Raw genomic sequence first — 255,333 nt, forward strand, 5'->3', positions numbered from 1 at the left:
GGTTTTAGCAATATTCCAGCAATATCATGGGCTTCACATATTGTACCCATTATGGGGAATTAAACCCACATCTTCGGTATGATGAGCAAACACTTTAACCACTTGACTAGCCACTACCTCTATGCTTCATGAGAGGTGACAACTTTATAAAATTGTACTTGAGGGAGGAAATTCTTAATGTGGTGTCTGTTTTAAGAAAATCTCTACAGCATCTTCCAAAATGTTATTGATTTATTTAGCAATGTTTTATTTCCTCATGATATAAGGATGAGGAACTACTGCTATCAAATGAAAGCTTCACCCAGTTTAAACTACCACCACTAATACTCAGTTTCCTGGGTGTTCTAGAACCATATAAAGAAGAAAAGAAATCATTGTGTTATTGCATCCATCAATAGGAGCTGTATTTGGAAAAGCTTTAATTGGAAATAATCCGGTATTAGTAAAATGATTACATGACAAACTGTTTGAGATTTTATTATTAACTGTTATAAACCATTATAATAACTATTAAAAGATGTTCATGAACAATAAGTTCATTCATGCTACAGTCCGTTTGATTCCATTTGAGACCGATGAATTGCTCACTAACACAAAATGTAATAATTGCAACAAAACCAAATTTTGCACAGCCACATGAAATCGACAGACAAACTCTGATGATGTGTCTCATAATTTGTGACATCCGAATAAAAAATTTGTTTAACAAACAAGGGGTGGGGGGCACTTGCTGGTAGAACAGCCAAGTAATCAACAAGCGTGCAAGTGTGAAACTGACACGTGATTTGCTCGGCAAACCAGATATTCATGATTGCAGTACCTGAAACAATGAGATTATCACACGACGCTAAGTCAATTATTTGCAAAGTATTTAACTTTTTTAAAAACGAAGATGAAAGGGGTAGGCCTCAATATGCTTTGGCTAAGTATTGTTTACGAACTGCACGTGCTGTTGGAATGATGGATGGGAAGTTAAAAATTTGAAAACCTGTACCGATTCAACCTGTACAGACACAACTGAGGGGACTGTCTCAAAACCTACACGATGTGAGAAAGTCAATTCATTTCAACAACAGCTGGTTAGAAACGCCATTAAGTCTCTATACTAACAAAATACCTGTGTCTCTCTGCATGTTCTGAAAAAGCATATGGAGACAAATCAGTCTTTGGCCATTTCAAAATATCAGTTATGGAAGTTGCTTCACAAATTTGGTTTCTGTTACAAAACAGTAGCCTCAGAAAATAGACGTGCACTGTGCAAGAGGTCTGATATTGTTTGACTAAGAAACCAGTACTTACGCACAATTCGAAAGAAACGTACAGGGGGTTACGAGCCTGTATATTTGGACGAAACATGGGTAAATGCTTCCCATACCACAGGGACACAATGGCTCACTAGCTCCTCTTCAGAGTCCTGTGCCAGAAAATTACCACTTGGCAAGGGAGAGCGACTGATTGTGCTATCATACCAAAATTAATAGGATGGTTTTCTGAGAATGGGTACAAAATCAATTGGTACCAGCACTGCGCTCCCTCAACCCCCCAAAAGTCTGATTGTCATGGATAACGCTCCATATCATGGCGTTCAAGTACCTAATACAAAGGCCCCATCATCTAACAGTAAGAAGGGGGGCATGATAGAATGGTTGCAAAACAAAGCAATATCGTATCCAGAAAAAGCAACCAAACATGTTCTGTAGGACATCATAAAGTCAAATAAAACCACTATTGTCTTTACGGTTGATGAGTACCTTACAGAACATGGTCATTCAGTTTTGCGATTGCCACCCTATCATTGCGATTTAAACCCAGTCGAACTCATTTGGGGTATCATGAAATCGGATGTTGGCAGGCAAAATGTAACATTCAAACTTTGGGATGTACAGACGATTGTTCAACAGTCAAGAGACACCATCACGCAGAGACATGGCAAAAATGCTTTGAGAAAGTTGAGAATGAAATAGAAAGACACTATTGGGAACAAAATGGACTGGACCATGCCACCATCAAGCCAGTCGTCATCAGGGTAGACTGACGACAGCGACACCCATTTTGGACAACAGCGTCTTCTGAAAGTGGCAACAGTGACTCCCATTGAATACCTCAAGTGGTAACATGATAACGGCTTTTGAGATGATCTTCACAACACACGTTTGTTATTAATTACCTGTTCTACCAGCAAGTGACTGAAACTTCTCATTTCTCAAATGTTACATATTTTCATGACATTCATAAAAGCAGCACAGCGTTGTGATCTTCCAGCTCTCCTGTTTGTGAATGAAATCACGCAACACTAGTTATCCAGTTACAGTTTATTATCAGAATATATTCAATTCTCTGTGAAACTGTTGAGAAACTGCTTCATTCTGAATATCATTTACACAAGTGTCCTGAGGCACTTCTGGATATTTCAGTCAGTCTCAATATTTCAAATTCAAATCAGAAAATCATATGACAATAAAGCAAGAATATCAACCTTAAACAAAATGTCACATGTGACCACTCATTTTTAGGATGTTTTCATCAGAATCTTATCTGAATGGAGGTAAACTGAACTCCACAACCTCATCGACTACCAGGGATGTTTACCATCTGACATGTTTACTGGCCTGAGCAGCTGAAGCTTAATGTCTATCGAGGCAGGGATCCAGACAGTGGAAACCAGTCCATTTGATAGACATTTCCTACTGTGACTGCAGTGTGAGGAAATATTTGCAGTCCTAAGTCAGACAATTCAGTGAATCCCATCATGATCACAAAACAATGCCATTACAATTCATCAACCTGTCAACATGTTGGACTACCTGAAACAGTCACTGGCCTCTTACAAGTGAGTTTGGTTTTACATCGCTTTTAGAAATGTTCCAGCCACATCAAGGCAGGGGACACCAGAAATGGACTAGTGGAGAATCGGATTCAGGTGGGAATCAAACCCAGGTCCTCTGCATGACAAGCAAATGTTTTAACCCATATGGCCCTGATCTCATATGAGTTGCTGGAAGTCTAAGGATTCTTCAAGGGAAATACAATTTTAAGTGTAATTGTACCTTATGTAAATGTATGGACAAAAAGAGATCTTTAATTCGATGAGTTCGAACATGGATTTCCACGGCCAGATTATCACGCACAACTCCTGAAGGTAATAACAGACACTATAAAATGATCACCTATCTGAAGGTGAAGATGCATAAACAAAGATTATACATGCATATAATGCATTGCTGTGGAGGAACATTCTCACATTCTCTACAAGAAAAATCGTACACCATGTACTGTAGCCATTCCCAAAACCAACAACTGAAGACACATAACATTTCTAAAATCATTTCTGACACACTAAAAACTCTATTCTTTCTCATCTGATAACTCAACAAGATAACAAATCATATTCCCATCTCACCTGAGAAACACTGTCATCCTAAGGACAACAAGCTACTATTGATTGTACAAATAAAATAACAAAAACATCACTGGATTGTGTAAGTCTTGGGTAAGATAAAAATGCTGCTGATTATTTTCTGAAACCAGTCTGAAACTAAGAGACCAACCACTGGGTGTTCGAGGAAATTTGAACTTCAATATTACATAGAATTTAATTGATAATGGTATCAATATTTAAACGGAAAGGTTGCATTCACTGCAATAAAGAAGTTGACCATACATTGATATTGGATTTTATCATCTTTACAACATCTGAAATGCTTCTCAAGGAAGTTGGAAAAAAATGTCATTACAATCATTAGATGACCTCAAGATCAAACTGTAAATCCCACAGTAGTATGAAATTGGTTTCGACAATGGATTTAAGCAGCTACATCAGGACAGTGGATGATGTAACACAGCTTCATATTTGCACATTCTCAGGTACTAAGGGACTGTTCATAATTTATCACTAGGGGAGGGGCGATGAGGATTTTTATAGTTTTTCTGTACAAATCTGGTAGCCCCCCTTTCAATTCTTTTGAAAAAACAAAGAGCCCCCCCACGCATTCTATGTACAATACACATGACACCCCCTTCCCCACTGCATATTTAAAATAATAATTTAAAAGCAAAATAGCTTATCCCCCTTAAAATATCTGGCAACCCACCCCACCCTCACCCCTATATTCTGTGGACAAAATGAATGACCAACCCTGAAAATCCTCATCGCCCCCCAGGTGATAAACTATGAACGGTCCCTAAATCAGGAACTGATTCATGATGAGGGAACGCTATACTCTCTTAGCTCACCAGGAACTGAGGCGTGATGAGGGAACGCTATATCTACTCAGCTACATGTACTGCATTGATGATAAAACTTTAAAGTATACAACAAAACAGTGATGTTCTAAGTGAAGGCCTTCCACACACCACACATACCAATAATTTAGATAATCATCCATATGCATTTACATGCTACAACACACATCGAGGAGACAATCAGCTTGTGGTTTCTTCTTATGCATGTCATAGCCACAGAAACCCAACAGGAATGTGTCCTTGGTGTTTGTCCATTATATCCTTTGCAAACCAACTCCACCTGATTGTTCGTATTTCTAGAGGCAATGTGTTATGCCAAGACAGATTTACTATAGTCACTGTCCAAACGTCTTGAGTAATATATATAGTCAAACACCATTGTCGATGTTGAAGGAACTTTCAAGAACAACTGCAAAAGACTTTTAACCTGGGGACAGTTCTTTGTTTGACACAATGGCATTTAATTAAACTACATATTTTAGCAATGAGTATTTTCTTAACAAGTACCAGTGTTAAGATCATCCTAAAATGCTGTATCTAGATGTGGAGCTAGTTGTAAGGAGTGTTCCAGCACATCAGATCAACCAGTATTTTGTCCATGCAGCACGTCCTTCATGTCCACCATTCATCCACGCTGTGGCTACAGTGCTGCAGCTGCTACGGCCTCTAGGACTGTCAAACCAACAGAGTGACCATGTTCTCATATACCACAAATGTGATGGCACATGCTGGTGTCACTCGTAACAGGTTTGGAGCAAGACCTTTGTAGAACCCGTACATGCCCTCGTATCTGGTGAAAGATGATAAAATCTGATGTTAAAACTTGACACAGACCAGGATGGCAGTAGGTGACTTGCTCATGAGAAGGATGGAACTCTCTGCATTTCTTTGAATTGGGGATTTTCTCCCTTTATTGACAACTACATTAAATAATATAAAACAACGGAAATGTTTTAAACTGATCTGCAAATGACATACTTTGATCAAGAAGAAAACTTCACACAAAAAGTTAAATCAAGCAATGGCCATGAGAAAACATCCATCATCTCTAAGCAAAGCGTCTGCTGCTGATCCTTCCGTATATCAAGGACACTATTAACATATCACTGTATCTCCTACAGCAGTAACGTGATCAGTATGATCACTGGACAGTCAGGATGTCAGCCTTCACATATGCTACTCCAGTAAGTAGTTGTGAGGGAAATATAATCCAGTAATTGCTGGACACATTGACTAGTATTTCTGAGCGAGTTCTCAATGTGTCATTGATAAAAATTGTTATTGCATAAAACAGATACAAACTGTAAACCTAAAACAGACAGAAAAGTAGTAAAAGTAAAAGTAGTTCAAAGAGTTGTCTCAATCAACCTCTGAGTCTAGCGAAGCATGTTTGCCTTGGTCATCTAGACATCTCTTCCCAAAAATGTCTTGGGTTGAGCAAGCTGCTTGTAATGTATGGATCCTTCTCTGTCAGGTGTATTAACAGATGTACATGTGTATCTGATACTGTGCCTGAACCTTGTTATCTTTAATCTGTGTGCTGTAATCACTGATGCAAGATACCACTGTAAGAGATGCACGATCTGATCTGTGATGCAACTTGTTATTTTCTTAGCATATGCTGATTGAAATGCTATCATCATGTAGTTATGCAAATATACTCTCCAAAAAGTTAAGAATCAAACTATCTTAACATAATTACAACTAATCTGTCATATGATGCCATATGAACTATAGATATGTAAATGAATCCGGTGATGTTTAACTTCTTTGGAGTAGTATGTATCTTGTAAGTAACTTGTGTTTGCTGTATGTAAGTTGAATCACTGTTTCCGGAATCATTCACATTTTGAGTTCCCCTTTGAGAGATGTTTGTATGTGACAGGGCAACATATGTTTGTACTCCCTACATCACTGGAGATCATCTGATCTCATTCATTGAAGTTGCTGGTGTTGTAATGTGAACTCAACAGATGTCTGTAAATGTTTCCAGCTGAAAGAAGACTATAAACCAAGCCACACAATAGATCATCGCCGCATGTAATTTAATACCATCCGCTCCTTAAGTACACCTGTACACATTTCAATCACATCACCAGAATATTACACATGGTAAATACACATTCTAAATGCAACTGAAAGACACAGAGCCTAAATCCTATGGGATAAACTATACATTTAACAACTGAAATAAGGCAATTTCCCAGGTTCTGAAGCTCTCCTTTCCTGGTCAGAAATATTGTTTAAAACTAAAGGACGTCCTGTTGCCCTTGATGTCTTGTGAACCTAGGGTCCCTTTAAGCTCTAACATTTAACATTAAGGTTGTAACAAAGACCCATGAGTGAGTGAGTGAGTGAGTTTAGTTTCACGCTGCACTCAGCAATATTCCAGCTATGTGATGGCAGTCTATAAATAATCGAGTCTGCACCAGACAATCCAGTGATCAACAACATGAGCATCAATCTGCGCATTTGGGAACTGGTGACATATGTCAACCAAGTCAGCGAGCCTGACCACCCGATCCTGTTAGTCGCCTCTTAAGACAAGAATAGTCGCCTTTTATGGAAAGCATGGGTTGCTGAAGACCTATTCTACACTGGGACCTTCACTGGTCAAAGACCCATGAACATGTACACTTGCTTCCAAACAATGAATGATTACAAAATTTCAAGAAAAAAAATTGATTGACTCCACCTGAGCACAATGAATTCAATGCACACTGGCATTGCTAAATAAGGACGTCATCACTTGATGTCTGATCAAGAGGAAGAATACAACTTGTCAATGTCCATTTCTGGAGTATCACAGCCATGTCATGGAAGGAAGACAAACGAATGTACTCATTTGTATGTTTCAGAAAACTATCATAGTGCTACGACTGTTGTAAGTATGTGTTACAGTATGGACCTAAGACAGTTGTGGCACTACGATTGCTCTGAGAAACTGGGCCCTGGATCCAGCCACCAACTCCATGATAATATATTGCTACTCAGCCGCTTTGTATCGTAGCAAGAAGAGTGAGTTAAGATGTAAAACCATATGGCCATATTTCGGCCATATTGTCACTATAACACCAGAGTCAATATTCTTCTTTTCACTATTACCTGTCCTAGAGAAAAAGTGTCTGCGTAACACAGTAAGAATGAGATTTTAAAATGTCATTTCAATAGTCTGAATTCTGATTGCTGTGCCCTCAACATGTATTCTGCAAGTTGATGGCAATGCATCAGCTATTCTGTTATCAATTCTTATATTTAACACATTCAGTTTCGGATAAAATGAAAAAGAACTCCAAAATCAAGATAACATTGAAAACATGTTTATGGTATATACACTACGTTTATCTTCAAAACAAAATTTCATGTGAAAGAACTGACAGGATTTGAGGATAGAAGCTGGCACTGGAATGTAATGAGATCAATAAGTACATCATGAAATGCTTTTTGGTATTCTGTGATCAATAATACTGTAAATGTGCAATAAACATAATATCAGCATGGTAACCATGGATACTCGCAGAATATTGACAATAATCTATATATATGTAAGTCAGATACAATATTGTCATTAAGCTATGTAACTTCACAAGATAGGTTTGCATGATAGACACAATACATACACACATGGTACTTGTTTTGAAGTTTCACCATGATTACAAATCCCCACATACTCAGACAGGCATCCATAATCTGCAATCCACGTAATTTGCCATAATGATCACATGAACAATGGACAATACAACTACACAATAATAACAGGTAACATGAAATTATGATTATGTGATGACATGTGTCTACATTACCTGTACTTTGCCCTATTATGTAGCTATATAGCAGACTAACATGTTACATGTCCATGCTGAGCTGTCACTGTACACAGTGATACACTATGAGCCTGATAACCACCTGTGATCACCTGAGATTAAAACTGCAGGTAGTTTCTGCAGATAAGTAGCTTGTAAATAGCTTCCATAGTTCCTGGTGTGACACCTCCCCAACAGCACAATGAACAACGCAATGTACTACTCAGAAGGTGATAAAGAACACCCAGTGTCAGGGCTGTTACAGCAACACACTATTCTGCAATCATGGGCCTTCTCTAACTTCCGTTGAGTAGGATACTATTTTTTTCTGAAAAGTCACAACTAATATTTTTGAAGAGATTCCACCCACATATGACACAATCAGAAAAGAAAGTAAAAATAGTGCTGGTTTGTTGTTTACCTGATTGCTTTGATGGGTTATAAAATTATATGATAATTGTTTACTCCTTCACAAGAAACTGATTAGGCAGATTCACTACCAGCTATTGCAAAGCCCTCATATTCAACAAGTAACTGTTTCAGTAAATGTCTATAATTCATGAACAATAACATATTTAAAAGTAAACTGACACACAAATCAACAGTGCTTGCTGTTTTACTATTCTCTGGCACTGACATGAATATTTTGAATTCTAGTTCTGTTGACTATAAACAACAGACAAGAGTCATCAGAAGATGACATATCCTCAATGCCCCCACATATTTTAAAGAACAAATTAAATGTTTTTTAAGACTAACACTGAATCATTTCCATGTAAATCATGAAAAATATAAATGCCATATATCTGTAAACAGCAAAAGGAACCACTTCAAGATCTGAAGAAATAACAAAAGGCACCACATTAGGTGCTGTTTGATATATGTGCCCATTTATGTTGCAAAACATTGAACGCTTTTGGAGTTATGTGCCAGAAACAAAAAGATTATGGACAGACGGACGGATGGACAGATGAGGCATTGACTGTATTTCTCCCCCCTCCACCCCCAATTACATGCCATGGGATAAAGAGATTTAATGATGAATATGTTCTGTTGATATGATTACGATCACATAATCACATGAGATTCTGTCATTTAACACTAAAGTTAAAAACGAGTCACAATTGCACATATAACAACACATGCTGCAAGTCACTTCCATACATGCATCTGAATATATTTTGTAACAATGTATGATGAAAATTAAATACCCTTAATCATAATGAATAATGATAAAACTTCAAGGGACAAACAACAAGTGCTGAACACAACCTCTTTGATAAATACTATTGTATATCAGGCACAATTCAGACTCAGAGTCATGATTGACTCACAACAACCACAAGTAAGAATAATTGACTGATTTCCCCCTTAAAAGTGATGTCATTATTCACGTGTATGTATGCATGTTCATGAGTAAGTTAAACTGAAAGCATGTTCCACCATGTACACAGAGGCGAAATGATAGCGTGTTGTTTGTGCAGTATATGTACATATGACGTAAGACACATCTGCTCTGTACTTACAGAACAGCAAAGTTGTGCACAGTCGCCAGAACATGCCAAACTTCATATATATAGTGGAGGTATATTGTTTCATTTTATATATGGATCTCTGATTAATTCTGTGAATCCCTGACACAATCAGTTTCTCAGGGCTCCAGGTTGTAACAGTCTTCTGTCACTTCTTCATCAAGTCCTGGTGAATGTTAACAAAGTTGCCCACCACAAACTCAACTGATATATTCCTGTAGCTGACACTGATGCAGAATATTCTTCCTGTAAGTGTCTTGGAAATAATAGAATGAAATCTCTATAACAATTCTGCAGGAATTATGTTGACGTTTCTTGTGCCCAAAGTAGAGTGAGAAGAGGTCTCTGTACATGGTTCCATCAGCTGTGGTTGTCAGGACGGTTGCTCTTCCAGTTTGTGATATACTCGTACAGCAGAAACACTATACATATGTTAGGGGTGACGTGCCACAGATAGATGCCTAGGCCTTTATACAGCCCTCGTATACCCTCGTACCTGGTGAGAATAAGCTACATGCAACCACACATCTGACTAGCAGAACATGACGTAAAGGCAATGCAAAAACAATCAGGAAATGTGGGACTATCAGGATATCAACATATCAGGATATCAACACATCTGTAACACTGTAATGGATAATAAGTGAAGGTGGTTTAATAGTCAGCAATATTTCAGCTACATTATCCAAAATGTAAGTCAGTCAAACCGATGGTTTATAGCAACAACACCACTTTTCAGGACAGGCCTGAATGGCATAGTCTTTCAGATAAGAAATATTAATTAAAGTTAACTCATAATGAGTCATGTATAACATAAATGATATCATATCTGATATTGACATACACTTATATTGCATTACATATAATGCCAATGTTAGTGTCCCCCAGACAGAAATACTTGGACAAACTGAATAGCACAAACACATCCAACCAATGGGCATCAGAGATTGTAGATGGTCTTGTTTGATCAACAAGAAGTACATGTGTAAGAATGGTAAAAGTATCAAACATATCTGATTTTAACATAATTATCCAAAGCAGCTTGAGCCACAGACTGCCCATTGGTTGGGCTTGGTTGGGCATGGTTGAGCTCTGAGTGTATTCATTTCTTAGTGAGAGATGTCCACTTGGGTCACATTTTTGGTACCACAGCAAGAGATTGCATTACATGTGATGCAGTAAGTTAGAAATAAGGTGTACTTGGACATTCCAGAATTACCACAGAAACAATCAATGGTTGTACCAGCCTTAAACATCACTGAATGCAAGCAAAGTAAGTACCAAAAAGTAAGAGACACACAGCTAACTCTGAAAGGAAAACACTGCACATCCAATAAAGCAGAAAACATTTACTTACTTGAATATCTGTCTGACTATATCTCGTATATTTCCATAGTCTCTATGTTGGTCCTGTATGCGAGACCGAAGGACTTGGTAGGGATATGTAGTTGTAGCAGCAAACATTTTGGACAAGGCCGCAAATACAACATACTCAGCAGACCCCTGGGGATCATGGAAAATACTCACATCATTCATCGTGTTTTCGTATATGGCTTAATTGCATTTTATTACTGCTGCAAAGATTATCCCTGTTGAAAAGGATCTACGATAAAAGTCCAATCCTGAAAATGCTTCAGTCATTAATGATAATAGCAATGATAACTTCTGTGTTCTGACAAGTGGGTAGAATTTTGTGCCACTTCTAGCAGTATTCCAGTCTTTCCAGGGAACACTAGACTGGCAAAGGTTTTAACTGTTTGACTCCACATACTGTTCCATAGGGTTCCAGGCTGATATCTTCTAATGTCTCCCAATTCTTCTTAAATATGCCATATATTCTCAATAGCATAAGTCTTAGCTGGATAGGAATTAATTGTCAGAATCCCATAGTTGTCACAAGACACGACTGAATGGATCAAAGACCAAGAAATATTCTCTTGTCTGACTGCTTAGTATTATTTGCTATACTCCTACAATGAGTGTAAAAAACCTAGTAGGAGGTCATGTCATGTAACCTTTGAGTGACCTATGAATGTCCAATCAAACATGAGATGGACAGATTTAAGCAATCAGAAAACTGCTGCTGTTTAGGGTTTGGCAGAACTTACAAAATTCCCCAGTCACTGACACCGATCACTCAATAAACGAAAATCTGCATAAACAAAGACATTTGAATGGCAGTATATATGCTTAGGGCTTTCTGGTAACATCATTACCATTAGCCAATATTTCCTCAAGCTGATATCATTGGATACTGACACACACACACAAAGAAACGCTACTTCCATTGACATTTTAGTCACTTTTGACAGTGATGCAGCATGCTCCACGTGAATCACCCACGCAAATCACTCAGCTTCGAACTTTACAACGTAAAAATTCAGAAATTATGTGAGAATGCCCACTTTACAATTTGGTAAGCAGTGTTCTGATTGGTCAATCTCAAAGGTTACCTGACAAAACCTACTACTAGGATTTGTTGGACTCTGTAGGGGAGTGTAAGGAATAATACTGAGACTAAGTTTACTTAGACAGTCACTGTACCTTGACAGGCAGCATGGGACAAAACGATATCAATCACTGGACTTGGTCCAGGCTTGATTATTTACAGGCTGCTGTGACATGGCTGGAATACTGTGGACTGACAAAGTACAATCAAAACTGGCTGAGAGTCAAATGCTTAGGCTTATCATGCAGTTCTCATATGAAGACGTACCAGACGTGTGTCAATAGGCTGATTCCTGTAAGTGTTGTAAAGTGTCTTCATTTCCTCGTACGCCATGAACTGTAGAGCACCATGGGAGATCCCAAACACACCAGGTACAAAACCCTGTAATGCAAACCAGGGAACATGAGTCAAACATAATCTGTATATGTACCTTTAAGAAATCACTACTAACATCATGAAGGAATCATAGTATAGTTTTTTATGGCATCACAATAGGTCAAAGTATTGTTGTCCTACTTTAGACAGAGTATCCAATAGCATGAATATAGTTTGATTTACTACAGTAAATGAACAATTCTTTGTATTGTTCAACATGTGTTGTGATGCAATAGGTCCAGCAGGTGCAAGGGAAGTTCCGTAATACTTTTCAATACGAATACATATACACATTGTAAATGACTACCCCACTATATTCCAACAATATGTAACTATTCACATCTTAATTCAACAACAGTCAATGTAATGACTGGAAATCCTGAATTTGAAGAGTGTTCAGCTCATTTCCTTACACAGGTGGCTACATATTCTGATAGATCCACTCTGTTGGTATACACCAGATCATTTGACATGAAAATGTTTCAAAATCAGCATTTGTTTGTTATGAGGAAGGATAACAGTGTTAAAACCTACATTGAAAAATCACTGTCACTGTAATAAACATGTTGTTCATCCATATACTGATATCCTTACTTATGCTCCAGCTTCTTACTGCCTCTGAAACATGTCATCTATTTATGATGTGGAGGCTTACCTTGTAAAGACCCCTTATGCCCTCAAACTTATAGATCTTGAAGAGGGCGTCCAGCATACCCTTGTAGTGGACACTGGATGTAGATACTGCTGGCTTGTCATACTGCAGACACAGGCGGGTTTTGGTCACCCAGATAGGGTTGGTCAACACTAACGTTGTAAATCCTAAAACAAACAACACTGCATCAGCTCACTACTGACGGCACTAAGACCCACCTGTACATACAGTCACAGACACATTAAAAGCTGGAATAAGCTATCCTACTTTCATGGATAAAAACATTCTTGCTTTGCTTGTTGCAATAGTAAACATAGTATAGAGATTAGGTGATTGCAAACATAGCACACATTCACCTGACTTCAAATTGAGTTTTATACAGCAATTAACAATATTATATTCAAAGAATATGTGTAATATTCCGATGTCTGGAAACACTGTTGACATACAAGCTCAGTCAAACCAGTGTTTATTACTACAGTGTCTGAATAGACATTTTATGAACGAACCCATGTGAACAGACTTCTCTTTCATTTTTACTCAAACACACCTTTCTCAGATCACAGTAGACAAGCCTAATGAAAAGGTTTTTGTGGTCTGCACGTGAAACCATATGACTATAATCAACAAACTTTGGAGAAATACATTTCCCATACAATATTCTCTCAAAAAGTTCAAACAGGTGAAAGAATTTTGTGCCTTGTCAGAGGGCTGTGTAGACAGGTACCTCTGCCACAAAGCCAGGAGTATTTCAGTAGGATTTTACACTATGTTTAGCAATATTAAAACAATATCGACATAGAGGACACCAGGAATGAGATTAAGATGTTGTAGCTGTGTGAGGATTTTAACATTGACTTTCACTGTATAAGCAAACACGTTTACCAGGCTTCCCAACTGCCCTGTCTGAACTTAGCAAGATATAACTATTCCTCACATCTCCCTCACATGCGGCAGAGGTCAAACCAAGAATATGGGAAGGGGTGTGTTGTTTGAGTTCAGACAGAATGTGTGTGTACCTGCGCCAGTGGCTGCCATAATGTGATAGCCGGGTCCAAGGTTGCGCTTGGAGTCTCCCTCATTCAACTTAGTCTTGATGGAGTTGTAACTGAAACAGTTATCACTCAAGGTGAATAATCTCATTATCAGACATACATGGCAACACAAACATATCGTGAATAACATATAGTAATATGTAATGTAAAACACCAAATGTGTTAGTGAGACTTACATAAACCACACTAGTACTGAAATTAACTACAAGTGAAAGAACATGTATAACCATGATATAACCACAGTAAGAAAGATTCCAGCCATATCATCATGGTGATCATTGGGATATTGAATCTGGATCAGACAAACACCTGACTGAAACCATGAGTAACTGTACTTGTGATCTTGACATCTGTTTATCACCACTATGCGAGAACTTTATTGTTGAGGATACTTACAAGAAGAAGTATAATCCCCAGGACATGCCAGCACCCCAGATGTTGGGCGTGACTCCCTGATAGAGGCCAACAAATCCATCACTTCTAGCTATACTGCGCAGTGCATGGACAATTCCATTGTACTTTGGTCGGTTAGTCACACCATAGCCTTCATTTACTGAAAAAAAAAGAAAAACGACCATAACAGAAAAATCAAAATTGGTACACCTACAGATTAATGGCTACCTGTTGGGCACATGGTTTAGTGTTGCATGCACTTCCTATTGAAGAGAAACACAAGCCAAGGTTTAAAATTCGAAAGCCCAACCGAACCTAACCCTCTTCCAAAGTAAATTTTTAAAAATGGCAGAAGGTATCCGGTACCCTGTAGTCTTGCCTCAAAACGACCATGATCCTGTTCCTATGACCATAACTCACCTGAATATCACCTGAAAGAAGACAGAAGAATGTCAAGCGAGAAAAATAGCTTCTTCACCATGTTCACCACTTACGGGGAGAGGTAATAATGGGTATAATACCAAACTCAAGACTATTACAAAGTACAATTTGAATCTGTCAAGTCCGGACTCTGTGTAATCTTTTTTTTTCTTCCACAATCTGGAGTGAGTGAGTGAGTTTAGTTTTACGCCGCACTCAGCAATATTCCAGCTATATGGCGGTGGTCTGTAAATAATCGAGTCTGGACCAGACAATCCAGTGATCAACAACATGAGCATCAATCTGTGGAATTGGGAACCGATGACACGTGTCAACCAAGTCAGCGATTCTGACCACCCGATCCCGTTAGTCGCCTCTTACGACAAGCACAGTCATCCACAACCTGGTCTACTCTCTAAGTCCCAGCACAATTGTTCTTATTTTACCAGTAAAGTATGCTTCATAATCCTGACTCTTTCAAAATTAATGATTACTTGATAAAATAAAAGTCCCAACAATCAACTTGCTATGAGAACAGTGCTTTGTATTGTACTTGGATGTTGCTGGCTAAAACAACAGTCCATCGAAAAAACATCTCTGTTAGTGTTACACTCGGATCATGTTATATCGCAGCATTCATGGTATCGTGGCAAACAGTTTTCCACACGAGATACACCTAGTGGTGATTTGCATGTGTAAATTGACAACCAGAGGTCAGTTGCTTTTTCATTTGTTAGAAACCATAAGGATGTATTGAATCATCCTAGGTATGATCCAGCAGAAATACCGACATTAAACTCTGGAATCTTTTGGAATCTGTCTGCCCCCACCAATCAAATACCTGCTATAATATTTATGTGTCCTATATGACGCTGTCATCTGCATTTCACTGTTGCTATATGAGGTAGTGGACTGGAGAGAGTGAGTGAGTGAGTGAGTTTAGTTTTACGCTGAACTCTGCAATATTCCAGCTATCTGGCGGCGGTCTGTAAATAATCAAGTCTGGACCAGACAATCCAGTGATCAACAACATGAGCATCGATCTGCGCATTTGGGAACCGATGACATGTGTCAACCAAGTCTGCGAGAATGACCACCCGATCCAGTTAGTCGCCTCTTACAACAAGCACAGTTGCCTTTTATGGCAAGCATGGGTTGCTGAAGGCTTATTCTACCCTGTGACCTTTAAGGGTCAAGTGGACTGGAAGTAACATCATGAGCTATAATTATCTCCTGAGGAAAACATTTTACTGTTTACCGCGATACAAACAAGTCTTATACTTTGGTAAATATTTACTGGCTTTGCTCATCTAATGGTTTTCACTGAGACACTATCAAAGGTAAAATAATAAGTTTTTCACAAAACTGCTGATTAAATGTCATGCTAATTGGATTTAATGATCAAATTCAAAGAGGCTTACATTGAGTTACAAGTTTACAATTTGATTTACGATTACAGATATGTCAACATGGTCAAGTATCGTGACAATGAGGTTACAGGCTACTTCTGTTCACAATGGCTAACTAATTCCATAAACGCATGATAATTAATATCCATAAACTCAGTGTCAGTTTGCAGTCAAACTTGCTGCTTTGATTACTTGCTTGGATTCACATTCACTTCATAGTATGAGCAGACTGACCAGCAAAATGTAGGGAGACTGATTTGTCACTTGGTGACAAACTGAGACTTACTGACAAATGAGAAATACAATATAAGCAAACAAGTGTATCAGATATTATGAATCAAAGTGAACATTTCTGTCAGCGATTTTAAGAGTGCATAAGTGAAAATAGCAATGGCAGATCAGCAGAAAGTTTGACAAGATCAACACCCTCATCTACAAAGTGTATACTGACTGACTCCCCCTCTAACATCTGCATCTATCAACTGTTTGATCCATCAGGCGTTTTACCACTCTTGAGCTTGATTAAAAACAAAGTCATCCACCACTGACGTACCGAGGAATCTCCCATTCTCGCGGCATAACAAGGAAGTAACATCATGAAGTGTAAGGAAGAGGAATCATGTTGTCAAGGGAGGGAAAAAGTTATGATTTGTCCAAGTTGGGGCCGCCAATCAAATTGCCCCAGCGACAAAAGGACTCAGCAAATTTGGTTTTAAGCTTATTGGTACAGGTAACATACAGAAAAACGAACCCAGTTTTTTTATTTGTTTGGAAACTGACAGAGTTACCTTCATCGATGCTTCAGAGATCCATCAAGACTTTGAAGAGGTGACGAAGGTCATCACCCCCAGCAACAAACTTCATCAGCTTGTGGGTTATATCAGAGATCATATCATAGATTGTATTGTAAATTATATGGTCTCTGGTTACACTAGGACCCAATGGGTCTACAAAAGAACTTGTCTCCCTTGAAGATTATTCTGCTTCTGACAGACAAGAACAATCAATCACATTGAAGGTAAATAGCTTTTAAACAGTATTTCTTTCACCCATTTAACCTAAGTTTAATTTACAGATATTTAATAAATAACAAATTTAATGTGAGTTAATCATGTTGAGCATAAGAACATTTCTTTTAAAATTTCCCATTTTGTTTTCAGGTTGGCACCAGCAACTAAATACAAAAGTCGGGGAGCAACAGCTGGGACTATACCAACTTATGCAAGCCCTGCATCAGTATCCCTGCTCCTAATCAAGATCCTCGTGCTGAAGGAGAGCAAAGTGAGAGCAAGAATCTGGGACCGATCAACCACAGCCAAGATGGAGACCTCTGCTCTGTGAACAGAGTTTAGGGAAGACCAAATTTCAGTTCAGCAGCTGCATTCATGGACCAGTCCGCCATGCAGATAAAAGTTAAAAAGTTAAAACTGAAAGAAAGACATGTGATTTCCTGTATGAGGAACTTCTGTATGAGGGTTATGATATCCCATTTGACAAAACTCTAGATAGTTTTTAAACATATTATACCATACTTGTAATGATACTCAATGCCATTTGTTGACAAAAAACTATTTAGTGCATTTACAATAAGCATACTATACAAACCTTTAATTTATTCTTGTAATTCTTTACCAAATATCTGGAATTGCAATGTTGTCTATACATGAATATTACTGTTACTCTTATCAGTTTAGGAAATGTATCAGAAACATTACTACATAATATCATATAAAGAATAGTAAAGAAGTTGACAAAAGCTACGCATTTATGGCTTATATTAAACCATATTAAGTAAATTGGGGCAGTTTGAGGCTAGCGTGCAGTTTACCGGGTGCGCTACACAGGGACTCCCGAGCGCGTGCTAATGAGCGCACTGCAGCATCCTCAGCCTGTGGGCACCCATCTTCTAGATCCTTACCCTTGGGCACCCCTTCCCCCCGTCCAACTCCCCTTCTAGAGCCTTAGCCCTTGGGCACCCCCTTCTAGATCCTTAGGGTTAGTGAGCAAAGGTGAGTGTTGGCTCACCCTTGGCTCGATTTGACCAAACCTAGGGCCATTTTACAAAACAATTTATTTTGACCAAATTTGCTCGGGCATTTTGTCGCTGGGGCAATCTGACTGGCATCCCAAGTTGGTAAAAACTCACAAGTATTCGGTTACATTGCAAAATTTTGATCAATCACAGACTTGGGCCACTTCCTAATTACCGGTCAGTGATGAAAACAACTGCTTAGTATCATGCATCAGCGATCTCAGCAGAAAACATGTTTACCACAAAAATAGAAGAAGCTCTATGCTCATTGTATCAGTGTCTATGATAATGGACAAAAGCTGTCAGTCAGTTTTTCAATTTGGACAAATGAATTGGTAACAACCAAGTAATTAATAGTCAGATTCCACTGTATGAAGCATGATACGACTTTGCTTATGGTCAATGAATTCCCTGTATCCTTTTAGGACGCTTAAGAACGTCCTGGTTTTCTCAAATATCGCATGAACAATTGAATAATGACCAAATTACTAAAGAGAAAGCACCCGAGTTTCAGAGTACACATTTGAACCTAAAGACGTATGACATCCAAAAACATATTCTCAGGTGTTACGAGTGTATATTAATGACGCGAGTCGGCGAGATGATGCAATCTTCCTCAAAATCTATGTATTCTGGTATAATACTAACAGTGTTACCTTACTCATGAACATTCACAATTCCGATTATTCCATGTTCAATGACTATAGACCATTGTACTTGCCTTGAAATCTGATTTTAACCAAGTCCAGAGGATGAAGTACTAGTGTGGAAACAACTCCGCCAGATATTCCAGCCACCAAATACTCCCATTTGATATTTCTCAACGCTGAGTAGAGGCGCGTGGGCCTAGTATCTGTATCCATCGACGGTCTAGCCATACTGTTTAGTGTCTTAAACAACAAAAAAGCCCCTACTTAAATACTGTTTTTCAGTCCTGTTAATCATCCTTGAAATCCAAGGATTTATAGTGTTCGTCAACTGCTAGCCTTGTTTGTGCCGTCGGCCATCTTTGCCAGGATCTACCAATGGATAAATAATAATTATATACAGAAGGCTATAAGGTAAATATCTGACATTCGTATAATATACACAGGCATCTGTGTTCAGTGTATTCAAGAATACAAAGCAAGCAAATCTTTTAAAATAAAAACAACTTTAAGGACCCAATGCACTTACTATACACTTTATCCCTTAGTATTCATTGAAACGATCTCGTTGAAACGTATAATCTCGTGAGAAATCGCGAAAATGCCTGATACATTTCCCTAAGAAATATTATTTATAAGTAGAATTGTTATTGCATGTTACTACTAAAAGCGTTGAATCAACGTCTTCTCTTATATGTTATTTTGTAGAACTGAACAATTTATAAAATTCATTTATTGTAGCTCAAGGTTGTTGTTGGAAAGATATTTTTCATTTGCCTGTAATCTACTTTATAATGCAAGCCATAAGGGTAGATGTTGCACTCGTTTCCCGTGTCACATGATCACATTAGCAGATGATAACCTTGATGTTTTCAAAGTGATCTTCATTTTAAGTACCAGATAATTTCCTATTTGCTGCGACGGGTGTTTTGTATAGCCACCCAAAATAATGGCTGGCATTGAGAACTTTGGCAATGTTATTTCAAATATAGAGGATCTGGAGAAAGGTAAATGAAAATGTCATCTTGTCAAAAATATGTAATGTTGAAGAAAATTAGAAACAGGTAACAGGATATCAGGAGCTCGTTATAAGCAACACGTAACGTGTTGATGTCATGCAGCTGTGCACTCTCATATTCACAATCATCGTGATTATAGGGTCTGTGGATGTGATGCCGTGATGCCATATGTGAAATCTGAAATAATCTCTCTCTCTCTCTCTCTCTCTCTCTCTCTCTCTCTCTCTCTCTCTCTCTCTCTCTCTCTCTCTCTCTCTCTCTCTCTCTCTCTCTCTCTCTCTCTCTCTCTCTCTCTCTCTCTCTCACACACACACACACACGTAGACTGTAAGCTATTTACATGGTTTTTCAGACACAAATGGAACATACATAGTTTTCTCACAAATGAACAACTAAAATATGTCATTCAGATATGAATCTTAAATAAGATATCATCATGAAATGAGTATTTATTATATCTATGTGATGTAACATTCCTCATTGATTTTGAAGGAAGTAGCTGAAGACTAGAACATCTGGCATGTAGTATGGGGGACAATATGATAGCTTCTTGTGACTTTGGACTGTTTGCTGAGCTTATTCCCAACAATGACCAGCTGTCCATTTAGAAGGTTTTTCACCTGAAATCTCACTGGTACCATACACAGGTACCATAATAAGAACAGCTTCATTAACCCAGTTCTGTTTGTTCAAGGGAAACTACCAACATCACCTAAGACTCTATGGTGTATACACATTGCCACCTCTAGTACACTGGTATGAAATAATAATTCATATGGAAATTCATTATTAATTGTAACTTATGGCATATTTGGGATTACACTTTCTTAGTAAAGTACTTTGTTTTCTAGCTTTGTTTGCTGGCAATTAGGTGCCTGACTCAGAGGATGTGGGTTTGAATCCCAGATGGGACTCAATGAAAAATGGCATTAGAGTAAATTGTGGCACATATAACAATTGAAACCTGTGGTAATTACAGCTAGTTATACATATTGTGTTTATTATGCTAATTCTAAACCTGCCCATGGTTAGGCAGGGTTAGGATAACTTCTGATTTCAGATTCGATTTGAAATTGTATTCTGTTTCATTTCTGTTACATTGATTAGTATTATTGTCAATCATCACACCTGGTTTACTTCTTCTATAACTTGCAAAGGCTAAATACTTGAATGATCCTGTTGCAATGATCTGGATTACAGTTGCGATACAGTCTTAGTGAAACTAACCCCCAAAGCATCCTTATTGCTCTCTAATGTTTGAAAGATATAGTGAGCTTTTGAAGTAGGTTTAAAATGAATATGAAATCATTATAATTGTCTAAAACTATAGCACTCTGTTATAGGCAGTTGTCTGAGGAAGGGTAAGTGGGGATAAACCAGAATAGTTAGGATGTTGTGTCTTTGTTGCACCAATATATTTTGTCTCATGGAAACCTTTATCATGGTTTTGACTAGAAAACCAAAAGACCAAAGCAAAGCACACATATCTTCTATGCTTTATATGAGAGACAGGCTGGTCCTGATATTAGCATGTTTGAGTCAAGTTGTTCAAACTCTACTTTGCATCAGTTTTGACATTTAACTATGTCCTTTGTTCAATTTTAAGAATTAGGCATGTGTTCCTGTTGATTGTACTTTTTTCTAGTATGAATAATGACAATGTAAATGTGGTTTGTCTTGATACAAACTAAATATTTTCTTCATGTGTGTCAGACCCATGAAGATCCGGGCTAGAAGATCCAACTAAAGTGATTGGATAGTCAAGTTCACTGACTTGGTTGACACATGCTATCGTATCCCAGTTGCTTAGGTGGATGCTTATGCTGTTGATTACTGGATTGTCTGGTCCAGACCCACTTATTAACAGATCACCACCATATAGTCTGAATATTGCTGAGGTGACCTAAAACTAAACACTCTCTATCAGTCATGTGTATCCTTAAGGAAGAAAGAATGTCAGTGGATCTTGATATTAAGTACTCGACATCAGTCTTGTTATGTGGCCCTTAAATTCATTAGCCCATGACCACTTTTTTCTTACATTGTCAAGGACTTGTTGAAATCACTTCACTCCACAACCAACTGATGTCAATCTTCATCTGATCATGTATAGTTGGTTGCACTAGTCATGGTAATTGGTAGATGTAGTTGAAAGCATGGTAACTATTTCATCATGTTTGCCTTGGCAGTCTTAGGATGTATAAGTAGGATGTTTTGAGTTATATTGCGTATGTAACTTACAGTCATTGGTATTACATTGATACATTCCCGCATCTTAATTTCCAGAATGATTGTTAGATATTTTTAAAGCTGTCAGAAGGAAACAACATATCATTGTGACCTTTTTTAAAACTGTTTCAGAAAACATTTTGATGATGTAAATTTCAATATAGCTTAATAGCTGATGTTAGTTAATTTTTGAATGTTCATACAAGATGGTGTCTTGCTTTGCTGTTGGTAGATAAAAGCTAAGGAAATAGTAAATATACTTTTTAATACATTGGGCACTATGAAAGTTATCTCACACTGTGTAGAGTACTATAATTTATGTCATGTTAATCTTAGCGTTTTAACTGAAATGCTAAGATTAATCTCAGCCAAGATCATTAAGAAAACCCAGACCTAGACCCTGTACCTGCATGCAGTTGCATCATTACCAGTAGCTTAGTAATTGTTTGATTTTCTCTTATCTAACTTCCAGGAGCGGGAAAAGGCTTTGGTGAGCATGGCTAAGTGATATGATCTGTTAGTTAATACGTAACATAATTATGTCATATGACAACAGCACTTCTGATCTACTCACCATCAGTCAGTGGTGTAGTATATGGTATCCTGTCTTTATCATGCTCATTGTTAGAGGTGTGGAGAACTGCAGAACAAGGATAAACTAAGTCTCTCTTGCACTTGTAGCTGCACCTTTGTATAAATTAATTATTTATTTATTTAATCAAAATATTCTGAGTTTGCAATCTCTTATCACCTTAATTTTGCATCTTCACTTTGTTTTGAAATGCCAGTACACTTAATTAGTAAATGAAAATGTTATCGGCTGTGGTGCATCAGTGTGTTAATTTTGCTTGTCAATCATTTTATTGACAGTAAGTTAATTGTTTTTCTAATTTCCAATGTCATATAACTGTGTTTATCATAGGCGACAACCGTTAATTGAATCATGTTTTATGGGTGCCCAGTTTGTGATATGCTTATGGGACAAAAAGGAAAGTATTCCTTCATCATCATGTTCATTTTCAATTCCAAAATAGAACAAGTCACAATTCCCTTCACACTTTGAGTGAGTGAGTTAATATTTAATGTCACATCGGCAATATCACACTTTGAGAAAATATGCCTGAGGAACATTTTAGGTGTAAGATGTGTTTGAATGAAGAAGTCTTTTGTAAGTGAAGTACAAATATGAATGACACAAATGCTTGTTTCTGTCTAGTTGTTTTAAATATCCCCATACACCAGTTAAGTGAAGTAAGTATTTTTTCCCTTATACCATATTCTGGATCACCCAGGTTGGCTGAAGTTATTAATGAGCAATTCCACTGAAAATATGTAAGTGTCACTTAACATGTGTGAACATGTATGTAAGTGAAATGTTCAATCTGTAGACTCCCTAACACTGATAAAACTGTATTTGTAAATACATATTTTTGTCCACATAGAACTGGGAGATATAGAATTCACTAGTAATATGCAGGATGTCAGACTTAGCTACTGGACACTTTTGACAGGCCAAAGGAAATAATCATATTCCAAGTGTTTAATCAAGTAGGTAGTAGGTCATATTGATAAATTGAGTTTTAACATGAGTGAAGATATAGCCTTGAAAGTATGTACATAGTGGAAATTTGCTGCAAAGAAAGGATATTTTCATCCAAATTCTACACTTAATCACATTATGGTGGTTACTCCATACCACAAGGGTATTTTGAGGAAGCTGCACTGTATTGTTCTTAGGTTTAGTTCAGTATTTTGTCATGTGTACATGTAGCATGTTTATGTTGTGACACACCTGACAATGCTTGACATATTGTTTGGAGTGGGTGCATAATGGGCTCTGATACATGCACATTGTACTTTTTTTTGAGTAAATGAGCTCTAAGGCATGCACTATGTATTGTGTAGCGAGTGATGCATGTGCAATGTATTGGTGAGTGTATTCTGATCCATGCCTTGTATGGTACTGAGGTCTTCTGCATGTACTATGTATACTGTACTGAGTTTTGATGCATGAACTTTGTATAGTGAAGAGAGCGCTGCATGAACTGTGTAGTACTGAGCATTGATGCATCAAGTATCAATACTGTACAAGCACCTGCTGTACATGCACACAAGCTGGAATCTTCCTATGTATAAATCTACACATTCTAACATTGTCACTTTGAGCTTCATGTTAACTCACACATAAAATATGCTTCCAATGCACAGAACACTGCCTTAACCAAGTCACACATAGCACTTTGAGATACATGCACAGATTTATCAAGTGATTGAGAATTGTATGTTTGTAGGCACCTCAAATGGGGACCTTTCGAAAGTTTTATGTTAACAATTTTTGTTCACCAGGTAAGACTGTGAAATTTCACAATGATGAATTTTATCACAATCCTACAAAAAGCCTTGATAAATCTGAGAATGTTGTTGGTATTTTGAGTTCACTTTAAAGAAAGGCCCCGACCACAGTTTCTCATAAAGCAAGTTTGAGGAACCAGCTGTTGTAGATGTTGTTTGTTTCTACACTGATGACCGTACAGCATTGTCCATGTTTGCCTGACAACGTAGCTGTGTGGCCTAGTGGCAGGCCAGCCTACCTGTCCCAGACTCACTGGTCGTACTTACAGCACACTAGGCTAGCAGTAGTTAGGTAGCAGGATACAATAACTGATTTCCTCCCTTATTCTAGGATTCAATTTTTTTTTTAGTACAAAGAGAAGAACATAGGCAATACTTTATTTTAGAAACTGTTTTCAACCAAAGTTAATCTTATGTTTAAAAATCAGTTGTGTTTTTATAATGTACTATTCCATTTTCGATATTTTTATCTCTCCACACACCAAACTAAATCTTATGGTAGTCAAGTATATATTTGACAACTGGAAAATTTGGAACATGTTTATTTTTCATGAATGCAAATGTGAACAAGTGTTCAGACATACACATGCTATATATATGGGGAAAGTCTCTATGTACATGTATGGTTATAGGAGGAATGGAATCCCCCATTCCCCCATGATCTGTCAGTGTTTTGTGCTTCCTCACAATGAACTGCATCTGTAGATGCTTTCCTTCCTCACTGATAAAGATTTATGCTGAAATGCAGAATCAAATAAAAAGAAATTAAGCTCTGCATACTGTTATTAAGGCATGAGTGTCGTGAACATAATATTATCTGGGCAGGAATATGATATTCTATTTATTACCAAAGTCGTCAAAATTGAGGAAAATATACCCAAATCTACTTGTTGCATGTAGAATACAACATCTCTGGATAAACATGGTGTCATAGCATTGTTCATGATGTCACGTCACCATGATTCCGTGACAGGCCATCATATGAAAAATATGAATCCCAATATTTTAGCCTTCATGGGAAATAAACAAGAGTATGTGCGTGGTTGACTTCTTGTTGCACTGTGGAGTGATGTTGACTGTGAAGCATTGTATGATTCAGGAGCACAAGTCGCAACCAGTCTCCTGCAGGAAAGAGCCAACGATGTGCGAGCCAACAGGGTCAACTGGCAGTCATATCTACAGTGAGTTGATTGTCAACAGACCAGGGTTTTACTAAAGACTTTGAACAACTTTTACCCTAGATTTCACTTGCATTTGGAAACTGGGAGTAGTGTGTGAATATATTGTTCAAAGTCATAAGTATCACTTAAAGAGTCTTGCATGAAACTTTTCATCGTCAACAAATTAGCCAACCATGTTCTTGTTTCATCCTTATGATCCTTGCCTTTGTACATTCAGTACAGTTCTCTTGGTACCATCTAAAACAGCTCCTTATTGTTTTCTTTGTGCCATGAAGAGGCCAGATGATCTCCCCAGAGGTGTATAACTTCATCTCTAAATTTGACATGGCCAACTCTGAGGTCAGAACAGCCATGCTGACGGAAAACCCACAACAGGTAGGTACATCTAGACACAGGCAAACCATCATGTGTCACCCCATTATATTCATTTATGTATCTATATAGGACACCCTGTTGGGTTTCTGCGCTAGCACCAAAGTGATATTTATTGACTATCAGTATGTTTACTCACTAGATGAGACAGTATTAGATCCCAATTTTGGAAAATTTGCTAAGTAACAGACTGTCTTTGGTGAAAATTGTGTATAGGATGTTGGTTACAAAGTCCTGTTATTATGATTCAATGTAAAGAATGTGAGAATTTTATGATGATTTTATCCTTATCATAAAACCCAAATGGATGCTTGATATATTTTGCCAGTTTGCGGTTACGTTCTACAGCCTGATCAACCAGATTGCCAAGGACCAAACACTGCAGTATATTCTCACCATGCTGGATGATGCCCTGCAGGTATAAAAATAGCTGCTGGTTTTACAAATTCTTTATTTGCTATTGAATGAATTTAATTCTCCTTAGGCTTTTGAGATCTTACATAGTATTTGAATCTACAGACTTCTAAATCTGTCTTGTTATATTTCCAACAAAGAGGGGCTGTACTTTTGATAGTGATGCATAAGGTATCTTGATACTGAGACCACAACCTTCAGTGGGACTCCAGAGAAAAGAGGCTCATGATATGCTGATAAAGAAGCATTAGGTTGTCAAGCTCAGTAATGAGTAATGCTGCTTGTACTTTTAGTCACTGGTTTGCCTGGTACAGGCTTTATTGCTTATGGGTCTTTGTCACGTACCTAGAAAATTGCTGCCTGAAGCACTTTATACCATTCATTCACTCACATACTTATTGTGATGTCAGGAGTTCATGAATGAGCTGGGGTTAACAATGGTTTGAGAAGCTTCTAGTTATGTTCTGCCTTGTCAGCGTCATGTGTGAGGGAGACCTAAAGTAATGATGTTTCATAAAAGATCGTGGTATGGATTTTGGCCTGCCAAAGGGAAGTAACTCAACATAGCAAAGCATCACTCTCTAGGTATCTGGGCCGTCTGTGCCTCCTGGTGGAGCGCTGCAGTTTTCATTTGGAAGAGTAGGATGACATCATGTTTCAGAATTACTAGATATTCCCACAAAGCATTTGAAATAAATCAGCTTCATTTATAGTATAAATTATACTAGGTCTTGAACTTTCAGAACAGTTGAGAGTTATATTTGTAGAATTCGCTATTGCCAGCCTTTCATATCAACATACTACCTCCAGGTGTTGTGGATGGTAACTTAAGCATGGACAATGTACTTCATTTTTTTAGCATGTTGTGTTTGTTTTTCAGGAGGAGAAGGCTCGGGTAGACATCTTCAAGGAGTACGCCAAGAAGAAGAAGGAGTCAGTGTGGAACCCCTTCTTCCATCTCCTCGACAGAGAGGACAAATTCATAGTCTACCAGGTACCAGCTCATCCAACTGCTCACAACACTCTCTATATGTCGCACAACATAGATTTACCAACTAAACCACCTTGTAAAATGGGACCCTTCCCACAAGTCCAGTCATAACAGTGTGATTGGTATAAGAACATATTAAAATGTGGAGATAGAGAGAATGCTGTGGAATCTGTAAGCGTTTGTCTTCTTCTGAATGTCAATTCAACAAAGGGGGGAGTTCAGTTCAAAATTCAGTACTTCACCTTCTGATTAGCTCATGATTATGTATCATGGGTGATTTTTTTACCAAGGGAGATAACACTGTAAGTATAACATGGATTATATTAAGGAACAAAGAAGGAAAGCAGTAGTCATCACTGATGATACAATGTTGCTCAGCATTCTGAGGAAATGTAGTGAGTGAATGTTGGATTCATGCTCCCGTTTCCTATTCCCAATCTTACAGCATGTTGCTGACTCAACATGTTTGCATGAAGAGTAAATTGATATCAATCAATGAATAGGTATACCGGACATGTGCATTTGGTTTTTACTCATATGATGTAAAATTCTTAAACTGGTGTTTTCTATGAAATGGAACATTAAGGCATGTTTAGTAAACTGTAATGAAAGCTCTAACCACTGTTAGGCTTATTCACTGAAAATGTCAGTAGGCAAATCCCTGGATGACCCCAGGAGCCATGTTGCTTGGCTGATGTCACAGGGTAAAGTGTCACTCGCTGAGACCTTGATGATTGTGTTGCCCTGCTCAAAACTGATGTTCAGTTTCTCCTTATTCCTGGTTTGTCTGGTCCAGTCTCCACTACTTTGCCAAACATTATGCTTACATGAAAAGTGTATGAGTCCTTCATATGTTCCTCATCGATTTTTCTGTTTGCTCGTCATGCCGAAGACCTGGGTATAATTCCCCACATACATATCTGATATTGCTAAAAGCAGTGGAAAACTATTCTCACTCACTCTTTCATCCATGTTTCTCCTCCTTTAGTCAAGTAGGATTATAGGCAAGATAGCCTGCTGGAGCAAGGAGCCCATGGACAAGAGGAATCTGCAGTTCTACCTCAACTGGATTAAAGATCAACTCAAGTCACCTGTAAGTTGATTGGAAGATACCTTTTTACTCACCATGTACGACAGTGGGATCCTTCCTTCATAATGGGATGAAGATGTAGCTAATTAGTTAAAACTTTCACTCATCACAGTGAAGACAGCAATGTTTTATATGAAAATATAGACCATTAGGACAGTGAAAACTGCAGATAGTGTTGGTGTTTACATGAGATATACTTCCAGAGCAATGAGTACCTCCAGACTGCTGCCAGATGTCTGCAGATGATGCTGAGGATTGACATGTACCGCTGGGCATTCGTGGATGTCGAGGGAATCTCTGCGTAAGTAGACACTAACAATTGTTGGATTTCTATAAGATACCTATTCTCTTCCCACAGTGGTTACTTGTCACATCTTCCTATGTAACCTCTGTTCTAATACGACCCTTTCGTGGTGTGAGTATTCAAGACTCGTGATTGGAGGCAATCAAATTTAGTAGTGCAGTCAGCGACCTTGTTTCAAAAGTGATGGTTCGAAAGATCTCGGTAATTTCTGGATGCATCTTGAAAACTAGAACCTCTTCCTGAGTGTGATACTCAAATGTTTCTTCTAGACAGAATTCAGTCATGTCAGTTTTGTTTCTCCACATTGCTTCCATTTGTCAAGTTGAGTCGATGTAACACGTGTTGTGATTGGACAGGAAAAAAAGAGATAAATCTGCGGCCATTTTTTGACGCTGGTGGATTTTATGAGAACCACGAAATATGGCTGTATTAGAACAGAGATTCGTAGGAAGATATGACAAGTAACCTCTGTGGGAAGAGAATGTAAGATACCTTGACAAACACAAATCAACAAATCTGAACATGGTATTGTGTTGTTTGGAAGAAATAGGATATTGTATTGAAATATATGTTTATGACCTTGACTCATGGATCTTCCATGACTGTTCCAGGATCGTGTCTGTGTTGGCTGGCAGCAAGGTCGGCTTCCAGATTCAGTACCAGCTGACCTTCTGTCTATGGTGCCTGACCTTCAACAGCACGCTAGCTGAACGCATGGCAAGGTACGTCATAGTAGGAATGTTTCAATCTTGAGATTCAGTTCCTCAGGTTTGGCCCAGTCCAGAGATGGGAAGAGAAATTCACTATTACTTTTTTCTGTCAGAGATGTCTGACATGGTGTTTTGTGATAGAATGTGTCATTCCGTGTAGAAAGATCTTTGTGATTGGTTTAGCAATATTAAAGGGTTAACATGGAGGTGAGGACCAGAAATAGGCATGTCACGTGCCACCAATGTTGGAAATGTAACTTTGGCCTGGAGTTGTGACCAGCTAACAATTACCCAACCACCTCTTACCCAACCACCACTTATATACAGTAAAGGATTCATTGCCTAGACTATGGAGTGAGAGACAAGAAAATGCATCCATCCCTTAGGTTTCTTTGAATCATGTTTGGGTGGACTTGTCAGCCTGTCTGAAATAGCTGGCAACTGCTAATTATATTGATTTTGTCTTAACAATTCACCATCCCTCTTTTTTTGAAACTCTATGTGAAAAGTGTTTTTACCATTTTCCTCTCATTTTGCTTTTGTGATGATACCTTGAAATACATTTAGCAGTGTTGTTGGTACTTTCATTTTGTGTGTTTCTTCTGTGATTCTTTAGATACAATATCATCCCAATCTTGGCCGACATCCTTAGTGAGTCTGTCAAGGAGAAAGTCACCAGGATCATCCTAGCCACATTCAGGGTAGGTACAGCTTCTTCTTAGTTGCACTCTAATACTCAAAAGAAGGTAAAGAACTCCCAATGCAATGTTTTCATGTAATCATAGTCACATCTTGTTTGTACTGCAACAAACACAATTGAAATTTGAGTGTTTTTAAACTTTGAGTAGATTACTAGAAAGTTGTTCAAAATGAAGTAAACTCTAACTGTCTCTACTGTGGCTATAGAATCTATTAGAGAAGCCAGAGGACCGTGATATTGTGCAGGACCATGCCCTGTCCATGGTGCAGTGTAAGGTACTGAAACAGCTGGAGCTTTTGGATGGGCGAAAGTTTGATGACCAGGACATTGTCGATGACCTCGCATACCTCAACGAGAAGCTACAGCGCTCAGTGGCTGACCTCAGGTGGGTAGCGTGATAATACTAGGTTAACCTCAATTTTTAGTTTTGTAGTGTGAGTAGAATCTTTAATAATTCATTTCAATAATGTCTGATATTATGTGTTTCCAGCTCATTTGATGAGTATTCTACTGAAGTAAAATCGGGACGCCTTGAGTGGAGCCCCGTCCACAAGTCAGACAGGTTCTGGCGGGAGAATGCCATCAGACTCAATGAGAAGAGTTATGAACTTCTCAAGTAAGTAAGGAAATAGTGTAGCATCCTTCTTTATGTGACATTTCTGTTGTGATAAGGCACAATCTGTGTTCAGGACTTTCAGTCACTACGTTTTTCCCTGTACATGGATGGATCCCTCAGGGTATTTCATTTTAGAACTCATCTAACTTCCAATAAATGACGTGTGATGTCCTGTGTTGACCAAGTCAATGACCTTGACCCCCTGATAAAGTTAGCTGGCTCTTACAACAAGCATAGGTTATTGAAGATCAATTCCAACCCGGATCTTCACAGGATTGTCATAAGAAGTGACTTGTAAGATTGATTTGTGAGGCTCGATGACATGATGGTTGGTGTGTCATCAATCTTTTTCAGTATACTCACAATAACTATCACTGGATACACATACACACATGTACAGAAGGAATTCCCCATCTAAATCAGATGGCAGCACTCATAATTTGTACTTTATTGGTTGTTAATACACAGGTATTTGTGGTGTTCACTTTAAAACCCATGAAGGTCCCAGAGTAGAATAGGCCTTCAGCAACCCATGCTTGCCATAAGAGGCGACTATGCTTGTCGTAAGAGGCGACTAATGGGATCGGGTGGTCAGGCTCACTGACTTGGTTGACACATGTCATCGGTTCCCAAATGCGCAGGTCGATGCTCATGTTGTTGATCACTGGATTGTCTGTGTTGATCACTGGATATGGCAGCGGTCTGTAAGTATTCCCTAAGTGTTATAGCTGAAATATTGCTGAGTGCGGCGTATGACTAAACTCTCTCACTCACTCATTCACTTTAAATGTCTAGGACTCCATATATTTAATACAGTGTCCCCTGGATTAGGAAATATATGAATTATTGTAAATCCATGCTTGACACTGACTCTTTTCAGGATACTTGTACGTCTGCTGGAGACAAGTAAGGACCCTTTAATTCTGTCAGTAGCAGCGCACGATGTCGGCGAGTACGTCCGATATTACCCAAGAGGCAAGAAGTAAGTGGAGAGCTATCAGGTCATGTAGTTACCATCCATTCAGGGATTTACCTTGAGTCCTGTATTTTAGGATCCATGGGACTCATCCTCTTGATTTTCAGGGGTCCTGGACTGCAAAATGGGGGCCCCAGATACTTAAATATTATTATTACGTGACAAAAATAATGTTAAGACGATTCATTTACTGTTATTGTTTTGTGTACCATGATCATCACAGTAATTAAACACATTGCACATCATAACCCATCTAGTAGCAGACTCAGTGATAACTAATTGTTACTTGATCAACTTATCATAAAAAGGTATTTGGGCTCTTTCTGCGTTTTTGTGCACAAATAGAAAGTAAATTAAACAGACAGAAAATGTAGCAGTACTTAACAATAAGGTCTTATTGAAGCATCATTAGCTACAGACACTTGGCATTATTGAATAATAGCTGTCACCAGTACTGTGGAGTTGTGTCAAAAAAGAATTTCTGCATTTCCCCTGCAGTGTGATAGAACAGTTAGGGGCCAAGCACATCGTCATGCAGTACCTCAGCCACGAGGACCCCAACGTCAGATATGAGGCACTCATTGCTGTACAGAAACTTATGGTTCACAACTGGTGAGTTGGAGGAATGTCTATGTCTAAGGCACTGTCCTACCACAGATGTCCTCTATCCTTTTATCAGAATATGGTGTTACAAGGTCTGCAGCAAGTATTCATAACAAGTTTGGTTGTTGACAAGATAATTATTTGAGCATAGTGATCATTGTTTGTGCTGAAAACATTAAGTTACGTTGTCATTCTGTTATTGTACTAGACTGAGTGCATGCAAATGATTTGATGCCATCATTGAATTCCAGCAATATCATGGCAGGGACATGCAAATGGGATTCATGCATGCACCCATATGGTGGATCAAATATGGGGAGTCCGAGTGAAAGAGCAATTACACTAGCCAGTAGGCTAACACACAATTTAGTAGAGTGTTGTCCTATGTTTATTCCTATAAGTTGTTTCTGATACGCTTTGCTGAAGGTAGAGTAACACAGGTCTAAAAGTGTGACTAAACATGCTGTTGTACTTTAGTCTGTGTGGTGATATGTTACTATACTATGATATGTTACTGTACTATAAAGATACTTCCTGTAGAAATACCAACAGAACAATTTCTCTTAATGTTTCAGGGAATACTTGGGCAAACAGTTGGAGGCACCAAAGACAGACACACCTGTAATGTCAGCTGCAAAAGCATAGATGATAACATCGACAACATCATCACAACGTAGCCTGTAGAACAGTCTTAGTATTCACCCGCTGAAGTGAAAGATCAGAACTAGATATTAATCTCAGTTGCAATGAGCTTAGTATTGTACACAGTAGTGTTGGCACATTCTGTTCTATAGTGTGGGTCTGTGTAGATGCAACACAGTAGGACTTACTGATCAGTATGTCTAACCATTGCAGTCCCGAAACCGGAAATATTTGGATTATCAGTACTGGGATATATCTAGGATTTAGAAAAAAGTGCCCAAAGCTACTGTGTACAAATGGTATTTTATTGTCAAGAGATGGAATTAAATGTTTTATCTTAGTGCTATATCAGTCATAACTTTGACATATTTGAGAGTGTATTGACATCCTTCGCAATATTGGGGTTGTACAGCAATGTGCTAAGGAGATATATCTCTCATGATAACCTGGAACTATTAGTCATGCTCTGGTTGCCATGGGGCCTGTTAGACATTGTTTGATGTATGTAACCACTCAGCTGTGGACAGCTGGATCCTGTAGTTCCAGGGAATATCAGTAGACAAATGGTAATACTTGATTAGGTCATTTCAGCTGCAATATGTTTATCCTGAATTTATATTAACCCTTTGTTTCTTTGGTGATTAGTGCTCAGAATGTTTCAAATGTTTTCAGTAGCTTGCCTTGTTAGTGACTTTATCTACTCTTTCAGGGGTAATGGGTCTATTTCTTACAAAGTTTCAGTTATTTGAAAGGATACCAAAAACTGTTAACATTTTTCAAAGTAGGTTTTACGATTTATTGCTGTTCAGATATGGCATATGAAGGATATTTAAGATTGGCCACTTCTGCTAACTCGTGTACTGCTATGTCCCAGTGTACACAAGGCTGTAGACACATGCCAAAGGTAGTGGTGTAGTTTGGTTGGTTGACATGGGGAACTTATTAACATGAATCCCTTGACATGTACATTCCACTCAATGTCATGTTGTGTTGGCTGTGAACTATGTTGGTATATATGTGTGTATATATTGGATCTGATTGTCTAGTCAGCTCTGTCTGCATTCTATATATGTGCTTATGTATGAGGTACCTTGTATCTTTGAAAGGTTGGCTTACAAGACATTTGGCATAAGATTCAGGGAGGATGGCCTTATTATCTTCAGTCAGATATCTTTTTCCGTATTATTACAGCTACTAATTAATTATTAACAAAATTGTGATTCACACCATCACGAGTACAATTGTGACACAACAATCAAAGATAATGCATTAGCTATTTTCTTGGATGGAATATTGATATTTGTATGTATTTTTCACCATTTGTCACAAACAGATTTGATGAAATATCCTGTTGTTTTTTTTCCTTTCCACCTATTGTATAACAGTAGTTCCAAAGGTACCATTATCATCTTCCAATGCCAGGTTTATTGTTCTTGTTGCTAGGTCTTGTAAGCTATCTAAGAAGTTGTGAGACTTGAGGTAACTCTCCCACAACACAACAGGTACCACTCTTGTTGAAGCACCTGCTCTGTTTTGTCACATGATGAACATGCTCATCCACCAAGATCTGCCAAGATCAATGTAATGCATAAATATTATTAATATCATATCAGTTTCTGAAACCCAGTGCCTCTCTGTGTGAATATCTGAGGACACCATCATTGGTTCTGTCAGGTGAACTTTCTAATAAGTCAGTCAGAGATGTTACGTAAAAAAATAGAAACTGAATCAATTCTGAAAACTCAGATTTTCCTTCAGATTGTGTTTTCGGAATGTGCTCATGGTTCTCCTGATATTACTTTCTATGGAAATGTCCTCTGATTTTGACACCAAAATGGATTGTATATTGTGAAAGATCTCTTTTTCATGTATTTGACTGACCGTGTCTGTCTTTACTCTTGCATATCAACCCTTCTGCACATCAACATTGTGTTGGGGGACTGTTCCTCATGCTCAAACACATGAGGAAATCATGAAAGCATCTGGCTGGCAGATACATGTAGCACCCATGAACAAAATAACTCAACCAGCTTGTTATGTGTCAGATCCATGTGGAGTTGATATTTGTAATTACTGTCTTTCTCTGTCATATTATCATGAAATGATCAAGCAAATAAACAATGATTTTTACTTACTTCAATTTGTTGCCTCCTGTAAGTTTTGTATAAGCAACTACTAGTGATACCTGGCACTAGATGCTGGTTGGTGTTACATTTCTGCACATACCCAGACTGGATGCTCGGTCGTGTCTGTGGGTTTTCCTGGTTAATTTGATCCTCAGCAATTCTTGCTGGATGCAACATGCATGTGAAGTCCATTTCGGGTGTCCCTCCGCTTGTGCTGTTGCTAGAATATTACTATGAAAGCAGTGTAAAACCAAAATCACTCGTTGCAAGAGGCATCAAGAGATAAATAGGTCAGACTTGTGCCTGGTCAGACTGCATGTCTGATAATTACGACATGGGTTGTTGCTCATGATGTCAGTCACAAGGTAGGATGGTTCAGACTTCTCATTAACATTCTGTTGTCATCAAGATTATGTATCCAATGTATGAGTGAAGAGTGCATCACTTTAAACTGCCCTTCAACATTGACCTGACACATCTTGATATGGCTGGACTTAGCAGGACAATCTCCTGTGACAGTTGAGGACATTCAGTACTGTGGTCAGCAGTACTATTCAACCCTAAACAGTACACTTGGGGTCCATGTGATAGGCATTCTCTCTTTTTAGCTATATGACATATATTTGGTTGATATATCAAGGTTCCGTCACATTTACTTCGAATTGGCAGGAATCCAGGATAATCAGCAAGGAAAGAAATACTTCCTAAATTCGAAGAACATTCAGGAGATAATGTCAAAATAACAATTTCTTCAAGCTTTGTAGGAATGCTGTTGGGATACTGAGAATGCGCTTCGAACACGCCTCGTATTATTCTTACTCCTTCCAAATGTACTAGATCACGAATGCAGCTGGAATGAATCGAAATGCAGCAGGAATACTTAGAATGACATTAGAATAAGCTAACAATACATAAAATGACTGCCCATAATTCCGGTTTGATTGTTGCATGAATAGTACACGAATTTCAGTGGGAAAGTACCTTGAATGCTTTACGAATTTACATTTAGAACCCTCTTAGAATGACCCCCAATTATGGATCGAATGTTAAAAAATCAAAACAGAATGCAGCTCGAATATGTCAGATGTCCTTCAAACGCACATAGAATGTAACACGAATGTTACATGAAATTCATCAAGAATGCTGCCGAAATATTCCAGGAGGGAGTATAGAAACCTGTTGAATCTGGTCTTTTCACCAGTCTCTGGCCAACTTCTATAGTCAAGTCAAAAGGTTGATTGTACAAAAAGGCCTCCGGCCCATATAAAAAAAAATTACAACAGAGTGTGTATATAACATGAAGTTACACACACGTTATTTTCAGCGATTCATTCCTTTTAACTAATGCATGTTTAATATATAGTGAAAGGTTTAATATTTGAGATTCGTTCTTTGCAGTTAACACATATAGGAAAGCTTGCGATGGTGGCATCTTCATCAAATGATCTTTAATATATTTCTTTCGAAGGTCACTATAAAATGGACAGACGAACACAAAGTGAATTTCATTCTCCATTTCTATATTGAATAATTGACAAATTCGTTTCGATTTTGTAATCGAAACATTTCTTCCCTTATTTTCGACAAGATCTAATAACCTAGTCGATATTTAATAAAATGGTTCCTTAAAGTTTCCGTCGTGAGTATTGATAAATAAATTTCTGGTTGGAGTAAAGTCTTGAAAGTTCTGTAATAAGCGTAACGTGAGCTATCCTCTACAGTTGAATGCCATTCCTGGTAAAACATATTTGCAGACCGTTTTCTAAATTCCTTAAGAAACATGTCTACACTTCCATCTGACTGACATAACCATATGAAACCATAACCATGGGAAAATAAACCAACTGACCATTAAATACCCATCTTTCTTTCAACGGTATTGGACCACCTTTCCTAAAGATCACAATTTTAGTTTTATCTAGATTCACAGATTTCTATTCATTTGTGTCTGCATTTAGAGTATTGAGTTGCATTTGGAGACCAGCCACAGTATCTGACACTTAAAATGACATCGTCTGCAAACAGTAACATCAAAACTTCTATTACGAGATCTGGAAACAGATCTGGAAACATTTGCCTGTCATGTTTACCATTTGCAGCTATTTCAAGATATAATTCATTAATGAAAAGTGAAAATAAGATAGGACTGAGAATACAGCCAAAGGGCAATCAAAGAGATCACCAATTCCCTGCAACGAACACATGATCTCACATTACAGTATACTGCTTTTATAATAGCAAATATTTCCCCCCGTAGTCCAGCTTTCCGAAGACATTTCCATAACTTAGGGTGGTCAACTGAATTAAAAACGTTTTGGAAATCTACAAACAATTTATGTTTTCGACGTGATAGCGTCTTTTGGAAACGTGTATAAAGAGTAAATATATGATCTGATGTAGAATAATTCTTCCTAAAGCCAGCTTGAAATTCAGGAATTTCATCACGCATATTTACCCATTTAGAAATGATATCATTTAGTATTGATGTAAACACTTTTCCTAGCATTCTCATCAGTGAAATACCCCTGTAGTTATCTGTGTCATTACCGTCACCTTTTTATGCAGGGGAATTATTATGGAACACGACCAACGGTTGGGGAAAACCCATTTTTCAAATAACTCATTAGAGCATTTTCATGGGAAAGGCATAGCTGCAAATCTGGAACACTTTAGCATTTCAATAAATATATCATCTGGCCTGCTGCTTTCCCCTTTTAGGTGATCTATTGCATCAAATATTTCGCTTTCAACAATAGGTGAATCTAGAACAAGTTCGTCAACATCAGTATAGCATTCAGTAAAATCATTTTGCACGTCATCAATTTCTGTGTCTAATACTGTTTCATTTTGAGAAAACCTTCTTAAAATGACTAAGCCACTGTGTTTTGGATATGTTGTCTTTAGCATGGGCTCCATATTTCAGGGATCGTCTTTCTTTCCAGAATGATGACGCGTTGCTCATAGAATTTACCAGTTTGTCTTGTTTACGCCTATGTAAATCGACTTTGAATTTCCGACAAGAATTCTTATATTTGTTTCTACTTTCACAAAATGCCTTCCGGTCAAGACTAGTACGAGTTACCCTAAATCTTCGCAGTGCCTTGTGGGCGTTTCGTCTTGCAGTCCGACATTCAGCATCAAGAGGGGAGATTTTATCAGTGTTACATTTTAGTTCTTTTCTCATACCAGATGATGAATTCAGCATTATTTGAACATAATCCTCAATTGCCTCTTCAATGATATTATCAAGTTTAGAGAAGAGAAGTTGTGTAGTAGACGTAATTCCGTCTCGCAGCTTACTCCAATAAATGTCAGATACTTTTTCATTCCGTATCAATTTCTCCATAGTGATGCCCTTAGGTGTTAACTTGCTGTTTCTTCGATACATATTTGGGAATCTACAAGTCAGTTCTAGAGGTAAGTGGTCAGATTCCAGACGATCGCCGATATTCAATAAGTTAATATAATCGAAGAACTCAGGAGAACATATGAAGTAATCATTAATCTAACACATTGATTACCACAATAGGTAATTCTGCCAGCGTTGGCAATAAACAGATGGAATGTATACAACATATCTGACAACAATTGGCCAAATTTGCTAATAATTGTGTCATGAGATTCCCGATCTCCAACTGATATGCTTTCATCATCTGGAAATACACAGCTACTATGAGTATCATCGTTGTGTAAATCGTCTAAAGATTATTCAGTTCACCTGTACGAACATTCAAATCTCCACTTACCACAGTCATAGAATCTCTAAACTTCAACTGACTATCTAACAAAACACTTCTATTTGTACAATGCTACATTCTGAGGTCACGTGGTTATAGTACGACAAGCCAAGTGGTGGTATGTACGTACATATCAAGTTGACTCTTTTATTGGTTCTAAGTAACACATTTGAACCTCTGATTCAATCACCGTACAGAATTTGCATACTGAATTATGGACACACTCACACACACCACCGGTAGCCTGCCATTGTCAGATATCTTTATCAAACCAGTCTTTGATAAAACCGCTGTCGACAAAAGTTTCCACAAGACATATTATTTAGAATTGCTTTAAGTACGAAATAAAATCACTGTCAAGAATTTACTTTCGTAATCCGTTAATGTTCCAACAAAGGAAAGTAAATGTTTCGTCAGGGCAGTCAATGTTTAATGTAGCACCGGTGTCAGCCTTGTTCTGTCCTTGTGGGGCAATATTCGGGCCTCGGCCAGTTCCGTATCTAACATTTGCGCCTGATTTTCCAAGTGGACGTTTTGATCATGATCGCCGGTCTCCTGACGTTTTAGTTCCAGACATCGACGTAGTAGGTATTTCTCTAGTGTGCGAGGCTTGCTTATAACCGTCCATCCTTGAAGTACCCAAACTTGTTGGTTCCCCTAAGCGCCTGCAAGTGTTGACGTTGACGTAACGTAAGATCGCTCGAAATTCCAAGACCTCCTTCCTTGAATATGGGTCTCGCTTTCAATTCCACGAACTTTGTCGTCAGACATATGTAACAAAGCAATCATTGGGCGTGGACGTCTTGCATTTTCACGTTTAACGCCAAGTCTATGAGCACGTATGATATCCACAGACTGCCACGTGTTAGATTTAGCATGTGTATTGGGGACGGATCTCACAGTGTCTTTGCACGTCATTGATTTGTCATCACCTGCAACTTCAGGGTTACCATGGATGAGGGTGTTGTTGCGTCTGCTATATGACTCAAGTCTGTCCCGTTCATCATCAACTCTTGACTTGTGATCAAACAGAGCATCGACCTGAGAGTGCGTCGATGTCCTCACACATTATATCATGATTTTATTTCATTGTGTTTAGATCACTATGGAGTTCTGAAACAGAGCATTTTAGTTTCTCGCACTTAGAATTGATATTGTACACATCGTTCTTTTAGCTTTGAAATTTGAATTAACGCTGCGTATTTCAGATTTCATGTCCCCTATTACTTATTTCTATACCCTGGACCCCTGGACCATGTTTCCTTGCTCCAGATTGCTGTCCTCCATTGACATGACTGAAGGAAATGTGGAGGAGATCGGGAGAAGACCCAGGAGATCCCAGACCAGACCATGGCTGAGGACAGGAGGTGGCTGTATTTACATTACACGAGATGGAGGAGCTCAGAATTGAGGGCACGCAGTCGTTCTTCAACTGTTAAGATGTAGCCTGCCATTTTGAGCTGTTGCAGAGTGGGACCAAGAATAGAGAAGCAAGATACATGAGAAAGGTGCTCCTCCAGGCTTGAACCTAGCCATCACATAGATACCCCAGCATCGTGTACAGATTCCGCGTGGCATGGGTCACAGTCACCCTAATCATCCCAGAAGAGTGTAAGGTCAGTCTAAGTAAACTTATCCTCAGTGTTTTTCGTTACACTTCACTACTGAATCTAACAAAACCTTATGGGAGGTCGCGTCAGGTAACCTTTGAGACTGACCAATCGGAACACAGCTTACCAAATCGCGAAAGTGGACATTGGCACATACCTTTTGCTTTTTTTATCTCGAAGAGGTTCGCACCCAAACAAATCCGAATGCTGTTTAGCGTACGCTCGCTTCCGGGTGATGCTCACGGCGTACCTACAACCATGACAGCGGTCAGTAAACGGTCGCTGAAAATGGTGTTTTTGGCAATATTCAAGGATGCCATCTTGCGGAAATATTAGCTAATGGTAACCATGTCAACGGAAGCCCCAAAGCGATTATACTGCAGGTCAAACAATTGTGTTATATGCGGATTTTTGTTTGTGGGGAGATCTGTGCCAGTGACCTGAATATTTTGAAAGTCCCTCCCATCCCTAAATAGTAGCCGTTGTCTGATTGGTTAGATCTATGATTGGACGGTCATTGGTCGCTCAAAGGTTACCTGACACGACCTTCTACTGGGTTTTGTTAGACTCAGTGGTGGGTTGTAAGGAAACACACTGAGACTAAGTTTACTTGGTCTGAGTGTAAGGCTCATAGTGGAGGAATACAAGGATGAGATTATCATCTGCCCTCCCACTCCAGAAGAATAAGCAACCATTGAAGAGGTATTCAGAAACAGGTGGAATATTCCTCATGCCGTAGGAACTTAGATGGCAAACATGTGGCCGTTGGGAAACCTTCTCATTATGCAACAACTACAGGGACTTCTCTGTGGTTTTGTGGATCAAAATTAATGTTCCTGTGTGAGGACGTTGGTGCGTACGGAAGTATGTCTGATGATGCGATCTTCAACGAGGTCGAGCTCCTCAAGGAATGTCTTGAACACAGGAGCATAGGCTTACCCCCTGATGACGAGCGTATGCCATGCTTTATTCTGAAAGATGTTACCTTTGTAATAAGGACCTTCTTGATGAAACCGTATGGTCTCAGGATTCTCCAGAGAGAGAAAAGAATCTTCAGCTATAGGATCAGCTGGTGCGGACGGGTAATGGAAAATATATTTGGAGAGATGACAAAATCCTCCTCACCATCATGCTGCCCAGACCTTCGGTTGTGAAGGACACATCTGAATGCTGTCTATGCCTGCACAACTTGATGACGATTCGTTACATACAGTTCTGTGATAAGAAAGAAGAGCAGGAGAACGTCGTGCAGGGAGGTTGGAGACAACTTGCACATCTCGAAGATATCCAGCATTTTGCAGGAGGAAACAGAGACTCCCAGGCAGTAATGGAGAGAAGCAGCGAGAGATCCTCAAGCATTACTTCAACAACCCAGTCAGAGCCCTTTCGGAACAGGATGATAGATGGATAAGTGAAATAGGGACATTCGATTTGCTGACATTTCATTATTGATAAGGATTCTTATAAAACATGACACCAACATATCAATGTGTTATGATATCACTAGTCAGTTTGTGCCATTTGAACTACGTTCAATTAAATGTACTTTCCATTTTACACTAGTTTTAGTGGCTACGTTTTATGCGATTCGTTCTAGGGACTTCATGGTTCATTTGAAGAGCGTATGATCGTATTCGATATACATTCGAGTTGTATTCCAATTGCAATGGAGATATTCCAATACGTTTGAAGAATGTTCCACCTAAATTCCAGCAGCAATCGAAGCACATTAGAAGCACATTCGTGCTATTCTTGTAGGATCTGAAGTGGCTTGAGGTTTCGATTCTGCCTGGAACACGTTCAATATATTACTTAGAATGCAGTTAGAATGCACTATCAGTATGCAGAATGCAGTTGGAATGCACTTCAAATGGTGTTCTATATTTCTTTCTACTTCGAATGTACCTCGAACGTTTTGAACGTGTTCAAAACATCCAGGCATGCTACAAGAATCGTTACTCATAGTTGGAAAGCAATCAGAATGGACTAAGAAGTTTTGCAATGCAGTTCTAATTTGCAAGAATCGCCAGGAATTTTCATTCCGACATCATTCCGGATCAATCCGCCTCAACTATGAAGGGGGTATAATACATTGGTGCAGAAGGTAACGGCATTCTTAAGCCTTGTGTCAACCTTACTGTATTAATCTGCACAGCTCTCTCTTCCTCCAGCTTCAAACATGCCAATTGCACGTATCCATTCCTGACGTGACAGATGCCACATTTTAAAAAAAGATAACGTGTCAGAGAGTTTAAAACACTGTGAGAAGAACTTTCTGTGTGTTTTTATCATCAAACATACATTTACCCATGGGCACTTTTCACTCACTCACTTGATAACAATACCCGTGAAGGTTCGGGTTAGAATATTGGTCTTGAGTAACTCATGCTTGTCGTAAGAGTAACTATCGGGACCGGGTTGTCAGGTTTCCTAACTTGGTTGACACATGTCATCGGTTTCCAGTTGCGCAGATCGATGCTCATACTGTTGATAACTGGATTGTCTGGTCCAGACTCCATTATTTACAAACCGCTCACTCACTCTCACTGGACATCAGAAGCAAGGCTAGTATTTCAATGGCAATCAACGCTGAGTTTGGGAAGGCAGTATAAATTGAAGAGGAGGTGGGGAAGACTAAGGGTCGTAAGATGTGGATTATTGTGAACGTGGCAGCAATTCCACTAGCTGTCAAAGTATCCGTCAAAGTTATCTGTCAAAGGGAAGCCAGAACCTTAAGTTACCCGCCTAATCTATTATCATTCATTCATTCATTCATTCATACACACACACACACACACACACACACACACACACACACACACACACACACACACACACACACACACACACACACACACACACACACACACACACACACACACATACATACATACATACATACACATATTATATATGAACGTGGTGTGAACCTAAAGAAGAAACATGGAAGAATAAAGAATAAATTTCCCCAATCCATTAAACTGTGGATACCTAGTTTATGGAACTCTTTTATTTCATTTTACCATGGACACCATTTGGGTTGAGCAGTCATTGTACACAAGCAGGGTGTCTGGATGCCTAGCCAACAATACAGCTGCCAGGTGATGTGCAGTCTGAACAGAGTTTACAGTATTTCGGACAATAGTGTTTAGCACCATCCGGGTTCTTGCAGATGCCTATGGATCCGTCGAGTTCTTTGCAGTCGACGCCAGGGCTGTCGACACACGCTGCGATGGTAGTGCTTGGTGTATGATGGCCTGGGAGCTGAGTAGGCGGTGTGTAATCTGGAGGGAATGAAACGTGGGTTAACTAATGCCTGAAATAATGTCTTTGTACACTGGATTTAAAACAGGTTTGAACAGTATATCAGGTATATGGTGGAAAGAACAACATATATGTTTGCCACGTTGGTTTAAGTAGTAGTGTAGTGCTGATTGATTAAATAGCATAATTAGGCGTATCGGGGAATCGAACCTGTGATGCGCGGATCCCTGGTATGACCAAGGGTCACAATTACATGGCAGGGTTATACCTGGTATGAGTCTTAGGTGCAAAAAGCACATACACGTAAAACCTTCGTTTTCGTTATTATCATTATTATCATCATAACTTCCCACCGTGATATTGCTTGGACACTTACAAGGGCGTCTTGAACCGACTTACTAGCTCATCCCTGACTTGTTCAGGTTTCGGACTAGCTGTACGTGTTAACTTACGAGGAGGTAGTTTAGTGAAGTAGTAGCCTCCCTGAAAGGCATAGGAAGACACCCCGTCATAGCCGTACACCTGCACCATGAAGTTGTCGTCTGCTTCCATGTTGTGGTTGCCAGCGGGGATGGAAATAGTGGCCACAGAATACCCAAGATCCCTCAGTCGATGCCATTTTAAAGGATCTATAGTAGACCCGTCTAAGGTTAGAAAAGGCACGGAATCGGTTTTTGCCACGACATTTATGTAGCTGAGGAAGAATCTAGATGTCGGGTTGTCCATGGTAGAGAAGGTGTAGTTCCAGCCGTAGCTCTTCACAGCCGGGATCGTGAGGCTGAAGGGTGTTAAACTGCCATCGTACTGAGTAACATGGATGCCGTTGTTGCTGAATATCTCCATAGTTGTACCATCTGGAATCGTGTAGTCCCTGAATTCGCCCTTGTCGATGTCAATCTGGTAGCTGTGGATGGTGGAGTCTTTGTGGTGCTCGTACAAGAAGATGTGGGTGGAGTCCAAGGGCGCCATTACTTTCACTTTGTAGTTACTGTTGTCCAATAGGTCGGGGACGATGAAACGAGTCCCGAGCAACTCGTTTGGTATAATCTGCAGCACACACGTTTAGTGCATGAGTGAGTGAGTTTAACGTCGCTGTTTAGAGTATGTATTTACACCGGAAGCGTTGCCCGCTGGTGAACCCTATGGGTATAATACTGGTAAACACGGAAACGTAACTTTCGATACGGTTCTTAAGAGTGCCCAGGTGCCATAAGCTAATTGTTGCCTAGTACGCCTGGACACCCCATACCTATCAACAGATGATATTTCTAAACATGACCGTTTATGTACCAAGATGGTTTAATACAGCCAACGCCAACGTGTTTGTAAACAGCAGAGGCGTCTCAATGTGAAATTCACAGGCCAAAAGACGACGCAGACCAGATGTTAGCATGTGCCATGTGTTCAACTTACAGATGAGACAAAGAGGTCGTCAATCAGGCACAGTAAATATAAAAATGGACTATAAGCCATGGATCAGTCGCAGACGTCATTACGTTCTACAGACAAGCCATTTGCCAGTCCCAAATGTCATCTATCCAACGCACAAGAAATAGATCAAGCACAAAGTCCGTCGACTCAAACAAACACAAGACGTTGATCAGTCGCACAGGCCACCGACCGAAAGCACAAGTCATTGAACCAACGCACAAGCCATAGGTCAGTCACAAAGACCATCGATCAGGCACAAAGGCCATCGATCAGGCACACAGGCCATTGACGCAACAAACATAGATCAGACACAAAGTGAGTGAGTGAGTGAGCAATATTCCAGCTATATGGCGGCGGTCTGTAAATAATTGAATCTGGACCGGACAATCCAGTGACCAATAACATGAGCATTGATCTGCGCTATTGGGAACCGACGACATGTGTCACCCAAGCCAACGAGTCTGACTACCCGATCTCCTGACCTCAAAGACAGTTCTAAGTGTCATACATTAAGATTAACTTACGACTATCCTATCGCTAAGAGACATTCGAAAATGTAGGCCAAAGTCTTCTATTAAACCAGACAACACAAAGAATGGATGCATTAAATCACCCACAACCCACCTGCTCCATGAAGTGATCACACCCCGCGTTAGTGTAGTAGCATGAAGACCCAGAATACACTGCCACCGGCTGGCTAGCATTTATAGCGGTGCCAGTAAAATCACATGCAGACCTCGTGGAGAAAGTAGACATAATCTGGAAGACGTCGGACTTCCCAAGCGTTTCTGTGAACGTGCTGCCACCTTTATATGTCTTTCCCTGGTATTTGACACTGCAAGTAGACGCTAGTGTCACTTTCACATCAGTATTGGGTGTAACCCCTACAACGAGGATGACTGGATTTCTATTCGGTGTCAGAATGGTGTAGTCAGTTGACAGTGCTGACACAGGCAGGATTTCCGCGGCGTCGGCCGCGGAGGCGTTGACGTTGTCGTTCATGGCGTACACAGAAATGTCCACATCAGAAGTAATGGTGATTCCGCGCTGATCCAACATCGTGGTGTTGGACAGTTCGGACTGGTCTGGAATGTCAACTCGGAGGGTGGTTCCAGCCGTCAGATTGTGGGTGGCCTTCCAGGGTGGGGCATTCTCCACAGCTAACATGTTCAACACCACCGTGCCGTCCCCCTCGGGGGATATGAACACATAGTTGGCCGTGGTGTTGCTCTCCCCAACGCCGTAGTTGAACATGAAGGCGGCCATGAACTCTCTTCCTTTGGAGAAACCTCCATCTGTAAGCAGTCGTAGGATGATATATTTACTCTCAAAACTCAGTAATTCACATTCGTCTTGAATATAGCTAGAATTGTTCTGTCATCATATACGCATTGAATTGATTCATGTGAAAAAATTGAAAACACGTCAAATTATTTTTAAATGTGTTCCAGAATATTAAGGTTAAATGAAACATGTACCTTTATGCATGGCAACTTCTTGTTTATTGCACAGAGCGACGTTTCGATGTAGAAGTTTACATCGTTATCAAGCTATTCAGCTTGATAACGATGTATGCTTCAGGAACTTTTGGAATGCCAATGAAACAATTAACATTAAGATACTTGATACTTGATGATATCAACTATTTATACGTTAGCAGTTTATTTAACCTCCTCTGACTGGGACAACCTTTCCTGGCATTAGACTGCTGTCTGTCTCTCGATATATTTGCTCTGGGTTGAGTTTTATCTTGTTTGTTTAGGAACAAAACAACCCTAATTCGTATATTGATTTGGTAGTAAACATAAATCCAGACCAATTTTTACTTCTTGTTTACAGATCCGCCTTCTGCATTTTTTCAAGAATTAGAAAAAAAAATAAAAGAGAATTTTCCCTGCTCAAAAAATAAAATCCTAATGTTTTCATTGGCCAAAAATATAAACTGACAAGGAAATCTTTTAGAGTGTTTTTTCGCCCATGTACACATCATAAATTGTCAAAAGTTAAATACGTTGCCTCGTTGCAATAGTTACATGATAGAAACGCACATACTCTCTCTCTCATACACACACACGCACACACACACGCACGCTCAGATTCTCTAGCTCTCTCTCTCTCTCATACACACACACGCACACACACACGCACGCTCAGATTCTCTAGCTCTCTCTCTCTCTCATACACACACACGCACGCACGCTCAGATTCTCTAGCTCTCTCTCTCTCTCTCATACACACACACGCACACACACACGCACGCTCAGATTCTCTATCTCTCTCTCTCATACACACACACGCACACACACACATACTCAGATTCTCTAGCTCTCTCTCTCTCACACACGTGCACTAACACTCAGATTCTCTCATCCACACTCAAAGGTCACACTCTCTCACACATAAAAACTCAGATACACAAACACCGACTCTCTCACTCTCACACACAACTACTCAGATGCCCATTCTCTCACTCTCACACACTACTCAGATGCCCATTCTCTCACTCTCACACACAACTGCTCAGATGCCCATTCTCTCACTCTCACACACAACTACTCAGATGCCCATTCTCTCACTCTCACACACAACTACTCAGATGCCCATTCTCTCACTCTCACACACAACTACTCAGATGCCCATTCTCTCACTCTCACACACAACTACTCAGATGCCCATTCTCTCACTCTCACACACAACTACTCAGATGCCCATTCTCTCACTCTCACACACTACTCAGATGCCCATTCTCTCACTCTCATACACAAATACTCAGAAGCCCATTCTCTCACTCTCACACAAATACTCAGATGCCCATTCTCTCACTCTCTCACACAGAAATATTCAGATGGACACACACTCCGATTCCCTCTGTCACACACTCATATTCTCTGACACACACACACTCTCTCTCTCTCTCTCACCCTTCCACACACACGTATGTGGGGTAACCTAGTGGTAAAAGCGATTCACTCATCGCGTGAAACACCCCGCTTCGATTTCCCCACACGAGTACAATGTATGAAGCATATTGTTATGTCCCTCGCCGTAATATTGCTGGAATATTGCTAAAGGCGGCGTAAAATTCAAACTCACACACTCACTACAGATATTTACAAAAATATGTGTCCCCTGGTGAGTATGAAAGAAAGAGACAATCTACCTCCATCAGTTGACAGTCGTGGCAATGAGGAGGCAAGACACTATGCTATAAATCTAACACAAAGTTCAGTAGAAAAGGAATGAAGTACATGTATTGTAGAGAGATATGTTTACCTGCATCAACAGCTACTGCCCCGAGCAGAGCAAAACCTACCAGTGCTAGAGGACACATGGTCGCTAGTGAAATGGTGGCACCGTGCGAGCTGTCCATCTGTGCTTGTGGCCAACAATATGTAACATATCCTGCTTGATAAGACTGAACTTATCTGGCTGAAGCAGTTGAGAAGTGAAGTTCAAAGGTTAGTGATCTTATCGGAGTGTGGGAACGGGACTCCAAGACGATATATACTTGGGGGTGGGAGGGGTGGGGATGGGTTACCTTTTTAACTTTCCATGTGGGAACTCCAACTAGTTTTATTTTTCCATTCTAAGCATCCAAGCATCACGATGGGATCTCTAAGATGATCATGAAGTCACAAAATAAAGCTCGTGCTCCAAGGTACAGCAGTTTTATGATGTCTTTGAATCCCGCGGTCGTCCTTGTTAGACGTGATCTTCAACAATTAAGGCCTCACGATAGCTACTGCTCGAGATAAACAAAATGGATCTGTTGGCGAGACCCGATGTCTGCATGCCATGATATCCAATTGGGTGATCGATGCTCATGATGTCCATCACTGGATGTTCTGGTCATGACATGATGTTTTACAGACCGCCTTGTATAGCTGAAATGCTACTAAGTGTAGCATTAAACAGCTGGATGAACTGTTTACCCAATCAATTGTAGTTCCATTCTATGTGACATTACACGCTGGGCTATCGAGAATGGTAAAACGTATGACCACGGGCGACAAGGAATTGTTATGGGATGTTGGGGTAATGGGAGAGTCTACCCTAGTGAGTAGACTCTGCTGTCAGAGATGTTGAGATGTTGAACACTGAATGGAGAAGTACATTTGGGTCAAAGTAGGGCGCATATGCTTATTGGTGTATGCATGACAACGAACAGACAACGACAACATCACACACGTCATCTGCATCACACACGTCCACTACATCACATACATCAGACATATTAGCTTGGGCAACGATCCAACTATTTTCCACGCTCGATGTTCCTCAACTTTCCTTGATTTGCTAATCTCTGGAACTGACTTCAAGTGGGCTACCAGTAAAGGGGTGACAAAACCCGAGCAGATGTCAGCTATATATCTTATTGCATAAGGATATTGCTATATACTTGAGCCACGACTGGAGGAAGACTTTTGGCAGAGCCGCCACAGTTCGATGAGCAGAGGTGCACCCCTGATCAAAACCTGTGATCGTTAGTTCCAGTTCCACAGGTTATGTGGTAGGTGTGTCAGCACCATGGGAACGCACAATCAAAGCTAAGTGATGTGACAGGATTTGCCATCTTTGGAAGAGGAGTATCCACTCTTTAACATTGCATTGAGGATACCTTAGTGACTTACGATCACCTTAATGCTGTGTGAAAGGAGGCCCTGGATGATAGTGGTTCAATCATCCTGGTTACAAATCATTCAGCAAAATCACCTGCGTCTGATACAAAATGATATAAACTTTCACAAGAAATGACGAACCTGTCACAGTGCAAATATTTCAGTTATAATAACTATAATATTCAAAATGTATAAGAATTCACAAATGTACCTATACTGCGATTTTTCGCTCTTACTAACGAAGTAACTCACTCAGGTTGTAAAATACATGCCGAAAACATAGACATACTGTAGACAACAGATGACTTTTTGCACTTGAGTTACCGGCTGCATGTCACTTCCTGATTGACAAGCTGGCCACTTAATGATAATCCCACAAACAAGTCGGCGGTCAGTCTGAAATGCTTCTGGCTAAATGAAACTTTGTGTTTTTATTACCACCGTCCGGTTACAGTCGGACGTACATTTAGCAATTTATGAGAATATTGTGTCAACCAGGAACAACCCATGAAACAACAAAGAGATAATGGTGACAGCAATTTACAACTGTTACGCGTTCCTCCGATATATAAGCAAGTGCAGTTTGACTGTCAAGTCATTAACATCACATTATTCAGATGCAGAGTGACTTTACAATAAACATTTCCATTCAGTTCAATATATGAAGATATCAAAATAATCATACAATAATACAAACGGCTTGAACATAGAGGATGATTCAGAATCAGATTAACAGACGGCTTTGCTGGTATCACCCACAAACCTGTCGCACTTCACTTTTATTTGGAACGTTATGGCAAGAATGATTTGAGACTGATGTCATCACACAACTCAGAGAAAACCCGGACTCTGAACAAACCACCAAAAGAGAAGGTCTCTTGAATTAAGGTGGGTTTTTGACCTCCATTCGTTCCAACTGCAAGGACTCAATGATAAGATTGTAGCCTGAAATATCCTTTTCGCCTTTAGCGATGACTTCGCATAACATAACATGGCTCGCCGCGTGGAACACTGGGTAGGAGAGCGGGTGTGCACTCCAGTGTAACGACGGCTTCCCATACATAAGTCTCATTAACCTATTCAGACACTGACCTACGTTTTTAGCCGATCCGAATTTTCCCGTTCCCGCTCTGGTTAAACTGAATTCCAATTCTTTATTTCATAAGAAAATGGTATTTACAAATCAACTGAAATTTTAAACTTAAATAACACCGTCTTTCTATATTTCATGGCGAAGTTCGGGCAATGGAAGTTCAGGCAACTATGGAATCAAAACTGCCCATGTTTGATGAGGTGGTAAAGTGATTCAAAATGCATCTGGCTAACTGGTTAAACCTGTTAGGTGTTTTTTGCGCTTATTCAGCGTAGATCTGCAACGCACAATCAGATTGATGATTTACGCATCCAGTTAAATGACATAGTCTAAGAATTCTGGACTGGTTATCGCAATAGGTTGCGCAATAAGAAGGAACCAAGTACACAGGAAACGAGACTGCTCTGTAATCAATGTTTTGACATGATTGACTGGTTCATTTGCTGATACGCAAATGATGATCTGTTTGATGGGCATTTTGGAAGTATGACGAGTCACAAGAAAGTAAGATTCTTGTTGGATAACAACTTCTTTTATTGTACTTGATGTGTCGTTTCAGTATGGATTCATATACCGTTGTCAAACAAAATCATATACACTAGAAGAAGTTGTTATCCATAAAGAACGTATAAAAGAGATGTTGGGTTTTGTAAATACATGTTCTCTGAATTTGCGTTCGATCCAATAAAAATCATCTCATTCATCCAAGTACAAAGCAGGACTTGAAACTGACAAGAGTGCACACCAGTTTCCGTCAAATCCAAGGGTAATGGATGTAGTTTGTTTGCAACCCACAGACACAAAAACATGTCATGTGTATCACACTTGCCTTATTACACAATGTGGCAGACACAGGACTCGGCACACGAGTCATAAATCAATTTGTTAGAGAAGAAGTGTGTATGGATGACAACTTCTTTAATATTAGAACACAACGTTTCGATACAGGTTCTTGTATCATTTTCAAGTGTAAAACATTTTACATATTTAGAGACCTGTGTCTAGATTTTCGAGGCTCTCTTAGTGCTAAGATAGTCTTAAATGCCATGTATTAACAGTAACTTATGATCATATTAGCCATAAGAGAGCTTCGAAATTATAGGCCCTGGTTGAAATAATATTTCACAAGTTCTAAAAGAGAAAATGTTTACAACTGTTACATACTCAATTAGTTTTATTCCGATTTATCTGACTGCAAATTGAGGACTACTATTAGAGGATGTTTCCTTGTCCTCATCAGAATTTAGTTGTCTCCTGCTAGGTCAGTAGTACAGATGTCAAGACTATCCTTGCTGGTATCTCTTCCCAGTACATCATGCTTATCTCTAAGTCTCCCTGAAAATACTTAGGCAAACAAGCCTCCAGTACTCCATGCTTGTATCTACGTCAGCGCTGACATCAGAGCTCAATGAGAAGTGTGTGGTCACACTGTGTTCTGACTGATACACTGTCATCATGAACTGGACCCGTCGTCTCCTCTCAACACCTCAGTGTCTCCATTATAAATATCTCGGTACTCCTGTGGCAGCAGTCAACATTCATATGCCAATGACTGCATTGACACTGGCATAAATCAAAGTCCACGATGTGACGACAGGCCTCAAGGTCAAGGAAACTCTTCAACCTCCTTCTCCTGCCTCTCTTGTGATGACACCCATCTGGTCACCAGGATTTCCTGGAACCAAGACAAATTCATATAAGAACATGAAGGAAAAAGTGTGTATATTCCTAATACTTAGTGAAAAATATATTTCTGAGTCAATGATAATATTCTTATAATTCTCCTGTTGCAAGTACATGTACATTCATTCCCATCATGAGTGAATGAGTGAGTGAGTATAGTTTTAGGCTGCACCCAGCAATATTCCAGATATGTGGTTGTGGTCTGTCCATAGTTGAGTCTGGACCAGACAATCTAGTGATCTACAGCATTAATGTAATTGAGATATGATGATGTTGCAACCAAGTCAGTGAGTCTGACCACCTGATCCTGTTAATAGTCGCCTCTTGCCACAAGCATGGGTAACTGAAGATCAGTTCTACCCCAGATCCTCACAGGTAATTCCTATCATGAACATCAGAGACCATCTCAGTATACACAAATAGAAACAAGGGACTGTTAAAATGTATTTTGGTGTCATTGGTGAGCACTTAGGCTGAATAAAAACAGTGAAACGTTTCTAAGGCAGTGGCACATCACTTCTATTTGTGCATGTAACAATTTTTTATTGCCATAAAAAATAATTTTGACTTTGCCATGTCCCAATCATTCATTTGTCGTGTTTCTTGTTTATTATAAGAATGAGTGTCTGCAAGAATGATTGTGACTGAATCTACCACTCATTAACACGTGCTAAACTTGCCAAGCTGGATTTCTGAGACCAAACAAAAAAAAAGAAGGTATATATGTTCCTCCCTCGTCGCTTTTTTACCATAAAAACTTGAACAAAAACTAAGAGTCCAACCGCCCTTGTCGTTAATGAATAAACTGTGTGCCAGAGAAACATTTAGTGTTTTCATGCAGCGTTATACAGACTGCTGACAGATCAGTCTAGAAGTTAGTCAGGTGTATATTGGAGCAGGGTGAGTATCACAGCAAATACTGTGTGTCACCAAAGCTTCCAGCTCATCATTAGAAGAGGAGACACATCAAATAGACAATTTAGCCTCAGGGATTGGAGACTCTAATGAGGGCAGACACTACCTCCTGTGAGGTGATTGAGAGCAAGACGACTCTGTACGCATCAATCAGGACCAAATCCTCACCTGAACTTTAAATTGTGGTATGCAGGCTGGAGACATGAGGCTTTCCTCGTTTACTCCCCTTGGTTTAATAACATAGCAAATCAAGAGCTCCTGTAAAAAGAAACAGCAGCTGAGTTGGGTTACTACAGTAGATCATTGTGTGAATGTTTTTTCAAGATATTAAACAGGTTAAAGAAACAATAACAGAAAACGATCAATACAAATTAATATTTGAAAACATGAAAAAAGCAGGTACATTCTTGAAAATAACATATGACAATAGTCCTTAATGATCAAGATCACAATATGTGACTGATGGCAACTGCTACTACAACTTTGTAGCAAGTAAATACAGAATGTTTGTTGGTCAAATAATATGTATGTCCTACCAAAGATATTTGTAAACAATCCATTTTCCTTCCAACCTTTCATGTTCATACTAAACACTTTCCCGTAATTTACATTTACTGTGGTTTTACATAAGTATGTTGATCAGTCTGGATCAGACAAACCTGTGTCTGAAAGCATGAGCAAAGATCCTGTCAAAAGCTTCACAATTACATTATATCAGACAAATCCCCGCACCACCTGATCCTTTTTCATAGTTATATGACAAACATAGTTATTTGGCAGGTAATCTGCCTAGAATTATTCCATGAGATCATAAGATATTACACTATAACGCAACTATAGCCTAAATAGCAGTGTAGATTAGGCAACCAAGGGACTGTATGACAAATGTCAAACAATATGGAGATGAAGACAATGTCTCTACCTTGGCCACATGTTCTGTGATGCGATTCAGTCCAGCTAGGGATATCCATGACAGAGGTCTGTGGGCGTAATCAGGGTGTTCTGTAAGCGTTTCCTCATCCACGAGTCGAACCAGCACTGAGTAGCTGCCATGGTAGAAGGGGGGTCCCTCTTTGTACACTACTGCAGAAACACCATATGATGGTCAGTGCAGTGTGTAAACAATCAACACCATACAGCTTGGTGTTACGGGGTCAGTCCTAAGTTGCGTGGAGTGCACCTAGTTGCATTATATGTATGTACATATTTTACAAATCTCAAGGTTGTCTCTAGTTTTAAATGGGATTTAGAACGAACACACATGTAAATTCCCACTGAGGACTAATGGATGTCAAATTCTTTAAGAAATACCTACTGAAGTCACATCCGAATTTCAGGCCTGTTTTTGGCACCCATCCCTTGCTGCGGTAATAGTGGTAGGCAATATACTTGGCGCGGAAGTCAGCTCGAGATGAACAGAACCGTTGCCATAGAGATGATAGACTGAGGTTTCTCTATAGCAAAAAAACATGTAACCATCGCTGCAGTTACAAACCTTTATCTTATAATGTGTATAATGTTGGCTTTCATTAACATAATACAGTGAAACTTGTGCTTCTCGAAGATGTATATATGTATATTCTTTCACCTTTATCATAGTATTTGTTTACCCTGGCATTTTGGCTACAAATAATACTATCTGCATCATGGACATTTCATTGTACACAATGACGCGCTCATATCCAAACTGTCACCACTCTTCATAGTCTGTGGCTGATTGCTGGGAAAGTCTCATGGATAGTATTTATTTGAGCCATGGACAAATAATGGAAATTCATGAACACATGTCTTTGTCATCCTCCGTATGTCATCATGATCCACAACAACATTAAGCAGTCCAATAGTATATTTATGTTATGTTCATCAACTAGTTGTTTGGCCTTGTATTTCAAGATGGAAACTGACGAAACAAACTGCAGCAGGGCATGGAGTCATCCGACAGATGACATCCTTACCTTGTCAGCTTGCTGACGGGAGTGTACACCTTTGGTCATGTGGACAAGGTGTCCAACTTCAGATCGGAATGTAGCGAACACTGTTTGAATTTGAACATAAGCCTCAGCACCCAACTATGCCGCTCAGGACATGTCTTCTGTTGACGGAGGAGTATGTAGCAGGGCGTGGAGTCATCACACAGATGACATCCTTACCATGCCAACTTACTGAAGGGGTTCACTTTTTTGGTCATGTAGAGAAGGCATCCGACTTCCGATCAAAAGGTCCGTCATTCGAATCCCAGCACAGGACCCGAAAATTTTGTGCCCGCTACATAAGCATAGGTGGGTCTAGAGAGTGAGGATGGGGGTGTATGAGTGAGCACTCCCATTTTTGTGCTGAAAGTTTATCACCATGTTTATTAAACGACCATAGAAACTCTCATGAAAAGTGTGCTCCCCCTTCTTTCTCAAAAAGCTATATCTGCCTCTAATAAGCATGAAAAGAAGTTAACAAAAGACAATACCAACCCAGCAGGTGATAGAGATTTACAAACCTGTTGACCCAAAACAAAACAACATCATTAGGCAAGTGAATAAATAAACAAGGCATATCATAATGGCAGATTCAAACGAGCAAATCCTGGTATATAAGGGGCATAACTCTGACAGTGAGATGCTTTAGATGTCAAATTACCTGTTTTTCATCGGTTACTACCAAACATCCCAGGCCATAAGACAGGAAAAATGTCTGGAAGAAACAAGTAAGTGAAATCAGAATAACCATGAACATGTTGATAAATTGTAATCTTCCGTGAAGCTACTGAAGGTTTAAATGTCTGCTGACAACTATTATCTGTGGGACTTTGAATGATTGTGTGAGTAAAGCATTTTCCAGGATCTGTTCTACTATTCAGCTGTTAATGCTTAATTATAGAAATTGCGAATGTGATCATCTTAGTACTAAGATCGTTTTAAGAAATGGGGTCCTTGATAAGATTCTTGAGAGACGTTTAGAACTTGGTAAATATATAAGATGAGTATATGGATGACAACTTCTTCTTTATTCAATCACCTGAAGAAGGGGCAAAAAGTAGCCCTGAAACGTCATGTTATACAATGAAGAAGAAGCTGTCATCCATTTACCCATCTTGTATGGGTTGTGGAGAGTTATTCAGGAAAATCAGCCTAATGTTGAAGGAAACCCCAAACTTACCTCCTCAAAGCTAAGCAGGAGATGTTCAACAACTGGGTATGGATCTTTCTTTAATACAGGACGCCATTTCTTCTTTCTTGTCTTTCTATGTCTTGTCTGATTATCATCACTGTCAGCCATCACAAACACATCCCCATCAAGATCATCACTGTGACATAAGGGGTCATATTCTACAGGGTCAAGGTCATTGCACTGACCATTTTCGACAGATCCTTGCTGCATACTATCTTCATGAATAAGGTCCCTATGGCTGGTTTCCCCTGGACGTAATGATTCTCCTTCAGGAATATTTGCCTCTGTCTGAACTGTTTCTGCATTTGAAATTTGTTTGTTATTAACATTTGCTCTATCTGATGTCCCATTGTCTGACACAGAATTCATATCACACGTTTCATTATGACAGTCATGGCTGCCCTCAGTCTGGGCATTTATCACAGTTGCTTTATTGTTTCCAGATTCTGACTTGGATGGTTCTACAGTCATCAGCCTGTCTTCATTTGGATTCTCTCTCACCTCCATCACTTCAGGTTGTTCTCCATCCCCCTCCTTCTGCTTGACATCTCCACTCCCACCCTCGCCCCAAAACTCTGCGTCTGCCCCTTCTGTAGTCCAACCATCCCCATCCTTCTGCTTGACATCCCCACTACCCCCCTCGCCCCAAAACTCTGCATCTGCCCCTTCTGTAGTCCAAGCATCCCCATCCTTCTGCCTGACATCCTCACTCCCACCTTCCCCCCAGAACTCTACATCTGCCCCTTCTGTAGACCAAGCATCCCCCACCTTCTCTGTTACACTCTCACTCTCACTATTCCCCCAGAACTCTGCATCTTCTGTGGTGTCCCATGATGCCTCAGTCCTATCTTCTTTTTTATCAATCCAGCCTTCTGCTTGCTTCTCCTCCTCTAAATCTTTGACCTCAGTACCCTTTGTGATTGACACTGACTGTGAGTCATAGGAAACATCTCTATTCCTCGTATTTGACATATGTAGATCCTCTTCTCCTTGGGTTGGCTTGGTGTCAGCTGTGACCTGATCGTCCAGGCCATCCATCATGCCTATATCGTCCTCTGATGAAAAGTCTGATGGTTCATCAGCTACATTTGTCCCAGCCCACTTCATGTGCTGTTTGAACCTGATGTCAAAATAATAACATCAATGCGTGAGTTAAAATGTATTGTCACAGCAGTATTTCAGTCATATAATGCAGAGAGAAAATTGTATGTTGACAACAAATATGTTCAAAGGGTATAAAATTCTGCAGTTAAAAGAAAGTACTACAGCTACAGTCCATTTCATTTCAATTGAGACTTATGAATCGCTCATTAACACAAAGTCTAATAACTGCAACAAAACAAAATTGTACATAGTCGCGTGAAATCGACAGACCAACTCTGCTGATTCATCTCATAATTTTTGACACTCGAATAAAAAGTTGTTTAACAAATGATCAATATTTTGTAGTCACTTCTTGCTATTTCTAATGGATTGCTTGCTGATCAATGACTGCAGCTGAACAATTGACACTTACACCCTGTGACTGAGGACCCGTGGCTGGATGATGCTGTCTACATCAGCTGGGTTTGGAACACGTGCTGTACGGTATCTATGATTAAATTCAGGCTGTGATCGGGACAGGTTGCCCTTTCCAAAGAATCCCTACAAAGGAATGTGAAACACCACTGCACTGGTTGTGAGATTAAATCATATACTACGACATTTCTCAATGTTTCATAAAACAGCAAACAAATAAAACAAAATTACACACATGTCTTCATATTTACACTCACAATTCTTTATTCCAATCGACTCACCATCTTAAACAAGAAGTTGATATCTCCTGAGTGTCTGACTGTAACAGTGTTGCCAGTGAGGTATGCTGTGTAGTAGAACCACTGCTCAGGGCCAACAGATTCATGGGTAATGCTTTCAATAGGGACAGGAAATGGGGATTCCTTACTGCAGAATACTCTCTTCTTCCGTCGGGGAGGAACGAACTTGGCCATGGTCAAATCACATGTAATTAATCACAGTAGTTAATGTGTTATGGTCTGAAAGACTGAGAAAAGGAAATCACATTAACTGCAGATATAAGAAACTTAATTGTGAACATGATCTATATAGACTATGAGTATGAAAATTAATATATTAATATTTAAATTCAAATTCAAATAATTAGATACATTTCACAATTCACTCATCATGCACACATCTTAAATCGACCTCAGCCTAGTGTTAGTGTATTGTCATGCGATAAAATACAAGAAAAGAACATAGTAAACTAAACCTACTGTGGAATGGTTTAAACGAAGGCTGAGCAAAGTTCATCCAGCAGTCAACATGTATCAGGATTCTCTAGCCGTGTAGGTGTGCTCTGATCAGTCGCCAAGCACCAAGAATCAAGTGCCTAAATAAACAACAAATGGATAACAACTACAGAGAATCGCTCCGCCTGCATCATCATGACCATGGCCTATGTGACGCACAGTGACACAATTCGACAACTGCATACGTGGGACATCAACTAATCACGATCGTATGATCAAATGTGGTGCAAGGAGGCTGCCATCTTTGAAGGGAGGTATCCTTGCGGAAATTTGAACAGCAGAATGTATATATAATCTTAATCTGTAGTCCTAATAATAACATACTAAATCAAAGATATTAGTGCTAAGAACATTATCTAATACAATGAAGATGTTATTCCAAGTCGGGTGGGATAAATTCAATTATGACATACCAGTAAATGATTGCTCCCAAGCAGAGTTATCTATCCTAACTCGTTTGCAACATTGAAACAAGCGGACGTACAATGCCTCATTGTTGAGTTATCGAGATCTTGACTTTAGGTTTACGCTGCTTTTGGAGATATTCAAACAATACCATAGACGAGAACACCAGGTATGGGCTTCACACATTGTGTCAGTGCAGGGAATCGAACCCAGGTCTTCGACGTGACGAGCGAACGTCTGAACTAGGCTAACCATCCGCCAACCCGGTTAGCGATTGTCGCCATGTCAGTAAAATATCAGTCTGATAATAGTTGTATGATTTTATCTCTTCTTTTATATATTCTTTTTGTAAACGGTGAAAGAAAATATTGTTTCTAAAGTTTGAACCTATGTACTTATGACTGGAATACACAATTCTTCAAACCGACTGTAAGACCTGGGACCAAAAAAGAGCATGCGTTTACGTCTGACTTTTTGAAAAGGTTGCGAGAGTCGTATTCTAAACCTGCTCGTAATGAATAGGGGGCATACGGGCTATTACACCACAGGACCGTGTGGTTCTTTTGAATGTACGATGTTTAACGTTTACTTCCTGGTTCCTTTTCGCGAATGTTTATTTGGATCCGTCGTAGTGCACTTCTACACATTATATGAAACAGTTGCAATACACGTCTTTTCAAGGGCACATTAGTAAAGGAAAAACTTGGGTTCATTAGAAAATGTAAACTTTCGCTTATGGTGGACGTGAGAGGGCGTGGCTTTGTCGTCTTCAATACTACACTAACATGTGCATCACCAGAAATAGAATTCACATACTCTACAAATGTGAGTAATCGAACACAAGTATTCGGCTGAAGAGCGGATGCTTTAATAGGCTATCTATGGTCAATGCTATTTTAAATGCGAGTTTTGCTCTAGATAATCAAGGCGGATTGTCATACAAAAATGGATGAAATCATTTTAGTTGATTGAATGGCATGTATATGGTAAAGTGTACAAAGACATTTTACCTATTCAGATTCAGATTTAGTTTCAGTAGATTCTGCAATTCTGGCCTTAAGGCCTGCATTACAATTGTTGTTACGAAATATCATGCAAGTCACGGGAATATATGGTTTACTGCATAGTTGCATTTATGGCTGCCCATGCAGAGTGAAAACATGTTTGAGATAAATTGCTACAGACTTAGCAGTCATAATATTCTTAGAATTTAACCAATTTGACAGCGAATGTTTGTATCTTATAGTGCTTGAAATAAATTTGTTTGTGGCCTTGTTGATTTTAGAAAGGCTTTCGATTGTGTAGATATTTTACCAAAGGGACAAAGGTGTTTATTACTTCTTAGTTTTAGATGCATGAAATACACACAAAGGAGCCCTATGGTTCTTCCTCACCCGAATCTCTGATGTATAGACTAGCCTAGCCTAATCTACTCCTTCGCTTACCACCAGTTACAGTGCCAGTCTTTGATAATACATTGTATTGTATGATCCGTCTGCTCCCTGAATACAAAATGGAGGATGTTCGAACGCGGGGCTCAGAAAGTTTGTTGTTGATGTTTCAACGTTTTGGACATGGGAAGAGAGGATTACAGACGTGTTAAAGTTGGGAAAATTATTCAGGCAACCAGTCAAAATATACTTATCCAAAAAGAAGCGAATAGGTGTTTTGTTATGAATTTACCTGCTAATTATTAAAGTGAGGTAACACATGCAATATACTGGATCTGTAGCATCCAAATTTCAAAGTACATGTATAAGCTCATTTAATGTCTCTTGACTTGTATAGTATATAAAAAAAGTTCAAGAAGTGAAGGCCGTCCATTTCTAGTTGAGCGTTTTTGTCAATATCTCACTTGGCCACCATGAGCACCCAAAACTGCTCTGCAGCGTGTCAGACAGGGCTGTATTAGTTTTTAATGCCATCTTGTAGACTTCTGCCCCATTCTTCTTGCAATACCTCCGACAGTTGCTCTAACGCCTGTGGGCGCAGGTTGACGTTGACGTACGCGTCGGCTGAGGTAATCCCACAAATGTTAGATAGGTTGAGGTCAGGAGGACACGGAAGCACTGTAACGCTCTCATTCTAATGATACTGAATAAAGGTCTGCGTCGTGTGAGGGCTGGCATTTGCCTAGAACAACTCCCTCTCGGGGTCAGTGATCGGAAGCGTGTGAATCCTTAAGATTCCTTCTATGTACCGAATAGCAGCTAAATCGATGTCAGTGTAGTCGTCGCAGTATAGGGCCAAAATGGGGTCCCCTGGCTAGAGGTCCAGCTTCTCGTACGATTACGAATGGTTTGCACCGACTCACTCCTAAAACCAGGCACTGCATTTGCAGTTCCAGTTAACGTTGTTGTGACAATTTGAGTCCGCAAGTTCTGCAGTGGTATTCCGACCTCTACCACTTCGAGACCGATCTTACGAAGAAGTGTTGGTTGATATGGGCCCTAAAAACGACTGATGGTACTCTGGTAAAACTGAAGTGACGAGTAACGACAGATTTAGGACTCCCCAGTCTCCAGGCGTCCAGTGGGAATGTTTGATACACACTTCAGTCAGTTTTTTTTCTTCAGCTATATACACCTTGCAATCCTTTATACAGTTTTCATTTCCCGATGTCATGTCCTAAAATGCATTATTACTAAACTGTGGACAGCCGGGACGCAGGTTACTGACTAACCGATCATGATTCTTGATATGCTTTTGAATTTACCATCTACTTTACGTGATGCCATTCATGTCTCCAATTAAGTCAAGTTGTTTAGAAATATACATATGTTGTATACCAAACATTCCTGGAACTAGAACTTATGTTTCTTTGGTAAAACGTCTTCTGGCTTGTACCGGTGAGTGAGTGAGTGAGTGAGTGAGTTTAGTTTTATGCCTCACTTAGCAATATTGGTGGTATAATGGATGATAGTGACAATGTTGTAATATATGGTGGTGACAGTGTTGTTATAGATGGTAGTGGAATGGATAGTAGTGTCAGTGTTGTAGTAGATGGTAGTGACAGTGGTATAACGATGATAGTGACAGTGTTGTAATATATAGTGGGGACTGGGTTGTCATAGACGGTAGTGGAATGGATAGTAGTGTCAGTGTTGTAATAGATGGTAGTGACAGTGTTGTAACAGTCAGAAACAATACAACTGCATAATGCACGATGACGTGAGTTGAATCTGGACCACGCTCGTGGGCACCACAATGTGACCTATTCGGTACTGAGTATTTCGCTTTTGCCACAATCATGAGTTACAGTTGATATCCTTCCTGTCCGCGAATAACTGCGGGGTATAACACGCGTAACGCACATGCACACGGGTACTTGTGGGATTCAAGTTTTGCACCCTTTATCTTACAAAGTCACCTAAACTTATATGATAAGGTGAAAAGATATATTTTTTCTAAAAAATGTCCAACGAAGCAATGATAAATGTATCCAATGAATTAAACTGTCGACAAACAAGTCGACTTGTGCCAAGCACGTGAAATGTATAAATGGCTTTATGAAAAATATCGTTGAGATTCACCTTCATAAATATAAAACATCAAACCAGGAATCTTTGTGTAGCTTCAGAAAATATGTTTTTGCGGGTAGACAATGAAGCTCAAACACAGGCAACTATTCGGTACTTAATGTAATCTGTGTTGTACATTAAAGCATTTCCTAGTGCTTGGGTCTTACATAAAAGAAGTTTCACTGCCCGCATGTCTGACGCATAATCCATGGAAATGTACACGTTCAAGCGAAATTGCTGAAAGATATGAGAGTAGATGCTGTTATTCAATTATAGTCCAAATACTCCAAGTTGAATGGTCCGGGGGCGAGTAGAGCCCGCTGACAGACTGACAATAGAGTGTTTCTCCGAGTTGTTGAGGTGTGACAGATTCACCTTAGCGTCTCACCATACAACCGCGCACCTCTCTCCGCTCCGGGCTGGTTCATTGTTGAGAGAGAGGGACGGATTTAGGATGGGTGACCTACATCGGGGGAAGAACTGGCGAAATATGATCCGTCTGCTCCCTGAATACAAAATGGAGGATGTTCGAACGCGGGGCTGAGAAAGTTTGTTGTTGAAGTTTCAACGTTGTGGACATGGGAAGAGAGGATTACAGACGGGTTAAAGTCGCTGCAGTTTATTGAGGTACGGTTAGGAAGAAGCACTGCTAGATACTGCAGGATAAATGTGATGGAGAGAAGCAGCGCGTGAAGATCATTATACCTGGATTGGTGTGAGTGAATTCCTGGACTGGTGCCTATTAACACCTCGGTGTGAATGTAACCTGCGTTCGGAGGAGCGGGGTTCGACCCTTGTCTGTAGTAATTTCCATGGATACATTTAACAAGTAGCTCATGCAGGTCTACCTTGCCTGTCGTGCAGAAGGTCGGTCTGCAGCTGAATTTAACTTCATACTGGATCTGTTTTACAAACACATCCAGTAGTTTTGACTGACACACCTTTAGGATATGTTGATCTATGGAACTGCAGATAGATTATTTGTACAGATCTGTCAAGATGTGGAACGATTTAATTTAATACACTAGTTTTCCTGCTGAGCTTTCTTAATTCAGCCCAATATTGACCCAGTGGATTAGAGTCCGGCTCTGAATGTTTAAAGCTGCGATGTATTTGTTTAAGACGATCCTTCGTCACCGCATGTTCATTCTACATATCATATGACGAACATCCATTAAACTCCCTCGCTCCAACACATCTTTACGTTTTCAAGTGGGGTCTTTAAGTTTTCTGAATACATTGTCGTGAGAAAAGTCAATTTGGATGTATATGTCGGAGGTCTGGATTGGGTTAGCACCAACACAATCCCTGAATCATAACCTCGTGGTGCACGCCTCCTTCCATTGTTGAACTTAGTAACTGAATTCCAGCAACAATGGCACTGCTCATAGACACAATGGACGAGGTGCATACTCAATTACACTTGACAAAACGTTCAACTTTATTCAACATTGTAGCAATGTTATTACTTCTAGACTTTCTTAAATCGTCACATAGTGCAAACTGTCACATTAACACAACGAACTGCATACCTTTTGGAGTGAAAGGTAAAAAATGCTTGGGGACAACGCTGGACTTTCAGTATACGTCGTTGGAATTTGCCAACGATTCTTCTACGTTAGCCCAGGTGGACGAGAAGCTTTCTCTGTGGAGCGGACTGCAGAATGTTCCCCAGTGTTGGTCAGTTGTCCAGCCGTTCCTGTGTTCAGTGTACCTACCAAAGTGTGACAACAACACGGGGCAGCTGGAACTAGCCAGCAAGGAACTGTGCGAGAAGATTAGAGAACCCTGTAAAATAGTGGAGTCATTCCACAGCTGGCCGTCATTTCTCCAGTGTGACCAACCCCACTTCCGGGAGAACTGCAAGGTTGGTATACGACAAACGTCCCAGAATGGGATTTATTATATTTTTAGACGACGCTGGTGTTTTGTGGCCTTCCTGATATGTTGCTGGACATGAATTGTTTGTGGAAGTGTCCTGGTGTTTGGGCTGGGGGTGACTATTTTTAAGTAAACGGAAACGTGTGACTGGTTGGTTTACAATGATATGCCTTAAAACGAATTCTGCAATCTACTGGTAGAAATCAGTTCTATGTAGTTTGAGAGAACCAAAACATCTCCTATTATCTGGGCCATCAACAATAATTATCTGTTGGTGGCTAAAGATTGTCACCAACATAGATTCCTCCACTCTCACTACCATCTATTCCTCCACTGTCCCTATCATCTATTCCTTCACTGTCACTATCACCCATAACAACACTGTCACTACCACCCACTATACCACTGTCACTATCATCCATAACAACACTGTCACTACCACCCACTATACCACTGTCACTATCACCCATAACAACACTCTCACTACCACCCACTATACCACTGTCACTATCATCCATAACAACACTGTCACTACCACCCACTATACCAATGTCACTACCACCTATTCCTCCACTGTCACTACCATCCATAACAACACTGTCACTACCATCCATAACAACACTCTCACTATCATCCATTATACCACTGTCACTACCACCCACTATACCAGTGTCACTACCACCTATTCCTCCACTGTCACTATCATCCATAACAACACTGTCACTATCACCCATAACAACAGTCATTATCATCCACAACAACACTGTCACTACCACCCATTATACATCTGTCACTACCACCCACTATACCACTGTCACTACCACCTATTCCTCCACTGTCACTATCATCCATAACAACACTGTCACTATCACCCATAACAACAGTCATTATCATCCATAACAACACTGTCACTATCATCCATAACAACACTGTCACTATCATCCATTATACCACTGTCACTACCATCCATAACAACACTGTCACTGTCATCCATAACAACACTGTCACTACCACCCACTATACCAATGTCACTACCACCTATTCCTCCACTGTCACTATCATCTATAACAACACTGTCACTATCACCCATAACAACAGTCACTATCATCCATAACAACACTGTCACTATCATCCATAACAACACTGTCACTACCATCCATAACAACATTCTCACTATCATCCATTGTACCACTGTCACTACCACCCACTATACCACTGTCACTACCATCCATAACAACACTGTCACTATCACCCATAACAACAGTCATTATCATCCATAACAACACTGTCACTACCACCCATTATACCACTGTCACTACCACCCACTATACCACTGTCACTACCACCCACTATACCACTGTCACTACCATCCATAACAACACTGTCACTATCACCCATAACAACAGTCATTATCATCCATAACAACACTGTCACTACCACCCATTATACCACTGTCACCACCACCCACTATACCACTGTCACTACCACCCACTATACCACTGTCATTACCATCCATAACAACACTGTCACTATCATCCATAACAACACTGTCACTACCACCCACTATACCACTGTCACTACCTCCTGTTCCTCCACTGTCACTACCATCCATAACAACACTGTCACTATTACCCATAACAACAGTCATTATTATCCATGACAACACTGTCACTATCATCCACAATAACACTGTCACTACCATCCATAACAACACTTTCACTACCACCCAATATACCACTGTCACTACCATCCACAACAACACTGTCACTGTCACCCACTATACCACTGTCACTACCTCCTGTTCCTTTATTGCATCACTCACCACCATACACAGCAACACTGTCACTACCATCCACAACAACACTGTCACTACCATCCACAACAACACTGTCACTGTCACCCACTATACCACTGTCACTACCTCCTGTTCCTCCACTGTCACTACCATCCATAACAACACTGTCACTACTACCCATAACAACAGTCATTATCATCCATAACAACACTGTCACTATCATCCATAACAACACTGTCACTACCACCTATTCCTCCACTGTCACTACCATCCATAACAACTCAGTCACTATTACCCATAACAACAGTCATTATCACCCATAACAACACTGTCACTACCACTCATTATACCACTGTCACCACCATCCATAACAACACTGTCACCACCATGTATTAAAACAGTGTCACTATCATCCATTATACCACTGTCACTACCATGTACAACAACACTGTCACTATCATCCATAACAACACTGTCACTACCATCCATAACAACACTGTCATTACCACTCATTATACCACTCTCACTGTCATCTGTTGCAACATTGTCACTACCATCCATTACACCACTGTCACTACCATCCATAACAACACTTTCACTACCACCCAATATACCACTGTCACTACCATCTATTGCATCACTCACCACCATACACAGCAACACTGTCACTACCATCCACAACAACACTGTCACTACCATCCACAACAACACTGTCACTACCATCCACAACAACACTGTCACTGTCACCCACTATACCACTGTCACTACCTCCTGTTCCTCCACTGTCACTACCATCCATAACAACACTGTCACTACTACCCATAACAACAGTCATTATCATCCATAACAACACTCTCACTATCATCCATAACAACACTGTCACTACCACCCACTATACCACTGTCACTACCACCTATTCCTCCACTGTCACTACCATCCATAACAACTCAGTCACTATTACCCATAACAACAGTCATTATCACCCATAACAACACTGTCACTACCACTCATTATATCACTGTCACCACCATGTATTAAAACAGTGTCACTATCATCCATTATACCACTGTCACTACCATGTACAACAACACTGTCACTAGCATCCATAACAACACTGTCACTACCACCCACTATACCACTGTCACTACCACCTATTCCTCCACTGTCACTACCATCCATAACAACTCAGTCACTATTACCCATAACAACAGTCATTATCACCCATAACAACACTGTCACTACCACTCATTATATCACTGTCACCACCATGTATTAAAACAGTGTCACTATCATCCATTATACCACTGTCACTACCATGTACAACAACACTGTCACTAGCATCCATAACAACACTGTCACTACCACCCACTATACCACTGTCACTACCACCTATTCCTCCACTGTCACTACCATCCATAACAACACTGTCACTAGCATCCATAACAACACTGTCACTACCATCCATAACAACACTGTCATTACCACTCATTATACCACTCTCACTGTCATCTGTTGCAACACTGTCACTACCATCCATAACAACACTGTCACTATCACTCATTATACCACTGTCACTGTCATCTGTTGCAACATTGTCACTACCATCCATTACACCACTGTCACCACCATCCATAACAACACTGTCACTATCACTCATTATACCACTGTCACTGTCATCTGTTGCAACATTGTCACTACCATCCATTACACCACTGTCACTACCATCCATAACAACACTGTCACTATCACTCATTATACCACTGTCACTGTCATCTGTTGCAACATTGTCACTACCATCCATTACACCACTGTCACTACCATCCATAACAACACTGTCACTATCACTCATTATACCACTGTCACTGTCATCTGTTGCAACATTGTCACTACCATCCATTACACCACTGTCACTACCATCCATAACAACACTGTCACTATCACTCATTATACCACTGTCACTGTCATCTGTTGCAACATTGTCACTACCATCCATTACACCACTGTCACCACCATCCATAACAACACTGTCACCACCATGTATTAAAACAGTGTCACTATCATCCAATATACCACTGTCACTACCATCCACAACAACACTGTCACTACCATCCATTACACCACTGTCACTACCATCCATAACAACACTGTCACTATCACTCATTATACCACTGTCACTGTCATCTGTTGCAACATTGTCACTACCATCCATTACACCACTGTCACTACCATCCATAACAACACTGTCACTATCACTCATTATACCACTGTCACTGTCATCTGTTGCAACATTGTCACTACCATCCATTACACCACTGTCACCACCATCCATAACAACACTGTCACCACCATGTATTAAAACAGTGTCACTATCATCCAATATACCACTGTCACTACCATCCACAACAACACTGTCACTACCATCATTATATCAGAATCACAACCATGTGACACAACCATCTAGTCTTGTTTGTTTCATTTCAGTCTTCCTCACTCACTAATCACAACCAGCTGTTTCAAATGGTGCTGGACATACAGATGCAGTTGACTTTTTCAGGGAACCCACCTCCTCAAGTATAGGAATATTGGTTTGTTTATTCAGGCTATTATCTGAATGTCTTACAGCTTATAAACCTGAATAGACTGACATCTATTGTCATGTTATACATTGTCATGGTGTGACCTGTAGGGAAATGCAATAACTCCTCAAAGTTGTCAGTCATCCAAGCATGACTGTTACAAAAACGCTGGCCTGTAAGCCAGTGTAAAGTTCCATCATTAGCCGTGTGCTTTCCTCATACTGTCAGGAGTCACAGCTAACAAGATGTTAGTGTGTGTCTCTGAATGGCTGGGTGTGGGGATGAATGAACGTAACACACGTCGCTGTGTTCGGCTGTGTGGGGATTTTGGATATTCTGTATAGGTTGTAGGTTATTGTCCGGAGAACTTAATCAAACAGCACTGAGATCATGAGGTGACTGAATGGCTGATAGTGTTGATGCCTAGATCTCAATGTAGACTGGTCTCTATACACAATTGTGTCTTCATATTGCATGGACTTCAGGTTTTCACACACAGCTTGTTAATATTCTCAGTTGTCAAAGAGAAATTATTGTAAGGAAAATTTTTCAAAGGGTCCACAAACTGATCCATGTTTCGGTATTTCTTCGCTACTGTTCCAAATGTGGCAAGCAGGATAGAAATGTGAGTGAAGATAATCTCACTGATTCAAAAATTCTAAATCATAAAATTATATTCTTTTTGTGTTGTAACACTTCACACAAGACATGTGGTAGATACATGAGTGAAAATGTTGTATTTACAGTAATGCTTAGTATTCTACAATTTGTATGTTGAGATGTAATGTTGTCAAAGTTTCCATGGTAACCATTCCTGCTATTTTATCCTATTTGGTGACAGAATGCAAAATATTTTCTTAAAATGTACATACTGAGACTTTGACAACTTGAAAGAAGAAAAAAAGAAACCTGAAAAAAGTGTCACATTTAAAAATATTGCTGAATTATCAAATTTGGGAGTGCACAGGACATATATGTTATGTAACCATATGGTTATGTTTAATTGTAATACATATGTAACCTCATATGCCACTGCCTGTGCCCTGAGTTAAAATAAAGTTCACTTCAGTTCAGTTAGACTCATGACTACATTACACAGCACAGCAGGCCAACTTCAGGCTATTTAGCAATAAGGGTAACTCCCCAGTTGACATCGGTTGAGTGTCACATTACGCGGGGGAATCTACCTGAACTAACAAGCTTGTGTAGTCAGGTGTAAGGGGCAGAAATCACCTGAAAGTCAAGAAATGCATATCCTGTCTATTGTTATTTTTTGGAAGAGGGGCATGTCAAATCCGTGTCAGTAAATGACAAAAGTATAGAAATATTCTCATAGCCACCTTCAATATAACAAATAATGTGTCACATTTATATGCTGAATTATGTCTGTCTCATAATTCCATTATTTATATGCAACCAATCATAAGAATCAGCATTAATAGAATTCTTTGTTCCCAAATGAGTAAAGGTGGCATGTTTAATAAATGATATACAAGTGTTTTTCAAATAAGCTTTCCTCGATGCCTTGAGGAAGGTGCTGTTCAACAGGGATCTTGGTAATATGGTTATCTAGAATCAAGGATGTTTTCACAAACACCTGAGGCATGTGTCACTGAAGGTCTTTATCAGATGAGGGAATGTAATTAGCTGAAATATGATAATGTTGAAAAATTGACGACTGTGAGCAGAGACAACCACACATAATAAGATCATAGTTTTCTAAGGAATTGATATCATTTTCTGTGGCAAACATTTCTTGGGGTATTCCAATTATCCCTGATCAACTTAAAATCCTTCTTTTTTGACAAGTCCTCACTAACGTTTGCAAAAGCAATACGCTTATGCTTGTAAATGCTGAATTTGATTGGAATGGTTTTAAAAAGTTTTATTGTTGACTTGTATTACCTATAGTTTTCAACTTTGAATAACTGACTGTTAAGAACACTTTGATCTAAATGTAATAATGCTTAATGTTTAAAACTATACAAACTGTTAAAAAACCAGAAGTGGTAACTATTCATGAATATTCATTAAATGACCCGATCATCTTCATTTACATATTATACTGAAGAACACTAAACACCACCCCAATATTTCTTGCCCCAATGTTCATCTGCTATGTCATGTGATTTTTAACTCCCGTCAGATGAAAAACATAGCATTCTTAAGCTTTCCTGACCAGCTTAACTCCATTTTCATGCTATACTGGAGAACACTAAACACCACCCCAATATTTCTTGCCCCAATGTTCATCTGCTATGTCATGTGATTTTTAACTCCAGTCAGATGAAAAACATAGTGTTATTTAACTGTCTTCAGTAGTTTACTTTGTCCATTCAGCAATCTTGTTTTCCCACACATTCTCATTAATGAGACCCTTGTAGGGTGAGAAGCAACCAGTTGCTTGAAGCAAAGGATGCCAAACCTGAAGCACTGAGGCATGGTGTGTGTGTGTGTGTTGGGGGGGGGGGGGGGGGGGAAAGGGGGCTGGCTACTGTCAGTTGCCCAGTGCTAGATAAACAACAGACAGTGTAACAAGGAAAATACTAAATGTGAAATGCTTGTGAATTGAGGTGATGAATGTGAACTTTATTTACAAAAGTGTTCATTTATAACTGGAAATAAGAGCAATAGAAATGGAGAATTTTCAATCAAATATAAAGTTTCAGATTTTGTTTAAGGTTTGTAAACATCAAAAGTTCTTTGTAATTAAAAAAAATACAATAGCAATGCAAGTTTAAATTATTTAAGAAACTTTATGTTAAAAATACAGATGTTTTCTGAGTGAAAAAAACCATGAAACTAGGCTGACTAAAGTGTTCTGAGGAATGGAACTGTTAGAAATAGTCCAGGTTAGGAGAAATCCAGAAGTTTAATATTTTACAGATGTTTTAGCAAGAATGGATTTTATCTCAAAGCAGTGTGAAAAAGAAATTACACCTACTAGTCAATAGACAAAACATGACACTCAGTTTGCTGGTGTAAAGTTCTATGGTGTTTAAGTTTCGAGTGATGAAAATTTGAGTGCATCCATGTAACTTTGGTTCAGCTTGTTTAACATGTCACTGTATTATGTATAATCTTCAGTAACCCATGCTTGTCGTAAGAGACAGCTGATCGGATAAGGTGGTAAAACTCACTGACTTGATTGACACATGTCATGATATCCCATTTGTGTAGATTGATGCTCATGCTGTTGATCACTGGATTGCCTGGTCAAGACTTGATTATTTGCCGACTTATGCCATATAGCTGGAATACTGTTGAGTGTGGCATAAAACTAAACCCACTCACTCACTATAACCTTTCCCATTTTGTTATCAGCCAGAGACATATGAGAAAGCATCGTTCAACACAACAGGTCGATGTGAGCCCCCACTGATCAAGACATCAATGAGGGAGAGCTGGTATGAGGACGTTGAGGGGTGTGGCATTCAGTGTCAGAATCCCCTCTTCACCCAGGAGGAGCATCAGGAGGTCCACGCCTTTGTTGCGGTCTGGGGGGCGCTATGCCTCATTTGTACACTTTTCACTGTGGTGAGTGCTGATGACAACTGACACACCCAGATGTACACATCAGTAGCTGGATCGTGGACTGTGTTGGTGTAGTGTATTTGCTTGCTGCCAGTCTGTAGTCATGAGCTTGCATATTTCCAGTTTGCAAAAATCTGTGGGGAAAGTTCTATGGATTTACTTCTTTAGTATCATGTAAGCTATGTTTTATTGAAGTAGTTAACACTATTTTCAAGCAAGTGTTATCACGATAACAGTGTTAGCAGCTACACCAAAATGTTACTTACATTTTTATAAAGAAGATGTATATCCATAGAAATTTCCTTGTCTTTAATCACACCAACTTCAAATGACACAGTTTTGTACTGATACAACTCCTCCAGACAGAAATGTCTATAAGTTGATAACTTGAAGATTCCTTCCTGTTTAACAGGTATAGCAATATGAGTTTTTTCTCTAGATTCCCAAGTGAACATTTGACATGTGACCACATGTGATGCTGATGATTTTAATTTGTAGCTAACGTTTGTGATTGACTGGAAGAATGCCAACAAATACCCTGCCCTCATTCTGTTCTACATCAATGCCTGCTTCTTTGTGGGGAGCATTGGCTGGCTGGCCCAGTTTGCTGGAAATGCCCGTGAGGACATCGTGTGTCGCTCTGACCGGACAGCCCGAATGGGAGAGCCACAACTTGGGTATGTTAACTTTAATGTTAGTGAGGACATTGTGTGTTGCTCTGACCAGACAGCCTGAATGGGAGAGCCACAACTTGGGTATATTAACTTTAATGTTAGTGAGGACATCGTGTGTCGCTCTGACCAGACAGCCTGCATGGGAGAGGCACAACCTGGAGTATCTTAACTTTAATGTTAGTGAGGACATCGTGTGTCGCAGTCACTATTGTATTTCTGAAATCAGTTTGATCTCCAGTGTTTGCCTTGTTGTAGGTCTGGGGAGTCAGCGTCCTGCACAGTGGTGTTCCTGTTGGTCTACTACTCCATGATGGCCGGTGTCACCTGGTTTGTCATGCTGGCCTATGCATGGCACATCACCTTCAAGGCTCTGGGCACACCCAGAGACAACCTGAGCAGCAAGACAGCTTACTTCCATCTTGTCAGCTGGTTCCTCCCTCTCGTCTTGTCAATAGTCTGTCTGGCAATCTCCGAGGTAACATACCATTCCAGTGACTAGATGTATAGACAGGCTATTAAACCATAATTGTAAACAGTTGTGTAGACAGAAATATAAAAATGCTTTAACGTAGTGTCTAGTCAGCCATTGTTAAAGTTGTGTAAATTATGTTTGCTTAAAGTGCCAACAGTCACCAGCAATTGAAATTATGGCATAAATTCTTGTGATCTAATTGCCGTGGGTTTTGGCCAGTTTTAGATTTAGATTCAAATACTCCAAACTGAAGTATCTTTAAAGATATGTATGTAAGGTATATAAGTTGTTGCCACTGTTCTGTCAAATGGTTTTCAAATCCAAATATGGCTGAAATATTGCTGATGTGATGTTATACCTTGCCTACGGTCAAGAGTCCTAACTTTCTGTTACTATACTGTTTTCAGATTGATGGAGATTCACTGAGTGGAATCTGTTTTGTTGGGTATATGAAGCATGGTATCCGAGCTGGATTTGTCCTAGGTCCTATCGCCGTGGTCCTTGTATGTGGACTTGTCTTCCTGGTCAGAGGTAAATAAAGCTATCCTTTTCCAAGACACAACACTTCACCAGTGTCCATATTAGAACTGCTCAGCAAGCAATATCAGTACCACGTACCTAGTATCTAGAGGTACTCTGGTGTTTGGAAGTGACTAAGAAATGTTTTGATTGATCAGAGCCTAGATTTTCGAAGCTCTCTTAGCGCTAAGATAGTTGGAAGTGCCATACATTAACATTGACTTAGCACCAAGAGAATTTTGAAAATGTAGGTTCAGTCTTATGATTTCTTACGGAGGCATACACAGACAATGTCCTTATGTGTCGTTTTAGAATCTGTAGTACATCGGTGGATTAGGGTGTGGTACTGGTGTGCACACCCTCCCTTTTGTCCTGAAATTTTGAAAATGAAGTGTGCACCCCACTTTTCTCAATAGTGTGCACTCCCACCTTTCTCAAAAAGCTATACCGGCCCTTGTAGTGAGAATGAATTCGCGTTTGGTAACTATCAGTTTAATGTGATATTTTGATACAGACGATGGTTTTCTTTTCTATAAAATGATAACCAACATATTATCATCTGTACAGAGATCATGCAACACTGTCACTTACAGCCTATCAGTTTACTTCCTATTGTTTTGTAGCCAGTTCTCGTCAGACTGATCTCCGTTGATACAGGTACCATGTGGAGATAACCAGTTTTATCAGCTATTGTTTTATCAGCTATTGTTTTGTCAGCTATTGTTTTATCAGCTATTGTTTTGTCAGCTATTGTTTTATCAGCTATTGTTTTGTCAGCTATTGTTTTATCAGCTATTGTTTTATCAGCTATTGTTTTGTCAGCTCTTATTTTATCAGCTATTGTTTTGTCAGCTCTTGTTTTGTCAGCTCTTGTTTGTTATTTTCAGGTCTTATTACGCTGATCAAGATCAGAAAGAATGCACCAACCTTCATCAGTGAAAAAGCTACATCCAAAATCAGGGAGACAATTCTCCGATTAGGTAATAACTGTGCATGATGTTCACCTTTATTGCATGAACAGAATATAGCATGTGGAAAGTGATGGACAATACAGATACAAGTTACATGCATTTTGGCACATACTTGTCTTATCTTAGGTGAATCTTGACAGACTGCCACTTGCATCTACTGAAGCAATGAGAGGAGGTCATTTACTTTTTCTGTGGTCATCTCATGCAGACATGAACTCTTTCTGACAAACAAGGATAAGTTGGCCTGTGGTAGAGAATACTTTGCAAGACGTAGGCAGTGCACAGCAATGAGCAAACCCATTTGGTTTGTGGAAGTGAGAGCAGATGTAGGCTTGTGCATGTGCAGTGCATGACAATGAAATAGATTTTTCGCATAGCTACACGAGTAGTTCCTAAGACTTATACATGCTTCACCCATCGCACTACACAAACAACCTGGGGCCATTTTGGTCACAATGGCCAGTGCCAGTGGATGGCACTCATACATGCTGCTCAACTTATCCTTGTTCACCAGTAGATGTAATGAGAAAATGATGTAACAGTATGATATGTACATGATATTTCTCGAGATGACTTGGATATCTGGACACTATGTATCGATGGTGCTAGAATATAGAGATGCTTGCTGAAACCAAACACTTTGCACTGAAGTGAGTGAGTGGTTTTGGTTTTACACTGCTTTTAGCAATATTCCACCAATATCATGGCGGGTCATCAGAAATGTGCACATAATATATTCTAGGTACATTGCCAGAAGTGGTGTAATAGTATATCGTATAAAACTTGTATCAAACAATGTTTTATATTTCATTTTCAGGTATTTTTGCAACGCTTGCATTTGTGTTTGTCTTGATCACATTTTCCGTCCATGTCTACACATTTGCCAATGAAAACAAGTGGAGAGAGAGCTTCAGGGACTATATGTAGTAAGTGACCCTCTGTTTACTCTCATCTTGCTCATGCAGCTGTGGACATGTTTAAAAATCATGTGTAGGCTGAAAGTATGTCTGCTTCAAAAGAGGGAGCTTGTAGCCATGTTTCAAGCATTCCAGTCTTGTTTACTTGTAAACAGCCCCTGACTAATTCATTCAATGAGGCCTTAACAGTTTCTATATAATTAATGGACAAATTTCTGTGTAATTGTTTTCCAAGCCTTTTCTTATGTATACTTTGTGTGTACGCCTTCTCTGAAGGGTGTCTTTTCACATTGTTTTAAATTTGTACTGATTCTTTTTGAAAGTGGTGTATTTTCTGTGAAGTACTTTGTGTTTGGAAGTCATGTATTTTTTGTCAATTTTGTTATATTATGTGTTACCCACAGTGTTTTAATATGTTTAAAGCCAGTCTAACCAAATTGGCTGCAAAATCCATTTATGAAAAGTGTGCAGAAGTATTCTTCTAAAGGACAGTGTGCACCTCTATGTGTCTTTCTGGACCAGAATTTCCCATTACCCTGTTTACTGACATTCAGGGCATGTTTGTATCTCCCGTCACATACACCTAGTGTTCTGAGACATATGTTTATTTCAGCTGTGAGGCCAATGTGACAATAACCCGTACAGTGACGAACACCACTGGCAGGATGTGTGAGGTGGCTCACAGACCAAGTGTGGTGGCATTAGAAATCCACATCTTTGCCTTCTTTGGGGCAGGCATTGCCATGAGCTCTTGGTCCTGGAACAAGGCCTCCTTCAATGCCTGGGAGAGGTTCCTTCGGAAGTAAGTATAGATGTATGTCTTTAACATTCTGTACATGATTTCCATGTCAGAATATTGAGATTTGATTGGTTTACTTCACCTTGGTAAGAAGTTACTTATCCCTCATTATTGGGAAATAAATTTCTGAGTCAGATAATGCATATCTTGCACTGCACTGAAAGCAAAATAGGCTGTGATATAAAGTAAAAACAAAATTCACTCACTCTCTTTTGTTTAAGACCCAAACATTTCACTGATCCACACTTCATTCAGAGTCAGTTTACCAGGTGAGCTATTTCCAAGCATGTGACAACATTCAGGAGTGTATCAGAGTATCTATATTAATACAACAGTTAGATCACATGCCTTATACATTCCCAGAGTGTTCCGCAAACCGTCCAACAAGCCAGTGAAACTGAAGAAGCACAAGATGATTGCCCAGGCCTTTGAGAAGAGAAAGAACATTAACAATGGGCGCATGTCAATCAGTTTCCACAGTACACATGATGACCCGCTAGGTATGTCTCTGGAATATATATGTTGTTCCACCAGGACTGTCTGCTGTTATTCATGATGTTGTATCACCAGAAACATCTGTTATTCATGATGTATCACCCGAACCATCTGTTATTCATGACATTGTACTGTTATTCATGATGTTGTACTGCCATAAACATCTGTTATTCATGATGTTGTACTGACATAAACATCTGTTATTCATGATGTTGTACTGACATAAACGTCTGTTATTCATGATGTACCACCCAGACCATCTGTTATTCATGATGTTGTACCACCACATCAAACTGTTAGAAACACTTGGGAGCCATCAGAGAAATGTTTTGTTTGCGTGTAGTTTGTTTCTATATAAGTGGCACACATGTATGTACTGATGTCCTCTCTTTTTAGGGATGAAGTTTGATCTCAACAGTGTGAGTTCCCATGACATGTCGTCCAACTTTGCTGCTGCCATGCCCAAGCTTGTGCGACGACGAGGTGGTCTCATTCAGCCAGTAGCTGGGACTCTCCGTAGATACTCTGACTCAGGTGGGTACACAGTTGTTAAATGTGTAACTCTGCATGCAGCAATACTCCCAGAAGATGACTTTGGTCTGTACATAAGATTCAGGGCCCTTATGCTTGAACCCGAAGAATTCTTAGCTTAGATTATTGCCGGTGTGTTATGCATGGGCTTAAGAAGTTCCTAGTGGCAAAAACATTTTGAGAATAGCTTGCAAGGATCAGACAAAGTAGTAATTTAAATTATGGGCCTTGCTCTTTACAATAATGTGTATCAGCCAAACCATAGCATCTGACTGCAGGACCCCATTAGTTGACTTTTACCACAATCATGAATTGCTGAAGATGAATGAGAACTCAGGGACTCATTCCACAAAACGTCCATATCACTATTCCAGTAGAGAGCCAATGAAAATGTCCACAGTTGCAATATGCAATTGGCTGCAAAGTTATGAATGCTTTATGGATTGGGACCCAGATTCTGATGAGTGAAGGTGGGGGTGTGAGGACAGATACTCCAACTTAGGTGGGTGAAAGCGTGATGTAGGGTAAGTAGACACAAGTGGAGGAAGTTGGTTGTCAGGGCAGATGCACTTACTCAATGGGTGGAGGCTGGGTGTTTGGTCACATTCTATTAAGAACATCAGTATAAGATCAGTATTCTCTAACAGGACTACTTTGTGCTTTACCAGATATTGGCTCTGTGATCTCAAGAAGAATGTCCCAGGATTCCCAGCTAGGACAAGCTATTGGACAACCACAGCTACCCATAGACCCTGACTCCAAGGCTGAGAAGAAAAAGCGCAAGAAGAAGAAAAAGAAAAGGCGAAGAGCTCACAAGATTCAGCCAATCATAGCCCCCGTTTTAAATGCCCTCCATGCTGTGGGTGGTCGACGAGGGCTGCGTCGAGGCAGTGACACATCCGTGATCAGCAGAGCCTCTGCTCACAGTGTGCGTGTGTCCATTGAGAGGAACAGCATGGAGGCTATCTCTATAGCATCAGTGCCTATGTCACATCACGGTGATATTGACACTGTTGACCTGAGTCAAATACCATCCACCAGGGCAGGGTCTCAGCCAACAAAACCACACACAAACTTCTCTATGTTCACAGCCAGTGGCTTGTTGCAACCCAGAGGCAGACCAAGTGTGCAGGAGTTTGCTGCAGTCAAGAGGTCAAGGAGAAGCCGCCGATCAGAAGTCACTGTGGAAATGTCGGAGTCAAACTTCCAAGCTAGTCAGCCCCGACCTGGACAATCAAAGCCGATAGAAACAATTATAACACTGGAGTCTGAGGATGGGTCTCAGTCAGCTTAATCAGAAAGTCACACTGAATCATCATACCAGGGCCCTTTTCTACAGTGATATATCAGACAAATTTGTCATAAGTATAGGAGTTCTGATCACCTTAGCAGTAAAACGACTGTGACACAGATGTAAGCAGTCAACTAGTCTGTATCACAATGGATGGAGATGTATTGTACAATGTTTAAGTCTTAGACTCAATGACAAACAGCTCTGTGATGATATTGACGCTATACTTCCTCTCAGTCCCATGAAAATGTAACAGAAAACCGTGCCAGTACTGTTAGATGTAAGTATTTACAGTCCCAAGTGAAAAGCTTGTAACAATTCAAGCAAGTTGAATGTTTTCAGCGAATTATAAACCATCTGCTTCCTGTCTGCATAAATTGTTCAGGTTTACCTCCCAAACGTGTTATGAGTGAAAAACTTACAGGAACAGTCAGCAGAGATGATGAATCAAGTGCTCCTTCTTGTGTATGGTACCAGAATATTTCACGTGGATGTACAAGTTTATACACCAACATGGATTTGTTGGGTTCATTCCATGGACACAAGTACTGTGCTTTGTGTTCCCTGCTGAGAGTCAGTGGTGTTCAGGATACGAAGATGGTGCTGTTGACATGAACCAAGGTGTCATTGTACTACAACTGATGAAAGTGTATGAGAACTGTCATATCTTCCTACGTAACCTCTGTTTTAATTCGGCCTTTTCATGGTTTTAGTATTCTGGATTGATGATTTATTGCAATCAGATTTAGTTGTGCAATCAGCAACGTTGTTTCAAAAGAGATCGTTTCGCAAAGCCTTAGTAATTTCTGTATGCTTCAGGAAAACCGGAACCTCTTCCTCAGCATGATGTGCAAACATTTCTTTTAGACAGAACCCAGTCTTGTCATGCATTAGTGGTGTCCCCATCGCTGTCGTTGACAATGGACATGCTAGCCATTAAACGTCTTGTGTGTCACATCAACAAAAACAGTTTGTCAATTAATATCTGCATTCTCTATAGTACTAGTTTCTGCTTTTTAGTTAAACATGAAAACGAGATTCTATCCTGATCAACTAACTCCATGGCGGCTGCAGTATTGGATCTAAGTTCATATGATACGTGATTTTAGTGTATAGAAAGTAGGGAGATAATTTGTGTTTTGCAATTTTTTGCTGTAAGGGGATTTTATGAGAACCCGGAAATATAACCTATTAGAACAGGGGTTACATACAATATGACAGGGGTAATCTCTGTGGGAAGAGAATGGTGAGGATTATGTTCTTGTCAGCTCTGAGACTACCATAAGTCTATGTGTATAGTAACAGATTTACGATCACCTTAGTGCTACGACTGTCGTAAGGCAGTGTTTATGTATGAGAGTTACAATCATCAAGATGTTTGCTTTGTGAACACACAAAGTCCAGATATATCACACATTCATTCAGTGTTTGTATGGGTGCCTACATTGTTAGATGTAAGGTTTAAAGGTGTATGACAACAGGTTTTATCAAATTGGTAAATTAATTTGAAGTAAAATGTATTTTTATATTCATATTATTAATTTGAAAACCTTTATGATGGATGGTGTGTTTAAAGGAAAGTAGATTTACTGTTTATAAAGTAAACTTGTTCACATCTGGCAAAGAAAGTTTAATTTTTTTGTCTTTAAAGGCTATTGTTTGGTCAAGGACAGAAAAATATATTTATTGTGGGTCGTCATACTTTTTTCTTAATCCAGGAAGGAAGACCTGACAAACAAATAATGTAAACTGGAAGTTGTAGATAGTTTTTCAATTTTGGCTGCAGTTGATCCATCTTTCTACTAAAAGAGTTTGGCCATCAATGTGACTATACATCTAGAAGGCAGCCGAGATAGTCTTGAACATCTGTACAGTAAAAACCCGTTTTCATATTGGAAGTTGTGAACGTGGTATTGTCCATCATGTAGATATGTTAAACACAAGTGTCACGTGTAAGTGTGATAGCAGTCATATCATATCTCACTCAAGTCCATTTACCTTTAGTAATATTAGTCACATCACTTCCATGGTTTCACAGCACCAAAGAAATATGTCCATATTTTTTGTACATATTTCTGTGTTGGTTTACTCCATGTTGCCATACAGCATTAGACAGAAAACCATCCTTTGTAATGTCAATATTTTTTTTCAGAGAAATCCAGAATCCGGAATATTGTCTCGTTTGCCTTTGTAATAAAAGTGGCATATCTATACTGCATACATGTCTGGTAGTGCCAGCACTAACAAAGTCTACTTTAGTTAAACAAATATAAGTAATTACTCATAACTCACCTGCTGTCTTACAAGTGAACACATAGTGTAGAAAAATCGTATTTTTGTATGTGAACAGCTTGTGTTCAGGACTGTGTTATTTGGCTGGCCAGTTGGTTACAGAAACTCTAGTGAACGCACTGTAGCTGTTTAATGACATGGTATGCATATTCAGCTATTCACTTGTGGGGTGGCGGGTGATGTACATGGGGGTGGGGTCCCTTCAATATTTCAGATACCTTCAGTGTCAACCTGTCGTTTTTGTTCACTTCTCAGAATCCTTTGTCTTAAATATTATTTCAGTAGTTTGCTATGAGCAGGATTTAATTTGTCCATGGACTGATTCTGGTTATGTTCTGTTCAAGCCCTGAATGTGTATAATTGTATTATGGTTTAGGATGCCCCACTGACCAAGGTTGTGGCCTCTCCATGGTTTAACTGCTCTGAAGGGCAAGCATGAGGCACTGGGGAGCTGTTCTGTTTTTTCTCATGCATGTCATATCAAGTGCACATATGTTATGAATATAAGATTGTTTTACCCACTGGAATAGTTGTCTTATGGGATTTTAAAGTTTTTTTCAGCTTTCTTGAACTCATGTATTTTACTGAAGGCACCATCATTCATATAGACTCAATTACTGTGGACAGTTATATGAAATTTTTTTATTGAATATTTACCTCAAAACTTCTTATCACAGTCAGTGTTCATTGTTGAATGTGACTTAACCATCTTACAGAAACAAAGGTTCATGTTTTACATACTGCATAATAGTGTTCAGGTATTATCACCATGCAGATATTGTGATGTCAGTTCTACTCTCTTGTCATGTTGTATTTTCTGTTTGTGATGGCATATCACAGGATGTTGTTTTGTATCATACACAAAATTGCTGCTGATAAGTTCATATTTCAACACCATGCAATATTCCATGAAAACAAATACTTCTAGGAAGTCATTGTCTTTTCATTACAAGTATATTAGATGGAATAATTTGATAAATTGTTTTCCTCTACACCCAAAACCTGGACCTCTTACTGTTTCAGAGAGATCCTGTGAGATCATTAGGTCTGTACATCTGCTTCTAGGTACCCAGTTTAACCAGCTGGGTGGACTGAGTGCAGTGTGGATGAAGTGATTTGCCGAGGGTTAAAACACATGATGAGAATCAGGTCACAAATTTTTGGTGTCTACACTGGAATCAAACCTGGGACTTTGGTGTGTTTGGAGTTACGGTAAATCAGATAGTCTTAAATAAACCTGGATACCAGGGATATGTAATGATCTGTATGGATGGACATCAGCATCCATGAAAACACATGGATTCAGTCGAGGATAATACAAAATAGGCAGAAGCCAAAATTTGCCATCTCGTAATGTAGAACATTTGAGTGACAGATAAGATGCTAATAACGTGGGACGGGCCAGGGCCCTTATTCTCAAAACATTCTTAGCCCTAGGAATTCTTAACTTTGATCTTTGCTAATGTGTTAAGAATTACCTTTAGGTCACAAACATATGAAGAATAGCAAGTCTGGATATCCATTTTGTTCGTTTCATCACATCCTCTATATCATCAGATGTCCTTTGTGCCTTGTGATCATGTCATATATATCATTCAACTGCCTTGTCATTTTACATCATCTGTATCATATGTTCTTGCAATTTCATATCTCACATGAAGCACATCTTCATATCAGCCTTGTGATTTCATATCATGTCATAATATCATTAAATGTACCCTTTGATGTCATATCACACCATACATATCATGGAATGTGCCTTGTGGTATCGTATCACACATCTAGATTTAAAATGTGCCTTTTGATGTCGTATGACATAATCTATACAATCATATGTCCCTTGTAATGTCATATGACAAATCATGTACATTATCAAATGTCTCATACCACCGCATCACCTTCTGTGATGCCATATCACATGCTTGTTGGTTGGTATCGCACACAGTGCCTTGTATCATTACTCAAAGCACCCATGTGCACAGTTGTCAAGTGATGTGTCCTGTTTATTGTAGTGTTTGTACATACTGCTGTTTACACAGGCATCTCTAGATGCTAGCCGTCATAATAATGTTTAGTTTTATACTTTTACTTCCAGTACATTTACTAGGTACATTTATCCAAAGATCTGATATAAAACTGAAGAATAAGACCTACATAATATGACTGTTGTGTTGTTCTTACTGTGGAGCAGGGTCTGCCTGCGTGTGAAGGTACGTATCTATAGGAAGGCTCACACCATGTGAATATGTCGTAACAACTTGAGTAAGTATAAAGTGGGGTTTGGGGCTGCTTTCAGTTTGTTTGTTGTTACAGCATTGCAGTCAGCAATATTCCAGCCATATGCAGCCAGTCTGTAAGTAGTCAGCTCTAAAACAGACAATCCAGTGACTGACATCATGGGCACTTTTCTACAGATCTATGATGACATGTGTCAACCAAGTCAGTAGGGTGGTGGGGGAATTCCCAAGCAGTGAATACAGACTGTTGATGTCACAAGTGAACAGTTTAACGACCAGGTTACTCCAACATTCCCAACCTACAAGGAAATCTAGAACCAGTGGAAAGATGAAAAGTATATTGGTGCTTATGAAGGCCCAAACAGTTCTGGTACTGAGGAATGGTTCTGGTGCTGAGGAATGCAAGCTAAATTTGAGTAACAGTTAGACGGAATGTGTCCAGTGTTCTTGTGCGATGAATCCATCAATACCACACAACAGCAGACAACACCACCAGGATATAATTACTGTCTTTACTAAGGTGATTTACAGTTGATTACCGTACCAGCACCCAGGGTAGTCGGCGTTGATTGAGCCAGTGATGGAGGACCTCCTCCTGGCCCACCAAGATCTTTTCCATGACAAACTGCAACATCAGCAATAGTTTTAGCATCAAGATGACATTGGCCCTTCAGTTGCAAAATTGGTAACTACTGCATCTATAAAAAACAGCATCACCCTCCAAACATCAGAAACCTCAGAATGAGGTGCTCTACAACACCATCAACAACTTAAACATCGTCAACCAGTCACTAACCTCAACACTAACAAATACCACTTCAATCACTGATATTTTCTTGCTGCAGTGAGATCCTATCTGATGTCTTCTTGCTGCAGTGTGATCCTGTCTGTCTACTTGCTGCAGTGTGATCCTTTCTGAGGTATAATTGCTGCATTGTGATCCTGTTTACTTGCTGCCTATCGCCTTGCTGCCATGTCTACCAAGGACAAACAGCATCCTGACAGCACTCACCTTCAATGCAGCTTGCATGGAGATTTTGCAGACTTCATACGCAGGCAGCGACATTACAAGGAGACACAACTTGGCCTGAAATGCATACTGGGATACAACCGCCAGACAGAACTATAACAAACATATAACTACATGTCGTCAGTGTTGACATAACCAACAAAAATGTTACTGCTTTTTGGCATTGAGTAAAATTATGCAGTGGACATATATTAGTTTTAAACATTTACATTAACAGATGCAGCAGATTTAACATATCATATTTTATTATCTACAGGGATGGAAATATCACCGTTCATATTTTTCATATTATGCCTTGGGGCAGGATATCATTTCATCCTGGTGAGATGACATCATGAACAATGATATGACATCACACTTCCTACATGACGTTGCATTCTACATGCGGCGACAACAGGTAGCCAACCTATGTTTGAAAGTCGATTTGAGATTATTTTCCTCAGTTTGACAACTTTGGTAATAAATACAACACTATATTTGTGCCCTTATCATACTGTCTAAACGACACAGATGCCTAAATAACATTTAGGCACACAGATGGCTAAATATATTTAACATTTAGGCACTTCTGTTGTAAACATTGTTTGCCATGGGCACTCATTTCATATCCCTTTTATGCTAAATATCATTCTTTTTATGACAATAGTTTCAAATATAAGGCATTAGGCAAAGTAGGCATTAGATGTTCACCATTTTACTAAGAAACCTACACAGGTACATAGCTCTCAACAGCAAACAGCACCTCAGGCATTCCTAGTTTACCTAGCTAAATGTTGTGTTCCTGCCAAGGCCTTGCTTAGCTGGCTGAACTAAGACATTCCAAAATATATGGGTGATTATTACTAACATCTATTAGAAATGAATGTTATTGAAAACTACACTTTTGATGCCATGAAAGTCTTTTCCTGGCAAATGAGAAGTTTTTTAACATGATAATGATGATAACAGCAGGTGATGTGAAGTGGCCAGATAATGCTTGCAGACTAACAATAAACCCTCTCATAACGATACAACTACATTCATAATCCATTATACCCATAAGTAGTACTGTGGTACCTTGTGGGATACCAATGTTGTAATTACTTTTGCATGAACAATAGTCTTCGCTCCAAACTGAGAGAATCGGCCGATCTTTGACAAGGCTTCATTAATATCTGGATCATTTTCTGCTATCTTCATGTGAGTTCTCTCTCTCAGCTCATCATACCTGGACAACAAAGACATTAGAATTTTTTTGCAAAGTCAAAAGAATTAATGCAAACTTTATTTCACTAATCCACACATTTGTAGATCTGCCCGTTCTGACAGGTCAAAGCTAATGGCTACTTTGTTTGTGGCAACTCAACTCAGATATGATAGCTACATGTATATGCTTACCACCTAGATGGCTGTATTTCCACATCAGGGTTGGCACTGATAAGTTGTACAGCATTTTGCATGCGCTCAAAGTGACTCTCAAAAAGGGACCTTGGCTGCATGTCATCAAAACACTGCATCTTGAACTTGAATGACACCATCTTTGTTCTGTGGGGGAATAATCATATCTTGTCTCATAAAAACGAAATGACATCATTCCAAACTCTGGTGATATCTGTCATGTCTCAACACAAGACTAACTATCAAATCCAAAGGTACATGCAATGACAAAGACCAACCAATCCATCTTATATTCTAGTCTCAATACCATTTGGCTTTTACATGATGTCCGAAACACATCAAACTGCAAGATCCAACAGTCCCTGTGTCATATCCCGCTACCAAGTGTCACTACACTATGATACTATGTCTCTCACACCAATCACACTGTTCCAGTGCGCACCTCTCCAGTCTTTGCAGTTCAGCATCCGACTCCATCTGTAGGTTGTGCTTCAGCTTGCCAAAGTTGTGCTTCACCCTCTGAACCATCACAGCATTATCTCCCACCTTGTTCTGCTTCCGGCTAGACACCACAACATAAATATACTAACCATCATTATCCACCACAATATATACACATCATCTAGGTCAATGCATCAAAATTTTCGGGTACTGGTTGAGATATTGCTGCTCAACCAACCAGACATTTTCTCTCACAAAAGTCTATATTTTATCTTTAGATGCCTTCCAGGACTCATAGACCTCAGTCTTACATTTCTGGGACTTCCTTGCTCAAGATAAAAACAATGGTGTTTTTTACATCTCTTTGACTTACTTGCTCTTTGGAAACATATCAGTGGTCTTCTCCATTGCCACCTGTTGCCAGAGGGGTTGTCGCCTTGCTTCCCGTTCCTCTATGCTGTCACCTTGCACAGAGTTCATTTTCCTGCAGAAATCTTTTGTAAGTATTTGTATGTATTCACAATGTACCAAACTCGTTCAATCCTACACAAAATAGAATATAAGGGTCTAATGTTTTTCTAGTTTAATGGGTTCCTAAGAAATCCAGCAGTCATAACATTTCTTAGATCAGATTCAAACCATGGTCCTTCTGATCCAAGGTCCGACACCTAGTCCACTTCACCAAAGAGGTAAAACATGATAAAAAAGATGACAGAGTAATGGTGTCATCTGTGGGATTAATCCAGGCCCTGTTGCACATGCATCCTCCGATAAACTTCATAAAGATTTGTACTAAGAACATACCCTCCTGTGTAGTCCTGTCACATTGATTTGTGGCAACTTCAAGACAGTATTTACTAGGGCTGTTTTCATGACTTCAATTCATCATTCATGAATATTAGATTCTAATATCCAGTAGCTGGACAATATAACAGTCAACACATGTATTTAGTTTGACAGTGGTCACGACTTATTATTAACATACATAACACTCTCCACATGGTCAAAACATGTCAGAGATTTGATCTGTTACTGTTTCACTGAGCATATGAACACTACTTCATCCATTGGCAATTTGTACTCATTACCCAATATTCATGATATGCATCATATATGCATCACATAATGTATAGTAGGTGGTAGAGTGACGCTGCTTTTCGTACCGTGACCATTTTAGTGTTCTGAGGATTATATTCTGTGTCATGGCTGCAGGGGATCCGCCACTGCCAGTCTTTTCATCTAAGCTTATGAGGTCATCCCAGGTCTCAACACGGAGGTAATCACGCTCCCACATTCGAGACTTGCGTCTAGACAACACACAGGTCAAACGCTAAGCAAAACATCATTCCAAATGCTTTAAAGGATATTCTGATCTCTTGATATAATTGGAGCTAAGGTTACATATGGCATATGGCTTAAAGAACATTAGTATATTATTCTTGAATGCACAATGCCTTTAGCGCTGGTCAAATGCAACTGGTTATGTTTGGGATGACACTTTAAAACTTCATGTGCACACTACAAATCATATGACTCTGCAGTCATTCCTCACACTTCACATGTAGCTACAAAATGGGTCGATATACCTTGAATTTGTCCCTTGTAGTTGTCCCAACACCGACCCCGCACGACTCCGTCTCTGTATCATAAATACTGGCCCGAAAATGGATAATCGTCCTCCATCTTGACTCAAGGAAGAGGTGTCTCCTGACAGACTCGTGTCCATGGACATACGGCGGTTATAATTGCGAGAGAACCGTCTAAAACAAATCATGGCCTTGCCATCAGCAGTTTCTGTGTTTTGGTCATACAGATCTTAAATGTTTCTGGAAAATCTGTATTCTGCAGTAGTAACAATAGTACATGTAATAGGTACTCATGCATCCAAGGTTGTCTTTTCTTAAGTACTCCTGTGGAGAAGCAAAAGGATCCATCAAGTCCATTACTGTGTCTCTAGATTATCAGCTATAAGTCAAACTGGGATGTACATACACTTGGCCAAGTCGACTATCCCTCTCAGTCCCAGAGGAGGCTTTCATCAGCTCTCTCAGATTCTCACGCGTCAGAGGAATCTGTGGAAGAATCATATTTCCCTCTTACATAGGAGCATATTACTAACAATGACATGATACAGGTGAAACTGTTTGTAAAGAGGCCCACAGGCCCACGTGACTTTTGAAGAAATAATTGCTGATATTTTTAAAATCGGATCACATTTCTGTGAGCACATTATAATGTCAAAATCCTACTATATATTGTTTCATCTTCCAAGGCCTTCTCCCCATAAAGTTAACATTTTCAATGTGGTGACAATGGTGTTGGATCAATCACCCAAAGTTAGGTGAACAAAAAGTCAATATGGTAAAAATGTAATTTTCTGAATAAATTTGATAAGCTATATTTATCCTGACTCCATACTTACTATGCTTATCACCTCCCTGTATGTGAAGATAGTGGAACACTATTGAAATCCCTTGAAGTTCCCTTCTAACCGAAGTGGCCGAAGTGGACATACACTCACCCACAAGAAGCCTCCTTTTCCCGTCAATGCGTTACATGACCAGCCATGTTTGGCATTCTCTCCGAAATCTCATAAACCCGACACGAAAATTACAGTGAATTCAACATTTCTGAGAGGGGCGATTGGAAGGGCTTGACGTCATGAGTCATGATGAGTATAAAATATTCAATTGTATTCAGAAAATTACATATTTTTCCTTATCATGCTTATTATGCTTACAGAATCAGATGGAAACAGTTGTTGAACCTTGTGGAAAACAACTCTATTAGTGGAGATCCGAATGTGGAGATCAGAGAGTCGAAACGCATCCATTCCGTTGGAGATGGTTGTAAAAGGCATGACAGCACATCGACAATGATGTTGCGTGCACCTTGGATGTGACATGCCTTTATGTGGAAGTTCGAGTCATTGACAATGTCAAAGAGTTGAAAGGTCAGCTGTAGCAGTGTGTGAGATCATGTTGATCCTTGCCTGTTCATGTAGAATGCTACAGTGGAGTTGTCGGTATAAACCTTCTGTACTTTGTTCCTCAATGGTGCTGACCAATGACGTACAGATTGTTGTATCATCCTGCGCTGATGTGAACGGGCTGAGTAGACACTGCCACTGTCGTAGTGGTAACGGAGAGAGTGGAGCTTGTACTATCATGGCCTGAAGTTTGACCCACTGATTCTCTGGGACGACGATGCAGATCAATGGAGTGCTGAATCGAATCCTGAGGAATTGAAGACCTTGTTGTGGCTCTAATTCCGACTTCCGTTGATTCACAAGCCATCTGAGTTGAGTCAGCAGCTTGATGTAGTCTGACTTGACTTGTCTCATGACGAGCTTGAATGCCATCGTCGAGGTAAAAGGCGCTGCAAAGTCTCTGCTGATGTAGGTAGTGATGATGGGCTTGGTGACACATGGGTTGAAGTAGGCATCTTGTAGATCGATGCTGGCTAGATAATCCGCCAGACGGATGAGATGTCACAGTTGTGGTAGATGGATCATGATGAACCGTTCTGGTTTCAGTAGATGGTCCTTGTTGAACTCCTTCATGTTGAATATAAGTCGAAACTTTTCCTTGGAGTTTTCCTTGGGTACAAGAAAAATTGAGGAGTAGAATCCTGGTGTTAGTTGATCAAGGTGTAGTTCTTTGATTGAGCCTTTCTCTAGAAGAGATGATATGGCGTTGGCTAACTTGTCTTGTTGATCCATGGCGTACATGAAGAGTGCTGGGTCTCTTGCAAGTGGTGGTGCTGCCTGTAGTGGGATCTTGTAGCATCTCATAGGATACTCAAGACGTAATCATCATTGAGAAATCCCCAATTCTTCCAATAGTGTTGTAGATGTCCTCCCACTCATGAAGGTAATACGGAAACAACTTGGGGTGGAAGGCGCAAGTCATTCCGCACCTGATCTTCAGCGCTTTCTTCCTTTAGTGCCTCTGGCAGGATGTCCTGTTCCATGGGAGTGCCTGTTTTCTCCATTTGAGCAATGAAAATTGCTGAATCTTGGTTCTGCAAAGCATTGTACTTCTTGTCTCTCACTCTCTGGACCCTGGAGAACTTTGACTTGTTGGAGTAAGGCCGAGATGTCTGCTTGAGGACAGTAGTCAAAGTGTTGACTGACTCTATCATCATTTCTTCCCTGGAGTCCTGGGTGACAGTGTTAGTGATGTCCTCAATTCTAACGTCAAATACCGCAGATGCTGACTGAGAGCCTGATACAAGGGTTTAGTAAAGCTGTTGCCCAAGATGACGCTGATGATAATCCTTCCCAGCGCAGATTCAATCACGCAAATGTTGAGGCTAGATGCTCTGAGATGAACTGTTGATCCTTCTTCTGAGTGGTGAGCACAGAGAGGATCATCCTATCTACTTCGGTCTCCGGGTTGCTGAACTTGGAGATGACAGTTTCCTTGATAGCCCTGAAACGGGCGAGTCTGCAGAAGGTACACTGAGTGGTTACATCCAGTTGAACCAGTTGCTTATCCACTTTGTAGGATCTGTTGCGAGTCTCATTGATGACCTTGTAGGCTTCATCTACATCGGGTGCTTTCATAAAGGGCTCCATGTGATGTAATGGGAATCAACGAGTGCTGGAGGCCCAAATATGTTGTTGCTGGTACTTAGTCGCAAAGTTTCAGGGATTGTAGATATCACCGCAATCAGAGAAAACGTCAATGTGTTGATGTCCTTGTTACTCATCTTATAGGTATGAGCTTCGTTGGAGTGCTTTAATGGAGAGACAAGGTTCAACATGTGTGTAATCCACAATGTTATTTCTGAGTCTGAGAAAAGGGCTTCGCCCAGTGATCTAGTTGGACGATTCATGAGTGTGGAACGATGTCCATGCAGCGAACATCATTGTGATCCACCAGTCTATGTGCATGCCTGGAACAAATGCCAATCCTTGAATGTCTTTCCGCATGCCTGCAGGAATCCACACCTGATGAAGAAGACAAAACAATGAGGGTGTCTCTGACGAACAGGGGATGTAGAAAGGGAGTGCTTGCGGCTGTAGTGGGATCCATCAGTGCAAGCACTTGGCGAGTCGTTGGAAGGAGCTTCATCCAAACTGTGACGCGATGATACAGCCAATGGCGATTATTTTTGTGAACGGGAGCACGCATACGATGCCTCCTCCTCATCTGATGGACGCTGCAGCCGATGGACCGTTACGAAGGGCGACTGTTGTTGTAACTGCTGACTGGTGTTTCCATTCCTCTTCAAAACAGCGATCCATCATGTTCATCATGAGTGGTGAACTTTTGCATGAAGAGGCCAGTATCCAGTGACTGCGGTGCATGTGGTTGATTCGCAGAAGCATCTGATGTGTTGACTGTAGACATTGTAGATGTCTGCGTAGATAGTAGATAGACTCTCTGGAGGTTGTAGCATTGTTGTCAATGTAGTTGATGAAGGTCTAGCGGATGCTGAAAGATGATCAGGAGTGCTGATGATCTTGTACCTCAGGAAGTAGTAGTGCAGGTTTGTCGTAGATGTGACATTTTGTTGGGGGTGGAGGGGGGAGACGATCTCATTGCTGAAGGACTTCGTAAAAGCCACATAGTGTAGTTACTTCACTTCTTAGGTTGAGATGATCCTGATTCTGACAATGCCTTCTCCAGTGATCTAGATGGAGTCTTGCTGGTATCTTGCCCATGCCCCAAGTATGTCTCGCTGATCACTAAAATCATGAATGTGATCAACAGTGATTGCAGTTACTAGACACAGAATCAACATGACATAAGAGAGCCTGTGTTGTTTATCCTTAGCATGCCCTTGAACAGTATATAGATTTAATGCAAATTCTGAATCAGATAAATTCTTACAAAGTTCACAGTGAACAGTGTAGGAACAAATAGGTGTGCACAAAGGACATAATATATGCGGATCAACTGTCGGCAGCCGCCACTGACACTGGAAGCATCAACTGAGACTGTACTGGTGGGAGAGGGAGGCTTCTGGTGGGTGAGTGTATTGTACGTCCACTTCAATTAGAAGGGAACTTCAAAGGATTTCAAGTGTTCCACTATCTTTGGATAGAGGGAGGACATAAGCATAATAAGCATGAGTCAGGATAAGGAAAAATTACTATTTCTCATGATGTTTATTTGCTGGCCATGACTGGAAGATATTCTGGATAGCGTTTATAGTCTGTATACCTTGCTGCGGAGGTCTCGTGTTTGCATTCGCCGGAGTGACAAGATGACACTGTGAATGGCATTCAGATACTCTATGTGGTCTCTACATCTTCGTTCTTGCATCTGTCTGTTGTAGCAGAGGTGAAGGACCAGGAGGAATATGATGATGTGAAATAGACATGACACCAACCCTAGGGGATACAGCTACAGCAAGAGGCTATGTGCTTCAACTGAATGTGTGGTGATTGCTAATTTAATCCTGTCTCTTTTGTTAAGTAATTTACTTCCAGGGACTGTAAGAAGACGTTTAGCTAGGTGGTATTCTTTAGTTATCTGAGTTTAGTTAATATGGCTCTGATAGTGATAATTAATGAAGAAATTGGCTGAGACCAAAGAATAGAGTTAGCTTATCCGATCTGTTAAGTTAAGCAGTCTTTACTTAGTCCGTTACCACTGTTAGTTCAAAGTAGAGTGACATTTGAGCATTTGATCCCTGAGCCTGACCAACCATTGTTGTCCCATCTTACAATCAGCCTCTGAGGTAGGTTATGCTGGAGACCAGTTCTATTATAAGGGTATTTAATAAATGCTATTTTTCAGGGCATTATCATTTGCAGAAGTCCGAGGTCTTTCACTAACTGCCCGACGAAGGAAGGCAGATGAAAAAACCCAGGGCTCCTGAAAATGATAATACCCTGAAAAATAGCGTTACCGTTATTATAGCTAATATGAACAGAATTTTAAATAAAATGAGCATAATAAAAAAAACAACCGCATCGGCTAAAAAGCATTTACTGCTAACAACAAAAGACAGGAGTCACTGACACAGATTTTGCAAAAACAGACACGCCATAGAACAACACTGATGACTTCACTATTGATAGTGACGACATTCGACCTTGACCTTTGCCCATACTACCAGCCACCATTTTTCTCAGTGCTCAGCAACGTTAGACTTCCAGTCGATATTTTCACTGCTGTTTGTGGTAATTCATGGTACAATTGTTATGGTTGGCACAGGCAAGAAAGTGCATAATGGCACAGGTACATGTGACGAATGTGAGCCAGACACATCAACAATAATGAATCCAAGTTCAAACGAGCAGTTGGAGACTCACACAGAACTTCAACAGCTGAGCTACTTATGACATCTTATGATGGGCTTGATAATGGCCCGTCGTCAAGCATTTTGTGGGCATTATCAAGATACAGTGGCTTACTCATTTCTGATAACGTGCAGGAGTTTTAATGATAATTCTATCCATTTTAGCTATTGAAGTGTTGGATATAACATGACCTGCAGGCATTGTTCAAAAGTAAGCCCGCTTCATGCGGGAAATGCCCAAGGGTTGAAAGGAAGAGGGCTTACTTTTCAAAAAGCCCACGAGCTATGTTATGCCTACCTTATAAACCAACCTTAGATATATACTTTAGATATATTTTCAACATTTGGTATTCACCGATGAAATCAAATGGAATGAGACTGACAGCTGATGCCTTGCTACCCAATGCACATGTTTCGCATACGGTAACTGTGTCTTGCCTTTGCGCTTACCGCACTACCTGTCTTGTAAGAAACACACGATGCACTGAGAAACAACGTTCTTCACAGCAGCCCTTCATAGCCCAGTGGATAAACCACTAAGCCAGCATGTGAAGGGTTACAGGTTCGAAACCTGGTGTCGGCACTACATTTTGAAAACTGTCATTAATGTAATATTTTACGATCATATTTAGTGATGGCAAGACAAAGTCGTATCAATCTTCAAAACAAGTAATAATTCAAAGCTCCTGGGCAGAGGGACGTTATTACAATAATGCACAGGGCAGAGGGATATTATTTAGATAATATCCCTCGGAAGCGAGATTGAATCAGATTTGAGGATATTAAGAAAAAAGTGTCCCTTGAGAACAATACAGTGACATCACTGTTGGTTTATAAGCATGGATCCCTTAGGGAATGTATATATTCGATGAAGCTGTCACAAGTGCCATCTCAAAAACTGTATCGGAATGCTGTCAGCAACAGGTCTGGATTCAAATACAATGTTAACTTCCTAACTAAAATAACCTCCCTTCAGAGATGTCCAAATCGCTCACTCTAAAGTAAACACTAAAATTTCATTAGGAAGCATAGGTCAGACAATGATATAAAAGTCAATCAGCCTCATCACATGTAACCCAAAACGTGATATGACTTCCTTACTTGCCAACTTTGAGTTTCAGATAGACTTAGTGAGTTCTGTATGCTTGAATATGATTGGGATGAGCTGTTGAATAGGCAGTTAGACCATGCATCATACCATCATCTGACATGAACCATCAGCAGACAGCACATACAGAAAGAAGTTATTTGGAGCTGAACGACAATGTATAGATTAGAAAAGTAAGAACCTCAGCAGACATTGACCATATACAAGTTCTTCCAAAATGTGACTAATCAGCTAGAGGAACCAGTCAATATATGACAATACAGAGGCAGTCTGTCATCATCTGACCCCAGTTCATCTTGATGGAGTAGCCAGTCAAAGACCTGGATTTTGATCTCACACATATGACATCAGTTTCCACAAATGGGCTTCCCACCAATATGAGTTCAAAACAGGTGTAAAATCTGTTGATGATGTGTGCTATGAAACAATTATAAGTGTGATGGTAAGAGCAGATGATGTATCGTAGTGACTGCCACAAGAAGTGTCTGGTTAAACTAACCTAAGAAGACTGCCAACATTAATCATCTTATTGTCATGACTTCCAGACTCAGAGGAGCAGATGGAAGAGGTGGGGAAAATGTCTTCTCCATCTCCTGATTGGACACCAGTTGGGCTCTTGTGATCCTGAAAAGTCACAAAATCAAGTACATGTATGTGTTTCAAAGTCAAAATATGAATTTATTTATAGTGTTATAGAGCAGCGTAGTTTATTGGTAAACATTGTTGTAATTGCCTTCCATGTTTCTGTTATTATTTAGTGGAACTGTATCAGATGATGATATTTATTTCCTGTACTGAAAGGCCAAAGGCCTGTAGAAGACGTGAAAATGGTCATCTTTAGGTTACATTGTGTTCTAAGATATATTCTGTCCTTTATGACGTGGCATAGTACACAAACATGGACAAGTTTTGAAGTACAGTATGGTTTTTGTTTTTTAACAATGCTGAGAACTTATAAAGTTTTGGATGGGCACAATCATATTTCTTGATATATAACTTTCTCATGGAATTATAAGCAGGGCAAATTAAGACAAAATGATATTCGTCATCTATTTGGTTAACATCACATAATTTGCAGGTTCTATTTTCTTTTATCACATTTTAAAATCATCCTCTTTTGTTAAATAAATCATGTGAAGAACATCTCAACCTGCTCAATGCTATACTGTACTTTTTTTTACGTTTAGTCATGAAATATATATTTCTGCGTCAAAAGTACATTTAAACATCTTATAATACAAACATTTACTTGAAAGTGATATCTTTTCACACCATATCTTTTTATCTTTGCATTAGCTCTAAAAGAAACTTACCCTCAGAAACGACATACATGTACTAATCTTCCCATACAAAGCCAAACACCCTTTGAGAATAGAAATTTTCTAACAGAAGAAACCCAATTTGTATGTCCATTTTTTACCAGATAGCATCATCATATAATAACAATTCTTTGGAAGCCTATAAGAATGCGTCTTCAATCATCATATGTTAATTATAAGTAGTTCGTTGGTAAGCATATTACAGTCTAATGTAAGCAGTTGTGTTGAGGTTACTATTACCATGAAATGTGGATCAGTTCAGTAATGTTCTGAACCTGGGTGTCCATTTAGGAGACAAACATCATGTGTTGGCCAATTTCCGGGTGTTATTGAGTATTTGAAGCACGGGAATGCATTTGGAACCGACGGCGTCATGTTGGCCAATTTCCGGGTGTTATTGAGTATTTGAAGCACGGGAATGCATTTGGAACCGACGGCGTCGGTTCCAAATGCATTCCCGTGCTTCAAATACTCAATAACACCCGGAAATTGGCCAACACATGATGTCTATCGACATTGTAAACAAAAAAGTAAACCAAAGGGGTTTTACTGTCCGCACTCGTTTACATCGAGTATGAGTACAGCAGTAAAGTGTCATCAGCTGGCCGTTTCAGCTGGTTCCCATGGTAGCATCTAGAGTTGCTCATTTGTGACGTCATTCTAACTTTACGTCACAATATGATTTGAATGACGTCACCACTGTTGATGACACAACAAAATAATTGTTTACTTGTAAATACGCAGTGAATAGTCTTGCAGTTTCTGGGAATCTAATACCATTTGATCATGTTTTTCAACCAATCAGATTACAGAACACAGTGACTTTTGGTTTACAATCACTTATCCCTCCTTAAGTTTTGAAGTACAACGACCACCACCTCTGATCTCCAATCCCACCTCCTAATGATGGATACCAAAGAGGAGTTACTGTGGAGTGCCGTAGTCGAGGCTAGTAACTGCTCTCGACTCATGAGGGTTAGATGCATCATAGAGTAATCTCGAGAACACTTCCATCTATGACCTTAAAGGGAGTTTGTGGTAGATGCCATGTGCTGAGGAACCACTGGACGATGGATGATAGTTGGTTCTGCAGAGGCTGAGGAGCTACATGGAGCCATATATACAAGTTTCAACACCAAAGTTCATCTGCTATGAAGGAACTGTCTGTTAGGGTAAATGCCCACATAGGAGTGTGAAAGTGAACAAAGATACTCAAAAACTGACTGCAGGAGGTGGAGGGACGAACATCAACTCACAGTGTCACGTGGGCTGGAAGTAAGGAAAGGCTTGCCCGGAGATGACTGGCCACTAGACTCCTGGTCCAGGTCGTGGTCCGACTCCCCTGTGAGACGAGACTGCATGGCCAGCAGACCGAGGTCTGTTAGGGACAGCAGCTCCATGTCATTGTCTTGCTGATCATCACCACTCCCACACATGTTCTGAAAGCAAGCAACGGTTTATGGACATACAGGGAGGCAATACTCCAGAAACTGAATCCTTATGGTGTAAAGAGTGACAATACTTTTGAGGAAATTAGAATAGATTAGAGCTATCCAAACATAAATGGATTTCACTGACAAGATGATTAGTACAAGTACGGTACCAAAGAGTATATAAAACAATGTTCACACATTTAGTCAGTGCTGAAATCATTCCTTTGGATTAAGAGTGTCAGTAAAAGAAAACAAGAAAAATTTGTGTCCAGGGACACGGATGCCCCCGCTGCTTTAGGAAAAGTTCCCTACACTAAGTGTGCTCTGTTGATTAATTTCTACTAAATAAATATCATGGTTGATTCTAAAATAAATATATCCAAAGTGTCCACGGCTAATACTGTATTTGTAAATGTAAGTATCAATGAACTTACCATAGTACAATTACACCTATATCATGTAGGTTCATGTAGTCTGTCTCAAAGTCCCTGAAACACATTATTTTGCCTACTGCCAAGCCTTCTCTGCAGTGCTAAAGCTTTAAATGAAGCAAGTCTAGATTTCCTTAGGTTCTGAATCCCTAGTCTCCCTGGGGCTCCTTTTCAGTTAAAATTGGTTTGTTTGTTAGTATCAAAATTATATATATCTAGAGACTAAGCTTTGGTCTAAGGCTCATGGTACAAGGGTCAATAAAGTAGCAATAGCAATATCACTGTGGAGGCAAGTAAATGCCATAGATTGCTGTAAAAGCTACGTGGTACGCTTTGGCATATTCTGGAACATATTCAATATGGCAGGTTAAAAGTTTAGGGTTCACATTCAGGGTCCTACTGAAGTACTTGAGAACACTAAAAACAGTGTGTTGAGGGGTTAAATAACACAACCTATTATCATATAGAGGTCAATAGCTGAACGAAATTCACGAAGACCTTTCGAGTTCCAATAAAACATATGTATAAGCTTAATCAATTCTGTTGAGTTGTTTTTTTGTGGAGAAGTGGATAGACTAATAATCCCCTGCTTCATCATCATAGAGAATTTCAAGAAAATGTATCTAGGTTCAAATTTCTCTAAACATACAAAAAACTATAAAATACAAACACAAAATATGAGATGCACACCTTTAGAGTCTCTATAAAAGACACATGTAAGCGAAATGAGTTTTGTGAAGTGGTTTTAGAGGAGAAGTTAATAAAATAGTTAATAAAGATGAATGGAACCAAATTTAACTAAGTTCAAACATCTGTAGAAGTGACAAAATTAAGAAAATCGATGAACAAGGCATGAGATGTACACCTTTAGAGTCCCAATGAAACACATGTAGAAGCACAATCAATTCAGAGTCTGTTGCGCTGCTTTTGTAGAGAAGTGGATAGATTTCATCCCCTAATACAGTATATTCAACAAAATTTATATGAGGTAAAACAGCATTAAAATTGGAAAAATAAATAAAACACAAATTCAGTATATGAGATACACACCTTTAAAGTCCCTATGAAGCATATGTGTATTCTAAATAAATTCCATAAAGTCATTTTTGTGCAGAAGTGGACAGGGTACATTCTTTGTTTCATACCAATGGATGGATGGACTCAGAGGGTAACCCTATATGCCCCCAGCCATATATGAAACTCTCTTAGCGCTAGGAAAGTCATGTAAATTAATGTTAAAGGTCACATGCAACCAAAAAATCAAACATAATTAAAACACAATTATCATATTCATGACATCTAATATACATTGCTGCTTGTTAAAAAACAAAATAAACAAAATTATACGCGTACAATCGCGATTCAAAAGTGCAATATTTCGTACTTGGGTCTACTTCCCTTGAAACGAAGCCCTCGGGAGACCGAACCCAGTCATAGCGGGTGGCTGTGCACTCAAGGGTAACGACGACTTCCGATTGGCTGGTTCATTTGCTGATACGCTGAGGGGTCATTGTGTGTACAGAAAGATGATCTGTTTGATGGGCCTTTTATAAGTATGACTAGTCACAAGAAAGTAAGATTCTTTGTGGATAACAACTTCTTTTATTGTACTTGATGCATCGTTTCAGTATTGATTCATATACCGTTGTCAAACAAAATCATTTACACTAGAAGAAGTTGTTATCCCTAGAGAATGTATATAGAGATGCTGGGTTTTGTAAATACACATTCTCTGAATTTGAGTTCGATCAAATCAAAAATGATCTCAGCAGAGATGGTGAAATATTGCATGACTGGAAAGTGTCATTCGTCCAAGTACAAGACAGGACTTGAAAGAGTTTGCACCAGTTTCAGTCAAATCCAATCATCCGAAAAAATGGCTGTAGTTTGTTTGCAACCCACAGACATAAAAACTTGTCATGTGTACAAGTATCACACCTACCTAATTACATAATCTGGCAGAATTACATAATCTGGTAGAGACTGGACTCGGGTGCACAAGTCATAAATCAATTTATTTTGTTTATGGCGTATAGCCTGATAGGTATTAAGTTCAAATTGCATGTGGTCAATGATTGAAGCTGTCTATTGCATATTGTCTTTAGCAGACAGGCAGGCAGACATACAGGTGTCAATAAACCAGACATTGAGCTTTCTCTGCGACAGAGGCTGCTTACTACAATCAACAAGCTTGTTTATGTAACGAGTAGATTATTTACTTGTTTGTGTACACAACCAAGATTAGACTACTGCTCATGACCTCATACTCCGAGCATGCATATTGTTTCAAGCTCTGCGAACCTATTCACTGCGCATGCGTTATGGGCGCAGCGCAGCACAGCTGTTGAAACCAGTTTTCCCCCCAGCGCTGGGGGGAATTTCGTGGGCTTTTTTTTCATCGCATTTTTTTCAACTTTATAAACTGAATTGGCACTTTTCATGATTTGTTTCGGTAAGTGCATACCCAAAGGTATCAGAATCTGCAAAGTTGTGTTTTACGTTGCATGTGACCTTTAATGTATGGCACTTACGACTATCTTTACTTAACGCTAAGAGAGCTTCGAAAATCTAGGCCCAGGCCCATAAAATTAACTTCAGTACCTTACCACTGAACAATGGCCAACTCCTTTCGTATGTCACTTATAATGTACAAGCTTAAATCATTTGGGCCAAGAGCATTCTATTCATCCGCACCCTTACAGATCTCACTCCCTCCAGACCTCAAGCTAGACTCTTACTTGCCAGCCTTTAAATCTGTCTATTTCCTTGTTCTACTTTTTTCTATTCTTTTACACATACCTCTACCTTCTTTTGTCATGTTGGCACTCTTAGCATTCCAAATCATAAATGTTGACAAAAATATTATTATTACTATTGTACATACGGTATGGGAAAGTGAAAACCAGCACTTGAAGAAGTCCTTAAAGCTTTTGTTTTCATTGGCACCAATATTACAAATTAGCAATTTTCATAAATATCAGCTCTTTACTTGGTATTACCCACCTCAATGAGACGAACATGTTCCTCATAAGGAAGCCCAGCTCTTACAGCTGCAATGCGGGCCCGGGTAATCTGGACAGCCTCCATGATATCTTCAAAACCTGCTCGTGAAAACTTGCTGGCTTCAACACTCTCTGATGACATGCTCTGGAACAACAACATCATAATGATAAAATGGACAGTTTCAAAAAGAATGTCCAAATATTTGTAGTGAATAATAATCAGTGAATGGATGTCTGGCTACACTGCAGTAAGTAACATCACCATGATTAAAGCATCAGAGTCAGGGATAGCTGAGGATATAGGACAACACTGTTGTGGTACAGATATTATAACTTATATATACACTCTCTCAACCACTGTAACAAAATGGGTCTCTTTTCACAAAGCACTAAGGTGATCGTAAGTCACAAAGATAAAAATTGTGCAGTGTTAAAGAATGGAAGTTCAGGTCAACCTTAGTAAAGGTTACCTTATGAATGGAGCCCCTGAGTATCATCTGGGATGAGACACTGGGAGCATATTCATGGACTTAGAGTCCAAACAAAATGCATTTGGCAGGCAAACTAGGAAAAGATTTGTGATAATGTTCAAAATTTGTTCTTTTAAAATAATTTTAAATTAAATATTTTTAAATAATTCCTGAGGCACTGGATTTTTTACATGCCAAAATTAGGAATGTTTACTGTAATTTATTCCACACTGGGGACCAAATATCTGCCGGTGAGTAGGTCCAAATACAGTCTAAGTAAACTTAGTCTCAGTGTATTTCGCTACACTCCACCATTGAGTCTAACAAAACCTAGCAGAAGGTCGCGTCAGGTAACCTTTGAGCGACAAATGGCCATCCAATCAAACGCGAGACGGTTAAATAGATTTAACCAATCAGACAACGGCTACTATTTAGGGATCGGAGGGACTTTCAAAATATTCAAGACACTGACGCAGATGTCTCCACAAACAAAAATATGCATATGACACAGTTATTTGACCTGCAGTATATACGCTTTGGGGTGTATGTTGACATAGTTACCATAAGCTAATATTTCCGCGAGATAACATCCTTGAATATTGCCAAAAACCCTATTTTCAGCGTCTGTTTACTCACCGTTGTCATGGTTGTACGTACGCCGTGTGCATCAACTGGAAGCGAGCGTAAGCTAAATACTATTCGGAATCGTTCGGGTACGAACGTTTTCGAGATAAAAACTTCAAAAGGTATGTGCGAATGTCCACTTTCGCGATTTGGTAAGCTGTGTTCTGATTGGTCAGCCTCAAAGGTTACCTGACGCGACCTCCCATAAGGTTTTGTTAGACTCAGTGGTGGAGTGTATCGAAAGGTACTGAGGATAAGTTTACTTAGACTGGTCCAAATAAATCCCTGATATTTTAAATTCTCAAGATCCAATGACATTAATGAATTTGTATGGCCATTGTGTGTTAAGATATGCAATGTGCCTCATTCATTCCAGGAACTCACCTCATGTGGTGGGTTTTCTACAGGTGGAAGGATGTCCTGGTTTTCCATATATAGGTGAGAGTGCTTTCTGAGTTCCTGCAAACAATTTTTTAGGCATGATAGATAGATAATCATTTGGACTCTACTTTCCTCTTTTTTACAATGAAGGTCATATATGCATGGCTGTTTTGGAATGATTGATGTCTGTAATCTAATATATAATGGAGGTTGTCTGTGTACATGGTCATAGTCAGAAGCTATCCTTATTACATAAAGAAAAGACAGGAAGTCTGACATCAGGGCAGGTACAAATCATGAAAAATATTAAATATTCCAGGACATTCTCCACTAAAACTTATTTAAATTCTTTCACTGACCTTATTCCCTAGTACATGAGAGAGTGTTTGCATGAGGAGCTGGCCTGTATCAATCACAAGCTCGCCTCCCATAGTTTGGAAAGGCTCCCATGGCACTGAGTGGTATCCTCGAGACAAATTGTCTTGTCTGCGGTAGTAGTGCTTCTTCCACAAGTGGTTCTTCCTCTCTTCCACCAGATGATTGCTGTTCCGCATCCATACCTTCTTGCACATAAATGGCTGGACTGAAACCAGAGCAAACAGTGTAAAATATGACCTATTCAACATATCATTGGCATCAAGTCCATTGCACCAACAGAATGAGATTTCCTGGTTTGCAGTTTTCTTTATCTCAGTATTATATATACAGTCATGTCTCATTTATCCAAACCTCAGATATCCGGAAAACTCGCCTTCCGAACGAAAATTCCTTAAAACGAATTCACAATGTTGTAAAATTACTCACATATCCGGAAATCTGGTTTCCATAACCGTACGGTCATTTTCACAGACAAAACACTAACCTTTGTACATTTTTGTCTCGTATATCCGGATGGCTGAGCACCTGTATGTTTACACACGTGATTACCGAGGGCCTCGTGTGCCGTAACAAAGAAGTCGGCGGACTTTGAAGCGTGAAAAGATTAATTACCTCTGAGTAGCAAGGTGACACTGAGTTAATTTTGAGGCATGTCAATTTTTTGGTCACTATAATTAATTAATCCGGATGATCAAGCAAGCCTGGACAGCTGTGAGCGAAAAGACAATTGCTAACTGTTTTCGTCCTGTGGATATTATCTTATACATATGGCCCGTGATTCAGATATCCGAAAATTCGCTTATCCGGACAATTTCAATAAAAACACAAGTGTAAATGGGGCACGACTGTATATGTAAACTTAATAAACATGATGCATATATTTCAAAAGTCAGAATCTGACACTAACTGGTGTTCTTAGACAATAAGTGGATGGAATTTTACCCCTTTTCAGCAATTTTTGTCATAAGCTTGAATCATATTCCTGATATCATGCAGCAGGTAGTACCTTCTGGTTCTCGTATGTTGAGTTTGACAAATTTGACCAGATCATTGATATAGGGTGTGCACTGCCCCCTGGTGCTTGTGGAGTAGATTGACATGTCTGAAACAGTGAAGAAAAATCCTACAAAAAGTGCTGGCAAAGGTGAAAATGTGCATTCAAAACACTGACAATTTCAAGCACAATATTTCCCTACGCTTATGGACACATAGTCAAACAATAATATCAAAAGTATGATCAAGAGTAACGTAAATGTTACATAAGGCATGGAAAATGAGTTGTTTGTGGAAACCAGTTATAGTTTTTCGGAATCAACTATTTATTTGTTTGGTGAATAAGGTTGGGTAATGCTATTTTTTTGTTGAAAACATGACTAGTCTCAGTTGTAGGACTGACGATCTTGTCCAGTGAGTTACTCAATGGCTGTATTTGAGTTACATACGAGTCCAAAATGCACATCCAGAACTAGACAAATGACATCAATAACAGGTTACAATACCATTAAATGAATCTTATCCTGTATTATATGAGGCCCTGAAATGATGTAGTAACAGTACTTTGATCCTGTATCCCAAATCCTCATTTGCGCTGAAATTGGTTGAATCATAATCGTGAATGCACCTACACATCTAGCAGCAACCTAACAAACAGATAATATGTCTCGAAATAAGATTGATGGGCCATGATAAACAAAAACAAGTTTACTCTGTCCAGTCTTCCAATGTTCAGCAATGCAGTAGACTTCCCGTTTAGTTTTCTGATATACCCCCAAAATTTGAATGAACCCTGTTTGTTAACTTTCTCTCATCTTGGTTACGGTTGTGACCTCATATAAACCGGTGCTTATTCTCTGTAGTTATGGCGCTGGTATTTTGTTTATAGACAGGGTACCAGTTAATGACGTCACAACGATGACGCGAGTTACTGTTCTTCGCAAACATTTTGAACACCGCTATAAATTTTAAAATTCATCAATGAGACACCCAAAACACGTTTTTGTTAATAAAATGCAATATGCAAATAAATTTCGCATCAATATCTTTTTAAACACAACCGATATTTTTCATTTCATCATATTCCAAGTAAATGCAGAAAAAGACAAACAACCAGCATCTTGGGGGATGATGTCGACTTATAGGACTTGCAGAGTGAATCATTTTTCGGAACATATCGGCATGGGTGGTAATGCTGAAGTTGTGTTGTAATACTCACAATAATGCTGAAATTAGGTGGGATATCCGTATTAATGGTAATATATATGTGTTGGGGGTGACAAGTTGGACGCCTACGGTAAAAGCCACAGCGTCTATAGCAACGAAGTTGATAGCAAATTCCGTTTCAATCAACCGTTCATTTTCAGATAGGTGTGTTAACGCCCAGAACCAAACAGGATGTTTGAGGCATGGTTGCCATAAGTTCTAGATCTGTGTTCCAACTGCATCTGTCTTTGGGGCAAGGAAGTAGAGTTGATAGTACAAGAAGCAGGTGGGCTCATGTTGACCAATGGGTAAAAACTAACAGTGATGTAGACTTAAGGAATCTGGAAGCACCCAATATAGTCAAATCCGGGGACAGAATCTCATTGCGCAATTTTGCTCATATTTGTTTAAATTGACATGGAGACTGTCTTGTGAGGCATGTCCAAAGTCAGGATTTACACAGTTTAAAGCATATACCTCATTTTGTTCATGGTTCTGCATTACTTAACGGTATAGAAGTGAGTGTCAGCCAAACGAAGGACAATAGGAAATACGAGGGGCGTTCAATAAATAATGCCCCTGACCCACTTCCAGTTGTCAGGTTTAGCTAAAAATTTGCATGTGATTTGAATGATATCTCCATGGGTAATGTGGCTAATTTGAGCTCTGAATTTATTGTCTTTTCAGATTAGTTGAGTGTCGCGCTGCGATACGGTTTTTATATTTGAAAGGACGCACACCACGGGAAACGTTTGATGAAATGAAAGAAACTTGAAGTTGTTTTTGAAAGGAAAGCGTTTCCCAGATGATGCAGCCTTGATTTCTGAAGTCACTTTGCGGTTTGAGGACCAAAATGGGGTGTTCTACAAAAACGGTTTCCAGAACTGCACCAAAAGATGTGAAAAATGCATTACTTTGGGTGGTTCCTATGTAGGGAAAGACTAATAAGTGTGCCAAGTTTCATTGCTCTACTGCTACGGGAAGTGGGTCAGGGGCATAACTTATTGAACGCCCCTCGTACCCATACTCATATATTCAAAGGAAGGCTTGTATCAAGTCGACTGGGCAAACAAGATGAACCAAAATGCTTCTGTTCGCTGATTAAAACCAGTCCACTACAAATAACTGCAAAAGCATTCCAGGACATATAGTCGTCATAGTCGTAGTGAACGTTCCATTGACAGTGCAGTTACAGTTGTTGGATGAAACACAATAGACATGGTATCAGCTATGAAGTCAGTGATAACAATAGTTGCCAAGCAACAAGTGTGGTCAAGCTTCAGAATCTGGCTTTCAGTGGCGACAATGACAGCCATCCCAAGACTGCTTGACTTGCATAATGTTGTGAAAGATCGTAACAGTCCTTACAACTCGTCACGCCGAAAACCCGGGTTCGACTCCCCACGTGAGTACAAAACTCATTTCCCGTTTCCTCGCCTTGACATTGTTGGAATATTTCTTAATGATGCGTAAAACCATACTCCAACCGTCTTTGACTCACTCACTACAACCGTCCTTGACTCACTCACTACAACCGTCATTGACTCACTCACTACAACCGTTCTGGACTCACTACAAACGTCCTTGATTCACACGCTACAATCGTCCTTGATTCACACACTACAACCATTCTTGATTTACTTTCTACAACCGTCCTTGACTTCTCTCACTACAACCGTTCTTGACTCATTTACTACAACTGTCCTCGACTCACTCACTACAACCGTCCTTGATTCAAACACTACACCCGTCCTTGATTTACACACTACGTCCGTCCTTAACTCACTCACTACAACCGTTCTTGACCCACTCACTACAACCGTTCTTGAGTCACTCACTACAACCGTCCTCGACCCACTCACTACAACCGTCCTTGACTCACCCACTACAACTGTCCTTGACTCACCCACTACAACTGTCCTTGGCTCATCCACTACAACTGTCCTTAACTCACCCACTACAACCGTCCTCAGACGCGTTAGTAGAATTAGAACAGCGCGTCAGTCCTGAACGACAATTGTTTATTTAGATCACAGACACGGTCGTTTTTCTGCCTCCTTTGATTTATTGTCGGTACGAATAAATTTGCCATCTTAGAAAAAAATCCAGTTCGCTGTACTACCATGAATAGTGTAATAAAGTCCACCGGTATCCAGAACTGTAATAAAAAAAACTGTAATCGTTCAGGTCAAATGTATTCTTCATTACAGCATGCAAGGAGACTCGAATATGTACATTGTAGATTATCTCCGATTGCACTATACATGGTGGTAGAGCGAATTGTATTTCAAAAGTATAAACGGTAATGAAGATGACGATGTTCATAAATAACCCGAGGGTTATAACACCTTGATTGGTATTCACTTTGTGAAAAAGATATACAATGAGCTTGAACATCTGAAACAGTACTTCCCGACATGTATATTACAGTATATTACAGTATATTACTGTTTCACAAAATGGGACCATAACAATAAGAATACACAAACATATTAACGATTCAATGCACACCGGCTGGGTGACACAGAGGCTAATTCATAGGGCTGCTAGAGATTCATCAGTGAGTGTGTGATTTTACGCCACTTTTAGCCATATTCCAACAATACCAAGACGGGGGCTTGATACATTGTACCTACAGTATTCATCAACCTTAATGTTAACTAAATGATTAATGCATAGACTTAATACCACAGGCCCTCATGTTATTGCGAGGATTAAAGATTAAAAAATAAATAAACATTTTGAGATGACCCCCGGCATGAAATACTTCCCGGCACAATATATCTGTATATATCTAATTGTAACGAGAAGCTTTTCAAGTCGGGGTCATCTCAAAATATTTATTTATATTAAATATTTTGAAATAAAAATCTTCAGTCCTTGCAATGACATGAGGGCCTGTGCTTAATACTCCCTTTGACACTTAACTTATTAAACACCGTACAACATGTCGTGTATTTACACAATTCACATATAAATCATTTTAAATGTTTCGTTTAATTCTTTTGTGTTATGTTGAGACTTGTTGATTTGTTGATCATATCTGGGAGACTATACGTGTATTATCTTTGATCATATATACTCTTGAAACATTATCCATCTAACTGATTGCGAAATTTCGTTAAATCATTTATTTTTGACCACGTTACGGGACCCACGAAATGATGACGAACGCATGCAAATGAAAAATAGCCCGTAGGCATTCGATACCACTCGTCCCTTTCCGTAAGCTTGAAAAAGCCTCGTCCCGGAAAGAACCGAGCTGGTCACGACTCTATCGAAGCATGACGACCGTATACAAGTACATGCTTACACGCTCGCCAAACATCGACCTGCTTGAGGTGTGTTCCACGTGTTGTCTGGTACAGGTAAGTTAACGTGTGTACATCACGCCTGTTAGTTGATAAAACACACGTTGGTATGTTGTGCACCTTGGTCACTGAAACTAGATGTGTACCGATGTTGTCTTCCATTCAATCACGGCAAAAGTGTTGTATATTCACTGAAGCGTGTCCAACCCGGATATGTATCTTATTGTCCATGGAATGCGAGGAGCGTGCGGTTTTGTGAATTTATTTCTCAACAGAGTCTTATGGGAATACGAATAATATCACAGGTATACCTGTACGGTAGACAGAAACAACCCAACAGCGACGAAGCAGAGAGCTAGGCTACAAAACAGGATATGCGACTGTCTTGTTTTCTCACCCGGAACAATATCCAGTGGCTACACAATCACGTTACATATCAGGTTTATACTCAAGTTGTACCATAGACTAAATATAGGCTCATTCAAATGTAGGGATGTTCAGTTTTTCTGGCTCACAATAATGAAAGACAGGATTATTGTCGCTTCCGATCAGAATCTAATGTCATGCTATAGTCACAGGACAATGAGGAAGTTGTCTGTCCATGAGATTGTTTCCCTTCATCATACCACCTTCAAAATGCCTCTTGAAGGAGTCATAGAAGTATGTCTACATTTTCCACAGGATATAAATATCACTATGGTTCTTATTCTATTGAAATCTAGCCTCAAAAATAAAAATTACACATTTTCACACTGTTCAGTATACATTCCAGTTTTCATCTCAAAACGTCTTAACTGTATGTTTTTAATGTAGAAAATGAGAAGAGACAGGTTTGCGGCTTTTGTTACACTGATGTCTCTGTAACGTTATGGATTATAAATGGAAAAGAAAACTTCTGTTCTTGTGAATCGGTTTTTTAAACCAGGTGCTTGGAGGCTATGTCACGTGGTTACTCTACCGAGGGACTTAACACTGAAGTAGGTACAAACATGTATTGACGTCTGTCGTGTCCGGCTACAACCCAGGTGTACATCCACGACTGTATACGCCAGCTATACCGTTTCGTATTGTATACCTCAGGGTTTTACCTAAATGTACAGACATGTGTGCGCGCATGTGCTTAATACAACTGCCATTCAAGGGTAGTCTTTGACAAATCGAGTTTTGATTCGACAATGCTGTTATCTAACAGGGAGGTGACAGCGTTCATCAATCTACTCGGTGACCCATTAATCGCATCTCACGGCAAGGTTGGTTCTCGGAACACCGGATCTTCATGGGTGACCTCAGGTGTACAACCATGGTGGTGTATTTACATCGTTTGCTCCCAGTCCTAAGGCTCTTGGGATAGTACTTGCGTCAAACTATCTACACGCCCTTGTTAAAAGCCATAATATTAACATCCACGGAATTTTGAAAAGTAAATACTTTGTACTCGAACGTTAACCATACGATGTGAAACCGACATGAGTGTGTGAGGGTTGTGTAAAGCTACATAAGGGAATATCAAATGAGTAAACCGATGCATTAACTTCGGGACTTACCATCTGATGAAAGCAATTCAAGAGTTGCGGTAGCTGTAACCGTTCGATGATCAAACTATTTCGTTCAGACACTTTACGTTTAATAATTAACTCGACAATGAAGACCATTCTCCTGAACCTGAGGAAATCTAGACTTGCTTCATTTAAGGTTTTACCACTGCAGAGAATGCTTGCCAGTAGGCAAAATAAGGAACTATGGCGTTCAAACTTAGAGGCATGTGGTGAAGGACATTAGTACATGGATGAAACAAGTTCCTTATCACTTTCTTGATAACGGTGATAACATCGAAACATCGCTGTCACTATGATAAAGAAGTTGTTCACTCAGATATAGTTATGCTTCCTCACGCCGTTTGATCGCAGATTTGCAGTCAGTTTAATGTATTTTATGCGAGAAATCCTATGCCAGGGTCTTCCATGTGAAATACCAACAACAGAAATATACAAGGTGTAACAGGACGAAAGGGACGCCGCTTAATGGCTGACACAAACACACTTCTACGATTGACGGGGCTACACTGTCCAGTTCAACACTTAAGAAATACGTTAGGGCATTGTTATCGTCCCATTAATGGACTGCAGGAACGCCAACCTCGGTCACTGTAGATGCTGCGAGGCAAGTGAAGAGGTTAGAGGTCAGGTGAAATGGAGTTTATGTCGCATTCAATAACAGTTGTAACGCTACGTGCGTGTGTTAGGGAGCATGTTTGTGTGACAGTCTGGTCTGGTCTGGTCTGGACAGTTGTTGGTAGCAAAGTGATAGACCACAGCCATGCTTCAGTTCAACATGAATAACTTCATCAGACGTAGAAAGCTGATTCCGCCGCTTGGAAAGATCAGCACGTAAGGGGCGCAACTCCGGAGAGCCGATGTGAGTAAGTGAATGAATGAGAATGTAAGGGAATGACACCACCCTACCCCCCACCCCTCATGCTCCTCCCCCACTCCCTCCCGACACGTTACACACAAGCGCGCGCCTCCCCACATACGCAGACGCACGCACGCACTGACGCCTGCACACACACACACACACACACACACACACACACACACACACACATGGACATAGTATAGTGCCAAGTATATTCTGTTACTCATGTTAAACATGATTGCTACTTCGCAGTCCACATTTCTTCACGGCAGACTTTCTGTTTCAGCCATGGGAATGCTGGAAGAATTGCGGAAGGTGTATTCTCTGGCCATTATTGAAACATTTGTGAGCCCCGTCCTTGGAGACACGGGGGATATAGATGAACTGAAAGGCTTAGTATTGTCCTGCTTGGTTGATTTTGAAGATCGAGTGAAGCAGTGTGGCGAGTTTGACGATGGCGGCGTGGAAACGGTCGAGCTGGAGTTATCTCCGTTTGAAACCTTCAAACACAGACTTCGAGATATGGAAGATTATTTGAAGCACAAATTTAGGGAGCGTACCACATCGAGGCAGACTTCCTCTTTCAACGGAAATACAAATAGTACCGATTCAGGTTCGTAAGGTTCATCTCATTGGTCAGTTATTCCAGGGTTTTTGATGATTAGCCAAACTACTACGTTCGTTAATGTATATTTTATCATATTTTAATTCCTTGTATTTATTACATTTTTCATGTTCACTCTAGGCGTTTCTTGTAATGCTTAGAGTATAGACCCACACTGATAAAAGGCGCTGGTAAAAGGCGCTGATGACGACAGGTTTCTTTACCATTTGTACTTTTAAAGAGAAAAATGTTTTTCATAGTGAGTAATCTATTTTCACAGTTAAAACATCCCCTGATATCACTGGGCACATGCACGTGTTCTCATGTGTAAACTAGTACATGCAATCCTAATGAGTCTTAAATATAATATGACAGTGACATGAAACGTCAGTGAAACTTACATGAAATGTTGTATACTTTCTCTAGTTAATAAACACTCCAAGTACCAAGATTCTAGGATTCCAAGGATAGGAAATTACATCTGGTGAAAGTCTCCCTTCACTTAGCCTGCGGAAGGGCCCTCCTCTTTCACAATATTTCTGGGATCTTTGGGGAGTACAATTCTCAACACTAGAATGTGTTAAACCAGTTCCTAATATACCAACTGAGATTTTGATGACGTGTTGCCAAAGATGGGTGAAACACTCACTCACTCGCTCAGTCCCTTACCCAGTCACTCACTCACCCCTCGCTCGTTCTATCAATATCTGTCCTTTGCAGAGTCGGGTGCAGTGAGGCAGGCCCTCAGACAGTGCTACCCCCGTCTCGTGGAGGGAATGAGTCTCAACGGAACGCTTCTGGACAAGTTGGTTCAGGACCACTGTCTGGACGACAGCGATGTTGAGAGTATTCGCACCAAACCAACAGACAGACGCAGAAACGAGCAATTGCTGAGACTCATCTCAACACAGGCCTCCCCGAACAAGATCGTCAATGTGTTTGTTCCAGCGTTACGGGCCGAGCAAGCTCACCTAGCAGATATGTTCTGCCATGCTCTCCGAGATATCGGTTCCCCAGGTGTGAGACAGTGCCCACATTGTAGGCTAATTGGAACAGTTGAACCCAGAGGCGTTGCAGAAGCGTTGTATAGTAAGAACCTTCTTTTGGAAAACAGTTTGCGGGACCTAATAAACCCATCCTTGTCCACCAGTGAAAAGTGGAAACGCATCTTGGACTTGATAAATGACGCCACTTTGATCACTGACGCTTTAGAGTATACCTGTAGCGAATTATACCATGAGCTGAAAGCTCTGGACGGAAGTGCGCGGCTACACTGGTGCACGTGCAGCCATGATAACGTTTCAACTATCAGCTCCCCATGTTATAACGACACCGTCAGCGTGTTTGACGAGACGACAACACATACACCAAGTGTCCCTGGTAAGTAAGTATATGGATCAAGAGAGCTATTATGGGATGAAAACTCCATTGATAAACCCGATAACAAACCTCTGTGGGCGAAGGTCCGTCTGTAGGAAGTCGCGTCATGTGATTGCTTAAATTAGCCAATCACCGGAGAGGGACATTTTTAATGGATAGATAACTAATATATTGCTATAGACGAGACGTGTCGGTGTAGATGATAACGCTGTTATCAAGCAAGCGATGGTGCTACGTCGCATCTATTGCAAGAAGGAAGTTGTCTGTCCATAAGAAGTGATCCTTTTATCATCCTGGCTTCTAAATGTCACGTGAAGAAGTTAGCCAATCACGGTCGGAGTTTCTGACTTGTCGGTGGAGGAGTGAGCGAAGGATGTACACTGTTAATTCCAATTTCTGGATCTGAAAATAAACTGAAATGGAAATAATAACGGGTGGACTATTAAACTGTTGTGGGCATTTCTGTGGGCTACAGCATCTACCTTCCCAAGCTGAGTTCCATCGGGGAAGGTCCATTTCCATAAGGGTTTCTCTTATTGAAATCGATATTCAGTAATCGATGAGGTAAATAAAAGCCCCCCAAACACTTTCATTAATCATAACAATTATTTGCTAAAGCGGAGTGCACAGTTTTATTTATCAGAAGTATGTGTTTCATGAATCACTGTCCTGTCCCAAAGGTCACACATGCATGCGCTGGCAAGTCAATTCTTCACTGTTAAGACATGACAGAGACGTAATTCAAAATGTGGAAGAAAGAGATGGTGAAGCACAATGTCTTAAATGAGTGCTATACTATATCAAACCATGTGGATATGAAGGTGTTCTCGAATACAAATATGTAATCTTTATGCTCGTATTCACCTTGTAATATCTGGTACTATTCTTCTATCGTCAGCGTACCCAATGAAATCACCCACCCGTGGTATATGCGCAATCATCAACAACTCGGACACCCACGCTGCTGATACCCAAAAAGTGGACGACCTCTTTACAAGACTTGGTTTCACTGTTGAAAGGATAACGAATTTGACAAAGCGACACATTGTTCATAGACTTGAGGACATCGCAAGTAGAGACCATTCATCTCACGACGCGTTTGTGTGCGCCATTCTACTCGGCGGAACTGAACGAGACCACGTGTGTGACATCAGCAGGGAGTCCGTTCACATCGCGTACTTGGTCCAGCCATTTCGGGCTCTCAGTTGCAGGACCCTTGCAGGAAAGCCTAAGGTGTTTTTGATTCCGTACGGTTCCGGCAACCGGCGTCAGGCAGGTCTGGTGAAAAAGGAGGCTGTGCCCCATTCGCTTCTAGAGACCCGGAGAACAGTCGTGCCCGAGGACGCAGACATCTTATATGCACGGAGCACTCCTCCAGGTTATCATACCTCCCACTGCAAGACCACCGGCTCCTGGTACCTCAATAACTTCGTGGAGGTCATGGACAGCCACTCGGACACGACGGACTTCGTCACGTGCTTGGGGATGGTTAATGAAGGAGTGGGTAGAGTGGAATACACAAAGCATGACGTCACTTACACTCAGACGACACACATCGTGAGTACTCTCAGGAAAGCTCTCTATTTCACGAAACGGCCAAGGTCAAGGTCAAGGTCTGAGCAAGATGAACCTGACCTTGAGCGACAACACAGTCCTTGCTCGGATGTGGAGGGTCAGAATCTGTGAGGGTCATCGACTTATTCCTGTTTGATGGATGTGTGGAGCTCATGTGGTACCTTGGTGATGGATGGACGTGATCTAAGACTGAACTCTTTGTGATTTCTGGATGAAGTTATGGTGAACATTGTGAGCTCTCAGTTAACCTCGAATTCATCACTTGTGTCTTCAGTACATCTGGATTAGCTCTCAGTTAACCTCATATTCATCACTCGTGTCTACCTTATATCTGGATTAGCTCTCAGTTAACCTCCTATTCATCACTCGTGTCTGCCGTATATCAGGATTAACTCTCAGCTGACCTCAGATTCATCATTTGTGTCTCCAGAATATCTGGATTAGCTTTCGGTTTACTTCGAATTCATAATGTGTGACTTCATTATATTTGGATCATTATATCTGGATTACCTTGATTAGTCCTGTGTAATATCCAGATTAACCCTTCGTGAGAATTCTGTGAATTCCTGGATAACTGGCATCTGTGTTTACATGGCGCATATGATTCGTATGTAAACTCTTTTCGATGTCACCAGAAGGCCCGGATTATATATGCCGGTGATATTCTGAGCCATAACAAACTAAAATAGTACATGTACTTAACAAGGGACATTTGTGGAATGGTCCCTGAGCTTGCTTTGCCAGATCTCTGTAATCAAAACAGACCCTTTCAAGATGTTCCTTGAAGAGGTGCACTCCAAATGATATTAAGACGTATTTACACATTATGCATGTAAATACACTGGAATTCCTCTAAACCGTGTAAATGATCATACAGTAACTAGCTTCTGCCTGGACCAAATTCTAGTGCCGATATTGAGAGCATGTCGGATTGAAAGGCCGCCGGTTTTGAGAGCTTCCAGTGTATCTTGAAAAGGACATGTTCTTAAAACAGGGCGACTTTGTAAAGACATGTTCTAACATTTACTTTGATATTGTGCATTATAATTGCATATGTGCAGTACTCGAGTAGGTTTAAATTTCATTAAGTTATGGACACTTATATGTTCAAAGGAAACACTACTAAAACGCTATGCCCAAAATATTAAGAATTAACTTTTACTTTGTTTTATTTCCTTTGAGTTTGGAGTGAGTGAGTTTAGTTTTTCGCCGCACACAGCAATATGCCAGCTACATGGCGGCGGTCTGTAAATGATCGAGTCTGGATCAGACATCCCAGTGATCAGTAGCATGAACAATGATCTACGCATCGAGCTGCGCATTTGGGAACCGATGACATGTGTCAACCACGTCAGCGGGCCTGACCATCCGATCCCATTACTCGCTTCTTACAACAAGCATAGCCGCCTTTGGTAGCAAGAATGGGTCGCTGAAGACTTATTCCATCCCGCATCTTCACGGGTCTGGAGTTTGGACCTTCATACAGGGAGGGCCAAATTATTTACACGTCGGAGCATGCGAACTACCTCAGTCAGTCACAGATACAGGGCGTCGTAATGTGTTTGCATCAAATATTTATCAAAATCCATCTTTCAAAAACAGATATTAATAATTTTGGCATTGCACCATCTCATAACACACTCGCGCCATAACCTCTATATATCATGCAAGCAGCTTCCAATCCCAGCACAGACCATGCAGACTGTTGACTGTTACCTGGCTGTAAAGACTCCAGATGCAAACACCACAAATATTGATCGTTCAGTAAGAACCTGAAACTCAAAACATGTATTCCTGTTTTGAGCTCGACAGGTAGGCGTATTTCCGCCAGGAACAAGCCCGTGGCCAACATTCGAGAATTCAGACAGGCCGTGCTAGGTGCATGGAAAAATCTGTCCATGCATTTCTTTTTCGTAAACTGATGCTTTCGATGAGGAGACGATGTCAGAAGGTGATTCTCCGTCATGTCAAATACACGCACTACTGTTGACCCACTTATTGTTTCGACCCGTGAAGGTCCCGGGGTAGAATGGGTAGAATTCCTGCCAGAAAAGGCGACTATGCTTGTCTTAAGAGGCGACTAACGGGATCGGGTGGTCAGACTCGCTGACTCGGTTGACACATGTCATCGGTTCCCAATTGCGCAGATCGATGCTCATGTTGTTGATCACTGGATTGTCTGGTCCAGACTCAGGCACTTTCCAGACGGAGTAAAATGTATTCACCTATCAATTTTGAAGGTCACGTTGCATTTTGCGTACCAAACATATATATGACAGCCCTCGCAGCTTAAGATTTCAGGTGTTGTTTCACATTTTAACGAGAGTTTAGAACGCACAGTGAGAACTTAGAGACACATATGTATTCTGGCGGACATGGAAATGGAAACTCCAACTGCAATGGTTACTGGTGTACCTAGTTAACAATCATGTATGGCGACAGAACGTATTGACCGTTGTCGGTGTAGAGACACAAGCCTGGATGTTCAGTCAGTGTAAACATTGATCCCAGTATTGACCCAAGCGTTACTTATAATATGTCATTCGTTCAGTCAAAAACCGCCTTGAAAACACTCAATTTATTTGTTACGTAACCCTTGTCATACTAAGGACAAATTGGAATATTATTGCAGTGAAACCGCGTTCCGGCTTTAGTTCCGGTCATAAAGGAGAGAAGGATGTTGACAGGTTCCAGATACACAAAGGATCGGCTGGCAACAGCATACAAACACATATGCTTTACTCAAGCTCTCAAAACTAGATTCGCTGGTTTGTGTCGTTATACCTCAATTTTGACCTTGCATTTACCTGACTGGGTGTAAAAAGACGTCATGCACTTACCTCACTCTCAGAGAATACTGCTCACCTGTTGTTTTATTGTCAGTGAACGTTTCAGAGCAGAGAGAATCCAGTCCATTACACAGAGTTGGCTCACTGATATGGATGTGAATACCGATATACAGGACACGGCTATGCAGTCATCCAAGCTTTGTATACTCTTAACGCAATATGTTCAGAACATATACAACGTTTAGCTGTCAGGAAAGAACATACGATCCGACTTGCTATATGAATGCTGCATAGATAATCATAGAGCAAGGTAAGAAACAATGCTGGCTCAGCAAATTGTGTATAATATAGCTCGTTACGGAAACACGAGTGGCAGGCTATACCTGTGCAAATGGTATCAAGGACTGATATTTGAAGCCGAAACAACACAACTAGATAATTTAGGTTACTGCAAATCGGTTAATAAAAAGTGTCACGTTCATATATTGAACAACAAAAGAAACGAAAAAATGAAATCTCATTACAGTAAGCGTTCATATTTATTAAAAACTTGAAACATAACAGTTGTATTTTGCTGTGTAGTATACATTAACGCTTAATTTTGTCTTGTTTTGAACGATAACGCTGCATTACGTACATCTATTGTTTTAAATTATTTGGGATTTACTGTTCTTAATCCTGATATTTTACACATATTGCTTGACTGCAAACATACGTTTCTTGTCATCAAACTACAAGGTCAACGATGAGCAGACTGAGTAAATGTCACCATGCAGACTGAGTAAATGAACTTCTCTGAAGTAGAGTCGATCGCGTCGGTTTGAGCGCTGTACAACTTGGTCTTCCGAATGTTTCACCCAAGTGTTGGTGAAGGTGACTGAATTGTTGTTTTTGTCATAAAGGTATTGTTTATAACGCCCTCCGACATTGTAACTCTCGGAAAACGGTAAGAAAATAAATCTTGAAATAATCAACAATCTCAAACGCACAAAGATACATTAAAGGGCACTTGTCTCGATGTGGAACCGACAAAAAGGACATAATGGAACAGGTCGAATGTCAGCACCTGGCATAACACATTGTGAGCTAGCAGAAAATGTTTTCATAGATCCAAATTAATATTACACTGGTACTGATCCAGATTATTTATTTGCAAGCGGGCATATTGATTGGTTGTTGGTAGCAACATTATGTCGAAATCATGTGATTGAAGCTTTGCACATGACAGGTCTGGATGTCCAGGAAAGAGGCATACAACGCAGCATCGATATTCCACAAACAAATATACATCCCCACCATACAACGTGGGCATGACGAGCCCTAACAGTGGATGGGTATTGCGTATTCCAACTGTTGCCGGGATGCACAGCTTGTCAACATGATACCAAGTTTATAAGTATCGGAGATAGTCAGACCTTGTCATTGGGGCTCACGTTCAAACAACTTTAAGGTTCGAGTGAGACGCTTTATCTGTGGAACACAGATCATCTTTGGTATCAGCTATGGTGAGTAGACTCGTATAGGGCTCGAACTCGTAATGTCATGCATACGGTTATATACTATAATGTATTCACCTGTAGAAATATGTGCGACAGACATTGATATGTGAACAATTATGTGTATAAATGTGCCCACTAGTATGCCTACCCTGTTCAGTATTTAGAGTCAAAGAAACTCCACAATGGCACGTATGCAACCTTCTGGCGTTTTCATACTAGAGATGGGTAGCCTACTGGTTCAAGCGTTCGCGAACCAGGATTCGATTCCCCACATGGGTACACTGTGTGAATTCCACTTCTTGTGTCCCCCGACGTTTCATTATTGGAATATTGCTAAAAGCGGTTGGTGATTGACTGTCATCTGTCAAATGTTTAATCGAAAGTCGTGACGTATCTGTTTGACAGGTGTCTCTGAAGAACGCATTTTGTGTCATATAAATACATATAACAAAGGAGTGAGGCTGAACATATTTACATATATCTCACGTTAAAAAATCATCAGCTGATATAATTTTCAGATTAGTTGATCAGAATATGTTCCCTTTATTTTACCTTCCGCGCATTACTATTGTGCTAGGTACCTAAAGACACTAATCGTAATTTTTAGAACAGATCGAAGAAATATGAAATATGTTCTTGAAAGACGTTTACTCGAATTGCTAAAAGAATCTATTCACTGTGCTTTATTTATTGAATTCATGTTCAAGGGGCAGTGCGTATTTGGTTTTGACGCAACCATGCACATTAAGAACGATTAGGGCAGCATGTGTGGAACATGCCCATAGAACATGGCCGCCAAGACACGTCACATACGTGCAACCTAAGTTCCCCAGGTTCTGAATCTGTCACATCTGTGAGAACATTGATTTTACAAATGACATTTGATATTACCTTAACTCATGCTTAGGACATTAGACAAACACATCGGCAGCGGATATTTGATACGACATTGTAATTTGAAAGCATACATGTACCGAATTACTTGACTGAACCAACACAGATATGTGAACTTGATACATTCTGACGAAAAAAGGCAGGTTTACAGATGTTTAAAGCCGCGTCTATGGGGTTTCGAAATCGGGACACTGTGGTAGGAAACTGCAGGTAAAATCAGCATATTTCGTCTCAAAAGGAGGTTTCTCTTCCAGAGGGAATGCTTATCAATCCACGTGGGTCAAGCCGGATGCCAGATGGGCAATGCATGCTGGGAATTGTACTGTTTGGAGCATGGCATCCAGGCTGATGGACATAGGCCTTCAGGAAAGTCTCTCGATTCCGGAGACGAATCCTTCAACACCTTTTTCAGCGAGACCAGCTCTGGAAAGCATGTACCAAGAGCCGTGTTCGTGGACCTGGAGCCAACTGTTGTAGGTAAGGCATTACAAAGTCATGAACAATATGAGTGACGAGATTATTTATCAAAAGTTGCACAGGTGGTTTATTGATGACTTGTAATTTCAGACGAGGTCCGCACTGGCACATACCGACAGCTGTTCCATCCCAAGCAGCTAATCACCGGCAAGGAAGACGCTGCCAACAACTACGCCCGTGGTCACTACACCATTGGCAGAGAAATGATTGACGGGACCCTCGACCAGATCCGGAAGTTGGCAGAACAGTGTTCCGGTCTCCAGGGGTTTCTTGTGTTCCACAGCTTCGGGGGAGGCACCGGGTCTGGATTCACTTCCCTCCTCTTCGAGCGGCTCAGTGTGGAATATGGGAAAAAGTCCAAGCTTGGATTCTGTATATACCCAGCCCCGCAGATATCAACGGCTGTGGTCGAGCCGTATAACTCCATCTTGACCACCCATACAGGTCTTGAGCACACAGACGTGTCCTTCATGGTCGACAACGAAGCCATCTATGACATCTGTCGCCGTAATCTTGACATTGAAAGACCAACCTACACCAACCTGAACCGTCTGATTGGCCAGGTTGTGAGTTCCATCACCGCCTCGCTTCGGTTTGAGGGCGCTCTGAACGTGGATCTGACGGAGTTCCAGACCAACTTGGTGCCCTTCCCAAGAGTGCATTTTCCTGTGACGAACCTTGCCCCCGTTATCTCCGCCGAAAAGGCCTACCATGAGCAACTAACCGTGGCTGACATCACCAATGCATGTTTCGAGCCTACTAACCAGATGGTCAAGTGTGACCCCCGTCGTGGAAAGTACATGGCCTGCTGTCTCCTGTACCGAGGTGACATTGTCCCAAAAGAAATCAATGCCGCTGTCGCCGCCATTAAGAACCGAAAAAACATCCACTTCGTCGACTGGTGTCCGACTGGGTTCAAGGTCGGCATCAACTACAAAGCACCAACTGTCGTCCCCGGTGGTGACCTGGCTAAGGTGCACAGAGCCGTCTGCATGTTGGCAAACACCACTGCCATCGCTGAAGCCTGGGCACGTCTTGACCACAAGTTCGATCTGATGTACGCCAAGCGTGCCTTTGTCCACTGGTACGTGGGTGAGGGTATGGAGGAGGGAGAGTTCTCCGAGGCCCGTGAGGATTTGGCTGCCCTGGAGAAGGACTACGAGGAAGTTGGCACTACGGAAGAAGATCAAGTAGAGGGAGAAGAGTATTAACGCCAGAGTACTCAATTCATGCTTTTTCTTTGCTTATTACCATAGTTACTTACTATATCACTTTGAGCGTCATCAAAAACACGACTCGATTACATGTATACTGTGAAATTGCAAAAGGATATAAAGGGCGCATTTATTTGTTTTGTAAACGCTAACATTTGGTTTTATAATTATATGAGGAGCTGTAGTAAACTGTGGTTGCTGCCGCTTACAATCTCCTGAAGTTTACAACAAACCATGAAATTACCTAATCATGATAGTTTTTGGAACGTTTCTCCCAAGAGAGTGTGAAAATTGCTAATCTGTTCAGAGTTTTGCTTACGTCTGTCAAGATCCAGTGATCATGCATTCGAATAATATTTTCAGACTACTAATCTAGTATTCACTCTGACCAGGTCTTCCGTTTATTGGAACCAGTGTGGTAAAATGGTAACCAAAGAATTTGTTCAGCGCGGCATAACCCCTACTTAATTTCATGCTGGAACAATCTTTGGAATCGCCATATATAATATTGTGGATAACTGGTGACATATCCCCGCCCAGGAATGACACCACCGCATCATTCTGTAATACTATTGTAAGGGCATTAAGACGCAAAAGCCAATGTGAAGCAGGTTATCAAACCGTCTTATATTTATCTGGACATTCATCCTTTTTTGTTTAGTATGTAACGCCGCACGCAGGAATATATGCCAGCGGTCTGTAAATGATCCAGAAAGTCCAATGATTGACATCATGAGCATCGATTTATGCAATTGGTATACAATTACATGTTTCAACCGAGGGCCTGACCATGCGATCCGGTTCGCCGCCTCTTACGACAAGCATGTGTTGCTGAAGACCAATTCTAACCCGTATCTTCAATGGTATATCTGGATTACTTAGTAACAGCCGGTGCTGCATCCTGAGTCAGTAATATAATACAGTATCTACATGGCAACGAGGGTGACCCTTTAATCCGAGTGGATGACGACTGAACTGATAAAGGAACACAGACCAATGAAGAACTGTTAAAGCTCTGGAACATCAACAGGTCGCGGTTAAAAAAACTTAACTCCTGCCAATAACCAGGCTAGCTTTTCTTCAAACGTTCGCAGCACTACGAAGTTCTTAAGCTCATTCATAACACATTGGCTACGTCCAATGTTAGGGCTACGAACGTTTCGAGAATATTTGTCCTGAACTTCTTACTGTATATTCAGGATGGAGTCTATTTGCCAAAATGGTATATTTTCTAAACCATCTCCGTATTTATAAGGAACGCAGGGTGTGAAGCTAAACCGTTTTAAAAACGGAAGGGGCGGTTTATTTGTGGTTATATTTAAGACGTTTTGCCGTATTCGGAAATGATAGTCCCGTGGTGCCAATAGTTTCGTATCGAAAAAGATCCGACATCTTGTGGATCAAGGCCATTCTGATCCACACTTGTACTCTACTGAAGGGTCAAAGGTTGACAAGGTAACAATTGGTATGGGGAAAATAGAAAGCGACAGACGACTGACAAGGATCTGTCTTTCTATGACTTTGGAATCGTTTCTAAAATATTGAGAATTAATTTGAATACTGAGGTTTGGACTTCTGACTACACCAAGATGGACTGTAATGGGACATGCAGTCTGGCTTCTTGGGGTTGTTTTTCATCTGACAATGATGAAACCACCCAGGCTTATTTATATATTTAAAATTAGGGCATGAACCTGCTTCTTAGAATTCTCTTGAAATTCGAAAACAATCTGTAATTTCATGTACGTGGCATTTCTGTACAAGATTATTTCATAAGTCTATGATTACTAAAGGTTACTTATTAAACATGAACAAAGAATACATAGTTTGCGTATGTTTGATTTTTTTTTATCGCTGTTCGTCTAACACTAGTACTTTTCGCTATTATTCCTCGTTTTTCTCGAGAAGAGAAAGTTTGTAGCAATAAATTGTACATAAAATTAAAGACGCAACAAAACATTTCAAAGGTATTTGCAAACACTATTTGATCGCGAGTTGACGTTTTCTTTACTGAGCAGCAAAAGAAACGCAATTTGACAAAACGAAGAGTTGCGTTTCTTTCGTTGTTCAATGTAGTTAACCTCCATAGTACCTGTTCCTTATATATCAGTAATTGCTCTGAAATACCACATCCTTGCCGGTAGCTGGCGTCAACGCATCTGTCAGAATAACCCAGTTGCAGTGCCTTTACAGAAGAACTGACTGAAGGAACGTCCACATGATTGCAATGTCGTGTGTGAAGGGTTATACTAAGGATAACTTACGGTATTGTTACCTGTGTCCAATAACAGACACCGGGGCCTAGAATTTCGAAGCTCTCCTAGAGCTATGCTAGTCGTCAGGTAATGTTAATGTACGGCACTTACAACTATCTTAGCTCTAAGAGAGCTTCGAAAGTCTTGGCCCTGGTGTCCACAGTCATTAGGCCAGGCACAATTAACTAACTGTTCTGGGAAACTGTACCATTGGGGCCTAGATTTCCACCTGCACGCTGAATGCAATGATAATGTAAATACAGGTGTGTGGAGCATGCATGCTATAGATGACATCTAATGTTAACTGCTGAAAGTCATACAGGGAATGGTAGCCAGCGCCGGGTGTCAAGGAAAAGTAGTCCTTGAACACTGTAGAGCAAGAACTACTAAATAGGTATTCATACAGTCCCCACCTCTGTACTTGTATATCATATAGATAGTTGCAGGTGGAACGATGAAAAAGTGGTACCATTCAGAGGGCGTTCATGGTACTTGGTCAAACGCCATTACAGTGTTAGTTTCCACACTCTTGATCAAGATCAATATAGATGCTGGTTTCTTGATTTCTCCTACCTCTATACTGCTTTTTAGTTCAAACGTGTCTAAGCGCCTTTGAAATAAATATTTCACAACCATGCTGTTGAAAGTGTTAATCTACATATTGCCAGGACAATGGGTTGCTGTACTGCGACACATTACTATGGATTAAGTTCTCAAAATGTGGATGTTTTTTCCTAGTAAACCTGCTGTGACATCTGTAAAATTGATGGGCGTTTAGCCCGTGAATACTGTCGGAATGCATGAATGCCCTCGACAATGCTGGTATACATACAACATATGTGGCTGGTTAAAACCAACAATACAGTCCGTTTTGGAGAGAGTTTCTATGAACACGTTGTACCGTTAATGACGAGTCATTTTCCGTCTGGGGAAGTAACCAGGTGACAAGGGCCTAGAGTTTCGAAGCTCTCTTAGCGCTAAGACAGTCGTAGTTACTTACGACTATCTTAGCGCTAATACAGCTTCGAAACTCTAGGCCCAGAACTCCAAAGTGAACGTTCTGGTCTCATAAGTTGTAAGTAAGTTGTTACACAAGTGACAACATGGCGATGCTGAAAAATACCTCAGTAACGAAGAGGTGAAATGGACTTAAAAGGTTTTTTTTGTCTTTGTTTTTCCAAGACAATGACACTGTCACCTGTGTGTAGTCTAGACTTTTGCCAGTTTCATGTCGGTATGATATTTAAAAACGATGCCACAAGTTCACATTGGTACCCTACTCAAACACTGTATCTGTCCATGTTTTACATAATATATTTTGCCTCAGGCAAAACCATTATCAAGGCAGCATTTCGCGGAACGGAAATAGCTAACTTTCATGTCAATAATTGTAAACTTACAAATTAAATACATTTATCCGCATTGACTTGATCTATTAAGACAAGATTAAAAAAAATCAGATATTACAGCAAAGCAAGGTTCCAGGAATACCATGACGAGTGGAAACAATGTATAAATAATTTTCTGTAGCAAACGTGGACACTGTGAATTAATTTATTTTTTTATTTCTATGGTTTGGATGAGCGAATGTTGTATCTATGTGTAGAAAAAGGAAAAGAGAAAAATAACTCGGATGTGTCCAGCTTAATATATCTTCTTTATATACACTGTACACGCTTTTTTCTGAGAATAAAAAAACACACACAAAAAATACCAAACATAATACCAAACTATCACTTAACCTAGAACGGAACTTGTAGCGACACATTTCTTCAACAAAGTGATAGAAATAATATTTGCAATGGCTGTCAAAGGATTTAGGACAAGGTTCAAAGCTAAAAATCAACACTCAACCCCAAACCCATTAAATCCCTCTACAGACACAAAATAACGCAAATGTGAATAGTATATAAGCCATTGCTTTTCTGTGTACTTTCTCTGCATATGACTGGGGACACCAAATGTTGGTTTCACCCACACCATCCATATAGTTAATACAAGACCTCAGCGTGATGAACTCTTTTTATATTAACTACCAAGCTCCCCCATCGTATGAATGTTTCAACTTGAGTGTGTGTGGATGTGTGTACATCATGTTTGACAATATATTGATATTTGCTAACAAATAGTTCACCCGTGTTTGAGGCATAGCCTGGTAACCGTAGTGATACAATTGTACTCAAAACACCAGAACTGTTATATTTACACAAGATTTCATGACACAGTCTCCAAAATCAACATTTATTATACATAATTACATCCCCACCCCTCCATATGTCAATATCACATCAGTCAAACTCCATGTCAGCCCGACCGGGGGCATCCTCTGTATCACGGCACTTAGAGTGTACCAGTTCCCGGCGTATATCGCCTGTGATGGTGGGGTGCGTCTGTACCCGGAGCAGCTCCATGAGAGCTTCTTTCTGCTCCGTGGAGACGTCTTCCTTGTAGCGCTGGATGAAGGTCAGCAGACTCTGATGCCATAACACGGGGAGCTCTCGCTTGTCTGTGACAAATCTGTACATTAAACATGGGCACAGGTTAGTTGCACACTTGTAATGTGGTCCCAGGTGATGAATGCTCTCTCATTACAAAGTGTAACTGTAAAATGTTTCGAAGTGTTTCACGTCTGTAAAGAGTCGAGTCAATCCAGACAATCCAGTGATCAACTCCTGAACACTGATCTACACATCTGGGATTCAATGACATATGTTAGTCAAGTCATCAAGCCTCACCACCTGAACCCACTAGCTGCCTCATGCGAAAAGCATGGATTACTAAAGATCACTTCTACCTCAGTCTTCATTGGTCTATTTGGGAAGGTTCATTTTGTCATGGACATATATGCTATTATGAAATGCGTTTTGTCCTTCCAGAGTAATGTATGGAAAACATGTGAAAGGACATGGTAAGGGTAAATGGAAAATATGACAAGCATCACCGGTGGGGATGATATGTCAAGACTTTATTAGCATCAAAACCCCGTGACATCCTATCCCTCCACCAATCGTCCCGACTCTAACAGTCACAAACGAAATGCCTGCTCTCAGCTTCCATGCAATTGGGATAGGACATAAGGCAACAAAGCCAGCCAGTCTGACCATCCAATCCCATTAGTCGCCTCTTATGACAAGAATGGGTTGCTGCAGACCAGTTCAATTGTTCCTGAGTATATCTGCATTTGATTATCCCTTCATCGTGACCTCGACAAAATAACCCCTAATTAAGTGTCAATCTCTGTCCTGCTACTTGCCTAATGAAGTGGTGGACAACAGCATCAATGACTCTGTATGGCAAAGCATACTTCTTGTCTAGGAGGGTCTTTAAGAAGATGCTGTTGGCTCCATTGTAGTCCATCTCTGCAATTTTCAACATGGCTGCAGCAGAGTGCAACATGGGTATCGTATTCTTGGACAGGATACTGGATATGATGACAGCCTCTCTCAGGGTGCAGTTGCCGGACTAAACAGGAAACAACAGTATAAGGGACTCGATAAAATGAACAGAATATATACTGATATTATTCTAAAGTACCTGGAAACAATGAGTATCTACAGGAGTACAGGAGTACACGTACAGGAGTACACGTACAGGAGTACACATCCATGCTGTCTGGAAACAGCAAAAGCTGATGAATGCATGAATATTTTAAAACAACTGGCTTTCTGTAGTAGTGTTATTTTAATTAAAAACATGACCAGTTAGATTTAGATACAAAATTTACTTTTTTATATACTGGACAGAATAAGTTTTAGGATATTGGTATTTTTATGATTGATATTTCATTGGTGTGTCAATGAACAAATAGGTCATTATTCATAATTTCAAAAGTTACATACATCACTAACTATTTTTGTCCCGTACAGTTACAAGTTTGTAAACCTCAACAAGTCTCAACAAGTCTACTGGGTAGACGAGGCTGAACTTGATAGGAGGCAAAATTTGATAAGACTATATGTCTTGGAACAAATGACTAAAATCGCAGACTGCAACTCAGATTTCGGTTATTGATAACAGACATGGTCAGCTGACTTGGAACTCGTGAAATTCCCATGGCCTTATAATTCTCAACATTTATACACAACAAAAAGGAGTTAAGTCAAAGCAACACTACCTGACATCATATGTAAAAATGGCCAAGTATTCTGAATAAGTATTCTCATATATGGAGGCTGTGACTGATGTATTTCTGATTAAGAGCAATACCATTACATGGACCTTTCAGCTTAACAAGATTTGCATATGAATACAAATAGCTATGTATTGTTTTGATGGACTAGGTGACCTAAACAATGACAATATCATCATATCAATAAACTTACCTCACACAGAGGCAGGAGAACTCCTTTGAAGAAGGCAGCTGGCTTGAAGAGGGACTTTTGAACAGCCTGGAGGAACAATGGCATAAGTCAATGGAAGGTACCTGGTGAAGGTTCAGTAAGAGTGTTTGATACATGTGTAGAGGAGAGTGCTTGATGCTGGTGGAGAGGAGAGTGCTTGATGCAGGAGCGGAGACGAGTGCTTGATGCAGGTGTGGAGGAGAGTAATTGATGCAGGAGTAATAAAGAGTGCTTGGTACATGTGTGGAGGAGAGTGCTTGATGCAGGTATGGAGGCAGGTGTGTGGAAATGTGATTCATGGAGGTGTGGATGGTCAGGCAAGTGCCTGATGGAGGTGTGGTTAAGAGTGAGGTGTGTTTCATAAGATACAGGTAAGTTTGAAACACATGAAAAAGGGTAATGTCTGCTTTTACTGACAACAACTTTTGATAATATAGATCTCACCATGTACAGATGGAAGTTCAGTCTCTTGTACTCTGCTATGTCATCTCTGACCCGGGGATACAACACAAGGTTGAAGAACCTGTGCAGAGAAATATACATGTTGCACACCTTCAAGGCCAGAGAACACCTAATGCTCAACCTGGCTAAACTGGAAGGAAACTGAAGGTTTTGTTTCAAGTCTATACATACATATGTAGTAGCAGTATTGTCTAAAATAAAGGCATGAACCTATGTATGTAAAAGGCAGAGTTAAAGAGAGATTCTATCTCGGTCTTTGTTGGTAGTAAGCAGGACATCAGCAAGGTGTTACCTTTGAGCCATCTTGGCATTCATATTGGACACAAATATTCTAGTGGCCTGGTACATGGTGGCTGCAGACCAGGTCTCGGGCTCTGTCAGGTACAGGATCTAGAACATGGAGGAGAAAGGGAGAACTGCAAGAGACACTGAGAACCTTCTTCACTAAAAGTACAGAAGAGGAGAATCAAACCTAGGCCTTTTGAGAGGTTTTCAATAGAACTTGAGGAGGGGAAGGTGTGAGGAAGGCAGGGAGAGGACTCAAGCATATCTCTTGTTATATGGGCTACTCATCCAGATGTGTTTATCACCACCCTGGGCAATTTTTTAAGATATATCACAGGATGTCAGCTTGATGTGGAACAAAGGTAAAAAGTGATATTTGATGTTTACATAATCACAGCAATCACTTTTCCCCATGGTGCCTACCTGTTCCCAGTTCCGTAATCTTGGGATGATCTTGAAAGCTTTGGGTAGTTTCCCACTTCTGTATTTCTGCAGAATTTGTCGGATACTTTGGTACATCGTGACCACCCTCTCATCAAGCTGCTGCATCTGAACACTGGCATTGTCTGCAGCACATGACACATGTATCACACACATCACACATATAGCATACATCAAATGTGCATAGTGAGCACCAAATCATCCAGGAGTTGGATCACTCAATTCTCCAAATAAGGTCTTCTGTTTTCTCACCAGTTAATGAGAATGTTTGTTGTTTAATGCCACAATGAGCAATGTTACATCTATATGTTGGCAGCCTGTAAATACTGAAGTCTGGACCAGAAAATCCAGTGATCGATCCAGAGCATCGATCTACACAATTGGGACATGATGACATTCTGTTAGTCACTTCTTATGACAAGCATCGGTTACTGAAGATCAGTTCTAACTAAGATCTTGACTTGCATAATAAGAACGGGAGTAATGATTGGTCATGTTGGCACTGCCAAGATCTCGAAAAAACAGAGGCATATATTATCAACATGATTAAGGTTGGCCACGTTATAAGAGTCAATTTCTTCATGTTCCTTACTTGCATGCATTTCATTATGAAGTGTTTTGATCTATGTTTCATTTCTGTTGCAATGGTTACCTGATAACTGTGTTTTAATCTCAGTTTGTTTTTCAGTGATCTTCTCCATGATGATGTCGGCAAGAGTACGTCTGACTGGCGGATTATGTGACATGAACATCTCCATTGCCTTCTCATCATCAGCATCAACTTCCTGGAACACAACAACAAGCATCAAGTAAACTGATGAGGTAGAATTTCTGACTTCAACCTGTTGTCTTTGGGACTGTGATTATGATGATTTAACTGTTTGTAGCAGTGGCTGTAAATGTAATTATTATGCATGAATATATTTCTTGCAGTAGTCGTAATTAGTGAATAGATTGAATGTGGCAGTGATTGTGAGCAGTATACACTTTGTATGGAGCAGTGATTGTGTGCAGTGAACAGTTTGTATGTAGCAGTGATTGTGAGCAGTGAACAGTTTGTATGTAGCAGTGATTGTGAGCAGTGAACACTTTGTATGTAGCCGTGATTGTGAGCAGTGAATAGTTTGTATGTAGCCGTGATTGTGAGCAGTGAATAGTTGGTATGTAGCAGTGATTGTGAAAAGTGAACAATTCGTATGGAGCAGTGATTGTGAGCAGTGAACACTTTGTATGTAGCAGTGATTGTGAGCAGTGAATAGTTTGTATGTAGCAGTGATTGTGAGCAGTGAATAGTTGGTATGTAGCAGTGATTGTGAAAAGTGAACAATTCGTATGGAGCAGTGATTGTGAGCAGTGAACACTTTGTATGTAGCAGTGATTGTGAGCAGTGAACACTTTGTATGTAGCAGTGATTGTGAGCAGTGAATAGTTTGTATGTAGCAGTGATTGTGAAAAGTGAACAATTCGTATGGAGCAGTGATTGTGAGCAGTGAATAGTTTGTATGTAGCAGTGATTGTGAGCAGTGAACACTTTGTATGTAGCCGTGATTGTGAGCAGTGAACAGTTTGTATGTAGCAGTGATTGTGAGCAGTGAACAGTTTGTATGTAGCAGTGATTGTGAGCAGTGAACACTTTGTATGTAGCAGTGATTGTGAGCAGTGAATAGTTTGTATGTAGCAGTGATTGTGAAAAGTGAACAATTCGTATGTAGCAGTGATTGTGAGCAGTGAACAGTTTGTATGTAGCAGTGATTGTGAGCAGTGAACACTTTGTATGTAGCCGTGATTGTGAGCAGTGAATAGTTTGTATGTAGCCGTGATTGTGAGCAGTGAATAGTTGGTATGTAGCAGTGATTGTGAGCATTGAACAGTTTGTATGTAGCAGTGATTGTGAGCAGTGAACACTTTGTATGTAGCAGTGATTGTGAGCAGTAAACACTGTATGTAGCAGTGATTGTGAAAAGTGAACAGTTTGTATGGAGCAGTGATTGTGAGCAGTGAATAGTTTGAATGTACCAGTGATTGTGAGCAGTAAACACTGTTTGTAGCAGTGATTGTGAAAAGTGAACAGTTTGTATGTACCAGTGATTGTGAGCAGTGAATAGTTTGTATGTAGCAGTGATTGTGAGCAGTGAACACTTTGTATGTAGCAGTGATTGTGAAAAGTGAACAATTCGTATGGAGCAGTGATTGTGAGCAGTGAATAGTTTGTATGTAGCCGTGATTGTGAGCAGTGAATAGTTGGTATGTAGCAGTGATTGTGAGCAGTGAACACTTTGTATGTAGCAGTAATTGTGAGCAGTGAACACTTTGTATGGAGCAGTGATTGTGAAAAGTGAACAATTCGTATGGAGCAGTGATTGTGAGCAGTGAATAGTTTGTATGTAGCCGTGATTGTGAGCAGTGAATAGTTGGTATGTAGCCGTGATTGTGAGCAGTGAATAGTTGGTATGTAGCAGTGATTGTGAGCAGTGAACACTTTGTATGTAGCAGTGATTGTGAGCAGTGAATAGTTGGTATGTAGCCGTGATTGTGAGCAGTGAACACTTTGTATGTAACAACGATTGTGAGCTGTGAACACTTCGTATGTAGCAGTGACTGTGAAAAGTGAACAGTTTGTATGGGGCAGTGATTTGAGTATTATTGTTCGAAATTAATATTTGCAACTGTTTTCTTCATTTGTGAGGCTGTAAGGAGTGACAATTCCACTTACAATTGGTTCATAGTGTTCTTCATCTTCTGATCCAAGGTCATCTTCTGAGTCTGATGCACCATGGGACGGACCTGGACCAAGACTCACAGTTTTGGGACCAGCTTTCTTCCTGTTGTAAATCATGACAGTAAACTGAGCCTGACTTAATATGGGCCAATTATGTGCCATTCTCTTGCATTAGGTCCATTTATCAATATGACCCAGTACATCTGGACATATTCATAAAGTGTCCCGCCAAGTTCACTGAAGATGTCAGAAACGAAAACAATATGATAAAGACCTAAGTAGATCATGTATCAGCTGGGCAATGTGTCAAGTCCAGTCAAGATTGTTTTACAAATGTCATGGGGCAGTGGGGTGGCCTTGTGGTCAAAGTGTTAGCTCTCCATGCCGAAGTCCTGGGTTCAATTGCCCCCATGGGTACATATGAAGCCTGTTTTTGGTTTTCCCCATCACGGTATCATGTACGATAGGTGGTTTACAAAAATTGAATTAGAAAATTATTATGATTATACTTTTGACTGTCAATAAAACTAAAACCAAAATAGTTGTTTTCAAAAATGGTGGAAAATAGGCGAAAGGTGAAAAATGGTATTGCAAAAGCAATGTTATTGACACAAGTAATTCTCATAATATTTAGGAGTTAATTTTACAAACCATCTTTCATGGTCCATTTATACAATTCCAGCCTTATTGCAAGGTAAAAAGATAGTTAATGGGCATCATGAAATATATAAAAACACAAGGTGACCTATAATACAACTCTTTTTTGATGCTAAAGTATGTCCTATCCTTTAGTATGGCGCTGAAATCTGGGGAACCAGAGCGTCTGATGCCTTAGGAAAAGTTCATTTATATGCTCGTAGGAAATATCCTGGTAAAAATTAATATATGTAATTCAGCAGTATATAGCAACAAAACTGGAATGGAAATTTATCTCTATCTGGCAAATGTTTCATTATAAAATGATAAAACAATCTATTCATAAAAACAGTACCTGTCTGTGTTAAACCTAAGAAAATTCAGAATAAGTCTTACGCAATTCTGCAGTATAATCTGGTAGATATTTAGGATTAATAGAAGAACAGATGATATGTAAAATGTGTAATCTGAATGTAACTGAAGATGACTACCAATTATTTTGTACATGTCCAGCCTACTATCATGATTACATGTTGGGAAGTACGCATATTAAGAGTTACTCCATTATAATACTACAGAAAGAAAAAAATACATTCTCAAAAATTCTACTAACTTATCAGTTGTTCAATTGCACAACACATACTGGCTTCACAAAGAAATTACCAACGTGGAGAATAAAACCTGAGTCTTATACTTTTTTTTGGTAGTCTAGATGTGCCATAGTAGTGATACTAATATGCTTAACGTACATGATGAAAACACACCAATGTTTATTTACAAAGATCATGCTAACAGCACTCCTAATAATGACCATAGACAAGTCTCCTGTACATTTGACACACAGGAAGAATCTGCAAGTTTCTGTTTCAGAAAGAAAAACAAAAGCATTTCCTTACTTCTGTGGCCCAAATTCCTCCTCCAATTCCTCTTGCTGTGCTCGAGCTTGTGCCAAAATCTTTTTTGACAGTTTTTCATCAACAAACTGAAGAAAACAATTAAATACATCACCACACATAAGACAGAGGAAACTAATATTATGCATATTGATAATTTAGTGAGTTTGGTTTTACTCCGCTTTTGGCAATACTCTAGCAATATCATGGTGGGATCACCAGAAATGTCCATCACATATTGTACACATATGGCAATGTAGCAAAGAGCCATGATCTGCATTGCGGCTCTTGGCTAATGGCAATGATAATTGTAATCTAGGTCTCATTTTGTACCTTCATCCATTGGTTGGGAATGTGTGTAAAGTTGACGAGGGGTAATGGCAGAGACTATTGCTGAATTTGTTCTGAAATGAACTTGGTGTGTTGAAGTTGTTAGGTTTTATATGTTTTACCATGTTTACAAAGGGCAAAGACCATGTCAGTGACAATAACTACCTCAATGCCAGTTTCTAGTGTTACAACCTTATTCTGTGGAAATTGGTTATATGTAATCTGCAGGGATACTCTACAACAGGGATAGGTCACTCGCTTGCTTTCTTTACCATTTGTACTAATTAACGTGTGCCTCGTCATGCTCCAACACAAGCAGTGACTTAGCTCGTTCCCTGTGCAACTTCGGTTGTGCTTAACCAGGGAGTCTATATAGAGTATACGTTGTAGATTATCCCTGGTTTAACAGAACTTCAGCCAGTTTACTGTATCAGTCGGAATTTTACAATGGATGAATGAATTATAGTAAGAATTTAAGAGCAAGAATTATGTGAATGAAAGAAGGAAATAAAGAAAAAGAATAAAAGAAATAAGTACATATGTGAATGAATGAAAGAATAAATGATACACCGCGGCCTTCCCTCCCAACACATTTTGAAGAACGCAAAAGTATCGCGAGAACATGTGTTAACATCAGCTGTCCTTTTAAAAAATCTACTTTGAAACATTTTTGTTTACATTAATAATTAATTTATGAGGGGAATGGAATGGACATTAACAAAATATTAACTGACACTGTCACACTGCCCTCAAAAATAAAGTGTAAAACTCTCACAAAGCGCTCTAAAACACCTGTCCAGTTTTGTCAAATGATAAGATAACAAGAAAGAAAGAAATTATGGAACTATAACCCTCAGGCATCAATGACGAATCAGATCAGATCGGCAATATGTCAAATTTTTCTCACACCTCAAATACACCCTAACATTTTGTTTTAGATTATGGAACTATCACTATTACTTGCAAACACATTGCACCTGATAGTATATTCCCCTCATAAGAATTAAAGGTGTATGTGAAAGATGTTTTTGAAGTAATAACTAGAAACACTCAAACTGCAGGGTATAGTATTTCATTGGCGGATCAGAGCAGATCGGCGATGTGTCACATTTTTCACACACCTCAAATGCACCCTAACATTCTTTTTTACATTATGAAACTATCACTATTACTTGCAAACACATTTCATCTGATATTATATTCCCCTCATATGCATTAAAGGTGTATGTGAAAGATGTTTTTGAGGAAGTAACTAGGAATACTCAAACAACGGCATATAGCATTTCAATGGCAAAATGTAATATTTTTCACACACTTCAATTACACCCTAACAATTTTTAAGTCATGAAACTGTCACTATTACTTGCAAATACCTTTCAACTAAAGGTATGTTCTCCTCCTAAAAATTAAATGAATGTGTGAAAGAGGTTTTTATCAGCACAATTTAGTCTATCTTCCTGGTGAATCGAGAATAGAAGCCAGTGAGCTATAACATAGCGACTTGAAACTTTACTACAAATCTACTGTCCTAATACGGACACTAATACCAATTATATGACTTAACCTGAAGTGACAAAATAGTTACCTTATCTTCTACATGTTGGATTTCAGTTGTTACAACACTCAGCGAACTTAAAGGGGCACTGATGCGGAGCGAATAATGTTTCTCGCCAACGGTCGAATAACGAAACCAAACCGCAAATTGGTCAGCGCCCGCTCCTTCGACCGTGACGGACAAAGGAACTGGGCTCCTGTCCATATTAGCAGAATTTCTACACCTTAACAGTCAGGAGGCCGGATGCCCATCATATGCCATTTGTTTAAAAATATCCATGGTATTCCTTGTCTGATCGTAACCAAATATCCTAGCAGTGTAATTCTTTTCGGATGCTTGGATGGTATAGTTACTGATCCAATTTGATCCTATTTCTGTGTTTTTAACCTCGATATTTAATCATGTTACATGAAAATATGATGTCTACAGACACGTAGCAAGCCATTTGTTCCAGTACGGAAGATTGCAAAGCTTTATATATATAGGTAGTTTTGAGTGTTGGTTCAGCTGTGATAGCAAATATCATACGTAAATGTTGGTAGCTATGGTAGCTACAATGGCTTATTATCTATGATAATAAAAACACACAGTTGATTTATTTGAATTCGTAAACAAAAAACGATGACTTTGCGTTTGGTAGAGAAATCTGAAAATTTTCTTACGTAAAAACCCTTATTTCACCTATTTACCCAAGTACACAGCAAATGCCTGTGTGTATTCCTTATGTAAAGTAATTCCGTTGGTATCCTCAAAACAGTTTCGGCCCATAAGTGTTTTCAGGCTGCATGGGACACAGAGATTACATCTTCCTTGCTGTAACTCGCGTTTGATGGTGTAAACCTACACGTGTTATTTGTCATCATTCTCTGGATGGTCAATTAATGAATTTATAACAGGTATAATTGTAGTAACACCACCTCGGTTACTCAACAAAGGTTCCCATTTGGCATTTCTCCTGTCTGGAGTAAATTCTCAACATTATAAATTAAGGTCTGTAATGGCAAATGTATTGTCTGTTATGTAATATGTGCATGTAAGTGATGCAAGAGGGTTTATCAGCTGAGTTACAAAAACATCGATCAAAGGATTAACCGATAACACACTGATTGATTAATTACTTTTATCTTCTAGCGGATTTGTCAAAAGGCAGTGTGTGTAGATGACTACACCCTGTCGTAAAGAGTGAGTGCAAAAACAACATCCTCCCTTCAAAGAATTAACCAACCTTGCGATGATTGATTGATTGCTCATCATTGGTTAACTAAATTACTTAGAATAGTGGACATCATACAATTAGTTGCCAGGTGTGCTATCTTGGGAGACCAATCAGAGGTTTATCTGGTTTTCACCACCGAAAGACGTGAAACGATGTGTTACTTTTTCGCAAATGAGACAGTTGTAAGACACGCGACACAGAGCAGGATTACTTACCAGCTACAGATGAATGGAATACGATTTTTTTACGTGGATATTGATGGATACATTCCTGAACAAGGTAGTAGCCTGACATTGTTGCTATAAAATTAGTCTGTTTTACATTCATTATTTGCATTTTGTTTTAATTTATTTGTTGTAGCATTCAGCAGAATCTGTATGACAGAAAACACACACTAGATCGCGTATGTGTGTGAAATAGGATCCACATTGGCCATCTATACAATGTATAAATGTTGCTGTTATGTTAGAAATTTACTATGAGTATAAGCAGATCGTGTGTTCTTTTATTAATTTTCAGAATCATACAAATATGACAATAAACCAATTAGGGTTATGAGACAAAATATAGAGACGTACATTGGCTTCGTTATTTTTCCGTCCTAATAGTTTTTTACCATTTCTACCACTGGCAGATGATTAACCTCCAAAGTGTTTCATTTGTTTTCATAATACATTTGTTATGAAGTAAAAATGACTTCACCTAAGTTGATCTGTCTATAATTAAACTATCAATTGCGCTTACGGAATGCGCAGCAGAGGTCACGAACCAGTCACGAATTCTGGGATATCATCCGGGTACGCACGGGAGAAAAACAATAACAAAAGTTTACACCAGTCCACGGAAATTGCTCCGTATCAGTGCCCCTTTAATCAGCTGTTGAAAATAAACTGGGCTCAATCTTAAATACTGCACTGCCACCATATTGGCTACACTGGTTACGTAACGACCCGAGACATACGTTCAGCGGCTTTTCGAGGAGTTTCTTCTCCCCCTCTATATAGGCTCCCTGGTAATCGGTAAACAGTGGTAAGTCACACCAAGGCTTTGATGAATGTTTGTTTCTGTTGTTGAAACCCTTTCAATGATTACATAATCATTATAGATAGGATACATGGGATCTACATCCTCAAATTGCTTTATCTCAAATAATATAAATTTTGAAGTCACTGATCAAGCAAATATTTTCTGGTAGCAGTGTTTTCAATGTAAAAATGTACATGTCATTTTCATTCACAAATTCTCAGCTGACTTGTTTACAGTTTTTGTTTTACGTGAATGCTAATGTTACCAAAGGTGACTGGGCCCCAAAATTCATTTGAGGCGTAGTAACTCATAGAAAACAATGACAAGGAAAAGTGTGCTCGCGGCCACCATAGTGCCAGTGGACTTGCTCAACAATTTGAACTTGAACTACTATCGGGATAATTGCCAACCTCTTCGTCTTCCTCTTTCCTTGGTCGAACTTTTGCTCTACTTTTTTGTTTTATGCTCGTGTCCTCCATGTACTGTTGTGCTAGGTCGCCCTCTCCTCCTTCTGATCGACGCATTTTCTTTACTTTCCCCATATTATGACCGTAATGTTCGTTTGTAAACGAGATGCCATCCACACGTGTAGTGGTCACGGAAGCGGAAACGTACCTTGTACCTAAGTTCCTTACACTGCTTTATAGTAGAAGCAGTGTTGCTGAGTTTATGCATTGCGCCATATCGAACTCCATTTCAGCGTTCTTGACAGCCATTTTCCTTCAACGCTCTGAAAAGAAGACACTGTTCGGAGCTGGACTCGGTCTAGTCTACTGATAATAGTAATACGCGCAACTCAATAGTGGTACCAGTCAAAACGTGTGTACGTTGACCCGAAAATATGAAAGCTTCCCTAGGAGAAACGCTTTCGCTGTTGTTGAAAATTATCTATTTGTATTTGGAGGCTTTTTACAGACTGATCGTGCCACCCCCTAGACAAGATATCCGCGGGAAGAAAGTGCTGATCACAGGTGCTGGCCACGGCATTGGCCGGGAACTGTCACTGGAGTTTGCCCGCCTCGGAGCGTCGCTCATACTGTGGGATATCAACAAGGTGAGACGTGTGCTGTCACACGTTACTGTCACTTGTGCAGCTGCCTTTAGATATACCCTGCACAGCCCACAATAGTCTTAATTGGCCCAGACTGGCAACAAGACTGCTTTACTGACCTGACATGCCTCCTCGAAGTTGGATCCTTACATTCGTGGGGACCTTTCGGCTTTCCTATCATGTTCAAGAACGTTCCACGTTATCAACGTCCCTTTACATGAGGATGGAGACTTTTTATGGATATACAACTTCTTACTCTGACTCTAACTCTGATGTTCCTTGATTCATACGTTGAGGGACCGGGATGCTTCTCCTTTGTACGAGCCAATGAATGTGGTAGACAATGCCTGAAGGTTTTTCTTTGTTTCTTGCAGCTGGGTTATGCGAATATGGTGACTCGTACATAAGAGAAACATATTATACTATATAGTTATATTTACATGCACATCATACATGATAAATGTCTTCCTTATATAAGTATTTTCTAGAAATTACTTTCACTGTTTCAGCAACATTGTCATCCTAACTTAATCACACTTACTTCCAAATGTCACTCAAGGAAGTTAAACTGTTCTGGAGACTTGGGTACTTTGTTGAATTATAACAGACTTAGAACGCTACAAATGTCATATGTCTATGTTAAGATATGGGAGATGTGAACATATAAGTGATGAGGTTAATTTCTGCAATGGACCCTAGTCCTAATCTCAGATTTATCATGCCAGGATATTTGTAAGTGGAGAAAAAAATTATTTCCAGGCCGACAAGGAAAACAGCAAAACTGGAGTTGTTGTCAGTACTGATACTGCAGATATATGTACTTGATGTACTCCCGACTGGTTTGTCTTGTATTTGGCACTATTCTATGAGTGAGAGCACCAGGTGGAGTGCAAGTTATGGGGCAAGTGTAGAGCTCTTTGTTATAGATTTCTGTAACACTGTAAACTGTGATGATGTCTGTAGTTTCATTTCAGTAGGAGACATATCTATACACAGAAAAATAGCCGGGTTTTGTATTAGTTTGGTCGCACATTTCAACTTGCTATCCCTCAAACTGTGTGGATGTCTCTATTCTCATTTGGTTAGGTCGCTGGGTTGTTAGGTTGCTGATGCTCTATATGAAGTCTCTCAAACTGTGATGATGTCTGTTTTTATGCTTCTCAATCCTCAGATAACTGGCATATCAACAGGTGCTACCAGAAAAGAGCTGAATTCAAGACACATGAATCAAGATTGTAGTCCATTATAAACGTGATAAGCAAATTTTGAATATGTGAAGACAATGCTGATCCATATTTCATTATTTTAAAGTTAGAGTGTTCTTCTCCTTTAAATGGGTACAATCAACTCATTAATTTTGCAGTTTATTGGGAAGTTGTACTTCATGTACACTCTCACACCGCCACGGTTGGCCAGTTTTTAAGGTGCCACATTTCTCTTGGTTTGATAGAGTGGTCGAGTTCAATTATATTTCTTTATTTTATTATATTTTCTGTTTGTCAGCATTTTATTTGTATTCATCAGTATGGCCAACCTCTTTGATGTACATCACTTTATTCTCTTCTGCCACACTAACTTGACATGCTGTCATAAAAAAGAAAATGTTTTGGTTCCAGTTATCTGACTGACCCTTAAATTCTGGTGCTGACCCTATTATTTTTAAGTGGGAAAACTAGAATAAACTATCGGATGCCATTGCTTTTCCTGACCTGACCTGACCTCACCGAACCGCAACCCAACCCAACCCAACCCAACCCATTTGATTCAAAAGACTGTATATATCCAAAGATGTTTTGCATCTGTGCAACTTACAGGAGAGCAATGAAGGTACAGCTGACGAAGTCCGTCGTATTGGTGCCACAGTCCACACCTACATCTGTGACGTCACCTCAACTGATGACGTACACACCATTGCTGACCGTGTGAGGAGGGAGGTGGGCAACGCGGACATCTTGGTCAACAATGCGGGTATCCTATACGGTGGACCGGTTCTCGACATGCAGGAGAAGCATATCCGTCGTACATTTGAAGTGAACACCTTGGCTCATTTCTGGGTAAGAATTGGACAAGCACCACAACAACCATGTCTGTGTTGGCAGTAGTATTATCCAGCGATCCATTTACATGTGAAGTCGAAGGAGGGCTGTAATTGGCGTTCATCAACTCATGTTTTTTGTTAGGAGTGACTGATTGGATGGCCAGACTTGATAGATGTCATTGTATCCCTATTATGCAGATACATGCGCATGATGTCAGTCACTGGCTTGTTTGGTTCATACTTGATTATTTAGACTAAAGACCACCTTCATGTACCTGGGACATTGCTGGATTGTCATTTAAGTTAAACACCGAACAAGCAAAACAGTCAAAGGTGCACTCTAAGTGTCAGTTGTGATAGAGAAATTACAGTTTAGGAAGCACCAGAGTGAGTGCTGGGTATGAGTTATCTGCCCCTTTGTATAGCATCTGTCATTCTGGCCGTTTTGCTGCGACTGTTCGTGAGTTCCTGACTTCCATGTCATGGTGAGTGCTGGGTTTGAGTTATCTCCCTTGTGTACAGCATGTGTCATTCTCACTGTTTTGTTACAGACTGTTCGTGAGTTCCTGCCTTCCATGCTAGAGGCCAACCAGGGAATCATCATGAACATTGCCTCATCATCTGCTAAGTCTGGAACAGCATTTCTGGTTGATTACAGGTGAGACATGGTTTAATGTCAGGTGTACATTTGTTGGGTTTCGAAGTTTTCCCATTGTTCCAAACTTTAAACAAAGCTAATGTCATGAGACATTTCGGTTATTGGTTATCATAATAATGGTTGACGCTGTTGGATTTCAATGGCCTGCAATCAGCATTGTCACAAGTCTGACCACATGGTACATTACCATCTTAAATAACCAACACAGGTTACCTGGTGCCAACATCACCTGAATAAAGATAATAGAGCCATCCCAGTTTTGAGCAGTAATATGATTATTTCCCCTTTTGTCTGCTAATGGCATCTGGTTTAGAATCCTATGTAAGCCCTTTTGTCAGATGCAATACCTTGTTGTAGTTATCTGGTGCGTTTTTGAGATGGCACCATGATATGGATGCATTTATGGATAAAGTGACGACTTATGTAACATTTTCATTATGATTTAAGACACTTGTGTGAGTTTATGAATCTAATCTGTTGTTAAAGAATAACTCAATAAGAGTTTGGTTTAAGGATGTGTGTCCCCTATCATTTTTGATGTTAAAGTGAGAGTTGTGGCTTTCACCATGTTAGCATAGGTGTCTGCGCTGTGTACCAAAGTGAAACCTTAAAGCATCTGACTACAAGTCCTGCCAGAACATGGCATCTGCCAAACTGAATTCCCTCCCTGATGAACTTAAGCTGTCTTCATCCCTTGAAAACTTCAAGCATCGTCTCAAAACCTTTCTCCTCCAAAAATTATATATAATGGACTTCAATAATGCGTTGTTGTTGTTAACACTATCAGCAGAGCTGTTGTGGAGTTTGGCACTATATAAAAGGACATGTTATTATTATTATTTTTATATATGCCTATGACCTGTGTAACTGGTAATTCTTTACCAAAATACAAGTTCATAACAACACAGAAGCATGCTCCTCTCTCCCTCCCTTTCACCCACTAACACATACTGCAGATAGCTCTAAGATTTTTCATGAGGCATCTGGCAACAATCATTCACTCCCTGACCCTCCTACCTATTAATTCTTCCTGTTTCCAGCTCATCCAAGTATGCTGTGTTTGGCTTCACAGAAGCCCTGAGGGAGGAGATTGACCGTCTGGGGAAGCCGGGGGTGCAGACCACTGTGGTCTGTCCGTTTTTTGTTGACACAGGACTATGTAAATACCCAAAGAGCAGGTTGGAAGAATTCTTTTGGTTCATGCTTGTACTCGTAATTCAGAGCTCTGTGACCATATAATTTGTTTAAGTAGGGTTGCTGCGATATGAATAGCTTTGATATGATGTATTTGTCCTTGAAGGATACCTTTCAAGAAACACTGACCATGATACGTATCTCAGTGCACTGTTGACTCTATGATACGTATCTCCATATGCTGGTAACTGTAGGAGATACATCTTGATAACATTGTTAAAATATGTACCGGGTATGCATTTGGTACATTTGTCACTATATGATAACCCCATACACTGATAATGGTACAGTATGTATCAAGTGATCAGTAGCATAAGCATCAGTCTACGCATTTGGGATGTGATGACGTGTCACCAAAGTCAGCGAGCCTGACCAGCCCGTCCTGTTAGTTCAAACTAAGAATGCTTTATGGTTCAATGTCTTTATTACACAAGGTCACAACGTTCCGAGACAGTTCCTAGTCTCTTCTTCAGGTGAAGTGAGGGTAAAACTAAAGGGATGTAGTATATATACACATAACAGTAGACCAATAACAATGGGTAACAAGATATACAGGTTTCTATTGATTGATCTGCAGGCTTCGATTGATGGATGTACAGGCCTCAACTTATGTACAGGCTTCAACTAATTGGTGTGCAGGCTTGTATTGATGAGGTTAACGAGTTACAGGTAAAGATGTTTGGATAAAGGTTAGTCACTGAGGATAAGGTGGTTCCATGCATTTGGTAGGTAAACACCACTGTCTCTGTTGATTGAGGGCTTGTTCCACTTTATTGCAATGGCTTTTAGGAGCTTCCGTTTTTTTAAGTCATTGGCGTTCCTAACTAATGTCCTGGTGTTGTCAACTTCAACTTCAACTTCATTTATTCTCCAAAGACCACCAATGGTGGTATGAGAATACATGGTAAACACTTCAATCTTTACATACAGTCAAAATGGCGGCAGAGTATGACAGTATATTATAACTAATCACTTGATGATATGACATGTCTGTTACCTAACAGTTCTTATAGCAGAAGAGATAGCATTCGCAAACTTTGCTAAGTTTTTTTGTACAGTAAAATCTAAACAAGTAAACAAAATTTTATACAATACAATGTTTGAGTGTTTCAATAATTTGGTAGGTATTAATTTTTTTCTAGATTCGTTAAAGGCAGGACAGCAAAAAATATAGAGAAACTCATCTGCAATTGCTGGGGAGTCACATAATTTACAGGTTCTATTTTCTCTTGGAATTTTATTCCAGCGCCCGGTTTCAATTGGTAGCCAATGATTGGAAGTTCTGAATTTTAATAATGGAAAATAAATATGTTTGGGCAATAATAGAAAGGCTTCAATTGAAGGTAGAGTTTTAATATATTTATAATATTGTCCCTTAGAGCTCATTTCTATTTTATTCCTTCAATCTTGAAAAAAATTATCTCTTAATCTGCATTCTACCATATTCAACAACCATTTTCGACTAAAATTACTAGGGAACATTTACACATTGCTAAGTCCGCATGAGTTCAAGATATTTTCAACAAAGTTAAGCCAAGGATGGGAATGATTAGTTACAACACTATCTAGTGACATGAGATTATAGATTATCTGCGATAATTTGGATTGGGACATGGTCGTAGTAAGTTTATGCCAATAACTAATAATTCTTTTAGATACATGGATACTGATAGGACATCTTCCGAATTCACCATATAAGAAGTAATTTGGTGTAGACATTCTGAGACCTGAGGCCAGTTGTAAAAATTTTTGTATGTACGGTTTCAAGTATATCAATTTCACCATGGCCCCAAAATTCAGAGCTATACGACATGATAGGTAAAATCATATCAGACGCTTTAAGTACACAGTCTAGTGGTAAGTCATTATTTCTTGCCATTTTCAACAACAAAAAGATACATTTTTTTGCCTGTGTTGCTAGTACATTAATACCGAAGGAAACCTTTCTATTTTTGTGAAAATTAAACCCCAGGTAGTTATAATTATCTACTATTTCAATTTCATTTGTGCCATAATGAAATGATAGCTTATTTACTCTACACTTCCCACTTCCAAAAATAAAACTTTAGTTTTATCACTATTTACAGTCAGTCTCCACATCTGGCAATACCCATGAAACTGGTCCAGGGACCTTTGCAGGGATGCTGCTGAGATAGCAAATAGTATGGTGTCGTCTGCATATGAAAGTACCAGAAGCTGTATGTAGATTACATTCATATCATAGTTATTAATGCATATATCAATGCCATTACAATCAATTGTTTTTAACCATAATTCTAAATCATTTATGAAAATAGAGAACAATAAAGGAGAGAGATTTTCTCCCTGTCGGACCCCCGAGAAACTTGGAAAAGATGCCGATTTTTCATAGTTAAACTCTATACTTGATTTGATGTTAGAGTACATATTTTGAACTAATGTAAAAAACTTTCCCTGAATACCATAAGATAACATTTTTGACCAAAGACCAACTCTCCAGACATTATCGAATGCTTTAGAAAAGTCAATGAAAGCACAGTACAGCTTGTACTTATTATGTTTTAGAAATTCAATGACTGAGTTTAGAACAAACATATTGTCGATCGTAGAGTAACCTTTACGAAATCCGGCTTGACAAGGTGATAATAAAGAATTGGTATCTAAGAATCTGGATAATCTACAGTTATGTATGCTAGTAAAAAGTTTTCAAAGACAGCTTAAGATTGTAATAGGTTTATATGAACTCGGATCACGTGAGTCACCTTTACCTTTGTAGATGGGTTTGATGACTCCAATTAACCATGATTCTGGAACTTCTCCTGTGTCCAATACAACATTAAAAAGATTTTCTAGGAATGGGAGAAATAAATCTATGGAGTCAATCATGTAATCATTTTCTATAAGATCTTCACCTGATGCTTTGTTTCTTTTTAGTTGTGACACTACATCAGAGATTTCCTTCTGTGTTATGGCAGCATTAAGAGTTGAGCAGTCTATGTGTACATCCGTATCAGTAATATGTTCAGAGACTGTATCATTACACCCTTGTGCGTTAATGTTCTTAAAGTATTCATATAACTCCTTGATACTAGGGGAAGAATCATTATGAGTCAGTTTCCGTTTATGCAGTAATTTCCAGTATTCCCTTCTTCTGTTCTTCTTCTTCTGTTTATTTCGAATTTCGGTGGCTAGTTTACACTTGTATCTATTCATATATTTGTTCATACATTTTTTATACTCCTTAGCTGCATGGCGGTAGTAGATATGATTTGCATCATTCCTGTGTTTTCGATATTTCTTTCTAGCTTTATGGTAGTGTCTACGTTTCTGAATACATTCTTTTCCAAACCAGGGTTTGTTACATTTACTGTTCTTATAATTACAAGTATAATTAGATGGACGAGAAGGACGTATGCCGAACGTATTCCTAGCTGTGTTTGTGAAAACATCTGAGAAAACCACGGTTGCTTTGTTTACTAATTCATTACCTTCATATTGTCAGCAGCCACTTCATTTAATAATGTGCTTATCTCGTTTATTTGGGTAATATCAGTATTGCTCCTGTATTGGTCAAGAGTCATATCTTTTTGGTTTCATCGATGTAATTACAGGTTTATCAGTAAATGATTTAGATGCCTTAGTATGCAATCTGCTATTCATGTTTGATAACGAGAATGCTATAGGACAGTGTGCATCTGAATAGAGAGGGGAAAAATCAACAATTTCAAAGCTCCTAATATATGGTAAACATCTATTAGAACATATGACATAATCAACAGTGCTTGAGTTCTTACAAGTAACTTTTCCTAACCTTGCATCTTTATTCATTCTACCGTTACATATGAACAAAGTGAAATTTTTGCAGATATCAATCAGTTTATGTCCGTAAATTATTAATTCTATTTCTGTCATACGAGTATCGCTTTAGCGGCATGTGAAGCTCTTCTAAATTTCAGGATCTAAGTCATGTGACATTTCATCAGTGTCTATATTTAACTCTTCTAACAAATGTTTATCTGAACTTAAATAATCACACAATGTTCCAGTATGGGCATTAAAGTCGCCAGTAAGAACGACAATTTCAGATTGAGAATACAAGTATAACAGTGCCCGTTCTAACTGATTGAACATGTCAGTAGTGGCGTACTTGGATCCTTCAGGGGGGAGGTACACGATGCCAATCATAATATCATTTTTGCTGTTAAAAGCTACCTTGGATATGTTAAAACATAGAATATATTCTGAATCAAAATCCGCTAAAGAGATATATTTGGAGAAACAGTCTTTAACTGCTAGACCAATACCCCCTGAGCGTTTCTCACCCAGGGCTCTGTGCTTCAAAAACAGTTTGTAGCCATCAATTTCAATATCATCAAATACATCTGTTTTAGTTTCTTGAAGAGCAACAAAGTTAAAATTATTTACAAGTTCCAAAAATTCTGGAAAATTTCTCAGTCCACGAACGTTTACACTTAGAACGCTAATTTGACCTGGTTTATTGATAAATAATTGTGAGTGCTCATTTTCAGATGGAACAGTTTCGCAAGAAATGTTAGTTTGTGTACCCAGTGGACAAGACTCTCCATCATGCCACCCACGTGGTAGTTCTGGGGTGCGACCCGTCGGATTCATAGTACTTGAGTCGCCGCTATCAAGTTCACTGGGACTGTTCTTGAACGACAGTTCATAGCTGAAAACATGAGATGAAACGTGTTCGTGACATACTGCTTTATCAATTGTTCCGTTGATATCCCTGGTTGATTCGAAAGCAACCCCGTGTGAGTTCGCCCCGTCCTGGCATGTGTCGTTTCTACCTTGCCATCCCTACACTTCCGGTCGAGTTGCCGGGTTACCGCGAGTAAACATCCGGTTTGAACATGGAGGGGCACGATAGGGGGGAAGCACAGGTGGGTTTTGTAAATTTCCATCTACATAAAGTTTATCAACGACCAAAGACGCGCGTTTACCTTGAGCCTTTGCGGTACGGAATAACGGCATTGAAACCTCTCGACGATATGTGCTAATTTCCTCTGGGAATTGTTCAATAATACCATACTGCTTGTTTTTCAATTTGTACCCACAGCATTTGACAGCATCCCTGTCGCGGGTGTATAAAAATTTAGCAATCATTGGGCGAGGTCTTGATGGACTACCCTGGTTAGGGGCACGTTTTGCACCTATTCTGTGCACCCGCTTGAATTTGATATCCTTGCTATCCAGACCAAGTTCATTTTGTATGAACGTACGAATGAGAGACTCCCAAACAATCTTGTGATTGGGGTTGTGCATGATGTGTTCACATACAGCAGACTTCTGATCCAAATTTTGAACTGATGTTTTGTGTTCTTTTAACCTGACAGCCAGTAGTCGACCAGTTTCTCCAAAATATGTCTCTTTACAACCACATTGGATCTGGTAGATGCATCCTGCTGGATTGTTGCATTTAGGTGTTGTTGGCCCACGTCCATTAGCTGATAGTAGTGTTTTCAGGTTGGTGTCGCTACGGAAGGTGATGTCTATACCTGTTGTTTTCTTGATGAGACGGCTGATGTGATGACTTATCCGGCCATGGTATGGTATGTTAATTCTGATGGGGGAAGGTTCTGGTTTAGTTGACTTGGGAGTTTCTTTCAGGGTCTTGGTGATCGTGTTGCTGACTAGATGGGGTGGGTACTCGTTAAGGTCTTGGAAGGTTGATTTTAGGTGTTTTAATTCGCTGTGTAGGCTCCCAGCACTGCAGACCGCTTTTGCTCTTCGTGCCAGGGTAGCTACTATGCCTCTCTTGATCTGGGGATGATGGTTGGACTGGTGATGAATGTACTGATCCGTATGTGTTGGTTTACGTTAAACACTGGTGGCTATGGATTGTTGGCGTCAGTGGAGAAGAATGTCCAGGAAGGGAAGCTGTTGGTGTGTCTCTTCTTCCATTGTAAACTGAATTCTTGGGTGTTGGGAATTCAAGTGTTGCAGCAGGTCCTCTGGATCTTGGTTGTCGTCCAGGAGGGCTAGGACATCATCTACTTTGCGAAACCAATGCTTTGGGGTGAATGATGCAATTTTCAGGGCAGTTTCTTCAAAGGCAATCATGTTTATTTCTGTCACTAGTGGTGATAGAGGGGATACCATTGGCAATCCATGGATCTGTTGGTAGAGCTGGCCATTCCTATTGAAATATGAAGTCTTGAAGCATTTACTTAGGAGATCGACAATGCTTTGGGCTGTGAGTTTGGTGTCTAGGTCTGGTAGAGATGTTTCTCAGTTGCTGTACCAGGGATGCTGAATCTTTCACAAAGGAGCTGCCAGTTTTTCCCAGTGGGGCTAGGATGCGGGATAGATGTTAGGCCGTGTTGTAGTATACAGATCCTCTGGAGCACACAAGGATTCTAGTCTTTGCAGGGTTCTTATGTATTTTGACAGTGGCACGGGCATATGGCGGTTGGGAGTTGTTGGGATTGAGGTGGTTGAATATGGAATCACTGATTTCTTGGTCGGTATGCAGGGTCTTCAGAGTTTTCTTTAGCTGTCTCTCTAGTTTGGCAGTAGAGTCTTTCTTTAGAGGTTTGTAAGTTGTGGGGTCTTTCAGGGTCTTGTCTGTTAGCTGTGTGAATTCTGGAGTGTCTATGATAACTGTGGCTTTATTATTGTATAATAAAGAAGTTGAACCATAAAGCATTTTTAGTTTGATTCCACCAACTTCTAAATGCCTTTGAAACAACTCATCCTGTTAGTTACCTCTGATGACAAGCATGGGTTGCTGAAGAGCAATTCTAACCCAGATCTTCACGGGTTACCTGTGTTAGAATACAGAGGCCATGTACTGAGTATATTTTTTAATCTAAAGAAAAAATCCATGTGAATCAATTATGCCTTCATGCGTTTCAGTAACTCCAAGAATTACTCAGCATATAGCATATATAGAAAGACCTGGGTTTTCTTTCATTCAGTTCAGACCCTAAGAGTAACATGCCTCATGACTCGGGTGTCTTGGCATCACTGGGATTAGTTTGGGAAGATCACAACCCAAAATGCTGTCATTATAAATATGTGCTTATATGTTGTCTGTCTTCGTCTGGCTCAGGTTTGACCCAATTTTGACACCAAAGGAGACGGCCGTTACAGCCATTGATGGGATGTTGCGAGGGGAGAAGGAGGTGTATGTGCCACGAAAGATGTGGGTGCAGCTGAGGACTGCCGCGTACGTACACTTTTGTGTCTGTTGTGTTACTGAATGCAACTGACTGACATATTGACGATACATTGACGTATCGTACAAATAGCTGATTGGGACACCATTTTAGCAGAATATAGGATTGACTGACATATTACCAGAACACTGACCTAACATGTCGTACAAATAGCTGATTTGGACACCTTTTCAGCATGACATATAATACTTAGCGCAGAGAGCATCACCACAACATTCTTAAAACTGTGATCTCACTGGTGTCAACAAATTGTGAAACATTGCATGATGTCACAGACTGTATGAGTGAGTGGGTTAGAATAGTTTTATTCCACACTCAGCAATATTCCAGTTCTGTAGTGTCTGTAAATAATCTAGTCCGGACCAGACATTCTAGTGGTCAACAGCATGAGCATCAATCTATGTAATTAGTATATGATGTGTTAACCAAGTCAGCAGGCCTGACCACTCGATATCGTTAGTCACCACTTATGACAAGCGTGGGTTACTGAAGATTGGTGCTAACCTGGATCTTCATTGATCTGCACGCTATGAAATCATCAGTTGTACAGTAAACATATACACTGAAGTATCATTAACAAGGAGTTTCACTCAGGTATTGAGCCACAGGGCAAGTGACTTGAAGAAAGTAGCTTGTCCTGACTAATTTTCCACTGGCCCTGATTTTCATGATGATGACATTATGAAAGAATAAATGTTATTTAGTGTTAATGTTTACTGGACTATTTATCAAAAAGGGATATATAACCAAGATGGATAACCCTAGTTTATTATCATTGCAAAATTTAATAACTACATTTTGAGCAGATATGAAATGAAATCCAAGTTGGTTTGCAGTATGAAACTCTTAGCAGAAATGATCTAATAGTCCATGGACAAGTAAGATACCATTATTTGATTTCCCCTAAATGAAAACTGACTTGTCCCGCGTGTCGGGCGATGGGATTTTGGAACCACTGTGTGGTTAGATGTTTTTTTTTCGAAATATATAAATAAGTTTAAGAAAAGTTGGAATAATATGTAAGTGATGTTAAATATACAATCAACATATGATAGAGAAAGTATTGCGACTGTGTGTTATATAATGTTATTGATGTGCTATTTTTGTTTCCCCAGTCTTTTCCCAGAGAAAGTCCTCCCTCTGCTGAAGAATTTCCACCAGTATGGAATCGACCCTCAGTACAACTCAAAGAGTGATTGATACAACATGCTTTGGTTGTTTTCTTTGAGTACATGCACTTTTTCTACATGCTTTTAATAAATTGTCAGAAATTGAGTATTGATTTTTGATACCAATATATATTGTTATCCATTTACAAGTATATCAGCTGTTTTACATTATCATAATGAAAATAAAGTGATTTAGAAAACATGACTTGTGATGTTATTTCAATGTCAAAATCACTGATTCTGGAAGACCCCAGTGGCTATTTGATGGATGAGTGGACCGAGGCACTCCATGCCCAAATCACAGTGAACATCCCACGGTTCTACATATGTTGTCACCTCCATAGGAGGTCTCTTCAAGTGAACTTGTTAAGATGCCTCATATTTCTTGCTTCAGTTATGTTTGGGCATTACTTAAAACAATATCCACTTTTTATAAGAGGAGTATGAAGCATGTATTGAAGTATTAAGATGGTGACTGTGACTTACGTACTTCTCATTAACATTGTGGACTCTCAACAGTAATATAATCACTTACTTCTAGTTCTAAACTAAATTTTGCAAAGTTTTCCATGCTGCTTAAAGGTACTGTCTACACATGCGAATCTGTGAATCTGATTCGTAACGGTGAAAAAATTATTGTCATGAGTTTACTAAATGAAATCTGTGGAACTTGGCGAATTCTGAACAATATTTTACACCAAAACGAGGCTCTTTACACATGCGTTTTAGTAAATAACTGCATATAGTTTGCAATTGGTTAGTTCAAATTAGAGGAGAAATCAGTCTTCGATGTAACCATGTGTACACTCATGGGAACAAGTAAGGGATACTCCTTTATATTTTATTACAGTGTTGCGATCGACTGATAGTGTACATTGCATGCATTAAATTCAGTTTTAAAGTTACACGACGCAGGTTGAACACTTTGTACAGAAACATTGCATTTTATTGCATGAGCTGAGCGAATGTATGCAAAGTTGGATTTTCAAAGATATACTGGTTGATATATGGTTTTCGTAGATGATGGTACTTTGGACAACACAGGAAAACATGGTATAATTCATTACGATGAACTTTGCATTATTAGTTGTGCACATTTCACATAATCTTTGACTGCGGGGTATATTTTTATGACGACCAGCTATATACTTGGATGTCACACGTAAGGTACTTTTCAACACCAAAGAGAGATTCAAATAACTTGTTGCAACATTTTGAGCTGTCATGTAGGCATGAATTCCAATCTTGAATTAGATTATCACTCCGTTGTTGCTTAAATTCCAATAGGAACAAATCGGTGTTTCCCACTTCGTGTTGTAGCCATATATGTCCACACCCCCAGTTTAATGAGTTTTTATTACTGGCTCGTTGACGATACTGCAGTGTAATAGTTTCACTTCAGTATTACACTAGTGTAATACCGATTGACCTATGACGTCAAAATGGTTCAAAGTTGTGACGTCACAATGCTAATGCTGATGTCGCGATTTTACTAGACCTTGCTTGACTTGAAAGCTGAGAGTCCTCACACTGTAGGGAATTATTTCGCGACAGTTTCTGTCAATTTATGTTGGCGCTTTCGCTCGTTTGATACCAAATCATTAACTCGTTTAGTAAAAATGGTATTACACGGAAGCGAGTTTAGTATCCTCTATATACATAACATATATAGCTCGCTTTCGCTCGTTTGGTTTGATACTAAATCTTTAAATCGATAACAACTTCACAGCGGTACAAGAATTTGTAAGCAGACGTCGCAATCACGAAATAAAAATTGTTCTGTGCTTTTCAAAATTATACTTCTACAATACCACCCAAAAAGAAGTCTGGTGATACACCTGGCGCTCCAGAGTCTTCATCGCGACAACGACCGTCGGAGACGTTTAGAAGATCAAGCCTATGTGACGTCCACAAGTTGCGATTTCTCGGAGCAGGCACAGCGCCGGACCTCCCTGCCCGTGCCCATCTCTGTGGAAGGGGTGTCTTACGGGACGACGTTTCTTCAAGCCAGCAGCCCGCAGCTCCCTCTCGCCACTGCCAGTGTAGTTTTTTGGCACGACTTCTTGGCAGACGAATTAGGACTCTGCCATCACGATCATTCGTCACTAACCTGTCCCTTCGTCTTGTCACGTCAGGAAAAGTTAATATTCACTTCTGTCGTCTTTTAAATCAGTTCAGAAAATTGTAGCGCACCAGTCTAAGTAAACTTAGTCTCGGCGTTATTCGTTACACTCTACCGCTGAGCGACCCAGCTTGGCGACTAACGGGATCGGGTGGTCAGGCTAGCTGACTTGGTTGACACATGTCATCGGTTCCCAAGTACGCAGATCGATGCTCATGTTGTTGATCACTGGATTGTCTGGTCCAGACTCGATTATTTACAGACCGCCGCCATATAGCTGTAATTTTTGCTGAGTGCGGCGTAAAACTAAAACTCACTCACTCACTCACTCTACCGCTGAGTCTCAGTTGTGGAGTTTATACATAACGAAAAGTACTGAGGCTAAATTTAGTTACTTAGACTGGTAGTGCACATACTAACATTTGTGCATGCATATGCTCGGCGTCTTAGCAGTGCGTGACCCACGGGTTTGAGATATTGTGTGCATTCCGGTATTCTTGGGAGTGCACACTCGCCTGTTTTGTCCAAACTTTAAACAATGACATTTGATTCAGGCGGTGTTTAATGAGTACGCATATTTATCTTATTGCCTGAAGTTGCACTATTATGATGTATCGGTTTGGTATGCACACCATTATTAGTTTATACTTTGGTTGTCAAGACAGAAACCTATGGTTGTGGGTTCGAATCCCAGTTGGCCTTGCTTCCAGGTTTGTCCGAACCATACCCATCCTCTTGTGTTTCTCTTGTGAACTCTGACACCTGTTTTCACCTCGTGATCGTAAGCCGGCACTGTGTAATACAACTAGGATACTAATTTCTGGCCTCAATGATAAAACGATGTAGGTGGCCGAAGTCAACCCCGAGCTCACTGCAGACTATGTACGAGTTCTTTGATAGAGCTACCCTTGAGACGTGGATGGTGAGATCAAGTGACTGATATGGAAAAGGACAGCTTTGAACGTGTCATCTTGCTCTGACATACTGCAGTCGCTTACACCCCATGAATCACCGGCGTTATCACAGATACGTGCATGATATCTAGCTGCAGGTACGATCAGAGGTGAATATGCCAGGAAAAACTAGTGTTCTAATTCTCTGTCCTTTCTTGTATATAACACCGTACTGCGTCATCACGTGTTGTACACCCTGCTGTTTCTGTTACGTATCTCACTTGGAAGTTTCTTGCCATGCGTCTTGCACTCTTACGTCCTCGCCACGTGTCGTATGCCTTGCTCCCTCGCCACGTGTCGTACACTACTACCTCCTCGCAACGTGTCTTAAACATGCCTCCCACGCCACGTGGCGTACACCACTACCTCCTCGCCACGTGTCTTATACGTATCCCTTGGTACGTGTCGTACAATACCACTTCCTCCCAACGTGTCGCAATCTGCCCTCCTTCTCCATGTGCCGTACACCACTACTACGCTCCACGTGTCTTATACGTCTTGCCACGACTAGTACAATACTACCTCCTCGCTACATGTCTTATACATGTCTCCCTTGGCACGTGTCGCACACTGCTACTACCACATCGCATGTCTGATGCCCAACTTTATTGCAACATGCCTCAGCCCATGTGTTACTACAGTCGTGTTTCCAAAATGTGAACACCCTGTTCTCGCCGGGCCTCTGCCTGACCGTGACACTCTGTTCTCTGCTCTAATAGCTAACACCTTCTAACCTCTTAACACAGGAAGCATGTTACCAACCGCTCCAGCATGCGATTTTAACTTAATACAGCGTGTGGATTTAATTAAAATATAATTGTATTGTTTAAATTAACAAGAACCACCATGATATATGGTAGTGACTGTTTTAATTATGTTTCTTCTCGACTTGATATTTAAGGAGGGGCGTTTCCATTCAAGTCATATTAGGTTCAGTAACATGACCCCTGTGCGTGTGCAACCAGAACAGATATTTGTGTTCAAGGCAATCAGAACACCAGTTAATAATTGTCGACTCAGCTTGAACACTCCAGACACAGACTGATAAACCCGGGGAGACAATACATGTAGATACCGTCCTGCGTCAGTTGCTTCAGCGGAGTCGTTGATGATAAATCAACAACATCGTTACACCTTTGAACCCGGAAACAACGGTGGTCGCCATCAGAATGAAAGTTTCAGTGTCTGAAGTTATTTCTCTGTGGCTGAAAGTAATATTCTGCTACCTGGAATCCCTGTACCACGCGGTTGTCCCGCATCCCAGACAAGATGTCCGCGGAAAGAAAGTGTTGATCACCGGTGCTGGACACGGCATTGGCCGGGAACTGTCACTGGAGTTTGCCCGCCTCGGAGCGTCGCTCATACTGTGGGATATCAACAAGGTAAAATCAAGACCGAGACAGGGAGATATGGCAAATCATATCACGTATATCAAGCATAGGAATGATAAAGTTACTAAAGCAAAGGCAAGGGATTACCCAAGTGTTGAGGGACAGGCAGAAGTAACATGGGAGAGTAATTGTGGTTCACAGAAAGTTCGGTTCATTATTACACTGACTTTGAACCTGAAAATGGCGTCTGTCAACGCATATGATCATCGAGACTTCACGTCGATTTTAAGGCAGGGATTCACAATTTGCGCGTGTATGTTGATACTTAGATATTTGAATGTTTGTTAGGATGATCCCGATGCACGTGTCTCATTCAATGTGAAGATCATACAATGATTGTTTAGGTATCAGATTTCATTTACAACGTTTGTTAAACCCTACTAGTGACTGACGCAAACATGTATTACCGATGTATTTGGGTTCTTCTAAATACAACAGTATCGGTTTGGACTCATTGTTTTACGAGAGACGTCTCGTCAACAAGACAGCTAAATTGGTTGTCTGCGTAATCAGTCCTGACTGAAACACGAAAGCTTGGACGCCTACGATTGTCATGCGAGATATTGGGTGTGAGCGATGTGTATTGTGCCACTTGAGGCAGTGGTACAGCAGTATCCACACAGCGGACACAAGACATTGGCTTCACACGCAGGGAGTCGAACCGGGTTCATATTGCAAGCGAACACACTATCCACCCGCTTACCTCCGCCCGTTTCAAAATAATATCTACGAACACAAGGAGACGTCACGTATGTCATGTAGAATTCGAACTTGTGTAGACGTGATCATAGACGATGAGAGAAGTGAATGAGCTTAATACAGGTGTTGGGTTCGATATCACCTGACTGACTGGGTATGGCTTTACGCCGCTGTTAGCAACATTCCAGCAATATCACGGCGGGGGATCCCACAAATGGGCTTCACACATTGTACCCATGTGGCGAATCGAACCCGGGTCTTCGGCGTGACGAGCAAACTCTTACCCTGCCGCTCCAGTTCAGCGTGGAAGGGTTAAAATAACACGTATTTGCCTGCCTAGATTTCTCGGTAACACAGAGTGAAGAAGGAGAAGAATATATTTTATATAGTGTCACACAAAGATATTCTGTAAAATATACAATGTCCGGCCAAACAGACCATGACACACTCAATATGGCAAATACAATAAAATTACGGTATGGGCGACACTTGCTGTTTATAGACCAACCATTGAACTGTCTAAAACATTTCCTCATAGGAGAACAATGAAAACACAGCAGTCGAAGTCCGTCGTATTGGTGCCACAGTCCACACCTACATCTGTGACGTCACCTCCACCGACGACGTACACACCATTGCTGACCGTGTGAGGAGGGAGGTGGGCAACGTGGACATCTTGGTCAACAACGCGGGTATCCTATACGGTGGACCGGTTCTCGACATGCAGGAGAAGCATATCCGTCGTACATTTGAAGTGAACACCTTGGCTCATTTCTGGGTAAGAGTTGGACAAGCGTCATTAAAGCCAAGATGCAGTTCATATCTTAGATGGACGCAGTATTATTCAATGATAAATGGTGGTCATATGGACTCATCTCATAGTTGTACCTATTATAACTTAGAGAACTGTAACATACCATTATACCAGATACCAATTTATCTCTCGGATAGCAACAGTATCATCCATAGAGCTCTTAGAAACATGACCTTGAAGGCGTCCAACCACATGGGTTCGAATCACTGTTTGGACAAGTAAAAAAAAAGGAAAAAAATAATTGAATCGTACACGTTTGAAATCGTAGATTGTTTTCATATGTTATGATTAGTACATATTTCAAATGTGAACGAAACCGGCGAAAAATTAAATATGTTAGGAAATTCTACCGCAACCTTGTGTATTATATGTAATGAGTGCTCATACATATAACACTCTCACGTGGCTTCACCCATAGCACTACACTTGAACACGGACAATCTGGGCCCTTCGCTCACAATGGCAAGCGCCAGTGGGCAGTACTCATGCAAATGCGGGTCAATTATCAGGTCGGCTCTCAACTTATCCTTGTTTGCCAGTTGAAACATATTCAGGGTGATTCTGAGAGTTTAACCTGCGATCTTCAGAAAACTGATCAATCTGTAACTCCGGGTTTATGATGAAATTGTATTTTTTATGGAACATTTTAACAATTTTATCCCATTCTTCAAGACGAAAACAAACTATGACATACAAAGTCTAAAAATGAACCACCCCCGCGGCTTAGTGGATGTGGCGGAGGGTCAGCAGTTCGATCTCTGTATCAGATGTTAAGGTTCTTGTTAAACCTTTTGGTACTCGGAAGAAAGGGAATAACACAAGAGTTTGAAGGTTAGTGTACTGGGAGTGAGATATGAGAGCTAAAATGTGGCAAGGAGTCTCGGTGGGCTGACACTATAAACTAGGCATTAGTACGACCAGCCGCACATGTATGTGCATGCACACCGCTATGTAAGTACACTATCTGAAACGTGACTTTAAATCTTCACTTCATATGAACATTTCATCGTATCAGTCAGAGATCGAGCAGTAAACTGACCCACGTCCTCGAATCAGTGTTTGCAATAAGTTTATTTACCAGTTGGCCTTCAGGACTGCTTGCAGGCTTTAAAATCACCGCCGAGCCGGTGATTATTTCGAACGCTGCATCGATTAAACACATCACTATCGCTACCATTTCGTTCGTTTCCTATGTAACATTCTTCAAATACAGGTGTATATTTTCTTGTGCCCGTGAGCGTATTTCGAGTTTTCCTGTTTCGTTTACGGAGAATTCCACGTGCATCTGTATGTTGACAGACAGTTCGCGAGTTCCTCCCCGCCATGCTGGAGGCTGACAGCGGCATCATCGTCAACATCTCCTCCGGCACTGCCAAATCAGGAACAGCCTTCCTCGTTGACTACAGGTGTGAGCAGTAACGTGACCAGGAGATGTAGTCGAGATGGGATAGGAGAGCCTATTAGGCCAACAGAAATCTAACATTTTACACTTGTGTTTTATTTTATCTTTAAACATTTTTAGACAAGACATTTTTCCTTTCACTTATAAATTATTATGCTGACATGATAAAATACCATTGCACAGCATAAATGAGTGGAAAGGATGATTTTTCTATCAACAGTGCTGCATAATATTGAGTTGCCTTCACCAAACCTGCTTGTGTCAACGACTCTTCCATGTTAAAAATCAGAATAATGATTCCTGAAAAATCTTAAGTTAGGCAATAATTAGTTTACAGTTTCGTCCATGCGTATTTATGCACAAAGTTGTAAACAATGTATCTACTTATTGAGGACTCTGCGATTTGAAGCAGATGTTTTCATTTCATATATGTCACCGGGTAGGTTAGTGGTTAAGACATTCGCTCGTCACGACATGTACCCAGGTTCTATTCCCCACTTGGGTACATTGTGTGAAGCCCATTACTGGTGTACGCCGTGATATTGCTGGAATATTGCTCTCACTCACATACATGTCACCTGACTCATATAGTACCGTGTCGATGTATTGATCTTAAATTCATGTTGTTGTGTTCTCATGACTATGTTGCCCGAATGTGTGTGTGCAGAAAAGTATTCAACGGGCATGGATCAAGATCGAGGGTAGGGGTTAAAACTCAGGGATCCACCCTCCGCCATTTTGTTCTGAATATGATTATTCACCACATGCATGAAATACTGAGTAGAGGACGCTTCATTCCAGCGCGTCCAAGTATGCTGTGTTCGGCTTCACAGAAGCCCTGAGGGAGGAGATCGACCGACTGGGGAAGCCGGGGGTGCAGACCACTGTGGTCTGTCCCAGCTTCGTGGATACAGGACTATGTAAATACCCGAGAGACAGGTGCGTGTCATACAAGAAAGATTCACGTACAGAACCTTCTGTGAGATGTTGTGCTGCGACCTTTGAGCAATACTGAGTCCGGATCTGGTTGTCATGAGGTCGAATCTCAGATTCGCCCTTGCTACAAACTGAATTTGTCGTAATAGAAGCGAACGTAAAATATACCTTGACCAAATGCAGCCCAAGCCGTGACTTCGTGAAATACCTTCAGCGCCTTCAGAGACGCGAAAAATGAGCAGAAAAATTTCGAATGTTGATGACGTAGGATGGGTGGTGATTTCGTGAGACCATGACCTAACATTTGATAGAGCAGGCCGCAGCGAGTGTGTGATTTGTGTTCAATATTGACATTATAGTCGGAGTCGCTCATAGTAAGAGAACAACGCTTTTGAAACTGCGAATTGTTATGTGGTTTTAACATACCAAATAGGATTTCATGGATCAGCGGATCCTGGCATGTCAAAGGGACGAAACGTCCCACTAAGCCATCCTTTACCTCGCCAAAAGCCTGTTGACTTCATACGTCCTTTCCCCCAGGTTCAACGCCATCTTGACCCCTAACGAAACCGCCGTTGCTACAATTGACGGGGTGCTGCGAGGGGAGAACGTCGTCTATGTGCCGAGGAGAATCGGTCCTCTGCTCAGGCTAGGAGCGTGAGTATTGATTCAGGCGAAGACAGGCAAATCTCTCCTAAAGGAAGAATAAATGAATTAGAATATTCAATACGTTACAGCAGAACGAGAAAAAGTACAATTCTATGCATAGTCCTACACGTTTAGTATGTAAGTTCTGATGATTTTAGTGTATATGATCTACATGTACGTATGGACTATACCACTATTGGAGCCGTCAATACATTTCTTTCTCAGTAACACAACAAGAGGGTTGAGTGCATCAAAAGATACAGTCTGTGAAGGGTGTATGCAGCCATGCCTTCTGGTCTTGTTGTAACATGTATATTGTCTCCCAAATTTCCTGTTGCCGTTAACGTGCATATTGACGACTGAAATGTGTGATGCCATCTGTCTGTGAAGTGCATATTGATAACTCATGTGTGATGTCATCTGCCTGTGACGTACATATTGTTGACTGACGTGAGTGATGTTATCTGTCTGCGACGTGCATATTGGAAACTGATATTTGTGAAGTCATCTGTCTATGACCTGCAGATTGACAACTGGCATGAGCGATGTCACATGACCTGTATATTGTGTCTGAGATCGGCAATGTTTCATCTGCATATGACATTTATGATGGCTGTGGCGTGTTTAACAAACTAATTGCCACGTGCTTTGTCTAGTTGTTTTCAATTAAACGTTCATGTTGTTGCTGCTGTGTTGTTGTAGGCTCATGCCGGAGAAGCTGAAGCCGCTGTTGAAGCAGTTCGCTCAAGTCGGAATCGATCCCCAATATGACGTCAAACAAGACTAAGCTGATGCTTCATGGCCAGCGACTGTAACAAGCAGCAGGTTAATTAGTAGACTCACCTTCAGGCTGATGTAACCTCCCAGTGCCAATTATATCGAATCAAATTATCTTAGGAATTTGTTTCTAAACTTAAAATTATTTCATCTGATTTGCGCATAATTTGACGTTTCTTTGAAAATAGATCTGAGATAGAGATAGGTCAGTTCGTTAATGCCGGTCAGTCGCTGTTAGGAGTGAATATTTGTTTACAATGCAGTTACTTATTGTGAACACCCAATATTATTAAATGAGCTGTTACAAACATGTAGATTTCTTATCCGGGAAACCCTACCCGGTACATAAGCATAAGGCACTAAGAACATAATCTGTCAAAGGACCCCTATGTCAATACAGACTTCTGACGGACTGGCCCAGAATCGCTGTCCAATAATCTTCAAAGGAAGAAAAATTTAATCTTTGAGTGCGCACATCTATTCTGCAGAAGAATCCAGGACAGGAATAGGATACTGTACATCAAATTTGTCTTGTCTACTGTACATCAGGATTTTGAACAGTATGTGTGTCAACTAGTCTGTCACACAAATCCTGAAGCAAACATATCCAAGAAAGCCCACACAAGTCTGAAAAATGTGGCAAGTGTAGATTTGCACAGCTTCAGGAAATGAAGACCGTCTCTGGGCTCCTTTTTATAGTATTTATAGTATAATTATGATTTAAAAACGTTTTCTGTGAAACATGTTCAGTTTAGAAACTAGCAGTTAGTCTCGTGTGTCAATCAGAGCGTGATACGAATTGCCATAAAGGGAGATAACTGGGTGTAACCTATCATTCTGAGTGCTCAGCGTCCCTGTACCGACAAACCTGTTCATATTGCTGCTGTCGGAAGTTACTTTTCTTGTATATTATTTAACCTCTCATCAGGTTGCCACAGGCTGTACAATTATCTAGGAGAAAGGTAACAGGTTAAACAATATTCCAGTCAAATCGCACCGAAAGCCTCGGATTATTCAGGTCGTTGTTGGTTGAACGAGTCTGGGTTTCTCTCCATGCCGTCAGCTGATTGTGGGAGTGGCTGCCTGTGCTTGTCTGTACTGATGCCGGCTGTGCAAATCCATCACGATGCCATCTGCCGCTGATTTAACATTGATGTTTCGCTCGGGCTCATCACACTGACGCGCTGACCAGCTCTTGCTTTATTCCCTTAATGAGTGAACTTGACGAAAGGCGGGACAAACGAGTTCCGGTGGTCAGGCTCGCCGAGTTGGTTGTCAATGTCTTTGTAGTGTTATTGTTGTGTAAATATTGTAGATCACTGGATTGTCTAGTCCGAATGTGTGGTGGTTATATAGCTGGGGTATTGCTGAGTGCGGCGTTACACAACAAACAAAACATAAATGAATGGGTTTTAAGCTTTTTAAGCTCAACATCGTCTTGCAGTGGGTGAAATGTGTTTTCCTTGGTTGTATCCTGACCCTGCTCGAATCCCAGCTACGTCTTTATGACGATAAGATTGTGTGCTTGTGGCCTTAACCTAATTAAACTCATGGCTGCGTGTAGCTGACAACTGTTATTTTCTCTGATAACAACCTCAATTGTGAAAATTCGATAGTGTCACACCAATCACATTAGATTGTAATCGATCAACACTGCGTTTGTATACAGCGAGAAATGACATTTACGTTGCAATCAAATCAAGTCATATGTTAAAATTTAGATATTGGATAACTTGACTTGTTAAACATGAATATGCATTATTTCATGTATGGCCTTTCCTTCTCCCCTTATTCACCTAACTAAGGGGTGGTGTGGAAAATCCCACTGTGTGTACAATAAAGGCGTCCACGTAATATTTTGCCTTACACTTGAATAGTAACTTTTGTATGCATCTCAACAACCTTATTATTTCATGCGTGTGATATATGTAATGAAACCGTTCCCGTGCTGTGGATTATTTCAGTGGTGATCTCAACCTGTTGGGTGACCAGCGCATGACCTTGGATATAACCTGTCTCAACCACACTGACGTCACACACGTGCTCTCGTGGCTTGTACAAATAAGGAACAACTATAATCAGATCTGATAAGTCGGCAGTTTACCCCACAGGTAGATACACGAGTGTAATTTGGGAAACACAAATATTTCTCGAGATATAGGAGTTATATATAGATACACGACATGCGAGAATTATCTGGTGAATGTCATGAATGGTCTCGATACGAGATGCATTGGTTTTTCTTGCTGTTGTCAAGCTTCAGATGGTCAGGTGGCGTAAGTGATATATTTGAATTGTATCTCAACCCTCGGGTATAACATCTAAAGCTAAAGCCTATATCTGTACAAAATCCTATCCACAACGAGCAGGTGAGCAGAGATACAACTGTAGCGTCAACCGGGCAAACGCTGAGTAGGCCATGAACAGGTTGTGTGGCATACTTTCGTAAACGTTCACAAACGTTTTAGTTGGCAGGACACAGTTCATTCACCTCACAATTATGAGAAGGTGCACGGAAACTGGATCACTTGGGCTTGTTGAACTTACAGAATCATGGTGACACAACCTGACATTGCTGCAACATATATCGTAGTTTACAACCCTAGACTGCTAACTAGGACGACGGGTTAATGTCCATGTAGAAACTGTTGGCTCGTCACTGGGACAGCCGATTACTGTTAAACGTAAAACTGTTGGCTTGTCATAGGGATTAACGGATTAACGTAGATGTAAAAATGTTGCCTCGTCACTGCGACAGAGGGTAATGTAGATGTAAAACTGTTTGTTCGTCACTGGGACGGCAGATCACTGTTAGATGTAAATCCGTTGGTTCGTCACTGAGACAGCGGGTAATGTAGATTTAAAACTGTTAATTGGCTCGTCACTGGGACGGCGGGATAATCTAGATGTAAAATTGTTGGTTCGTCACTAGGGCGGCAAATCAATGTTAAATGTAAAACTGATGGCTCGTCACTAGGACGGAGGTTTAACGTAGATGTAAACTGTTGGTTTGTCACGGGCGTTGACACCCGTCGTGGTATAACAGGGACATTCCTGAAGCAGGTGTGAAAGCACCTCATTCACTCACTCACTCAACGTTGTCTATTCCTATAACCAAGCAGGTTGGTGGCCTCGGTAGTTATAGAACAGTGAAGCATGTGTATCGCCTCTGTCAGAGGGCTAACCTCATACATTCTTGACCTCACTGACCCGACCACGTGCCAAGACCAGAGGAAATCAGAGATATATGTACCGGAACTAACTGCGGAAACACTAGTCACTGCATCCTCCTAAATCCTGGGGTGTACGTCCATGATGTCCCGGTGCCAGTTACACAAACGTCTTGCACGTGGAATGAACAGTTTTCAGAAAAACAATAATAGATGTATTAATAATGGTACATATCTTAAAAATGACCTATATCTTAACAGTGATAAATATTTTAATGATAATATCTTAATAATAATACACATTTTAACGATAATATCTTACTTATCGTAATTATGATGATATCTAAATATTTGACAAATGTTTTAATAATGATAAAGCCTAGCAAGAGACTCTCGGCTTTTAGAAACTGTAGCAATCCAGATCTGTCCTACAGACTTACATCAGCTGTATCGGATGCAATTGAGTTGTGGTGTGCATGACAAGCTGTTATTTAAGTTACTTGTCCCTAGCGTTACAGGCAGCTTCTAGTATGAGAACAATTCATGCATGTCTAGTTTTGAATAATTTAAGGGTATCCGTTTATCGGTTTGGTTCCGCAAGGAACGAATGTACTATTCTCGGCAAACTGCAAGTTTCTTGTATTTGTATTTGAGTGAGTTGTTATGTTTGTAGGCCACCTTTATCATCTAAAACTGTGTTCCACAGGAGATATAGCTTTGACAGTAGATTTTGTACAATGCCCTGACGTTATCAGTACTTGAATCACAGTGTTATGACGTCATATACTTGATGTCACAATGTGATGACACCGTGGCACTGCTAGAATAATGACAGTACCATGTTCAGAGTCCAGTTTTCTTTGAAAACTAATGAAAAATGATTTTTTTTAGAAATAGAATCTCGCCCTCGTGCTTTCTGTGATCAAATGTATAGATTGTCTGTTTAGTAATATTCCATTAATGTCCCATCGTGGCACTCCAGAAATTGGACTCATGTGGGAATCGAACCCGTGTCTTCGGGGTGACGAGCAACCGCTTTTTAGATCCAGATGACTTTTTCCAAATCAATTTTACACAGTAATGGCATCGCTTCCGTCAAACCATTCATTACCATATCAACCAATAAAATCCCGAGACGCCAACAACACGCCATATTATGTTATATCCGTGCCGTATTTTGCTCTAGCTTTGGCCTCCGTGTGTTGACATTTCGTGTGTTTGTGTAATGTACATTGCATCCGTTCTTTAATCTAAGGTACTGTAATACACAGTATCTTGTCATACCTTGGTGAGGAAGGTGACTAGAAAGAAGCTACATATATACGGAGCCGGATATTGGCGGGTGGAGATTCATGTGTTCTTAATCTTTATGTGCAGTATGACTCCTTTCTATTATATGAATCATACGAAAACAGAGATAATATTTAAAGAATTTGTCATATCAGCGTGACTATACATGAGAGTCACTGTCACCTTAGCTTTTGCTCATCGCATTCCAAAACTGAAGATTGTTTTTGTTTCTCCGTCGTTCGCTCATGTTCGGGGATACATGTAACTGACGTGTATGAAAAGCTGATTCTGAAAAAATGGGCGTCATACATTTAAAGAGAGTGACGTGGAACATGAATATTTCACAAGGCAGTATCCCTAACACAATCACCATGGTAACAAGGAATATATTACACAATATATCAAGATGTATCAACAGAAAACAGACATAACGTTAAAAAGGATGAGACATTTATTATGAGACAACTTGTGCTTCCGAGAGTGATATGTACAGTTGCATGCCCAAATGGAACAATAAATAAAACACACTGCGTCGTATATAAATTAACGTGTGATAAATGGCACATTCTTAACAATACGTCAATGGTTAAACACCCCTAACAATAAAGTCCGGGTTGAGTTTCTATATAGTGAGTGAGGTAGTTAGTGGGGGTGTTGGATACGGGTAAGGTGCATAGCTCTTCAAATGGAATATTATTGAGCGAGATGTGTTCAGATCTAGTTAAGTGAGTGAAAAATACCCACTGTAAAAACATTCACAGAGGAAGGGTCACATGACTGTCATACACATCACAAAGATGATTGGTTCACTAAGTAACGCTTGATCCAAGATCCACAGGCACACAGTAAAGTCACTGTGACGTACACACAACATGTCTGTCAGTGAGATTCAATCACAACCTTATCGTGAGTCACTTTTCTCAAAAACTAAAGCTTCAAACGTCCTCACACCAGCGGCGACGTCTACGGTTTGACAACGTTATAGCGGCAGACACTGCGACGTGATGTAGTACAGGTGAACGGTGTTGGACGCGAGGCCAACCAAGGTCAACAACCCGCTCATTCCGTGACATCGTCTGAATGTGCGGTAGGCAGCTGAATATTCTGGGTTCTTCTTCATTTCCTTCATATCGGCATAACCAATGACGTCACCGACACCTGCCTCCACCTCCATTTGAAACGTCACCAACATGGCGCGAACAATGAGTGGCGCTAAAATCAGGGAATTCAGAGACGCCGATACGAATCCAGCGATGAGCATTGAGATCTGCAAAACAAAGAACATAAAACGTTAGCGACTTGGTTCCAAATACTCTCCGTGGAACGTGCTTGATACATGAATGGCCATTGTGATCTAGTAGAACCTAATTACACCAAATGCTTAGTCTGTCATTACCAAACGCATTTGAAATACTGTAAATGTTTTACGCTGTTTCTGTTCGGCAATAAGTGAATAAATTCAGGGTTGCTCGGCGCAAATTAAGTATACTGATTTTCTGTGTTTGTTTTTAATTCTTAATAGTTTCCTGTCATCATAAGTCCATACTACTGAAGCACAAAAGTTCATCTTTAGTGTAGGCACATCTGATAACTTTAACAACATATCTAAAACTTTTGCTCTATTCAAACAGTCCATGTGTTAATTACATGTCTTAAAACTCATCCTTTGCAACTGTGTGCCTGTTGACCGACACCTACCTGTATCACGTGACTTTTCTGCATGGACTCGAGGGGATGCTGAATGACGAAGGTTCCTAGCATGATGGATGACGTCACGAGGCTCCACAGGAAGAACATGGGAAAGAGGCGTGTCTGAACTCGGCCGAACATGTGTCGTGGGAGACTGTAGAACATCGTAAGACCTGGAGGTAAGGAAATACGTCAATGTCGGGGACGCCTTTCACACTCTATCTACATCAACACACTTATTCGTTCATTCGTTCATCTCCAGATAGGACAAGTTAATCTGACCAAACAATCATACCCTGAGTTTCCCGTTTTTCACGTTTTATCTTGCAGCAAATCTTATTGTGAAATGTCCTCAGACAGGTATATTATTTCCACGGACCAAGAGCGTATTTCCTGTTAATTAATTTTTACCTTTGTATAAACACCGCTTTCTAGATATTATACACGTTTGAAGGGAACGGATCAAACGATTTGACAATGTAATCAAAGGTAAATTCAGTTAGGTATGGCGATTGCTCTGCTATCATATCATAAACGTCAGTTGGCAAATCTAAGCATTGATCTTACATCGGAAAAGAGTGTTTTGTATAAGAGCAACAATGTTTTTATTACTGTGTTTCTCATCACCCACCGACACGAAAATAAAAGATGTTTTATTTCCGCCGGTTTGACAGTAATACCTGGGTGCACTACTCTTGACTCTTGATTAGTGCCCACGTAATTGCTGACTCCCTGTGTCAGTGTTTCGTGGTAAGGTCAAACGATCCCCTAAATTATCGTGATTGATATGTCATATCGGTGGGCGAGTGACTGAATATAGTTTAATGCTGCCGAGTACAGTATTCCAGACGTTTACCATCCTAATGCAATATACAAACACGAATACCTTGCGGACTGACCAAGAACTATACACGGGATAAGCTGGGATTTCTATATACAATCCCAGGTTCCTGGGGCGCCAAGGGTATGTAACCCTGCACACAGTATATCGCGGCGTTTTGGGTAATGGTCATCAGTGTAATGTAACTATGCATTACAGAGAACAGAGAAATCTCGTTGTCGTGAAATCTAAGGACTACAAAAACATGTCAAGTTACCCGATATACGAGATAAGCAGAGTGGCCATACTCAGCAACACTATCGAAGTTAAAGTCCTTTTAGAGTCCTTTTTAAACTGGCATTTAGAGTAAAATATCGAAATGTTAATGTATCATTTATCCGGACTAACATACTAGTCGACATACCCGCAACAAGGGTCACCCACAACTGTGCGCCATATTGTGCTGCCCAACTGCCAAGGTGCATCATCCCTACAAGAGCTGTCTGTGTGTCCATCCGGCGCCGCACGGGGAAGAGGAGGAAACTGATGAAGATGACGATTACACTCACGGAGAAGTACTGGAACTGAGTAATCCTGCAGACAAATCAAGAATAATAATATTTTATAAATAACACACTGCTACGCTATAGCTCTCTGAAGTAAAACTGTGAACACTAGATTCAGGATAAAAAAAAAAACTGAAATGAAAATATTTTAAAAGATTTTTAAATATTTTTAATTGTAACGGAGGGAAACCCCGAGAATGTTCTCATACCAAACAAATCCAAATCTTGCATCGTAAGTGTTTCAATTCAGATAATTCAGATAATTCAGAGTGTCTGTTAGACACTAGAAACATAGTAAACTAGTAAACTTAGATATGAAAAAAAGATGGAGTCCAAAACATCATTTCCAAACAGAAAAGAAATCTAGTCATGCCAAACTTTAAATATTAGGATACTGTTCTTTCAGAGTGTTTATGTTTATCTGAATATAAAACTGTAATGTCCATGTAGGAAAAGACAATATTTCATGTCTGAAAAAATAAAATCTGTTAAAATCTGGTTTGAAAATAAACTGAAATATATCGATTTCATTATGCTAAGAATACGTTTTGTTAGTATCCTTTGATAAACTTTTACTTTCGTGTAACGTATTTTTACCACATATTTGTTCACAGTTATATATATACTATATATATTTGAAAAGCTTTGGCTTAAAAAAAATTCCCCAAAGAATGTAATGATTTTGACATCGCGAAGTAAGACATGTACCATAAAATCGCTTTTCTGCCATGAATATTTTGATATGTATTTATACATGATATTCACATATAATACAAATCAGGTAAAAAATTCCAAATAGTTTATAAAACTTGGTATATATAATATGTAATTTAAATATTTTAATTGCAATTTTGTAAAACATAATTTTGCGCACTCGGTGAACAACTACCTCATACTCAGGGATTCTGGTAAGGGTTTTGTTGGTGCTTTCAGACACATTACATTACAGGCGTTAAATAGATCAACATCTAAACTGTGTTATATATTGAGGTGACATACTGGAATTCAATTATGGAATTACGTCAGGTTTTGCACTCGACCAACTGCATCGGTGTTTGGGTGCTGAAAAGTCTTTCGTAATCTTTGACAGGTGCTTCAATGAAAATCTGTTTAGCAGTTGTGTGCCGATACTTCAGCGATAAGTTCTTTAAAATAATAACAAGGCTAACACGACCTGGAAATATTCATTTCATATCAAAATTTAAATTACATACCTCGATTTTGTTTTAGTTTCAGTTGAAAGTTGTCAGTTGTAGACAGATAAAATAGTAAATTAATTAGCATTTTAGGTAAGGATATAAAACATACCTGACTTTCTCGAACTTGACCATAATGTATATTCTTGATGCGTGTTGGATCTACCGTCCTTTCTGTAGTCTGTCAGAGTACGTCCACGTTCCACGTGCTGGTGTATTTATAACACGCCGATCCAAACTCGGCCTTCTGATTGGCTGACGGGATAACTGGCGTAGCATCTACTTACATTCCCGTCTTCCCCGAACGTGTTGCGGGGCAAGTAGGCAGCATTCATCCTCCACCCCGGTTACCTCCCTTGCATACTTTACAACGTTTCTGACGTGGAAAATAAGGCGACAGATATGAGTGTGTTACCTCGACTGTGCCTTTCCCCTCCCCTGGGGAGTGTATGAGCATTGTACGTGCTTCACACCACGAGATCGCAGCGGATTTCAGGTAGCTCACGACAGCTTGTATTGTGTGTGGACATGATGCAATACTTACCTGAAGCAACCCCTTTAATTGCATAGTGACACATTTTGAGAATCGAGGTGGCCCAGTATGAAGCAAGGTGATTTCATTTGTAATGTCGCAGGAAAAGCATTACTCATATATTTGCTTTGGCAGAAAGTACTTCAATTAAATTAATTTTTTTATCCAAAAATATTTATAATGATCGAGCTTGAAGTTTAATGGTCACCATAATTATTTGTTTACACAGGATGGGCGTCTAGAGAATATCTCATGTCGTAAGTGTATTTCCGTCGCTTTAACTGCCGTTCTGTCGACTACCGAGTCTATTCACATGTCATCGCGGTCACAACTGCCTGTGACGTCAACATCGACATCAGCGCAACGTCTACCATTTTCCGAGTGACACACATGCATTCGGTGAACTGCTTTGAAGATAGACGCACTTGCACGTACTGAACTTTTGTCGTCAACATATTGATTGTGTAATACGTGACAGTCAAGTAAATATGACGTTGTATTGTCTACTTACTCCGTTTGGTAAATAAGTTTACAGGTATTGACTAGCTTTGTAAACAGTCAGTGTCACCTTGGTAATTCATTTGCTGTTGGAGATGATGTTTTTTCAACAGTGATATGAACTCGATATGAGCGGTGAATTTCTTAAATTGCTGGATATTAAATTTCATTATAAGAAATATTTGACACCTGAACAGTTTACCGATAAACGGTTTCTTTGCAATAGTGTAATTAAAACAATAAATAAAATCAGTTGGTTTCCACTTATTTTATTTTCATTAGTCTAGTAAACCGCTGCTATTAGTACACAATTGTATATTTATGCGAGTAGGGACTTGAAGCGTCAGTTATTCTGTAAATATTGCATTTGATGTTATGATAATAATCATATATCGTTGTCATGATGATGATGATGATGATGATGATGATGATGGGGATGACGATCATCATCATCATCACAGGGATAAGTCAGCGGTTCATACAATGAGCAACTTTGTGATACGCTGTCCATGTCACCGTACCTGGCCTGTCTTAACTTAAGTTCTTATGTAGGTGTAATCCTGAGTGAAGGCGGGCCGCCATTTAGTTGGAAAATTGACAATTTAGAGGTAGTCATTGATCGACACCATTTAACTGGACGAAGCAAACAGGAACACGGTGACTTACTGTGACAGCCCCTTTTAATTCTAAACCCCATAACAATTCCAAGGAATCATTTTCTAGTACAAGTCTGTTAGAAGCTATCCAAGATTATATACATCTAAATAATAACAGGTTGTTATCTGTAAAAACTCTCCGTTTATCTAGACTTGCCGCTTAAAGATTTACCGCATTCCTGCTGATTCGGGAGAGCACTGGGGCTCATGTATTCTTCATTCCCCAAAACAACTGCAGGGTAAAGTAAAATTCTGTTTGAAGCCGTGTTAAACCTCTCAAAGAATCACAGTGTGCACGTGTGCACGATTAACGCCAAAATGAACATAGACCGCATTATATTCCCTTTCTTCCAGTCGGTCCTGCAATGCCAAAGCAAGTCTAGATTTCCCCAGGTTCTGAATCTGACACCTCACTGTGTCTCTGTTCAATTTAAAATCAATTATTTGTTTCTATCACAATTATATATTCAGATACTGAGGATAGTATAACATTAACCGTTTTCAGGGAGATCTGTTAAATACTGAAGTCATCTAGTTGTCTGCACTTAACACTAGTGTTGAGATGGGAAATAACATAAGTGTTACCCCAGCTGTGGCAGGTCGTGAGAGGCCACGGTAGGGGATATACACTGACGAAAGGTTCGAGATTCCCTCGCATTATGTATCTGTAGTCTTTGAGGGGGAAACACTTCCAGCTCAGAACGTGCAGTTCTCGGAGGAGCTGACTTACTGACATTAGCGAACGGATTCCTCACGGAGCAACGGCCCCCACACACATTCAACAGCGTCAGCGACAGTGCAACACCAATATCGGAGATGTGGCTCTCCCAGTATGGAGAAGGTGCAACACAGGTATCCAACCCTTCCGGCGCTTGCATCACCTTTACATAACGCAACCAGGAAGTAAACATGCATATCGTCTTCTTAATTCTTTGCACATGTTAGCTGTAAATACGGTTCATGTCGAACCTGAACATCTAATGTCGACTTCAGTTGCGAGGCCAAGGTATGAGTGAGTGAGTGACAGCGTGAGCTTTTTCTCCGCTTTTAGCAATACATTGTGTTCCAACAATATCACCACACGAGAACTGTTATTCACTCATTGTACGCATTCGGGTAATCGAACCTGATTCTACGGTGACACGCACGAACGCTTTTAACCACTTGGCTACTGCCAAAAGGTATGCCATATGATCCATGGTTTAAGAATAACACCAGCCAAATCTTTCTAAGTTTCAACAAACATCATGAGATGTTTTCGTATAAAGCATTAGTATAAGAATAAAACCCGATTTAGTCATATATATGTAGTTGGTCATGATCACAATTTGCAAGAATTATTAAGACGTCTTGTCTGCCATTTGAAATGCGTTCCAAATGTGTCCACACACATGAAATCTGAAATTTCAAGCTGACCAAGAACGTTTTTATTCTAAATACTCCTTTACTGGTGGGAATAACCGCACAACACAATGAGAATAATAAGAACTGTATGACAATATGATATGTATATCTACCTATATTCTTCTTGTTCGTGTGTCGATGGATATTGTATGATGAAAGATGTTCCATGCCACATATGTCATATCTGGGATTTCACTTTCTTAGTGTTCCAATTTTCAAAATTTCAGTAAACTTCGCTCATAAATATAAATCATGAACAACTTAACTACAATGATACTTAGTCTTTCTAGAGAATGTAATTTTGAGCTTTGTGGCAGATAATGCACACAATTACATTTTCAAACAGTAGACGTTAACATGTGACAACATTGTCTCGAATATTTCCTGAAACATTCTACAAAGAAGAAACGGCAAAGTTGTGATGGAAATTAGGTATCTACATTGTAGACCACTGAAAATCAGTGATGACACAAGGTGTTCCTGCAAAAGGCTACCCATGTCCTTCTCTAGTGGAAACACCCACCAATCAATCACCTCCGTCAAACTTCCTTTCCATGTACACTTTCCTGAAGATAAGCTTTACTATGTAGGCACGGTTTAGCTTACTTGAAGTCAATTAAAATGTAGATTTTCTGTGTGTTATCACGAATGAATGTTTTATGAATACTTAACTAAATGAGATCACTTTACCCATTGAATTCTTTGAAAATGATAAATGTTATGCCATATGATTAAGTGTGTATACGTAGGTATGCCTTCCGGGGTGAACGTAAATATAGTAACTGCACGACCATGATGCATGATTTTGAGGTATAGAGCGTCAAGTGTTTGAATGCCTGTTTGTGGAGACTCTCCTAATAGGGCTGTGGGACATAGTTTGACCAGTGTTTGAATGCCTGTCTGGGAACCCTTCTGATAGGTCAGTGTGACATAGTTTGACCAGTGTTTGAATGCCTGTCTGGGAACCCTTCTGGGAGGGCCTTGGGACATAGTTTGACCAGTGTTTGAATGCCTGTCTGGGAACCCTTCTGATAGGTCAATGTGACATAGTTTGACCAGTGTTTGAATGCCTGTCCGTGGAGACCCTTCTGGCAGGGCTGTGAGGCATAGTTTGACCAGTGTTTGGATAATCTAATCTGGTCCGGTCAAAGGCCACATATATGCAGAGAACTTGTCCACAGGTATTCTGTAAAATCGTAGATATCAGAGATCATAGTTCGCAGCTAAATCAGATAAAATTGAGATAGTACAAAACAGTTTCAGGAACATTATTTTCGCGATGAAATTCCAGGTTTTACTGGCCGTAGTTTGTTTTATGGCTTCTTCTTCATTGTCAGATAAACATGGCAACTAAATGAAGATAGTGAAATCCGGAACAACCCGCTAGAGAATCCTCATACAAATACACTGTCAGTGTCACAGAAGTGCAGGACCTGCTGAGATCAGGCCTAGGCTGCTGCTGTTCTGTGACAAGGCTGTTGGAGGGACATCGTACCAAGATGACCAGCACTGACCAGTTGACATGTCTTTTCCCAATGCCCCATATATTTAAAGAAACCTAACATTAATCATGCCAACGAGAACTATTACAGCATTCAATCACAGTTCCTTTAGAACGCGTGATGGGCAGGTTGTTTCCCCTTAGTGACGTCAAAGCTGACGTCATGTCACAACCCAAGCTCAGTGGCAATAATGCCCAACATGGGAATTAATGACCAGAGTGGCTACCGAATATGACTATACGCCCTGACATATGAGCTGAGGCTGTGAGTCACTGATATCGTGTTACTCTGAAGTGGGTCAATCACAACTTATTGAGTTAATACATGAGGCGTGCTGGCTTCAGTAATGCATGTCATAACTTGTTTTTTACATCTTTTTACTTTTCCTGGTTTTCATCACTCCGATGACTATCAGGATTCGGATTTTTCGTCAGCAGTTGATGCTTGTCGGAGGAGGCTGGCTTTGGATTTTCTGGTCTGCTATCTGGTCAGATTATTGATCATGATCATGTGTGAGGGTTGTCTGTGAGGCTGTGTCACACAATCGTTATGGATAGGGTTTTCTTGGTTTTGTTTTGACCCTGTGCATACACCCGTGAGTGGCTGTTGCATTGAAGTGAAAGCTCGGAGGTTTTAATGCACTTCTCAACAATAGTCAAAATCAATAACGCTGATCCGGTTGCATGTAAATAATCACGTCATAACTACTCAAATCAGTGGTTGATATTGTGAGCAACGTCATACGGAACCCAGCGAACCAAGTCACAAAACAGGCCTAGTCGGTCCATTAAATCGCTTCATGATATGTCCAGAGGATTCCGGGAGTATTCCATACCCGGTGTCCCTCGCGGTACGCGGTGGTATACTGGTTGTAGTGTGTCTGCTGCGCATGCACCTACTGACTCAAGGCTCTCTTCTGGTATGTTTGTACAGCATGTCGCTCCATTGTTCAGTTGTAACTGAGTCAGTAAGTGAGGTGGGATTCTGTAGGCATCACACCTGTCACTTAACCGTTTGGTCACTCATCAGGTGATTGTCTTTGATGTGGTTACAGTATGTGTGAAATACGATAACATATATGATAACAGGAATGTTAACATTGACCTGGACGATAGCAGGAGTAGGAGTTGATTGCTATTGTAAATAAACTAATTGTAACGGGAATAAAACCTGACAGTAACACGAGATGAGCGTAAGCTCTTTTTGAACTAGTTTCATCACTAACGTTCTGTTTTCTATTGACGTAATCCTCATCATGTTTTGCCCATCACGCTCTATGGAGTATATTTCAGTGGATATTTAGGTCATCATTTTCTGGCGAAATGTTCTAACTTCTAATAAAAATCGATAAAACACTTAACACTTAACGTCCCTTCACAGAAAGTCACAAGTGCTACTGAGTGTCGGCCCTTCTTTAAAAATGCCATCAGATGTTGAGCTTCTTATGGTAGATGTTAGACTGCTCCACAGTGCTGCTGCAGTCCTATTGAATCATGTCACAATACATTAGGATTCATATCTTTGTGCATCCCTGCTGCTTGAAAATCAATTACTTGCATTACCTGTTACAACGATTAATATTTTGTCATAAACCGTAAATTCATAAATGCAGTCCCAGGTTTACTGTTGGTGAGTAATGTTAAACGGTAGTAACGGAACCTTTAGTGTCATGATACTTCATTCATTGCAAAAAAGCACGAAAGGAAACTGATTTTAGCACGAATTAATACTGTCGGTTTTAAAGATCTAACGTCATTTCAGTGACTTAACGCCTTCTGACGGACTGTCTGCCGACTGTATCGCTTTCGGTACTTGGTTCGGAAGTGAGGAAATAAGTTCGGAGTCTTGTTTTATTGTGTTTATCGAAAACGACAGTTAGGAAAGAGAAACGGTTAATATGTTTACAAACACGCATAAATGAATAACATTATGAATATCAACCTAAACTTCATGCGATAATACATGAGATGCATTTTCAAAATTTCCCAAAGCATACGAAGCCGCCTTTATTATTTATATTTGTTCATTAATTTTTGTTGACAATGATAGTGAGTGGCGTGTAGGAATTTGATTGGCGCGATATGTGTCGGTTATGTCATTTCAAGGAGTTTATAGTGGAAGGATCACCAAGTGAACAATAAGTCGTGGATGTTTACCACAGTGGATACGTCTACTTATGCTCATAGTGTGCTTATAAGCCGTTCGCTACATGGTGTTGATTGACAGTTTCCTGTACATATAGTATTCACTGTGACCCGTCAACAGTGAACTGACCACAGGATAACCTGGTCGCCGGTTGTCACAGAGCAACGTGTTTATGTTACTAGTATCGGAAGTCGTCATCTCAAGTAGATCTTCTGCATAAGCGTGGCGTGCACTTATCGTTGTGGGACAGTGATTTACAGTGTTCTCCATTCCCTTCATCACGTGTTGATTTACGGCTTAATCAATTAAATGAATAATCAAAACGTAAAACACCATGCTATTAAATCAACTAGCAACCCAGAAAATTTACATAACATGTACATGCTATTTACATATCGACGTACAAAATAATGTTAAACCTGTATATAATTTTCTTTCGTTTAACGCCAAACTAGGAAATTTCAAGTTATGTGACAGCGATCGGTAATAATTATTCGAGTGTGGACCAGATAATCCAGTGATTGACGCTATGAGCATCCCGTAAGTTGGTTCTTACGACAATCATGGGTTGGTGAAGACCAACGTCCTCAATGTTGAAGATAAGTGTGCATGTCCAACTGAGACACACACGCATCGGGGTGGTCAGACCATTATAGTGCCAGGGTTATACTACTTTTCATTTGTTCGGGTGAGTGAGTTTTGTTTTATGCCGCTTTGAGCACTATTCGAGCAATATTACGGCAGGGGACACCATAAATGAGCTTCACACATTTTACCCATGTGGGCCATCGAACCAGGTCTTCGTCGTGATGAGCGAACGCTTTAACCATTAGGCTACCCCTCCGCCCCTTATTTGTTTGGAGTTAAACGCCGATCTTTGCATAATTCAGTATGGACCATGTCATCACTGGAAGCGGTTACTTTCAGAAATAAACAGGTGAAATGAGCTGAGAATGTTTCTATATGTGGAGCTATTCAATGCACCGTTGCCGTGTAAAGTAGTTTTAACATCGTGTCCTTGAATAAAAAAAATACACTGTTGTTTTTATATTTTGATAGTCAAAAGGTAATGAGCAACGTTTTCGTTATAATGACAACATGGACCCTTAGATATTTGTCAATTAGATCTGTCTGCATGTAGATCACTACAGCCGAGCTTGAGGCATCAATGGATGAATTGATAAAATCTAGCCCCAAAATTTAAATCAAAGTAACTGCCAGTTTCTGTTGTGTTTATCATGATTTTAAATTGACTCAGGGAAATAGCTTTAACAGCACGATAGAGCAATAATTTCCAGACAAAATCGCGCCCGAGAAAAATGACTAAGAACCTGTTTGAGTTCTACTTTTAAGATTTTAAATGGAAGTTGGAGGGATTATGTATAATTTTCAAAACAATCAACCTGTACTACAAGCTTACAAAGTTTTAATTTTAAATAACAAATCAAACAATGAATTATCACAAGATTTATTTCAAAGTGTATGAAAATTGGGAGTAACCAGCTATACAGTTAGAAGATACCAACCTGACAATCCTGTGATTTACTTCATAAATGCAGTTTGTCGCCTTTTAACCCCAAGAATCCGATCGGTAGACATGAAAAACAACCACTGTCGCAAATATCTTTGTCTTTGAAATGTTAAGTAGGGAGGAGGAATTGATAAACAAAGAAAGAACGAGGAAGTGTGTTTGTTGTTTAGCTCTGCAACAGTAATATCCCACCTGTAGTCGAGTATGGACCAGACAGACCAGTGACAGCATGAGCATCTATCTACGCAATTGGGATACGATGACCTCTGCCCATCAAGTGAACGAGTCTGTCAACCCGATGCCGTCAGTTACCTCTACAAGCATGGGTTGTTGAAGACAAATACTAACCCAGATATTGACAGATAAACATTCAGCAAATTCTACGTGTAGCATTTAAAAACCGTGCATTGATATTCATAGCGACAGTACATGAGTTCTATTTTAGATTGCTTACTCAATTATGGTCAGCTGGATATACATAGATTTTGTGTACTTATACACTATGAGTTTGAACATGTTTGCATATTTTACAGACGCTTCACGTCATCCCGTTAGAACCCACCTTCCTTCAGGAGTCTCTCACAGTTACAAATACAACGTCAGTTGGACCCAATCACTTAATCTAATTCTTGTTTAAAGCTGCATTCGGAAATCATAGTGACACAGTCAAGCTGTTGTTTAACGCACAACTCAGCAATATTCCAGCCATATGGCGGCGGTCTGTATATAGTCTCGAGTCTGAACGTCATTTATCACGTGTTAATGTTCAGAACTACAAAACAGCGTTGTTCTTCTCGTGTTTTATTAATTGAAAAGTACAGGTTTATGAATATCAAAAGAGAGGATAGAATCTGCAGGTGTTGTAGTAACACTGTTATAGAAGCAGAATATAATTTTCTTCTAAGACACCATGCCACATAACGTAAATATATCTAAGAGCTCTGTTTGTCCACCCATTACAAGTTTAGTCTCTATTGAATTGCTTAGATGAATTTGTAATTCAAAATGTTGAGGTTTTTATTATCAAGTCATGCTGATAAGACACTTGTATATATGAAATGTATTATAGGCCTGTGGCCTCTTCAGAACTGAAATAAAGATTGATTGATCGATCTAACTGACCAATAGGTGGACCATATAAGGAACTCGGAATAGTCAGTGGTGGCTCTATCCAGCCTATTCGGGAAGGGGAGAAAACGGACTTCAGGGTTAACGGTAGATGTTGAATTAGCCTTTCACTTACACTACGGACTTGTCATCCGATAACAAGAGTAGATTTGAATCTGTTTGCTTATTGAAATCAATGTGATATCACCATGTTTAGTAAGTGACGCTTTTTAAGCCGGACACCCAGATGTCTCATTCCACACTACCTGGTTTGACGTTATTTGTCCTCTAGTCCAGAAGTGACACTTTTCGATTTGGCCAACATTTTCTCACCTATGGATATTGACACATCACATTTCGCTATTTAAGGTGCCATTGCAGAGGAATTTTTAAGCGTGTGCTCAGCTTACCTGCGTGATTGATTGTAAATTCGCCCTAAGGCGCATTGACTACATGGTGTAAAGCGATTACATGTTGCGTCCAGATGCAAAGTCACGATATTTTAATCGTTCATTCAGACAATAGCTCATAACCATTATGAGTGTAGTTTGATATGTGTTGCTGTGTTCCAAGAGAATAATCTGCTACTGTCGCACAGACAGCTTGACCCCAGTTTCTGATCCCGCACAAACATGCAGTCATACCACACCGGCTGTCAGACATAACAGTCATCTCTCCGACGTCAAGGATATGCCACAACTATTTCAAGGAACACGACCCCGCTTTTACTCACACTCCAGAATCCACGAGGTAAGTTATTATCTGATATACTGGCAGCTCAGTTGTGCAAAATATCGTCAGTTCATTATTGAAAGGCCTTGTTTGTGAAGTATGCTATAACATATGTATGTATGTTTTGACATATGCTGCACACCCCATTTCTTAATACTGCCTTCTCATAACATGAACACCTGTGCAGGATTTAGAACCATGTTGATAATCTGCATCGGATGAAGTAATAGAGAATACATTGTCATAGCGACCCATTCAGGATACTCAAATATTTCCAAAAGCCAACATTGTTTAGTCAGATGATGTCGTTGATCTCCATTCTTAGTCTTCATCATCAGTGCATTGCCTTGTCAGCTTACCTGTACCATTTTCATTAATTATTGTATATGACAATCATGTATGAATATATGAATCATATATACTGGACGAAAATGTCACTCGTAGGAAACGCATTGCGGATAATCTGGAACTCGGGTTATTCATGTCTTTTATATTTGTTTATCGGGTATTGTGTAGCAAAAGGAAGAAGTTTGGTTCATCTTTATCTTCAGTTGAGTTAATTCCCCTGACGACATATACTGCAATATATTCGACTGCATATTCATTCTCTCGATCCATTTATCGTTTTCATTTATTCTCATTTACCGAGAATTCACAGGCTTACAAATCACCCTCATTTACTTTGTTTTGAGTCATTATTGTTAACGTTTGTTTTTGTTTTCTTTCATTCATAATTATCCCAGGTTGTGCGTATTTATTGTTGATTAGGCGTGATTATCCCAGATGGTGAACTAGAATTATCCATGATTACAGAAAACTACCATTTCATCTTTGGGTACATTTGCTTACACAATACGTATAGGTCTATGATCGTAGAGATACAATTGTCACAGGGAAGACAGGCCATGTGTCACTGTAGCGGTAATTAAAATATTAATTAATGACTGTTTCTTCCTAGAAATATCCTGGTTCAGAATACTCAGAAATACTTCAGAAAAAATAAGATGCTGGGCAAAAGTATACACTTAGAAACTGGATTTACCTAAAAAACTATCACGTCTAAATACGGTAACACAGCCGCAGAAATACTGCCAGCAGAGTTCGACGCCAGCACCATACGATACTTCAGCATCGAATAATGATTACATTTCGTTTCATTTTTGCATCACCAAGCATGGGTATAATCTTCCCCTCATGTATGTTCGTCAGTGTTGTTTACGTGGACATGGATTAGCTCGTACGTCTTTCATCCGTACAGTTCCAGCTGTTGATATTACGACAATTAAACTTATATGTGACATAACCCCAAGTAGTACGTCAAGAGGGATGAGGTTGTCGTAACATATAATATTATATCATGTTGTACGTCAAGAAGGATGAGGTTGCTTGTCCAGCCGTGAATGTTATGTATATCGTGCAAAGAATTGCTAATTCCCTGGGTTTTATGCAACCGCTCTGCTCCATTGCCGGGGCCTGGGCAGTTGATGATTCAGTTTGCACCGTCCCAGGATTACAAAGGGATTAAAAGATAATCCAGATGAGAGACATCATGATTAATGTTTATTCTGACCAAACAGTATTTTGATACAATGTAACACATTTAAACATGTAGGCAGAAAAAACACAAATATATGCTGTTCTTAAAACTGAAATTAATAGTTATTCTAACAAAACAGTATTTGTGAAATCAGATTAGAGGCGGATTATACTCTGGCGTTTGTTGACCTTTTGCGACTGATAAGAAGTGGTACTAGAAGTGGGCAAAAGTGGATGAACTTGTAATGCACCGAATGAGTATTGCAGGTTGTCATGCCGTGTGTTGGGTTTTCTGAAGTCAAACTGGCAATATGTTTACAATATGTTTCACAGGCGCTATGCCGGACTGCAAGGAACCCACCAGCGTCGACCAAAGTGGTGAAACCTACTGTGGTGTAGGGAGCTTCAGGCCACGGATTCTGCAGCCATGCAAGCACATACTGTCCTTCTCTGTGGTGTATGGTTTTGCTGGACTATTCTCCCAGAGCCTCAATTTCTACATCAACTCTCAGGTCACAGCCCTCGAGAAACAGTTCCATTTGGATAGTACCACCACCGGCATCATCCTCAGCTGCAATGACATCGGCTTCCTCTGTACGGTCCTACTCGTCAGCCATTTTGGAAGTAGTCGCCACATACCCAGAATTCTGTCTGCGGCCTGCTTCCTGTTTGGTATTTCCGGTATTCTTGTTAGCCTCTGTCAGTTTCTCGATCCAGTCTACTTACCACAGCTATCTGATGCTGCTGTTGCTAATTCCTCGACGAAGGCGTTCACTGCTCCGCTATGTCGCCATGGTAACGTGTCTGAGACGGAAGAATGCGGCACGGATTCCACTCAGTCATCAGTGGGTCCCCGATGGGTGGTCTGGATGCTGGGGGCGGGGATGATACTGCAAGGTATCGGAAAGTCCCCGCGGACGTCACTCTCTACCGCCTACATCGACAACAACAATCCCATCAAGACAAAGACAGGACTCTATCTAGGTATGTTATAACTCTGGAGTGACTTGTAAGGAAATCAATGTGTAGAAAATTTTATTACTGCTTTACGTTGACGTCGGGCACTGTCGAGTATGTGGTTTGAGGAACGATTGCCCACGTCTTTCTTGGAATACGATGATATACATCCAGACACGACACAACCAGACACGACGCGACCAGAATCTTGAGAACCAGAGGTTACGATGATATATACAGCGACAGTAATCATTATATTTTAAATGATAATGCAGTAAAGTAATGAGAACCAATAGAAAATGTGCATTAACATCACACACTCAGGCCAGGTTGTTTTCCTTATATACCATTCAAAACAAGTATGGGATATTGGATGTACAAGAGTAATGACATACAAATGATGAAGCCAAGAAGGAAGCAGATGATAAAATTAAGGGAAAAAAGCGACAAATTATTCTATTCCTGTGGAAATGTTCCATCTGTATTACATTTTCCAATATGGATTGTCACTGGCTCTGTTCCCCTTTGTTCCCCTATCCCCAACTTTTTTTAATGGTACATACCTGAAGGTGTTTGTTTGTGGTTTTGCCTAGGTATATCGACAACAATGATAGTTTTCGGACCGGCGCTTGCAACAGCAATAGGTGGTGCATTCAGGCAGATCCCTGTGGATCTTCAAGGTAAGGCATCAGTGCAAGCAGAGATCTGGCAGAGGACAGACAGAACAGAAAGTTAACATGTTCAGTAAGCATCATGCGCAAGTTAATATGGTACATGGCATAGAGCGCAATCAAATATCCTTGGCTTTATATGACTCCGGTGTTTAGAAAATAATAAAAACACACTCGTCACACTATCCCCTATTTTCAGAGACTGCTATGACCCCAACACATCCAAAGTGGATAGGCGCTTGGTGGATAGGCTTTTTGCTGTTTGGATGCCTGGGAGTCATTATTGGACTTCCTCTGATGTTGTTCCCTAAACGTCTGCAACCAACGTGTGACAACGCATCTGTCAAGGACGCAAACAACTCCATCATACACAGCGTCAAAGGTATGTGATAGCTACATTTGAACTATTGTGAATAATGTATTTTATCCTACCCCACACGTAAAGGTCGTTTCCTGTGCGCTCTTCTATTCTGTTCAATGTACCCCGCTTACAAGAGTGTAACATTTTAACATCTTACCCGCTGGAAATGCCGAGCTGTGGGTGCTCCGTGTTAGGAATTCCTTTTCTTGAATATTTGAGTCACTTATTATGCACGGAAATTACCGATGTTTTGCGAATGCAAATAGATAACCCGAAATTGTTCTTCTTGTCGTCTGTTGGATTCTTACATCTGAAAATACGTTTTAAACAGTATAAAGTCAGTAACTCTGATATTCATGATCCGACAATCGTGCTTCGAACAGTTTAGAACTTATATCCCGAGGTGAAATAAAAACGTTCACTGGTCCATGTGGGTACATATATGGTACATCAACCCATCGTGATCAGAGAACGTATTATATTGCACATACATTGTAACACTGAATAGCAGCGGCTTGATTGTAAAAAAACACCAGTCCTGTATCTATTTAATGTACTAACATTTATATTTCGGTCCAGTTCGCGTTGGGTTAATACGACAGTGAGTTGGTTAAGGCTGCATTCAGTAGTGTTCCAGTTATATCGCGGAGTTTTGATTTGGAAAACCGGAAGTGGTGCTCAGACGTTTACCGCTTTATATGGTTATGGTGCCGACAAGAACCCACGATCATAAGTGTTAGCCTTTCTAATGGACGACAGGTTTACTCCCGCTCCTCTGTGAGGTTTTGTTTAAGGATCTAATTATTGAAGACCTGTGCACGTTAGTCTGTTTATCAGTGGAGGAAATACTGACATCAGTGACTTTTTTCTTCACTCCCATGACCAATGTGAAGATCTGCCCCGGTCCGTGTTGAGGGTGTTGCGGAGGCCAGTGTACACGTTGTGCCTCATCGGGCTGATGTTCCTCGTCTTTGTGGTGGCAGGAACAGAGTCCTTCAGCTCTAAGTACGTGGAGAAACAGTTCATGGTGCCGGGATACAAGACCAACATCATATTGGGTAGGATGATGATTATACTTGGTAGGCCAACACGGTATTTAGTGGGTCAACTTCTTACAAACTGGCAGATGTCATAGTGGATAGGCTAACGTCACACTGGATAGGTCGATGTCATACTTGGTACAGGATGTTCAGCTTGACCTGATAAGTGAATACTAATGCATTGCGTGGCCGTGTTACAACTGGTTGGGTCTATTATTGTGAAGGGGTGCGCCTTTGTCAGGTGACTTTTAAAATGTCCGAACAGATGAGACAAGGTCGGCGTTTGACATCTCAGTGTCGAGAATCGTCAGCAATGTACTAACTACTTTAAACAATTAGCTGCAGATTGTTCAATGTTTCCAATTCGGGCTTTTATGCAGCGAGCTTCCCTATTTAATGAAGTTTACTCAACCAGCCGTTTGACCTCCCGTGTCATGCATATGTAGTTCAAGCTGAACAACCTGTAGGCCAAGATGTTACTTGGTAGGTCAACTTCATACGAAGTGGCAGATGTCATAGTGGACAGGCCAACATCAGACTGGGTAGGACGATTTACGTGGTAGACCAACATCATAGCTGCTGGGTCAGCATCATATTGTGTAGGGTGATATCATTGTGGGTAGATCGGTATCATGCTGAGTAAGACAACATCATTCGTCGTAGTCCATCTTCATAAAGGGTGAACCAACATCGTTCCTGGTTGGTCAACATCATACGTCCTAGGTCAGAGGCATACTTGACAAGTCAGCATCATACTTGGTAGGTCAGTATCACACTCGGTAGGTCAACACCATGCTGGGTAAGAAGATGCCATGCTTGGTTGATCAACATCATACTTTGTAGGTCAACATCATACTTCTTAGGCCAATATCGCACTGGGTACGAAAACATCATGGGCCAACGTCATGCGTGGTACGTTAATTAACACTATGCCTGGTTGGAAAACGTCATTGCGTTGTAGTCCAACTTTATAGTCGATGGTTCGATATGTTTGTAGGTTGGCTTACATCATATTGGGTGTTCCACCATCATGCGGGAAAACACCGTCAGACTGTGCCGCTCACAGTTCCCGTTAAATATGGTCTTCATACTCCTAGGTGTACAGAAGTTGGTGGCAGTGACGATAGGAACGTTTGGAGGAGGACTAGTAACATCCCGACTCAAGCTGTCTAGGCTTGGCTGCAGCAAAATGGTGCTTATAGCGGTTTGTCTTTCGTGTTTCTTCAACTGTCTGGACTTCTTCCTTGGATGTGAAACTCCTGACATACGTGGCTTCAGTTCTGGCGAAGGGTGAGTATGTGTGTCTAATGTCCTGACATATTACGTGGCTTCAGTTCTGGCGAAGGGTGAGTGTGTGTGTCTAATGTCCTGACATACGTGACTTCAGTTCTGGTGAAGGATGTGTGTGTGTTTCTAATGTCCTGACATACGTGGCTTCAGTTCTGGCGAAGGGTGGGTATGTGTGTCTAATGTCCTGACATACGTGGCTTCAGTTTTGGCGAAGGGTGAGTGTGTGTGTCTAATGTCCTGACATATTACGTGGCTTCAGCTTTGGCGAAGGGTGAGTGTGTGTGTGTCTAATGTCCTGACATACGTGGTTTCAGTTCTGGCGAAGGGTGAGTATGTGTGTCTAATGTCCTGACATATTACGTGGCTTCAGTTCTGGCGAAGGGTGAGTGTGTGTGTCTAATGTCCTGACATATTACGTGGCTTCAGTTCTGGTGAAGGATGTGTGTGTGTCTAATGTCCTGACATACGTGGCTTCAGTTTTGGCGAAGGGTGAGTGTGTGTGTGTCTAATGTCCTGACATACGTGGCTTCAGTTTTGGCGAAGGGTGAGTGTGTGTGTCTAATGTCCTGACATATTACGTGGCTTCGGTTCTGGTGAAGGGTAATTGTGTGTGTCTAATGCCCTGACATACGAGGCTTCAGTTCTAGCGAAGGATAAGTGTGTGTTTCTAATGTCCTGACATACGTGACTTCAGTTCTAGCGAAGGGTGAGTGTGTGTGTCTAATGTGCCGATATATTACGTGGATTCAGTTTTAGCGAAGGGTGAGTGTGTGTGTCTAAAGTCCTGATATATTACGTGACTTCAGTTTTGGTGAAGGGTGAGTGTCTGTATTTAATGTCCTGACATACGTGGTTTCAGTTCTGTCGAAGGGTGAGTGCGTGTGTCTAATGTCCTGACATATTACGTGGCTTCAGTTTTGGCGAAAGGTGAGTGTGTGTGTGTCTAATGTCCTGACATACGTGGGTTCAGTTCTGTCAAAGGATGAGTGTGTGTTTTTAATGTCTTGACATACGTGGCTTCGGTTCTAACGAAGGGTGAGTGTATGTCTAATGTCCTGATATATTACGTGGATTCAGTTTTGGCGAAGGGTGAGTGTGTGTGTCTAAAGTCCTGATATACGTGGCTTCAGTTCTGGCGAAGGGTGAGTGTGTGTGTCTAATGTCCTGACATACGTGGCTTCAGTTCTAGCGAAGGGTGAGTGTGCGTGTCTAATTTCCTAACATACGTGGCTTCAGTTCTGGTGAAGGATGAGTATGTTTTTCTAAAATCCTGATATACGTGGCTTCAGTTCTGGCGAAGGGTGAGTGTGTGTGTCTAATGTCCTGACATACGTGGCTTCAGTTCTAGCGAAGGGTGAGTGTGTGTGTCTAATGTGCCGATATATTACGTGGATTCAGTTCTGGCGAAGGGTGAGTGTGAGAGTCTAATGTCCTGACATACGTGGATTCAGTTCTAGCGAAGGGTGAGCGTATGTCTAATGTGCTGATATATTACGTGACTTCAGTTTTGGCGAAGGGTGAGTGTCTGTTTTTAATGTCCTGACATACGTGGTTTCAGTTCTGTCGAAGGGTGAGTGTGTGCAATTGGTCTTCAAACCACGTCTGTTGAAAGAGTAGACTAATGGGAACGGGTGGTCAGTATCGTTCGCTTGAATCATGTATGTTGTTGTATCCCACTTGCCTTATCATGTCCATCACTTGAATGTGTGATCCAGATTCTTTACGCAACATAGCTAAGACATTGGCATTAGACGCCAAACGCAAAAGAAAGAAATACTTTTATGGAGTAAGGTAAGAGTTTTATGTTAATATTCTCTTTTCTATGATGCTGTTGCTATTCCTTAGGGCCGTTACTTATGACGACGGTATCAATGCATGCACCTGCGACTTGACCAACTACTTCCCAGTGTGTGGAGACAACATCACCTACTTCTCTCCATGCTTTGCTGGCTGTACCAACCAGTCCAAGTCGGTGAGATATTAGCTGTGCTCTGTATTTTAGATTCATTTTTCTCTCTCTCACTCTCTCTCACTCTCTCTCTCTCTCTCGCTCACACACACACTCACACACATACACACGCACACACACACTCTCTCAATCTCGGTCTCTGTCTGTCCCTGTCTGTCGGTCGGTCTGTCTGTCTGTCTGTCTCTCTCTCTCTCTCTCTCAGACCCGTGAAGGTCCCGGGGTAGAATAGGCCTTCAGCAACCCATGCTTGCCATAAAAGGTGACTGTGCTTGTCGTAAGAGGCGACTAAGGGGATCGGGTGGTCAGGCTCTCTGACTTGGTTGACACAAGTCATCGGTTCCCAATTGCGCAGATCGATGCTCATGTTGTTGATCACTGGATTGTCTGGTCCAGACTCGATTATTTAGAGACCGCCGCTGACAATTTTTCTCTCTTACCGGTTGTTGACAATGATCTATAAACAAACGAAAATCTATATAAAACACATCTGCAGTGCAAATACGCTTAGGGGTTTCTGATGACATAGTTACCATCAGCTTATATCTCCGAAAGATGGCATCCTGGAATATTGACAAAAGGTTATTTTCAACCACTGTTTTCTCATTGTTGTGGCGTGCTCCATGTTATCAGTCGAAAGCGATCATGCGGAAAACAGCTTTCGGAAGCGTTCGAGTACAAATGTATACGAAAGTTCTAACGGCGTGTGTGAAATCGCGATTTGTTAAGCCGTGATCTGATTGGTCAGTTCAAAAGGTTAGCTTACGCGATCTTCTACTTGCGTTTGTATAACGAATAATACTGACACTAAGTGTACTTAGACTAGGGTTCAATTATGATTGCTCTTTATGATTTTAGCGGTGTGCACATGATTTCTTGATCTCAGTCTGATTATTTCTGTTCCAGATGTATGGTGGTTGTAGTAAGGTGACCAGCGGTCAGACGACAGCTGGGATGTGCCCGACCGACTGCCCCTACCTCTACTACTACATCGCTGTCGACATGGTTATGAGACTGTGCGGCACCATGTCAATCATGCCTATGTACATGCTGCAGATCAGGTAGTGGAATGTGATGATGTGCATTCACCATGGATTTACGGATTGTTTGACGCTTGTTTTTTTCTGTTTCTGCGGTTTCACCCCGCCGCGACAGATTGCAACTATTGCGTTTTCAATGATGATAGTTTCTTAAACGACCTTTTTGGTGGAGTCCGGAAATGTTCAAATATCAAAAAGCTGTTGGGTATTAGTGAATGATAAACATGTGTACTATTTGTTTTTGTGGCAGTTTTGTGCAATGATAAAATTTGCAATTCATCGGTCCGTTTCTGACTCAAACGGACTGTACAGTATGACAAGTATTATATTTTGTCTGTAACGCTTGCTGTAACACTGTTCTGTTATTATACACGTAACACTGGCATACACCCTTGTGACCAGTGATAGATTAGGAACCAGACGACACTATTCTGTTATTATACATGTAACACTAGCGCTCTGTACGGCTAGATGAGTATGTAATCGTGCAATATTTTTTCTTTAGGAGTGTTGATGAGCGGGACAAAGCTATGGCGGTTGGCCTTCTCTCCTTCTTGGCGTCCCTCTTAGGTTGGTGACATTCTTGTTCTAGCTATGGATAGACCCGTGAAGGTCTAGTCGGAAATGGTCTTCTGGAACCCATTGAGACGACTAACGGGATCTTGGGTCAGGTTCACTGACTTGATAGACACATGGTATCTCAACTACGTAGGTCGATGCTCTTGCTGTTGATTGCTGGGTTGTCTGGTCCAGACTCGATTACTTACAGACCGCAGCCACATAGATGGAATATTGCTGAGTGCGGTGTTACATAACAAACAAACACAAAATCCAGACAGTCACGTACATTGTTTTTAAAAAGCAACTAAATATTGCAATGGATTAAGGAATTTTAATTCTTCTGAGATCCATAGTTGGTGCATACGCGCGCAGTGATGGTGCAGTCATAGTGTGCGCTGAAAGGTCAAGTATATCAAATGTAACTGTGCTTTTCACTTTCCATTTTCTATTTTGGGCAGAGTTCCCCTGTTTTAAAAAGATTTCTGTGACAGCATGTAGTCATTACTCCATTTCTAGATGTTGTGTGTTTGTATTTGTTGAAGGATTCCTGCCTGCTCCAATAATCGCTGGCTACGTGATCGATAGCACGTGTCTCATTTGGGGTGTCACGTGTGGCGTGAAGGGATCATGTGCCCAGTATGACCTGACGTCACTGAGATTCAGACTGAAGGCTCTGGAGGTCAGCGGCAAGGTCATGGCCGTCACCTTCTTCCTCATCACATTGCTTGTACTGAAACGTGAAGAGAGGATTACTGGGAAACGTGGAAAAGAGGGAGAGAAATCCAACAACGCGCTTCAAGCAACCAAACTTTGAAATGGGCTGTGTACATTGACTAGTTATTATTTGTGTACACTCTAGGACACGACAGACTGGGATGGAAAAGTTACGTATAATTATTTTATGAAATGCAAATTCTTGGATCGGCGCCTGCAATGGATTATTTCATCTGCACTGTGCCGTAGAAGACTCAAAGCAGAGTCTCAGCTGTTGACTTAATTCTAGAGAGAACTTGATTTGAGCAAATTCCTAACCCATGACAGTACGTACAAGTTAACGTTCTTCCTCATTATATGAAGACAGAATACAAGACACATACTGCAACATCACGGCACAAATAAATCTTCTCTCACAGGCTATATTTAGACATTGTTTTACTTTGTCCTGTTCTGTGATGCCTGATGTTGACCACTGAATGCCTTCTTAAGGGGAACTGTTTCCAGCAGCCTTCTGCCTTGGTAGGAAATACAGCTGCGGTGTTTCAAATGTACGTTTGACACACTTGGAGGTATACAAAAAGCACTTTTATGGCCGAAACATATTTCATTGATGCTGGTTACATACAAATAGCAATGATGCAGATTCTCAAGCGACCACGGTGTTTATTTGTTACCAGTGTCCAGTAACGATGTGGAGATCTCGTGGAGGAGTTTTGGACACATCTAGGCGAAGCTGAGGTATCCGTGACGCTCAGCCTTACCATTTAAATGTTTTATGACATCCTCGTGGAATCATTGCAATCATTATAGTAAATGTGAAGTTATCCACGGGTTGCATAGAAATAACATTGGTATTAACAGTTACGAAAGTTCGAGTTACAATAATAGACTCAAACTGACTACTAACTCCACCAGGATTGAGAAGGTGATGGGACATGCAAGGGGTGGATTTAGTGACTTGAGAGAGTTTAGCTTTATTGTAGTAGTATCCCTGCTGGGGACACCAGACATGGAATTCATACATTGTGCCAGTCTGGGGAATCGAACCAGAGTCTTCGGCGTGACTACGTGAACACTTTAACCACTAGGCTACTCCATCGCCCCAACAAGGAGTGCTAATCTCACCTTGGTCATTGCTCTATCGAGTAGAGACTCGCCTATGATTCTTATCATTCTTATGATTATGAAACTGTTTTGTCGCCTTGGTAACCAGTAAATACAGAGCGTTACGTTTGGATGTTTTTGTCATGTTCCATGTTCTGTACGTCTCTTGCGGCAATTATTTCCTTTAAAGGCCAGCTCCTGTTATCGCTTCTTAATCTAAGGTCGCACTTTCTTATTACTTGGTTTACTGATCCGCATAACGTGATTTGTGCTGAAGTGAAGCTTTTTCTGATGACTATTACCCAAATAAATAATTTAAAAATGTAGCTGAAATTGACAATCTGTTACGAATTTAGCATCACTGCAAAACAAAATTTTAAATAGTGAAACAAATCTAATCTCTTTTTAACCTTTCTGAGTATAAATGCTGTTTTTTAAACACTATTTCATTAGGAAAGGAACACACCTGAATGCAATATGACATAATATATTTTTGAAACTGCCTACTTGCGGTGAAGTTTCCGGAAAACACTATCTGAAAGAACCTTTTTCTACCACCTACAGAGATGAATAGTGCTGTAAAAACACGAAAACCAAGTAATGAATAAAGTGTGACCTAACATTATGCATTCATAAAATGATAAGCTGTTTTAGGTGAACGTTGTGTCGTGTGTCTCTACTCGTCTACATGTATTTCAAAAGGTATCTTCTTTTGATTTGTTTGATTGGCATAGTTAGAAGTTGATGAGTAATAAGAAAGTAAGATTCTTTATGCATAAGACTTCTTTATTACATATGATGCGACGTTTCGGTATGGGTCCTTATACCGTTGTCAAGCAAGAGGGAAGTAATACAGCACAGAACAGGGATAAAGCAATAACAACATGTAGGTATGAATCAGGATTAACAAGGGATTAACAACACCAACAATGAATGGTGGCAATGATCTGACAATAACAGGAAGCCTGTGGTAACTAAAGCCGAAATAAATTATACATGGCTGATAAGGTAATTAGCAATGATGGCTGGACTGCTCTAATTTGTTGTTTTTATCAGTTCATTGTATGCAGTTGGGATGAGATATCCCCGATCTCTGTTGATTGAGGGCGTGTGTTTCCGGATTTGAACTGCTTCTGCACGTTTTTTTGGTGGTGAAGTCCTGTTGGTTTTTGGATAATATCTCTACATTGCCCCTAATTATGTCGTGATTGGGACATTTGATGATGTGGACAGATATTGCTGATTTTCGATCTGATTTTATCGTAGATGTTAAGTGTTCTTTGATTCTGATATTTATATGCAGGGAGGTTTCACCTACATATTCCTCGCCGCAGTCGCAGATGATTTTGTAGACGAAACCTTTGGGTAGCTGATGTTGTTTTGAAGACCGCCATTGCTCACCCTGTCTACACCAGTAATCATATGGCCACCCCTGTCTTCTCCTACTCTCCTCTTTCTTCTCCTGTACTTCACTAAGTCCTTTTTCACCACTGCCAAGTTATTCACAAGCCTCTAATATCGCGTAACTTTGATATTATTTTATGTTTGTAAGAAGGTAGTGGTAAGGCAGAATTGTAAAACCGTTCTTCACAACAATTATGTCATTACAATTTACTGTTAAGATGCGTCTCCTGTCTGTAAGTGAGAATCCTCTCTGATCCTAATCCTTGCCTAACTCATTTGAGTTCTCCTGACTCAGTTCAGATCTAGATCTCCCGCAATAATAGCATTGAAATGGTGTCCAAAGAGGCGAAAAGTGAAAGAAAGTGAATGAAACATCAGTATAACAGATACGGATTTTGTGTCAATTTCATTCATAGTTTCTAACATCTTCTGCATCAAGGAAGTCCCTATGGTCTGCAGCCACACTCATGTCAGCTGTAAAAGCTGGTTGCATTCTCAATTACGCGTCGATCCTTCCCTAAGAGATGTGGTTACAACAGGTCCCTCCCACCTGTACGTGTCGTAAAATACCATTAAATGGCTCAAGTAGTCACGCCTCGGTGGCCATTTTGTGTGTTATTCCCTGAGGGCAACTGTCAAGGTTAAGTTATCTACAGTCCACTACCATATAATTACAATAATGATATATCTTTATGACACTATATTTTGAAACATATATTGCTACTTTGGGGAATACATAGCCTTCTTTCATGTGAGTTTGCATTAAAATAATAGGGAAATATTACCAAATATCGAATTTGAATAAAATCCAGTAGTGTACTGGGGCAACTACAAGTGAGTGATTTGTCTTTTACGGCATTGTTTCTAATATTCCATCCCGCTCTCTTGCATCTTGAGGTGGAAATGGAAAACACGTTCAACCGGGACGGCGTAATGAGGAAGATGTGTTCAGCAGCATATGGTCACAGGTGGGTAGAGACTGTTTCCTTGTTGAGGTGTTGTGAACATCTCTGGCGGATTGCGACAGTGTAGAAAGCTACACCACAAGCAGCCATGACCGCCGTAGTACTGTAGACAACTCCATCGTATGAGTTGGTGATATCCTTCACTGTCCCTGGTAAATAAAAACATTTTGTAGACACTGGGGCGTTAAAATATATAGATTATTCAGAATCATGAAAATATTGAATTTGTGGTGAATCACAAAGGTGATGCTTAATGCAGGTTTTTGCACATTAACATGATGTAATTACTCCAGCATGAGACAGATAAAGCAATGTGAAATGTAAAAGTAAAGACAACAGAACTGGTTCATATTTGTCAAATTGTGAAAATCCATTTCATGAAAAAGACAAACACTAAATTTCATTTATTACACGTTGACTAATTCCTACATACATTACCTGCAATGGGGCCTCCTAAGAATGCTCCCAAACCACAAATCGTTTCACAATAGCCCACTGCCGATGCGTAGCGTTTGGGCCCTGCTATTGCATACATGAGAGTGGGATAGGCCACTGAACACGACCCAAAGGGGAGGCCGTAACAGACGACAGCGGCGACTAGGGTGGGGTAGGTGTTTGCCCACACTAGGGGTAGCAGACTTGCAGAGAGTAACACGCAAATGGTAGCAAACACAGTCACTTGTGACACCTTCACCATAGGTCGGACGAAGAGGTAGAGGAAGCGCCCTCCCAAGCTGGATAGCCCAATAAGGGAAAGAAGATAGGATCCAGTTTGAGCATCAAATCCTCTAGACATAATCATGTCCACGAAGAAAAAGTGTATCGAAGGCAACAGACTCATCAGAATAAACAGACACATTCCTAAAACAATAAATGCAAAGTCTTTAAATAAGCCCAAATGAAGGGATTCTATAAAAGACTCCTTCTTTTGCTTCGTGTCTTTCATTTCAGAAATACTGGAGTCCTGTTTGCATTCTTCAATATTGGATATCTGTAAAGTACTGGTTATTTGGCCATTGTGTTCTTCTTGGCTGCTGTTGCCTTTTCCATATTCATCTACAAAAGTCACATTGTCATAGGCTACCGAACTGTTCTCCATCTGAGTTGTTTCTTGTAAATTAGTGACAACCATGTTATCTTCTCTTATATCATTGTATGCTATTTTCGTTTTTGCCTTGAGTTCTTTGTCTCTCTGGATGTCTTTACTGAGCACTGTCAGAAGCATTCCAATTGGACACGCTTGGAACATGAGGCCGGACAGGACGAGGAAGGCACCCCTCCAGCCGAACACATCGATGAGAGCTGTGTTGAGGAATGGCGCGATGAGGGAACCTAATCCGGGGCCAATACTGACAATAACGAACACCTGATTCCGTCTTTTGTTGAACATCAGTCCTGTTACTGTGTAGGGAACCACGGTAAACGTGCACAGTCCACATCCTGCAAATAGTCAGAAGGCGTGTGAGTTGGGTGTTGTGATGCTTTGAGTAGTATCACAAATATATCCTGGTGTGTAAGCCCGAAATATATCATGATATCGGTCTTTGACGTTTGCCGAGTGGCGGGTGAAATTAAACAGACGTTAGTATGTTTAAAACAATGTTGCCTGAAAACTGCAAATATTAGTCAAGAGTTTTTAACCCGATTGAGCTGGCTTAGCAATGAACACCTTCCGTTTTGGAGACGACGTAGCAGACATCCACCTTCTACTTTCAGTCAAGAAGAGAGGTGAAACAGTAAACCAACTCACCTGTAACTACCCCGACAGTAAAGATGAGCACCGGCAGAGACGGGGCGAAGGCACTTCCCACACATCCTATTCCGGCTAACAGACCGCCAACAGTGGTCACATGGCCCTCTCCAACTTTCTTGATGACAATTGTAGCAAACATACCTGTGATAGTGATTGTCAGTATTACCTGAGTTGGAGAAGGACTAAGTGAAAATGAAATGTGTTATTTTTTTATCCTACGTGATACTGTTTCAGAATATGCCTTTCCGGCAATGTGAATTAGTTCACGTAACTGGTCCATTACTTTTACAATCTCCATAATGAGAGGACAATTAACATGTCAGATTTTTTCATAATTCTTTACACTTGAATTAAATTAGTAAAATGAATACAGTATCAGTCCAAATGAAATGAAAATCCAATTTACACGTCAGTTAGGGCTGCCATTTCATTTTCGCTTTAGAAGTATTTGTCAAACTACATCCTGAACTACTGCTAACTACACTGTGAGCTTACATGTATGACACTGAAGTCATAGATTTGGGTGTCATATGTTTCGTGCCCAATGCTATAGTTATTCCCGGCCAAGTAAATCCATTTAATACACCATAAGATAATCCCGATATTTGACAATGCTTTGTTTACAACCTCTATTTTGCTTTTACAAACTTTCCTCACAGTATTACCAAAAGTTGTTTACAGCATTACAAAATGTCTTTTCAACAGTTAAATGACTCTCTTGGGAGTGGGAAATACGATTTACACGTCAGCATTACTAAAAATCTTATCAGCAGTGCCAACATATTTTAACAGTCTTACATGACTTTACCCAAATGTCTTTACATCATTACACAAATGTCTTTACAACAGTGTCATAAAGCCATTACAACACTCTCAAGATGTTTTACAGGCTATTTACCAAGACTGAATAGGTAAGATATAAAAACTGTAAATACATTTGCCGGAGCTAGCAGAATTAGGTGCTCTTTTGCAATATTTGGTATTAATGAAATGGCAGCATCCACTGAATGATTCCCACCTGTTCCAAACACAAGTCCTGTGCAAACAGACTGGAGGAGGGACGCAATGGCTCTTGAAGACTGGAAGGTATCGAGGATCTCCACAAACAGGACACCCAGTCCCACCAGGAAAGACATCACTATGAACATCATGGAGACTAGACATGCCGTCACCACACACTTCTTTACATTGACAGTCGTCAAGGTTCCTTTCCTGAACCTGTAACAGAAATAACATCATGGAGACCAGACATTCCGCCACCACACACTTCTTTACATCGGCAGTCGTCCATAATAGATGCTATTTTCGTTTACGAGGTCCAGGGAATGCCATACGTGTGAAACTCCACAACAGACCTCTTATTGTCCAATTTACCTTCCCTTTTGCATTTGAGTTTTTCAGAATTAAATAGAATTGGTGAAGATATCTGCGTTCGTTCATTCTTCGAATCCCTTCGCAAACTGAAGACTGAAACTCGGCAAAACTGTCAACAAGGTAGCTAACGTCATTAAACAAGGTTACGGGTCTCGGGATGACTTACAACAAGCAACTATGGCACCACTTGTCATCCCTTTAAGTCGTGACTGTGTCACTACGACATAGATTTTGAGATGCCCCCAGCCAAGACTGGCTGTTCCGTTTCTGCGGTTTCACCCCGCCGTGACAGATAAGAACTAGTGCGTTTTCAGTGATGATAGTTTCTTAATCAACTTTTTTGGTGGAGTCTGGAAAATGTTCAAATATCAGGAAGCTGTTGGGTATCAGTAAATGATAAACATGTCTACTATTTATGTTGTGGCAATTTTGTACAATGATAAGATTTGCAATTCATCGCTCAGATTCTGACTCAAACGGACTGTACATGTGTACGTAATTATGTACAATGGATATCGTCCATTTTCTCACAGAATTGCTTTATTTGCTGCATTCTTTACAGCGTTAAGATTTTTAAAAATAAGTAACTTGTATCTTTTCTATACTTCCTTGATATCTTATTAGCCGCATCGAGCAGTATTGGCTTAATTTGCTGTCAAATGACAGACTCAAATGATATTGGTGAGCATTGCTTGAAGAGACTGTGAACAGGAATGACCGCTGTTCCAGTTTGAGCGGAGAAATCCTGACAGTTCTTGGTCCATTGCAGCGATGACGAGAACAGAACTCCAAGATGTATATGATATGTTGTACACTCTACAGGTTTATTTTCAAATGGGCAGAATTAATGTTTTTCAAGACAATGCGACCATTTCTAAACACAGTTATGTTGTTTTTTGCAAATCAACATCACGTTAGCATTTCTTTCAAAAGGTTGATACACAATTAAGTTGTCCTAGAAAACCTATTATAAATTAATATAAGAAACCATCACAACATTGTCTGCAAACAGATCCTCAATAGCTAATGAACGAAAATTCGAGGTGAAACTGAGGTGAATTCTATACCCAAGGATTTGACTCTTACCGTTTCCGAGAACTTGTTGTCATTTCCTCTGGAGCTTTAGGTGTATAGTTTGTACCTGGTCCAAAAGTGGTGACATTTAGGCTGCTGCTGTTTTGTGGACGTCCGCCGGAATCGTCTCTAGGTGACATTCTTGATAGCAACCACACTCTCAAACACTTCTACTATATACCTTCCACACAGAGAATTGCACATTATATACCTTCCACACAGAGAATTGCACAAGCAAAGGTAACGATGACTCATTGTCAATACAAAGAAGACATCCATGGTTTTATTCCAGTCATGTATGCACGTGTGCGGCAATACCATCATCCGCATTAAGTGGAACACATGTGTTCTGAGCTACAGTCGTACATAGGGAATACATACTAGGATAGTCAGAAAAGCATATTTACTCCTAAAATCGGGTAAAACTACAATTACGAATGGCTGCTGGAAGCAACAGATCAGACTATAGATGACAATAACGTCGCTAGGCGGGTATGACAACGGACCGTCAACTCACCTTTCATAACATGCACGTGCTGCTACAGGCACAAGGGGTCATCTCAAACATATTTTATGTTTTTTCGGGAGTGTTGAGTATGTCTCATCTATTGATTAACCTATTACGTGTTTCTTCCATAACGTTTATGTTGAGATATGTAGAAGAACATGATCCTCGCAGAAAAAAACTTAAATCAGCCATCATATTAAATGTGTCAAAATCTACAGGTGGCATGAAGATCGACAAGACTGGATACTATTTGTAAATATTTATGACTTGCCGTCTACTTCCACAGTTCATTTTCCCCAAAGTATTATCTTATCTTAGAAGATATCTCTATGCCCCCAGCCCGACCCCAACCGTCTGCGACACTGGTTTTGCTTTTTGCGATGACTCAAGGTAGCTCCATCCTTTGTGGTTTCAGTGCTTAAATTTGTATCTTCTTACGTCAGCTATCGTTCATGATGAAACTCTGTCTACTTTCAAAATACGCATTAATAAAGTTCTGTTCCAAATAAGTTCCTCTGGACCACATTGTTCCGCTGACCAATCTCTCCCCAGTAAAGTCCTTATTTGACGTTTCCTATCTCCCTACCACTGAGACTGTAATTAGGTCGAACTTAGTTTAATAGAGTTTAATATTTCGCACTTTCACATATTCACTACATAAATGCGAAAAAAATGTTTTCTCCCATATATTGTGAGTACCACCCACTGCGTATATGAGCTGCATGTTGGGACAAATACCCGAGTAATTACTGAAGCACGATTGTGTGTTTGATCACGAATGAAGTTAAATATGTCTCTTAAATCTGTAGACAAATGCTACATCGGATCTTCGGACAAAACACCATGGCTTTTGTTTCGTGGCTGCTGCCAGAAACGAAGGCTGCTTGTCTTTCGTGCGTTTCGTGCGTGCGTTTCGTGCGTGCGTTTCGTGCGTGCGTTTCGCGACTGGAAAAAGGCCGAGAAACTGGACCAGATGAAAGCGGTGTTGATGCATAAAGCACGCATAACAGTTGTAAAATGTGCATATTTTTACCTAAAATTATTCAGATATTTCTCACCAAAGTCAATGTTATATTTCGTACAGTTTGTTAAAGTATTCACGTTGTAGCAAACTTGTAATCGGCAGCGTGCATAACTGACAGCTGTCTATGCTACCGTCATGGCCCCATGCCGCTAAAAGCCTGATTGAGTATACACTCCAGTGTTTGTACTGACCGCTCCGACCACAACTTAATGCTCAAATATTCACGCCTGTACACGCTGTCAAATTAGACAGATGTAGATGTGGAGGCTTAACCACGTACATTATATTACTGGTTATTACTAAACTTTTCCGACAACACACGGCGAAAGCAATTATAATCTCTAAAGCTATCTGCCAAAATTGAGTAATATCTTGATGCCATAACTTTTCAAAAGATAGACAATGCGTCGTCTCCATTTTAGGGAAACTGGTTATACCGTACAGGCAGAGGGTTCAGCTATATAAGCACCAGGGTCCGAAACATACATCAGTCTGACCCTGGAACCCTTCTGTTTGTGTCAAGGTGTGGATAATCCCCAATTCTAGGTACGAAGTATCTTGGTGACAAACCAAGCCCGACTTCATATGGTGGGGGACAAATCCTAGGTGACCGGTGCCACACCTTCGAACTACTGACAGAAGCTGAGGGGTCACGAGCCAAGGTTAAACCTAACCAGTTTGCTCGAGACTCAAGCGATTCAGAGGCCCAACTCACCATCACTGACGACCCCTACAGCGACGTCAAGAACTGCAGCTGTATCCGGGCCAAGTACCACCCCAGTAGTTGCCTCAACTGCCACATCATCAACTGCATCCAGCTTCAACTCATCTACCCAACAGCAAGGTACCATGGCAACGCCTCACGTTAAACTCCAGCCATACAACGGCTCCGAAGATGCTGATTCTTGGTGGCAAAATTTTCAAAACTTTGTCACGTTATTCAATTTTGATGCACAGAAACAGGGTCGCCTGATTCACTTCTACTTGGAGGGAGCAGCGAAAATATGGCTCCAAGATCTACCAGCAGATGAACGGCATGACATCACCAAGATCGGGCCAGCCTTCAAAGCCAGGTTTGGCAAGTCAAATTTATTTGACATGAGCCTACTTCAGCTTTCCCAAAGGTCTGACGAGCCAAAATTGCTGCCTTCATCACTAGAGTCCAGGCAGCAACCAGGAACCGGCAGCTCCCAACAACGGTTATCGTTGCTGTGGCTGTCAATGGACTCCGTCCTGACATAAGACAGTGGGTTTTCAACAAGGAGCCCACCAGCATTGAAGACGTCCGCCACCATGCTGAGTTGGCAGAAAGATCCCCGGTGAGCCCCCGTGCACTTGACGTCAGCATGGCTGAGAAGGTGGATCAGCTGTCAAGTCTCGAGGCCATTTGATCACCAAGTCAGAGACACCAGCTGTCCAGACCACAACAGTACCAAGCTCCCGTCCCAGCCCAGCAGTGCCACGTCAGCCGCAAGTCTGGTTCCAGCCTTCCTCCATTCCAGCCCCCAGACGTCAGCTGCCAGGAGAAAACTGACCTTATGGGAACACACAGACCCACCCACCATCATACCACCACCAGCAGCCCTCAAGACAGATGGTTCATCCTCAGCAGTACCGGACACAGCCATGCCGTGGATGTGGTAAGTACTGCTCAACTCGTTCTTCATGCCCACATTTCAACTCAATATGTAATTATTGCCAAAGAATAGGCCACATTGCTAGGGTTTGCATGAGAGCACAACATTCCCAGAATGTTCGTCCACAAAAATAGGGACTCGCGTCTGGCTCTCGGAAATCTGAAGTCAGGCAACAGAAACCCTTGGTCTCGCTTGTTGCTTCCATAATAAAGAACACCGTTCTTGTAAAGGTGAAGCAAGCGAAGACAACAGGTCTTGTAGATACAGGTGCCTGTATCTCCTGTGTCAACGTGACCTTTTTGCAGAGATTAGGGTACACACATGAACACCTAAAACCATCAGATTTATCAGAAATCATAGGTGTAGGCGGTGAACACCACTCTGTTTTAGGTACCATTCCTTTAGACCTTACCTTAGGACACCTTATCCTATCCCAATCTTTCTATTATTTGTAAAACTTCATCATTCCCTCATACTTGGTATGGATTTTCTTGTAGCCAACAAAGCAACTGTGTCGTTATATGAAAAAAACTTTGGTGATTCAAGACGGACCAATCTCAGCCCCCTTAACTGAAACCACTGCTGGGTATGCTAGATGCAAAAAACCGACAGTCATTCCTCCCCATTGTCAAGATGATGTCCCTGTACATATTTCCTGCAGCAGACCAGGCTCCATCCTCCTTTTAGAACCAGTCCCAGCTCTTTCAAAAACTAAACTTCAAGGTGGTAGGTGTTTGGTAACAAATTCCAAAAAGGCAGTTTACATGCGTCTCCTTAACCCTAGCAAGTCTGAAGTGCATTTGAATTCCAAAAGAGTGCTAGCAATTGCATCAGAGGTAGATTCTTCTGGCGTTTTACCCTACCAGACACCCCTGACCCAGAACCCAATTCCCCTTCTGTCAGACACCACTCCCATCGGTCGTCTCAAGTGAACTCTGTGTCACACAGCAGCACAGGCTCAGGTCATAATACACATTGGTCACATCAGGACAACAGTATGTCAAGCCCAACTCATAGGTCACATAAGGACACCAGTAGGTCGACCCCAGCACATAGGTCACATAAGGACACCAGTAGGTCGACCCCAGCACATATGTCACATAAGGACACCAGTAGGTCGACCCCAGCACATATGTCACATAAGGACACCAGTAGGTCGACCCCAGCACATAGGTCACATAAGGACACCGGTAGGTCGACCCCAGCACATAGGTCACATAAGGACACCAGTAGGTCGACCCCAGCACATATGTCACATAAGGACACCAGTAGGTCGACCCCAGCACATATGTCACATAAGGACACCAGTAGGTCGACCCCAGCACATAGGTCACATAAGGACACCGGTAGGTCGACCCCAGCACATAGGTCACATAAGGACACCAGTAGGTCGACCCCAGCACATATGTCACATAAGGACACCAGTAGGTCGACCCCAGCACATATGTCACATAAGGACACCAATAGGTCGACCAAGGCACATAGGTCACATAAGGGCACCAATAGGTCGACCAAGGCACATAGGTCACATAAGGACACCGGTAGGTCGACCCCAGCACATAGGTCACATAAGGACACCAGTAGGTCGACCCCAGCACATATGTCACATAAGGACACCAGTAGGTCGACCCCAGCACATAGGTCACATAAGGACACCAGTAGGTCGACCCCAGCACATAGGTCACATAAGGACACCAATAGGTCGACCCCAGCACATAGGTCACATAAGGACACCGGTAGGTCGACCAAGGCACATAGGTCACATAAGGACACCAGTAGGTCGACCCCAGCACATATGTCACATAAGGACACCAGTAGGTCGACCCCAGCACATAGGTCACATAAGGACACCGGTAGGTCGACCAAGGCACATATGTCACATAAGGACACCAATAGGTCGACCCCAGCACATAGGTCACATAAGGACACCGGTAGGTCGACCCCAGCACATAGGTCACATAAGGACACCGGTAGGTCGACCCCAGCACATAGGTCACATAAGGACACCGGTAGGTCGACCAAGGCACATAGGTCACATAAGGACACCAGTAGGTCGACCCCAGCACATAGGTCACATAAGGACACCAGTAGGTCGACCCCAGCACATAGGTCACATAAGGACACCGGTAGGTCGACCCCAGCACATAGGTCACATAAGGACACCAGTAGGTCGACCCCAGCACATAGGTCACATAAGGACACCAGTAGGTCGACCCCAGCACATATGCGTGCATATTTGACCATTAAGTTGTGGTCGGAGCGGTCAGTACAAACACTGGAGTGTATACTCAATCAGGCTTTTAGCGGCATGGGGGCCATGACGGTAGCATAGACAGCTGTCAGTTACGCAAGTTGCCGATAACAAGTTTGCTACAACGTGAATACTTTAACAAACTGTACGAAATATAACATTGACTTTGGTGAGAAATATCTGAATAATTTTAGGTAAAAATTTTAAACATTTTACAACTGTTATACACGTATGCGTGTTTAGGACATTTATTAGGCGTGACTGGACAAGATAATTTCTTCGAGAGGTGTATGAAATCAGTATTTAATATTTCAATCGTGCATGCCTTACGAGAGCCATGTGTTTCTTAATATGCAGACGATACGATGGAACAGTTCGTTACACATCATCAAAGTGAATCTTGTAATTTTGGGATACTTAGATTCCCTGGATGTGCAAATCAGGGATCAACTTACTTAGAAGAGTCACTCACATCAACTTCAGCGGAAATGTCCAGAAAAAGGTCAGTGCGTAACTTGAGGAAAGTTGGAGAGATAGTGATGGTATCCAAAGATACATTAAGCCACAACAGCAAGATCAAGACATAGCACAGAGATTACTTTGAATGATTAGCTAAGCTGAACACCTTAAGATTTTTGTGACGTCTTCCATATCATCAGTGTGGCTCATTAAGTAAGAAACTGGATGAATTAGAAGGGTTGGACATTATCAAAAAGGTTGTTTTTGACGGAGAAATCAACACTGGGCTGTATGTTGACATAAGATTGGCAAACGAGTCTGTGAGAAAAACGACACACCTGGTTCCAGCTATCGACGAAATTGTACAAGATTTGAACCATAGTAAAATCTTCAGCGAAAGTTAACATCAAGCGAGCCTTTTATCAAATATAACTGTCAGAAGATACAAGAAACATTATAAAGTTCATCACTCACAAGGGATGTTTAATGTTTGATATATCATGTGCACCTGAAATATTATTACAGAAATGTGAAGGAACATACAACATCCTTGACATCGTCCTCGTGCATGCAGCAGCAGAACATGACAAACGACTGAGACAAGTATTGGACACAATTAATACTGTCAGTATCATGAAAGCATTGTGAATAATATTGTTATGAATTTTCAGTATGAATGTGAAAATGTTGTAAATGGTCCAATGGAAAATTATGAAAAGCAGTGTAAATTACTGATTTACCTAAGCTCGATAGCAATCAATGCGCATCTAGAAAACTAAAGAAAACTGGAAATTCACGTCACCTAGACCAGTGAGAATGAGGAAAACAACTTCAAATTCGATGATTTCATTGTCTGATATATTTGACATGAATTTATAATTTGACCCCTAAATGTCACTGACATTTTGAAGTATAACCAGGTAAACTCTTTGAGCACCTGAACCCATAATCCATGATAGCTACTTGTAGAGTACCCACCACTTCCTGTATGAGGTGCATGCTGGGAATCAACCGAGTGACTACCGAAGCATGATTGTGTGTTTGAACACGAATGAAGTTCATTATGTTAGTTAAATCTGAACTCGTATCGTACAGGACTGATTAAACGAAACCGTTCCTCATGGTCTAATAGTCTGAGAGAGGTCCATTTATCAAATGGGTACCTAATGACACTAGAATCATAATTTGGCAAATATTAGAAATAATCGAAATGTAGATTCAGAGGTTAATATGTGTTTATTTCTTTAACTGTGCACTCGCCAATACACAGTTATCTATGAAACATGTAATTAGTCACAGTCAGAAAGCCCCATAATTACTTGTATCCATGCCGACTGGGTGCAATGACTCGACCAATTCGCCAACCGCAACCACCCGATCGAGGCGGTCAACACCTTTGATCTGCGTTGTGCACCCGGTTTCTTCACGGGGCGAAAATCAATACCCTGATTTCAATTTTGAAAAGTAAAAAAACCAATAACGCATGCTATTGGACCAAAAAGGCAACACTTTCCTGCTTCTCATCGTGATGACATGGCAGTGGTTTCAGTCACTATGGGCAGGATGTACGTGACAACATCAATGTGATGACGTCAAGTGCACCAGGTCACATGGTTGGTGATCTACTAACCTCGAGTATATTTGTGAAGCAGGGAGTTAAGAACGTGTTTTGACAGCATTGAGCATTATTGCACCAATATTTCGGCCAGGGAAAACACAAAACATTTTACGCACAGTACGTACCTGAAAGTGCGTCTTCTTTGTGTAAAAAATTCCTAAATAATAATGAAAGAACTACTGTCAAATTTTACCCTTTTCACCATAATAACAATAATAATGGATTTATAGAGCGCCGATTTCCAAGTAATATTGCTCAATGGCGCTATAGATACGAGTAGAAACGATTGTAGACAAAGCCTATAGAAAAGAGAGTTTGAACAGATGAGTTTTGAGGGCAATTTTGAAGGCGTCATTAGACTATAGGGTTAGTGTCAGAATGCTCCAGAGAGAGGGGGCTGTAGCAGAGAACGCTCTTGATCCCAGGGCTGTTTTGACGTGACATCACACATATTAATCCCAATGGCTAGTTAAAAACTGTGGCTAAGTAAATTATATTAGTTCAGTGAAGAAGGTGAAATATGAATTTGTAACCAGGTTTGAAAGGAAAATGTTTCTTTTCCGCGTCTGCCATCTCAAGCCCAACCACCATTAAGTACTGTCATTAAAGGCGACCGCTGTATATTGAACCAAGTGTTGTTTTTTCTAGAATAAATGACCATCTTTTTATGCGAGGTGGTAATTTAGTTTGTTGCATTAAAATGACACGGGGTTGTTACCATATGTAAGTATAAGTGAGGAAGTTGGGTGTTGCGCCACTGTAATATTCAAGCATTATTACTTGAGTGCGTGAGTTTAGTTTTACGTCACACTCAGCAATATTTCAACAATATGGCGGCAGTCTGTTTATAATCGAGTCTTACCAGTTGGGATAGCATGACATGTCACAACCAAATCAGCGAACCTGACCATCAGATGCCGTTAGTCACTATTTACGACAAGCATGGGCTACTGAAGATCAATTCTTACCCGGATCTTCACGGGTTAGGAATACTACGACTTGAGACACCAAAGTGATGCTTCACAGGTAGAACCCACGTGCAAAATCTAATCGTACTTCCGGTGCGACAAGTGCGACAAGATCGATAAACGTAGGTCAGTTAATGTTCATCAGCTATTTATTTATTACTCATTTCCAAACCAAATACACTCAGACTGCCATAACCTGTTTAAAAACTGGCACAAAGTGTTCTGAACTTCATAAAATCATAAATACACACACACTCGTGGACCACCATCTTATTTATTGAATCTATTCTCGTCCATCCGCATAAAACATCGACGGCGTAGTGTTCAGCAGTATATGGTCACAGGTGGGTGGAGACTGTTTCCTTGTTGAGGTGTTGTGAACATCTCTGGCGAATTGCGACAATGTAGAAAGCTACACCACAAGCAGCCATGGCAGCCATAGCAGTCAACACAACTCCATCGTATGAGTTAGTGGTATCCTTCACTGTCCCTAGTAAATAAAATCATTTTATAGATATCGGGGCGTTAAAATATATCAGATTATTCAGGATACGAAAATACTGAATTTGTGGCGAGTCACAAAGGTGATGCTTAATGCTAGTTCTAACATATTAACAATATGTAATTACTTCAGCATAAGACAGATAAAGCAATGTGAAATGTAAAAATAAGGACAACAGAGCTGGCTCATATCAGTCAAACTAAAGGATATCAATTTCAAGAGTTGGTACTATCCATCGCTGTCCTTGGTAAATTTGTAGATATTTACGCGATTACAGATTCTTCAAGACTAATAAGATCTTGTACTTGTGTTGATTCATAAAGTTCATGCTTCATACACTTTTAGCGCATTAGCAACCAGTAATTACTTAGATAAAGAAATGATTATGTAAATATGTTGCAGCAATACCAAGGCGGGGAACATCAAAAGTGGGCTTCACACATTGTACCCATGTGGAGAATCGAACCTGGATATTCGACGAGAAGAGCGAACGCTTTAAGCACAAAACTACCCAACCACCCCGGTAATATGAATACAGCAGAGATGTTTATTATTTATTATTAAACGTTGACTAATTCCTAAATACATTACCTGCAATGGGGCCTCCTAAGAATGCTCCCAAACCACAAATCGTTTCACAATAGCCCACTGCCGATGCGTAGCGTTTGGGTCCTGCTATTGCATACATGAGAGTGGGATAGGCCACTGAACACGACCCCAGGGGAACGCCATAAGAGACGACAGCGGCGACTAGGGTGGGGTAGGTGTTTGCCCACACTAGGGGTAGCAGACTTGCGGAGAGTAACATGCACATAGTAGCAAACACCGTCACTTGTGACACCTTCACCATAGGTCGGACGAAGAGGTAGAGGAAGCGTCCTGCCAAGCTGGATAGTCCAATAAGGGAAAGAAGATAGGATCCAGTTTGGGCATCAAATCCTCTAGACATAACCATGTCTACGAAGAAAAAGTTTATTGAAGGCAACAGACTCATCAGAATAAACAGACACATTCCTAAAACAATAAATGCAAAGTCTTTAAATAAGCCCAAATGAAGGGATTCTATAAAAGACTCCTTCTTTTGCTTCGTGTCTTTCATTTCAGAAATACTGGAGTCCTGTTTGCATTCTTCAGTATTGGATATCTGTAAAGTACTGGTTATTTGGCCATTGTGTTCTTCTTGGCTGCTGTTGCTTTTTCCATATTCATCTACAAAAGTCACATTGTCATAGGCTACCGAACTGCTCTCCATCTGAGTTGTGTCTTGTAAATTAGTGACAACCATGTTATCTTCTCTTATATCATTGTATGCTATTTTCGTTTTTGCCTTGAGTTCTTTGTCTCTCTGGATGTCTTTACTGAGCACTGTCAGAAGCATTCCAATTGGACACGCTTGGAACATGAGGCCGGACAGGACGAGGAAGGCACCCCTCCAGCCGAACACATCGATGAGAGCTGTGTTGAGGAATGGGGCGATGAAGCCGCCAAGGCCGGGGCCAATACTGACAATAACGAACACCAGATTCCGTCTTTTGTTGAACATCAGTCCTGTTACTGTGTAGGGAACCACGGTAAACGTGCACAGTCCACATCCTGCAAACAGCCAGAAGGCGAGTGATTTGGGTTAAATGTTGGATATGAAGAGTACTTCAAATATATCTCGGAATGTCAGTCCGAAGTCAGGTTACCGTAGGTTTTGTGCGATCAATGACCAACACTACCATAAAGAAACATCGTAATGGCGAACCTGGATTCAAATGCTTATTCAAACCCGCTGATTCAAAGAGCTACAATTTTGGCCTTGGACGACTTGGTCACGACCTCTAAAGCAAAGTTACCTTTAAACTGTCTCAGGCGTGGGAGCAAATTTTATCCAAACTGATAAATAACTCACACACCTCTTAATAATCTAGAGAAAGGAAAACAAAATTATGTAATTGTATAAATGTGTATCGTTTAAAATATGTTCAGGTCCGCCGGACATTGCTAATCGCTGCATAAATAGTGTGTTACTGTGGTATTCGGATGTATAGAACAAAACAGTTAATAGTATCAAAATCACGTAGATACAGATAATCAGGAAGTGCTTGGTATAAACTATGAACCATCTTCCCAGAGTGTCTTCCAGCCCAAGTCTACACCCTTGCTGTTTGATTCAAACCTTCTTGGCTCAATTGTAGAGAACGAATTGTGGATCGTCTGATGAAAGACGTTCACAAAGATCACGACCACCATGACGACATCAGACGACCCTGGCAGATTAACACAATCACTCTTACAATGCCACTCAGAGGGCGTCATGTAAACATGACATTGAATCATAGTCACTGTGTTAGACATTCAGTCCATGAGCATGGCTATGATGTGCTCAATGAAATCTGCACATAAACACTAGTGTAAAGAGTCTGGGACGACTAAACAGTTTTGTCTTGTCTTGATTTTTGAAACAATATCTGAAAAAAAATTAGCAGCGATCTTGTTTCCGAATGGTTTATGACTGGATTCCACATTAGGGATAGAACTCTTCTGAACGTCTTTATAATGACATATTTGGGATAACTCTTTCTCAGCCTGTTTAGTGTGGGAAAGTGAGTGAGCTTGAAAGGCAACGGTCTTATATATGGACCAATGGACACCTTCCGTTTGCAGACACATACACCATCTCCTTTCAGTCAAGAAGAGATATGAAACATTATTCAGCTCACCTGTAACTACTCCGACAGTAAAGATGAGCACCGGCAGAGACGGGGCAAAGGCGCTTCCCACACATCCTATTCCCGCCAACAGACCGCCAACAGTGGTCACGTGACCCTCTCCAACTTTCTTGATGACAATTGTGGCAAACATACCTGTGACAGTGATTGCCATTATTACCCGGGAGAAGGACTGAGTGAATCACATTTTATGTCATGTGTGATTTTTGAAAGTATGTCTTTCCAGCAATGTGAATTTGCTTATGTAAATATTTCATAGTGTGACAACTCCACTACATTTGATTTATGTACAATTTCTCTGAAACCAATTTTCAGATTTTTTTTTCATTAGAACATGAGACTTGAATATAATGAGTAAGATGAATACAAAATCAGTTAAATGACACTGCGAGAAATTGGGATACACGATTTAGGGCCATCCATATCTATATTTGAAAAAAATGCTTATTGTTTTGTGATGATACAGAAAATGCAGTTTATATTATGCATATTTGTGTTGGACCAGTTTAGGTTCTTATGAACAAAACAATTCAAAGTATTTGGCAGTTATCTTTAACTGCACTGTGACGTCATATGTTTCGTAACCAATGTTATCGTTATTCCTAAAAAAGTAAATCCATTTGATATACATTTGATATCTGACCATGTTTTGTTTACCCACTCTATTTTGTTTCACAAAATGTATTTACAGCAAGACAATAACGTCCTGACAGGTTCTACCAAGGCTGAGTGAGTTTAGTTTTACGCCGCTCTCAGCAATATTACAGCTATATGGCGTCGGTCTGTACATAATCGAGTCTGGACTAGACAATCCAGTGATCAACAACATGAGCATCGATTTGCGCATTTGGGAACCGATAACATGTGTCAACCAAGTAAGCGAGCCTGACCACCCGATCCTCCTTAGTCGCCTCTTACGACAAGCAAAGTCACCTTTTATGGCAAGCGTGGGTTGCTGAAGGCCTATTCTACCCCGGGACCTACCAAGGCTGAGTAGGTCGGACCTAAAAACGGTAAAGACATTTGCCGGAGCTGACAATATTTGATGCTCTTTGGTAATGTTTGGTATTATTGAAATGACTTCACCTGTTCCAAACACAAGTCCTGTGCACACGGACTGGAGGAGGGACGCCATGGCTCGTGAGGATTGGAAGGTATCGAGGATCTCCACAAACAGGACACCCAGTCCCACCAGGAAAGACATCACTATGAACATCATGGAGACTAGACATGCCGCCACCACACACTTCTTTACATTGACAGTTCCTATCCTGAACCTGTAATATAAATGACATCATGGAGACCAGACATTCCTCCACCACATTTTTCCTGAACCTGTTTCAACAGTACCCCAGCTAAACTATTTACATTTTATTGTGTGTCTGAGGGTGTATAATCCAGGTTAGAATTCATCGTCAGATACCCATGCTTGGCGTATAGAGGCGACTAAGGTGGATCGGGTGGACAGGCTCGCTGACACATGTGATCGAATTCCTCTTGCGTAGATCGATGCTTTTGCAGTTTGTCACTGGATTGTCTGGTCTAGGTTTCGCCGTATTTACAGAACCCTGTCGTACTGGATTATTTTTGAGTGCAGCATCAAACTAAACTTACCGATCGTTTACAACGTGAAATCCGCAAATCATACGTTGGTAAAAACGGCTTTATCTTGCACTGTCTGGATGAGCGTCAATGGTCAACTGGATACAACGTTTGCGCGCAGAGTGAAGTATAGGTGGCTTGGAGCCCGGTCGTGTAGCATAAAATAGGGTAAACACTTGTACTTCATGTTGCCTTGTCTGGTAGCGGTCGGCGCGATGTCAGTGGTATTGTGAGAGTAAAGTATCCATGCTAACCTGAGACATCTTAGGATGATGTCCATTGTAAACAGGGGCATTACAGATTCCAACAGCCACACAAGCAGAGTCGTGTACATCGACATGTAAGTGCAATAAACTTAATTTGACGTCAAACCATTACACCTAGGCTATGTCATCAAAATAGCAAGACGACGTTTTATATCCCTGTATAACATATTTACTTCATGAAATAGACTCAACATAAAATACTCGGAAAAAGTTGAAGAATATCTAAAATTTCCTCATGACTGTTGAGTACTACTCATGTTTGAGGTGAATGCTGTGAGAAGGATTTGACTCTTACCGTTTCCGAGAACTTGTTGTCATTTCCTCTGGCGGTTTCGGTGTATAGTTTGTACCTGGTCCAAAAGTGGTGACATTTAGGCTGCTGCTGTTTTGTGGACGTCCGCCGGAATCGTCTCTAGGTGACATTCTTGATAGCAACCACACTCTCAAACACTTCTACTATATACCTTCCACACAGAGAATTGCACAAGCAATGATAGTGTTGAATCATTTCTCATTACGGAGAAGACATCCATGGCTTTATTCCAGTCATGTATGCACGTGTGCGACAATACCATCTTCCGCATTAAGTGGAACACATGTGCCACCGCGCATATCTATCAATCCTGCCATGCATAACCCTAAGTGTTAAGATTCAGAAGAGCAATTCGAATTTAAATCTGCCTTCACATTACAGTCTAAATATGGTGCTTGTATAGATCTCGGACTGAGCCACTTCCTCTTGTTGTGATAGTCGCACAGAAGGCCTATAGTTCCTCAAACAGGTCTTACATACCTCAGACAGATTATATGAGACAGGTCTGATAGTCACACAGAAGGCCTATATTTCCTCAGGAGGATGCTTACATACCTCAGACAGATTACATGAGATATGTCTGATAATCGCACAGAAGGCCTACATTTTTTTCAGTTGAGGCAGTTCCTGTTGTCTGATGGTCTAATAGGGGTCATGTATATGTATCCTGCAAGTAGCTGCCTACCCCAAGACTGACTACATGAGACAGTTCCTCTTTATCTGAAAGTCTGACAGGGCCTTATGCATTCTGCAAGTAGGTACCTACAGATCTCAGACTGATTAAATGAGACAGTTCCTCTTTGTCTGGAAGTCTGATAGAGTTCCATGCATCCTCAAGCAGGTACAGATCACAGACTGATTCCGTGAGACTCTTCCTCTTGGTCTGATAGTCAACTGGAGGGACATGTATCCTCAAGTATGTACCTTCAGACGTAACACTAATTACATGAGACAGTTCCTCTTTGTCTGATTGTTTTATAGATGGTCATGTACTCCCACACGGGTATCTACTATGGTAATTCAGTAAAACGCTTAGTTGGAAAAAGATATTCTATATTGGAGGTTGAAATGTGTTTATTTCTTTAACTGCGCACTTACCAATATTCACCAGAAAAGTTCATGAGTAATGGTATCCAAGCCGATGGGGTACAATAACGACAAACAAATCGCCAGTCGTAACCACCCGATCAACGTGGTCACCACATATGACCCGGTACACCCGGTTACTTCACGGGGCGAAAATCAATACCCTAACTTCAATTTCATTATGTCATAAATACCACGTGACACTGGAACTCAGCAACACTTTTCTGCTCAAAAGTATCTCTCATAGTGAGGACTTCGCAAAAGTGGCAGTACGTTATTTTTGTTAACTGAGATGAAATATTTTATGAAAATGGAATAAAACACAACAAAATATACCCAAAACTACATAGATCATACTTACGTTGATGCACAAACACAAAAGATCAAATGTGATAACGTTCTAATGTCTATGCATATGGTAACGAAATAAATAAGTCAGCAGTGAATTAGGATGGACAGGTTATGCGTGATCGTTGTGTTGGAGGTCAAGAGCCCAAGGTCACATGGTTAGCGACCTACTGACCTCGAGTATATTTGTGAAGCAGGGAGTTGCGAATGTGTATGTTTTTACGCAGCTTTGGGGAATACTGCACCAGCGTTCCTGGGAGGAGAAACACAAGGTACTCTATCCACTGAAAGAATCTTCAGAATAACAAGAGAAAACAATTAAAGTATGCATTCTTCTTCTTGTAGAAAATTGGAAGATCTGTTGTCAAATATTTATCCTTCCTTTTAGCCATCACTCTTAATTTCCGACAGTTTGTTAATTAAACTCTGTGGGTAGGTAATGTAACTCATATCGATTCAATGAAAACCAAGGTAATAAATGAATTTGTAAGCATGCCTGAGAGGTAAATGTTGGCATTGCGCTTCAGAAATGACACAACTTTATGGATGACCAACTTCCTCATTTAACAATGGGTTCTTATACCGTTAACTTTATCTGGTACATAAACTGGTGTACCCCATCAGTCCCCCATATGCTTGAAAACGGCGTGGGGACTTATACCGAAACGTCGCAATTGTTAAAATGAAGACGTTGGTCGTCCTAAACCTGTGGCATCTCTATACTAGCAACTTTCAGATGCCACTCAAACAAATTATTCCTCTTCCATTTAAACATGTAAATACACTCATGTTGGACAGCGCATTGTTTATAATATGTACAAGCTATAGATCGTGGTTTTGATAGTGTATCAAGCAAACTATGTTTCTTCTCAATCATCTTCACTAAATCCAGGGTAAAGAAACGCCAGAGATGATTTATTCCTTACAAATAGTCCTGGGCTTAGGTTTTCGAAGTTCTCGTAGACAAAAGATAGTCGCAGGTTAATGTTAATGTTTGGCACTTACGACTGTCTTGGCAGCTATTGAGAGCTTCGAAATTCTAGACCCTAGGTTTCGTCGTCGGTCTAGCTGGATGTAGGGTGCACATGGATGTATTATCACTGTATCTTATATACATCTCTTCCTTCCCAGGGCGGAACGCACACACAACTATTGTCACAGTTCGGTCGTAGGTCTGTTGGGATCGTCGGCAAAACGGACAGTTAGATCGACAGCCCTGGACTTGGACCTTGTCACTGCTGCCGAAATAAAGAGCGGCACGCAAGCGAGGACGAGTGTCCCGATCGCTCCGCACTCCAGGTAGAAGGCCCACCCCAGGGACGTAGAGACGCTCCAGTTCGTCACGGCGTAGATGAGGACACCGACTCCAATCTGGATAACTGGGAACACAACAGTCCTTTTAAGAAAATATATAGTCAGTGAAAAAAAGAAATACAGTCTTGACTATCACGAGGAACAGATTGTATTTAGCTTGAAAAGCAAGACAATTGTAACAGATGTTCGCCTAAAGGGTAAGCCGCATTCTGTAAAGTCGTCGCTTGAGTTGAGAGATTGTCCATGTTTTACAGGGCAGTCGGCAATATATGAGGGTCCGTTACTGCGACCTGTCAGTGATCGACTTTGGGTATCTCAAACCTTCTGTCGGGAGCTTGTACACAGTGAATAAGTAGCATGCAGACATTTATTCATGGACATTTTTGACAAACATGGGTTAGTTCGGGGCAATGCACTCCGTTATCAGGAGAAAGCATATTAATCACACGCAGCCTGTCTACAGACCCGATGACATCCAGTAGGGTCAAGTCAGAACAATGCTGAACTTCCTGACAGTAATTGGACATTATCCAAACAGCTTGCAGCTTTCTTTAGCGTGATTGAGACTGGTTTCAAAATGGCAACCTCCATCCCAGGCTACACTTTGGAAAACATGTTGACAAAGTTCTCAATTCAAGGATTTCAAGTCTAAACCTAAGATTTAATATTCTGGAAGGTGTAAAGCGCTGCAGGGACCACAGGAGGCAGCGTTTACCAAGGACTACAGAAAGTCTCTTTCCATTACAAATGTCACCCCAAATGAAGTCAAACGGACAGACAATGTCTGGCATTCGGAATCAGACGGGCAGACATTAACTGGCATTCCGAATGTCCCGTGACATGAGCTTCTCGGGAATGGGTAATTATACAATATATCTGAGCGACACTTTGATGAGTCTGATGAAAGGTACACCTGACAGGACCTGTCATGGGATGTCCCTCAGATCTCTGTGTAGGGACAACCAGCACTAAGATCTCACTTAAATGAGTTTGAGGGGATATATAATTATGGGTAACTCTGTATCTTGTATTGTGACTAGAAACATGCTGATGTGAATACGAACAACTTATAAAAAGCAACAATTTGTGGGCTTTTGCACCTATGCCATCTTTGATGCCACATACCCATGAACCCATTACCGTTGTACTTCCAATATCAAGTTGCCTGGTTTTGATTTTCACATTCTAAGCTGGTCACTATTATATCAGCTACGCATCTGGGTCTAATTTATCAATCAGAATGCAGTGTCAACCTCAAAGGAAAGTCCTCAGTAATCTATGAGGGAAAATATGTCTTTATGTGTATTACAATTGGAGGTAGTTTTGTACTATAAGTTTCTTTCTTTAACGTTTTCTTTTCCCTTAAGTCGATGTTTGATTAGTCGTTAAAACATCTGAAAATCAATCGATTTCAAGGAGAACAGGAAACATATACAGGTTAGTTCTGATGTTGGCGACAGTAGTAATGGGTCGGTGTATGACATCACAAAGGACCCAACATGGATGTGTCGGTGAACGAATTCATAGCTGATGGAAAAGCAAATATCTGTCTTCGCTGAAGTGCCTTGCCAGTTTAACTTTGTATGTTTCGCATCCTGTACTGTTAGGTTAGTAGTTGCTGCAGGGGAGAAACTGACCTACCACCTTCTATGACGCAGGTAATAACAACGTTAGGTAAATAAAGGATACCTGCTATGAGCACCAAACTTCCTGGAACGAGACTGAGTGCGGGACGAGGGGCTCTGGCGTTGATCACGGATATTACAAAAGCCACAATGGTGAACAAAAGACCGGAAGCTGTCGTGGCCTGTACGGCGTGGAAGTATCCTAGCAACACAAGAAGGAACAGGGTACAAAGGACATTTTGCTGTACAATATCCTGGTACTACACCGTGGGTTTACACGTATATATTTTGCAAGTCCAATAACGTTATAAATTATATCTATATATTTTTTCATTTCGAAACGTTAATTTTTCAACCACTATTATAAAATTAAGACTATGTTTTGACGTCAGGCCAGACGAAACAGGTTACATCATCACAATCAGGATTATCACCCTTCTGTGTCCACGTGTGTGAGTGTACAGTCCGTTTGAGTGAGAAACGGACCGATGAATTGCAAATTCTATCATTGTACAGAATTGCCACATATATATAAATAGTACTCATGTTTATTATTTACTAAAACCCAACAGCTTTCAGATATTTTCCGGACTCCACCGAAAACGTTGTTGAAGAAACTATCATCATTGAAAACGCAATAGTTGTTATCTGTCGCGGCGGGGTGAAACCGCAGAAACGGAAAAAAATACAGAAATTTTGTACAAGCATCAAATAATCCGTAAATCCATGGTGAATGCACATTATCACATTCCATCACCTGATCTACAGCATATGCATAGGCATGACAGACACCACCAAGAAAGTTGTTTAAGAAACTATCATCATTGAAAACGCAAAAGTAACGTTTGTAATGTGTTGTTCATATCCTGTAGTCAAATTCATGTTTTCTTTCGTCCGTCAATTCCGCGCTGTACTGTTGGGATACCACATTATAGCATGGATATCACATTTATACACTCAGCAGAGACTGTACGGTGGCCACCAGGGCCGAGGGGAAAACCTAGAGGTTAAAGCGAAGAACCAGTTTCGATTCCCCACAAAAAGTCAATTTCTAGCATTCCCTGCTGTGCTATTGCTGGAATATTGTTAGAGGTGGCCTGAAACTAACCTCACTCACTGACTCACTCATTGTATCGCGACCAGTGCTTGTCGCCCTCGTTATATGTATTCCGGTTTGGGAGCGCTTCCTTCAAGGGCGACCCCATGGCCATTTAACCTTTGGGTACCACAACTTGTCTGCAACAGGCTCTTGTATATATCTTGGGTCATCATCGTAAACCAAACGGGAAAGGAGAATCCTTGCGTATACTGCTTACACTCTTCCCGGATTAAGAATATAATATAACTGTAACTGAACCTGATGATGAGGACTCTGTGAACTAACCTGTGAGCATCGCCTCGTCCATGAGGAAAGACACGCAGGATCTCCCAACACAGATCTGCCACAAGCCGTAGTCCACCCCGCTGACTACAAGCCAGTACGGGCTGCAGAAGCTGACGGTGTGAGCCAGTAGTCCAGCAAGCAGCATCAGACTCCCCACCACGGACAATTTGGCCGCCATCTTGAACTGTTCGTCAGTCTGTGTGAGTTCAATATTCTGATATCGATACTCGGTGACTATAGGGAGTTACATTACTAAGATATGTGGGACGCTGGGTGGAGGTCCATCTGGGATCATGTTTCTATTTGTTCTTCATATTTATGTACGATGATCCTCATCGGTATGTACGTGACTGTCTTCGTGACATGCCACGCCTAGTATGTGCTTTATTAAGGTATCTGTCCCTTATGTCACCAGACACATTCGATACATTTAATAACTGAAATAGACATGGCATGTCTTAACATAAGACTATATATAGGGCAGGTGTCACTGTGTCACAGTGCAGAGTTGCGTCCCTTGGTTGCGCCAGAAACCTGTTATTGTGGTTACCGCCCACCCGAACGATGATGCTGCGATCATGGCGGCGATTAACACTCACTCCAACAGTATGGTTCAGTTGCCATGGTTATCGGACATTTTGTCTGAGTAATGAATAAGTTATTATATTATTATTATATAACCTGCTGTTACCAAGTAAATATGTCGTCCAGCTAGTTTGTCGCCCAAACAGAAATTAAAGACGTTCACAATTCATTATGTGGACTTTCTCACAACGGTGGATACCCTACTGGAGACACAGAAGCGGTCTTTAATGTTTGATCGGTTTGTTGTTTAACGACAATATTCTAGATATATGGAGACGGTCTGTAAGTAATGAAATTGGCAATTCAGTCATCAACTGCACAGTATACATCTAGGCAGTTTGTATTCTCTGACATATGTCAACCATCAAGTCTAAGCCTGTTCACCCGATCCCGTTAGTCGCGTTTTTATTAAAAGGGTTTAAGATCATGGTGTAGAATTACCTGAGTCATTAAGTCTATGGTAATACGTCGTGCAATAGAACTCTATATGTGAAGTTTTATTCAGTTGTATTGTTATTAGTTTTGACAAGCCTTCAACTTTAAAATATTAAAAAATGTTATATTTTTATTATTTTTTAAATACAAGTAGCTGAAGATAAAAATAAGAAAAACAAACCGACCTAAATGTCGAATATTCTTTTTAGTTTTGAACGTATTAATGTGAAAAAAATATGTGTCAGATGTAATATTGGCTAGTGTTCATGAGATTACAGAAACCCCGTGAATTCACTCACTCGCTAAGACTAGTAATAATAGCAACGTACGTGTATAGTTTGGATACACACACACACACACACACACACACACACACACACACACACACAACGTACGTGTATAGTTTGGATACACACACACACAACGTACGTGTATAGTTTGGATACACACACATACACACACACACACACAACGTACGTGTATAGTTTGGATACACACACACACACACAACGTACGTGTATAGTTTGGATACACACACACACAACGTACGTGTATAGTTTGGATACACACACACACACAACGTACGTGTATAGTTTGGATACACACACACACAACGTACGTGTATAGTTTGGATACACACACACACACACACAACGTACGTGTATAGTTTGGATACACACACACACACACACACAACGTACGTGTATAGTTTGGAGATATATTTATATATATACTCTTTCAGTTGCAAGACCCGTGAAGGTCGGGGATAGAGTGGGCCCTCAGCAACCCATGCTTGCCATAAAAGGTGACTATGCTTGTCGTAAGAGGCGACTAACGGGATCGGATGGTCAGGCTCGCTGACTGGGTTGACACATGTGATCGGTTCCCAATTGCGCAGATCGATGCTCATGCTGTTGATCACTGGATGGTCTGGACCAGACTCGATTATTTAGAGACCGCCGCCATATAACTGGAATACTGCTGATTGCGGCGTAAAACTAAACTCACTCACTCACTCAACGTATTGTCCTTCCAGATAATATGTTTGCGTGCTGCGTCACCATCCCATTTGCTGTTGTCTGTGACGCACAAGTCAGTTGATCGAAAAGGACCAGGTGGCGAATCGGTGTCGCACATACACAGTTCTTCATTATGTTGTTCCCTTACATATGTCAGCTTTACGAACCACACACATTACCTATTGGAAGACAGAAAATCATCAGAATGCAGATAGTATTTATTTTCTTATGGTCCAAAGCAGTGGCGGTGAATGCTGCTGGCGTGGCCGTCCCGGTATATGCTGTAATGGCGATGCAGACACGTGTCGTGGGTGTAACGAGCGGGATTATACATGGCGACAGCGTCACCTTTCACACCATCAAGGTCATCCGTAACCTGAACGTTCGTGAAGGTGTTATCTTACACCTGTGCTGCAGCATACAGTTATACGTCATTTATCAAGTAAGTTGAGCCAGGTTTCCTAATCCAGTTGACACGGCCGTTTCTCACCTCAAAATGGTGCTCTCCAACATTTCTTATAACCTTGCAGGCATGATAATGCTTCCGTTGTGCGACACCGTAATATTTCAGCAATGTTTATCGGCGGTGTTTGACTCGCCGATTACAGACAACCCAGGGATTGACATCGTGAGCACTGATTTACATAGGTCGTCAAGGATGATATGTTTCCATCGCGTCCGTGTATTACGTGAGTATATTATTTACACTTTCAGACTTAGACCAACGCTTTATTCTCTGAATACATTATACATTTTGACAGTCCCTTATTTCCCTTAAACTTTCAACTGGAGTCTTAGTGACATGTGAAATTAATATATTCTGTCCTCATAATATACCCTTCCAGTCATCTTATGCAACGCTAAAGCCTTAAATACAGCAAATCTTGAATTCCTTGGGTTCAAGTCAAACGTGTCACACATTGGACATCGATGAGAAGTTTATTCCACATTGCAGCATGCAGACCAATGGTATGAAACCGTTAAGTTTTATTCAAACACCACTTTGTCAACAATACACATTGTGTGATTGATTGATAAATCATCAAATTGTGAAGTGAACTGAATCGATCCACTGGTTATAAGGCGGCAGCAAATTGAACCTTCATTGGTAAATCCACCTGAACTTATTCCGTAAAATTAGTTACTTCACCTGATGAAGGAGCAATAATTAGCTCTGAGACGTGGTGTATATGAGAATAAAATGACGTAGATTTCTATAAAACGTGTAATGTATTCAGATATAGTTCATATAATTGAAAGAATAAAGTATGTTAGCCACACAGGGTAAAATGCACACATGCTCGTCCAACTTCTAAATGCTCTTCAAGAACTGCACTATCTAGTAAAAGCTGCACAGGAGTTGTGTCCTAAATCACCAATGAAACATAAACGTTTAAACTTGTCTTGACCTCGAAAGCTTTAGAAAAAATCCGATACAGATTTCATATAAATGTCAAACGTTTCCGTCAATATACATTAAAATTATCACAAACCCCGAAATTTCGGAAAAACAGCATCCAGCACATGTATCAACGAAGGGACATTACTCCATGCCATGATCTGCTTATCTGGATGATGGTTATTTGAAACAATACAGTCTGGATAAACAGGTGTCTACAGAGGGCAACAACAGTGAAACACGTAACACTTATTGACAGCTATGCTTCCGTTTCAGTCATACGAGTGTCATCTTTGCGAAGCTCCATAAGATTCATGCACTGATGGTAGTCATCCGAGACTTTCTCCTGGGAGAACCTAAACCCTGTCGTCAACCACTCCCTCCTGGTTGAACCACGACACGTTGAGATGATGACGAAGTACGACACTGTGAAGAACATGATGGTGGCAAGGACCACCGCGATGACGTTGTCGGTGTGGGAGTTTGGCTCCTTCACAATCACATCTGGCCTCAGGCTACCTGCAATAGCAACGTGAACAAACAGGTGTCGTAACAAAGGGACATCATCTGTCACAAACAACGTTAAGGTCGGGTCGTGAATTTAAGATTTGAAATGCCGTTCTGGAGGGGACAAAAACCCATTTACCGATACTTTTTCAGAGTTTGGTGGAGGAGTTGGTTCAACGTCAACGTTATTTCTCTTAATTCAAAGAACAGCATACATAATATTTTTACACAATACATTTTCTCTCATACGCCGATCCTGACGTTGAGCAGAGATCGCTAGCTGTATGTTCTTGCTTTACGTTTGCTGTAATGGGTCTTTGAGATTCGCCTTGTTTGAATATGCATTTTTATGAATGACACAGACAAGCCTGACGTCTGCTATCGACTCATTGTTGATATTGGAAAATATTTATTTTTAGCCATTTAATACCTCTTCCATATACTGAGATACTATATACTTTGTCGACAGACCGGTGGCCCTTCTTCAAGCGTATTGAAAAGATGCACTTACACCAGTATTTTATCTTGAATCCGGCATAATTGCGGGTGTCGTCGGTGGTGAACAGGATGGTCAGATTGTTACCGGAGGAGCTGAGCGTGGGCCGCGAGAAGCCGCAGAACCTCCCGAGTGGCGGACTGAGCGTGGACGGGCCTGGTTGTACAGTAAGCAGTAGTTTAATTAAGAGAAATCCCTGTCCATATAAAAAACGAAATCTCTGCCATACGCATCATATTTTTGGGGTATGAAACTCCCAAAAGCTTCAGCCAGACCGCAGGACTAGTTAGATGTAAAAGTTGCCAGCCCTGACCAAAACTTACCTCTCCACAAAAATATGAATTTACTTGGTATAATTAAATCCAAACTTATGGAATACTGAAAAACCCCAACCTATTGCAATGCAAGAACAGACTAAATGTTTATTTAAGAGTTATGGATGAATTAATAATGATGTGAAATCAAGAACCATGATGAATATCTTCATTTGCACGTCCAAATTTTAACCCCACCACCGGTCAGGTTTTTCGAACGCTGGTATTCTGGATATTCTGTTTGTATAAACCTGCACTCAGCAAGATGACGGCTAACGACGTTCTAATCGTGTCTGTACCAGACAATCAAGTGACTGACATTATGAGGCACAACTACAGAGCCTGTGTTTGTGAAGCACTACCGCATGGTTGTGATACCAGGTCCTCAGGTCCATGAGGCGATCATATCGTCATAAACACATGCAGAGGCAAGTCAAACTGTGATTAATGGCACCAGATGGAGGTGTACTGAAGTTAGTACTTGCATAAAGGGATCGACAATAAAGGGAAGGGATAAAGACGTAGACAGTATGGCTCCAACCATTCACCAGGACCTCGATTCGAGTTTCGATACTGGACCTTTCGATTCGATAACTCATACAAGTAAAAATGTCAGATTTCATTTAACTCTCAGAGACGGCTTTTAGCGTGATGTCCATAGGCAATGTCTACTAACAACAATTCTCAATGAATAATAAGCCCCGCGATAACCAGTCAGGCTTCCCCTTATTGCAGTGCTCGAAACTGCTCGAGTTGGAGTCACAATTGCGTTCCGTTTGTGCGGAAATATTTTCAGTAGGTATTCAAGTATGGAATCCAAATAGTGAGGTTATCGAAAATCGAAACTAGTATGTCAGATTCGATGGAGAGAACCGGATCGTTGCAGACCTAGATCGTTGAGGATCTAGTAGACAGTGATGAATGGACAAATACTGTTATAAGGAGGTTAACTGTGGTGTCAGCACCACTGTGCCATAGGGCAACCAGTAATGTCTGCCACAATGATGGAAGGAGGTTAACTGTGGTGTCAGCACCACTGTGCCATAGGGCAACCAGTAGTGTCTGCCACAATGATGGAAGGAGGCTAACTGTGGAGTCAGCACCACGGTGACATAGGGCAACCAGTAGTGTCTGACACAATGATGGAAGTAGGTTAACTGTGGAGTCAGCACCACTGTGCCATAGGGCAACCAGTAGTGTCTGTTACAATGATGGAAGTAGGTTAACTGTGGTGTCAGCACCACTGTGCCATAGGGCAACCAGTTGTGTCTGACACAATGATGGACGGAGGTTAACAGTGGCGTAAGAAGGCAAATAGGAGTGTAATCAGGAAGGGTGGTATAAGGAGGCAAATAGTGGTATAAGGAGGCAGAGTAGTGAAAGGAGGCGAACAGTGTCGTAAGGTGGTAAGCAGTGGTTTATGTAGGCAAATATTAGCGTACAGACATACAGTAATGTTGTCCACACCTGTACACTGTGATAAAGGTGGTTACATCTGAGCACAATCCTATGCGAGCTTCGTGTCCATTAGCCTGTCAGTGATTCTGTGTGCCGAAACACTTTCTTTTTTTTTCAGACAATCTTTAACACTCTTATTGTCTGTGTTTCGGGACCTTGTACCCATGAAATTCATTTAAGGCAATTTGATAATGTGTCTCTGAATCTGATTGGATCTAGTCTTAAAATTTATATTTTTTTATCATATACAAAACATCTTATATATATTTGCTATTAACGCCACGTACCAAAACATACATAGATTAATTTGACAACAACCAAAGAGTGCCGGTGAATGACAGATTATCTTTTCCGAGTTATATAATTCTTGAACCTTGGCCAGAGAATTACATAGTTTATATGACGAAGGAAATATAATCTGTCATCCCACGTCACCAGTTGGTTATTAATTTTATTACGTATATCACACCCGATCTGACAAACGCTAAAATTAAAACAGCATTCTCTATAAGGAAAACCAGCGATGTGTCTTAGGTGTCAATTCCACGTGCATTCTAACTTGTAGTCTTTCGACATGACTGTTGGGCAGTCCATCACATAGTGTCAGCCGTACCGCCATGCACCTCCACGTACCGTCATGCACCTCCACGTACTGTCATGCACCTGTTCGTGCCGCCATTTGTCTATACGTCAGGCACCACCTATCTCGCCTAATGCAATAGTCAGTTCCCATGCACATCGAGTCATGTACCCCCACGCACCGTCAGTAAACTCATGCTCCTCCACGTACCGTCATGCACTTGGACGTAATCCCATCTACACGCCGGATCCTGCTCGATGTGAGTAGCAACAGCCTGTACTACGATGACGTAGATAGGATGAATCGCCGTCAGTGTCCACGTCTCCAGGTGGTTACTGGGATACATAAAATATAATCAGGCATCACACAACATCGTACCATGAGTGTACCCTGAAGTATTCACCAACACACGACACTCCAAAAATGACAAGATGACTGACCATTATTCCAACCTGGCCAAACAAGAATTCTTCCACCAACTCCGGACAATTAGAAAAATAAGTGCCAGGCCTGGACTAATTTACTGGGGTAGATGATTATGTCATTATCTTAGAGCCAGAGACATCCGTTTCTATTGTCAGGTCTGAATGTTGAGAAACCTGCTGTTAGTGCACAGTACAACACAACTGGAATTTAATGGTCCTTTAGCGGCTTGTTATTACGTCTCTCGTAATGTTACACTTGATGGATCTCAATTTTGCTTAATTTGTACGAAAACATCCAAACTAATGCTTAATGGAAGGACTTGAACTCAGATAGAATAGTAAACACCAGATCACAGAATACATTGTTAAGATAGCAGATAACAGTAATCTAAACACTAGTTAATTGTACCATTCATTAAAACACAGACAACACATATATACAGCTAACACACATTGTGTATGGGAAACTTTAAATTGACAATCATTAAGATGATGGAAAAGTATTTTAAAATAAATCGTAAGACAATGTGGTCTTACTGTGGGTAGTTGACAGGCCAGGATGGGGAAGTGATGTACCCTGGGGCTGGCCCGGCCAATAGAGAAGTGTGTTTGTAGACCTCTGCTGCTGCCACGCCTATAACAAAAGTACAGGATCAGCTGGTATGCATTGTTATTTTCCATTAAAGTGTAGACACGAACAGCCCGGAAAAATATCACTACACTCAGTGAGCACTAAGTCTCTGTGGCAGTGATTCTTACCTGTCAGAGCTAAGGAGTACACAGGCGCAGCGTGAACACCTGCCAGTCTATCAAGGAATGTGTTCACGAGATGTCACTGAAATATCGAACACTGAACTTACCTGCGAGAGCGAAGTAGATGTGTCTAGCCCAAAGGCCCATCACCTATATTAGTCTGTCAGAGATCTGTGTCACGGAATGTCACTGAAATACATAAAATATTGCTATACAAACAGCTTCTACAAAAACCTTTCAGTTTTGTGGTCAATCAGCAGTTAACATCAGTCTTCCCAGTGATCGCCAATGTGATGTACCCTTACTGCATCAAAGGGTACCTGGTGATTATTCCCAATAGGAGTATACAATAGCTGGTGTGTTCCCCTCCATACTATAACAGCCCACCGTCAAGGCGTCATGTACCTGCCCTGTCCGGGTAGTGCATGTTTAGGAAATACACATATCACATGACTTTACCAGGATTGCTAAGGGCGGTGAAATCGTTGAACCACACAAGAAGGATCGATATACGTTGACAGAACAGCTATTCTGGAACATTGATTCCTGCTCTCCAAAGTCGGGATGGAAATAGCATTGGATTACAAACAATAATATATATAGATGAATTGTTGGCGCTTTTCTTTCTACGACTGGTAAGACAGGGTGTGTGGGTCAATCGTTGCCTTCATGGTTTATGTGGATATACTCACGTTCGCGGAATGAACACCGTCAACGCTGGCACTCCAAAACTGTGATTAATGCTACGTTTCAGTGGCAGTTAATCAATCTGCCACTGAAGATGTGACGTAACCGTCATTTTGTGCAAAGATCAAATATAGCGAAGGAAACGCAATGCTTGTATGTCAACAACAAAAGAATAGGTCGATTGGGCGTAATGAAGTCACTTCCCATCGATTGTCTGATTATGGCAAGGCGTGGTCAGACATTGACTTCAAGGTCTCTAGGAAATTAGTAATTATGCACACAAATGATAATTGTGAATAACAACTGGTTAAGTACCAGCTTGACGAAGATCGATTTCCCTGCATAGATGATAATTCCAAGGATACATGCACATATCCCGGCAAATGTAACAGCCATAGCTGGTCACAGAAAACAGTAAGCTCGATGTCCTTGAGATTTTAAAAGGAGAATCGGAGGGCAATTTAGTTTTTCATTACGTCTGAAGTTCGGATGCGAGATTGCTTCAACGTATTTCCATTTTATGGTTACAAAGGAACTGCCAATGTCTTCCTGTGACGTACAACAAGTGTATGCTTTTATATGTGTTCGCCAGTAGAGACAGCATGGAGACGGCAGAAAGTTCTATAAGAAAATGTTAATCTGACGTTCTCTGCGAAACATATCTTGCTCGAAGCGTGAACCAAAATTGTCCAAATCTTCCCACTTAGTGATTCAACACTGGAGTAATGACACTTCTACCACTCACTTACGATTCATCACATTAGCCACACCATCTACCACTCAAATATGATTCAGAACTTACTTAACACCAACGTCTACTACAAGATGATTCAGCAATAAATTAGCAACAACTTCCACCACACAATGATTCAGCAATAAATTAGCAACAACTTCTACCATGCAATGATTCAGCACTAAATTAGCAACAACTTTCACCACACAATGATTCAGCATTAGAATTACGATTTCTACGATTCATTGATTCATCAATGCAGAACTGACAACTTCTATCCCACTGAATATACAACTCACGAGTGCTGACAACATCTTCCACTCTCAGTGAATTCAACACATGGTTAGAGACTTTTACCATTCACCACTAAAACGGACTACCGATCGCCATCCTGCAAACTCAACGCTTTGCTCGATAAGATTGTGTTTCGACGGTATTTAAACTCAACAATCCGGACAATACAATACAACAATACTGAACAAAACAACTGTGAACTAATTCCGCTTTATCGTTATTTCATCACTACGGAACCAGACGTTTCCCGGTGTCAGGTGTCCTGCCGCCAATTCAACATTCAGAACTTTAAACATTTATTGGTCAGTTCCTACCACACGTTAAAGCAAACTATAAAAGCCGGTCATAAAGTTTGGTAGATGTGTCTCAAACTGACGTTGAAACATCAACTTATGAAGTGACAAAAGAATGGAACATTTAGATGTATATTCAAACAGAATATTTAACTACAGCATAAAAGTTCAACCCTTTTTCATGTCGAAAACAATGTGAATATTTCAAATGTGAATGTTTCCAGATTTCATGCTCAGATATGAACGAAATTGAAACAGCGTTTCCGCGATGTAATATACTATGAATATTTCACAATCTTAATTTATTCTTTCCGTTTTTTTTCACTTAGCCCGTCGTCGACCAAATGCAGGACAGGAATACAGTCTGACAAGGATGGGAACAGGTGATGCCCATCGGAGGCGTACATCTTGTACTATCCTCTAAATGTCACTGCTATCTGTTAGGAAGTCCAACATTGTGTCTATACTTGGAATGTTTCCTCTGTTAACTTCAAGGACATTTGCTTTCATTTCTGACACATTGTCCTGAACCTTGAGATTAAGATGTAAATATATACATGGACATGGCGGTTTGTGGCAAATACCTCATAGGTCAAGAAGTGGATGTATAAAAACGTTTTGAAAGTTGTAACTTTGACTGATATATTCACGCAATTTCTTTTCTTTCTGGACATTCTGGAACTGTATAAGAAGTTCACCCTTTGTTTAACTACAGATAGCATGGTTTATTTCTTAATCAGGGATTCCATGACGAATTTTCTAGATGTCTCAAGAGTTTTTGCATTCAAGAGAACTTTGACATAGACTTGTTTTGAAAACAAACATCTTTATTATGATGAGTGGTGTTTGTTCTGAAGAATATCGTCTTCAAAGACATTTCACTTGGAGGTTTGATCGCGTTGTATGAACATCCTACTGCTACCTCTATCGTCATCTCAATATATTGATACAGGTTGAATCACGTCATTGCTTCAGTGCAAAAGCAACGCAAATCTGTTTTGGTTCAGCTTTTAAATCGAAGACAAAATCACGAACGCTTACTTGAATGAGATTTCATTTTATTCTTTTGCTGTTGGGTATATGTCTGATATCCCGCAGTATAACATTGCTGGAATATCTCTGCAAGTGTCGGAAAGTCAAACTCACTCCCCAGGGTTTGACCTCTGAGAAGACTCCCAGCCTGTTTGTGTGGATTGGGTGGGCCTCATTACCACATCGGGTGGACGGACGTCAGATGGCTTCCTGTGGCCCTCACTTGTGACTGGTGTCCTGTAGTGGACACTGAACTCCAGGTATAATTCCAATCATGTCACTCGTTCGTATTTGCAACCAGCAACCTATTTGCTCTTTGGAGGAGAGAGTAATGTCAAGCCGGCGAGGATACCAGTGCCTACCTACCTACCTACCTACCTACCTACCTACCTACCTACCTACCTACCTACCTACCTACCTACCTACCTACCTACCTACCTACCTACCTACCTACCTACCTACCTACCTACCTACACACACACACACACACACCCTCTCTCTCTCTGTCTCTCTCTCTCTCTGTGTCCCTGTCTCTGTCTGTCTGTCTGTCTCTCTCTCTCTCTCTCACTCGCTCCATCGCTTACTCTTTCTCCAACATATTGAAGAGCACACGACTAGGGTTCCATTCCCTACCTGGGTACTATGTGAGAAGCCCATTTCTGGTGTACCATGGAATACTGCTCAAACCCTGTCGCTCACATACAGAAGTAGAAGTAACCTTGTTGAATGTGTGTGTGTGTGTGTGTGTGTGTGTGTGTGTGTGTGTGTGTGTGTGTGTGTGTGTGTGAGAGTTTAGTTTTACGTCGCAATCAGCAAATTCCAGCTACATGGCACCTATCTCTAAATAATCGAGTCTGGACCAGACAACCCAGTGATCAACAACATGAGCATCGATCTGCGCAATAGGGAACCGGAAAAAATGTGTCATCCAACCAAGTCAGCGAGCCTGACCACCCGATCCCGTCAGTCGCCTCTTACGACAGCCTTGTTGAGTTTGGTGCGTGTTTGATTACTACCACTGATGGGGATTGCTTGTTGAATAACACAACATACTTCGTGAACTCCATGTATGAAACGAGGCACACATATCAACGAGCTTACGGATTAACGCTTGTATTAAATCTGTTAATGCTGGTAAATCCCCTACTTGCCCAAGCAAAACGCTGCCTCGTGTGTTCGTACATGACTGTAGACTGTAGTACAAGGCAAATGTGGTGGACAGTATTCCTAGGCCGCTTTTACCATGGCTCTCTTTACAGCGAACAGGTAGTACCGTGTGCCTATATCACCTGAGACACTTTACCGTTTGTAACTAATACCACGTCAATGAATGACCTAAATCGCTTTGTTTACCACTCAGCTTCAAGCATCTAGCCGTGTACCATTACCTATGTGTATGTAACGTATTTACAACACTATATGACATATACTCATGGAAACGGATACGGGAACATATAAAATTATAAGTGTTCCTTATTCTTTAGCAGGTTTCCTCACAAGGTATGTATTACACTGTGAGTTAAATTCTGGAAATTGATAAAGGAACACTTGTCCTTTCATGTGTTTCCTTATTTGTTTCCTGAAGTATATAGTACTCTATTATTTCAGCGCTAAACCACATTCCAATCCATATATAAGATCTAGAGGTCAAATGTTACGGTAGTTACCATTCTTCTATTGTACGTATTATCTCTATTTGACTTGTGGATAAACAGTAGGGTTATAACATACGGAACATGGTATAACACTATGCCTTGTCCTGGCACTGTGTCCTGGCTACCTTCCTACCACATCTGGGTAGGGGGCTAGTCCTCTCCTGCAGGGGGCTAGGCATCATGTCAAGATGTCATATAGCAAACTCACCAAAGTCTTAGTGCGAGCGGGAAACAGTTATTCAGAATATAACACCAGCGACCTATGAAGATGAAGCGCTGGCAGCGACTGATATATATATATATATATTCTCTAAATATCATCTATTATACAAAATGTGACCCATCATAATTATTATTCAAAACACTAAACGTTGTGACCCAATAATAATTATTACATAATTAATAAGAAAAATATACATAAAATACACACTCGTAACAATATCATATCACTATAATGATGCTACCTATTGATAGCAACGTCAATACTTAAGCTACTATGTAATCACTTCCTTCCTCATATTACCACGCTATCGCCTACTATATTGAATCACCGTCTTCGTCTTCATATCAAATCGTCATCGGCACCCATACCACATATCTACGTGGTCCCCGCCTATAGGACATCACTACGTCATCACTGCCATAATCATATCCCTCTGCAATCTATACCTTAATAGTCAATGCAAGAAGTCACTGCTGCCTGTATCATGTCACTATATCATCACTATCGTAATTATATGCCATTGTCATCTATACCTTAATAATCATAGCAAGAAGTCACTGCTGCCTGTATCATGTCACTATATCATCACTATCGTAGTTATATGCCATTGTCATCTATACCTTAATAACCATAGCAAGAAGTCACTGCTGCCTGTATCATGTCACTATATCATCACTATCGTAATTATATGCCATTGTCATCTATACCTTAATAATCATAGCAAGAAGTCACTGCTGCCTGTATCATGTCAATATGTCACCATGATGCACACCACTGTTACCATTGTGTGTGGGAGTACAGGTTTTGTCTGTGTTCCAGGGTACTAGGGGCGTTGCTGACGCTGTGTTGTACAGGTAGGTCTGGCCATCCTCGAGTTCAGTACTATATTCTATAAGAAAAGCCAGATTTATGGATGTCAATTTCTTTATTGTGAATAACACGACCTTTCCGAGCGTATGCTTGCTCCTTCATCAGGTCTGAAATGTTGTGTTATTGACAATAAAAAAGCAGACAACCATAAATCTAGCTTTTCTTATGCTTTCTATTTCTAAAAGCCCTTCAAAGATTTACTTTTTATGCTTCTGAAATGTATCCGTACCTATGGCTCCAACTGAATCGCCACTTGCAATGCCAGTCATTCTGTTTGACTGTGAGTCTAACTAAAATATGGTGTTTTGGGCAGATAGTGTTACTGTGAGTCTAAATAAAATGTGATGTTTTCTTGCAGATGGTGTTACTGTGAGTCTAAGTGAGTGAGTGAGTGAGTTTAGTTTTACGTCGCACTTAGCAATATTCCAGCTATATGGCGGTGGTCTGTAAATAATCGAGTCTGGACCAGACAATCCAGTGATCAACAACATGAGCATCGATCTGCGCAATGGGGAACCGATGACATGTGTCAACCAAGTCAGCTAGTCTGACCACCCGATCCCGTTAGTCGCCTCTTACGACAAGCATAGTCACCTTTTATGGCAAGCATGGGTTGCTGAAGGCCTATTCTAGCCCGGGACCTTCACGGGTCGTGAGTCTAAGTAAAATACGATGCTTTTATGCAGTGTTTTACTGTGAGTCTAAGTAAGATGTGATGTTTTCTTGCAGATGGTGGTACTGTGAGTCTAAGTAATGTATGATGCTTTTATGCAGATGGTGTTACTGAGAGTCTGAATGAAATGTGACCTATTTATTCCAAATGATGTTTCGTGAGTCTAAGTGAAATATGTTGTTTTTTGTACCGATGATCGATGTTTCTAGACGTCTTAGTGAAATATGTTGTTGTTGTTGTTGTTGTTGATGCAGGCGGTGTTGTGGCGAGTAACAGATACAGCGACGGGAGGACTACGACTGACATTGTGGTGGGCTGTTGCATCCTGGGAGTGTTCCTGGTGGTGGTGACTGTCAGCATCTTGTACTGTAGGTTTTGTACCAAGCGGAAGAGGGAAGAGTGGAAGAACCGCAGAGCAGTAATCCCATTAGAGACAGACAGTCCACCGGAACCGGAAGTCGGTGAAGAAATAGTTCCTACAATTGGTGTTAGTCCGCCATCAGTGGCAAGCAACGGAACGGTTGACAATGTTCCCAGTAAGGGTGTTACTGACCAGGAGGACGTAAAATGTGAAAATACCGCCTCATCGATCTCATCGCTGTCCACAGAACGGAAAGGTTTGAGCCCGATTGAAGAACTGTGAATCAGGCTGTACATTATTAATGTCATTAATAACATAAGACATTTCGAAAACACCTGGTGACATTGCTGGTGTCACTGATCAGGCCATATACATGTCACCGCCATTTTGATTTTTAAACAAATAGAATCAGTTTCGGACGACTGTTCTTTACCTACGAAGTTGACAATTTACAATATCTACGCTCACCTCATTCCATCTTTTACCCAAGACGAAAGTTAAGAATAATTTAAGTAGACTGAGACAATTCACATATGATTAATTGCTACTTGCTCATAACCCCTGCATGTGTCAACTTTGATTTATATGGCGTATATATCCTCGCTGTAAAACAAAATAAACTTTCTGACTGTCTCCTTGTCCACATCTTTATGGCTTCTTGTGAGATGCAGGAAAGATCACGAGAACATTAACTGAGTGAGTGAATACCTTTTGTATTATTAATATTGAATAAAGTTTGTAGGAGTAATGAAGTCTCTAGTTAATAAAACAGAATATATATCAACCAAATGGGTTACTGATACATGAGACATACCTGCATGTGATGCAGATAGCTTTCCTTTATGCATGGATTTACTGTTACTATGTTCCAGCGTTATGTATCATTATATATGCTAACCATCGTATACTTCTGAATGTATATTGTTTTTCTTCAAGCAAGCTGTATGTTAGTTGTCTAAGTTTGTAAGTGCACTGAGAATCTATATGACTCGGATCTGTCTTAAAATCTGTGGTCAGCTTATAGTAGTATCTCAGAGCACCTCACCGCGAATAGTTGATGCGGCGTTAAGCAATATTCATTCCTTCCCTCCCAGAGAACCAGCTATTCATCTAAATACGTATTCATGAGATTTAAGCCCGTTTTTTAAATACATTACCTCCGTCCTGTTCATAGATATAGTCCATCACCACAAATCCACCAGTCAGTGTGCTGATAAAGCAGAGTTAAGCACCCCAGTTAAAGCAGAGGTCATGGGCAGGGATTATCGCTGTATACATGTGTCAGAATCAGATGGCGTCCAGAGCTCTTATGCTTTAGAGCAATGTTGGAACAAGGCTCAGTGTCAAATAAGGTTTTAGGCAATGAAAACCATCACATTATTTCTATTAGTAATTTTAATTCCCTCTTCGATTTGTCATTATGTGACTAATCATAATTTTGCATTTTGAATGACTGATATTGGCATAAAAAGTGTTGGTTTCAGTAACATTGTACAAATGTCGCCGGTAGAGAATAAATGAGTAGACGGATTCGTAAACGGAGTGTCCTCATACACATCTCCGGATCTCATTTCCGCATAGTCGGCATATATCTCCATATGACTTGGGCGTTTATGTCACTTGTCACTTGGAACAGCATGGTGCCCCGGACGGTTGCGCACGGATCTCGTTTCTTTCAGGACAGAAACCCGCATAAGCGTCCTTGTTACTGGCTGGGGGAAATGTCACTTGTAGAAATAACGGAGGATTGGCAGTATGTACAAGTATGGCTTGTGTATAAATATCTAATAGGCTAGTTCTGGTGAAACAAAAGTCTTATATATGAAATGTTTTACCGTGTGACCTAAAGGTTGGGGTAAGTCCAGTGATGTAATTTGGTTTTTAATTATCATACCTTTAAATAAAAACAGCTCTAGACGACCTGGTCCTGGTGTAATTTAGCAAGTGAAAGAATCACGTGCATGGAGTCTAGGCTTGCACAGGTCTCAAATATAATAGTTTTTAGTTTAAGTTATTAGTTTCTAAATATGTATTAAATATCCCGCTAACAGACCGTCCGCCTTCTAGATTTGCTTCTTTAAAGGTTAGAATTACTGTAACCCGTTCCGCATAAAAGTCATACAGCTGCAATATTGCTAACTGCGGCGTAAAATTAAACTTGCTCGCTCACACACTGACTCACTTAAAAGCGGACCGTTGAAATGTAGTCTAACTCGAAAACTATTAAACCTATAACACTCAATGGAACTCTCATCAGACTCAAACACCGATCAGTCAGCGAGTTGTTTCTCAGCAAAGACAGTCCTCCCTCGTAACAAATAGTGAACTGTGTCAAACAAAACTTTAATGATAGTTTGTTGAACAACTATCTTATTTTTAGGACATATTTTCTGCAAATAATATCACAGGGTAGGTCTGTTTGTCGCATTACAATAATTGAGTTTCGTTTCATTGAGTATTATGTGTTTATAAGTTTTCGAGTTAGATTGCAATTCATCGGTCCGGTTGTACAGCAAATTGACTACATACATCCACGAGCTAAGTCCTCAGTACAACCTTGGAGCAAGTCTGTCAGGTATCCTGAAAGATGAATTTGCCTGTACTGCTTTTTGTTTGATGCTGTCCCACCCTCCCTCTCCCTCTTGAGTGTTGATGTCCCGACCCTCCCTCTCTCTCTTTTGTGTTGCTGTCCCGACCTCCTTCTCCCTCTTGATGTGTGCTGCCCAGACACTCCCTCTCCCTCTTGAGTGTTGCTGTCCCGACAGTAAGATACAGAGCTTCAAAACCTGAGTTTATATACTTTTATTCAAACAATCCCACAAGTCCTTTGGTCAACAGTAAACAATTTAATACAAAATCCCGAATATCGTCCCCTTCCTACAGCGGTCCGGCCCTTATCAATGCTCGTTCCCCCTGCTTTCGTTTGGATTGTTGTACCGTCCTTGTTGAGGGGCAGCATCGATGGGCGGTAGAGGCTGGGGAACGTAGTCATATCTTTCCAGCTCACCGGAAGTGGACAGCGGAGCGTATTCGGGTAGAGTGGGAACCTGCAAGGTGTGAGTGACGGTTTTGTGAGACCTGGGTACCGGATGGGTTGCGATGATTCTGTGGGGGTGTCTACTGTCAGTGGGATTATGCACGTTTCCCAGACTACCACGAGATTCTGAAACATTGTCTACAACAAATACAGGTGATTCTTCCACAGTCTGTCCATGGTCAGAAATAGCGCTGTCGCCATTGTTGTCGTCATTGTTGTGACTGTGACTGTTGCTATGACTGTCTGGGTGAGTCTTCGCTTCACCGAAGGGGTTGAAGTACTTGTGGGAGAAGGCTCGGCCAATCATCCGGGAATTCCGTCTTTGCTGTCGTCTTCTCGCGTTCAACTTATTTTCTGCTTCCGCCTTTGACTTTTGGCACAGCATCACTATCATGACGACAGCAAGCACGACGACAGCGACAACAATCACAATAGCAATAATGGTATTGTCAGACATTTTCTATCTGAAAAGAGACCATTCCATACCTGTACACAGCAATACAGTCAAAAATCACCTTCAAATATGATGACCGCGTGGGGAGTCAAACCCTGGTGGTTCAGTGTGACGAACGGGCATCTAATCCACAAGGCTACGCCACAGCCGCACACCAGGTAGGTTGAATAAAATGAGACCGGTGGGGTAGCCTAGTGGTTAAAGCGTTGGCTCGTCACGCTGAAGACTCTGGATCTATTCCCCATATGGGTACACTGTGTGAACCCCTTTCCTGATGTCCCACGCCGTAATATTGCAATAATATTGCTAGAGGCGACGGAAAACTAAGATCACTCACTCACCCGCTTCAAAATGATCGTCATCGTGCACACACTGGAATTTCAAAAGCATGACCTTCTGTCTTTTATTAAATACATGACGTGGGTAGACTCGGCAGTGACAGACTGGTGTCCGGATTTCATATAGTGAAATCTTTATCCTTGTACTTCATAAAGAGGCCCGTTTGGAACATGTCCGATTCGTATGCAGAATTATGATGGTAATCGCCTAATCCTCACGATAATCCACCAATCCGCACGATAATCTTTAAGCTATGACTCACATTGTATCATATTCCGCAAGAGAACACTCTGGTTGTGAATCAGTATTACAGTTTGGCTACTTGTTTACGTGTTGCATGGCCTTATATACCAATACACTTACATTGCGTGGTGTTTAATAGTGGGTAAGTGAGTTTAGTTTTTAGCAAATATTTCAGCAATATCACGGCGGGGAACACCAGAAACGGCTTCACAAAGTGTACCCATGACTGGAATCGAACCCGGGTCTTCAACGTGACGAGCGAACGCTTTGACCACAAGGCTATTCCACAGCCCCTGGTGCTACTGAAGCAGGCGGGTATTTGGAGATTTACCTCCAACAATTGTCTCAGCTAAACTGAGAACTCTTAGAGCTGCCGTGCAAAATAAAGATACATTTTAAGCATGATTTGGTTAAAATCTAACATACTTTATATGAATGTTACTAGGCTAAAAAGAGACGTTAAACTCTTGAGGTCCAGATCACAGCCATTATTCTCGTGTTAGATACATCATGCTCAAATCGCCATTTCTAGTTCCTTCCAATTCACGTTAAAATCAAATATAGTTGTATATTGACATTGAACACTGACTAGTGACGATGTAACAAGCACATCTAGTCTAGTTTCATGCAAATGTCACCAGCGAGTGAGTGAATATGACTTTACGCCGCTTTAAGCAATATTCCAGCAATATCAAACACTTTGCCCATGTGGGGAATCGAACCCGGCAATCACCGTGACAGGTGGACGCAACATCATGTATAGAGATGAAACTGACACAATCTATCCTGATTGACAATACTATGTACTTACCCGTATTGCGATCTACACCCGACTGGGCCGTAGTCTGACCTTTGCTAGCAGCGACCGTTCTCCCGCTTTGCGATCAACCAGGTTAATTAAGGTGTGCTAAGTCCCAGGTCATTGTTCGACGACAAATCAGTGTAAGCTCATGCCAGATTTGTCTTACTTGGATCAACAACCCTAAGGGCACTGAAGCTGCCTAGCCATCTTACTTTAAACCCGCCATGAAGTGGCGTTGTGGTTAAAGCGATCGCTGGTCACGAAACACGGGTCAAGTTCGATTCCCAACTAGGGTGCAAAGACTATATATGGTCTCCTGGTTTGCTGTGGTTGAACATCAGACCATTGATGAGTGTAATGGTGTTTCGGTTCTTAAAGATACTGCTTGCACAGAATATATTTCAAAAAGTACGAGGAACTCAAATCAAATTATAATCTGACTTTGACATAGGTTGATTCAGGTTGGTGATTCCTTGAGTGTCATTTGTCCCAGAATTTTTGGGGCACATATAGTTGTCTGTTAAAGGATACGTTTAGGGGTAATTATTTTATGCGATTACTCCACTTGGCTGCATAAAAAAAACTACACCAGGTCGAATTCACGCACTCGCTTGATATGGAACGTCACGTCTCGAAGCGTCTTTAAAATCCTTTCAGGATTCGTACTGAGTGGCGGTTGGGCGAAGGTAACCCGAAAAGTAACAAGAACAGATATTTCCTCGTGTTACCAGTACCGATATACGATTCTTAAGAAGTGAATCTGTACATATAATGGTATTGTCAGTTCTGAATACTGAGCCTCTGCATTTACAACAATTTCAGAGCACAGCATCGCCCTATTAAATATGATGATTGTGATTGCCTCTACTATTGAAGACATTACATCATATACTAGCACACTGCTCTCACTTAAATCATTGCTTGACTCAACTGGGTACTGACGCATATTCAAACTAAGCGCCACATCCCAGGGATGGCTCGACTGCCATTTTCAGCTCCATGGAATATGCAATCACTATCTAGTTCTTCGTTGTAAATATTCAATGGGTGAACCAGGGCACGAAACCACTGCCCTTCTAGGGCAGCATGGAGACTTATAAATCTGTCAGCTGTCGTACGCAGCGAGCCACCCGAGAGGCCTGACGAGGATTATTTTTCCCTTAGCTGCGCTGTACACAAGATCACGTGTCCATACGGTCTGTTATAAATAAGAATGAATAGTGTATGATTATCAAAACGTTGTCCTTTATTATTTCTCAACAACTGCCACTCATTACAATCCGGGTCTAATGTTACCTGCATTCGACGTGGGTGAGTGTGTGAGTTTGATTTTATGCCGCTTTTAGCAATATTTCAGCAATATCACGGCGGAGGACACCAAAAATGGGCCTCACGCATTATAGTCATGTGGGGATTAGAACCCAGACCTGCGACCCTACCGCCCCCACCTAAGAGAAGCTGTTACAAACATGTGGCTGTTACCATGGTTTACACGTGTATGTTCAAAATGAAATAATTCAATCACAGTACAAATATTTAGTCTCTGCGTTTCATTTTTATAGAGTGTGATTCTTCGACCTCTGTAAAACGCTTAGTTAATAACCGTCTTATCCACACCCTCTAGCACGATTAGTATAAACATGCAACTCAAGCTTCCATTTCCGGAAGATTTGAATTCACATTACCACCTATCCTCTCTGGTACCCATTCGCTGTCGAATGCTCAGCGCCATATTTTGGTTACACAGACATCAGCAACGCCCAATGATTCAGTGTAAGCCGGACCGAAGGCGTGGAAAGCAATGACACTAAATGACACTAATGACATACATATTGCAAAATATTGACGTTCATGTAGCGCTAGACAGCCAACAGCCAAAAGCCAACAATTATTTTCAACTCGGCCAAGCAATGCCTGTAACGCTATCTAATAATTGAAACAGGGCCTACTTTTCCTTCAGGTTCGGAATCTGTCATTATCCTCCCTTTTCAAACTAAATGCAGATATTTATTTTGGATTTTTTTCATCTTCGTGACACATTCTTCTGGGAATCAACGTTCTTCCAAAGGAAGATATGAACCGTCTTTGACTATATGAGTAAAATAACAGTAAACACATATACCTGAAAATAAAGAACACAAACAAATTATCAAAACAAAAACAATTTTAATGAAGATTTATTTTACGTGTTCTTAATTGTTCTTTGATTCCAAACATGACTTAACTAGGCTGGTCCTTTCTTGCTGCAGGTCCGCCAATGTACCAGATGTGGCACCACATACCTTTCGTATTTTCCCTATAGAGCGTAACTCTCATTTGTAATGGTGACTGAAACTAGAGCAATAAATCCTTATTTTTGTGAAATTGTGATGCATTTGATGCGGGAGACTTAATTAGTTGTATTATCGACCTTCCATCCTTAGTTCTACTAGTTTCACTGGTTTGCGGTATATTAACATTCTGATAAAATTCGTAACGTTTGAGTCAAGTGTGGACTTGCTTGCTGAACAGTTTTGGCTCAAACTTAGCAGACTTTATATGTCCCATTTTCTTTTATGATGTTCCATGCCTTATTTCAACATGTTGTGTACAGAATTATAGATCCTAGCAAAAATATAAATCGGTTCCACACAGTGAGTGGCAAGATTTTTATTTTGATCACATTTCATAGAAAATGGCCAACACGATCAAGGCACATCATAGCCGCGAATAGCTGCAGCTGTGTTGGCGCGGAAGATGTCACTGACTCTTCATAAGGGTGTCTTCCTGTCGGTCAGTCGCAGAAGGCGATTCAACTTTAATCTGATGTGTTGCAGTGGTCGTTGACTGAAACTGTCGTAAAATCCCTGTTAAATGTGTCACGTATAACACCCTCTTGATGACCACAAATACGTCCAAACATAAATCGTGAAAACCGTGCCTATAGTCTATAGTTAGCGTTGCACTAACACCTGCTGATGGCAACTGTATGCCCACTCCACGGCAAAACCCCACCTGTTCTATAGTTAGTGTTGCACTAACACCTGCTGGCAACTGTATGCTCACTACACGGTAAACACCCACCTGTTCTCTGTTGCCATTGTTCTTCAGAAGATAAACAAGTCACTTCAACAAAGTGAAAACGTCACATACACACAAAGACACAATCTCTCTCTCTCTCTCTGACACACACACACTAAGCAATAACATCTCCCTCACACACAATACACTCACAAAACATGAACATGCACACGCCATATACGTACACACATACACACACATACACACACTCACAATCATCCTTTACACACACACACACACGCACGCACGCACGCACACACACGCTTACATATACATATCATGCACCATATACACACCTCGGCTGTTTTAACATTCATCATGTCATGTACAGAAATTTGTAATTTGGTCCTTTTCTGCTTTACTGGCCACATGAAGTTTAAATTTCTGTTCTGTTAACATATTACTTGTTTTAGTCAATATATAATTTAAAAATAATACTGAAATGCTCCAAGCCGTTACAGCCATATGCGGTGTGCGTGAGAGCGTGTGTGTTTGCAATCCGTATATGGAACTGGGAGTGGGGGCACAAACATGCACATGTTGTCATTGTGTTGAAGGGATATTGAGACTCCTAGTTCCTGTAAACTGTCAGAATTACTGAAGACGATTACAGAACGGGTAGCAATGGTGGATTGTGTTTAACGACACGGTCCTATTGAGTAAGAATGGGGTACATGGCGGCCCCGTCACTACACAGGCTCAAGAGCTTTTGACACACAATGCATCCACGTTCCATGCAGTTCTGTGTGATCCAACCATAGATAAACCGATCACAATGTGCACAATTTCCTGTCGAAACGGAAAGTAGTGAAAAATGTTTCTTGCCTGACCGTGAGTATGAAAGTATAATGGACGCTTCCGTCCTTGAACTCTGTCACTCACGTACGTCGACGTGCCAACAATGTGAGCTCGGGTTTCTTGGGCCGCCATACTGCCTGAAGCTGAGATTTAACTACAGTACTTGAGAGTACTAGACTAACGTACAGTCTCTGAATATATAGAATTTGGATTGAAACAAATAAACTCTTAAATTGAAAATGGGATCAGGCAGGCCAGAGATTTAGAACCCTAACCTTGGGAAATATAGATTTGCTTCGTTTAGGGCTTTAGCATTACTTTGAGGGGGAGGCACTAAGGAATACTAGTATATATATGGTTCAGGGACTGTGAGATGGGGCGTATGGTGCGGGGGTATTGCACCATGGAGGCCGGGTAATGACAGTTAATGCTCCAGATGTACATAGCATATACTGAGACAAGAATGTTGACTGCATGTACGTGTGTTGTACAGTGCACATACTCAGGCCATGTACAACTCTGATAACATACCCGGGTTGTATGGTGCACATACTCAGGCCATGTACAACTCTGATAACATACCCGGGTTGTATGGTGCACATACTCAGGCCATGTACAACGCTGATAACATACCCGGGTTGTATGGTGCATATACTCAGGCCATGTACAACTCTGATAACATACCCGGGTTGTATGGTGCATATACTCAGGCCATGCACAACGCTGATAACATACCCGGGTTGTATGGTGCATATACTCAGGCCATGTACAACTCTGATAACATACCCGGATTGTATGGTGCATATACCCAGGCAGCATATACTCAAGATGTATATGGGAGATACTCTGGTTAAACTGTTGGTAGCATTTACTCGTGGTATATACTGCATATACCCAGACATCATTTACTCGGGATATATACTGCATATACTCCGGCTATACCGATGATCGCATATAGTCTAGCAAGAGTGCCGGTTGCATTTACAGTTTACTCAGGATATATATTATATCTACTCCGGATATACTGCTGATAATGTCTGCTCCGTTATGTACAGTGTATATACTCAGGCTAAAATGTTGATAGCACATACCCGAAGTACACATTGGGATAATTATATACAATGTACATAATTTACTCGGGATATGTATTGCAAATACTCCGGCAATACTGCTGATCGCATATACTCTGGCAACATACGCTCGGAATACACACTGCATATACCGATATCAGAATTGTCATGAACAATCGTTTCCTTAACCTAGACATATCACTGATATCCGCTCTAGTTTAGATGTATGTGACCCAGGCTATTATTGGCATTTACATTTCTGCTGGGAGTACGACTGTCAGTATAAGTACACGGTATGTGAAATGAAATGTCAGTAAGATTGAACGGTCAGTCAATATACGATGACCCATGTAAAACCCAGGCAATGTCTTGTACACCGTGTCAGCTTGTAGTGAACGATAAGAAACTGTCAGTCTGGTCAAGGTTAATGTTTACCCGACTTCCAAACTCCCTTCCTGCTGCGAACGGGGGGTAATTGCCATATTTAAACTTCCCCCGCACTCACGAGTTCAGCTCCTAACCCAACCCACTCGGTTACCCGAAGTCCCCATACCCGGATAACCCAAGTGTATCCCGGAGACGGGGTGTGATGTGGGGTGTTTGTGTACCCGTCATCTACACAACGGTATACCGAGCGTCAAGTGAGTGAGAGATCCCCGCCCTGGCTACTAATAGCCGCTAATAACGCCACTTAAACAACCGGACACTCGGACGTGAGGAGACAAGTGGCTAGCTGAGAGGGGAAGAGTACATGTTGGTCAACGTCAACGACTTGCTGAGTGGAATACCATGGTTAGGCGACGGGCATTGTGTCGGTTCACAATTCACACCCAGGTGCGTTGCATGGGTATCGTGCAGTTTAGCGGTACAGGATACGACCCCTGTTTCTACTACAGCCAGCGAATGCCCCTCACAGGATCAAACCTCCTTAGTCCGGACACTGGTATTCCGGAAGCCGTTTTGGCAGACAGTTACTGCTGACGCGTGTCGATCGATCTATCCATCCATCAACAATCAATCAATCCATACACCTATGTAAATACCTACCTGCACACACACGTGCCAGTTCATGATGCTGATCACAGGTTATTGACAGACAGTAGCCAAATAGCTGGAATATTGCTGAGTGTGGCGTAAAACTAAACTCTCTCTCACTCTTTCTCTCATACATACAAACGGACCTACCTACAGACACACGTACATACATACGTTTTTCACTCTGGGATAAGGTAAAATTCAGCATTTGAAAGACATTGCGTGTAACCAGATCTGTAGCTCTCTCTCTCTCTCTCTCTCTCTCTCTCACACACACACACACACGTGCACGTACACAGAAATATATGATTTAAGGATTTCACATGGGTCAAGATGTCGGTCACATGACCAGGAAACTGGCGATAATACTCGACGAAGTGTGACGTCTATCACGAGACTATTGAAGGATGACATAATCAGTACCGGACTATATCCACACTCCTGGGTTATCCAAAAAAGCCCCTAACAGCGTTAAAATGCAGACTCATTGTCAATGATCGGGAAGACCCATTGATGCTGACATCAGTGTCAGTAGGCACAGGCAACATTTTGCTGGCATTAGTCCTTGTAACCAACCAGAGATGTATTGTGAGCGGTGAGGTACATGCCCAGTTCACTGCGATCTGCAGCGATCTATGAATTCCAATGTGTTTTAAGTTTAACCAAGGCAGCTGTCTTGCGTTGATTACTAATTAATAGGCTAAAGCGTTATGTCCACCGACACGGAACCCTGGGTATGGCCGCAAACGTAACTCTCTCTGTTCTTATATGTGGTCGATATGTTTGCATGCATTGTTCACTGACTTCCCACCGTGAAGCTGGTTGTTTAGTCACTCTTTTCACTGTACAGCTGATTATTAGCTCACTCTTTTCACTGTACAGCTGATTGTTTAGTGACTCTTTTCACTGTACGGCTGATTGTTTAGTGACTCTTTTCACTTTACTGCTGATTGTTTAGTCATTCTTTTCACTGTACAGCTGATTGTTTAGTGACGCTTTTCACTGTACAGCTAATTGTTTGGTGACTCTTTTCACTGTACAGCTGATTGTTTAGTGACTCTTTTCACTTTACAGCTGATTGTTTAGTCATTCTTTTCACTGTACAGCTGATTGTTTAGTGACGCTTTTCACTGTACAGCTAATTGTTTGGTGACTCTTTTCACTTTACAGCTGATTGTTTAGTCATTCTTTTCACTGTACAGCTGATTGTTTAGTGACGCTTTTCACTGTACAGCTAATTGTTTGGTGACTCTTTTCACTTTACAGCTGATTGTTTAGTGACTCTTTTCACTGTAAGGCTGGTTGTTTAGTGACTCTTTTCACTGTAAGGCTGGTTGTTTAGTGGCTCTTTTCACTTTACAGCTGATTGTTTAGTGACTCTTTTCACTGTAAGGCTGGTTGTTTAGTGACTCTTTTCACGGTACAGCTGATTATTTAGTGGATCTTTTCACTTTACAGCTGATTGTTAAGTGACTATTTTCACTGTACAACTTATTGTTTTGTGACTCTTTCCATAACACAGCGGGGTACCCGAGGAAGATCCTGTGCTCCTCTGAAGCTGTATATACTGACCTATACTTTCTGCCCAACCCATCACAATCATGAGTCAGTCGTAAGAGTTACGACAAAAATGAACAGCGTTCATACAACATTTGTGTAAAAACATTTTAATCAAGAGGCCTTGCTGGTGAATACAAATAATCAGCGATTATTTACGTCCTTGTCAGTTTGATAAGTTAATTAACCAGGCTTTCAGTACTAAGGGTCGCCGTCACCTGCTGCAAGGCACTGGATGTAACTTATACAGGAATCAGTGAAGCATTCAGTTAACTGTCAGACAATAGATGAATATACATACTGGACAAGGTAGGCTCTACCCACTGTAGTGAGTGCACTGGACATGAAAATGATAGCTCGATATTCAGCTATGAGATAATGAAATTACTCAGGCTTCATCAACAATAAAGGCTTGTCTGATGTTTAACGCCCCACTCAGCTATATTCCAGCTATATGGCCGCGGTCTGTACATAATGGAGTCTAGACCATACAGTTCAGTGATCAACATTATGAGCACTGATCGTCTCAACTGGCATACGATGACACGTGCCAAGCAAGTCAGCGAGTTTGACCATCTAATCCCGTAAGTCGACTTTCACGACAAATATATATGTGACGGTCGGGGTGGCTGAGCGGGCTAGGCGGCTGACTTTGTGTGCTGGCGATTGGGTGCCTGACTCTGAGGGTGCGGGTTCGAATTCCGGATGGGACTCAACCGAAAAAGTACTTGAATTTGTACTTTACTAAGAAAGTGAAATCCCAAATATGATATATGTTGCAGATATATATGTTGCTGAAAATCAATTCTAGTCTGTATTTTCACGGGTTTGTCAACAATTAAAGAGTGCGTATATGAAATGATACGATACGCAGAGGATGCCGCTATATTTTGGTGTGACTATATTTGTCTGTGTTGTGTGACGGCGGTGCCAGGAATTCCACAATACACCGAAGATGACGCCATATTATGATGCGACTATATTTGACCTGTTGGTATGATGGAGTTGCCAGGAATTCCACGATGCATCGAAGATGCCGCCATATTTTGGTGTGACTATATTTGTCAGTGTCGCGTGACGGCGTTGCCTGGAATTCCACAATGCACCGAAGATGCCGCCATGTTTTGGTGTGACTATATATTTGTCCGTGTGTTGTAATGGTGGTGCCAGGGCACACAGCGACGTGGAGAGGCCTGGACAACAAACTTGCAACACGATCCGGAATATGATACCCAGAATAGTATTACTGGGAAATGCTGGTGATAGATCAACGCGCCAACGACTGATAACAACCGCTTTACATTCTACTCAGTTCACGCAGCTTACTTACATCTGTGGTGACTGTCGCCACATCTTGATCTGCATCTCATTGTAAATTCAACGACAGAATCATTTCTTGTGTTTGCAGTATTGACACTGACCTTGACCTCGCCCACTTTGACCTCTAATTACCTCGTCATGTGATGCCCAGAGCACAAGTCATTTTGTGGAAGGGACTGTCCAGGGCTAAGATAGAACACGTTGGGTTTTAAGGGAATGTGATTATCACAAGATGTGAGCTCAAGCGATGCTCATTACAAGAAATATGCAGTGCAAGATAAGAAATGGGGAGAATGAGAAATGACGCCTGACATTCTTCAACATTGCACCAATACTCCAGTAAACACAAGACATATGAATGGGTTCGAACCTGGATATCTTTAAAGCGTATACCACTGCGCTACTCATCCGGTCGAGGATGTGAATTGGGTTTTCACATCGCCTAGAAGAGTTTCCTACGGAAATAGGAATTCACGTGTGTGTGTGTGTGTGTGTGTGTGTGTGTGTGTGTGTGTGTGTGTGTGTGTGTGTGTGTGTGTGTGTGTGTGTGTGTGTGTGTGTGTGTGTGTGTGAATATACATGACGTGAATATATCATTGAAACTTACAATACTGGAGTATGTCTGTTCCCCAATGGGTATATGAGAGAACATAAATGCAATGAGAACATAAAGCCAAATGAGTCTCAACTTTACCTAGAAAATCATTTGGAACAACCCGAGGCATTGCAGATGAAACTGAAGTTGCCTGTATCGATCAAAACTATTATTAACTGATTCGAGAAAGGTTTAAACGCATGTGGAAGGCACCGATGCAGTAACACAGGTACCCACAACCTCATATCAGAAACACCCATGAAGGTCCCGGAGTAGAATAGGCCTTCAGCAACCCATGCTTGCCAGAAAAGGCGACTATGCTTGTCGTAAGGCGACTAACGGGATCGGGTGGTCAGACTCGCTGACTTGGTTGACACGTCATCAGTTCCCAATTGCGCAGATCGGTGCTCATGTTGGTGATCACTGGATTGTCTCGATTATTTACAGACCGGCGCAATATAGCTGGAACATTGCTGAGTGCGGTGTAAAACTAAACTCACTCACTCAGTCATCCGATATAGCTCACGCCTGAGTGAGTCCCCGATCAAAGTAACCCATACTGTTCAAAGGTACTGTTTACACATGAACTGATGTACATGTATTGCAAAACAAACATTGAACTGATTATTCAGTTTATATCAGTGAAGATTGGCGAATTTAACAAAACTTAACAGAAAAAAGGCAACTGTTAGATATTTGCACGTTTTTCAGCAATGTGATGCATGGTCCTCGTGCAATTTAATGAATAAGGTTTGCACACACACGCACACACAAGCACACACAAGCACACACACGCGCGCGCGCGATGTATTGATATGACGTCACCTTATGTCCACTAATTAGCAGCAAATAAAAAACAAAAACATCAAAAACTGGAAGAGACCGGCATGCAATCAGTTAGTTGAGACAAAAACATATTTCTCAGTGAGGCTAACCGAAAACATCGTCACCCAGTGCCCTTATTATCGGATTGAACATTTTGGTCTCACCATCAAGTTACATACATAAGTAAAAGAGCATTGTTTTATTTCGGCAGTTTCCATGAGAATATTTCTTTCGACCTCTGATAGTTGCTTGATAAATTCGCATCAGTTTGACAGCTTAATATATTTAAGCCTCATTACTTTATCGCAAACTTAAACACCAATTGTGCCTTTCAGTGAAAATGGTGTACAAGGGCGAGCGATGCGATCCCTTATACAGATCTATGTAGAAATGTTTAGACGTATAGTCGCGATAGAATCTCCGCGACCCTTGCCCTTGTAAAATGGATGATGTTTGGGGATAGAAGGCTGATTGGTTAGCTGTTTCATTTGGAATACAAAAACACTTATAGACGACAAAGTCCTCATATTGTGGAATCTTATGGACTGTCGATGTCGAAACTTCATTGAACGTTCCACGACTGAAAACAAAATGCTTCAAAGCGGTTTGGGACAAATGTCAAAAGCATCTAAAACGATATTATCGGAAGATACCACCAGCTATTTTCATACTGGTCTTTGATGTAGCGGAGGCTGAATTTATGTCAACGATGTGCATCAGATGGAGGAAGTCGAGCCTAGGAACTTATAGTTCCCTATACCCACAATGCAGCACTAAAATAATGGCGTTAAATAATGCTGTTCACGGATGTTGGTCCGAATATCATAGTAAGTGGACGGGTGAGTGTAGTTTTACGCCGCTTTTAGCAACATTCCAACAATATCACGAAAAATGGGTTCACCTATTGTGCACGTGGGGAATCGAACCTGGGTCTTCGAACGAGCGAACACCACTAGCCTACCCCGCCATCCCTAATCTGATTATGTTTGCTGGTCCGTTAGTTTCAGTGTCTATGCTATACGCACAAGTTTCTTTCCGTGATACAGTCGGAATACCAATGCTTTGTATAGCGATCAGCGTATGATTATTTGTCCCGTACTAGGTTGTATTTTTGTTGTTTGAACTTATTTTACTTTCATAGCTTACCATTTACATAAAATAAATCATGAATAAGGGAAATATTCCAAAGCTTCATTTGTGTGTCTATAATGATAATAACTGCCAGATTGTATCATCTCCATGTCATGTCATCAAACTGGATTTGCTGAATGTATTTTTTCTTCTTTTCAGTGCACACCTATTTAAGTTATGTATACATACACAACCATTTCAATCATGAAATTAAATCCTAAGATGTTTCGGTGAAAGATCAATGGCACCGACAGTGCTTTATCAGACGATAATGTGCTCTTTCATTGGGTCACTATGCTTGGCGTCACTGCGCCATTCTAGTCTGCTCCCTCGTAATACTTTTGCATTACGTCACAATGAAACTGACGTCATGTCAGTTGCCATCGTCTCGTGCAGCCTGTTACAGAAACTCCATTGCGTCCAGTTTCTTGGTTTGAAGTTGCGTTACTCAGCTAACATCACTGGTGAAAAAAATGCGGTTATGTTTTCCGACGGATATAACGTCTCCAGTACAATGTTCCAGCGACACGGTAACGTTCGCAATGTGTACATTCCCACAATGCAGTCGTGGAATGTCCCTTGACTAGTCAGTTTCATCTGTATGTACTGATTTAAACTTACGTTGGCAGTAGAAATGCGACGTTCGTATTGCCCCATATGGTTTACATTAATCACCGATGTAATTAAAATAATATGGAGAAGATATTTAACCCGAATGTAACCCGTCATCAAGCTCTTTATCATCTGTTCTGTCTGGTACCGTTTGTCTTACCGTAGGAGGCAGACACGTCAAAGGAACAGCGCGTCAGTTAGCCCTGTGCGAGGATTCTTAAGTTTAGGTCCCCGACACCGTCGTCTGTTTTCTGCTGTAGATTAATCGTAATCATCATTTGGAAGTATTGATTTGGCATCTTAGAAAAGAAATATAGTTCACTCTACCCCAATGTGTTATGTAATAAAGTATAGTTTTGCCCTGAACTATTCCAACATCGAAACCCTCGAACTAACGACGTCGTGCTTTAGTTATAAGAGTTCAGGGCAAAACTATACTTTAATACAAAAGTTGAGTAGAGCGAACGTTATTGCCTAAACATAAAACAGCTAAAGTCAAATTTCTCTCACACATGAGAGAAGTGTGATGAACTTTGTGAATGTAAATGTAAGTGAAGATGAATACCATTTTGTACATCGCATACAACTGATAAAACCTTATTTTTGGAAGAAACCAAGCATGTTGACATTTTTGAAATTATTAACCAACCTACCTAAATTAGTATGACAAAATTATGTAAATATATAAAGTTATGCATGTGAGTACCGAAATGTTTTGTCTAGCCTCTTTTCGTAAATGTAACATTGTGTATATTTCAATGAATAACCATGTTCTACCATGTGTACAATGTAAAATGATGACGAGGGGCATACAGACCAAGTCTTTACTGAATAAAAAACCGAATCGAAAATCGAAACGTAATGTATACACGTGGGTCAAATAGAGGAGAAAAACGGATTTGCTTCAAATAGCAATACCCTTAATCACGTACCTATTATTGCGTTATGGTCCTTGCAGATTCCTTGAGAGTGAGATTATCAGCTTAGTTTTACGCCGCACTCAGTAATATTCCACGTATATGTAAATGATTGAGTCTGGACCAGACATTCCCGTGATCAACATCATGAGCATCATCCCTTTTGGGAACCGTCCTTGAGAGACTGAGATATAGTAATCATTACTACTGTGGGACTGTCTGTATTATGTGTTTGTCAACTGTCTATAGTTTCCTTTTTTCAAAATTCACTTTTTGAAATGACGCATCTCGATGTAGAACCATGCTGATACCAACTGTAGTAAAAGATACAGTTTAAATCTATACCCTTAGCGTAATATTTCCCAAATCATTAATTCTCACATGCCAGCTAACATTACGGTGTCAGCTGTAAAAACACCAGTTTAGTTTAAATTCAGGTGGTCACCCACATAGAACATCTGGGCAGAGTAAATCAAACATATGGTTTTCAGAGAACTACACATCCTCGCTCAGTGCCAATCTAACATGTGATCAGATAGCCCTGGAAACGATGGTCAGAATACGGTCCGATTAGGACCATTTATAGCCACATACATAACCTGACAATTCAAAACCACATCTATGAATATTTACACGATTAATGTGGATACGGATCACCTCAAGAAGACTCATTTACACAAGGTTTATTTGAAATGATAACCTGGGTTTCGACCTCTGAAACATCCACGCCCCAACTCATGCCAATGGTCGTCTCACCACTGCGACAGGTATCACACAACACGCTATGTTTACATCAACCGATCATATCTCGGGCATGCTTAGCCCTTTTTCAAAGGCAAACTTCTCCCCCAAGTATGTAGATATATATCAAACGAGCATACATCACTGAAGAATGTATACTGCCTGTGTGTGTTACATGAGTGGAGATGATGTTCCCAGTGCAGGTGGGCAACATTCACAGCTGAGCATCTAACACTTGTTTGTTGGTTGTGCGATGTATAACGGAGAAGAAGGTGAGAAATTGCGAAAGTGCTGTTAAAACGAAATGTGATCTCACGTGTCCTACCCTAGTCCGTATCGCAGACCCGTGTGGGAGTTTTTTGTCGTTCAGTCACACAAGCAAACGCACACGCACACACGCATGAAGATTCATTGTAGTGATGCTCCATCCCGCCCTCCGAGGAAATTTAAAAATGCGTTGACAAAATGCGTTTCTGTCGGTTGCACATTTCATATTTTCACATTTTCTTGAAAAAGAGTATGTGAAAATAACTGACAGAAGAGTTTAAACCAGTGGTGTATTTACGTCGTAACATAGATACTGGATGCAAAACGAAGGCAATCTTCGGTGCGGTAGGACTCAGTTCAAGACATGGCTGAAAAGAAATATTTGAACTGATTCGGTCGGGTAAATATATATTTATGGATGTTTTACAGGTCATGAAAATGACAGACGCTTGGGTGAATGCTCGTTTACGCCGCAGTCGGTGTCATTCCTGTCGTAATACGGCGAATCTGGATAGATAAAGAATCAAAAGTATGTAGGGGAACACATTCGCTCTTTACGCCAGAAGTCCCGCGTTCGATTCCCGGTACAACGTGTTAAGCCCATTTCTAACGTCCATCGTCTTGATATTGTTTAAATACTTAAGCCGGGTAAAACCGTATTAACTCACGCTATGTAAACATATTCTCACTGACATTGCATTGTGCATCGGTAAATAACATTGACCTTGACCTTTGACTGCTGTGCAACAATACACCAAGTACTGTATATTCCAGTTTTAAGGAAATCATATTGTCTTGAAATAGGGAAGCTTCCAGAAGAATCGAAATATTTCCTTAAACGGAATTCAATGAAACAAGGCTGATATAGGCGGTAGCGTTCCGACTGAATGCATTAGTATTTATGTATTTTTGCAATGTCCTCATCATTGTTTACACGTGTAAACGGACGTTTGAGAGTCGACTGTTTCCGGTTTACCGGATTAAAAGGGGGCTGTAAGGTGCACATCATTGTGTGGTCAGTGATGTGGTGATGTTCGAGTACTAGCAGCGAATTGGTCAGAACGCAGTTTGTGAGAATAAACGTACGTTCTATTTCGGAGCATGACATAAGCTGACGAATGGACGTCCTTGTGTCGTATTCGTAGCATACAGAAGGCCAGAAATTATGTTCGACAGGTGTAAACCAGACACAGGACAATTATAGGTAACCATGGTTATATCGAACTCAAAAGGAAAAATAACTGCAGTTGATACGAGAGTAGTTATCCGCATTTTGACAAAAATAAATAGTAGGGGTGACCAAAAACAAAACAAACATTAAAAAAAAGATAATACAAAAACAAAATGTTCGTAAAATCAGTCAGTTCGCTTTAAGCGTGTTTGTTGCAAGCATACTTTATGTACATCATTTTTCTCTTAGTTTCCATTTGTTGTAACCTTGATGATTTCATCTCTGCTGTATTTAATTACATATTTCATACACGTGCGATGTAACTGAGTGCTTCGTGACAAACGAAAGGTGGGTTCAAGCAAAGTAGGCAAGAGAAAAACTGTGAAGTTAGTTGGAATTACCGTCTTTGAAAATAGAGATCGTACATTATGCGAATTTGGATTTCCCAAATTCATATGACATGTGGGGAAATGACAGGGCTGGACTAGAGCTTCTAAACTGTGTACCACGCCACCTACTTGGAAAGTCCGTGGTTTGATTGCAAGCAAAACCGGAAGTAGTCTCTAAATGTCGCGTGTATGTCCCATGACTAGTCTCATGACAACTATTTCTTCCGTTATTCTCGCCTTACGTGAGATTCTCGGTGTTATCCGCGAAGTACAGGACCCACTACTGAATCGCCTCTGTCAGCATTAGCCTGTAGCTGAATGGGACACTTATCAAGGAAGACGTACTGACAATGGTAGGTGAAAGGTCGCCACGGGGCACCTGTTAAGCAGTGGAGTGTCACTGGGCGCTAAAGTGGAAGATTTAATGAAAACAACTTGAAAACTCTTCCTGTAGGGAAATGACATACTGTCACTAAACCTTGAGTTGCATATATTTCCAACACGTTTATGATGCTACAACTCTGTATTCATTGCAAGGTCGTCATGACAATGAGTTGGGACAGAAACAAACCGAAATGAAAAGGAAAACATGTTTTTGTCACGATATTATCGCGTGTCAGTGAGTGAGTGTAGTTTTACGCACGGTCTGTAAATAATCGAGTCCGGGCCTGACAATCCAGTGATCAACAGTATCGATTTGAGCAAATGAGAACCAATGACATGCGTCAACCAGGTCTGCGGGCCTGACCATCCGATCCCGTTAGTCGCCTTTTATGCTAAGCATGGGTTGCTTAAGGCCAGTATTGTAACCCGGATCTTCACGGGTTAGTGTAACTGTGTGTAATACAAGCAAGATACCCTCGTAGCTTATTTTGAAATAAACGGAAGGTTGACAATGTTGGATGACTTGGAACGTTGTCGATTGTTCGTTCCTTGCAAAATCGGAACCCGAGATGCCAGGATCCGCTGGATGTAGGATGGAATCTAAGACACTGATCAGCTCGATTTATCAAAGACTTGTGTTCATGGTCCTCTCTCTTCACAGAAAGGGGCGGTGAGGTTAAATCGTTCGTTCGTCACGCCACAGATGCGGGTTCTATTTCTCCACATAGGTACAATGTGTGAAACCCATATCTGGTGCACCCGCCGTTATATGACTGGAATATTGCTATTGTTAAAATCATACTTACTCACTCATTCTCCATAAAGAGTCACGAAACGCCGCGAGTATCATTTAAGCCTGTGGAGCAGTGGGTAGCCTAGTGGATAAAGCGTTGGCTCGTCACGCCGAAGACCCGGGGTCAAATCTTCACGTGTACCGTGTGTGAAGCCAATTTCTGATGTTCTCCGTCGTGATGTTGCTGGAATATTGCTAAAAGCGGTGTAAAACCACATTCAGTCAGTATAGCCGGAATTGGTTGTTGTTGCTTTATAAGTACCTTCTCACTTGCAGTGTATTTTGAGAAACAGACGAGGAACATGGAGAGTGAGAACACATCACAGCACTTGATCTCTGAACCTGTTCACTGACAACTCAAGTGATTCGACATTCAGTCGGCGACACAAGCTACAGTGGGAAACACGTCAAACGACTACGTATTTGGTTGCATGGACTCTATGAGTGAGTGAGTGAGTTTAGTTTTACGCCGCACTCAGCAATATTCCAGCATATTCCAAACATATTATCTGGAAGGACAATACGTTAAGTGAGTGAGTGATTTTAGTTTTTCGCAGCACACAGCATTATTCCAGCTACATGGCGCCGGTCTGTAAATAATCGAGTCTGGATCAGACGATCCAGTGATCAACAACATGCGTATCGATCTGCGCAATTGGGAACCGATGACATGCGTCAACCAAGTAAGCGAACCTGACCACCCGATCCCGTTAGTTGCCTCTTACGATAAGCATAGTCATTTTATATGGCAAGCATGGGTTGTCGAAGTTCTGTTCTACCCCGGAACCTTCACGGGTCCATGGACCCTATGAGAACATCGAAGCATTTCAGATGAATTATACACAGGGGACACTTGCTGGGGAATAAGTAAAAAATAGCAAGGTGTTTAGAGTTTTCATGGGAAGAATGAAATATGGTGCTTGATATAGGGAAACTACAGCCGGATATGTTTATCTAAAGTTTTTCATAATTTTCATAAGAGGGCAGGAACGTTATCAGGTGGGCATGAAAGCCCGTCTCATCCAAGGTGTATAGAACGATGCTCATTACGTCGGTCGCTACACTGGACAGGACTAAGTCACAGTCCGCTGTTATACGGCTGGAATATTGCTAAGTGCGGCTAAGTAGAAATTATTATTTAAACTATTAATTATTACCTAAAAGACTAGTGCAAGTCTACTATCGGCTATGAACGGCGGACAATCCCGACATGTGGGTGTATATGAGGGCTGAAATACATGTAAAACGACTGCATGAGTGTGTTGTGTTTTTCCGTTATGGCTCCGTTAGAGGGACATACTCTAATCCCTCCCCTCCCATTAAACAGTGATTCCACTCAGTTCGAGAGTGTCCGTAGGGGCTTGTCCATTGTAGATGTCACATTCCACACGACGGAGGCGGTTCCCTGGAAACAGGACCAACGTCTGGCCGCACACACACGCACCCGAGCACACGCTCACAAAATTTAATAGCGCGTAGCACGATCTTATGATCTTCTTCGTCTCCTTCTTTAAAGATCTGACTTACGGGATCAGGCTAGCTAACCTAGTGGACATATGTCATCGTACTCCTTACTGGGTGTGTGGGTACGAATTCCGTGTGGCACTCAACCCAACAAGAGAATATGTACTTTACTAAGGAAGTGTAAACCCAAATATACCACATGTTACACCGTATTCCAAATATGCATGGATGAAAGCTCGTGATGTACACGCGATTGTTAGTCCAAAGTTAATGAGTTAAGATCACGTTAGTTATTGTGTGTGGGCCCCCTCCTTTTCACCCACCATCCCCACTCCACCCCACCCATCCCCCACACACTCACACATTTTGTTTTGAAAGTTTATTAAATGACCCGT

General features: G+C 40.6%; 18 protein-coding genes across 23 annotated transcripts; 7 read left to right on the forward strand and 11 right to left on the reverse strand.

Moving 5' to 3' along the window:
- Positions 1-2,297: 2,297 nt before the first annotated feature.
- On the reverse strand, positions 2,298-19,389 carry LOC137277578 (solute carrier family 25 member 32-like). 2 transcript variants are annotated; one of them, XM_067809376.1, is made up of 7 exons: positions 19,084-19,383; positions 14,505-14,661; positions 14,073-14,161; positions 13,057-13,220; positions 12,294-12,407; positions 10,935-11,080; positions 2,298-5,032 (listed from the first exon to the last, which is right to left on the reverse strand). In XM_067809376.1, the coding sequence occupies exons 1-7, from the start codon at positions 19,238-19,240 to the stop codon at positions 4,918-4,920; spliced, it is 942 nt and encodes a 313-aa protein (XP_067665477.1). In that variant the 5' UTR covers positions 19,241-19,383; the 3' UTR covers positions 2,298-4,917. The 2 variants fall into 2 exon arrangements, with proteins under 2 accessions (XP_067665477.1, XP_067665476.1); XM_067809375.1 differs by lacking the exon at positions 2,298-5,032 and adding an exon at positions 6,265-10,073 and having other exon boundaries at positions 19,084-19,389.
- Positions 19,390-19,820: 431 nt separating this feature from the next.
- Positions 19,821-120,496, forward strand: LOC137277575 (V-type proton ATPase subunit H-like). 3 transcript variants are annotated; one of them, XM_067809371.1, is made up of 16 exons: positions 19,876-20,016; positions 22,730-22,747; positions 25,709-25,790; positions 26,066-26,165; positions 26,491-26,580; positions 27,457-27,570; positions 28,556-28,660; positions 28,861-28,958; positions 29,573-29,683; positions 30,288-30,372; positions 30,578-30,756; positions 30,862-30,987; positions 31,868-31,969; positions 32,462-32,575; positions 33,142-33,218; positions 120,482-120,496. In XM_067809371.1, the coding sequence occupies exons 1-15, from the start codon at positions 19,959-19,961 to the stop codon at positions 33,209-33,211; spliced, it is 1,452 nt and encodes a 483-aa protein (XP_067665472.1). In that variant the 5' UTR covers positions 19,876-19,958; the 3' UTR covers positions 33,212-33,218; positions 120,482-120,496. The 3 variants fall into 3 exon arrangements, with proteins under 3 accessions (XP_067665471.1, XP_067665473.1, XP_067665472.1); XM_067809370.1 differs by lacking the exon at positions 120,482-120,496 and having other exon boundaries at positions 19,821-20,016; positions 33,142-35,348; XM_067809372.1 differs by lacking the exons at positions 22,730-22,747; positions 120,482-120,496 and having other exon boundaries at positions 19,828-20,016; positions 33,142-35,348.
- Positions 43,641-48,787, reverse strand: LOC137277569 (IgGFc-binding protein-like). Its single transcript, XM_067809363.1, has 4 exons — positions 48,650-48,787; positions 46,001-46,671; positions 44,398-44,992; positions 43,641-43,965 (listed from the first exon to the last, which is right to left on the reverse strand). The coding sequence occupies exons 1-4, from the start codon at positions 48,744-48,746 to the stop codon at positions 43,760-43,762; spliced, it is 1,569 nt and encodes a 522-aa protein (XP_067665464.1). The 5' UTR covers positions 48,747-48,787; the 3' UTR covers positions 43,641-43,759.
- LOC137279267 (tRNA-splicing endonuclease subunit Sen2-like) lies at positions 51,988-59,422 on the reverse strand. The gene is made up of 9 exons (XM_067811774.1): positions 59,125-59,422; positions 58,648-58,892; positions 58,365-58,492; positions 56,837-57,968; positions 56,318-56,371; positions 55,002-55,140; positions 54,609-54,769; positions 53,855-53,944; positions 51,988-52,763 (listed from the first exon to the last, which is right to left on the reverse strand). The coding sequence occupies exons 2-9, from the start codon at positions 58,837-58,839 to the stop codon at positions 52,695-52,697; spliced, it is 1,965 nt and encodes a 654-aa protein (XP_067667875.1). The 5' UTR covers positions 58,840-58,892; positions 59,125-59,422; the 3' UTR covers positions 51,988-52,694.
- On the forward strand, positions 63,577-79,636 carry LOC137277570 (protein smoothened-like). The gene is made up of 11 exons (XM_067809364.1): positions 63,577-64,953; positions 72,663-72,875; positions 73,371-73,549; positions 73,802-74,021; positions 74,426-74,549; positions 75,425-75,517; positions 76,326-76,434; positions 77,039-77,227; positions 77,588-77,724; positions 78,116-78,253; positions 78,919-79,636. The coding sequence occupies exons 1-11, from the start codon at positions 64,462-64,464 to the stop codon at positions 79,542-79,544; spliced, it is 2,520 nt and encodes an 839-aa protein (XP_067665465.1). The 5' UTR covers positions 63,577-64,461; the 3' UTR covers positions 79,545-79,636.
- On the reverse strand, positions 84,569-117,805 carry LOC137279268 (uncharacterized). Its single transcript, XM_067811775.1, has 17 exons — positions 117,646-117,805; positions 104,328-104,423; positions 103,303-103,526; positions 102,947-103,021; positions 101,470-101,613; positions 97,859-98,041; positions 95,783-95,907; positions 93,092-93,197; positions 88,911-88,990; positions 88,505-88,678; positions 88,082-88,225; positions 87,292-87,402; positions 86,920-87,039; positions 86,478-86,624; positions 86,157-86,307; positions 85,083-85,157; positions 84,569-84,695 (listed from the first exon to the last, which is right to left on the reverse strand). The coding sequence occupies exons 2-17, from the start codon at positions 104,419-104,421 to the stop codon at positions 84,606-84,608; spliced, it is 2,043 nt and encodes a 680-aa protein (XP_067667876.1). The 5' UTR covers positions 104,422-104,423; positions 117,646-117,805; the 3' UTR covers positions 84,569-84,605.
- On the forward strand, positions 108,789-115,947 carry LOC137277572 (uncharacterized). 2 transcript variants are annotated; one of them, XM_067809365.1, is made up of 4 exons: positions 108,789-108,888; positions 111,533-111,859; positions 112,571-113,230; positions 114,129-115,947. In XM_067809365.1, the coding sequence occupies exons 2-4, from the start codon at positions 111,535-111,537 to the stop codon at positions 114,914-114,916; spliced, it is 1,773 nt and encodes a 590-aa protein (XP_067665466.1). In that variant the 5' UTR covers positions 108,789-108,888; positions 111,533-111,534; the 3' UTR covers positions 114,917-115,947. The 2 variants fall into 2 exon arrangements, with proteins under 2 accessions (XP_067665466.1, XP_067665467.1); XM_067809366.1 differs by having other exon boundaries at positions 108,791-108,861.
- Positions 118,917-124,568, forward strand: LOC137277576 (tubulin alpha chain-like). Its single transcript, XM_067809373.1, has 3 exons — positions 118,917-119,099; positions 120,242-120,464; positions 120,555-124,568. The coding sequence occupies exons 1-3, from the start codon at positions 119,097-119,099 to the stop codon at positions 121,673-121,675; spliced, it is 1,347 nt and encodes a 448-aa protein (XP_067665474.1). The 5' UTR covers positions 118,917-119,096; the 3' UTR covers positions 121,676-124,568.
- A 1,592-nt stretch (positions 124,569-126,160) lies between these two features.
- On the reverse strand, positions 126,161-138,560 carry LOC137277577 (bystin-like). The gene is made up of 10 exons (XM_067809374.1): positions 138,247-138,560; positions 133,713-133,798; positions 132,175-132,283; positions 130,114-130,246; positions 129,444-129,586; positions 129,028-129,125; positions 128,718-128,796; positions 128,256-128,321; positions 127,187-127,395; positions 126,161-126,450 (listed from the first exon to the last, which is right to left on the reverse strand). Exons 1-10 carry the CDS (start codon positions 138,376-138,378, stop codon positions 126,222-126,224), a joined length of 1,284 nt encoding a protein of 427 aa, XP_067665475.1. The 5' UTR covers positions 138,379-138,560; the 3' UTR covers positions 126,161-126,221.
- On the forward strand, positions 138,549-151,332 carry LOC137277580 (17-beta-hydroxysteroid dehydrogenase 13-like). The gene is made up of 6 exons (XM_067809377.1): positions 138,549-138,890; positions 140,702-140,941; positions 141,477-141,583; positions 142,624-142,761; positions 149,835-149,951; positions 151,077-151,332. The coding sequence occupies exons 1-6, from the start codon at positions 138,678-138,680 to the stop codon at positions 151,159-151,161; spliced, it is 900 nt and encodes a 299-aa protein (XP_067665478.1). The 5' UTR covers positions 138,549-138,677; the 3' UTR covers positions 151,162-151,332.
- A 3,845-nt stretch (positions 151,333-155,177) lies between these two features.
- LOC137277581 (17-beta-hydroxysteroid dehydrogenase 13-like) lies at positions 155,178-162,726 on the forward strand. Its single transcript, XM_067809378.1, has 6 exons — positions 155,178-155,587; positions 156,834-157,073; positions 158,409-158,515; positions 159,313-159,450; positions 159,988-160,104; positions 160,798-162,726. Exons 1-6 carry the CDS (start codon positions 155,375-155,377, stop codon positions 160,880-160,882), a joined length of 900 nt encoding a protein of 299 aa, XP_067665479.1. The 5' UTR covers positions 155,178-155,374; the 3' UTR covers positions 160,883-162,726.
- A 3,090-nt stretch (positions 162,727-165,816) lies between these two features.
- Positions 165,817-169,815, reverse strand: LOC137279269 (transmembrane protein 205-like). The gene is made up of 4 exons (XM_067811776.1): positions 169,716-169,815; positions 168,266-168,435; positions 167,031-167,194; positions 165,817-166,599 (listed from the first exon to the last, which is right to left on the reverse strand). Exons 1-4 carry the CDS (start codon positions 169,736-169,738, stop codon positions 166,312-166,314), a joined length of 645 nt encoding a protein of 214 aa, XP_067667877.1. The 5' UTR covers positions 169,739-169,815; the 3' UTR covers positions 165,817-166,311.
- A 9,742-nt stretch (positions 169,816-179,557) lies between these two features.
- Positions 179,558-190,094, forward strand: LOC137279270 (solute carrier organic anion transporter family member 2B1-like). The gene is made up of 10 exons (XM_067811777.1): positions 179,558-179,728; positions 181,580-182,230; positions 182,797-182,883; positions 183,074-183,256; positions 184,129-184,293; positions 185,373-185,565; positions 187,411-187,537; positions 188,438-188,592; positions 189,077-189,141; positions 189,675-190,094. The coding sequence occupies exons 2-10, from the start codon at positions 181,585-181,587 to the stop codon at positions 189,944-189,946; spliced, it is 1,893 nt and encodes a 630-aa protein (XP_067667878.1). The 5' UTR covers positions 179,558-179,728; positions 181,580-181,584; the 3' UTR covers positions 189,947-190,094.
- A 3,225-nt stretch (positions 190,095-193,319) lies between these two features.
- On the reverse strand, positions 193,320-197,663 carry LOC137276784 (monocarboxylate transporter 6-like). Its single transcript, XM_067808426.1, has 5 exons — positions 197,536-197,663; positions 196,094-196,293; positions 195,073-195,216; positions 193,761-194,762; positions 193,320-193,471 (listed from the first exon to the last, which is right to left on the reverse strand). Exons 1-5 carry the CDS (start codon positions 197,661-197,663, stop codon positions 193,320-193,322), a joined length of 1,626 nt encoding a protein of 541 aa, XP_067664527.1.
- An 8,583-nt stretch (positions 197,664-206,246) lies between these two features.
- Positions 206,247-210,475, reverse strand: LOC137279271 (monocarboxylate transporter 6-like). The gene is made up of 4 exons (XM_067811778.1): positions 210,291-210,475; positions 209,196-209,339; positions 207,082-208,083; positions 206,247-206,478 (listed from the first exon to the last, which is right to left on the reverse strand). Exons 1-4 carry the CDS (start codon positions 210,421-210,423, stop codon positions 206,327-206,329), a joined length of 1,431 nt encoding a protein of 476 aa, XP_067667879.1. The 5' UTR covers positions 210,424-210,475; the 3' UTR covers positions 206,247-206,326.
- A 3,499-nt stretch (positions 210,476-213,974) lies between these two features.
- Positions 213,975-217,320, reverse strand: LOC137277568 (uncharacterized). The gene is made up of 3 exons (XM_067809362.1): positions 217,143-217,320; positions 215,823-215,960; positions 213,975-214,198 (listed from the first exon to the last, which is right to left on the reverse strand). Exons 1-3 carry the CDS (start codon positions 217,318-217,320, stop codon positions 213,975-213,977), a joined length of 540 nt encoding a protein of 179 aa, XP_067665463.1.
- A 2,569-nt stretch (positions 217,321-219,889) lies between these two features.
- LOC137279272 (CUB and zona pellucida-like domain-containing protein 1) lies at positions 219,890-225,570 on the reverse strand. Of its 2 annotated transcripts, XM_067811779.1 has the most exons (6): positions 225,434-225,570; positions 225,221-225,302; positions 224,898-224,994; positions 224,146-224,270; positions 221,599-221,739; positions 219,890-221,099 (listed from the first exon to the last, which is right to left on the reverse strand). In XM_067811779.1, exons 2-6 carry the CDS (start codon positions 225,258-225,260, stop codon positions 220,840-220,842), a joined length of 663 nt encoding a protein of 220 aa, XP_067667880.1. In that variant the 5' UTR covers positions 225,261-225,302; positions 225,434-225,570; the 3' UTR covers positions 219,890-220,839. The 2 variants fall into 2 exon arrangements, with proteins under 2 accessions (XP_067667880.1, XP_067667881.1); XM_067811780.1 differs by having other exon boundaries at positions 219,895-221,099; positions 225,221-225,564.
- Positions 225,571-234,831: 9,261 nt separating this feature from the next.
- On the reverse strand, positions 234,832-235,428 carry LOC137278737 (uncharacterized). The gene has a single exon (XM_067811252.1). It carries the CDS (start codon positions 235,426-235,428, stop codon positions 234,832-234,834), a length of 597 nt encoding a protein of 198 aa, XP_067667353.1.
- Between the last annotated feature and the right edge of the window lie 19,905 nt (positions 235,429-255,333).

This window comes from Haliotis asinina, chromosome 3, assembly GCF_037392515.1.
Source record: "Haliotis asinina isolate JCU_RB_2024 chromosome 3, JCU_Hal_asi_v2, whole genome shotgun sequence".
Taxonomy (NCBI): Eukaryota; Metazoa; Mollusca; class Gastropoda; order Lepetellida; family Haliotidae; genus Haliotis; species Haliotis asinina.

Excerpts from the sequence above, each read along its gene's own strand:
- LOC137277578 (XM_067809375.1), bottom strand. The coding sequence starts at position 19,240 with ATGGCTAGACCGTCGATGGATACAGATACTAGGCCCACGCGCCTCTAC. Across the intron at positions 14,162-14,504 it reads TGGGGATTATACTTCTTCTT|TTACAACTCCATCAAGACTA; the intron begins GTAAGTATCCTC and ends TAACTGTTTCAG. Across the intron at positions 10,074-10,934 it reads ATAGTCAGACAGATATTCAA|GTACGAGGGTATACGAGGGC; the intron begins GTAAGTAAATGT and ends TATTCTCACCAG.
- LOC137277575 (XM_067809370.1), top strand. The coding sequence starts at position 19,959 with ATGGCTGGCATTGAGAACTTTGGCAATGTTATTTCAAATATAGAGGAT. Across the intron at positions 30,988-31,867 it reads AAGAGTTATGAACTTCTCAA|GATACTTGTACGTCTGCTGG; the intron begins GTAAGTAAGGAA and ends GACTCTTTTCAG. Across the intron at positions 31,970-32,461 it reads TATTACCCAAGAGGCAAGAA|TGTGATAGAACAGTTAGGGG; the intron begins GTAAGTGGAGAG and ends TTTCCCCTGCAG.
- LOC137277569 (XM_067809363.1), bottom strand. The coding sequence starts at position 48,746 with ATGGACAGCTCGCACGGTGCCACCATTTCACTAGCGACCATGTGTCCT. Across the intron at positions 46,672-48,649 it reads GGCAGTAGCTGTTGATGCAG|ATGGAGGTTTCTCCAAAGGA; the intron begins GTAAACATATCT and ends GACTGCTTACAG. Across the intron at positions 43,966-44,397 it reads CTTCACTAAACTACCTCCTC|ATTACACACCGCCTACTCAG; the intron begins GTAAGTTAACAC and ends CATTCCCTCCAG.
- LOC137279267 (XM_067811774.1), bottom strand. The coding sequence starts at position 58,839 with ATGGCCAAGTTCGTTCCTCCCCGACGGAAGAAGAGAGTATTCTGCAGT. Across the intron at positions 58,493-58,647 it reads TCAACTTCTTGTTTAAGATG|GGATTCTTTGGAAAGGGCAA; the intron begins GTGAGTCGATTG and ends ATTCCTTTGTAG. Across the intron at positions 52,764-53,854 it reads TACCACAATTTAAAGTTCAG|GAAATCCTGGTGACCAGATG; the intron begins GTGAGGATTTGG and ends TCTTGGTTCCAG.
- LOC137277570 (XM_067809364.1), top strand. The coding sequence starts at position 64,462 with ATGGCACTGCTCATAGACACAATGGACGAGGTGCATACTCAATTACAC. Across the intron at positions 72,876-73,370 it reads TTTGTACACTTTTCACTGTG|CTAACGTTTGTGATTGACTG; the intron begins GTGAGTGCTGAT and ends TTTAATTTGTAG. Across the intron at positions 78,254-78,918 it reads CCGTAGATACTCTGACTCAG|ATATTGGCTCTGTGATCTCA; the intron begins GTGGGTACACAG and ends GTGCTTTACCAG.
- LOC137279268 (XM_067811775.1), bottom strand. The coding sequence starts at position 104,421 with ATGTCAATCTACTCCACAAGCACCAGGGGGCAGTGCACACCCTATATC. Across the intron at positions 88,226-88,504 it reads CTACAAGGGACAAATTCAAG|ACGCAAGTCTCGAATGTGGG; the intron begins GTATATCGACCC and ends TGTGTTGTCTAG. Across the intron at positions 85,158-86,156 it reads CAACATTGGTATCCCACAAG|GCCAAGTTGTGTCTCCTTGT; the intron begins GTACCACAGTAC and ends TATGCATTTCAG.
- LOC137277572 (XM_067809365.1), top strand. The coding sequence starts at position 111,535 with ATGGGAATGCTGGAAGAATTGCGGAAGGTGTATTCTCTGGCCATTATT. Across the intron at positions 111,860-112,570 it reads TACAAATAGTACCGATTCAG|AGTCGGGTGCAGTGAGGCAG; the intron begins GTTCGTAAGGTT and ends TGTCCTTTGCAG. Across the intron at positions 113,231-114,128 it reads ACATACACCAAGTGTCCCTG|CGTACCCAATGAAATCACCC; the intron begins GTAAGTAAGTAT and ends TTCTATCGTCAG.
- LOC137277576 (XM_067809373.1), top strand. Across the intron at positions 120,465-120,554 it reads CCTGGAGCCAACTGTTGTAG|ACGAGGTCCGCACTGGCACA; the intron begins GTAAGGCATTAC and ends TTGTAATTTCAG.
- LOC137277577 (XM_067809374.1), bottom strand. The coding sequence starts at position 138,378 with ATGGGGAAAGTAAAGAAAATGCGTCGATCAGAAGGAGGAGAGGGCGAC. Across the intron at positions 133,799-138,246 it reads GGAAAGAGGAAGACGAAGAG|TTTGTTGATGAAAAACTGTC; the intron begins GTTGGCAATTAT and ends TGTTTTCTTCAG. Across the intron at positions 132,284-133,712 it reads GAGGAATTTGGGCCACAGAA|GAAGAAAGCTGGTCCCAAAA; the intron begins GTAAGGAAATGC and ends GATTTACAACAG.
- LOC137277580 (XM_067809377.1), top strand. The coding sequence starts at position 138,678 with ATGAAAGCTTCCCTAGGAGAAACGCTTTCGCTGTTGTTGAAAATTATC. Across the intron at positions 141,584-142,623 it reads GCATTTCTGGTTGATTACAG|CTCATCCAAGTATGCTGTGT; the intron begins GTGAGACATGGT and ends TCCTGTTTCCAG. Across the intron at positions 142,762-149,834 it reads TGTAAATACCCAAAGAGCAG|GTTTGACCCAATTTTGACAC; the intron begins GTTGGAAGAATT and ends CGTCTGGCTCAG.
- LOC137277581 (XM_067809378.1), top strand. The coding sequence starts at position 155,375 with ATGAAAGTTTCAGTGTCTGAAGTTATTTCTCTGTGGCTGAAAGTAATA. Across the intron at positions 157,074-158,408 it reads ACACCTTGGCTCATTTCTGG|ACAGTTCGCGAGTTCCTCCC; the intron begins GTAAGAGTTGGA and ends GTATGTTGACAG. Across the intron at positions 158,516-159,312 it reads GCCTTCCTCGTTGACTACAG|CGCGTCCAAGTATGCTGTGT; the intron begins GTGTGAGCAGTA and ends GCTTCATTCCAG.
- LOC137279269 (XM_067811776.1), bottom strand. The coding sequence starts at position 169,738 with ATGGTCAAGTTCGAGAAAGTCAG. Across the intron at positions 167,195-168,265 it reads GTGGGTGACCCTTGTTGCGG|GTCTTACGATGTTCTACAGT; the intron begins GTATGTCGACTA and ends CCTTACCTCCAG. Across the intron at positions 166,600-167,030 it reads AGAAAAGTCACGTGATACAG|ATCTCAATGCTCATCGCTGG; the intron begins GTAGGTGTCGGT and ends TTTGTTTTGCAG.
- LOC137279270 (XM_067811777.1), top strand. The coding sequence starts at position 181,585 with ATGCCGGACTGCAAGGAACCCACCAGCGTCGACCAAAGTGGTGAAACC. Across the intron at positions 182,884-183,073 it reads GATCCCTGTGGATCTTCAAG|AGACTGCTATGACCCCAACA; the intron begins GTAAGGCATCAG and ends CCCTATTTTCAG. Across the intron at positions 184,294-185,372 it reads CAAGACCAACATCATATTGG|GTGTACAGAAGTTGGTGGCA; the intron begins GTAGGATGATGA and ends TCATACTCCTAG.
- LOC137276784 (XM_067808426.1), bottom strand. The coding sequence starts at position 197,663 with ATGTCACCTAGAGACGATTCCGGCGGACGTCCACAAAACAGCAGCAGC. Across the intron at positions 194,763-195,072 it reads TACTGTCGGGGTAGTTACAG|GATGTGGACTGTGCACGTTT; the intron begins GTGAGTTGGTTT and ends GACTATTTGCAG. Across the intron at positions 193,472-193,760 it reads CTTAGGAGGCCCCATTGCAG|GGACAGTGAAGGATATCACC; the intron begins GTAATGTATGTA and ends TTTATTTACCAG.
- LOC137279271 (XM_067811778.1), bottom strand. The coding sequence starts at position 210,423 with ATGATGTTCATAGTGATGTCTTTCCTGGTGGGACTGGGTGTCCTGTTT. Across the intron at positions 209,340-210,290 it reads AGGACTTGTGTTTGGAACAG|GTATGTTTGCCACAATTGTC; the intron begins GTGAAGTCATTT and ends TCACTGTCACAG. Across the intron at positions 208,084-209,195 it reads TACTGTCGGAGTAGTTACAG|GATGTGGACTGTGCACGTTT; the intron begins GTGAGCTGAATA and ends GGCTGTTTGCAG.
- LOC137277568 (XM_067809362.1), bottom strand. The coding sequence starts at position 217,320 with ATGGCGGCCAAATTGTCCGTGGTGGGGAGTCTGATGCTGCTTGCTGGA. Across the intron at positions 215,961-217,142 it reads GGACGAGGCGATGCTCACAG|GATACTTCCACGCCGTACAG; the intron begins GTTAGTTCACAG and ends TTGTGTTGCTAG. Across the intron at positions 214,199-215,822 it reads AAGTTTGGTGCTCATAGCAG|TTATCCAGATTGGAGTCGGT; the intron begins GTATCCTTTATT and ends TTGTGTTCCCAG.
- LOC137279272 (XM_067811779.1), bottom strand. The coding sequence starts at position 225,260 with ATGGGCCTTTGGGCTAGACACATCTACTTCGCTCTCGCAG. Across the intron at positions 224,995-225,220 it reads CATCTACTTCGCTCTCGCAG|GCGTGGCAGCAGCAGAGGTC; the intron begins GTAAGTTCAGTG and ends CTTTTGTTATAG. Across the intron at positions 221,740-224,145 it reads TTACGTCCAAGTGCATGACG|GCCCGTCCACGCTCAGTCCG; the intron begins GTACGTGGAGGA and ends CTGTACAACCAG.
- LOC137278737 (XM_067811252.1), bottom strand. The coding sequence starts at position 235,428 with ATGTCTGACAATACCATTATTGCTATTGTGATTGTTGTCGCTGTCGTC.